This window comes from Scyliorhinus canicula, chromosome 11, assembly GCF_902713615.1.
Source record: "Scyliorhinus canicula chromosome 11, sScyCan1.1, whole genome shotgun sequence".
NCBI classification, from domain to species: domain Eukaryota; kingdom Metazoa; phylum Chordata; class Chondrichthyes; order Carcharhiniformes; family Scyliorhinidae; genus Scyliorhinus; species Scyliorhinus canicula.
This window is the reverse complement of record NC_052156.1, coordinates 76,482,140-76,770,497: the sequence shown is the minus strand read 5'-3', so window position 1 is coordinate 76,770,497 and position 288,358 is coordinate 76,482,140.

The following is a 288,358-nucleotide window of genomic DNA, read 5'->3' as shown; positions in this document are numbered from 1 at the left end:
GGAACAGACAGGCACGACACGATGACACAGGACACCAGCACACAGGGGACAGACAGGCACGACACGATGACACAGGACACCAGCACACAGGGGACAGACAGGCACGACACGATGACACAGGACACCAGCACACAGGGGACAGACAGGCACGACACGATGACACAGGACACTAGCACACAGGGCACAGACAAACATGAAATAACACAACACGACACCACCACGGAGGGGACGGACATACAGGACATGGCACGCCAGGGGACCCCCGCAGGTCCGATGAAGACACTGAGGTGGCGTCACAGCTGTCCCCTGCACCCTCCGCCACCACAGATAGTTTCACCTCAGTTGGCCATTTTAATTGTGAGGCTTCTGGGACACTAACTGGTGCGCACCACACAGCCACTCCGGTACAGCAGGTGGATGTAGGAGCCGCCGAGGGACCGGACGGTCGGAGGGCAGCCCAGCCCTGGAAAACACCTGCCGCCTGTGGTGATATGCATCACTGTAAACACACAAGAGGTTAATGTAAATACATGTTAACTAGAGCCAGACAGGGATGGCCAATTCCCTGAGCTCCATGGCTGCGAAAGTCCAGACCATGGTCAATACCAGCGCGGACCTCCAGGACTGGCTGCGCCAGGTGATGGTGATGCCCTGGGTGCTGGATCCGCTCGTACCCCCATTCCATGGAGGGCCCCGGGGGCCACCGGGCACCCCGAGGGAGCAGGAGGTGCAGTGGCCCATTCCGGCTCCCCCTGCACAGGGCATGCCGGAACCCCGCGCCACCTCAGACTCCTCCCCCCCACCCCCTACTGTCCCTGGTGCACCTGGTGGGCAGCAGGCACAACAGGGTGGCACCACATCAACTCAATTGCCTGAGGTGCAGCCTAGCCCAGGAAACAGCCGCCAAAGGAGACCCGAGTCAGAGGGCAGGAATCACAGAAGTCCACCTCCAGTTCAGCTGTGCATTCTGGGGCATCACCGAGACCTAGTCATAGCACCTGTAAGGCCAGAAAGGTAAGCACTGATGAGTAAGCTGGCACGGGTGCAGGGCACAGAATAGTTAAATGGGCTAGGGCACATGTACAGGACGTCTGTTACTAAACACATTCCACACCTATGTGAGCTGCCTCTGTACTCTGTCCGGTGCATGCGGGGTGGGGCCGGGACTGTGTGCCAGTGTTTGTGAGGGGTGCTGCGATAGAAGTTCAGCTCCGGTGCATGTGACTTGCCCCCTCCCCCCCCCACGGTTCTCCCACGCCAACTCGCCCCCGGCCATACGACAGGGCCATGGGATGCAGTGTCTGGGCTGCTCGCAGGGTCCACCCAGGTGTAGCTGTGAGTCAGACATTGTCAAACGATGTATGGCTCTGAGCCCATCGCAGGGCGAGCTGTCATCATCCTCCATGCTTGTACCAGACCCGTTTACACCATCAAATGTTTGCCCCCATCCCATTGTGCCGCAGGCGAATGTGCCATGGAAGGGTGGTATGCATGCAGATTATGTGGTGGTGGGGGAGGTGAGGGTGGTTGGTGGTGGGGGAGGTGCCTAACTCTGCTGTCTGTGCCCATGCCTATCACTACTGACCCCACCGTGGTCGCTGAAACATGCATCTACCAGCGACACCCATGCCTGCTGGTCCAACCGGAGGTGCTGGGCAGCCTCCTGTTGCCGTCCATACCCCATGTCCCGTGCATCGGCCCCCCCCTCGTCATCCCACTGATCTGGAGAAGAGTTCCCCTCATCCTGACCATCCTCCTCCTCCAGCACATCGCCCCTCTGCTGGGCTGTGTTGTGCAGGACGCAGCAGACCATAACAATGCGGTCGACCCTCTCCGACAGGTACTACTCCCAGAGCAGTCCAGGTACCTGAAGCGCATCTTGAGCAGCCCAAAGCACTCTCGACCACACCCCTGGTCGCTGGATGTGCATCATTGTAGCAGCGCTCCGTGTCGGTCTGTGGCCTCCGTATAGGCGTCATCAGCCACAACCGCAATGGATAACCCCTGTTGCCCAGCAACCAGCCCCACAGGCGGGGGGCAGGTCCCTCGAACATGGCGTGTATGAATAATTGGGATAGTATAAAGGAGTCATGCACACTGGCCGGGTACCTGGCGCAGACGTGCATTATCCTCATCCTGTGGTCACAGACCACCTGCATGTTCATTGAATATGTACCCTTCCTTTTCAGGCACATGGCCCTTTCCTCCGAGGTAGGCCGCATGGCGATGTGCATTCCATCGATCGCCCCCTACACCATGGGTATCTGGGCAACAGCGGCGAAACCTGCTGCGCGGGCATCCTAGTGGGCGCGGTCCACAGGAAACTGTATGTACCGGTCCGCTATGTCGGACAGGGCATCGGTGACAGCCCGGATGCACCTGTGCACCGATGGCTGGGAGATGCCGGACAGCTCCCCACTCGGTGACTGGAACGGCCCCATTGCGAAGAAGTTGAGGGCGACCGTCACCTTGACGGCCACCGGGAGGGCATGTCCACCCGTGTTCCCACGTGGTGCCAGGTGTGCCATCAGGTGGCAGATGTGGGCGACGGTCTCCTGGCTTATCCGGAGTCTCCTCCTGCACGCCCTGTCCGGGAGGTCCTCGAAGGACATGTGGGGCCAGTACACACGTTGTACCAGTGCGGGCCTCCAGGACTGGCAGCGCCAGGTGATGGTGATGCCCTGGTTGCTGGATCCGCTCGTACCCCCATTCCATGGAGGGCCCCGGACGTCTCCGAGGCTGTGGCACACCCTCCACTTTCTCCTCCTCATTATCCTCGTGCTTTGGCTCCCGCATGGCGTGGTACTCCTCCTGCACCTCTCGGGTGTATGGCCCTGTGGCCCGGGCAGCTTGCACGTGCCCCACTGCGGCCTGCTGCTCTGCAACAGGCTCCGCCACCTCCCTGTCACACCCATGCCCCAGCTCCCACTGGGCCTCATGCAGGGCAGCAGCCCTCACCACGGCGGCCGACATCGCTGGGAGATCTGTAGGGGGTGGGAGTGGACAGAGTTTCAGCATTGGTATACCCACCTCCACAACCAGGTGCCATGGGCTACATGGCTGGCTCGGTTGCCAGCACGTGCCCCATCCTTGCCCCCTCGGTGCCCTGAGACTTGTCGGCCGTCCCCCCTGCCAGTGCCACTGTCTGGTGGCACTGCCCTCACCGGGGGGCTGCTGTTTGTATCGCCCTGGACCTACCCGCTGGTGGGTGCCGCCAGTTTGGTGGGGGGGGGATCCGGTGGGTCTGGCACACGTCAGGATGTCCTGGCCGCCCGCAGCCTTTGTTGCCCCCCCTCCTCCTCACCCCCCCACACCACACCACCCCTGGCAGCCTCCCCCACACCACCCACAGACACAGCCGTGCCACTCCCCCTCCCGGGCTCCCCGCCCCCAATGCCGTCAACCACCCCCCTCCCCCGGGAGCTGCTCCACGCCGTCAGCCACATCCTCCCACAGCGTCAGCCAGCACGAATGGTTGACCCTGTTTTGTAGCATGTTAGAATGGTGCCGGTGTGACATCCGGTCACGTCGGCGGGACTTCGGCCCATCCGGCCCGGAGAATCCCTGCTCCATCAGAGAATAGCCGCTACGGCCATTTTCGGCGATTCTCCATGCGGCCGGACACCATGCACGGGCGTCCGTTTTGTCACACATCGGAGAATGGCGTCCCGGCATCGGAGCGGCACCGCGTGATTCAGCAGGAGATCGGAGAATCCCGCCCATAGGGCGCAATTCTCCGCACTTACGACGGTGCGGATAACAGCGGGGGTCGTAAATTTTTACGGCCACGCTAGTCTGACGCCCTCCCGCTATTCTCCGCCCCCCCCCCCCCCCACGCCCGACTCCCGACACGAATCTCAGCTGGCCGATGGGCCGAAGTCCAAGCCCTTTACGGCCGTTTTTATGAACGGCAAACACACCTGGTCTGACCGTTCATAAAAACGGCCGTAAAGTCCCGATCTTGGCAACCATGGCACCAATTGGCACGGCAGTACCACGGCCGTGCCAAGGGTGCCATGGGCCCGCGATCGGTGGGCACCGATCGCGGGCAGCGGGTCCGATTCCCACGCACTCTTTGTCCTTCCGCCCGCCCCGCTGTATCACTTCGCGGGGCGGCTGAGGGGCATCCCGGCCCGCGCATGCAAATGCGCGATGACGTCATCCGCGCATGCGCGGGTTGGAGTCTTCCAATCCGCGCATGCGCGGCTGACGTCATGCGACGCGTCAGCCGTCGCAAACTCTGGCAAGCGGGCTTAACGAAATTCGTTAAGCCCGCAATGCCGGAGTTCACGGCCGCTAGAGAGAAAGGATAACTAGAGAAAGGCTCGGGTCCATTGAGAACCATAGTGATAATTTGTGTGTGGAGCCAGAGGATGTCGGTAGAGTTCTCAATGAATGCTTTGTGTTGGTGTTCACTCGTGAAAGGGCCGATGTGGGTACAGAAATCAGGGAGAAGGACTGTGATAAAATTACAAAAATCAACATCGACAAAGAGGAGGTTCTGAGTGGTCTGTCATGCCAGATGAAATGTACCTCAGGCTATTGAGTGAGGCAAGGGAGGAAATAGCCACAGGTGAGGTGCCGAAGGACTGGAGGATAGCCAGTGTGCTACTATTAAACCAGGAAACTGCACGCCAATCGCTCTTACCTCAGTGGTGGGAAAACTATTGAAAGCAATTCTGAGAGACAGAATTAATCTGCATTTCTGCATTTGGAGAGGCAGGGATTAATCAAGAACAGCCAGCATGGTTTTGTTAAGGGGCGGCCATGTCTGACCAACTTGATAAAATACTAATAATCTTTATTGTCACAAGTAGGCTTACATTGCGATGAAGTTACTGTGAAAAGCCCCTAGTCACCACATTCTGGTGAAAAGCCCCTTGTCGCCACATTCTGAATCCTGATGGGGTAGACAGAGGGAGAATTCAAGATGTCCAAATTACCTTAACAGCTTGTCTTTTCGGGACTTGTGGGAGGAAACCGGAGCACCCAGAGGAAACATACGCAGACACAGGAGAACATGCAGACTCCGCACAAACAGGGAATATATGATAAATGGAAGGACCTGGGATGCACCCAGGATCAGAGGGACCTTGGTGTGCATGTACACCGGTCCCTTAAGGTGGCAGAATAGGTGGATATATTGGTTAAGAAGGCGCATGGTAGACTTACATTTATTAGCAGAGGCATAGAGTTGTATAAAATGTTGGTTAGGTCACAGTTAGTGTATTGTGGGCAGTTCTGGAATCCACATTATAGGAGGATGTGATAACACTGTTAAGGGTGCAGAGGAGATTTACCAGGATGTTGCCTGGGCTGGAGAGTTTTAGTTATGAAGAGAGATTGGGTAGACTGGGATTGTTTTCCTTGGAGCAGAGGAGGGACATGATTGAGATATATCACATTATGAGAGCACAGCTGGAGTAGACATGAAGAAGTGATCAATGACCAGTCAGCATAGATTTAACGGAAGGCGCAGAGAGTTTAGAGGGGATATGAGTAAAACATTTACACCCAGAGGGCGGTGGGAGTCTGGAACTCACTGCCTGAAAGGGTGATGGAGGTACCGTCCTCCTTAAGAAGTATTTTGATGTGCACTTGCAATGCCAAGGTATAAAAGGGGCCAAGTGACAGAAAATAGGATTATAATAGTGAGGTGGTTGATTTAAACGGGCGCAGACGCGATGGGACAACTGGCCTTTTCTGTGCTGTAGACCTCTATGACTCTAAAATCGTTCTCCTCGCCTTGCCCCACCATTTCGCAGATCCTGGGCTGGATTCTGTCGCCTGACGCTGAAATTATGTTTGGCGTTGGCCGCAGAATGGATTTTCGTGGTGAAATCTGGGCCGGCGCATTCACACTCAGCCGGGATCTGCCCCCCTGGCCGGGGAGGCTTCTGCAAGGGCTGGGGGGACTGGTCGGGGTTGCCAGGGGGTGGGCTGTGGGGTCCCGGTTAGCGGGTTGGTGTCACGCACGGCCGGCGCCATGTTTTACGGTGTTACCGGTGCAGGTTGTCAGCCATGCACATGCGCTGCCCTGACCCAGCCATTCTCCGGCCATTTTCGGCACTGGCGGCCGGGATTTCAGTCGGCGCTGGTGCTAGACCCTCATCGGAATCAGTGAGAGTTTCACGCCGATTTTTTTTAAATAAAAGACCACACATGCTCCACTGGCGTCAGCACTTATTCTCCCAAACGGAGAATCCAGCCCCCTAGTTTTTTTTATCCCATATCTGTGTTTTCTTGTCACCAATTGATAATATTTTGCTGTTCACTGAAAAGCCGGAATTCTCCTGTCCTCGGATTCACTTTTCTCGCTGGCAGCGCAACCCCACCAGCATGTTATACGGCGGCATGGAGTGGGTTGAATGGGAAATCACATTGACGAACGGTGGGAAGAAAGAGTCATGCTGGCAGCCAATGGCACGCCACCAAGAAACACATGGCTGGGGTACTGGAGAATCTTGGTAAAAGTATTTCAAAATGTTCGTCCCCATATTAAACTCCCATACCTCATCCCTTCATACATTTCACGAAAATGGGGCTATTGGAGGCTAAAACATTTGCGGTGTGCTCCCTTCCTTGTTGGCCTTGTTCCACATTTTGGCTGGGATCCTCCTTTCCGGAATTTAATGCTCCCGCCAGCGGAGATTTGGGACTGGTCCCCTCTGATGCTTGAAGAGGGACCCAGGTGCGAGTCTCACTCTTTAACCATGCAAATCTATGCATGGCGGGGAACTCGCCAGATTCCAGTCTGATCCCGCTATCGGGCGGCCCACTCAAAATGGCCGATGGCAGGCCCACCTCACCCCCACAATGAAAATACAACGTCCCTCCGCCCCCACTGACAAGGCGGGGAATCCTCTGCCCGCTGTAGGAATAAAGACATAAGGGTGACCTGACCTCCCCCACCCGATCTCCCCAGCCTGCACTAGTCGCCTCATCAGTCACTCCCACAAACCCCCTCTTCAGACATCCCCTTCAGTCTCCGCTAATGGCATTGCAATGGTTCACTGCCCCAGGCACCATGGCACCAACACCCTGACAGTGAAACACACAGATGTGCAGTGGAACCCAAGTTGCATCAAGGGGATCAGGTCGTAGGTGATGTGCCCCTCTGCCACTGCCAAACTGCAGGGTGAGAGTCCCCCAAGCGTCCTGGGGAGTTGGGTGGGTGAGGGCTGTGGGTGAGGGCTTGCCCCCGGACCCCTCTCTCTCCTCCGGCAGTGGCAGAGAGGCACATTGTGTGTGCCCTGACCCCCTTGGTCCCTCCTCATGTTCAATCATGGCAGGACTGTGCTTGATCAACCTCACACAAAACCCGCCCGGCGGATGTCCCACTTTGGGGGTTGGAGAAACATTTGGGGTGTGGGGGGTGAGGGGGTGGGCAGAATCAGTCTTCCAGCTTTGTCAATTGTATTTTCCACCGGTGCGGGGCGGATAGTACGCTAGGGCTGATGACAGGGGAGCGGAGAATGGCAGCGGGTCTGGTATCTGATGCTGATCCCCTTTTTCTGCCGCTGCTCCATTCTCAACCCGATCGAGATTCCCAATCGTAGCAGCGGTGAATGGAGAATCCCGGCCATCCTTTTAACTCACCTACTCTGGCTAGTCAATGAGACCCTCACATCAGGCTCGAGAAGGCCTCATTTAAATTTAAAAAGGTAGGGTCCAATTACATCAGTCAGACACCACACAGGTCGCCATACGTGATGCCAAGTATTGGAGTAACCAGGGGTCATTAGCAGCGACCAGAGTTAACCATCTACTAACCTTCAACATTAACCTGACTGCCTGGGACCATATCCGATAACTCCCTGGCTCTAGCCTCCTCTCCAACTTACCTCATTCCCATCCGGTCGCGTAATGTAATTGATGCCATGTTTACCAGGCCAAACCTATCTAAATGTGGCCTGAAAATTAACATGACTCAGGCCTTATATGAGCAAGCCAGATTGAGGTTAATAGCCCCGCATTCCTATCAGTGTTTTCTGGGCGCGATCCAGATCAGCATAGTTAAATGACCCATTAGACGCATTAACATATGTCTGCGTTGGACTCTTCCGGTGATCAGAGCCTAACGGCCTCCCCAGCGACCGGGCGCCATTTAGTACTGGTCCACAAAAATGTGGAAGGCATAACAGCACATGGGGGTCTCCCAGGTCATTGGAGATCCTGGGTGTTGGGGGACAGGGTAGGGTGGCTCCTTGGCTCACCCTCTGGCCCGTGGGCGTCTTGACACTGCCAAGCTGACACCTTGGCACTGCCACCCTGGCACTGTCAAGGTGGCACTGTCAAAATGGCAGAGGCATTGACAGGTTGATTGAGTGGCAGTGCCAGGCTGCCTGGGCACCATGGTGGCATTGCCAAGGTTTGGGGAATAAGGGGGGTCGGAGAGTACGCATATATGTTTTTTTTTCAGATTAGCTAAATTTACCAAGTGGTGTGCCGCAGGGATCAGCATTGGGACCTCAACTGATGGCAATTTACATAAATGACTTGCATGAAGGAATTGAAGGGATGATTGCCACATTTGCTGATGGCATAAAGATAGGTAGGAAAGTAAGTTGTGAAGCAGAGATAGAGAAGCGACAAAAATATAACTGAGTGGGCAAAGATCTGGCAAATGGAGTAGCATGAGTGAAAATGTGAAATTATCCATTTTGGCAGGAAGAATAAAAGAGAAGCTTATATATAAATGGTGAGAGATTGCAGAGTTCTGAGGTGCAGAGGGATCTAGATGAGCATCCAAATGTATGAATCATTAAAGTTTCATGTATAGGAACAGAAAATAATTGGGAAAGCAAATAGAATGTTATTATTTATTGTGAGGGGAATTGAATAGAAAGGTACTTAGATTATGCTTCAGTTCTACAGGGCACAACCATGGGCGGGATTCTTCATTGGTTGGTGCTGAAATTGGGAAACGTGATTGGACGGAGAATCGGTTGCGACGCTGAAATCGTGGCGGGCGTCGATTAAACACCAAATCACAACTCTCTATCACCTCGACAGAGGCACGGTGTGGTCCGGAACGCACGTGCAGTAAACACTATTTGCATATCATTAGTGGGCCTGACCCGGTATTCTCCAGTCCACAATTCTCCACCTCAGATGGGCCGACTTCCCAAAATTGCAGTTCACTTGTGCTTTTAAAAATCATGAAACTGGCATCATGGCTGATGAGGGTGAGATAGGAGGTAGGACACAGTGAGGCAAAACCGTGTGGGGAGTGGTGGGTGACCAGGGAACAGACCGTGTGGCCAGGGTGACCCCCAAGGTAATGAAATGAAAAATGAGAAGAAAATGAGAAGAAAATCGCTTATTGTCACAAGTTGGCTTCAATGAAGTTACTGTGAAAAGCCCCTTGTCGCCACATTCTGGCGCCTGTACAGGGAGGCTGGTACGGGAATTGAACCGTGCTGCTGGCCTGACTTGGTCTGCTTTAAAAGCCGGCTATTTAGCCCTGAGCAGTGTCAGTCACAATTGACACTTCAAGGCAGCCACCTTGCTGCATGCATCATTGAGCACCCTTCATAGCCCCTGGTTCTGCAAAGTGACTCCAGCTGTATGGGTGCCTCCACGCCCTTATCCTGCCCTCCGCCACCCACCAGTGGGGCATCACGTGGCCCACTCAAGGGCAATATCCTCTACAGCCCTTGGGGGGGGGGGGGGCGCCAGGCAGGGGCCGTGGAGTGTACCGTGGCAACCCCTTAACCAACTTGCACATCTTTGAACTGTTATTATGTTATAAAAAAAACCTTACTCGGAAAATAAACATGGTTTATTTACATTTTCTTAATTTGACTTGCTATCATACAAGCAAATAGTTTTGAGGTGTAGCTGGACAATCATTTGAGGGGAAGGGAACCATAGATACCCTACAGTGTAGAAGGAGGCCATTTGGCCCATCGGGTCTGCACCAACCCTTTGAAAGATCCCCCGAACCCAGGCCCAATCCCCCACCCTATCCTTGAAAACTCATCTAGGGACAATTTAGCATATCTAATCCACCTAACCAGCACATCTTTGGACTGGGAGGAAACCAGAACACTTGGAGGAAACCCACGCAAACATGGGAAGAATGTGCAAATTTCACACAGACGGTTGCCCGAGGTCGGAATCGAACCTGGGTCCCTGATGCTGTGAGGTAGCAGTGGTAACCACTGAAATAGATGGTTACTACGGTTAATTTGGATGAGTAAAGATGGGGGGGGACGCTTGGGTAGAACATAAACATCTTCTCCTCCTCGGCCTGATTCAAAATGATGCATAAGTTACCTTTCTGAGACCTGGACCCCAACATCAGTGAAACTGATCAGACACTTCATGGTGCATGGTTCTCAATGCATATGGCACAAGGAACACTGGGAGTGGCGGGGTGGGGGGACACTGGGGGTGGTGAGGGGGCTGTCTGATATCCATTGCATGTTGCATGGTGCATGCCACATGGTGCACAGTTCATGACATATGGAATAGGTGCATTGCGATTGAAGCAGGGTTCACACTGCAGGGGTACTTGGTGCACGGTATGTATTATGAGCATTTCTCTCCTGAAATCACCATCAGAATCCTATATCCACCAAGTGGATCTAAAGCTTGTTTGAAAGTTGGGCCAGAAACATTGCTTTGGTTTTTAGTGGGGAAAGAAATTGTAAACAGTGTCACGTGAGAGTATTTTTAAGAAATGGGTGCTTATAATTGGGTGTGTATATAAGTATCTGTAGTGAGAGTACCTTTAAGAAATGGGCGTTTATAGATGGATGTGTATATAAGTATCTGCAGTGAGAGTACCTTTAAGAAATGGGTGTTTATTACTGCAGTGATGTCGGAGAGTGGGTGGAGCTCGGCTGTCTGTCAGCTTTTTACTTTTGTTTTAGGCTGTTTGCTGCAGGGTGTGTTTTAGTTTAGTTTTCAGAGCTGGATAACTGCAGTCACAGCCAGAAGGTCTATTAGAGTATCTCACTGTAATCTGAAGACTGTAAATCGATCCTGGTGATTTAAAACTAACAACAGTAGTGACTTTAACCTGACGTGCTTCTGGTAAAAGGTGTTTTAAGTCTTATGGATATTAAAAGGAAAGCTTAAAGGATTACTTAGTGTTGTATTCTTTGGGGGTTGTATTTGAATTAATGGTTGCTAAGATGTTCTCTGTTTGTTTTAAAAATATTAATTTGAGTTCATAGAATAAACACTGTTTTGCTTTAAAAATTATTTTTCCATTTCTGCTCTACCACATCTGTAGAGTGGGCCGTGTGCTTCCCAAACCACAATCTATTAAAAGTTGTAGGTCAGGTGAACTCCATGATATACTTTGGGGTTCTCTAATCCCTGGCCCATAACAACAGACTCTTTATAAACAGATGACTATGTAGCACAGTGAATGAATTTTGTTGAATACGGTGCACCCCAATCAAGTGCCTGTATTTATAAAGGTTAGTAGGCAGGATTTTCTGGCCTCCCAGCCCCGTGTTTCTTGGCGGGGCACCATTCGCTGGCGGTGAGATTCTCTGTTCCCGCCGCTGTCAGTGGGAATTTCCAGTGAAATCAGGAAACTCCATGGGCTGGGGTGCACTGCTGGAGGGCCAGGGAATCCCATTGCCAGCGAACGGATGGAGAATTCCAGCTAGTAATTTGTGAGAGCGCGCATTTGTTTATTCTACCTGGGTAACTATCCCTCTTGCAGAATAATTTATGAACAAGGTACCTAAAGATTAATATCTGATTGATTGGCCTCCACTAATTAAAAAAAAAATGATTTTGTGCGCGAAACAAATAACTGCTATTCTAGGGGTCAGTAATCTCAAGAATAATATGGTTTATACATAAACAGGAAATTGTGATTTAGGATCAATACTATGCAATGAAAATTGAAGAGGCTACATTACTTAGTTATTTTCATTAGTACAAGATGTTAATAATCAGAATTCTCCTCATATTATTTATTTTCAGAAGTATTCCTGTAATCAACTGTTGATCAATTGCAAGTCGCTCGACTGGCTCTGACATACTTTACCTCACCTCCTGCCTAAAACCTCACCTATACCTTTTGTTAACTCCAAAATTGACCACTGCAATGCACTGCTGGCCACCCACCTTCAACCCTCCATTCATGGACATTGCCAAATACTCTGCGACCTGTATCCTAACTCACATCAACTCGTGTTCACACACTACACTTGCAGTCGCTGACGTACATATGGCTCCAGGTTGAGCAATTCCGCAAGCTGAAAACTGTTGTCCATTTTCTTTTCAAAGCCCTCATGGCCTCACACCTCCCTATGGCTCTACATTATCAAGTCTCGAAATCCTAAGACACGTCTGCTCTTCTCCAATTTTGGTCTCTCGTTCGGTCTGGATTTTAATCCATCCACCATTCCTTCAACAGGGCCCGATGCTCTGCAACTCCCTTCCGCAATCTCTCTGCCTCTCTTTCCTGGTTTAAAATGCTCCTTGAAGCAAACCTTTTGACCAAGCATTGGCCATCCACCCAAATATCGCTCAATGTGATACAATATCAAGTTTGATTTAAAAAGGCTCCTCTGAATGATTTTGGGACTTTTGACTATAGAAAGGGCACAAGTTGCTGATGTACTTTTAGGTTCTGAAGTGAACCACCTGGACTATGGGATAAATCTGTGTTCAACGTTTCAAGCCTCGTAAAAATGAACAAACTTCTGAGCATCACATCTCATTTCTTGGATTCACATCTCACTTGAAAATTGGTGTCTCCAACAGTGCAGTGCTCCCTCAGCATTGTACTAGAGCATCAACCGAGATTATTAAAAAAATTTTTTTTTACAGGATCTGGACATTGTTGACCAGGCCAGCATTACTCGCTCATTCCCAATTGCTCTTGAGAAGGTGATGGTAAGTTATCTTAACCTCTGCAGTCCTTGAGATATAGGTGCACCCACAGTGCTGTTAAGGAGAGAAATACAGGATTTTGAATGAGAGACAGTGAAGAAGCAGCGTTATATTTCCAAGTCAGGATGGTGAGTGTCTTGAAGAGTGATCTACAGGTTCTGGTGTTCCCAGTTACTGATGCTCCAGTCCTTCTACACAGTAACAGTCGTGGGTTTGGAAGGTGCTGCCGAAGGAAACTTATAGAGGTGCTGCAATGAATCTTGTAGATGCTATACTTTGCTGCCACTGTTCGCTGGTAGTGGAAAGAATGAATCTTTGTGGAATGGGTACCAATCAAGCAGGCTGCTTGAATGGTGTTGAGCTTCTTGAGTGTTGTTGGAGCTGGCATCATCCAGGAAAGTGGAGAATATTCCATAACACTCTTGTGCCTTGGAGATGGCGGACAGGCTCTGGGGAGTTGAGTTAAATTACTCTTTGTTTTTCGAGCCACAGTATTTTCACGTCTAGTCCAGTTCAGTTTCTGGTCATTGATAATCCTCAGGATGTCGATATTAGGGGATTCAGCGATGGTAATGCCATTGAATCACAGGGGACTGATGGTTTTATTCTCTTTTGTTGGAAATTAATATTGCCTGACACTTGTGCAGCATGAATGTTACTTGCCACTTGCCAGCCTTAGCCTGGATATTGTTCAGATCTTGCTACAATAGGACATGGAATGCTTCAGTCTCATGGACTCCCAGCCATTGACTCCATCGACACCTCCCGCTGCCTGGGGAAAGCGGGCAGCATAATTAAAGACTCCTCCCACCAGGCTTACTCAATCTTCCAACTTCTTCCATCGGGCAGGAGATACAAAAGTCAGAGAACACGCACAGACTCAAAAATAGTTGCTTCCCCACTGTTACCAGACTCCTAGACGACCCTCTTATGCACTGACCTGATTAACACCACATCCCTGTATGCTTCACCCGAAGCCGGTGTTACGTAGTTACATTGTGCACCTTGTGTTGCCCTGTTATGTATTTTCTTTTATTTTATTTTCTTTTCATGTACTTAATGATCTGTTGAGATACTTGCAGAAAAATGCTTTTCATTGTACCTCGATACACGTGACAATAAACAAAATTCCAATCCAAATCCAATCAGTATGTGTCGAGTCACAAATGGTACGGTCATCAGTGAATATCCCCACTCCTGACCTTACTATGGGAGGAAGGCCATTGATGAGCCAGCTGAAGATGTTAGGGCCAGGAACACCAACCTAGCTATCTACTCAAATTACCTCATTTAATTTGTGCCAGTCTCTGCCTTCATAACTTGGTGGAACGAATGAACAAGCTGTTTCAATAATACCTTTGTAGTTGCTGACAAATTTCTTAAGCTCAAATAGTCTCCAATTTTAGTTCCTGCTGCAGTGAAATGCACAATTTCCCCTGGCAATGAAGGATGACAGGCAGCAGTGGCTGGTTAGGGGCTGGTTTAGCTCACTGGGCTAAATCGCTGGCTTTTAAAGCAGATTAAGCAGGCCAGCAGCACGGTTCGATTCCCGTACCAGCCTCCCCGTACAGGCGCCAGAATATGGCGACTCGGGGCTTTTCACAGTAACTTCATTGAAGCCTACTCGTGACAATAAGTGATTTTCATTTTCAGTGAGAGGTAAAGCTGATTGGCAGCACTGTCGCTTTCATGGAAGATGTAATGGAGCAAAATAAGAATTCCCTTTGCTCCATGATGTACACTAGTCCGGTCTTCATATCTGTTTTCCTTGCATCATGAACTAGTATTTGATTTTAAAAGAGGAATTGCGGACGATAGATCCCCAATCCACATGTGAGACCTCGGAGCTAGGTGAATTTCAAAGAGAGCACAGGATAAGGCACAGAGCACCAATGAGGAATGGAGACAGAACAAGGGCCTGGCATCATAGCCCAAGTTCTTTCATGGCCACAACCTGTAACACCCATGGATTCAAACCACAAACGATTAATTATAAAAGTGCTGTTGATTCTGCAGCGCTAGAGTAGCGATATCGGCTTGACTCCACATGTGACATACCGGAATGTTATCTGGGTGTCTATCTCACTACTGCTGTGAGCAGCCTTACACAGTATGCCACCATATATCTGTTTGGTTGTTGCCAGTTTTATAACGGAGCTAGAAAATGAGCAGTTTAAAAGTACAGGAGGTGCTTCTGCTGCTGTGGAAACACTGTCAATGCCAATGCCTGATGTGATAATTACTGCCTTTGATTCACTCACAGCCAGGTTGTCGCCAGCTGTTAAGGAGGGAGGTAAAGTCTCTTGGTACTCATCACTGTGGGGACTCATAGCATAATTTCAGTAACATGGCAGCATGGACTGTGAAGCCCAGCAAAATCGTTTAGCTTCCTCAAGATAGTGTAGAATAATGACGCAGTTGCTGAACCCTCAAAGTCCTTTTTGTTTCTCAAGGAGCTGCACAGAAAATGTGAGTTTTTTCTCCCCCATTCAGTCCCATGATAATTTAATTTGTATCATTTCCAATAAAGTTGATTTACGTTTAAGGGCACAATTTTGCAATCCATTAACTCAATGCATATTTAATAACATTTGTCCTTACCTTTGTAAACAGTAATTGCTGAAGCTATTGATTTAAGTGGTCCTATTAATCACTGAGGATTGGAGACTTGCCAGTACAAATATCATTTCAACTGCAGCCCACTCTGTCCTGGAAATTGTGTTCGACTCTGAGTGATACAAAATTCAACATTGTGGTGCTCACTTTACTGGTGTCAAATGTTTAAATAAATGTGAGAAAGGATTTTTCCCAACATATACCAATCTCCTCAGATAAACAGAAGAAATTGACAAGGTCCTTAAAGCCATTATCAAAAGTATGCCATTGGTTGTAGGTTCTTTATTGTGCTGTGTTCATTCCAAAGAAAGTATATCCTTCCTTAAATATGAAGACCAAACCGGCAGACATTATTCTTGATGTGGTCTCGCCAAAGCTTTATACAATTGGAATAAAACTTCTTTATTCCTGTACTCCAATCCCTTGGAATAAAGGCCAAAAGTCCATTTGTCTTCCTAATTGCTTGATGTGCCTCCACGCTAACTTGATTTGTTCCTTGTACAAGCACAAGCAAGTCTCTTTCAATATCAGCACTTTCACGTCATTTAAAAATGAATCTGATTTTCTAAGTAAACAACCTCGCACTTCCCCACACTCTACTCCATCTGCTATGTTGTTGCCTACTTATTTAACTATCCCTATCCCTTTGCAGCCTTTGTATGTTCTCATGGGTTACATTTCCTCCTGTTGCATTATCAACAAATTTGAATGTATTTTTCTCTGTTTCTTCATCTAAGTCATTAATATAGGTAATAAATAGCTGAGGCCCAGGCTCTGATTCTTACCGCTCTCCACTATTCTGCCATCCTACTCTTTGCTCCCCAATTGGTTAACCAATCATATATCCAGAATAATCCATTACCTCCAACTGCATTGCCTATTAATCCCTTGCGTGGCATTGCATGAACATCTTTTCAAAATCTCGGTACACTACAGCTACTCGTTCCCTTTATCTACCCTTCTAGTTATATCCTCAGAAAGTTCTAATATATTTTCAAACACAAATTTCCTTTTTCAAACCCATTTTGGGTTTGTTTAATCATATTATTATTTTCCAAGTGTATTGCTGAGATTTCCTCAACAATAGATTCCAGCATTTTCCCGATGACTGATGCTCGGCTAACTGGCCTGTGGTTCCTGTCTCTCTCCATCCTCTCTGAAAGAGCATTTGCCAACTTCCAATCTTCTGGAAATGTTCCAGAATCTACGGAATGTTGTCAAAACCATAACCAGTGTCTCCACTAGCTCTGCAGTTGTCTCTTTTCAACCCTAGGATGCAGGCCATCAGCTCCTGGAGATCTGTCAGATTTTAGACACTTAGTTTTCTTTTGCGTTTTTCCCTGCTGATATTAGTCACCTTAATTTCTTCATCTGTCAACATCTAGGTTACTACTTATTTCTTATATTAAACCCATGGCTGGAGTGGTCTGGCCATTCATACTAGTGGGTTTCCCTGTGACATGGGGTACGTTTAACGGGAAACACCATTGACAATGGTTGGACCACAGGATTCTGCCGATGGCTAATGGCGGTCTGCCTCTGCCTTCATGAATCACGCAGCGAGTGCGCAGAAAATCCCGCCCATGTCTTCTACTGAGTAGGCAAACACAAAATATTGCTCAATGTCTCTACCATTTCCTCATTTCTCATGACAATTTCTGCTGTCTCTGCTTCTCACAGACCAATTTTAGCTAATCTGTCCTTTTATATATACTTAAAAGCTCTTACAATCTATTTTTAATTCCCGGTTATAGTTTATTCTCGGATAGAATCATAGAATCCCTACAGTGCAGAAGGAGGCCATTCAGCCCATCGAGCCTGTCCTGACCGTCTGAAAGAGTACTCCACCCAAGACCACTTCCCCGCCCTACTCCTATCCCCATGCCAGCTTGGGTTTCTTCCGGGTGCTCTGGTTTCCTCCCAAAGTCCATGGATGTACAGATTAGGTGGATGAGCCATACTAAATTTGGGGATGGGGCAGTGGAGTGGGGCGTAGTTTGCTGGTACTACAAGTAAAATACTAATTTCCAAGTTGTGATCAACTTGGATAGAAAGTGTTTCTGTTGCCATGGGCACAAGGATAGAGGAAGCCATTTCTAGATGAGGGGCGAGATTCTCCGCAAATGCGGAGAATCGTAAAGGCTGCCGTGGGACAGGCCGTGACCCACTGCAGCCTTCACGCCCACTTCCGGGGCCGATTTTCCCCCCCGGGCGGGGCTAGGAGCGCGGCCCCGTGCGTCATGGCGGCACGTTAAGCATCACGCCGGCTGACGCGGCCGATCACGTCAGCCGCGCATGCGCAGGTTGGACAACGGCAACCCGCGCATGCGCAGTTGCCGTCTTTTCCCTCAGCTGCACCGCAAGACGTGGCGGCTTGATCTTGCGAGGCGGCGGAGGAAAAAGAGTACTTCCATTACGGACGCACGGCCCGGTGGACACCGATCGCGGGCCTAAGTACTGCCGTGCCAATCGGGCCCCCAGATGCCCCAAATGGGCATCTGGCACCCGTTTCACGATGGAAGCGAGCAGGTGTGTTTGCTGCCGTGTTGAAACGGGCATGAAGGCCCGGCCGCTCGGCCCATCAGCCTCGGAGAATCGCCGCTCGCTGTAAAAAACGGCAAGCGGCGATTCGTGGTGTGCGTCGGGCATGGGGGGGAGAATAGCGGGAGGGCGTGAAAAATGTCGGGAGGCCCTCCTGCTATTCTCCCATCCGACGTGGGGGGGCGGAGAATCTCGCTCGAGGTTACAAGCTTCATACAAACCCAGAAATAGTTCAGATAGAAGGATGTTTTAGTGGTGGCCTGTGTAAGCCTGCAGGCAACTGAGAAGTAAAGAGCATGGAAAAGACACAATTATCTGGAACTGCACCTTAAGCAAAGAAAATGCTAACTCACCATTTAAAACATGAGTGGGAGCTTATGCTCAGTGCAAAGACTGAGTTTGTGAGGAGCCATAAAAGGCTGGAAGATTTTCCTAGCTAGGAGCTAGATGAAGAAATCTACAGTTTAATCCTCATAGTGAGAGACAGTTCTGGGATTACAAGTTACAAAGCTGGGAAAGTAGAAAGAAAGCACCCACTGAAAGCTGGAAACAACTGCGAACTGTTTGCTTTGAGACTTGTAGGGCGCGATTCACTGCTCCCCAGGCCGTGTGGAAGAATCACGTGAGGGCCGCTCTGGCACTCTTCATGATTCTCCCACCCCCCCAAAATGGCGTGTCACGTTTTGCGACACGGCGCTCGGAGAATCGCCGGTCGTCGTGAAAAACGGCGACCGGCGATTCTCCGGCCTGGATGGGCCGAGCGGCCTGACGATCCCGACCTGTTCACGCCGGCGGCAACCACACCTGGTCACTGCCGGCGTGAACAGTGTGCGACAGGTAAGTGTGGGGCCTGTGGGGGGGGCGGAGAGAAGAACGAGCACCACGGGCGTGCTCGGGAGGGGACTAGCCAGCAATCGGTGCCCATCGATTGCTGGGCCGGCGTCTCTAAGAGACGCACTCTTTCCCCTCCGCCGCCCCACAAGATCAAGCTGCCACATCTTGCGGGGCAGCTGAGGGGAAGGCGGCACCCGCACATGCGTGGCTGACGTCATTTAGACGCCGCCGGCCGGGTCATTCTCGGTGCGCCGCCTTGACGCAAGCATCAAATCCTGGCAGCCAAGTTTCTCCCAACGCCGCTCCTAGCCCCCCGGGGGGGAGAATAGGGGGCGAGGAGCGGCCTCCGTCGTCGGCATGAAACACTCCGGGTTTCACGCCGGCGTCGGCCGTTACGGAGAATTTTGTCCGTAATTCTGGGGAGAGTGATAAGTAACAAGAAATTGTTTATTTCTCTAGTTTGAAATATAAGCCTCTCCAAGAAAATGGGGCACGATTCTCCGCAAATGCGGAGAGTCGTAAAGGCTGCCGTGAAACTGGCCGTGTTTCACGACAGTCTCCGCGCCCCCTCCCGGGACCCGATTCTTCACCCCCCCCGGTCGGGGCTAGTAGCGCGGCCCCGTGAAGCACGGCATCGCGGGCTTAGTGACAGTCGCTAAGCCCGTGCGCCAAGTGTCACGGCGGCTGACGCGCACGATGACATCAGCCGCACATGCGCGGGTTGGAGCCGTCCAACCCGCGCATGCGCGGATGACGTCATCGTGCATATGCGTCAAACCCGCACATGCGCAGGCCGTCATGCCCCCCAGCCGCCCCGCGGACTGATCCTGCAGGGTGGCGGAGGAACAAAGAGTGCGCGGGTATCAGACCCGCTGCCCGCAATCGGTGCCCACCGATCACGGGCCCATGCCACCCTTGGCACGGCCGTGGTGCGTCCCTGCCAATCGGTGCCATGGTTGTCCGGGACGGCACTTTGTCGCCATTTTCACGAACGGTGAGAGCAGGTGTGTTTGCGTTCGTGAAAACGGCCGTAAAGGCCTGGAAACTCGGCCCATCGGCCTGGGGAGAATCGCTGTTCGCCGTAAAAAACGGCGAGCAGCGATTCGTGTCGTGGGGCGGCCGTGGAGGGGGGAAAATAGCGGGAGGTCGGGAAAAATGTCGGGAAGGCCCTCCCGCTATTCTCCGACCCGTCGTGGGCAGCGGAGAATCGCGCCCATGGTGTTTAGTTGATAGTTTTTGTAAAAATTTGGTACAGTAAGAGATTTATAAATTAAAGTATAAAATCTTGACATGTCGCTGTTTAAGTTAATAACTGGAAGTTCAAATTTCTCTTTAAAAGTTTTCGGCCTCCACAGAGGTCATAACTAAAACTGGGCATTATAATATTTTCTAGATTTCAAAAGTGCTTTGTCGCTGCAGCTCTTTGGTTGATCCTGCAGTGATATATGTTGCAAACCTTTCTTCCTTTATCCTTCCCTTTAATGGTATCTAAGCAATATAATGCATAGTGGGCTTTAGGCACTTCACTCCAGGTTTAAAAGGTATAAAAAAAACCCAAGCTGTAACCCATAAAATTAATGAAGTTTTTGATCATCTGTGTAACATTTGAATATCGTCCATGACAATCTTTCATCAGTGTTGATAAAACAATGAATAAAGGTTTGCAGTCTGACTCCGTTTAATTTTTTAAAAAAGGTTTAAAAATAACCCACTAATTTCTTCATCTTGTTATATTGGTGGCAGGCTATTTTAATGTTCCTTTCAATGACCATCCCCATTTAATGACATTTCTTTAATGTGTATTTTGATGGTGGAGCACCGCAGCTTTGTATCCCCCAGTTCCTCAGCACCATTCTCTAATGAATTCTACTTTTCTGGTGCAAAATTGCCCCAATCAAATTGTAAATATCTCATTCAGAATCTGGTTTAACACAGGGCTAAAGAGCCGGCTTTTGAAGCAGACTAAGACAGGCCAGCAGCACGGTTCAAAACCCGTACCAACCTCCCCGAACAGGCAGCGGAATGTGGCGACTAGGGGCTTTTCACAGTAACTTCATTTGAAGCCTACATGTGACAATAAGCGATTTTCATTTCATTTCAGTTTTCAGAATCTTAGATCTGCGTGCGTGCTGGTCAAATTACTCCCCCGGCCTCCTTCGTTTGATTCATTTCCCAAATGCAACATGATAGGAGATTAACTCATATTAAACTATGCAGAATTCAGAAAGAAAAATATTACTCCATCTTTTTGTGCTTTCGCCCTCAGCTCATTTCCTTTTATGGATTCCAATACAGAAAAAGGAACTGGACTGAGCTGCTATAGAAAATTACTGTAGCCACCTCAATGATCACTCTTCGACAGGAAATATAAACAGTAATAATCTCTCAGTGATGAAAATCTTCATTATGTGGTGCAATTTAAAAATTGCTGTCCAAGTTTCTGCACTTAAGGTAATAGATAGCATTACTTTAAATTGTACTGAATTCCAAGTGTGTTTTTTTTCCCCGAATAAAATCGACAAAAGTTCAGAAATCCAATATGTATTTTCTGGGCTTAAATAGATGTCGGACTCGTAGAATCAGATGTGATGGGAAATTACATAAAAGAAGGAAGGTTTGTCATCTTGAAAGGAGGCAATGAGGAGAGGATTTTAAAGCAGTGTGGTAGATCTGATAGGTGTAGAGTTAATCCAAAATGCACTTCAGATAGGCCAGAACACCAGGACACTAAGACTGGTTAAAGGTCAATTTATGATGACAGTAGGGATGGAATTCTTCATAGAAAGATCAATCAAGATTTGGAATTTTTACACAAATATTGGGCACGATTCTCCGATGCCGCGCCGCATCGGGAATGCCGTCGTGAACTCGGCCCCAATCGCGATCGATTCTGGCCCCGGGAATGGGCTAGCATCGGGGCTGCGCAAAACACCGGGGGGGGGGGGGGGGGGGGGGGGGTTGACGTCGGAAGTGTGGGACGCCCGAATGACGTCGTAAAAGGGCGCGATCCACACACAAAAAGGAGGGGGTAGAAAATGTCGGATCCACGGAGGGCCGCCCCGAGGTTCCATGATACAGATCTAGAGACCCTCCTCGATTAGGTGGAGCAGCGCAGGGGCATCCTCTGCCCAAGACGAGGGCATCGACACCCTTCCAGCATTGTGCGACGGGCCTGGCGTGAGGTGAGCACGGCTGTCAGTGCTGTGGGGCAGACCCCTCGGTCTAGGGAGCAGTGCCGTAAGAAGCTCCACGACCTCACCAGGGCACCAGGGTAAGTGCCACGAGGGTGCCCCCGGGTCACAACAAACCCCCCCCCCATGTCCCTCATCACCCACCTCCCTCCCGGGCAGGAGGGGAAGGGGGAGGGGGTGGGCGAGAGTGAGTGGAGGGTGGTTAACAAAGTTGTCAGAGACCCACATGAGCGCTGCGACCCCCTGGAGAGATGCCATGGTTTAGCTGCAACTTTCCCCCAACCTGTGCCAATATCTGAACGCCCTGATGATACCTGCCGAATTGTGATGATCTATCTATGCCCCCCCCAACAGGACAAGACTGCTCACAACAGCCGGGAGTGCAACAGAACCAGAGGGGGTTCACCCATCATGCACCCCCTGTCAGTGTTCGAGCAGAGGGCACTGGACCTTGCTGGGGGATCTGCCACTCGGGAGGTCGCGCAATACAACGTTGGAGGTGCAGAACCAAGTGAGACAACCCTGCATGACAACCACCACCCCCCCCCCCCCCCCCCCCCCAGCCCATCCTCTGTCCCCTCACACTCTACCCACTGGACCCCCCCTATCCTCTGTCCCCTCACACTCTACCCATTGGACCCCCCATCCTCTGTCCCCTCACACTCTACCCACTGGACCCCCCCCCCCATCCTCTGTCCCCTCACACTCTACCCACTGGACCCCTCCATCCTCTGTCCCGTCACACACTACCCGCTGGACCCCCCCATCCTCTGTCCCCTCACACTCTACCCACTGGACCCCCCATCCTCTGTCCCCTCACACTCTACCCACTGGACCCCCCCCCATCCTCTGTCCCCTCACACTCTACCCACTGGACCCCCCCCATCCTCTGTCTCCTCACACTCTACCCACTAGATCTCCCATCCTCTGTCCCCTCACACTCTACCCACTGGACCCCCCATCCTCTGTCCCCTCACACTCTACCCACTGGACCATCCTACACCCGGCCGTACGTGTCTAACTATTATTCTGTTCCTTAGGGTCAGCTGACGAACGTCCAGGGCCGTCTGCTGCATCACACAGGTGACCATCCACGACGACCACCGCACCCAGGGCCGCACACCAGAGGGTGGCAGGAGGTCGGCCAGGAGTGCCATCTTCCAAATCCGGGACTCTCGAGCAGGACGTACAGAGGACGGACAGTGACAACTTTCATGGCTGTGTGTTGCCCGAAGGTCGGGCCGTGAGACAGGACAGGACGGGGTCAGTGGACCCAGACGCACAGAGGACGGCGAAGCAGTCAATGGACTCACCCGACGCTGAACCACACTTGGGCCGCATGCGCCCTGCGCTGGGACATGACTGGGACCAGGACACTCCTGAATTTCTGACGGACGAGGACCTATAGCTTGCGGCACTGCTGTCTCCCACTCCATCCACCATCCCAGAGACACTCACCTCGGTTCGGCAATTAAGTGATGAGGCTCCTGGGTCACGGTCCGGTGTGCACCACACAGCTGAGCCGGTACAGCAGGTGGAGGTCGGAGCAGCCGAGGGGCTGGATGGTCGGAGGTCAGACAGGCCCAGCATTCAGCTGCCGCCCAGACCTTTCCTGGGTTCCTGGATTTACTTGACCCACCTGGACAGCCGATGCATTTTGAAACCCAGGGACACAATGACAGGATGAGGGCCATCTTCCAGCAGCTGCAGACACAGTTAGAGGAGTCAAACCGCGTCCAGGAGCAGGGAGTGGTGCCGCTCATGGCAGCCACCCAGGCCGACACCGCACGGGTGGCATCCGCGGTCGAGGCAATGGGTGAAACAGTTTCGGACATGGGTCAGGTTCTGCAAGGTGTTGGGCTTCATGTGCACGTGCCATCCATGGCCCTGGAGAGGGCTGCCCTCTCACAGGGAGCAATGCGCAAGAGCCAACATGACATTGCCGGCACGCTACGGGCCCTGACCGAGTCGCACCAGGCCATGGCACAGTCCCAGCAGTCAGTCGCGGAGAGCATTGACCGCCTGATGCACGTGCTGGATGGCGTCGCGCACTCACAGGTTGAGGTCGCATAATCCCTGGCGGGAATGTCTCACTCCCTGGACTCCGTCTCTGCGAACGTTCAGACCCTGGTCGATATCGTTGCAGGCCTCCAGGACTGGCAGCGCCAGGTGTTGGAGCGGTGACGGGGCACCTCCCCTCTCGCACCTCCGTCCCACAGTGAGGTCTGGGGCCACCGGGCTCCCCGAGGGAGGAGGAGGTTCTGGGGCCCGTCCCATTAACTCCATCACGGAATGTTCCTGAACGCTCGGCCTCCCCCCGTCCCATCCCTGGTGCATTGGGTGGGCAGCGGGCAGAGCAGGGTGGCACCACGTCACCCAAAATGCCCACGGAGCAGCCCGGCCCATCAAGGCCAGGTCGCCCCAGGAAACGAGTGCCGATGGGGAGACATGTCGCGGGGCGTGATTCTCAGCAGTCCGCCCCCACTCCTGCTGTACCATCTGGGGATTCACTTAGACGTAGTGGTAGGGCCCGTAAGGCAATGACAAGGGACACATAGTAAGTTGGCACGGGTGAAGGGCACAGTTTAGTTGTAGGGGCTAGTGACCGAGTGTCGCTGGGGTTAACAAGCAGTGAAACTTCGGTGCCGGGTGTGCAGTCCTTTCCTTCCCCAGCCTCCCAAAGTCGGACACCGTAGTCCTCGGCACTCCGACGCCAGCTACCCCACGCGGGAACGTAATGGAGTGTCCCTGACGAACTCAGTGACCACCGAGATGGATGGTTCAGCTATTGCCATGAGTCAGACTTTGTCTAACGATTCTGAGCTCAGAGCTCATTGCAGAGCGGGCTGTCATTCAACATGGCACTGATCACACCCGCTGACTCAGCCATCAATGTCGTGCCATACCGTTGTGCCGCAGTGGTCTCAAGAGTGATCTCAAAGTGGAGCAGTGTACACGGAGCAGGATGCGCGGGGGGGGGGGGGGGGGGGGGGGGGGAGTTGTGTGCTGACCGTCTGCACGACTGGCGATGCAGGTGGTAGTGGTAGTGTTCAGTGATGCCGTTGCACGCGATGCGTGAATCGTGCAGCCACCAACGTGTCGCATGCCCGCTGTCCTCGCCGGTGCCGTCGTGCAGCCTCCTGGACATTACCAGCACCCGGGTTGTGTCTGCGTGCTGCGCCCGACGCATCACCAACCTCCTCCACCTCCTCCTCCTCCTCCGTGTTGGCACCACTGCCAGTGGCACCTCCCTCCGCCACCTCCACCAGGGCATCTCCCCTCTGCATTGCGATGTTGTGCAGCGCACAGCAGACCACAACAATGCGAACGACCCTCTCAGGCTGGTACTGCAGAGCCCCTCCGGAGCGGTCCAGGCACCTGAATCTCATTTTCAGAAGACCAAAACAGCGCTCCACCACACCCCTGGTTGCTGCATGGGCCTCATTGTAAAGGGTCTCCACGTTGGTCTGAAGCCTCCGTATGGGCGTCATCAGCCAAGACCTCAGTGGATAATCCCTGTCGCCCAGCAACCAGCCCCTCGGCCGGGGGGGGGGGAGGGGCAGTCCCTCAAACATAGCAGGGATGAATGACTGCGCAAGAATGTACGCATCATGCACACTCCCAGGGAACATTGCGCACACGTGCATGATCTTCATGTGAGGGTCGGATAACACCTGGATGTTCATGGAGTATGTCCCCTTCCCGTTAGTGAACACTTCCCTGTTGCCTGCAGGTGGGCGCATGGGGACGTGAACACAATCAATCACTCCCTGGACCATCGGTATCCCGGCCACGTTGGCAAATCCACGGGCTCGTGCTTCTTGATTTGCTCGGTCCTCGGGAAAGGTGATGTGGCGGTCGGCGATGGCAAACAGGGCGTTGGTCACATCTCGGATGCACCTGTGGACCGATGCCTGCGATATCCCGGATAGGTCCCCACTAGGAGACTGGAAGGAGCAGGTAGCATAAAAGTTAAATGCCACCATTACCTTGACGGCAACCGGTATCGTGTATCCTCCTCCCGTTCCACGTGGGGCGAGGTGCGCCACGAGGTGGCAGATATGTGCGGCCATCTCTCTGCTGAACCAGAGTCTCCTCCTGCAGGTGATGTCCGGCAGTGTCTCGAAAGAGATCCGGGCACGGTACACCCTAGGCCTCGATCGTCACCTCTGGCGCCCTGGCTCCACCTCAATGTCTCCTCCTCCTCCTCCTCCTCCCCCCCCCCCTTGCTGCTCGACATCAGTGCCCGCATCCTGTGCCGTCCTCAGCGTTTGGGGGTCAATGTTCCCCTCGGAATCCCCTGGACATGCCGGCCATGAGCGCCTGCGGCCTGTACGGTGATGATGGGCCACTCCGCGGCCATTCCCTCTGCTGCTGCAGCTGCCCCTGCATCCACTGTGGGATGTCGCTGTGGACGCTGCTGGATGTCCAACTGCAGTGCAGCGGCCCCAACTACTGCGCTGAACATAGCCGTTCTGTTCAAATACATTATGGTCACCTACAGAAGGGTGGTGGGGGGCAGAGAAACGACATGTTAGACGGAGGTTAGTCAACACCTCGGCAGCCGCCTGCGAAGGGATACCTGTGTGTCCCGGTGGCCTAGCCGCGCTGCTGACACGCGGCCAGCCTAACCCCTGGTCACTTCCTGCGTCCAACGGGCAGTTAACAACACGTCCTCCTCACCAGTGCATCAGTGGCCTGTGCCCATCAGCCACAGGGCAACCAGCAGCCGTATCCTCATCATGACAGGGCGGCTGAGATGTTGCATCTGGGGGTGGATGACCCACTCCACTCACTCCCTCTCCCGCCCCCCCCACTACTCCCTCTCCCTCCTCTCCCACTACTCCCTCTCTCCACCTCCTCCCACTACTCCCTCCCCCCCCACTACCCCACTACTCGCTCTCTCCACCCCCCCCCCCCCATCCCACTGGCCGCTGCATTCTCGGGGATGCCTTCCCCAGTTTTCGAAGACTCCGGGACGGTCCGCTCACCTCCTCACTGCTCGTCAGCCAGCAAGACTCGCTGACGACTTTAAAAAGCAGGTTTGGACGGCGATGGCGTGACCTGGGGTCACGACGTCGGGACTTCAGCCCATCCGGGCCGGAGAATAACGGGGGTTCCGGAGAATCGCCATTTTGGGTGCATCGGGCGATTCTCTGGGTTTTTGAGCGCGGAACACGACGGAACAGATGTGGCCATTTGGGAGAATAGCGGGAGCGCGTCGGACCGGCGTCGTGTGAAAAACTGGCGCGGCCCACTATTCTCCCAACCGGCGTGACATTGGAGAATCGCGCCCATTAGATCCGTTCTAAATCCAATTCAATTGTGGGCTGAGGGGACATTGTTTATTTGTCTGGATCACAGGAGCAAGATGGACATAGTGATTTCCCCCTTTGATATTTCTCTTATTTTTAAATTAGTTATTAGGAAGTAGGTCCACTGACAATGTTAGCATCTCTTACCTTGTACGAATTCCTCTGAAAAAGGCATGCTGGGCTTTCTTCTTGAACCACTGGTCATGGTTTGGTGCGACTGAGTAGTTTGCTATGCCACTTCAAAGGGCACATGTTAGAACCAGACTAAGTAAAGGTGGCAAGGTTTACTGTTTAATAAGGCATTCGTGAATGATTTGGAATTTTACACCAACTTGAGAGGCAAAACAAAATATCTTCCTAGGGTTCAAAAAAGGCTCCAATGTAGCCAGGCTTCCTGTTCCTGTGAAAATTAGAGATAGAAACGGCAAGATTAGGGAACCATGGATGATGGCTGGAATTGTGAGACTAGCTGAGATGAAAAAGGAAACATATGTAAGATCGAGGCGACTCAAAACTGATGACGCTTTGGAGGAATATCAGGGAAGTAGGACAAATCTTATACGCGCAATAAAGAGGGCTAAAAGGGGACATGAAATATCTTTGGCTAACAGGGTTAAGGAAAATCCCAAAGCCTTTTATTTGTATATAAGGAGCAAGAGGGTAACTAGAGAAAGGATTGGCCCACTCAAAGACATAAGAGGGAATTCATGCGTGGAGTCAGAGGAAATTAGTGAGTTTCTTAATGAGTACTTTGCATCGGTCTTCACCAGGGAGAGGGACATAATGGATGTTGAGGCTAGGGATGGATGTTTAAATATCCTAGGTCATGTCGGCATAAGGAAGGGGGAGGTTTTGGGTATTCTAAAAGGCATTAAGGTGGACAAGTCCCCAGGACCGGATGGGATCTATCCCAGGTTACTGAGGGAAGTGAGGGACAAAATAGCTGGGGCCTTAACAGATATCTTTGCAGCATCCTTGAGCACGGGTGAGGTCTTGGAGGACTGGATAATTGGTAATGTTGTCCCTTTGTTTAAGAAGGGTAGCAGGGATAATCCAGTGATTTATAGACCTGTGAGCTTGACATCAGTGGTAGACAAACTTTTGGAGAAGATACTGAGGGATAGGATCTATTCACATTTGGAAAAAAATAGACTTATTAGTGATTGGCAGCATGGTTTTGTGCAGGGAAGGCCATGTCTTACAAACCTAATAGAATTCTTTGAGGAAGTGACAAAGTTAATTGAAGAGGGAAGGGCTGTAGATGTCATATACATGGACTTCAGTAAAGCATTTGATAAAGTTTCCCATGGCAGGTTGATGGAAAAAGTGAAGTCGTATGGGGTTCAGGGTGTACTAGCTAGATGGATAAAGAACTGGCTGGGCAACAGGAGACAGAGAGTAGTGGTGGAAGGGAGTGTCTCGAAATGGAGAAAGGTGACTAGTGGTGTTCCGTGCTCGAACCACTGTTGTTTGTGATATACATAAATGATCTGGACGAAGGTATAAGTGGTCTGATGAGCAAGTTTGCAGATGATACTAAGATTTGTGGAGTTGCAGATAGTGAGGCGGACTGTCAGAGAATACAGCAAAATATAGATAGATTGGAGAGTTGGGCAGAGAAATGACAGATGGAGTTCAATCCAGGCAAATGTGAGGTGATGCATTTTGGAAGATCTAACACAAGAGCAGACTATATGGTCAATGGAAGAGTCCTGGGGAAAATTGATGTCCAGAGAGATCTGGGAGCTCAGGTCCATTGTATTCTGAAGATGGCAACGCAGGTTGATAAGAGTGGTCAAGAAGGCATACAGCATGCTTGCCTTCATCGGGCGGGGTATTGAGTACAAGAGTCGGCAGGTCATGTTACAGTTGTATCGGACTTTGGTTAGGCCACATTTGGAATACTGCGTGCAGTTCTGGTCGCCACATTACCAGAAGGATGTGGATGCTTTAGAGAGGGTGCAGAGGGGGTTCACCAGGATGTTGCCTGGTATGGAGGGTGCTAGCTATGAAGAAAGGTTGAGTAGATTAGGATTGTTTTCGTTGGAAAGACGGAGGTTGAGGGGAGACCTGATTGAGGTCTACAAAATTATGAGAGGTATGGACAGGGTGGATAGCAACAAGCTTTTTCCAAGAGTGGGGGTGTCAGTTACAAGGGGTCACGATTTCAAGGTGAGAGGTGAAAAGTTTAAGGGAGATGTGCATGGAAATTTTTTTACGCAGAGGGTGGTGGGTGCCTGGAATGCTTTGCCAGCGGAGGTGGTAGAGGCGGGTACGATAGCATCATTTAAGATGCATCTGGACAGATATATGAACGGGTGGGGAACAGAGAGAAGTAGACCTTGGTAAATAGGCAACAGGTTTAGATAAAAGATCTGGATCGGTGCAGGCTGGGAGGGCCGAAGGGCCTGTTCCTGTGCTGTAATTTTTTTTGTTCTTTGTTCTTTGTTCAAATAAACTCTCAGACATTGGCAACAATGGTTGCAACATTCCTGGTTGCAGCTGTGTCACTTTTACACATCAATTAGGAATAGGAATATAGCTCAGAGACTTATTCCTAAACTTATTGGATGCCAGTTATGAGCCCACTTGTCCCAATTGTAAGGATTTTGAACTTGACTCCAATTTCTTGGTTAGAAAGAATCTCAATCAAGTTTGGCCAAGTCTTGATGTACTCAGCAACTTAATGTCATCCAGGCTCTGAAGCATTCTTAGAATGAGCAACTTTGGCCATATTACTGTTTCATAGAATTCATAGAATCCATACAATGCAGTAGGAGGCCATTTGGCCCATCGTGTCTGTACCAGCCCTTTGAAAGAGCACCCTACTTAAGCCCATGCCCCCACCCTAACCCGGAACCGAGTAACGCCACATAACCTTTTGGATACTAAGGGGCAATTTAGCATGGCCAATCCACCTAACCTGCATATCCTTGGGCTGTGGGAGGAAACCGGAGCACCCAGAGGAAACCCACACAGAAACCCAAAACCTAATCCCAAATACATATATTGTTGTATCTTTGTATTGCAAGATAAAAGAAAGAAATGGGGAAACATTCATTGGGTTGAATGTAATAATCAACAGAGGTTTTTTAGATGGCGGTTTACTGTACAAAGGCTTGCTCTAGACAATGGGCAAAAGCCTGCGAAGAAACCAATGACATCATGGACCACCACGTGACTCTGCTCTTAAAGAGGCCATGCACAACATAACAACAACCCATATATACACTTATAATAATAAGATATCTTACACAATGTGGGGGACAGGATATTTGGTAAATTAGATTCTTCGTAAATGTTAGCATGGTCACTTTGTAAAGATAGTGATTCTTTGGTGTTGGCTCAATAAATAAAGCCCAGCTATAAAAGCTGCTGAATAAACATTTTAGTTCCAACAGCACAGTCCGGCAGTCAGAGAGAGAGAGAGAGAGAATGCACAGGAATGCACCCATTGTTCAGTAACCCAGGAAAGAGAAATAATGTGACTCTGTGCACAGCACCTCCATCAGACCAAGAAGACACCCTTTGAGTTCATCTCAGAACTGTATAAAAGGACATAAGTTGTGCTATTCTGAGGAGAAGCAATTGTCAGAAAGGGGAGGTGGTGAAGAAGAGGCAGATGATGAGAATGAGGAAGAATCCCATTGGTAGACTATCGAGGGAGCCCTCTTCCATAATAATGTGGTTTGGCAGCCCAAGTGATCTGAAGTATATTTAATTTGTGAGCGCTGTCTGTATCTGTTGCTCATTGTCATTTGACAATCAAACAAAATACTTAGTGCACATGGAACCAGTTGCTGCTGTTTTTTTATCCACCTTCTTGTAATATCTAAAAATGATCCATCCAGGAATTGGAGTATATCCAGTATCACCATCAATAGTACAGAAGGGGCCGGAATTGTGTGATGGTGTTCCTCTATGATCAACACCATTAATTTGGTACAGGAATTCCAGGAAATTATGACAGGAATGACTTGTGCCTAATCTCTCCAAGCCACAATTTGCTGGGTTTGTATGCTGTTGTGGTTGGGACTCTTGCTGGAATGTTTGAATAGCTAATTGTCATAGCTCTGACAACAATATAGCACCTTTAATGTTGTAAATTGTCCCAAGGTTCTTCACAGGATTGTTAGCCAACAAAGGCTTGGATAAAGAGAGAGGACTTCAGGAGTGGCTTAAGGAGGAAGAGGGGGTTAAGAGTCAGAGCTATTTAGAGAGGGAATTTCAGATCCTAGGGCCTTGGCAACGAAGGCACTGCCTCCAATGGTGGAGCGTTAACATTGTGGAACCTCATGAGGTCAGAATTCGAGGACCATAGATATCTCGAAGGTTGTGGGACTGGAGGAGATTACAGAGATAAAGAAGGGAAGGCCTTGGTGGGATTTTTAAAAAAGGACCAAAATTTTAGCATAGGAATGTTGCTTAAACAGGAGCCAATGTGGGCCAGTGAGCATGGGAGCTGATGGGCAAACTAAACTTGACATGAGTTAAGACATTTGTGCCAATATTTTGGATGCCCTTAAGATTTTGAAGAAGATTGGAGGATGGTCAGGAGTGCATTGGAACAGTAAAGATAGAATAGTAAAGGAACAATAAAGATAGGGTAAGAAGTCTTACAACACCAGGTTAAAGTCCAACAGGTTTGTTTCAAATCACTAGCTTTCGGAGCGCAGCTCCTTCCTCAGGTGAAGGTGACATTCTCCTGAGCAACCAATCCTGGATAAGCAGTCTGAGATTTTAAACATAGTTGGGGGGGGGGGGGGGGGGGTGGAGTTGGGGGAGTGGATATAGGGGGGCGGCACAGTTGGTGGTGAGTTAGAACTGGGCATCGGCAGCGTACTTGTTAAGACAAATGGGTCCTCTTTGTTGGTGACAATTCATACCTCCTCTGAACACAGCTTTTACTTATATATACTTTCACCACCCACTCTTGCCTTGCAAGATCATCACTTCTGTCATTAAATTACTCCTGCCCTCTATCCTTTCACAAAAGTTCTGTGAGTTCTTCCCCCACTCTGTTTCTTGGTTCTGCGTTTGCTTAAAAGCTGCTCGTCTCGAACATCTTCCCATTCTGGTTAAAGTACTCCAACTAGCTTTCATCTCCATAGACCCACTGAGTGCTTCCCAGCACTTTGCGTTTATATTTATATTCTTCCCCACTGTTACCAGACTCCTAAATGACCCTCTTATTGACTGACCTCGTTAACACTACACCCTGTATGTTTCAACCGATGCCAATGCTTATGTAGTTACATTGTATATCTTGTGTTGCCCTATTATGTATTCTCATGTATTTTCTTGAATTTTGTTTAATTCCCTTTTCTTCCATGTACTGAGTGATCTGTTGAGCTGCTTGCAGAAAAATACTTTTCACTGTACCTCGGTACACGTGACAATAAACAAATCCAATCCAATCCAATTTGTGCAAGTGGCTATGTGTAAGTCCAACCTTCAACCATTTGCTGAAGCTGAATACGGCGCAATGGGTTTTTATTCTGTCTTTGGCTATTCTGCTCTTGTCCCTCTGCCTGCTGCAGCATGTTCTAATTATTCTTCCAAAATATTGTGGTGTAAATTTTGCCTCTGGAGGATGGTGAGCACAATAGCACCATTGCAGTGATTTCAATGCTGATATAATTTGAACCGTTACACTTCACAGATACCGATCTCAGATGCTTGTAGTATAATTGCATCTTTAGTTGTAATTCTGAATCTACCACCATAGGCTTATGTTTGAATACTTCAGCTGTAACATGATCATTCTTTGTAGAGCACATCATTAAATGTGAAAGCTGCTTTTCCTGTCACATGACACTTTAATTGTTAATGTTTCTAAAGTATTTTTTAAAATAAATTATATACTGTCTGCAGAATGTAAACAGCCTACTTTTTCCCATTAATTTATATCCTCCATTGGAAACCAACTTTAATTCTGATTACTTTTTAACTTCAATAAATGTGATTTAACAAACAGACCTTTTTTTATTGCAGAGTTTGAAGTAAGCAATTTCAAAGCCAGAAAATAACTCCCTATTATAGTTATTAATGCATTCCAACATGATGGCAGGCATGAGATTAATTAAAGAGGAAATCTGGGCTGTGAGAACTTAAAATTCAACACAGTGAACTTTAAAATCGGCAAAGTAAATAATAACTCAAACAATTCTAGTTGGCAATGTTTAATTTACTTTACTTTAGCTATAATTTCAGGGGGACATTATTTAATTGCAGTGTTTAAATTAGATGTACTGGTCGTACTGCAATGTTTGGTTGAGAGAACAATTTTGCTTCCAATGTCTAATGAGAGTAGTTGGAGGTTTTTCAAATACTGCACTGAGATAGAATTCAACTCTATCAAACAAGTTAAGTAATTAATGGAAACCTTGTCATTTGACAGTAAGGAATAAGTTAATGTGCTGAAGAATGCTGGTTAATGGATACAAAAGAGCCTATTGTTGGTGTTATTAATTTGTGCTTGTTAACAGTGTTTGTTCACTGGCAGGTTTATGACAGGTGCCATGAGCCAAGTTTGAAGTTGATATCCCTTGTTGCCGAGCAATCAATCCTTAAGTGGGCTTGCAGGTCAAAAGATATCTAAGGGTTCGGATGAAAGTATCCTGGCCAATTCCTTGGAACCTCATGCACACCTTCATGAACGCCTTTATGAGGTTGCATACCAGCTGCACATTAATAATAATAATAATAATAATAATCTTTATTAGTGTCTCAAGTAGGCTTACATTAACACTGTAGTTAAGGTACTGCGAAAGGCCCCTAGTTGCCACACTCCGGCGCTTGTTTGGGTACACTGAGGGAGAATTTAGAATGTCCAATTCACCTAACAAGCACGTCTTTCAGGACTTAATGGTGGAAACCGGAGGACCCGGAGGAAACCCACGGAGACACGGGAGGATATGCAGACTCCGCAAACAGTGATTCAAGCCGGTAATCGACCCTGGGTCCCTGGCACTGAGAAGCAACAGTGCTAATCACTATGCTACCATGCCGCCCTGATGGAGTGGATATCCTTGCAGTATGCTGAACACTCCTGGTTGCGCGGTCGATGACTATGGCATGTAATGTTGCCTTTTCACACAGCAAATCTCTCATCACCTGGAAGAAGACAAATAGATAACATTTATCATCCTGTTAACATTGTTAATGGCACATTTGTAACTAGTATGGACCCACCAGTAATTTTGAACAGAACCAATGGAACAGTAGATAATGCCTTTCAAGTTGATGAAGTTGCTTCTCAAGCACTTCACATAGCAATTAACAACACAGCAATAGGCTATTTGGCTCAATGGTTTATGCCGATGTATCGGGCCTGCACGATCCTCCTCTCACCTTACTTCATCTCTTTTTATCACCATATCCTCCTATTATTTTTTTCCTTCTATTTAGCTCATTTTCCCTACAATGTAACTATGCTATTCGCCATTCAATGTGGCAGCAAAATCCATTTTAGCACATCACGAGGATGTGAAAGGCACCATACAAATTAAAGTTGGTTTCCTCTGTGGCCTCAGTCGTAAAGACAACTCCATAAAATACAAATGGTGCACAACCCAGACACAAAAATTGTGTAATAAAATCAGAAAGCACTGGAAAGTGGACGTCAGGCCACAGCCAGATCAGCCATGACCTTATTGAATGGCGGAGCAAGGTCAAGGGGCTGAATGGCTGACTTCTATTCTCAAATCCTATGTTCCCATAAATACTTAGTAGGTTTGGCAGTATCATGTCGAGAGCGAAACAGAGTTGATGTTTCAAGTCAAAGACGATTCTTCTTCAGAAGCAATTTCAAGTTTGCAACATCCGCAGTATTTTGCTTTCATGAAAAACTTAATACACAGTTTGAGAAATTTGCTCTGTACTTTTACTGTATGCTGACGTCATCCAGCTCAGTCTCTCTCCACCCCATTACTGTCTCTGAATTGTCACACTGCTCGTCCGGCATCTGGTACTAGATGTCCACATAACTCGGCTCCTTGCTACTGGTTATCCCATAAAACCAGAAGATGTAACAGCAGAAGCAGGCTATTTGGCACATCGAGACTGCCCCGCCATTCAATAATACCATTACTGATCTGATAAGATAATCCTCAACTCCACACTTCTGCCTTATCCCCAATGCGTGATTACCTTGCTGATTAAAAATCTGTCCATTTCAATCTTCTACATACTTAACAACCCAGCCTCTACAGTCCTGTGGCCCCCTTCCCTGGTTATGAGTTGAGATTAAACCAGACCAATCACAACTTTGGTATCATGAACCAGCAGAGGGCAGCAGAGCAGAGCTACTGATCAGCTGTTCTGGGGAAATTTGCATACGTGCAGTGCGGTCAGCCTAAGTTGAAGGTGAACCTGCGAAGAAGACCCAAGGAGTTTGAATAAAGGCAAGCAACCAGCAGAGGGCAGCAGAGCAGAGCTACTGATCAGCTGTTCTGGGGAAATTTGCATACGTGCAGTGCGGTCAGCCTAAGTTGAAGGTGAACCTGCGAAGAAGACCCAAGGAGTTTGAATAAAGGCAAGCAACCAGCAGAGGGCAGCAGAGCAGAGCTACTGATCAGCTGTTCTGGGGAAATTTGCATACGTGCAGTGCGGTCAGCCTAAGTTGAAGGTGAACCTGCGAAGAAGACCCAAGGAGTTTGAATAAAGGCAAGCAACCAGCAGAGGGCAGCAGAGCAGAGCTACTGATCAGCTGTTCTGGGGAAATTTGCATACGTGCAGTGCGGTCAGCCTAAGTTGAAGGTGGTTTGTGGAGGGGCTGTTGGCAAGTGACAGTTAAACCCGAAACACTTTGTCAGTGTTTCCCACCCTACCTCCTCCTCTAACCAACCCCCCCACCGCACGGTGGTTGGGAAGCGGGAGCAGGGGCCTGTCGTGAAGGTGAGTGAGTGCCTTTAAATTTGCTTACCTTTCAGCGGGATCAGGGTTTGAGGTAATATCAGGTAAGCTCTTCCGTTCTTTTTCTTTTTCTTCTTTTTTTTTAATCTAGAGGGGATGTCAGGGAAGGCAGTACAATGCTCCTCCTGCAGAATGTTTGAGGTGAGGGACGCCGTCAGTGTCCCTGCTGATTTCATCTGTGGGAAGTGCACCCAACTCCAGCTCCTCAAAAACCGTGTTAGGGACCTGGAGCTTGAGCTGGATGAACTTCGGATCATTCGGGAGGCAGAGGGGGTCATAGATAGGAGCTTCAGGGAAGTAGTTACACCAAAGACTGGAGATAGATGGGTAACTGTAAGAGGGATTGGGAAGAAGCAGTCAGTGCAGGGACCCCCTGCGGTCGTTCCCCTGAGTAACAAGTATACCGTTTTGGATACTTGTGGGGGGGACGACTTACCAGGGGTAAGCCATGGGGTACGGGCCTCTGGCACGGAGTCTGTCCCTGTTGCTCAGAAGGGAAGGGGGGAAAGGAGTAGAACATTAGTAATTGGGGACTCAATAGTCAGGGGCACAGATAGGAGATTTTGTGGGAGCGAGAGAGACTCACGTTTGGTATGTTGCCTCCCAGGTGCAAGGGTACGTGATGTCTCGGATCGTGTTTTCCGGGTCCTTAAGGGGGAGGGGGAGCAGCCCCAAGTCGTAGTCCACATTGGCACTAACGACATAGGTAGGAAAGGGGACAAGGATGTCAGGCAGGCCTTTAGGGAGCTAGGATGGAAGCTCAGAGCGAGAACAAACAGAGTTGTTATCTCTGGGTTGTTGCCCGTGCCACGTGATAGTGAGATGAGGAATAGGGAGAGAGAGCAATTAAACACGTGGCTACAGGGATGGTGCAGGCGGGAGGGATTCAGATTTCTGGATAACTGGGGCTCTTTCTGGGGAAGGTGGGACCTCTATAGACAGGATGGTCTACATCTGAACCTGAGGGGCACCAATATCCTGGGGGGGAGATTTGTTAGTACTCTTTGGGGGGGTTTAAACTAATTCAGCAGGGGCATGGGAACCTGGATTGTAGTTTTGGGGTGCGAGAGATTGAGAGTAGAGAGGTCAGGAGCACAGTTTTGACTTCGCAGGAGGGCGGCAGTGTTCAGGTCTGTGGGTTGAAGTGTGTCTATTTCAATGCCAGGAGTATACGAAATAAGGTAGGGGAACTGGCAGCATGGGTTGGTACCTGGGACTTCGATGTTGTGGCCATTTCAGAGACATGGATAGAGCAGGGACAGGAATGGTTGTTGCAGGTTCCGGGGTTTAGGTGCTTTAGTAAGGTCAGAGAAGGGGGCAAAAGAGGGGGAGGTGTGGCGCTGCTAGTCAAGGACAGTATTACAGTGGTAGAAAGGATGCAAGATGGGGACTCTTCTTCCGAGGTAGTATGGGCTGAGGTTAGAAACAGGAAAGGAGAGGTCACCCTGTTGGGAGTTTTCTATAGGCCACCTAATAGTTCTAGAGATGTAGAGGAAAGGATGGCGAAGATGATTCTGGAAAAGAGCGAAAGTAACAGGGTAGTTGTTATGGGAGACTTTAACTTTCCTAATATTGACTGGAAAAGATATAGTTCGAGTACATTGGATGGGTCGTTCTTTGTACAATGTGTGCAGGAGGGTTTTCTGACACAATATGTTGACAGGCCAACAAGAGGTGAGGCCACTTTGGATTTGGTTTTGGGTAATGAACCAGGCCAGGTGTTAGATCTGGAGGTAGGTGAACACTTTGGAGACAGTGACCACAATTCGGTGACCTTTACGTTAGTGATGGAAAGGGATAAGTATACCCCGCAGGGCAAGAGTTATAGCTGGGGGAAGGGCAATTATGATGCCATTAGACATGACTTAGGATGTGTTGGTTGGAGAAGTAGGCTGCAAGGGTTGGGCACACTGGATATGTGGAGCTTGTTCAAGGAACAGCTATTGCATGTTCTTGATAAGTACGTACCAGTCAGGCAGGGAGGAAGGGGTCGAGCGAGGGAACCGTGGTTTACCAAAGAAGTGGAATCTCTTGTTAAGAGGAAGAAGGAGGCCTATGTGAAGATGAGGCGTGAAGTTTCAGTTGGGGCGCTTGATAGTTACAAGGAAGCGAGGAAGGATCTAAAGAGAGAGCTGAGACGAGCAAGGAGGGGACATGAGAAGTCTTTGGCAGGTAGGATCAAGGAAAACCCAAAAGCTTTCTATAGGTATGTCAGGAATAAAAGAATGACTAAGGTAAGAGTAGGGCCAGTCAAGGACAGTGGTGGGAAGTTGTGTGTGGAGGCTGAGGAGATAAGCGAGATACTAAATGAATACTTTTCGTCAGTATTCACTCAAGAAAAAGATAATATTGTGGAGGAGAATGCTGAGACCCAGGCTATTAGAATAGATGGCATTGAGGTGCGTAGGGAAGAAGTGTTGGCAATTCTGGACAAGGTGAAAATAGATAAGTCCCCGGGGCCGGATGGGATTTATCCTAGGATTCTCTGGGAAGCCAGGGAAGAGATTGCTGAGCCTTTGGCTTTGATTTTTAGGTCATCATTGGCTACAGGAATAGTGCCAGAGGACTGGAGGATAGCAAATGTGGTCCCTTTGTTCAAGAAGGGGAGTAGAGATAACCCCGGTAACTATAGGCCGGTGAGCCTAACGTCTGTGGTGGGTAAAGTCTTGGAGAGGATTATAAAAGATACGATTTATAATCATCTAGATAGGAATAATATGATTAGGGATAGTCAGCATGGTTTTGTGAAGGGTAGGTCATGCCTCACAAACCTTATCGAGTTCTTTGAGAAGGTGACTGAACAGGTAGACGAGGGTAGAGCAGTTGATGTGGTGTATATGGACTTCAGTAAAGCGTTTGATAAGGTTCCCCACGGTCGGCTATTGCAGAAAATACGGAGGCTGGGGATTGAGGGTGATTTAGAGATGTGGATCAGAAATTGGCTAGTTGAAAGAAGACAGAGAGTGGTAGTTGATGGGAAATGTTCAGAATGGAGTTCAGTTACGAGTGGCGTACCACAAGGATCTGTTCTGGGGCCGTTGCTGTTTGTCATTTTTATAAATGACCTAGAGGAGGGCGCAGAAGGATGGGTGAGTAAATTTGCAGATGACACTAAAGTCGGTGGAGTTGTAGACAGTGCGGAAGGATGTTGCAGGTTACAGAGGGACATAGATAAGCTGCAGAGCTGGGCTGAGAGGTGGCAAATGGAGTTTAATGTGGAGAAGTGTGAGGTGATTCACTTTGGAAAGAATAACAGGAATGCGGAATATTTGGCTAATGGTAAAATTCTTGGTAGTGTGGATGAGCAGAGGGATCTCGGTGTCCATGTACATAGATCCCTGAAAGTTGCCACCCAGGTTGATAGGGTTGTGAAGAAGGCCTATGGTGTGTTGGCCTTTATTGGTAGAGGGATTGAGTTCCGGAGCCATGAGGTCATGATGCAGCTGTACCAAACTCTGGTACGGCCGCATTTGGAGTATTGCGTACAGTTCTGGTCGCCTCATTATAGGAAGGACGTGGAAGCTTTGGAACGGGTGCAGAGGAGATTTACCAGGATGTTGCCTGGTAAGGAGGGAAAATCTTATGAGGAAAGGCTGATGGACTTGAGGTTGTTTTCGTTAGAGAGAAGAAGGTTAAGAGGTGACTTAATAGAGGCATACAAAATGATCAGAGGGTTAGATAGGGTGGACAGCGAGAGCCTTCTCCCGCGGATGGAGGTGGCTAGCACGAGGGGACATAGCCTTAAATTGAGGGGTAATAGATATAGGACAGAGGTCAGAGGTGGGTTTTTTACGCAAAGAGTGGTGAGGCCGTGGAATGCCCTACCTGCAACAGTAGTGAACTCGCCAACATTGAGGGCATTTAAAAATTTATTGGATAAGCATATGGATGATAAGGGCATAGTGTAGGTTAGATGGCCTTTAGTTTTTTTTTTCCATGTCGGTGCAACATCGAGGGCCGAAGGGCCTGTACTGCACTGTATCGTTCTATGTTCTATGTTCTATGTTCTATATTTAACTCCATAAAGAACATCCAACGACGTCCATCACCAAACGCACTTATTTCCAATTCATTAACATTGCACTGCCTCAGATATTTGCAACTGAAACCCACATCCATCCTTTCGTAACTTAGACTTGACTATGTCGTGGTGATTTTCTTTCCCAAAAAACTATCAGAGGAGTCTCAGGCACAGAACGATTGTATATTGACCAACACATTGGAGAGTACAACTTCAGAGAAACATCTCTGGAGCTGACTCTACCAAAGTTACTAATAAGGTAACATTGATACAGAGTGTGGTTAAGTGGGCAAGAATATTGTTTACATTAGATCATGTCTGTTTTAAATTTTACATACGTGCACCCCAAAAGAGTGAGTGTTATCTACCCTTGTCTACCTTTCATCTTTCTATGGATCCCTCCCTAACCTCCCTACTTGTTAGTCCCGATGTGTCTAGTCCTTAGGTCGAGTAAGTAAAATATGTTTGTTAACCTGAATGCTGACTGCTGATGATTGTGGGTGGGATTCCCCAAAATCAGAGAATCCAGCCCTGCATCTTTAGAACAAGCTGTTGTGGTCACTGAAATCTGATTTAACTGGAACATGTTGCTTGACCCTTATGCTGACTACTGCAGATGGCAAATTGTCCTTTAGTGCTTTAGTATACTGTACTACAATATGTAGATTCAAAATCCCTAAAAATAAGCGTTCAGTGCCCAAATAGATTGTTTGAAATGAAATGAAAATCACTTATTGTCACGAGTAGGCTTCAACGAAGTTACTGTGAAAAGCCCCTAGTCGCCACATTCCGGCGCCTGTCCGGGGAGGCTGGTACGGGAATCAAACCGTGCTGCTGGCCTGCTTGGTCTGCTTTATAAACCAGCGATTTAGCCTTGTGAGCTAAACCAGCCCCTTTGTTTGTTAATGAATCCTAATCATTTGTGTTCCCAAACAACTACTTTAATGTTCACCTGGTGAGCTTGCCATTTTCCACCCTCCAGAAACATGTGGGCAAAATTCTCCGACCCCCCGCAGGGTCAGAGATTCACCCGGGACCGGCGCAAATCCCGCCCCTGCCGTGGCCGGAATTCTCCGCCACTCGGGAATTGGTGGGGCGGGAATCGCGCCGCGCCTATCGGCGTGCCCTCCGCGCCAATCGGCGAGCCCCCTGCGGCGATTGTCCGGCCCGCGATGGGCCGAAGTACCGCCGCTGAGAGGCCTCTCCCGCCATTGTGGTTTCAACCACCTCTGGTGGCGGCAGGATTGGTGGCGCGGGCGGGCCCCCGGGGTCCTGGGGGGCGGGCGCGGGGGATTGGACCCCGGGGTCTGTCCCCACAGTGGCCAGGCCCACGATCGGGGCCCACCGACCGGCGGGCGGGCCAGTGCCGTGGGGGCACTCTTTTTCTTCCGCCACCGCCATGGTCTCCACCATGGCGGAGGCAGAAGAGAACCCCCTCTCGTGCATGCGCCGGTGGTGACGTCAGCGGCAGCTGACGCACCGGCGCATGCGCGAACCATCAAAGGCCTTTCGGCCAGCCCCGACGCCGGCCGGCGGGCATCAAAGGCCGTTGGCACGGTTTTGGCGCCAGTCGGCGTGGCGTCAACCACTCCGCCACGTGCCTAGCCCCCAAAGGTGCGGTGAATTCCACACCTTTGGGGAGGCCCGACGCCGGAGTGGTTGGCGTCACTCCGCTACGCCGGGACCCCCCGCCCCGCCGGGTGGGGGAGAATCCCAGCCACCAAGTCTCAGTCATCCCTGATACTTGTGCTTGTTGAACAACTATAGCTCCTGGTCTGGTAATATTAAAAATGTTATTGTTTCTTTCCAATCATTTCATGATCTCACCCCTCCCTATCTCTGTAACCCCCTCCAGATTTATAACCCTTCAAGATATCTGTGTCTCTTCAATTCTGGCCCAACACTGGCGCACTTGCCTTCAGCTGCCTGGCTACGGAATTACCTCCCAAAATCTCTTGCCTCTCCACTGATGTCTTCTCTTTTAATCTGCTCCTTAAAAGGAGAAAACTCTTGTCCTCATACCTCCATAAATATTTGATTGATGAGACTCCTTGAGACATTTTACTACACTAAAGGTGTGATATAAATCCGACTTGTTTTTGTGAAGTAATCCAATTTCACATGTCTGAGAAAGGTCATGAGGAATTAAAAACTACCTTCTGAAGACAAAGACTCTCTGACATATTCTGCTAATGAGCATTTATGCACCAGCCAAGACCCTCATTTGAAAGATACTTTGAGGTGTTTGAGCAATGGTCCAGATGGATGGGATGAGGGGACCATATTCCACACTGACAAGAGTGAAATTTTTGAAAGAGTGCTCCATGTTCCATAATATCATTGTGAAGAAAGATCTGATAATGGTAACCGAGTGACGGCAGGTAGATTTGATGGAGCAGAAGGAATTATGTGCCGAGCAGCCAGTGTCACCAAGACCAGGAACTCCAGGCAGGATGCAATTGACTAATTGTTTTAGAGCCGTCTGCTTATAGCCACGAGCCCTGACAGATCGACAACTGCGGCATTTTTCAAGCAACAGTTGGATTGTTGATATGCTGTCTAGAGTGAAAATATTGATTTTACTGCAAACCTAGATAAATATGATTCCATTTTGTGCTCAATAAAATGACAGAAGCAACACAGGGTGAAAATAATGTCTGTTTATTAACAGCTTCTGCGGATGTTGTATCTAAGGGCATCTGGTCTCAACGTGTAAATGCTGTAGCTGTACATTGTGACGATGCTTATCAAGTGAGATTTGTAAAAAGGATATTGAGGCTCTGGAGAAGGTGCAAAAAAGATTTACAAGGATGATATGAGAACTGAGAGGTTCTGCCTATTAAACATGTTTGTGGCACTTTTCTCCGGCATAGACTGCAAGATAACCTGACAGGAATCTTTCACACTTGAAATGGGTTTCAAAGAGTGTATATTGGAAAAGATGTTTCCACTCATTTGGACAGACTAAAGCTAGAGGTCATAAATATACTATACCTGTTAATAAATCCAATGGTTAAGGAGAAACATCTTTAACCAAGGTGGTGAGAATATGGAACTCAATTCCACAAGGAGTAGCTAATACAAGATGCGTTTAAGGGAAAGCTAGGTCAGCATACAAGAAAGAAAGGAATAAAAGGCTGTCTTGTCGCATCTGCCTGGAGTGGGGTTTCAGGTTGCGAGCGGGGTGGGGTGGGTTGGGGAGGGGGTGGGATAGGGAAACGATGGGAGAATGACTATGTGTGGAATTTGCCTGAGACAGAAGAAACAACAGGAGACAAATGTGTATGGGTTGGAGTAGCATAAGAGAGTCGCAAGATGGTTCATTCTAAGTACAGTTATTTCTGCTCCATCGTCTCTATGGGGTGTTTGACTGTGAATTGACTTTTAAGGGAAAAAGCTAACAGAAGGTATATTTGCGACCAATTACAGACAAAACACAGAATGTCGAATAAACTAAGTGATGTACAAAGAAAAATAAAAAGGGGGTGATTTCGTAGCAGTTTCATATCACAAAGACTTTTTAAGAAGACGAAAATATAAGCACCAACATTTGACACATTGGGCCAAATGGAACGTTTGCACGTGTGCAAATTCAAACAATAATTTATCTTTAATCTACATATTGACACCCTCTCCAGCTGAGACAAGAAGTGGTGAACTTGTGCTACCCTCATATGCCCATGATACCAACCTGGAGCATCTCCACAAGGGCCTCACTGCTCTTGGACATACCATTGGAAACTGCCAAGAGAAGGCCGTGTGCCGGTACACTGTCAGCACCCCTGTGGCCTGGCTACTGGAATGAGGTGGGCCACTCAGTACTTTATCCTGAATGCTCCAGCTTTCAAATGCTTGGAAGGCCTGTAGGTCCAAGGTAGCTTCTATGCGGGCAGGAAGAGGTGATGGGTGCAATGAAATATTCTCTATCTCACCTGATCTGAATGCAGGATCTTTGCATGAGTCAAAAAAAGCCACTTACAGGAAGCAAACATATATGTAGTAAGCAGCTAAAGGGAATCCGCAGACTGCAAATAATCCGGTCAAACAACTCATTTATCACAGTCAGCTGACATGACACATTTTACAAAGGCACTGATTCATATGAGATTTTGCACTTAAACATGAAATAAATGTTATCAGTTTATGTCAGACTGTACAGTAGCTCTCTAGAGCCGCACACAACTGGCCATTTATTTACATTTATAACTGGACAGGGAATGTTGGATGATTGTCTGAAAAGAGAGCCATACGCTAAAGGCTCCCTTTTTGCTCCCGAGTCAGATACGCAGAATCCAGAATTTTCCCCAGTCTGTAATCCCGACTTGGGAGAGTGTACCTGACGGGCTGGATTTCCATTCTGGGGAGGTGCGTTCTGACTACGGTTGGGCCCATCACCCCCAGAAACAGTGCGGAGGCAGCCACAGGGCTGCTGGGTGCCAAGGCAGGCAGGTTATAAGACACACCTCTGTGATCTGGGACATCATCCCGGATGTAATGGCCATGATCCAGTGACCCCGTTAGCCGCAGGAGCAAATCCTGTAATGGCTGCTACATCTTACAAGCTGTTGAAACGGGATGCGCGGCAATGAGATCTCAGTTTGAGATCTTTCTGTACCCCTGCCGGTGAGGTAATTAGTTTCACCCCCAGAAATGGTGTGGACCTGATTTTAATACATGACCATATTTTAGCATATTATTAAAAAGCTTGAAGTCATAGCGGCCAACTATGGTAATCTTCCCTATCGACCCCGGCGGCGTGACATCATGCCGGTCTGTATCACTAATGGTAAGCGAAAACGAGTCATAATGAACACGCCAAGGACACAGAGGTGCTTGTAGGCCCTGGGTGTTGAAGAACAAGGCTGGGCAGTGCCCCCGGCACCCTAGTATTTCTCCTGACAGTGCCATTGGGAAAGTGCCAAGGGTATAGTACCAAGGAGCAACTTGCATCGGGCAGTGCCACGGGGCACATGCAAAGGGCACCTGCAAGCGGCAATGCCAGGGGGCCCTGGCAGTGAAGGATACCATCCTCATTAGGGGCGATTCCCCTTCTGCACAAGAGTGTTGGGGGCTGTCTCCTCTGACCACCGGGGGTTCCAATGTCCGCATTTGGGGGTTCTGATTTCCATGGGCGGGGGTTCCAATCTCCGTGGGGGTGGTTCTGATCTACGTGTGGGAAGGGAATGTCTGTCGGGTGGGCTGGTCCTGATGTCCGTGGGGGTATGGTCCCGATGTCCGTAGGGGAGATGTTCATGGGTGGGTCCTGATGTATATTGCGGGAGGATCTTAAATTTAACTTAAATTAAACTCACGCCTCCTGCTGGTTTCTTGCAAGCACTTCGAAATTGCTGTTAACGGAAGCACGGTGGCACAGTGGGTTAACCCTGTTGCCTCATGGTGCCGAGGTCCCAGGTTCAATCCCAGCTCTGGGTCACTGTCCATGTGGAGTTTGCACATTCTCCCTGTGTTTGCGTGGGTTTCACCCCCACAACCCAAAGATGTGCAGATTAGGTGGATTGGCCACGCTAAATTGTCCCTTCATTGGAAAAAATGAATTGGGTACTCTAAATTTATACTAAAAAAAGAAATTGCTGTTAACTCAGGCATCTGTAAAACTGGTGAGTTTCACACAGCTCTTCTCGCCTGATCCTACACTGCAATTTCAAGGACGTTTCACCCAATAAAGACGAACAAAACAAAAAGCTCTCGAGCCCTCACCCCTCATATCCCTTCACTCCAACAAATTCTCCATGCCCTGTTCAGGCCAAAGCATGCACCTCATGCCCTCCACCTTCCCCCCATGATGCTTCATACCCTCCATGCCATTGTATGACCTTCTACTTGTCCTCCATGATACTTTCTATCCTCAATGCCAATGTAATGGCTATGCATGACCCTCACCAATCTCCAAAGCCCTTTATAGCCCTGGTGCCAATTTATTGCCAACTCTTGCATCCAACAATATAAAATTCTAAGTATCTATTACAGACTTCACTCTATTAAAAAAAACACTCATTGATAAAAGCCAATTCAGTACCTTTAAATTCCATCAGCACTGAATCCTTTATAAAAACAAACATTTCCTTCATGAACTTCATCCATTATAAAACAAACATTTGTATTCCTGGGCCCAACTCAAAGTCGGCTGATCTCTTTATGACCAGCTGGAGCTGTCAAACAAACTGTGAATTTACAGGCACCCACTGTGACAATCATATAAGCAGTCAAGCAGCACTCATTCCACAATGAGAGGCCTCAGGCTTATGTCAACAAAAATCTATTGAAATTTGCAGGTACCTTGGGCGGGATTCTCCGTTCCCACCTCCCGCCAATAGGATTTCCCATTGTGGCCACCCCATGCTGCTGGGAAACCCATGGGCGTGGGTGCACTGCCGGCACAACGGAGAACCCAGCCGGTGGAGAATCCAGCCCTTTTTCTTTCAAACGAGAATTACATCATGCTGTTTCTTTCTCAAAATTTATCTGTGAAATGTGGATGTGTGAAATACCTCCCACTCTAATTCGACCCCTGGTGAAAATAGAGTGGGGGGGGGGGGGGGGGGGGGAGGCTGTGTTTGGGGATGGAATCAAAACACTGGCGTCATTCTGGCTCAAGCTCAGCGCCCTTAAGTTTTGGCAAAAATCCACGCCTAAGGTGTCTTTATCTGGCTCTCATACATAAACATTTTCAGCAGGAACAGGCTAGATAGTGATCAGAAATGGCAAAATCTGCTGATTGTAAAGCTTTGCAGCACAAAATTACTGAAGCCAATTGTAGCACTCAACTGTCGCTTCACCTAGAATCAGCGAACAAAGCACAGATTGAACCTCACGCCTCGGGTCTTTTGTTCTCTTCAGCATGGTTGTAGGGTGAGCATCGTTCTATTCCTACTTTGGGTTCAGAGCTCTTCCCTTTCTTTCATGAAGGAGGTTTAAGTGCCAGTTGGTGTAAATTGAGCTCCGTCTCAGACTTGCTGCACAACCAGACCTCACAATTTGTGTACGTTTGCAGAAGAATAGGGAGCAGTGTTAAAGATGAAAGGCCCTTATTTCTGCAATTTGATGCTGAATACGAGAAAATTACCATGCAGCATTTCAAGAATTGAGGAGTATGAAAAGATACACTTTCAGGTTGACCTACAAATGTAGACCGAAGACAATCTGTACATTGAAATGTTACAGCCTGGTGTATGCAAGAGGATAAAGACTGATGCTTGGTGCCACAAAAAAACAACTTGCAAAATATCACAAGGTTATTTTTTGACAGCTTAACAAATGAAATGTCCCCCCACCAATGCACTGCAAATCATTCTTTTTTATATACTTCAGGGATAGTGGAGGAATCGCTGCACAATAGAGAACAAAGCGAATACCATCGATGCAAGTTAGTTTGCATTTTATTGCATAAGTCAATTTTTATGTGGATTGTGGTTAATGTGGTCTTAAATTGCAACTTTTCTCGGATTAATGTAATTGAATTAATGGCAGGGTTTCTTTAGCTTTCAAGCAAATTTACTGTTCAGATTTTAAAAAGACATTTGACACTATCCCATATATTCCACATTGTTCAACTCCATGGGATTGTTGTAAGTTCCCTTGTCAACCCCAGATAGTCTTAATAGCTGCACAACCTCGAGGGAAGTGATTTTGTTTAAGACCTGATATCCAGAGGATATCTGCAAGAGCTTCCCATCCAATGATTTACTTCTTGGAGTAAAACTGCTGCTGTAACATAAGCAAACACATGCATAAAGCAAGGTCCCACAAACAGCAATGCAATGAATAACCGGCTAAACCTGACTTTATTTTGATGGCAGTGGAGAGAGAAAATTCGTCTAGACACAGGGCAAACTCTATGGGTGCGATCTACTGGCCACATTGCGCTCTTGCTCGAGTGCAGTGATGCACAATCAATGGACATGAAACGTAGATGAAGTCCAAATGATAGGCTTTAATGCACAAGAAGTGTGCCTGGCAGCAGACGTACAGAAGAAAGGCCGACTGCCGGGAAGCACGGATTCTTATATCTCACCTCGTAGGCGGAGCTACCTACCTCTCAGCCAATTGGCTGAGAGGCACATGACTTACCTGGGCCAATGAGTCCTCCGCACCAATAGCGGCTCACTTCCAGGTACCGTAATACCCCTAGTCATGCTACCAGATGAAATGAAATGAAATGAAAATGAAATGAAATTAAAATCGCTTATTGTCACGAGTAGGCTTCAAATGAAGTTACTGTGAAAAGCCCCTAGTCGCCACATTCCGGCGCCTGTTCGGGGAGGCTGTTACGGGAATCGAACTGTGCTGCTGGCCTGCTTGGTCTGCTTTCAAAGCCAGCAATTTAGCCCTGTGCTAAACAGCCCCACCCCTTGTTGAAAAAGAACCGGGGGCGGGGGGATGGTACGGGAAACGCGGACATGAGGGGAGGGGGGAGCGTGTCCCGTGAGTACGTGAGAGACTGGTAGTATGACTAGAGATGTTTAGGTCGTACCATTGCATTGAATGGCTGCCCACTGACCCGCAATTATGTGCAAACTACAACAACTATGTACAGTGTATAAAATTGGGGGGAGCAAACAAAATGGAGAACAGACAAGGAAAACAAGAGTCCATCCGCAGGCAAGAGCCCATCAGCAGGTCACATCGATTCAATCAGTCGATCGGGCGCCTTTGATGTCCTGCTTGACCTGTGTAGCTGTGCCGGCGATGTTGGAGCGGTGGTCGTCCGTGACTCCGGGAGCGATGATCCTGTTCCTGTGGCCGTACCCCTGGTTGGAGCTAGCGGGGGCCAGGCCGGGGGAGGGGCGTCCTGTCCACTGGGCCGTGGGGGTGTCGGTGGGGCCGAAGGGGGAGGGGGGGGTTGCTGGGGGCAGTTGGGGTTGCGGGGGGTGCTGGTGCTGGGGGGTGTGGCCGAGATCCGGCGGCTGCTAGTGCTAGGTCCCGAAGGGAGACCGTGTCCTGTCGGCCGTCGGGATACTCCACATATGCGTATTGCGGATTCGCGTGGAGTAGCTGGACTCTTTCGACCAACGGGTCCGACTTGTGCACCCGCACGTGCTTCCGGAGCAGGATGGGCCCGGGGTAGCCAGCCAGGTCAGGAGTGGGGTCCCGGAGGAAGACTTCCTGGGAAAAACAAGAAGGCGTTCGTGAGGTGTTTAGTTAGTGGCGGTACCGAGAAGTGACCGGATTAAGTGGAGGGCGTCTGGGAGGACCTCTTGCCAGTGGGAAACTGAGAGATTCCTGGACTGTAGGGCCAGTTGGACGGTCTTCCAGACCGTACCGTTCTCCCTCTCGACCTGTCCGTTACCCCGGGGGTTGTAACTGGTCGTCCTGCTGGAGGCGATGCCCCTGCTGAGCAGGAATTGACGCAGTTCGTCACTCAGAAAGGAGGAACCCCGATCGCTATGGATGTAAGCGGAGTAACCGAACAGGGAGAAGATGGTGTGCAGGGCTTTGATAATGGTGGTTGTGGCCATGTCGGGGCAGGGGATGGCGAAAGGGAAACGGGAGTACTCGTCAATCACGTTGAGGAAGTATGTGTTGCGGTTGTTGGAGGGGAGGGGACCTTTGAAGTACATGCTGAGACGTTCAAAGGGATGGGAAGCCTTTATCAGATGTGCTTGTTCGGGGCAGTAGAAGTGCGGTTTGCGCTCCCGTGCGGATGTGGCATTCCCTGGTCACTGTTCTGACCTCCTCGATGGAGTTGGGCAGGTTGCGAGTCTTTATGAAGTGGAAAAAGCCGGTGACCCCCGGATGGCAGAGGTCCACGTGGAGGGTGCGTTGGCACAGGTGCCGCGGGACAGGGCATCGGGAGGCTCGTTTAGCTTCCCAGGACGATACAAGATGTCGTAGTTGTAGGGAGACAACTCGATCCTCCACCGCAGGATCTTATCATTCTTTATCTTGCGCCTCTGTGCATTATCAAACATGAAAGCTACTGACCGTTGGTCTGTGAGGAGGGTAAACCTCCTGCCGGCCAGATAGTGCCTCCAATGTCGCACAGCTTCGACTATGGCCTGTGCTTTCTTCTTGACCGAGGAATGGCGGATTTCAGAAGCGTGGAGGGTACGGGAGAAGAAGGCCACGGGTCTGCCCGCTTGATTGAGGGTGGCCGCCAGAGCTGCATCGGACGCATCGCTCTCGACTTAGAAGGGGAGGGACTCATCGATAGCACGCATCGTGGCCTTTGCAATGTCTGCTTTGATGCGGCTAAAGGCCTGGCGGACCTCCAACGACAGGGGAAAAGTGGTTGACTGGCTGAGTGGGCGGGCTTTGTCGGTGTAAGACCATAAGACTATAAGACATAGGAGTGGAAGTAAGGCCATTCGGCCCATCGAGTCCACTCCGCCATTCAATCATGGCTGATGGGCATTTCAACTCCACCTACCAGCATCCAGCATTCTCCCCGTAGCCCTTAATTCCTCGCGACATCAAGAATTTATCTATCTCTGCCTTGAAGCCATTTAGCGTTCCGGCCTCCACTGCACTCCGCGGCAATGAATTCCACAGGCCCACCACCCTCTGGCTGAAGAAATGTCTCCGCATTTCTGTTCTGAATTTACCCCCTCTAATTCTAAGGCTGTGCCCACGGGTCGTCGTCTCCTCGCCTAACGGAAACAGTTTCTTTGCGTCCACCCTTTCTAAGCCATGTATTATCTTGTAAGTTTCTATTAGATCTCCCCTTAACCTTCTAAACTCCAATGAATACAATCCCAGGATCCTCAGTCTTTCCTCATATGTTAGACCCGCCATTCCAGGGACCATCCGTGTGAATCTCCGCTGGACACGCTCCAGTGCCAGTATGTCCTTCCTGAGATGTGGGGCCCAAAACTGGACACAGTACTCCAAATGGGGCCTAACCAGAGCCTTATAAAGGCTCAGTAGCACATCACTGCTTTTATATTCCAACCCTCTTGAGATAAATGACAACATTGCATTCGCTTTCTTAATCACGGATTCAACCTGCATGTTTACCTTTAGGGAATCCTCGACTAGCATTCCCAGATCCCTTTGTACTTTGGCATTATGAATTTTCTCACCGTTTAGAAAGTAGTCTATGCTTGGATTCTTTTTTCCAAAGTGCAAGACCTCACATTTTCTCATGTTGAATTGCATCAGCCATTTCCTGCACCACTCTCCCAAACTGTCTAGATCCTTCTGCAGCCTCCCCACTTCCTCAGCACTACCTGCCTGACCACCTAACTTCGTATCATCGGCAAACTTCGCTAGAATGCCCCCAGTCCCTTCATCCAGATCATTAATATATATGGTGAACAGCTGCGGCCCCAACACTGAACCCTGTGGGACACCGCTGGTCACCGGCTGCCATTCCGAAAAAGAACCTTTTATCCCAACTCTCTGCCTTCTGTCAGACAGCCAATCCTCAACCCATGCCAGTAGCTCACCTCGAACACCATGGGCCCTCACCTTACTCAGCAGCCTCCTGTGTGGCACCTTATCAAAGGCCTTTTGGAAATCCAGATAGACCACATCCACTGGGTTTCCCTGGTCTAACCTACTTGTCACCACCTCAAAGAATTCTAACAGGTTCGTCAGGCACGACCTCCCCTTACTAAATCCATGTTGACTTGTTCTAATCCGACCCTGCTCTTCCAAGAATTTAGAAATCTCATCCTTAACGATCGATTCTAGAATTTTACCAACAACCGAGGTTAGGCTAATTGGCCTATAGTTTTCCATCTTTTGTCTTTGTAATTGGGGACCCACTGGACGTAATATGAAAAGAAGTCCAAACAGCGCTTGAGGGCTTTGAGGGAGTGGGACGGGGGAAGCTCCATCAGGGGGCGCGTGCGTTCGGGCTCAGGGCCTATCACTCCGTTTCGCACTACGTAGCCGAGGATGGCTAGACAGTCGGTGCTAAACACGCATTTATCCTTGTTATAGGTCAGGTTCAGGAGTTTTGCGGTATGGAGGAATATTTGGAGGTTGGTCTCATGGTCCTGCTGATCGTGGCCGCAGATGGTGACATTATCGAGATACGGGAAGGTTGCCCGTAAACCGTATTGGTCGACCATTCGGTCCATCTCCCTTTGGAAGACCGAGACCCCGTTTGTGACACCGAAAGGAACCCTTAAAAAGTGGTAGAGTCGCCCATCCGCTTCGAACGCAGTGTACTTTCGGTCACTCGCGTGGATGGAGAGCTGATGGTAGGCGGACTTGAGGTCCACCGTGGAAAATACCTTGTACTGCACGATCCTGTTGACCAGGTTGGAGATACGTGGGAGAGGATACATGTCCAGCTGCGTAAACCTATTGATGGTCTGACTGTAGTCTGTGACCATCCTATTTTTCTCCCCGGTCTTGACCACCAGCACTTGTGCTCGCCAGGGGCTGTTGCTAGCCTCGATAACCCCTTCCTTCAGAAGCCTTTGGACTTCGGACCTGATAAAGGTCCGTGTTATGCTTCTTGAAAGAATGCTCGAAGTCGTCTTTAGGTTAAGGATGATTTATTGTGTCCCACAATAAATTACAGATTACACTTGAGAAAAGGCTGCTCTTCAATGTTCTGCAACTAGGTCCCAAACAGACTAGCCCCCTTCAGTTTCTTGCACCACTTGCCACTCCAACCCCTCCGGTTTCAAGTGGCGGAGGCGGGCCTTCGGCGTTCCTTTTATGGGTGTCCCCGCGCTGCCCCCTGGTGACTCAGGCGAGGATCACCACATCCCCCTTCTTCACTTTTTTTTTTTTTTTTCGTAGTTGCAGAGCTGTAGTAAAACACAAAGGTAAAGAGTTAGGTTTATATATATATATACACAGAACAGGGCAGGGCGATGCATTTGTCAGTCCATGTTCACAGGTTCAGACGGTCAGGTGCACGTCTGATCCGTGTAGACCTCCTGAGTGGGCTTGGAGATCCAGGGTCGTTTGTGTCCGTGCGGACATCTGCTGCTGGGGTGTCAGGAAGATGTATGACCGTGTCCTGTGGATCCAGTGTGTCCTGCAGATCGAGTGTCGGAAGGACCCGTGGACGAGGTGTGACCTTCAGAAGGTCTTGCCGATTTCGTCGAACCATTGTTCCATCATCCGACTGCACGACGTAGGACCGTGGCGATGTTAGGCGGAGGACCACCGCCATTTTGGACCAACCCCCAGCTGGGTTTTGCAGCCTCACTGTGTCGCCGATGGCCAACGGTGGCAGTACCTTGGCCTGCTTGTCATAGTGCTGCTTTTGCGCTTGGCGCTGTTGACGCATTTGATCCAGGACAGGCGAGTGATCAGGATTGGTGAAGTGTAGCGCTGGTAAAGTTGTCCGCACATCCCTGTTGAAAAGCATCTGAGCTGGTGATAGTCCCGAGCTCAAAGGTGACGAACGGTACGATAGGAGGGCCAAGTGTACGTCAGATTTTGAGTCCGCAGCCTTGCTGATGAGTTGCTTGACTATGTGGACACCTTTCTCCACCCTGCCATTCGATTGCGGAAAGTGGGGACTCGACGTTATGTGCTGGAAATTGTAAATCTTGGCGAAGTCCGTCCACTCCCAGCTGGCAAAACAAGGACCATTGTCGGACATGACCGTCCGTGGGATGCCATGCCTGGAGAAAGTTTCTTTGCAGGCCTTGATGACGGCTGCTGCTGTGAGATCCGGGAGTTGCAGGACTTCCGGGAAGTTGGAGAAGTAGTCAATGATCAGGACATAGTTGCGGCCCATGGAGTGGAACAAATCAATGCCCACTTTGTCCCATGGTGACGTGGCCATCTCATGCTGCTGCAGTGGCTCCTTGCATTGTGCCGGTCGATGTCTTTGGCACGTGTCACAGGAGAGCACCATGTTGGTGATGTCCTCGTTAATCCCTGGCCAGTAAACAGATTGGCGCGCTCTCCTTTTGCATTTTTCGGCACCAAGGTGCCCTTCGTGAATCCTGTGGAGGATGTCCGCCCGGAGAGCCATTGGAATGACGATCCTGTCGTTCCGCAGTATAATGCCATCGACCACGGATAGTTCAGTCTTGACATTCTGGAACTGTGGGCACCGCCCCTTTGGCCAGCCATGCTGCAGGTTGTGTAGGACTTGAAGGAGGGTGGCGTCCTCCTGTGTCGCCTGACGAATTTGCTGCAGCTTCTCGTCCGTTGCCGGGAGCGTCTCCTTGCACCACTGTGCATGAGCTTCCACATCATTGATGGACGCCAGTGGCGGGTTGTCAGCGTCCATGGCTCGTGATAACGTGTCAGCTATCACAAGGTCCTTGCCAGGGGTGTAGACCAGCGTGAAGTCGTACCTGCGCAACTTCATCATCATGCGCTGTAGGCGCGGCGTCATATCATTGAGGTCCTTGTCAATGATATTGACCAGCGGCCTATGATCCGTTTCCACGATGAAAGTGGGGAGACCGTACACATAGTGGTGGAATTTGGTCACTCCTGTTATTAGCCCTAGGCACTCCTTTTCTATCTGTGCATACCTGCACTCTGTGGCGGTCATCGCCCGTGAAGCGTAAGCCACTGGAACCCAGTCCAACTGGTCATCCTGTTGCAGTAGCACAGCACCAATCCCATGTTGACTGGCGTCAGTGGAGATCTTGGTAGGTTTCACCGGGTCAAAAAATGCAAGCGTTGGAGCTGCCATCAGCTGGTATCTTAGATCATCCCATTCAGCCTGGTGAGCCTGGGTCCAGGCAAACTCCGTGTCCTTCCTTGTCACGTTCCTCAACGCCTTTGTCCGTGCTGCCAGGTTGGATATGAATTTACCAAGGAAGTTGACGAATCCCAGGAACCTTAGAACCGCTTTCTTGTCCTGTGGTCGCTGCATGCTCTGAATTGCAGCGATCTTCTCAGCGTCCGGCTTCACCCCGTGCTCTGAGATTGTGTCGCCCAGGAATGTCAGAGAGGACTGTGCGAAAGTGCACTTGGCCCGGTTGAGCTTGAGTCCAAAGTGGTGTATCCTCTGGAAGACTTGCTTCACCCTCGCAATATGGTCTTTCTCCGTCGCCGACCATATGATGATGTCATCCACATAGACACGTACGCCTTCGATGCCTTCTACCATCTGCTCCATGATTCTGTGGAATATTTCGGATGCAGATATAATGCCGAAGGGCATCCGATTATAGCAGTACCTTCCAAACGGCGTGTTGAAGGTGCATAGCAGGCGGCTGGACTCATCGAGCTGCATTTGCCAGAAACCCTGTGAGGCATCAAGCTTGGTGAAGATGCGAGCTTTTGCCATTTCGCTCGTGATTTCCTCGCGCTTGGGGATCGGGTAGTGTTCCCTGCGAATGTTCTTATTCAGGTCTTTGGGATCTAGACAGATCCGAAGTTCACCAGACGGCTTCTTGACGCACACCAGCGAGCTGACCCAGTCAGTCGGCTGTGTGACTCTTTAGATGACGCCTTGAGTCTGGAGACGCTGAAGTTCGGCTTTTAGCTTGTCCCGCAATGGAGCCGGGACCCTCCGTGGGGCATGAACAACCGGTATGGCTGTCTCTTTGAGCAAGATTCTGTACGTGTAGGGCAGTGTACCCATGCCCGAGAAAACGTCGGGGTAGTCGGTGAGTAGCAGCTGTATGTCCTCGTAAATGCGTGATGATGCAGCCGTGTGCATGAAAATCCGCTGAATGAGCTGCAAATCCTTGCAGGCTTGAGCGCCGAGCAGCGAGGACCTGTTGTCTTCCACAATCTCAAAGCGTAGGCCTGTTACGACAGTTTTGTTGGCAACTTGTAGGTGGCAGGATCCCTTGGAGATGATCGGGTTGCCGTTGTAGTCAGTGAGCTTGCATGCTGCAGGTAACACCTCGTGCGTCCCTGGGACCGATGCGAGATCTTTGCTCGTTAGCAAGTTTGCTGAGGCTCCCGTGTCCAGTTTGAACGTGATGGGGAAGTCCTGTACGTGCACCGTGGCAGTCCATTCACTTGCAGAGTTGATGGCATGCACGTGTCGAGGTTGTGTCGTCAGCTCCTGTGGTCCCGCTGTGGCATTAATAATGCCAATGCTGTACGTGTGCTCCCAGGAGTTGAATTCTTCATGGTCGGAAAAATTGTCGTCGGGAGCCTGAGTGTTCGTGACATCAACTGTGCGGACTTTCAGGTTGCCATGCCGTTGAGTGGACGAGTGAAATTTAGCTGTGGATTGACATTGGGAGGCGAAGTGATTCATTTTTGAACACTTTCTGCACCTTTTTCCTTGGGCAGGACATTGCCCTTTTAAGTGGGAGGAGCCGCAGTAATGACACGTCATGACGTCATGCGTATGCTGCGTTCGCGCATGCGCATTGCGGTTTTCAGACCAGGGCCGGTATTGTGCATAGTGCGCATGCGCGGACCGATCACTTCCGGGTTCGCGTCTTTCAAGATGCTGCGCATGCGCAGACGGGCCAGAGAACGGAAGAGACGGCCTGGAAAACGGAAGAGACGACCTGTGAGGGGAATTCACCATCTTTATATCGTCCTCGTGGTGGGTGTTTTGTAAGGAATGTTTTTCAAATAGCTCCAGTACCTGCTGCATTTTCTGCTCCTGTAACAAGCATTTTTCTATGGTAGTTTTTAGAGTTAAATCGTTTTGCAGTAATAGTGAGTCTCTTAGTTTTTTGTCAGCAAGACCATAGATTAGCTGATCTCTGATGAGTGAGTTTGTTAAATCACCAAAGTTGCAGCCTTGTGCCAGCAAGCGTAAATCTGTGACCAAGTGGGTGATAGTCTCCCCTTGTTTTTGGAGTCTGTGACGGAGGGTGAATCTTTCAATGATTTCATTGGATTGAGACTTATAGTGTTCATCCAATTTTGCCATTATCACTTGAAACTTAGTTTTGTCTTCAGTATCCGCATATGTGAAAGAGTTATATGTGTCTACCAGTTGCTGGCCACACGATGTGATTAAAAGTGCAATTTTCTTTCCATCGGTGGCTGTATGTAAGTCCTGAGCTAACAAGTACATTTCAAATTGTTGTTTGAACATTTTCCAATTATAATTTAAATTACCTGTAGCTCTCATTGGCGCTGGAAGTACCGTGTGTTCCATTGTTGCAGAAAGTCGTCTGAAGTTGAGAGGCTGCAAAGTCTGGTGGCCTGCCTGTTGCTGGTGCTTCTTCTTTGTCTGCTGTCTTTTTCTTTCTTTGTCTTGCTGGTAGCGCTGGTTCCCTCTGTTCAGAGAATCCACTCCTGTACCATGTTATGCTTCTTGAAAGAATGCTCGAAGTCGTCTTTAGGTTAAGGATGATTTATTGTGTCCCACAATAAATTACAGATTACACTTGAGAAAAGGCTGCTCTTCAATGTTCTGCAACTAGGCCCCAAACAGACTAGCCCCCTTCAGTTTCTTGCACCTCTTGCCACTCCAACCCCTCCGGTTTCAAGTGGCGGAGGCGGGCCTTCGGCGTTCCTTTTATGGGTGTCCCCGCGCTGCCCCCTGGTGACTCAGGCGAGGATCACCACAGTCCGATCCTGGGCACTGTACCGTCTGCTCCTGGTGGCGACGGGTTTGCAATCTAGGGTGAGGCTTTCAAACAAGGATGGGGGAATCGACCTTGAGGGACGTGAGGCTGCAGACAGTAAGTGGGGGGGATAGGGCCGCCGAATTTGAACGTTAAGCTCTGGAGGTTGCACTGGAAATCTAACCCCAGATGTGCTGCCGCGCAGAGGTGGGGAAGGACAAAGAGCTTGTAGTTTTTAAACTCCCTCCCAGGACCGTGAGGTCCGCTATGCAGCACCCTGTGATCTGGACCGAGTGCAAACCGGAGGTCAGAGCGATTTTTTGTTTTACCGGGTAAACGGGAAGTGCGCAGTGTCTTACCATGGCGGGGTGGACAAAACTTTCTGTGCTCCCGGAGTCCAGCAGGCAGCTCGTCTCATGGCCGATGAGGAGGATCTTCGTGGTTGCCGTGGACAGCGTGCGGGGCTGCGACTGGTCCAATGTTACTGAGGCGAGTCGTGGCAGAAACTCTGGGTCGTCATCTGGCAGAGAGCAGTTGCTGGTGGGGACCTCGGTGCCGATCCAAGATGGCGGTGCCCGTCGGCCGCACGTGGTGGGGGGTGAACAAAATGGCGGTGCCCGGGGATCACACGTGGAGTCGGGGGCCTAGAATGGTGGCGCCCAGGGGTCGCACGTGGTGTTGGGGGCCCAAAATGGCGGCTCCCGGGGATTACTCATGGCGATGGGAGGTGGGGGATGAGAGGTCCGAGGGCCACACGGGGCCCCTGAGAAGAGCGGGGGGGGGGGACCCGCGGTCGCTGCTCGGGACCGCAGTGACCGCTTTGGACTGACAGACGGCTGCAAAGTGGCCCTTCTTGCCGCTGCCTTTACAGGTTGCGATGCGGGCCGGGCAGTGCTGGCGGTGGTGCTTGCCTGGCCGCAAAAGTAACAGCGTGGCCCCGTGGGTTTATCAGGGCACCCTGCGGCACAGACCTGGAGGAGGTCCGAGTCTGCGGAGGTGAAGGGGTACGTGTTCCATGCTGCCCAGGGGGCCGCCGCGCGGTCTGAAGCATACGCGCGGGCGACATTGAGGGAGGAGACAAGGGCCCGTGCCTCGGTGAGGCTTAATGTTTCTTTCTCTAAAAGTCTCTGGCGGATCTGCGAAGATTGCATACGCGCAACGAAAGTGTCTCTGATTAAACACTCGGTGTGCTCGGCAGCAGAAACTTGTGGGCAGCCGCAGTTCTTCCCCAGGACAAGGAGGGCCCGGTAAAATCCGTCTAAAGACTCACCAGGGAATTGCTGCCTCGTGGCCAGTAAGTGCCGAGCGTAGACATGGTTCACCGGCCAGATTAAATGTCCTTTAAGCAAGTCCATGGCCGCGTCGTAGTCTGTCGTGTCCTCTATGAGCGTGTACACGGTGGTGCCGACGCACGAGTGGAGGATGTGCAATTTCTGTTCCCTCATCGGGACGTTTCGGCTGTGCTCAAGTAGCTATTGAAGCAAGCCAGCCAGTGTTTAAATGCTGCTGTTGCATTTGCTGTGTGCGGGCTGAGTCGAAGGCACTCCGGCTTGATACGAAGCTCCATCCTTTAAAATCTTGTGCATTAAATTGATGCACAATCAATGGACACGAAACGTAGATGAAGTCCGAACGATAGGCTTTAATACACAAGATCTGTGCCCGGCAGCAGACGTACAGAAGAAAGGCCGACTGCCGGGAAGCACGGATTCTTATATCCCGCCTCGTAGGCGGAGCTACCTACTTCTCAGCCAATCGGCTGAGAGGCACATGACCTACCCGGCCAATGGGCAGCGAGTCCTCCGCACCAATAGCAGCTCACTTCCAGGTACCGTAATACCCCTAGTCATACTACCACATGCAGCGCGACTGGTAAATGTCAGGAGAGGCTCTTCGCAAGCTTTCCGGCAGCCTTCAGGCTTCGCGGGATATACCCAAGTCCTGTGAGGCGTAGGAATCAGAATGATACCTAAAAGGGGCGTGACCAAATGGAGCTTGCCTAAATAGAGTTTAAACCTACTTAGGCGTGCTTACCTGGGATCTACCAGCCTCCCCAGCAATGGTGCAGCCGAGCGCCGTTTTTTACCAGTCCACACAAATGGGCCATTGGAGACCCCTGGGTAGTCAGGGATAGTGAAGGATGGCCCCCGGCCCTCCCCCTGGAACATGGACATTTTGGCATTGCTCAGCTGACACCTTGGCACTGCCACCTTGACACTAGCAAGATGCCCAGATGGCACTGCCGAACTGGCAGGAGCACTGCCCTGGTGCCAGGGTGGCAGTGCCAAGTATCAGGGTCTGAGGGGGCCATGCCCATGCAAGGAGGTTGGAGGGGGTTAGAAGGGTAGGGGGTGCATGGCAGGAAAGTAGTGCTCTCTGGAAGTTTGGGGAGGGATGATCGGCTGTCCTGTATAGCGGGAGCCAGTAAGGGGGTGTGGGGGGGTAGGGCCTGAAGAGGGGGACCACAGGGACCCCATAATGGGGTGTCCTCACTTGGGGGGTATGTGGGGTAGTGCCTATGTGTGTGGGGGGTAACATTGCCCAAGGGTGTGGGGGACCCACAAGCTCACTTAAAGATTGGGGTACCCTTTCAAAAGGGCAATCCGCTCTTGGAGTTCAGCTACCCAGTGCTGAAAAAATTTCTAAGGCAGCGATTGTCTGGCCTCGTTTCGCTCGAGTGAGAATGCCTATGAGTCTGGTGAATAGTGGGAGAGGCTGAAAATGAGAACCGCGCCAGGCGGCAAATAGTTTGCAATGTAACTGGCCTGTTCCCCTAGGTGAAATCAGGATCCTGCCATGGCATAGTGAGAAGCCAGTTATCACCACATAAGCCCTATTTCCATTCAATTAATGGCAACCACCCCTTTTCCAACCATCTCTTGTGATTTAGCGGCTTCCCCAGGAAGTGGTCACGATGGCACCGATTATTACCCCTTTTGAAATACGTGAACATGGCGGAAGGGCTGCTGTGCGGAGCCGAGGAGGTGAGTAGCCATCCTTGCTCAGCAACAAAGAGCCCATGGGTGCTGGGTTTGCTCCCCCAGTGTTTGGTGAGGGGTGGTTGCTGGGGGTGGGGGTTGGGGGACACCCTTGGGTGGAATTGGACCCTTGGCTCGGGTGGGCCACCATGGGAAGGGAGCCACATGGTGGACAACTAAGCCTGCAGTTCCACCATGCCAACCCCTTGATTATGTTTCCGGGGGCAACCCATGTCCCTGCCTATCTGCTCCACCGACCACCGTAACCCTGCTGAGGCCTCTGGCCATGCGGCTGAAGGCTATTGCTGAATTGGCAATCGTGGTTAAGTGAGCACTTCACACATCCCAAGTGCATTCCCATGGGCAGACGGGCCATGTACCATTTGGGAGTCATTGCCTAGTATCCCAATCAGACTTTGACTGTACACTGCTAGAGGCAACACCACACACACCGCAGCCAACATACGAACACTCAGGGGATGGGACAGACATGGAGACCGAAGCGGAGGCCCAGTACAACGGGGCCCAAGTGGTTAGTCGGGCTGTATTAAGGGGTGCAGCAGACACCTCAAATTGTGGTTCTGATACCTTGACCGCTCCGGTGGTGCCCTCCAGTACATGCCCGGAGGGTCACCCACTTTGTGGTGGTCTGCTGTGTCCTCCACAACTTGGCACAGCAGCGGGGCGACATGCTTGATGTGGGGGATGAGGAACATGTGGCCACCTCCGAGGAGGAGGAAAACGCCGGATCAACGGGACTGGAGGACGATCCCAGGGTTGAACTTGAGGTCAAGACAGAGGCTGCAGGACAGGCAGCAGCGCCGAAGGTACGGTAAGCCCGGAGTGCCAGGGTGGCCCTCATACTCACCCACTTCACTTAAGAAGTGACCTGGTCCGTCATTGCTACCTTATCAACCCCCTTCCTCCCACCCCTGTGTTCGGCGGGGGGGCGGATGGAGAACCTTCCGCAGGGGTGGGCTGGCATGGGAGGGCGGGGGGGGGGGGGGGGGGGGGGGGGGGGGGGTGGAGGCGCTATGGGGCCAATCAGGAGGCAACTGCTCACGGCATCACCATGCCAACCCCTGGATCGTGTGTACCTGTTCCTGCGGAAGCCTTGCCCTTGCCTCTTTGTCCAACTGACCACCCATAAACCCCACCGACTGCCAAGGCATCTGGCTGTGGGGCTGAAGGCTACCGCTAATAGAGAATTGGAAATCATGATAAAGTTAGTAATTCACATATCCCAAGTGGATTCCCGTGGATAGGCGGACCATGTACCATGTGGGAGTTATTGCCTAGCATCCCAATCACACCTTGATATCTGGACACTGTGCTTGAATACAGTGAAAGACAGCACCACACAGACAGAAGCCAACATCCGAACACCCATGAGATGGAACACTGCTACTGTGTCATGTCCACAGTCAGAGGGTGGATGGATGCCACGGTGAGGGAGAGATGCCTGGAGAGATGGGCCACGGGTTCGGAGGTTGGCCCGCATTGCGGAAGAAAGTGACAGAGGCATCATAATGGTTGTGCTCAAAGGTGTTTAATGTATAATTCAAGTCCCCACTCTCCCAATGATGCCACCCTCCACCCCCCCAATCCTCACCCTCCCTCACCATCCTCTACCTAACCCCCCTCCCACGGTGCTGTCAGTGGTCCTCATGTGCTTGGCCCTCCTAGCTCTACAACTATGTCTAAGTGTCTCTCCTGGATGCACATCTGAGGTGGAGGCAGACAGCTGCTTACCTCTTCCTGTGGCCTTTGATGCCCATGGCAGGTATCCATGGAGGGCTGTGGGGCCAGAAGGCCCCAGCTCACTTGTCGGTGGCACATGCGCCGTGGAGCTGTCCTGTCCCATGTACTGCCTGCGAGACGCGGCCTCATCAGAAGGGTGGAACTCGGGGGAGCTGCTGGCCACCGTCGCCACTCCAAGGGACGGTTCCGGGTTGGCACTCAGCGCTCTCTGCTTCTGCTCGATGCCCAGAGGGCCCTGGGTTCACCTTGGGTTGGAGGGGTAGCTGGTTCGAGCCCCGGCTGTCCCTCCATCGTCTGGATCTCCCAGCCCTGGTGATTCCCCGATATCTGCACCATTGCGTCAAGGCCCTTAGCGATACCCCTCAGTGAGTGAGATATGCTCTGCCGTGCCTCGGCAATGCCCCCCGTGATTGGGACAAACTCCGTCATTCCCATCTGAGCGCAAGACATGTCACGCAAAACCTCATCAAGGTCAGCCTGGTACTGGGTCACATCCCCCAGTGAGTTGGATATTCTGCCAAGACCGTCAGCCATGGGCTTGACTGCCTTGGACGCCTTTACTCATGTTGCCGACATCATGCACCCGGCTCTCCACTGCAAAATATCAGGTGCATATAAAGGTGATGAGTGCTTCTGCCTCCATCACTCTATCAGACGACGGATTCCTGACCCCGCCATCTTTCGGGTTAAAACAAAGTCCCTTCAATTCCCCTCTGATCCTCTACCATTTTATTTAAAACTGTGCAGCCCGGTTATTGACCTTCCTGCTAAATGAAATAGATTATCGCTAATCGCTTTATCTGGGCCCTTCATAATTTTATGCATCTCAATTAAATCTCCCCTCTGCGAACTGTGGTGCAAAGAAAACAACCACACCCTTCAACTCTAAGGGGGCCTCACGGTAGCATGGTGGTTAGCATCAATGCTCCACAGCTCCAGGGTCCCAGGTTCGATTCCCGGCTGGGTCACTGTCTGTGTGGAGTCTGCACGTCCTCCCCGTGTGTGCGTGGGTTTCCTCCGGGTGCTCCGGTTTCCTCCCACAGTCCAAAGATGTGCGGGTTAGGTGGATTGGCCATGCTAAATTGCCCGTAGTGTAAGGTTAATGGGGGGATTACGGGTATACGGGTTATACGGGTTACGGGTATATGGGTTACGGGTATACGGGTTACGTGGGTTTAAGTAGGGTGATCATTGCTCGGCACAACATCAAGGGCCGAAGGGCCTGTTCTGTGCTGTACTGTTCTATGTTCTATGTTCTTTCCTCTCTGCAAAAACTCTTCAGTCTTGGCAACATCCTCATAAATCTCCACTGTACTCTCTGTTGTGAGAACATTCTTGTCTTGCAATGACCAGAACTGCATGCAGTACTCTCGCTGTGGCTTAATCAGTATATCAAGCATATCAATGGGAAGAGGATAACCGGGGAAAGAATAGGACCCATTAGAGATCAAGGGGGCAACCTGTGGGTGGAGCCAGAGAACATTGGAATGCTGTTGAATGAATATATCATATTTGTCTTCACCCAAGAGAATGAGGTTGTCAGTATGGAACTCCGGGAGAGAGACTGTGAGGTTCTTGAGAAAATTGACATAGGGAGGGACAAGGTATTGGAGGTGTTGGTAGGCTTATAAGTGGACAAATCTCCAGTTCTGGATGCATTGTGTCCCAGGCTGCTCTGGGAGGAGATTGCAGGGGCTCTGACCCAAATTTTTAATTCCTCCCTGGCCACGTTGAGGTGCGAGAGGACAGGAGAACAGCTAATGTGGTTTCACTATTTTAGAAGGGTTGTAGAGATAAGCCAGGGAACGACCGGCCAGTTATTTCATGTCAGTGGTAGTGAAAGTATTGGAGAAAATTTTGAAGGAGAGAATCTATCTCCACTTGGAGAGTCACGTTTTGATCAGGGATAGTCAGCACGGCTTTGTCAGCAGGAGGTCATGTCTAACAAATTTGAATACATTTTTTGGAGGAGATGACCAGGTAGATGAGGGTAGTGCAGTTGATGTATTCAGCAAAGCCTTTGACAAGATCCCACATGGGAGACTTAAAAAGAAGGCAAATGCACATTGCATGCAGGGTAATTTCATAAGGTGGACAACGGGGCATTGGGATATGGAGAGGTTGTGAGGTGGCATGGGGGCATAGGTGGAGTGGGATGAGATTCCCCGTCTGTTTAGCGGGATTTCCGCTGGAGTGAATTAGTTATTTGGTTGAGCGGAAAATTCTCCGTCCTCACTAGCAGCGGTAACAGGTCGGACTCGCAACGGAGAATCCCGAGTGTTGAATTAATTGATCGACTCCAGCCCTAACAATGCCTATAAGGTTTTGCATGTACTGCAATCCACCCTGGGGAACGTGCCTCGAAGGGTGGGGGCGGGTATCACCATCCAATGGGAAGGACAGAAACATTTTGGCCAGTCTCAATAGGACTTTTCCTATATTCCTACAGGTTTTCTTTATTAAATATGCAACATATTTCCTCGAGGTGTTTTCCATTGGATCTGGTTTTCCTGTGCACCCCTGATCACAATTTGCTATTGCTAAAAATAAATTCTCTTCACCTCCTGTCCAGTTCTAAAGTCAATTGTCTTGAATGTGAATTATAGGAAGATGAAGGAGCAAGAGGCAATCTTCAAATGTGTGAAGGGTAGAGAACGACATAGGTATTTTCCCATAAGGTACCAATGTGAACAAGAAGATACATAGTTTAATTAAAGCCAAATCAAAATTTAAAACGGAAGACGTATGATAAAACTGGGGATAAAATACCAAATAAATGAAAAATGTAGAAAGGAAGAAGAAAGGTCAATGAAAAGGAAGATTAAAAGGGATTAAAATGAAAATATGATAGGACGGTAAATGGTAGAGTGGAGGTACAGAGAAGGTAGGAATGAAGGTGAAAGTCTTTGGCCGGGATTCTCTGCTATCTGGCGGAGCGGGCCGTACCGGCGCCGAGGAGTGGCGTGAACCACTCCAGCGTCGGGCTGCCCGGAAGGTGCGGAATCCTCTGTACCTTCAGGGGCTAGGCCGGTGCCGGCGGGGTTGGCGCCGTGCCAACCGGTGCTGCAGGGCCTCCGCCAGCGTGTTCTAGTGTGATCCCAGCGCATGAGCAGGGGGGTTCTCTGCACCGACTATGGCGGCCCGTTACAGCGGCCGGCACGGAGGGAAAGAGCGCCCCCACGGCACAGGCACGCCCGCAGATCAGTGGGCCCTGATTGCTGGCCAGGGTACCGTGGGGGCCCGCCCCGAGGCCAGATCCCCTGTGCCCCCCCCCCCCAGGACTCCGCAGGCCATCCACAGAGCCAGGTCTTGCCGGGAAGGACCTTGTTTGATGTACACCGGCAGGACTGGCCGAAAGCTGGCGGCCACTCAGCCCATCGAGGAGCGGAGAATCGCCGGGGAGGGCCACTGTCGACGGCCCCCGACCGCGCAACGTGATTCCCGCCCCTGCCGAGAAACCAGCGCCGGAGAATCCGGCAGACGACGTCGGTGCGGCAAGATGGGAGTCATGCCGCCCACCCCCCGCCGATTCTCCGGCCGGGGGGGGGGGGGGGACCTGTCCGAGAATCCCACCCTTTATTCTGGAATGTTCAGGTCAGGCTGAAATGTTAAATCATTTGCATTTAATAATAATGGCTTATTGTCACAAGCAGGGTTCAATGAAGTTACTCTGAAAAGTCCCTAGTCACCACATTCCGGCACCTGTTTACGGAGGCTAGCGCAGGGATTTAACCTGTGTTGTTGGTCTTGTTCTGCATTACAAGCTAGCTGTCTTAGCCCACTGTGCTAAACCTGCCCCTTTTCTTTTACTATTGCATGTGTGAATACCATGCACAAGAAAAAGAGGTGGGACAATTACTGGGGATCAAGGCAGAAACCCAATTCTTTCTGAAAAAATCAGAGCAGAATTTAAAGTAGTCAAGATGGATTGTCAAGAGGTACTGATTCGCAGAAGGCAAATTTAGTGTCCATTACGAGATTTGCATCGGCATCTAGTGTGATCACAAAATTGCGGCCAATTTCATGCTGTGAGTTTCTGTAATTTCATTCTGGTGCGTTCAAACACAAGACAATGTTTTCAGTGTTGAGTTTTTTGAGGATTGTAACTACTCGCCCTGGAAGTTTACTTCTTATATTGGTCACTGTGTAACAAATCAGCCCTTAACGTAACTTTTGCTAACTTGGACCTTCAGTCGAGTAAAAATAACATACTGGTTTGTTCACAACAGAAACATCTGAACACAACCAGGACCTGGTTAGGCTTCATGGTTCTTTCTCTCTGGATGACATATATAGTCAGGCTGACCTTAAACGTATACAGCAGACCCAGCCCTGTAGTTAATGGGGAGTGCATACACTCCTTGGGCCATACGGGGACCGTCATGAAACCTGTCCTGTGTGCCTCCTGCGGGATATGACAGCATCTATTAAACAACATTAGGCCGCTTTTATTGCTCCTGTAGCTAAATCTAGGGGCTGGTTCAGCACACTGGGCTAAATAGCTGGCTTTTAAAGCAGACCAAGGCAGGCCAGCAGCACTGTTCAATTCCCGTACCAACCTCCCCAAACAGGTGCCGGAATGTGGCGACTGGGGGCTTTTCACAGCAACTTCGTTTGAAGCCTACTTGTGACAATAAGCAATTTTCATTTCATTTTTTGTCATTTCATCTGTTGACCAGTGGGAGGATCGAACAACAGCAAAGGGGTGATGCTGTTTTTTGGCTGTCGAGTTTTTTTTTCGTTGTTTCTGAAAGAACATTACAAACATTTCAAAGTGGCCATCACACAAGGTGCAACAATATTCAGTTTTCTGCATGTTGCACTCTGAGGCTTCAATACAATCAAAGAAACATTAAAGACATTTCAAAATGGTAATTACAAAAGGTACAAAGGTGTTTAAGTTGTCAACATAGAGCAAGTTGTACTTTGAGGTGCTTCCAAACAATTGTGACATGTGTAATATTCACTGACTGCATTCAATGTCAGTCATAAGGGCCAACGAGGTTCTACACAGTTCCACAGTCCTCAGTTCACTGAAAGGTCTTCGACGGCAACCTTCCCCCATTGTGCCTCTGTGGCAGCTGCCCCGAGCCTTAAGGCATCCTTCTTCACATAGTTCGACGTTTTGTAATGTGCCAGTCTGCAACAAGCAGCTGGGGACAATTCTTTGCACTGGAAGACCAACACGTTTCAGGCAGGTCGAAGAGCACCTTTCACCAAGTTCTTCAGCAGCAGCTAATGTTTGCCTTAGTGTGCGTTCTTGGGAAGAACCCGTAGAGCACAGAGTCCTGTTCCACGGAACTGCTCAGAATGAACCTCAACAAAACCCACATCTCTCTCTCCAGACCTTCTTTGCAAAGGCACATTCCACAAAGAGGCGGATGTGGTAGTATGACTAGAGGTACTACGGTACCTGGGAATGTGAGCGACCATTGGTGAAGAAGGCTCACTACTCATTGGCCCAAGTGTTTGCCTTTTCATTGGTCAAGACGTAAGGTAGCTCCGCCCAATGAGGCTGGGTATAAGAACCCGTGTTTCCCAGCGGCCATCCTTCTTTCTGTACTCGAGCTGCTGGGGAAACATCTTATAGATTAAAGACTTCAATTTGGACTACACCTTCGTTTCAGTAGTTATTGATCACGCATCAGCGGACAATGGACTCTTCTCCGCCGCAGCCACCTCGATGGCAATGTGCAGATGGGGTGAGACTCTGGGCATGTGGGAAGGATCTAACAGGAAGGTATCGAATTTGTGCAGTGCAAGGCCAGTGGTGCACAACAATATGTCAGGTGCAGGGAAAAGTCCCTCTACATTATTTCAATGACATGCCTTAACCTCAGACTTAGCAGCACAGTACCCAGCATAACAAGGTGACATGACCTATTGCAATACCAGCCATCCTCATTGTCATTCAGTGTCCAATTTAGTTCCAATTGAGTGTCAAATTATGAGCAATTTAGTGTCACTGACTCATCGTTTCAAAATGCTACTTTGAGATATCCAAACGCTCGTAATTTGGAATCAGTACAGTCACAAAAATAAAAGACTTTCATCTCATCAACGTGGGCTGATTTGCATCCCAGTCAGTGAGCGAAACGGATAATATTATAATGAGGACTTGGGCCTCGTTAATTGCAGTCACATTAACATGTCCCTTTAGTGAAACAATAATGTAATTTTAAAGACAATTCCTGAGGTGTTTCATGAATCAGACAACTAAGTAATTATTTGTTCATGCTTGCCTAATTTTACTTAAAGATACAATGTAGTGTCATGAAATTTGCACACGCTTTTAAAGCTATTGGATCATCAAATAAAGATGATTCTTCCTTTGAATGCGGAATACTGTGCAATTGTGTAGCATTTTGCTAGTTGACGCAAAGAAACTGTTTCCGTTAGGCGAGGAGACGAGGACCCGTGGGCACAGCCTTAGAATTAGAGGGGGTAAATTCAGAACAGAAATGCGGAGACATTTCTTCAGCCAGAGAGTGGTGGGCCTGTGGAATTCATTGCCGCGGAGTGCAGTGGAGGCCGGGACGCTAAATGGCTTCAAGGCAGAGATAGATAAATTCTTGATGTCGCGAGGAATTAAGGGCTACGGGGAGAATGCTGGTAGGTGGAGTTGAAATGCCCATCAGCCATGATTGAATGGCGGAGTGGACTCGATGGGCCGAGTGGCCTTACTTCCACTCCTATGTCTTATGGTCTTATTTTCGGGATGTTCGGCAGAACTAATCTTGGTGCTGAAACCCAACATGGGACTCCGCCCATTCGTCCATTCCATCTCAGGCCGCGATCATTGTTTGCTTGCAGTGCTTATTAGCCTCACAACCCCTTTGGCAGCACCTTCCAAACCCACCACCTGTACTACTAGAAAGGCAAGAACAGCAGGCACACAGGAACGTCACCATCTGCAAGTTCTCCTCCAAGTGACACGCTATCCTGAATTGGAAAAGATCACCGTTCCTTCATCATCTATCGATCAAAATGCTGGAACTTCATACCTAATAGCGCATGGACTGCAGCGGCTCAAAAAGGTGGCTCAAGGGCAATTCAAGATGAGCAGCAAGTATTGGCCTTTAATGCCACTCACATGCCATTAAAAAGTACTCAATGTTCCTTTGCATTGGAATAATATGAAAGACCAAAAAACACAAAATCTTCCTTATTTTCCTTTCACTATAGTTATTTTGCAAATATATTTATTGGCATTTATTTCATTTTAGCCTGTGTTAATTCTCTCAATGTTTTGAGAAATTTATTTTAATCATGTTTTGTGATTGTCAAAGGGAGATATATTTTTGCTGAGAAAGGAATCTGTAAATTTCCCAACTAAAATCTCTTATGCCATCAAAAGGATGTTGCCATGGAGTAGGCAGAGGAGGAAGTCATTACCTGCTGCCATGAACAAAGCAGGAGGAAGAAAAGGAGGTAGCAGGTACTCCTTATTGAGGCAGCCACAGCTATGCAGCGCACTTTCATAGATGAAAGCCTCACCGAATTACATTATCCACCCAATGATTCAGCAATACTTTTCTGATCTATATTCCTAGGCCACTGGTTGGCCACACCCACTGATTTAGCTACCATGGATATTGTTCCTTTTATTAGTGCCCCAAATGGTTTGCTGCAAAGTATGTGGGAGTGAGTGAGGATAACAGAATCCTTACTGTGCAGAAGAAGGCTATTCGGCCCATTGAGTCTGCACAGACTCTCTGTGTTGCACCGGGTCCCACTGCCCTGCTTTGTCCCTGTACCTGGCACATTCTTTTCAGATAGCAACCCAATTCCATTTTGAATACCATAATTGAACCTGCCTCTACCGTCCGCTCAGGAAGTTTGTTCCAGACTCCAACAACCACCTGGGTGAAAATATTTTTTCCTCGCATAATTTCTGCTCCATTTGCCCATTATTTGCATTGTGCATGTGCATTGCAATGTGCATTGCCCATTTGCACATTACTGGGGCTGGTTTAGCACAGTGGGCTAAACAGTTGGCTTGTAATGCAGAATTAGGCTAGCAGTGCAGGTTCAATTCCTGTACCGGCGTCCGCGAACAGGTGCCGGAATGTGGCGACTAGGAGCTTTTCACAGTAACTTCATTGAAGCTTACTTGTGACAAGAAGCAATGATTATTATTATTTGGAATCTGTGTCCTCTAGATCTTGATGTACTCTTGAGAGAGAGCAGTTTCTCATTATTTACCCTGTCCATACCCCTCAGTATCTGGAATACCGCCATCAAGTCTCCACTCAGCCTTTTTGCTCCAAGGAAAACAGACCCAACCTCTTCAATATATCCTCATAGCTGCCGTTGTTTTTCCCTGCAATGTCTTCACATCCTTCCACAAGTAGGGCTCCCAGAACTGGATGTAGTACTCCAGATGAGGCCTAACTAGTGTCTTGTACAGGCGAGGAAGAATAAAAAGTGTGGGCTGGGTGTCAGGAAAGAGTTAATGTTCCCCAGTGATTAAGTTGGAATTTTGAGTTTTAATTGTTTAATAGACTGCACTTACTGTTCAATACACTGCAGTTATTGTTCAATAGACTGCATTGATATATAAGGGGGATACAGGTGGCACTGTGACTTTGTTGGAGAAGTGATTACTGAACACAATAAACTTGCAGTCAAAGAAGTCAAGACTTGCTTCCTAGTACTTATTATAGAGTCACCATTGGGGATTAACATTATGTGTGGTGCTTACACTGATCTTTACAGAGGCCTGAAGCTTCAGTATCACGTACTCCCTCTATTTTCTCTTATAAGACCATGCCAAGAATGGCCTGTTCATGTAGAATGAGGAGCCGGAAACTAGAGATTCTCCCCCCGTCGCCGGGTCGGAGAATCGCCTGAGGCCGGCGTCAATCCCGCCCCTGCCGTGTCCCAAATTCTCTGCCACCCGAGATTCGGCAGGGGCGGGAATCGCGCCGGGCCAGTTGGCGAGCCCCCCCGCGGCGATTCTCCAGCCGCGATGGGCCGAAGTCCCACCGCTGACAAGCCTCTCCCGCCGGCGTGGATGAAACCACCTCGGCGCGGGCAGGCGCCGGGGTCCTGGGGGGAGGGGGGGGGGGGGGAGGGTGCGGAGTGATCTGACCCCGGGGGGAGCCCCCAAGGTGGCCTGGCCCGCGATCGGGGCCCACCGATCGGCGGGCAGGCCTGTGCCATGGGGGCACTCTTTTTCTTCCGCCTTCGTCATGGTCTTCACCATGGCGGGTCGGAAGTGACCCCCTCTCCTGCACATGTGCCGGTATGACATCAACAGCTGCTGATGCTCCGGCGCATGAGCGGATTTCCGCCAGTCGGCACAGTAGACTCGGCCCCGGCTGGCGTGGCGCCAAAGGCCGTTCACACCAGCCGGCGGAGCGGGAACCACTCCGGCGTGGGCCTAGCCCCTCAATTCTCCCTACCCGGGGCGGGGGGTCCCGGCGTGTTGGAGTGGCGGGAACTACTCCAGCGTCTGGCCATCCCAAAGGTGCAGAAGCCTCCGCACTTTTAGAGGCCAAGCCCTCACATTGAGGGCTGAGCCTGCCACCTTATCTGTCAGGATATAGCTGGGTTATTAAATTCTTCAGTACATCTTAGTGTGTGTGTTATACATCTGCCTGGTCTCACCTTGGAAGACAGCCTGGAAAAATGAATTAGTTTTCTTTCTGTCCCAGGTTCTTCGCATGTTGAACTTCCCTTCAAGGGACAGGGGCATCACTCCATCGGGGTGGGGGGGGCACAAGGGAGGAATGAGGGTAAACATTGTTTGCTGTACTTTACAATTCTATCATAAAATGGAATCAACCCATTCATTGCTGCTGCTCTACCCTTTTCCCAGCCATCCACCAATGCTGCCATGTCCCAAGCATAGGGGGCTGGATTCCCCACTTGAGAGACTAAGTCCTGACACCAGGACTGAATTGTGGGACGTCTACAATGACGGTAGGGGTAAGACTGCCGGAGCAATCCAAGGCTTGCTAATGAACAGGACCGTGCATCATGTGGATCTACTGCAAGTCCAACAGGTGCTGCCGTTGAATTTGAACGGTCGGGATAGGCACGGGAAAGTCTGATAAGCGATAGCTGCATATAAGCACCCCACTCCCCACATACTCTCATTCCAGCCAAGAAAATGTCACCCCGGAGAGCGGCCATGTGGTTTGCAGATGCACGGCTGAAGAGATTGCTGGAAGCCGTGGAGGAGAGGCGGAACACGCTGTTCCTCAGGGTGGGACGGAGGCTGCAACCCGCTGACATTAACCAGGCCTGGGCATGGGTGGCTGAGGCCGTGAACATGTGGGCCCCACTACATGACTAGGCAGCAGTGCCAGAAGAAGTCGCACGGCCTTCTCAGGGGGTTAAGGGTGAGTCACCACCACTACTGTGCCCCTGGTACTACACACACCCCCTACCACCCTGCACACACAGGCCACCAATCGCGGACCCCCATGCGATGACAACATCCCATTCCCTCAGATGTTGTATTATCTGTCCCCTCAAGAGAAGGCAGCCCACAACTGCAGGATGTGGGAAAAGACCGGAGGGATCCATGCACCTGTGGCCCCTTCGCGTCCTTGGACCTATTTGGTGGAGGGGGAGAGCGGGTCATCATAGGGGCGGAGGTCAGCATGGCACAACCAACTGAACCCCCAATGCATTCCGACATCCCTATGGCAGGTGGGTCACCCCTCCCCCGTATGTTATGCCCCCACGGTCTAACCCAAAGATGTGCAGGGTAAATGGATTGGCCATGCTAAATTTCCCCTTAATTGGAAAAAATGATTTGGATACTTGAAATTTAAATTTTAAAAATGGAAAAAAAGGACTGGCTAGTGTCCCCCACCCCCAGCCGCCACCCTGTGACCCACTGGGCAACGGACGGGATAGACCGTCCGGGGTCCCATGCCTCCCCCCCCACCCCACCCCCACCCCACCGCGCAACAATACAACCCCCCACAGCACATGTTCGGGGCCAACAAAGGCTTCTCATCACAATTGTCACCGTCACTCTCCACCATCCCAGAGACACTCACCTCTGTTGCGCACTTAAGTGAAGAGGCTCCTGGGCACTATCTGGTGCTCACACCACAGATGCAGTGGTGCATCAGTTGGAGGTCGGAACCCCCGAGGGGGAGGACAGTCGGAGTGTGGTCCGACACCAGGGACCATATGCCATCCACACGGGTATTCTGAAAACTGCAATCCCATCAATGCTGGAGATGCAGGAGCAGAGCCAGTGACTACACGAGGGGGTGTCCAGAACCCTCCAGCACATTCAGGTGCAGTTGGGGGAATCCAATTGCCTGCGGGAGCAGGAGGTGGTTCCGACAATGTGTGCCACCCAGGCCCACACTGCACAGGGGTAATCCGTGGAGGAGGCTTGGTTGCAATGGTATTGGCCATAGGTCAGGATGCCCAAAGCCTGGATGCACTCTGTGTGGGCGGTGACCGAGCCACAGGACAGGGCGGCTATGAAGTAGGGCAATATGAACATTGCAGCGGCGCTCTAGAGCATGGCCCAGTCACAACGGGCCATGGCTAGGGGCATTGAAGGCATAGGACTGGTGCTGGCTGACCTGAACCAGACACAGAGGGACCTGGTATGATCCTTGAGGGACATGACACAGTCCCAGAAGGACTTGGCACAGTTCCAGAGGGACAAGGCTGAATGGGGTTTTAGGCACCAATTGGGAATATAGCAGCAGTGTGTCATGGGTCCTCTGTGGAATGCAAGGGTTGTGCCCACCTGTCCAGTGGGCGGGCGGGGCCTGGCATCGGCCGGTGATCCTGCGGAATAGGCTGGCTGGTTGTGCCACTAGTGGGGCATCCGCCCTGCATGCAATTGCTGTTTGGGTTGCGCTTCCCACCCCCCACCGTGCCCTCCATGCATCCCCTGCAGTGGGGCAGCGCCATGGTTGGGTACACTGATTGGTGCCAACCATTGGTGGCCACTGACTGCGCTGGGTCGCGCACGTCTCGTTGATGGGTCAGCTGGTGTCTGGGTGTTCTTGGCGGATGGCCTGAGGTTTGGCAGAGGGGGGACACCCATATGGCCGGTGGCAGTCTGCACATTCACGGACACAGTGAACAGTCAGTTGAGTGTGAAGCCAGATGCCTGCCTTGCATGCCGCGGCAATGGCGGTCCGTGCCCAGCTACCCTGGTCCTGGGGGACACCCTGACCACATGGCTCTTCTCCCAGTAGTCCCCTGCTACTCCTCCAAACACCCCCCCTCCCCTGGCCTTTGCGGACATCCCCCCAGCCAGAGGCACAACTGACAGCCCACTGTTGAGCCTTTGTAAACTTTATTTACCTCCTCTCACTTCCTCGGCAGCCACGGCGCCCAGTCCCCATTTAAATACCACAAGTGAACCTCGCCATCATCAATGCCGCCTAGCGGAGGCGGAGCATCACGGGAGGCCAGACACTACTGAGTCTCGCCAATTAATGAGATGCGAATGGCCATTACTGTACAGGTTGCATGCCCACACCGGTTGCCCACATTGGTTCGAGGTGTGGAATGCATTCACGCCGCTATTGAGGCACCGGAGCATCGCATTCTGCTGGCCACCTGGCACCGACCTCGATTCAAGGCTAACAATATATCCTCCGCCCGAATGCAGTTCGCGTTTCTGGCATCAGCTGACAGAGAATCCAGCCTTGGATCTCTAATACTGACCTTCAGTGTGTCAGTGGAACGTAATCAGGAATTACACAAAATTAGGGCAGTGAGAAAAATGATGAAAATGTTTTCAAACCTTGTTTGAATTATACTTCGCACTCATTTCATTGAGTTCTACTTTCCCAGCTTTCTTCGCAATAACTTTCCGAATTTACTGAGCTTCTATTTTTGGTTATGTAAAATTTAACATTTTGTCAGATGCCTCCCTTTTTTCAAAAGTCTTATATTTAAATGTCCATGTTGCATCTCAGAAATGCCACAAAGTGCTTCACATTTAACGAATGACTTTGAAATATAGTTATCGTTATTTTGGAGACAATCATGAAATATAAATGGCCGTACAGCAAAATTCAACAGGATTAGTTGATCTTTTAACAGTGATGTTTATTATAGAACATAGACAGTACAGCACAGAACAGGCCCTTCGGCCCTCAATGTTGTGCCGAGCCATGATCACCCTACTCAAACCCACGTATCCACCCTATACCTGTAACCCAACAACCCCCCCCTTAACCTTACTTTTAGGACACTATGGGCAATTTAGCATGGCCAATCCACCTAACCCGCACATCTTTGGACTGTGGGAGGAAACCGGAGCACCCGGAGGAAACCCACGCACACAGGGGGAGGACGTGCAGACTCCACACAGACAGTGACCCAGCCGGGAATCGAACCTGGGACCCTGGAGCTGTGAAGCATTTATGCTAACCACCATGCTACCCTGCTGCCCCTTTGTTGAAGAAATCTTAGCCAGGGCATTTTTGTGTAATTCATTCATTCCAGGGTTGTGAACGACAATGACACAGTCAGCATTAATTACCTATCCCAATTTGCCTTAATAGCAGCTTGATAAGATGAATTGGTTTACTAGGCCAGCAGTAAAATTGACTGGATTGGTGTAGGATTGAGAGACACCTATAAATCAGACTCCTCCCTTTAAACGGCTACTCTCTTGATTGGAGAGTATCTAACAATGGAGACCTGGGATGGAGGGTATTGCATTCAATAGTCCCGCACAATCGTAGAATGTCATTTAACAGACTCTTACAATGCCTGCATTTTCTGCAGCCGAATGGAGTCTGTGCAATGTGGATATGTACGTTGTATTAGACTGCACCCCCTTTTTCAGTTACTTGGAAAAACCTTCTTTACAGTTTTCTTCGCACTTCAGCCCCATGCTCCTGGTCTGTGGCCATTTGGTGCAGGAGGTGGGGAGGCGGCAGGGATAGGAATGGAGGAGAACCTCCTTGTGAACCTACTCCTGACCCTGACCAAACTCACCAGAAACAGGTGATTCAGGTGATTGTCCAGCCCAATTACCTATCCCTCTGCCACAGCAATATTCACAGCCAGGTGCTCTTAGAGAGGGAGCATGCAGTGTCTGCCGGCACCTTTGAGACCTTCCATACCCGATGGGTACCTCAGAGACTGGCATGTTCCATGGACCCATTTAACCACATTTTTGTTTGATATTTTAAATCTTCAATCCATTTGTTTTTTTTTCAATGCAATAGCCCTCAAAGGGGCTGCTATTTTGTTTTGTCCCTCAGTTTAATTAAATTCAATTGGTCATATGCATAATGTATGCACCAAACTCGACAAGGATGTTAGGATTCTTTCCCTAAATGAACTCCAGCAGCTTTAAGATTACTTAAACACCTTGCAGGAGGTTGGATTTTATTTGTCCCTGCCGGGCATCTTTTTGGTGTGGGGGGCACTTAAACATAGGATCTGTGTTAACTTCACCACCCCACCGCCCACCTCTTGAGCTCACCCCCATGATACATGGGCTGGGCAGGTAACGAAATTGGCAGACTGCCTGCTATATTTAAATAAACAATCAAGGGTTAATTGAGCTTGTTAAGAAGCCAATTGATCTCAATAATATGCTTCCAATGTCATGATACAGTTGGCATGGGCAGTTGGGATGGGGCGAGGGAATGGATGGAGTTGGCATGCCATTTCTTTAAAAAGCTTTTTAAAAGAGTGGGGAGGAAGGGAATGTATTCCGTTTGGGAGACTGTGGGCGCGATTCTCCGGAAAGATATCGAAGTGTAATATAATAATCGCTTTTTGTCACAAGTAGACTTCAATGAAGTTACTGTGAAAAGCCCCTAGCCACCACATTCCAGCGCCTGTTCGTGGAGGCCGGTACGGTAACTGAACCCACGCTTATGCCATCGTTCTGCATTGCAAGCCAGCTATTTAGCCCACCGTGCTAAACCAGCCCCTGTGGTAGTGAGTGGGAACTACTGCAAGCTTTCCGGCACTCGGCCCAGCGAGGGCCGCTATGCTATTCAACGTTAATTGGTCCATGTACCACTGTAAACCACACAAGTGACCTTTATTTAAATAAATTTAGCGCACCCAATTTATTTTTTCCAATTAAGGGGCAATTTAGCGTGTTCAGTCCACCTACCTTGCACATCTTTGGGTTGTGGGGGCGAAACCCAAGCAAACACGGGGAGAATGTGTAAACTCCACACAGACAGTGCCCAGAGCTGGGATCAAACCTGGGACCTCGGCGCCATGAGACTGCAGTGCTACCACCGCGCCACCGTGCTGCCCACACAAGTGACTTTTGATGCCCTCTCTGTGTTTCCACAGGGGAAGCTCTCCCACAATTGCCGGGGAGGGCCCAGACTGGTGGAGGATTGCCGGACATGTAAATCCTCACTAGGCAGCACGGGTGAGTTGATACCAATGACCCCGTCCCCCCACAACCCAGACCTTTCCGCCGTTTGAGGAATGGGCCCTGGAGGTGATGGGGTGGCCGAAGACAGAGAGGTCACCAGTGTGGAGGTTGGCAGAAGCAACAGAGGTGAGGATCCAACGGCCCCACCAGGAGGACCTGTCAAACATGAATTGTTAATGGCATACAGACTGACCCATCCCTCCTACTGGCCACATATCCATTCTCCCGCAGGTCCTCCAGCCGATGGCGCCAGCCCATCCCGGGCTGCACCCTCTCCAGCCTCCCGAGAGAACACTTCAGAGGAGAGCTCTGAGGAAGACACGATCAATGCATCACAGCTGTCATCCCAACCCGCCACCAGCGCAGATACACACACCTCGGTGAAAAACGTTAGTGGTCAGGGTTCTGGGGCACAATCTGGTGAGCATCACACAGCTGCTCATCAGGTGGAGGCAGGAACTCCCAGGTGAGACACTGGCAACCGCAGTGGAGAGTCTGATGCACAACGTCGGCACCATGAGTGAAGGGGTCCAAGGTGACGGCAATGGCTGAGGGTCTCAGCAGAATGCCTGACTTGTTGGGGGATGTCATCGATGTTGGCCTCGGTGCCACACATTACCGGCGAATCTCCTGCGCCCAAAGCCTCAGGGACACCTCCAAGCGTCATGGAGCTGTTGGAGTGTCACTGACATCCAGTACCAGGCCGACCTTGATGAGCTTGCGAGAGACAAGTCCTGCTCTCAGATAGGCATGGCCATGGTGCTGCAAAGCTTGTCCCAGTCATAGTTGGGCATTACTGAGGCACCGCAGAGCATGTCCAATCACTAAGAAGCATCGCTGAAGTGTAGACACCATGGTGTAGGCCATGGGGAACGACCAGATAATGCAGGGGCAGTCAGTACTTGGACCAGCTGCCCCTCTATCCCGAGGTGAACCCCGGGGCCCTATGGGCAACAAGTGGGAGGATGGGGTGCTAACTGGGTGCCAACCCGGACCCGTCCCATGAAGTGAGGATGATGGCCAGCAGCTCCCCCGAGTTCCACCCCTCTGATGAGGCTGTGCAATCAGCACACAGGACAAGGCTGTTGACGAGAGCACCGGGGCCCTCCAGCCCCAGAGCCCCCAGAGGACGCCCACTAAGGGCATCGAAGGCCATAGGCAACTGGCTGCCTCCACCTCAGATGGGCATCCTGGGGAGACAGCTAGATGGAGCGGTAGAGTAAGGAAGGACAAGTGCGTCGAGGATCACTGAGAGCATCAGGGGAGTGGGGAGAGGGAAAGGGGGGATGAAGAGGGGGGAAGGCGGGGGTTCATGCTCAAAACCCTTGAGCACAACCGGTATGATGCCTCTGCCACTTTCTTCCACAATGTGGACCGAACTTCGAACCCTTGGCGCAACTCTCCAGGCATCCGCCCAGACACACCGCATGCAGGTGATGAGTGTGAGCGAACATTCAGCAGATAGGCAGCTGTCAGATTATGGCATAGATTGAGGAGCACCGGCGCTTAGCTGTCTGCAGGTTATCATCACCCCCTGCCCTCGACAGTGACCTGCGCGCAGTGCCGACACAGTCCCGGCACCCTGGAGTGATGTGACACAGACCCTGTTGGAGATGGCGGTGGGGGATGGGTAAGGTATTGATGATGGACCAGGTCATGCCCTAAGTGAAGCGGGTGAGAACGAGGGCATCCCTTGCCCTTCGGCTTGATGAACCTTCGCTGCTCCCACCTGTCCTTTGGTTCCTCCCTGCGATCGTCCTCCAGCCCCTGGTGGTCTGGCACCGCCTCATTATCCTTGTCCTCCTCCTCCTCCTTGGTAGCCACATGTTCCTCATCCCCAAACTCCAGCACATCTCTCGCTGCTGTGCCAGGTTGTGGAGGACACAGCAGACCACCACGAAGCGGCCGACCCTCTGGGAGATATACTACAGGACACCACCGGAGCGGTCGAGACATCCAAACTGCATTTTAAGCAGTCCAATGCACCACTCAATGACAGCCTGGGAAGCCACATGGGCTCCATTGTAACCGGTCTCCGCACGATCTCCGGCCTCCGCACTGGCGCCATTAGTCAGGTCCTTAGCGGGTTACTCTTGTCGCCCCGAAGAAGCAGCCTCCCATCCTGGGGTGGTCGTAGAAGAGGCCGGGGATGACCGACTGCCAAAGGATGTATCTGTTGTGGTTACCTCCTGGGAGGCTTGCACAGTGCATGATCTTCACGGGTGGTCACACACGAGCTGTATGTTCAGAGAGTGGAACCACTTCCTAAGGCACTCCCAGATGGCCCGGCAGTCGCAAGGCAACATGCATACCGTCTATCAGCCCCTGGACTAGGGCATCCCAACGACAGTGGAGAATCCTGCTGCCTGGACATCTTGTTGGGCTTGGTCCATGTCAAAGTTCATATAGTTTTCCGCCTAGGCAAACAGGGCATCTTGTTGGATGCATCTGTAGGGTGTGGCCTGTGAGATGCAATACTGATCCCCGCTTGTGCCCTGGAAGCATCCTAGGGTGCAAAAAGTCAGGCCTCCAGTGATCTTGACAGCCAGCGGGAATGGGTGTCCCCCTCCTCCACATGGTGCCAAGTCCGCGAGGACATGGCACAGGTACTGCACTGTTTCCTTGTTGAGGCTGAGCCTCCTACAACACGAGCTGTCCGTCATCTGTTCAAAGGACCAACTACGCCTGAACACCCTGTGTCATCGCAGGTCCCCCCCTCTCTGGATCCCTCCCTGGCCTGATGGGCAGCCGGGTCCTTAGAGTATGGGTTGGGGTCGACACATGGGCAGCCGCCTCAAGCATCTGCAGACGCTGCTGCTGTTGCCTTCTCCGGCCTCTCGTTGCCTGGACTACCAGCAGCACCACCAGTTCTGTGTCCAATATCCCTGCCATACTGTTCCATATCTGTAAGGAATTGGGAGAGGTTGTTAGACTGAAAAATAGAGGTGGCTCCCACACCGTGACCCTCCATTCCCCCATTGATCCCCCCATCCCATCTGGAACGTCGTGCCCACACTGCACTGATGGCCGCAATGGCACTCCCTTAGCGGACCACAGACCCTATACCCAGAATACATGCTCATAACATCACCTGGACCGGCTGCTGTTCCCCTCCCCGTTGCACTCACCCACCTTCGGGCTGTGGACATGTCACTAGAGATGTGACCCATCCCCTGGGTGTTCGGATGTTGTCTGCTGTGTGTATGGTGTTGCCTCCAGCAGTGTCTAGGCATCACGGTCTGATTGGGATGCTAGGTAATGACTCTCACATGCTACATGGCCCGCCCATTCACCGAATTCCACTTGGGTTGTGTGATTTGCTGACTTAACCACGATTGCCAATTCCCCTTTAGCAATAGCTTTCAGCCGCATGGCGAACGGTCTCGGCAATCAGTGGGGGTTATGGGGGTCGGTGGGGCAGACGGACAGGGACAAGGGTTGCCCACGGAACGGGTGCACACGATCCAGAGGTTGGCATGGTGATGCCATGTACGATTGCCCCCCCAGTAGACCCCGCCACCCTCCCATTGTGGCCCACCCCTGTGGGGGGGGGGGGGGGGAGAGGGAGGGTTCCTCCCCCCCCCCCCGCCCCCAGACGAGTGTCCCCCACCCCTGTTGAGCACTGGGGCAGCAACCTCAGTGCCTCTGGGTTATTTGCTTGTGAGCAAAAATGGCTACTCACCTACTCCGCTCCCGGCAGAAACCCTTCCACCAGGTTCACATTTTTAAAAAGGAGTACTAATCAGTGCCAGCGTGACCACTTGCTGGGGAGGCCATGAATGATGGGAGGCCGTTGAATTTGGGGTCGCTCATGTTAATTGTATAGAAATAGGGCTTCAGTGATGATAAGTGGTTTCTCGCCACACTACGGCGAGATTCCAATTTCGCCAATGTGAGCGGGCCGATTGCATTGCAAACTGTTTGGCGTCTGGCACGATTCTCGTTTTTGGCCTCTTCAGCTATTCTCCAGCCTTGCATCGCTCAAGCAAGAGTGCAACAAGGCCGGAGAATTGTACCCTATGGTCTCCCACTGGCGCTGAATTGCAACCAGATAACGATCCCCCTGGGAACGCAATCTGGTAGCCTTTCATTGTTCCAAGCTATGTAAATTTAAGCAAGGTGTGGAATAAGAGCGATTCCCTGGGAATCCTGCTAACGGGCTGCTAGCAAGATCACGTGGCTAGCCACCTCCCCCCCCCCGCCCCCATGCACTACTCCCCCTCCTCCCCGCTACGGTAAATCGGGTCCAAATCCTCCGCACCGCACTATAGCCATGCATCTCCAGATTGTGCACCCCCCAACCCCCATGTATGTGGGTGACCCATCACCCCCTCCCCCGGGGACCCCTGTAATCGGAGGACCCCTCCCTCAGGATCTCCTGTAATCGGGAGGCACCCCCCACGGAATCGCTCGCAGAATTCCTGAGAGAGCTTAAAACTTTATATAGTGACTGTAATTACCAAGCAGTTACCGCGGCAAAACATAGAGAACTTGCTGTACGCGATGCCTTTGTTGCGGGCCTTAGGTCAAATTACGTGCACCAGCGACTGCTGGAAAAGGGGGCCCTAAATCTTGAAGTGACTGTTGAACTTGCTACCACTATGGAGGTCTCCTTCCGCAGCCTCACCTCATTCCCCGCGGACCCCGCGACCCCGTCATGGGCCCCCGATCAGCGACTCCCCCAGGCCTGCGCCGCGCGGCCGCCCAGCCACAATGCTGCCCCAGCCTGCCACATTTGCAGCCAGAATCAGCACTCGTGGCAGCACTACCCAGCCCGCAACACGACCTGCAGCAGCTGCGGGTGAAAAGGACATTATGCCAGAGTGTGTCTGGCGAAGAAAGCCCCAGCCTCTAAACCTCCCATGGCTCAAAGCACTCGTTCCGCCCCAGCCTCTAACCCTCCCACAGCTCAAAGCACTCGTTCCCTGAATTCACAGGCCCGCAGGCCCCAAAATGCTGCAGCCTGTATGCTGACTCTGCCCCCACCCGACATGTGCGACTCATGGGGGCGGCCATCTTGGCAATCCTCCTCCATGCGACCGGCCATGTGCGACTCATGGGGGCAGCCATCTTGGCAATCCTCCATGCGGCCGGCCATGTGCGACTCATGGGGACGGCCATCTTGGGATCCATCCCCTTCAAACTCTGAAACTCACCTCAACGACTACGAACTCAGAGGGCAGTCATCACGGGGCCACTCCAGCACAGCTGATCAAGCCGCCGACTACCCGCAACTCAGTGCAGTCACTCTGGACCAATCGCGCCCGAAGCATCTGCGAAACTCGATGGCGACGGTCCAAATTAACGGGTACAGCACGCCATGCCTTTTCGACTCCGGGAGCACTGAGAGCTTCGTACACCCAGATCTGGTAAGACGCTGTTCGCTCCCTGTTTTCCCTGCACGGCAAACTATCTCCCTCGCTTCGGGCTCCCACTCTGTCCAGATCCAAGGGCGCACCGCTGCGAAGCTGACAATCCAAGGCGTTAGCTATGCCAAATTCCAGCTCTACGTCCTGCCCGAACTCTGCGCCCTACTCTTATTCGGCCTAGATTTTCAGTGTAACCTCAAGAGTCTCACCCTCAGTTTGGGCGGGCCTCTACCCCCCACTCACTATCTGCAGCTCGGACGGCTCAGAAACTAAACCTCACCTATAACAAGGAGAAATGCGTTTTCCGCACGACCAGACTAGCCATCCTCGGCTATGTCGTGGAAAACGGAGTCCTGGGTCCCGACCCGGACCCTATGCGCCCCCACTTGGAACTCCCTCTCCCTCATTGTCCTAAGGCCCTCAAACGGTGCTTGGGCTTCTTTTCGTATTACGCCCAGTGGGTCCCTCAATATGCGGACAAAGCCCGCCCACTCTTTAAGGCCACACTATTTCCCCTGTCAGCTGAGGCGCGCCAGGCCTTCAACTGCATCAAGGAGGATATCGCCAAAGCGGCCATGCGGGCGGTGGATGAATCCACCACCTTTCAGGTTGAGAGCGACGCCTCAGAGGTAGCTCTTGCAGCCACTTTAAATCAGGCAGGGAGACCAGTCGCATTCTTCTCCCGTACCCTCTCCGCTTCAGAACTCCGACACTCGGCAGTCGAAAAAGAAGCACAAGCCATTGTGGAGGCTATTCGTCACTGGAGGCACTGCCTCACAGGTAGGAGGTTCACCCTCATCACTGACCAAAGATCGGTTGCCTTCATGTTTGACAACTCGCAAAGGGGCAAAATTAAAAACGATAAAATTCTGCGGTGGAGGATCGAACTCTCCACCTAGAGCTACGATATTAAGTATCGACCGGGGAAGCTTAACGAGCCCCCAGATGCCCTATCCCACAGGACATGCGCCAGCGCGCAGAACAACCGCCTGAAAGTCATTCACAACGACCTCTGTCACCCGGGGGTCACCCGGCTCGCCCACTACATCAAAGCCCAAAATATGACTTTCTCCACTGAGGAGGTAAAAGCTGTCACCAGAGACTGCCCGATCTGTGCGGAGTGCAAACCGCACTTCTACAGACCAGACAGGGCCCACCTGGTCAATGCTTCTTTGAACACCTCGCGATCAATTTCAAAGGGCAGCTCCCCTCAACTAACAGGAATGTTTACTTCCTAAACGTCACAGATGAGTTCTCCCGCTTCCCCTTTGCTATCCCGTGCCCCGAAATGACCTCCCACACAGTCATTAGGGCCCTGCTTAGTATCTTCACCTTGTTTGGTTTCCACAGCTACGTACACAGCGACCGGGGTTCGTCCTTCATGAGCGACGAGCTGCGTCAGTACCTGCTCGACAAGGGCATCGCCTCGAGCAGGACTACCAGCTACAACCCCAGGGGGAACGGGCAGGTGGAGAGGGAGAATGCAATGGTTTGGAAGACCGTCCTACTGACCCTCCGGTCCAGGAATCTCCCAGTCTCCCATTGGTAGGATATCCTCCCAGACGTGCTCCACGCTATTAGGACCCTCTTATGCACCGCAACCAACCAGACCCCTCACGAGAGGCTCTTTATCTTTTCTAGGGGCACTACCACGGGGGTCTCACTCCCGGCATGGCTGAAGACACCGGGCCCTGTACTCCTGAGGAAGCACGTCAGGGCGCACAAAACCGACCCCCTTGTAGAGAAGGTGTGCCTGCTTCACTCAAACCACCTGTCCGCCTTCGTAGAGTTCCCTGACGGCCGTCAAGACACCGTATCCCTCCAGGACCTATAACCCACTGGATCCAGCATCCCCACTATCACTGCAGAGGTACCCCTCACTCTACACCCCATCCAGCCGCCCCCTCGCGCTCCTGAGCCCACTAGCTCGCTACATTTGTTTCGTGCACCCGCACCGGCTAACCCCCAGCGCCCCCAGTCCCCAGTCAAACCAGACGGGTATGGAGTTCGGACGGAATCACCCCCGGAGTCCGCCATCGTACCCCAACCCACAACACCCATCCAGCCACCACAAGAGGCTGCAACCCTGGAGCTCCGCAGATCGCAGCAGACGACTCGACCACCAGACAGACTCAATTTATGAACCACCACCCCTTCCAGACTTGATTTTTTTGTAGGGGGTAAATGAGGTGAATGTAATTCACACTGTGATATATATATGAGACCGTACGATTGTAAGCGCAGTTGCGTTGCCCGACCACTAGGGGGAGTAGCTCTGGGAATGCTCAGGAGTTTGTACAGGGCTCCACCCTTTGCTCCTCCCATGGCTCCTCCCCCTGGAATGCTGTATAAATATCGATGCCCAGAGCCAGCCGACCAGTTCATTGAGAGTTCAACGTTTAACAGGCTGGCTCTGTAGTAAGTAGATTAAAACCACTGTTCATATCTCAAAGCACGTGTCTAGTGAATTGATGGTCTCATCAGTCTCCATGAAAGGGACCCCTTTCAGGAAGCTACCCATCTGTAGCTTTGATTCATTCATCCCCCTTCACAGTAAGAGAGGTAAGTGCTTTCCAAGCATGAAATGAATTCCAATAACTTCATTGTGTGATTTTTCTGTACTTACCTCTCTTTGATGTGATCAATGTTTACAAACATTGGGTTTCGCCACTTAGGCAACTGAACCGTGAAAGGAGATGAATGAATCAAAGCTGTAGATAATTTGTAGAAGCTGTCAATCACAGACCACGACTGGAAAGCTATGAAATCTTGCTGCTCTCCTTCACGGAATGGACATGCAGAGCTTCAAGGTAAGTGTTCCAGCTATAATTCTTCCTACTGCCCCTGTCTGGACTGCTCTCTAGCTTCCAGTTAGGGGTCTCTTTTCTGTGGGTGGGGAGGGTCAGTATTGGGGGGGGGGGGAATGGATTCTATGGGGTCCCTTTAGGTGGGGAGTCCCCCTGTTACTGGGGTCCCTGGGGGTTCCCTTATTACTGGAGTCTCCGGGGGTCCCCCATTACTGGGGTCCCTGGGAGTGTCTTCTTATTACACGGCTCCCTGTGGGGGAGATCTCTCTATTACAGGGTCCCTGTGGGGGGTCCCCATTTTACTGGGTGATTCCTCTATTACAGTGGTCCCTAGGGGGTATCCCTATTACAGGGTTTCCTGGGAGGCCATCCTATTACAGGGCTCCTGGAATTTCCCCCTATTACATAGATATATAGATACATAGAAGATAGGAGCAGGAGGAGGCCTTTTGGTCCTTCGAGCCTGCTCCACCATTCATCACGATCGTGCCTGATCATCCAACTCAATAGCCTAATCCTGCTTTCTCCCATAGCCTTTGATCCCATTCTCCCCAAGTACTATATCCAGCCGCCTCTTGAATATATTCAAAGTTTTAGCCTCAACTACTTCCTGTGGTATTGAATTCCACAGCCTCACCACTCCTTGTGTGAAGAAATGTCTCCTTATCTCTGTCTGAAATGGTTTACCCTGAATCCTCAGACTATGACCCCTGGTTCTGGACACACCCATTGGTAACATCTTCCCTGCATCTGCCCTGTCTAGTCCTGTTAGGATTTTATAAGTCTCTTTGGGATCCCCCCTCATTCTTCTGAACGCCAACTAGAACAATCCTAAACTAGTCAATCTCTCCTCATATCACAGTCCCACCATCCCTGGAATCAGTCTGGTAAACCTTCGCTGCACTCCCTCGAGAGCAAGAACATCCTTCCTCAGAGAAGGAGACCAAAACTGCACACAATACTCCAAGTGTGGCCTCACCAAGGCCCTGTGTAATTGCAGCAACACATCCAAGCTTCTATACTTGAAACCTCTTGCAATGAAGGCCAACATAGCATTGGGCTTCTTTACCGCCTGCTGCACCTGCATGCTTACCTTCAGCGAATGGTGCACAAGGACACCCAGGTCCCGCTGCACATTCCCCTCTCCCAATTTACAACTATTCGGGTAGTAATCTGCCTTCCTGCTTTTGCTTCCAAAATTAATAACCTCACTTATCCAAATTACACTGCATCTGCCATTGGTTTGCCCACTCGCCCAACCTGTCCAGATCTTGCTGTAGGATCCCTGCATCCTTGTCACATTTCACCCTCCCACCTAATTTGGTATCATCTGCAAACTTTGTGATGTTACATTTTGTTCCCTCATCCAAATCATTAATATATATTGTGAATAGCTGGGGTCCCAGCACCGATCCCTGTGTTACCCCACTAGTTACTGCCTGCCAATTTGAAAAAGACCCATTAATCCATACTCTTTGTTTCCTCTCTGCCAACCAGTTTTCTATCCATCTCAATACATTTCCCCCAATTCCATGCACTTTAATTTTGGACGATAATCTCTTATGCGGGACTTTGTCAAACGCCTTCTGAAAGTCCAAATATAGCACATCGACAGGCTCCCGCTTGTCGACTGTACTGGTTACCTCTTCAAATAATTCCAACAGATTTGTCAAGCATGATTTTCCCTTCATAAATCCATGCTGACTCTAACTGATCCTGCCACTGCTTTCTAAATGTTCCGCTATAAAGCCCTTGATAATGGATTCAAGAAATTTCCCCACTACCAATGTTAGGCTTACTGGTCTGTAATTCCTTGCCTTCTCTCTACCTCCCTTTTTGGATATCGGAGTGAGCTATCCTCCAATCTGCAGGGACAGTTCCGGAGTCTATAGAATCTTGGAAGATGACCACCACTGCATCCACTATTTCCAGAGCCACCTCCTTAAGCACTCTGGGATGCAGATTCTCAGGCCCTGGGGATTTATCCGCCTTCAATCCCATCAGTTTTCCCAGCACCATTTCTCTACTGATGTTGATCCCCTCAGTTCTTCCCTCTCACGAAACTTTTGATTCTTCAACATTTCTGGTATCTGCTTTGTGTCCTCTTTTGTGAAGACAGAACCAAAGTATGTATTCAATTCCTCAGTCATTTCTTTGTTCCTTATTATGCATTCCCCTGTTTCTGTCTGTAGGGGGCCTACATTTCTCTTTAGCAATCTCTTTCTCTTCACATATCTGTAGAAACTCTTAGTATCAGTCTTTATATTCCCTGCAAGTTTCCTTTCGTACTGTATTATCCCCTTCTTGATCAATCCCTTCATCCGTCTTTGCTGAATTCTAAACTGCTTCCAATCCTCAGATCTATTATTTTTCTTGGCCAATCTGTATGCTTCTTCCTTGTTTTGGATACTATTTCTAATTTCCTTTGTCAGCCATGGATTGGTCCTTTTCCCCTCTTTGCTTTTCTGCCAGACAGGAATGAACAGTTGCTGTAGTTCCCCCATGCTTTCCTTGAGTGTTTGCCATTGTCTATCCACTGTCATCCCTTTAAGTAACTCTCCCCAATCTATCAAAGCCAACTCACGCCTCATAACCTCATAGTTCCCATTTTTAAAATTCAACACCTCGGAATCAACTACTTCACTCTCCACCTTGATAACAAATTCCACCATGTTATGGTCGCTCATCCCCAAGGGGTCTCGTACAGCCAGATTGGCAATGATTCCCTTCTCATTACATAGTACCCAGTCTAAGATGGCCTGCTCTCTAGTTGGTTCCTCCAAATATTGGTCAAAAAAACCATTGCGTATACACTCCAGGAATTCCTCCTCTACAGCATTGTGGCTAATGTGATTTGTCCAATCTATGTGAAGATTAAAATCACCCATGATCATTGATATTCCCTTGTTACATGCATCTCTAATTTCTTGTTTAATGCCATTCCCAACCTCACCACTGCAGTTTGGGGGTCTAAAAATGACATCCACAAATGTTTTTTGTCCCTTTGGAGTTGGGCAGTCCCCCTGTGGTGGTTTCCTCTATTGCAGGGGTTCCTGTGAGGATGGAACCCTATTGCAAGGGTTCTTGTGGAGGGGGTCTCCACCTATTACTGAGGTCCGTGGCAGAGGTCCCCCTGTTACTGGGGTCTCTAGGGACTGTCCCCCTAATACAGGGGTCCGAGGGGCAGTCCCCCTATTATGGGGCCCATGGGGGTGGTTCCCCTAATATTGAAATCCTGGGGGCGGTCCCCCTATTATTGTGGTCCCTGAGGGCAGTCCTCCTAATAAAGGGTCCCGGGGTCGATCCCCTATTATATGGGTCCTTGTGGGGGTGTGGAGGGTGTGGAGAAGGGGGTTTGATAAAAGAGGCTTGGACAGGCAGTGAGTGCATTGTTGGGGGGAGGGGATAGTTGGTCCTCGAATGGGTTCTGATGGTCACTACCCGCGCTGCTGGCATTGTTCTGCATTGCAAGCCAGCTATTTGGCACACTGTACTAAACCAGCCCCAGCTCCTCCGAGAGAATAATTTGGGAAAATAGAGTTAGGCGCAGCAGTGAGCAATCAATTAATAAGATAATGGAGCATTTTTGTTCACAAATACTGAGCATACTGATAGAATGTAGAACATACAGTGCAGAAGGAAGCCATTCGGCCCACTTAAGCTCTCACTTCCACCCTTTCACACTAAGTGCAATTTAGCATGGCCAATCCACCTAACCTGCACATCTTTGGACTGTGGGAGCAAGCTGGAGCACCTGGAGGAAACCCACGCAGACACGGGGAGAACATGCACATTCCACACAAACAGTGACCCAGCCGGGAATCAAACCTGGGACGCTGGCACTGTGAAGCCACAGTGTTAGTCACTTATGTTACCGTGCTGTGCACTCATACTGGTGAGTGTTCCAGTTGCACCAGCAACTTCCAGCACATTGCCTACTCTTTGATCAAGCTAAATGCAGGGTACAGTGCCCATCGTAACAGTAGTTTAGAATTACGGACAAGATAAATTGAGGTTGTGATGAAATACCCAGTTGTCATTGCTCTGGCATCTCAGTTGAATAAAGCATATGCTGCTACTTATGGTCCAGTGTGCTGTATATTATTTGACACTAAAGAGGCATCCCCTGCTCCGAGTTGCCCTGTTGCCAATTAACACTTACACAAGATGACACAAATCCAAATTATTCCCACTTAAAATCAGCATCCTGTTCATCAATGTAATTAGATTAAGTACCCATCCAATTATTCAAGTTCTATGTTCTTGCCACAGTTTAACTAATTTACTTGCAGTAACATTGGTCTGCCGAGGGCCACTTTTGTACTTGTTGACCACTTTAGCTGTCAAAATGGATTAATTCTTATTGCTGTGATAGTATTTTTGTGTCTGATTATATTTCCAATTGGAAGGATTTTATTGGTCATTTGCAGGACTGGAAAATAATTACATCTTATCTGGTTGTCACCGTTTTACTGCACTGAAATCAAATGAAACTGAATTAATTTATTGCAATGGCAGCAGGGGTCAAAAGATGTAGCATTTTTATTTACCAGCAGGAAGCACCCCAAAGTCCCTGGGGTGCGATTTAATGAGAAAAAAATGTTTTAGCTGCATTTAGTGAGGCGTTTCACGGCACCGAGAACCACTCCAAACAGGGGTTTTCGGCCTCTATGAGGAGTGCCACACCGTACTTACCTTGCTTCCGGCACTGACAAGCTCAGCAAAGTATCAGGGTACCATTTTTCAATGCCACCCCGATCGTTTGACCCCCCCCCCCCACCCCCCCCCCCCGAGTCTTCCCATTGTGGGCTCCGGACTCCACCAATACCCATTTTACCTGTTTGGAAGTTCTTGAGCACCCCCTCCCCCCCTCGCTCCACACCGTAAGGGCAGGGCACCCCTTAGGTCCGACCCCTGGCATTGGCACCCTGGCACCTGGGCACCTTGACACTTCTGACCTTGGCAGTGCCCCTGCCAGTCTGGCAGGGCCACCAGGGCACTGTCTGACAGTGCCAAGATGCCCACCTGGCAGTGCCAGCTGGTATTGCCAAGGGGGCCGGCTGGCAGTGGACATGCCAGGGTACCATCCTGCCCAGAGCCCGACCACCTGGGTCCTCCAATGGCCTGGGGAGACCCCAGCAGGTGCCGTTACATCTGGTCCACATTTGTGTACACCAGTGCTAAACAGTGCCATAGCCAGGTCTCCCAGGCACAGCCGTTCGTTCCCTGGCCTCGGGAACATCGCGTTAGATCTCACGAGGTGTTCTGAATGTCACAACTCTCGTTAGATTTAGCAGCCACGTCGCGTCTTTGAGTCGGGAAAGATGAGGCCAATCAATCTCGTCCCTGGTAATTTAGATAGGGATGGCTTCTCCTCTAATATAAATACCACAACACATCCTAGGGAGAACATGACAACCTCTAACCATACAAGAATTTCAAATACAAGATCCACCTCCACTAAATAACAGAACGTAGCCCCTACAAAATGGGGGAGGCAGTGATGCGGTGGATGCATCACTGGACTAGCAATCCAGAGACCCAGGTAATGCTCTGGGACCCAGGTAGACGCGGTAGATGGTGAAATTTGAATTCCACAAAAATCTGGAATTAAAAGTCTAATGATGGCCATGAATCCATTATCATAAAAACCCATCCGTTCATTTCTGCCGTCCTTACCTGGTCTGGCCTACATGTGACTCCAGGCCCACAGCAATATGGTTGACTCTTAAAAGCCTTCTAAAATGGCAAGCCACTCAGTTCAAGGCCAATTAGGGCTAGGCAATTGATGACTTGCCAGCGATGCCCCCATCTCATGAATACATTTTAAAAACACTCCCTCGGACCATAACCAATTTAAAATTCCAATGATGAGATCTATGCAAACAGGTTTGTGGAGGTAGGTTTTCTCCCCCTTCGGCACAAAACTGGTGTGAATCAGCTGAGCATTGTGGAAAATGTCCAATTTTCATTACCATTGATTAGTGCCCTCTAGATTTTCCTTTTCCACTCTGAAAAGAAAGAATGAATTTATGTTCAATAACACCCTTCACAACTTCATGATGTCCCTGAATTGGGAGTGATGGTAAAACTGTGCCTCTGGATATCAGATGGCACCCATTGAGTCATTGATTATTCAGTCATTCGCTCTCTCTCCTTCTCAGCCTCTCCCCTTATTTGGACCCAAAAGTGGGCTGCTCAATACCCTCCAATGGTTTTAAATGGAAGCTCTTGAATGTTGTTGGGTGTGCCTGGGACTTCAGAGATGGTCCCAACAAACCTCATTGTACATTCTCTAGATGATTCAAAGAATGCCATGGGTGGTTTATTCCTGAAAGTAAATGTTACCATTGCACCATAAATGAGTAATATTTTCAGAGAAACTCTCCAATGCCCCCCCAAAAATGACGAAGTGTTGTTATGCCCCCTGGGCAAGTGCGCGGTCAGTTCCAGCCTCATATGCCCCAGAGTCACAACACAATTGAATTAACCAATAAGTCTTCTGGAAATTTCTGAAGTCTTTGACCCTTGCATACACAATAATTACAGTCACCAGGTGTGTAAGTTGAAACACAATTACTATTCATTTATACCAAGAATAATGATGAAATATGTGGTAAATACAACCCTGTACCACACACACAAAACAGTCAAGCAGAGAGGGATGGGGGAAAATAATGAGGATGAAGGTGAAAAGAGTCTTTGCTTCCAATGGTGGTTCTTTAGCACGCTTTCCTCACAACACGTTCACTGATTAACCTATCTGGTTTACAGCTGGTAAATGTCTTCTTTGCAGAGTTATTCTGTCGGTGTCCCTACAGCTTTGAAAATTTAGTACTCACTGCCAGCAGGCATTCTGGAGGGCCACTTTATTTCTTATCAGACTGGGCCTTCAGCTCATGTTTCATATTCAGGCATATGTATTTCTGTAGATACACTTTACTTTGCATCAAATCATGGTTTTAGTTCCCGATTTGACTTCAAGCCTCTGTAGTCCCAAGAGAATGACATTCAGACTTTCTGAAGAGAGAGTCAACCCTCAGAGTGGCCTTCTTTATTCGTGGGATGTGGGCGTCCCTGGCAGGGCCAGCATTTACTGCCCTTCCCTGAGGGTATTTAAGATTCAATCACATTCCTGTGGGTCTGGAGTCACATGTATGCCAGACCAGGTAAGAAATACAGATTTCCTTCCCTAAAGGACATTAGTGAGCCAGATGGGTTTTTATGACAATTGGCAATGGTTTCATGGCCACTGTTAGACTTTAAATTCCAGATTTTTATTGAATTCAAATTCCACCAATTGCCCTGGGTTGCCTGAGCATTACCTTGTGTCTCTGGATCACTAGCCCAGTGATAATACCACAATGTCACTGCCTCTCCATAGACATTTCTGAAGAGATTTAATTAGCTTCCTCCATCTGCAGAATCAAGAGTGAAACCAAATGAGAACTCTGAAAACATTCCAGTGGGATCAGATCCAATCATCACCTTTTGGGACAATTCACAGGCCACCAGCCAAATCAATCAAACCACGTCATCACTGATGTTGGCTCGTCTACAATCACCAGCCTAAAACATCACACCCTTCTGGATCTTTATGTTTGAATTAAAGGCACAGGCTGTAACTTCCTTCTGCTTGAATAAATGATACAGACTGCCTTAAAGACACATGTCCCTAAATCATCCATGGATCAAAAATTTAATGGCAAAAATAAAAGAAAGGGGAAATAAGAGTATAAACAGGAAGGAAACTTGCAATGTGGGTGAATACCGGTGCGGATCTCACCAGAAAAGCCGATGGGAAACATCCACCAAAATGACGCTTGGAAATCTTTTGTTTGAATTCCGCCCATTGTGTACATTTATGTCTACAATCCAAACAGTAAGCACATGGTGTCAAATAATTTGAAGAGTACCTCAAATGCATAATATAAACTGGAATAAGGAAGCTGATTAAGTTTCAGCATTGCAAATATGTTAATTTTTTGATTTATGAACTTCTGTTTGAACAGGTATTTCAGGAGGATAGAGGGAACAACATTTCATTCTCCCTTTTGTCCCCATCAATGTTCTACAGTAGTACCAAACCAATAAATCATTGATGAGATTGTGTATCTTGGTAACAGTCTTAGGTTATGGGAACAATTTGATTTTACGGGCAGTTTCAATAATTGGTTCCTGCTCTTTTCTACCAGAATGCTGACGAGCAACAAATGGTTATTAGTTTGTTTAAAGTAGCTATTTGCCAAGTTTCATTCCTCCATTATTGGAAACTTGATGAAATTCAGGCCCAAACTTTATTAAGCTGTACTAAGACGTAGTTGTTGCAGAAAGGTGATGCAAATTTTCGATCATACCTTTTTACAAATTTGTCAAAGTACTAATGTTTGGAACTATGCATCCTCTGCGATTGGACATTGGTGATGCTTTTGAGTCCAGAGTGTAAGGAAGTCAAATTGGATTTAATAATGAAAAGCATTGCAATGCCTCATAAAGATTTGCAGCAATCAGGGGCTTGCATAATAAAGAAACAAATCACAATATATACAGTAAGAGGGGATAAAAAGACATCATTACTAAGAAAATAAATCAAGATGTGACTGTGCCAATGAATGGTCTGCCAAAGTCCCAGATCAGGAGACGTTGAGCAGGTTTGGTGAGCAGTTGGTCAACATTGTTCAGGGGTCAGTCCTCAACTTCTGAGTCAAGGGACTCTGGATGTCCAAGAATCTGAAAATATTATAGCGGGAAGCCAGTGTGACTGAAAGAGAACCAAAATACCGCGGTTGCTGGAAATTGAAGAAACGTAAACAGAAAATGCTGAAACAACTCAGCAGGTCTGGCAGCATCTGTGGATAGGTACACAGAGTAATCACTTCAAGTCTGTATGAGTCTTCAGAGCTCTGAAACGGACTTGAAATATTAACTCCGGGCGGGATTTTCTGCCCATCCCAATGGTATGTTTCGAGGAGCTGGCCCGCCATTGGCCGGCGGTGGGATCTTTTGGTCCCACTGTTGTCAGTGGGGCTTCCTGCTGCGCACACCCCGCTGCTGGGAAACACGCGGCGAAGGGTTTTTGTCGGCGGGATTGGGAGAGCCCTTTGGCGGGAAGATTCCGGCCTCTGTTTCTGTCTCCACACATGGTGCCAGACATTCAGTGAGCTCGGCGCGCCTGACTTGATGTCGGATGAAGCTGTTGAATCTTGCTCGATTTTCAACGCTCGGAATGCCTGCTGTGATTTGACAAAATCTCACAAGACGCCGCGGCCTGGATCTCACCCTTACTGACTCGAGTGCAGCCTCAGCAGAGAGAAACTGCCCGAGGCCAAATTAAACGGCAAAGTGCCGTTTAAAAGCGGCGTGCGTCTTTGTGCTGCAGTCACCGAGAAACGCCCCGCTAATCCAAAGCTGGACATAGATTTTTGTTTCCCGGTTGAATCGCGCCCACTGAGGTTTTCCATTATTTTCTGTTTTTAACCAGTGTGATGGTACTGACTCTATGTCAGAGCTGTCAAACTAATCCCATTCCCCAGCTATTTCCCTGCAGTTTTCTCCATTTCAAGGTTATCTTCAATTCCATTTTGTAACATGGTGACCTGTCCTTTTCTGCAGGGAGCTGGCACTAACTAAAGCACCCTCCCAGGTGGGGAGGGTGGTCACCTTGCAGGAAGAACGCCTTTTGAAATTAAGGTAGAGGAGGTGCCACCTGTGCTGCATTCCATCCAGGCTTCCTGCTGCCATCCCCTCAGTTGGATCTGGAACGAGTGCTGGGGAGGTGTTTTAATGGAGCTCCAGCGATCACGGTGATTAACTTTCCTTGGGATGAGCAAATCAATGGGAATCTGACAAGAGCTTAACATGATTAATGTGAGGAAAACAACCTTTTTAAGAGGTTCAATATTCCTTGAATTTGGGATTCGTACCATTTTTCTCACCGGAACTGACACTTCGCCATTTTTTGGTAAGATTCCATCCATTATTTCTGATGTGTTAGGCAGGTTGGTTCGACGTGGACTGCACTTGATGCAGTGTGGCGAGAGACAGACCTCTAACACTGGAGAAAATCCAACACGATTTTATTCAACAACATAACTAATATACATGCTCAGCTATGGGTCGATACTATACTGAACTGACTGGAGACCTGGTACTAGCCTGACCAGACTTACTATGGTGTTTGCACTGGCTAGCTCATGGACTCTGACTGTCTCAGTGGCTGGGTCCAGAGAGAGCGGGAAAGCTAGTGCCCTCTGGCTTCATAGTGGTAGTGTCCTGTCTGGTGATTGGCTGCACTGTGCTGTGTGCTTACTGGTCATCCTGTGTGTCAATCACTGCCTGTCTGCACTTCATTATATACAGGAGTGGATAATGTGACAATTTCTACACAGAATTTACTAGAATATACGGGCCAAATCTCTTGCAGGATTTACCTGGCTCACTACGCCTCACGAGATCTAACCAAGGCCAAAGTAAAACGGCAATGTGCCATTAGATAGCGGGATGTTTCTTGGCACTGGAAGTACCGAGAAACACCGCGCCTAACGCGCTATTCAGAGGACTTTAACTCAAGTCTGCTGAATCGCGCCCAATGTGTTTTATTGTTATTGTTAAGCATTGTGAACTATTTCTTGTATGATGAAGTTAGCTTAATCCTGTGTTAATACAAAGTTTGTTTTAATATACCATATCCCTATTTATGTGTGGAGTCACTTGTGCGAATTGAGCAGTTTAGCCTTTCCTCACAGTGTTACAAATTAAATAAAATATTGGGGTGTCTGCCAGTATCCCAGCTGTTGGGGTCTGGTCTGGGATCTTAAAAAACTCTTATCCTAAAACTATGACCTCTCGTTCTAGACTGCCCCACAAGAGGAAACATCCGCTTGACGTTGATTTTGACAATATCTTTGATCATCATATATACCTCAATTAAACCTCCTAACATTCTTCTAAACTTGAGAGTAAAGGCTAAACTGCTCAATCTCGCCTCATAAGATGGATCCTCATTTCTGGAATCACCCAGTGAACCTCCTCTGAACTGCTTCTAACGCAACTACATCCCTCCTCAAATAAGGGAAATAAAACTGCACACAATACTCCAGGTGAGGTCTCACCAATATCTTATACAGTTGCAGCAACACATCTCTCCTTTTGTACTCTATTACTTTTGCTACAAATGCCACAATTTCATTTGCCTTCTTAACTGCTGCACTTGCATACTAGTTTCTATGGTTCATGATCTTCACTGCGGCAACTACAAGAGAAATGTTTGGAACAGCGGAAACCCTTGTATATGGCCTTCTTTGATTTCACAATGACCTTTGACATTGTCAACTGTCAGGGATTATGGAGTATCGTCCTCTGTTTCGGCTGCTCTCCCAAAATTGTCACCTTGCTCCACCTGCTCCAAGCTGACATACAAACCATGATCCTGATCAATGGATCCACCACAGACATAATTCACATTCGGATTCGGGTCAAAAAAGGCAGTATCATTGCAAAATGCTCTTCTTAACCTCCTTGCTCCAGTGTTCCATCTCACCCTCAGCAAGCTCCCTCTGGGATGGAGCTAAAACACAGAACAAATGAGAATCTGTTCAATCTCCGCCGACTGCAGGCCAGATTCAAGCTTCTCCCATCTTCTGCCATTGAACTACAGTACATAGATGATGCTTGCATCTGCGCACACCGAAAGGCCAAAATCCAAACCATCTTCAACAGCTTCACTGAGGTGTATGAGAGCATGGGCATTAAGGTAAACATCTGTAAGGCGGAGGTCCTCTATCAAAATCCATGATGAGGCCTTGGACAATGTGAAACACTTTCTTTACCTGTGGAGCAGACTTCGAGATTCAAATCTGCCTTCAGTGAGTCATCATAGCCTTCAATCAACTGAGGAAGAGATTGTTTTGAAGACCAGAACCTCAGACTTGGCACCAAGCTCATGATCTACACAGTAATAGTGATACTCGGCCTCCTATACATCTCAGAGACATGAACTATGTACAGCAGGCATTTCCAGAACACTGGAGAAGTACCAGTAGTGCTGCTTTCAGAGGATTTTGCAAATACATTGGCAGGATAGACACATCAACATCAGTGTTCCCGCTGAGGCCTACATCCCCAGCATCGTAGCATTGACCATGCTCAATCAGCACCATTGGGTGAGCCATATTGTCTGGAAACACCGCAAGGACACCCTCAAAGCCTCCTTGCAAAAGTGCAACGTCCCCACTAACAGCTGGGAATTCCTGGCCCGAGATCACCCTAAGTGGAGAAAACTCATTTGAGAAGGAGCTGAATACCTTGAGTATCATTGCTGTGAACAATCTGGAGTCAAGTGTCAACAGCAAGAAATGCAGGATAACCTGACAAGACCTCCGATCAGACCGACATCCCCAGCATCTTCCAACCACTATCTTGCCCCACCTGTGACTGAGGCTGCAGGTGGCACATTGGACTCCTCATCACCTGCGAGCAAGTCACCCTCGACGCCGAGGGCCTGACTAACAAGAACACAACCAAGACTCCTCCCAGTCCAAACTGCCTCCTCCTACTTAACATCCTCCTCAACATTGGCCAATTGAATCTGTTTGCAGTTACCTCATCAGTCATGCCCAAGGTGATGTCAGCCATCACTCGCCAGCACTGTCACCCTTGAGTTTCCGTCCATCTCCCTTGACTTTCCCAACATCACCCTGCAGCAAGCCTCTCACCATCACTCATGGCCCAGTGACCGTGACCCTCAACCTGTCATCCCTCACCCACGAGGCCCCCCTCATCCCCTTTCTCATTTGCTGCCACCAACCTTCCAAGTCAGTGAGCGTTCTCTTACTCCCCTTCTCTTTGCTGCAGAGTTCAACAAAGACAGCCGCTCACCTCAGATCCAAATGGACAATCTTGCATTTCCCCTTTTCTTGAAGGAAGGGGTTAATTTGGAAAAGTGAATACTCACGGGATGCAAATGTACGGAGAAGAGGTAGCTGCCACCGTGCGGTGTGAGACGTGACCCGTCGCTGAAGTGCTGCTCAACACAGGAATCTTGACAGGCTCGTTACCTGCCCCAGAAGGTTCCCCCCTTCTCTTTACTGGAAAAAAGAGTCCTAGCCATTGATATTTTCACATTATTCATTGACTTTCTCTGATTTCAGCTTGCAGGATACAGGAACAAATGTATCTATTGTTGCCTAGTGCAATGAAAATGAAGCGTTTGTTGTTCAAGATTCAGCCAGGGCAGCAGGGAGGCGCAGTGATTAGCACGGCTTCCTCACGGCGCTTAAGTCCAGGTTCGATCCCAGCTCTGGGTCACTGCCTGTGTGGGGTTTGCACATTCTCCCTGTGTTTGCGTGAGTTTCGCTCCCACAGCCCAAAGATGTGCAGGGTAAATGGATTGGCCACACCAAATTGCCCCTTAATTGGAAAAAATGAATTGGATACTCTAAATTTATTTTAAAAATGATTCAGCCTTACTTTTCTGTTTATTATTAGACTCACGGAGATGTGATATTTTGAGTTTCCTCTACAGCATCACTCGAATGATGTGGCTTCATTGTTGATTGGAAACTCTTTTCCCAATCAGCCTGGGGACTGTTCCAGAACATTTTTTTTTTTATAAATTTAGATTACCCAATTAATTTTTCCAATTAAGGGGCAATTTAGTGTGGCCAATCCACCTACTCTGCACATTTTTGGGTTGTGGGGGCGAAACCCATGCAGACACGGGGAGAATGTGCAAACTCCACAGGGACGGTGACCCAGAGCCGGGATCGAACCTGGGACCTCAGCGCCGTGAGGCGGTTGTGCTAACCACTAGGCCACCGTGCTGCCCTAGGACTGTTCCAGAACTGACTGGTCATGGTGGGGAGTGCTCGTTGCTGCTTCACACACAGCTAGCAGGGGACTTGCAGTCCTTCGACACTGTTTTGAATTCCACAGCGGAACTGTCAAATCTGTGAGATACCAGAACATTCGGTGCCCTCTGTGCTTTTCTGGTGTCAAAACAGGTTTATGTTCACCTAGCCTTTGCATTGTGCTGCCTTCTTTCAATTTTCCCATGGTACACAAGGGATTAAAAGCCATCTTCATTCCCAGAACTCATCTCAGATGAACCTGACACAAACATTCACAACAATAAGATTCACATTGTGCCTTTAACATAGTAACATTTCCCCAGTGCTTCAAAAGAGAACGATTAGACATAAAATCAACACCAAGCCAAGGCAGGAGATGTTAGCATCCTAAAAGTTGGGTGAGTAGGTGGGAGCTGCCTGTCAATGGAAGGCGCTTCTGCAGGAGCCAGCCACATCCGACTTCATAGCTGGATGGACAATTATACCTGGCCCTTGATACTGACCCAGATCTCACCGATGACCCTCGGTAGCTGCTGCTGGATGGCCAAAAGCCACACCCCGATAACTGCCGCGGTTCGTAGGCCAAGCCAGATTTGGGTTGCTTGCGGGCTGGTATCCACATATGAGAGAGAATGCCTGTCTTTAACCATTCTTTTCAGAACGCCGTCTCGAAGGTAAGTAAAGCTGCCTCAACCAGATGTAACAGAGAAATTGATATTCTCTTACTGATACTGAAAGCATCACAGCACAGCTGCTTGGCAGCTGGAAAGGTTATTGGCACAGCTGCAGAAGGTGCTGAAGATCATCCACTGCAGTTGAAAATGAAATGAAATGAAAATCGCTTATTGTCACGAGTAGGCTTCAATGAAGTTACTGTGAAAAGCCCCTAGTCGCCACATTCCGGTGCCTGCCCGGGGAGGCTGATACGGGAATCGAACCGTGCTGCTGGCCTGCTTGGTCTGTTTTAAAAGCCAGCGATTTAGCCCAGTGAGCTAAATCAGTTGACCATGTCTCCAGGCACCTGGCTTTGTCAAACCACTGGGAAAAGATGTGCAGGATATCGAGAGTAGGGCTGGCCAAGTACAATCCATCTCCAATGTAATCAACTCACACCTTACCAACTCCTTGGCACCCACCCCATAGTATCCTGAAATACGTTCCTTTTGTGTTCATAGAAGTGCTAGGTTCCCACAGAGTGGCGACCAATAACTTGTAGCAAACAATTCTTCATTAATAAGCTGGGCAGATTAATGCCTGATCTCTGCCCGCGCTCTGAGGAAAACTCCCTCACGTCCATCGTGTGACCTCTAAACTACGTCATCACATGACCACTTGGTCTACATCCTCCCCGTTTAAGTTGGGGAAATAGTAGCACTGAGATGTAACAATGTGTGTGAAGAGTAACTCTACACAAACCATTTATAACAAACAGATTTAACAGGCTAACAATACATAACTAATCACATAGTTTGAGACATGGATTGAGCTGTTACAGTTGGTGCATAGCCAATCGTGTCTCCTTCCCCATTCACCCGTCTGTTTTATTATATAAAGAAGAAAGACGAAGGTCCGTTGTGGACTAGTCATTACGTCATCCTAGAACCTTGGGTTGGATTCTCCAATTTGCAGACTATGTCCCCATTCCTGCGTGGGAACAGGCCAGGAAAACTGGCGCAAAATAGCCACTGATTCCCCGTTTTGCTGGGGGCTAGCAGGAAGGCAGCGTAGAGCACCCAGCTCTAGCTGCCAATACGTCCTGGGGAATTGCAGCCGCCGTGCCGTGCTTCATGGCAGATGCCGCTCGCAGACCCAGCTCGCAAAATAATCCCCCCCTTCAACCCGCTTGCACGTTCTGGACCGCCCCACCACAGTGCCCCCAGCCCCGAATAATGTCCCCCCTACCCGTGGATTAGCCCTCCCCAGACTGGCGGCGCTCAACTGAGTCTGCAGCCGCCACATTGAGTTCTCGACGGGTGAGACCACACGTGTCCTACGCCGTTGGGAACTCGGCCGTTCGGGGGCGGAGCATTGGGGGCGGGCCTCAGGAAATGGCCTGAGGCCATGGATATGTGGTGCAGTGTACTTGCTTTGGAGGGGACGGAGCATCGCGGAAGCGGCGCTGACCCCAATTATCTCAGTTGGCTGTACTCTAGATGAGGCTGGTAACCTCATTGTGGAAAACCTGAAGTGCCTATTGGTGTGCCAGTGTGCACAGCGCTTGTTGCATAGCCTCTGCAGAGCCTCCATTTCCACTGAAGTAGGGGGCCTGTGTTGTAGGCTGAATGGCTGGAATATTGTGGCGTCTGCTTGTGCTGATTCCAATTCTTGTAGTAGGTGACATTGGTTTTGTACATAGTGGATGGTTTTGTACATAGTGGATACCGTCCAAGGCTATCACGTAACTGTTCAGCTGTGAGGCATAGCAGTGTACCACGGCCAGCTTGTCATGGTCATGTGTGGCCTAGATTCTGACATTTAATCAGGTGTTAGCACGGGCAGCACGGTAGCATTGTGGATAGCACAATCGCTTCACAGCTCCAGGGTCCCAGGTTCGATTCCCGGCTTGGGTCACTGTCTGTGCGGAGTCGGCACATCCTCCCCGTGTGTGCGTGGGTTTCCTCCGGGTGCTCCGGTTTCCTCCCACAGTCCAAAGATGTGCAGGTTAGGTGGATTGGCCATGATAAATTGCCCTTAGTGTCCAAAATTGCCCTTAGTGTTGGGTGGGGTTACTGAGTTATGCGGATAGGGTGGAGGTGTTGACCTTGGATAGCGTGCTCATTCTAAGAGCCGGTGCAGGCTCGATGGGCTGAATGGCCTCCTTCTGCACTGTAAATTGTATAAATTCTATGTTAGAGGGCCGAGTCTGTGAACTTAACGAGCACAGTGCATTTGACCTCTTAATCTGCATTCCATGAGGATACCGTTACCTTGGCTTTGGGTTTGGGCTGCAAAAGAGCCTTGACAGTAAGAATTGTATGCCTGGTATGCCTGGTAATACATTAACACTGCAAGGGAGAGGGAGAATTCAGAATGTCCAAATGATCTAACAGCATGTCTTTCTGGACTTGTGGGAGGAAACCAGAGTACCCGGAGGAAACCCACGCAGATACAGGGAGAACATGCAGACTCCACACAGACAGTGACCAAAGCCAGGAATCGAACCTGGGATCCTGGAGCTGCGAAACAACAGTGCTGATCACTGCGCTACTGTGTCACCCACAGCTGTTATGCTTACGGGGGTAAAACTTGTCATAGCATGTTTCACAGGCTGAGGAGTGAAGCAATATAATCTGAGACCATGGGCATATTTCTTCAGAAGATGCTTGGCTGAGCATACCACCCGTCCCGCCAAACCTTTGGTCTGTGGGTAAAAATGGCTGCACCTGATATGCTGAAAGTCCCATGGGTGTGGAAAATGTCTAAATTCAGGAGAGAAGAATTGGCGAGCGTTGTCTGTCATGAGTCTGAGGGGTGCCATCTGTGACAAAATGCCTCTTTTGCTTGAGGCTAACTGTGTGACTCTTGGAAGGTAGTCAAGTCATACCACCTGGAATACAAGTTGACTAACGCTACATGTTGTTTATCATTCCTTTCGAGGGTGTCAGCTGCTGTGAGTGACCATGGGAGGTCCGGGACCTCAAGTAAGTACAATGGTTCTTTTGCTTGATGTGGCTTGAGTGCATTATATGGTGCACATCTGGAGACCTCCCTCTCCATGTGGAGGGCCAGTATAGTGATTCTTTAGCCCCGTAATTAGCTGCTTCCAACCCAGGGTGCCTCTGTTGAAGGTGCTGGGTGTACTACCGATGAAGAGAAGTAGGAATGACAAATTGCTGACCACACTATCAGCCCACCCTGTATGGTTAGTTCATCTCTGGTGAAAAATGTGCGGACCTTGTGGGGAATCTGCCTTGAGCACTCAGCCCAGCCTCTCATGACCATGTCATGCAGTTGCCTGTGAGGTCCGGCTTTCAGGCATGAGTTCCTGGATCCTACAAGAGGTCAGAACCTCAATGACATGTTGTGTACATCTTCCTCACAATCTTCCTCATCTGTAGTGGGTAAGAAGGCTATGGAAAGGGCATCTACCAAATAGAATTCTTTGCCACGTTTTCAGACAATGCTGAGATTGTAGCTTTACTGTAGTGCACTGCAGTTGTGCAGACGCTGTGTGAAGACACTTTTTAAGGACAGTTGTGTTGCTGATGATCACTTACAGGATAACATAGAACATAGAACAGTACAGCACAGAACAGGCCCTTCGGCCCTCGATGTTGTGCCGAGCAATGATCACCCTACTCAAACCCACGTATCCACCTTATACCCGTAACCCAACAACTCCCCCCTTAACCTTACTATTAGGACACTACGGGCAATTTAGCCTGGCCAATCCACCTAACCCGCACATCTTTGGACTGTGGGAGGAAACCGGAGCACCCGGAGGAAACCCACGCACACACGGGGAGGACGTGCAGACTCCGCACAGACAGTGACCCAGCCGGGAATCGAACCTGGGACCCTGGAGCTGTGAAGCATTTATGCTAACCACCATGCTACCGTGCTGCCCTAAGGAAGGTGCGTCCATAACCCGGACAAACAGATTGAGTGACAGCCTGCAAATCCTTCCAGACGTGCCAATTTCTAGGGATAAGAGCGGGAGAGACTCCTGGTCAGCTACACTTTATTTTTCTTTTCTTTTTTTAAATTTAGAGTACCCAATTATTTTATCCAATTAAGGGGCAATTTAGCATGGCCAATCCACCTATCTGCACATCTTTTGGGTTGTGGGGGTGAAACCCACGCAGACACGGGGAGAATGTGCAAACTCCTCACGGGCAGTGACCCAGGGCCGGGATTCGAACCCGGGTCCTCAGCGCCATAGGCAGCAATGCTAACCATTGTGCCACCGTGCTGCACCATATGTGAAGTCATGACACTTCTGACAGGTGAAGACTAGAGCAAGGAGATCTTTTTCAATCTGAGCATAACAAATTTCAATGTCAGCGAGGGCCCTTGATGTAAAGGCTATTGGTCTGCCATTCTGGATGCAGATTGTACCAAGTCCGTGCTGGGAGGCATCTGCTGATATGGGTACGCGTGCTCGAAAGTCAAGGTATTGTAGCACTGGTAGGACTGAGAGTGCCTGTTCGAGTCTGTTGAAGACAGCTCCTGCCAACACCATTCGATGTCTTGGTGAAGAATTTGACAAAGAGGTGCAGTGACCTCACTGTGACAAAGAATAAAGTTAGACAGATAATGTTTCAGACCAAGGAAGTGCTGTAAAGCATGCCTGTCCATGGGGATGGCCATCTGTTGTATTACCATTTTTTTTGTTTGGTTCTGCCTTCACGTCATCGGCTCTGAGTGAGGAAGCTGGTTGACCCTGAATTTACATTAGCAGGATTAAGCTTGACTGTATAGTCCTGATTTTGTCGAGGATGAGACAAAGACCTGCATCATGTTCTTCCAAAACTGGCCAGCAGCACGGGTTCAATTCCCGCTCCGACCTCCCCGAACAGGCGCCGGGATGTGGCGACTAGGGGTTTTCAATGTAACTTCATTGAAGCCTACTTGTGACAATAAGCGATCATTCTTATCATTACCCCAGACCAGGGTGTCATTGACAATGATTCTACAGGGTTGGTCTGAAAAGGTTTTTTTCCATGCACTGTTGGAAGACCTCGCTGATGGTGGAGATCCCACAGGACATGCAGAGAAAACAATACCTGCCTACTGGAGTCACAAATGTTGTAAGTTTCAAAGTTCTTCATCTAGCAGGGTCTGCCAGAATGCATATTTCACATCCAGGATGCTGAAAACCTTGGCATTGGGCATGTCTTCTACTACCTGTTCCACTGTATTCATCGGAACATGAGATCTGAGCCACACCTTATTTAAGTGAACTGGATCATGCAAATCCTGATCGTGCGGTCTTTACTGCAGTCACCTGCAGTGATCTCTGTATGTGCATATACATGAAGGGTTAATGTGTAATCAGATCACTAGAGGGCAGCACTCACGGGTATAAAAGCCGAACTCAGGCTGTTCTTCTCTCTTTTTGGGTGTACTGTAACGAGAGCAGGAGCATAGATTTTTCTCAGAGTGATTAGTGTAGTCAAACATAGCTACTGTATTTAGATCTTGTAACCTTGCTACTAGTATTAATCTTAAAGTAAAGAACTCACAAAATTGTTGATTTAGTTACTCAATAAACCATTCATTACTTCTGGACGGCTTTGAGTCTTTTTCATCAAGATACAGAAAACCTCATCAGCAACTGGATTGAGTCGCCTATGTTACGTTCAGTAGTGTAACCTGTTTGGGTACACTGAGGACGAATTCAGAATGTCCAATCCACATAACAGCACGTCTTTAGGGAATTGTGTGAGGAAACCGGAGCACCCGGGGGAAATCCACACAGACACGGAGAGAACGTGCAGACTCCGCACAGACAGTGACCCAACCCAGGAATCGAACCTGGGACCCAGGAGCTGTGAAGCAACAGTGCTACCCACTGTGCTAGCATGCCGCCCTCATGTGGTATATTATTGGTAGCTTACCGATGACTTTGCAATTGAAAACGTCTTTGTATTCTTTTATTTCTGGGGCTTGGTGTTGCAGGGAGCGTACCTCTGGACCATACAGGATGAGCCCCTGTGTGATACTGTCCCGAAGAGGGATTTAAGAGGGAATTGTTACTTTGTCTGTGACTTAATGTCTGAAGGGGTGAGTCCAAATACAGTCCAGCTACAAAAACATCTTGCGGTATTTGTTTCGCTCTGGCGTCAACGGGCCTCTCGAGCATACGATTCTGCAACGCACAGGGGCCAGAATGGCGCCGGAGTGCTTCACGCAGCTCCGGCTTCCGATACGGGCCCCAGCACTTCCAGCTGCGGGTATGCGCCTGCACACGGCGGCCATTTTCATGGCGGCCCCGCGCAACATGGTGGCGCCCTACAACAGCCTGGAAGAAGATAGGCCCCCCCTCTCCGGAATGCCGATCGGAAGCCTCCGATCGCGGGCCTGGCCATTGTGGAGGCCCCCCCAGAGTCTGATTCCACCGCCCCCCCTGCCAGACAGCCCCCGCAGCTGCGACACCGAGTTCCCGCCGGGTGAGACCATACGGGAACCAAACCGGCGGGACTCGGTGGAACTCGGCCGGTTGACCATGGAGAATCGCGGCGGGGGCCTCTTTCAACGGCCCCTGACCGGCGCCGCGTCGACTGCACGCATGCAACTGCTACAGATTCTCCAGTCGCTGGAGAATCGCGTCTCGGCGTCAGACCCGATCGCGGGCATTCTCCGCCCCCGCGCCGATCGCGATTTTGTCGCGGAGGCTCGGAGAATCCAGCCCATGTTTTTTTCATGGCAGTTAAATTACAGACAATTATTTAAAAGGAAAATACCACGGATTTTGGAAACCTGAAAGTACAAACTGAAAATGCTGGGCAAACACAATCAGTGGGATTCTCCCTTCCAGGGATGAAGTCCCCACGCCGGCGGGAAAACCGGCGCCAATGACTCCCGCATCAACGGGCCCCCCAAGGTGAGGAATTCTCACCTGTCTCGGGGGCTAGGTGGACGGCGGAAGGGTTGGCATGCCGGCACCAAAGGCTGCTGCCAACAGCCCCCGACCGGCATGGCGTTAATCACACCCCTCCCCGAAAAACGGCGCTGGAGAATACGGCAGCCGGCGTCGGAGTGGCGGGGCGGGATTAATGCCGCCCCCCGGGATTCTCCGACCCGCCATGGTTCGGAGAATTCCGCCCAATAGGTCTGGCAGCATCTGCGTCGAGAGAAACAGACGTCATTCAAGAACTGTGTGAACTCTTCCTCAAAGCCTCTGTTTTCGTTAGGCAGCTATTTAACTTTGCTTAACCTCGTCACATTTTCTTTTGATGTCAGCTATTATCCTGATTTCTTTAAATCCGTAAGCTGCTCGTTGTATCTACTTTGGCCGTTCGTTAAATTTGTCTGACAGTTAAACAAAATTTTTAGTCTGGTGTTAATTCTGAGATCAGAAGATGAGAAGAATCGTGAGAAATGGGGGGACAAAAGTTCACAGCTGAAATAAGGAGCTGTAGCTTCTCAGCTCATTCCTTCAGCATGCTGCAAGTGTATCTCTTGTAAGGAGCAAGGGCTCGCTACTAGTATAAACACTACTTGGGAGTGGTTGGAATGATTAGTACGGCTGTCTTAATGGAGAAACTAGATCAGTACTCGAGGGAGAGAGGAAGAGATGGTCATACTGGATGAATAAGCTTTGCTAATATCGGCTTGCAGGACATTCCTGAACACCAAAACAGACCAGTTGGGCTACATTGCCTGTTTGATGCTGCAAACCTTATGCTATCCTGTGCAAAATCTGAGCAATTAAAACAAAATTCAAGGGAAAGAAACCCGGAATCCACAGCGAATTCACAAGAAGGCTCGTATCTTTTCTGGTTGAAATTTTGCCTCTGAAACTTTGCAATACGTGATCCCAATCACAATGCACGCTGTGCGTTTGGTGCCAAGAATAGATCAAAGTGAGCATTCTGCAAAATGGAGAGGACAAAAGAGATAAAGATTATCAAAGACTGTCTTCCAAGGTAAGAAATTGAAACTTTCAGCTTTTAAGGAATCACAATGTTGCAGGAGTACCTCAAAGATGTGTTGTGAAATCCCCCTCCCTGCCGGACCACTCCCCCAACTCCCTATCCTCCCTACTTGTTCCCAAGTAAGGATTACACAGCAATTGCCCAGGTAATTCGAATTTCCAATGGACAATTGCCCTGCACTGGGAAACAACCAGAAATGTGACTTAAATTGTAAACTTCACATTCATGTCACATCGTAATAGTTACCCAGAAAAAGATAGAATTAAAACTGTTGTGTTACATAATTTGGAATAACACAAGCTGCCACTTGATGCAGTTTTGAGTAAAAGATGCTCCAGACTTTGAAGTGAGTTCAATGTGTTTTATTGAACTATTAGCACAGTTCTCAATGAGTTCGACTCTCTGCTAATCTAAATGTAGTAACTCAGTCTAACTGAACCAGCCTTGCTGTAAGCCACGTGCTGGGGTGTGATGCTGAGGATATACCCTGTCTCACTCTTTAGATGTTGGTCTGTGGAAAGAGGCGGCGTGTGAGTGCTTCATCCCTTTTATAGTGAGATACCATCCCTGAGTGTCCTGACTGCTCATTGGTTATAGAATAGAACAGTACAGCACAGAACAGGCCCTTCGGCCCTCGATGTTTTGCCGAGCAATGATCACCCTACTCAAACCCACGTATCCACCCTATACCCGTAACCCAACAACCCCCCCCTTAACCTTACTTTTTAGGACACTACGGGCAATTTAGCATGGCCAATCCACCTAACCCTCACATCTTTGGACTGTGGGAGGAAACCGGAGCACCCGGAGGAAACCCACGCACACACGGGGAGGACGTGCAGACTCCACACAGACAGTGACCCAGCCGGGAATTGAACCTGGGACCCTGGAGCTGTGAAGCATTTATGCTAACCACCATGCTACCGTGCTGCCTTATGTCCTATCCTATGTGTTCATTCGCTGCATGTTTGCATATCATGACAAAAACTATTGTGTAACTACTGTACTGAACTCCATTACCCCCCCCCCCCCCTCACCCCCTCTCACCCCACCCTCCTGATCTCCCACAAGAATCTGACCACATGCCTCTGCACCCCACAGGACCCCCCCCCCCCCCCACCCCCCCAGTTACCCCTTCCCCCACAAATGACCCAAAACTAAGTATGAGTGGTGAGGAGGAAGTAAAGAAGATTCGAGGCAATTTAGGCAAGTTGAATGGGTGGGCAAACACACTGCAGATGCTGTATAACGTGGAAAGTGTGAATTTATCCACCTTGGTAGGAAAAACAGAATGGCAGAATATTATTTAAATGGTAATACATTGGGAAATGTTGTTGTAGAAAAGAATCTGGGTGCCTTTGTACACCAGTCACTGAAAGCAAGCATGCAGGTGCAGCAAGCAGTGGGGAATGCAAATGATGTGTTCGTCTTCATTGCAAGAGCACTTGAATGCAGGAACCCTAAGGATGTCCTACTGCAGCTGTAAATGGCCTTGGTGAGACTGCAGCTGGACTATTATGTGCAGTTGTGGTCTCCTTCTCTAAGAAAATATATACTTTCCGCAGAGGGAGTGCAGTAAATGTTCACCAGATGGATTCTTGGAGCAGCAGTATTGTCGTATGAGGAGAGAGTGGGATGACTAGGCCTGTATTCAATGGAATTTAGAAGAATGAGAGTGAATCTCATTGAAATATATAGGATCTGAGAGAGTTGGATAGATTGGATGCATGGGTGATGTTTCCCCAGACTGGGGGTAAAGAACAATGGGTCGTGGCACCAGGACATAGGGTAGACCATTTAGGACTGAGATGAGGAGAATTTCTTTACTCAGAGCATGTTGAACCTGTGGAATTCTCTGCCACAGAAGGCTGTGGAGGTCAAGTTGTAGAATCCATAATAAGCTGTTTCTTAGTAAATGACATGGGTCTGCAGAGCCAGAATGATGGAGGTCATGTGAGAGTACCTTTAAGAAATGGGTGTTTATCACTGATGTCAGAGTGTTGGTGCAGCTGGGCTGTCTGTCAGCTTTTTACTTTCGTTTTAGGCTGTTTGCTGCAGGGTGTGTTTTTGGTTTTGTTTTCAGGTATTGGAGCTGAAGCCTGACTAAGTAGGCGTACTGCTGTTCTCTCTGCCATCAAAAGACTATTTCTTGATCATTTGGTGAATTCAGAATTATAAATGTTCTCAGTAGTGAATGTAAACCTAATGTACTTCTGTTAAAAGATATTTCTTCTGTCTCCTGGATGTTGTTTGGGAAGTTATAAAGGATTACTTAGTGTTGTATTCTTTGGGTATTTGAAATGATGGTTGCTAAGATGTTCACTGTAAGTTTCAAAAAGGTTAACTTGAGTTCATAGAATAAACATTGTTTTGCTTTAAAACTTACTTTTTCATTTCTTCTGTACCACACCTGTCGAGTGGGCCGTGTGGTCCCCATACCACAATCTAGTAAACGTTGTGGGTCAGGTGAACTCCATGATACACTTTTGGGTTCTTGAAACCCTGGCCCACATCATGGAGGTTTCATAGAACATAGAACATAGAACATACAGTGCAGAAGGAGGCTGTAGTGATCTCTGTGGGTGCATGCACACAAGGGGTTAATGGGTAAATAGCAGCACCACATGATCACTAGAGGGCTGGTCCAACAGGGGCATAAAAAAGTAGCCACACAGGGTCTCTCTCTCTCTCTCGTGGGTGCACTGTGAACAGGGTAACATCAGAATCACATAGATAGTTAGTGGAGTTACGTTTAGTTATTATTGTTAAATCTTGTTAACCAATTCCTGGTTTTCATGTTAAGGTAAAGAACTCATGCATTAATAGTTATAGTTACTCAATAAATCTTTGTTGTTACTGGACGAGTTTGAGTCTTCTTCAACAAGATTCAGAGGACCTCACCATCGACCAAGGATTGAGTAACACGTGTTATCGACCACGCAGGTAACACAACATGGTAGCAAGGAGTTTTGGCTTCAACAACAAAAACAGAAACTAGCTAGATTAGGTTCGACAGACAGGCTTAGGGGCTGGTTTAGCACAGGCCTAAATCGCTGGCTTTTAAAGCAGACCAAGGCAGGCCAGCAGCACGGTTAAATTCCCGTACCAGCCTCCCTGAACAGGCGCCGGAATGTGGCGACTAGGGGCTTTTCACAGTAACTTCATTTGAAGCCTACTTGTGACAATAAGCGATTTTCATTTCAAAAGAAAAAATTTGGATAGATATTCGACAACGGAAGGCATCGCAGCAGTCGGACCTCTCGGGCAAGAAAGAAACGGTAAGATGGACTCACTTCCAGCTCCAGAGCCCCTCAGAACCTCGGGTAATCTCCAGTATAATTGGAAAATTTTCCTTCAACGCTTTAATCTATTTCTGAAAATTAAGGACATAACTGCTGCGCCAGATTCTAAAAAAAACCTAGCTCTTATCTGCGGCGGGGAAACAGGCCATGGAGATATATAATACATTCAATTTCTTGGAAGGTGAAGACAAAACTAAATTGAAAGTAATGATCGCAAAATTTGAGCAATACTGTAAAAATCAGTCCGGTGAGACGCTGGAAAGACTTAAAATTCGTAATAGGTGCCAGAGATTCGGAGAGTCAATCACTGATTTTATTGCAGACCTCCAGATACCAGCACAAGGCTGTAATTATGCAGATTGCAGAGATGCTATGATAATCGATCAATTAATTTATGGAGTATCTGATAAAAATGTAACAAAAAACTTTCACAACAACAGTATCTAACTCTAGAAACCGCGATTAAACAATGCATAGTGCATGAACAGAAAAAAAAATCAGTACCTTCAATTTATCCAAAGAAAAACGGTGCCAAAACTTACCACGAGGCAGAGGCAGGATCTCCCTCGATGCAGCAGCACTTTTACTTGGCAGCCATCTTGAGTGAGAGCGTTCCAGCCAGTACGCACATGTGCACCTCTCTAACAGAGAAAGAAAACGGCGAAATACACTTATGCGCATGCGCGAGAAGCAGCGCATGTGCAGTTGCGAAAAGAGTGCACAGTACAGGAAACTCAGACTGCACATGCGTAGTCGATTCCTACGTGTTACGTCACGAGCGTCATGACATCAGAGGACCCGGGCCACACCCACTTAAAAGGAAAATGCCCGAAAATTGCAAATAAGAAATTTAAAGCTAACAATCACAGATTTCTTTCCTCGAACGACATAATGAAGCCTGAGCCTCCACCCACAGTTAAAGATTGCCTCTGCAGAACCCTGAAACATACAGTTTGCAACACCCAAAGAGAAGAGCACAATGACAAATCCATAGCAAAAGATTTGTTCATTGACGATGATTACTCAGGAGATGAGTTCCTCATTGGACAAATAGAGCACCATGACACATCCTTGACAAGAAGTGATGACTTGCTCGCTAACGAATGCCAGTCAGCCATGGATCAGTTCTCCGGATCTGATGGTCATTGCAGCAGCAACATAGATGCCAAGTTCCATACCTGTCTTATGGTGGGAGGATCCAGTACCATGACCACATGGCAGCTCGTCGACAAAATGGATGACAACCTCATGTCACATATCTGAGCAGAAAGCGACGCCACGCAGAGAGCACAGATTTTTCTATGGATGAAAATGGAATAGTGTAGGTCAGATAGGCTTCAGATGGTTTCACAGGTTGGCGCAACATCGAGGGCCGAAGGGCCCGTACTATGTTCTATTGACTCCACTGAGGGAGTGATACCAGCCTCCATAGCGAGCTCGTTGACAGGCTCCAGAATGGCTGCAAACAACGACTTCAGAGCGACAGCCGTGAACGAGGAAGACTATGAAGGTCTATCCACCTTATTTGAGCCACCAGAAGAAGACTATGAAAGCCTACCCAGCTCATTTGATCGGCAAGAAGACACTGAATGTCTACCCACTGTATGTGAAAACAGTGATAAAATGATCACACTCGACATACAGAGTGAGCAGGATCACAGTGAGACTTACAGATGTCAGCTTGTCTGTACAGAAACACAGAGGAGGACTACTCTTCAATTGAAATCTTGAAGATTTCAGCTCCTGAAGAGGCGCATAAAGAGATCACAGATGATTCAAATGTACCTGAAATGCCTCCATCAGAGGAGTACCAATGCAGCAAAGAAGAACAATCAAATCCACCACAAATGACTAATGTCACCAACATCAATACGACATCAGATCATTCTCACAGTTCTCAAAAAGAAATGCTCAATGTAACTGACACCAATAACTGTGACAATTACTCAAATTATCCACACGAAACACACATTGAGTGCAACAAGAGTACAAACATGCCTTGGCATGGCAACAAATCTCACACATTTGCAAATGCTCTACAACAAACAAGCAAACCAGCTTTCAAGAAAAATGCAACACAGAATCGCTACCACAAGCATAAAAAAATAGTATAAATCAGACAACAAAGTTATTTGACTATTCTGATGTCTCGTGATGTCCTCACGTACACACATAAACACTGATGGTGGTCATGACGACATGACAACATCAACTTCCACCTCAATGACAAGTGACGAGATCAACCCACCTGATGAAACTCATACAGTCTGGACTCACAAAGTTTTTCGTTAGTATTGGACTTTTTAAGCATTGATTGACTTTGTATAGTCATTATTACCATCACATTCTGTACACAGTGTTACCTGTTTTATCTGTTCCCAGTTGACTTAATTCATTATGCTTGTTCAATTTTCTTTACACCATACAGAAAATCTGTAACGCATTAAAAAGGGGGGATGTAGTGATCTCTGTAGGTGCATGCACATAAGGGGTTAATGGGTAAATAGCAGCACCACATGATCAATGGAGGACTGGACCAACAGGCGATATAAAAAAGCAGCCACACGGGGTCTCTCTTTCTCTCTCTCTCTCTCTCTCTCTCGTGGGTGCACTGTGAGCAGGGCAACATCAGAATTACATAGATAGTTAGTGGAGTTACGTTTAGTTATTATTGTTAAATCTTGTTAACCAATTTCTGGTTTCCATGTTAAGGTAAAGAACTCATGCATTAATAGTTATAGTTACTCAATGAATCTTTGTTGTTATTGGATGAGTTTGAATCTTCTTCAAGAAGATTCGGAGGACCTCACCATCAACCAAGGATTGTGTTGTCAACCACGCAGGTAACACAACAGAGGTCATTTGGCCCATCGAGTCTGCGCCGACCCACTTAAGCCCTCACTATAGGTAGCCAAAACAAGAATGTGCTTTCTGTGAACTATAGTAACATCCAAGGGCAGGTGGGAGATAAATATGCAAATGAGGGATTGAAAATGCTCATTTTTCTATTGGTCCATTTGCCCTGTTTTCTATTGGTGAGAATTACTGTCCTTTCATTGGTTTAAAATGTAAGTTTAACTGTGATATTATTGGTGTGTTGACATATAAATGAAGGATTAGACTGCAATAAAGAGAAAATGCTGGAAAATCTCAGCAGGTCTGGCAGCATCTGTCGGGAGAAAAAAGAACTACGTTTCGAGTCCGATGACTCTTTGTCAAAGCTAACAGACAGAGAAAGACGGAATATTTATACTGTGGAGTGAGAATGAAAGATGAGTCATAGCCACAGAAACCCAGGGAAACCGGGTGCTAATGTCCACAGAAACCAAGGGGAAAGAGTGCTAATGGCAGTCCCCAGAGAGAACAAAAGAAGTGAAAGACCAAACAGCAGAGAAACTAAGTGACTGGGTATTTCTGCTTTGCTGGACTCAGACAGAACAATGCAGTGAGTTCCACTGAGTTGTTGTCCTTGTGCAGAAGTCAATAAAGATTGATCAAGTGGCAGCACGGTAGCATGGTGGTTAGTGTCAATGCTTCACAGCTCCAGGGTCCCAGGTTCAGTTCCCGGCTGGGTCACTGTCTGTGCGGAGTCTGCACGTCCTCCCCGTGTGTGCGTGGGTTTCCTCCGGGTGCTCCGGTTTCCTCCCACAGTCCAAAGATGTGCAGGTTAGGTGGATTGGCCATGCTAAATTGCCCGTAGTGTCCTAAAAAGTAAGGTTAAGGGGGGGGGGGTTATTGGGTTACGGGTATAGGGTGGATACGTGGCTTTGAGTAGGGTGATCATTACTCGGCATAACATCGAGGGCCGAAGGGCCTGTTCTGTGCCGTACTGTTCTATGTTCTAAATCTTTCACCCATGTATACCTTGCAGTAATTCCGACAAAGTCATTAAATATATTTAAGAAATAAATAGATTTCTAGACACGAATGGGATCAAGGGCTATGGCGAGAGAACGGGGATTTGGAATTGAAGTAGAGGATCTGATGTGATCATTGATGTGACTGTCAGAGCAGGCGCGATGAGCCAAATGGTCTACTCCTGATCCAATTTTCTATGTTTCTATGTAACCCTCAAATGCATACCCTCACAGGCGCCCAAACCCTCCCTATCCCAGGCCGTCCAATGACAAACCCCCCCCCCCCGCCCCCCGCCACACCCCCGCGACACCCCTACTCCCCGCACCAATTCTTTCCCCCTTTGAAAACCAACTTTTCCTGGCTTGACAGTGGTTGTACCTTTAATCGTGCCTGCTTTACGGGCAACTAGTAAAAAGGGGACGTGACCTCTTGCATCTGACACAGCAGCTCTCGACTGAAGGTCTCACCGCACTGCCCTGCACAGTTCTCACCTGGCCTAAGTGGAAATGCTGGGCGAGAAAATAATCAAAGGGATTCTGAGGTAAGCACCTAGAAGCAGAGTTGCAATCTAACTTTGATTCCCTCTTCGCGGAATTTCAGGCCCAACCTTTATTCACAGGGAGGGAAATAAAGCAAGCAAAAGGGCTTGGCTAAGTGGGTAACTCGCTCTTCTGAATCAGAATGCTGTGAGGTTCAAGGGTTATTGAAGTATTTGGCACGATCTGAGCCAATATTCCCATTGCACTAGTGAAGGAACTAGTGAAGGAGATAAAGCCCTCAGAATCAGGTGGATATTAAAGATCACATTACACTTCTGCTCACACCAAAACGAAAAGATAAGCGAGTTATTTTTTGGTATTTAAAACTGTACCTGACAAGAGCAATAATCGAAGATTTACAATTATTGTACTAAGGAGAACTGATATGTAGTGTAAATAAATGATGATCATGTAAGTGGCCAAAGTTCTCAGGACTGATTCACAGCAGACCTTAAAATGTTGCAGAACATCACGGGCCACAGGTGATGACATGGAAAACACAATTCACCATGGAAGAAAACATTTTTAATAATCCTGCTAGCATTCATTGATGTATTTAAGTGGAGGGGAGATGGACTCTAGCTGCGGGACACGCAACCTGCTTCAGGTTTTAGCGCCAATATTCTCAATCTGCATCAGCATGTACTCTAACATGACAATGTTTTTTTTCCATATTTAAAGAGTGGGTTCAATTAGGTCTAATTAATATCTACAATTTAACCTTGAAATCAGAATGGGAATACATCAGGTGGGAAAAGGCACGTGTGAATCCCCAAATTCAGCCATTTATAAGATAACAAGAGATATGCCTGTTTGATAGCTTTGCCCATGGAGAAAATTGCAATGCAAATATGTGCACAAACTACATTAATGCTCGCTTGGCTGGAAAGGTTATTTTGAGATTACACAAAAAGCAATTGGTCTCTGCTCACCAGAGGCAAATAGAGACTTTACATTTAAGTATTTGTAAAGTCATTCCACATGGAAGAGTTTGCAATCAAACTCTTGTTTGTTTGAATCTATTCAGATTTATTAGATTAGTGTACTGCCCATTAACAAACGAGAAACAGAATTTGTCTGTTACCCAGGCATGTTCAAAAGATATTGACATTTTGCCCCGGTATAGAATCATAGAATTCTTACAGTACAGAAAGAGGCCATTCGACACATCAAGTCTGCACCGACATTTCGAAAGAGCATTCGACCCATTTCCACTCGCCGTCCACCTTGCCCTATCCCAAGAACTTAACCTGCACACAAGGAGCAGATTAGCATGGCCAATCCTCCGAACCCGCACATCTTTGAATAATTCTAAGTGTAAGTATAACAAATTGCAAAAATATTAACTTACGGGCGAGGTAATGAGGGAAAACTGGTGTAGCCACAAGCACACAGTTATGCTGTTGCTCTTACATGCTGTGCTCTTACAGAGTGTAATAGTTCAATCTGTTTCATATTATTTGAACTTAAAAAATGTTCAGCTCGACCCTTGAATCTGCTTGAGCTTGGAAACTTCAGCTACATGTGAAAGATATCGAGGCCCAGAGTTTTCACTCGATTGAATTTTCTTGGCTTAGTGATGGAACCATCAATTCACGAGACACGTGTTTTAAGATATGAACAGTGGTTTTAATCTACTTACTACAGAGCCAGCCTGTTACCCATTGAACTCTCGATGAACTGCAGGCTGGCCCTGGACACGGTTATTTATACAGCAGTCAAGGGGGAGGAGTCATGGGCGGAGTCAAGGGTGGAGCCCTGTACAAACTCCTGAGCATTCCCAGAGCTATTCTCCCTAGTGGTCGGATAATGCTACTGCGCTTACAATAGTATTGGTAAATACTGTGTGAATTACTACGTTACATTCACCACACTTAGTTCCTCCAATTTTGATGTAACCAGTGCAAAAGATTACAAATTTTACATGCACATTGTGCAAGTCTGGTTTCCATGACGTTTTGCACTAATTAAAAAAAAATGCAAAATAGGAGCAGGAGGAGGCCATTCGGCCCTTCGAGTCTGCTCTGTCATTCATTCTGATCATGGCTAATCATCCAACTCAGTAACTTGTTCCCTGCCTCCATCCCCACCATATCCTTTGTTCCCTTTCGCCCCAAGAGCCATATCTACCTCCTTCTTGGGCGGGATTCTCCATCCCGCCAGGCCTGTTTTCCAGCACGGGGCACTCCCGCCGGCATTGGGATTCTCCGTTTGCACAGCCAGCCAAAGGAGTTTCCCATTGTAACATAGACATAACATAGAATATACAGTGCCGAAGGAGGCCATTTGCCGCATCGAGTCTGCACCGACCCACTTAAGCCCTCACTTCCACCCTATCCCGTTAACCCAATAACCCCTCTTAACCTTTTTGGACACTAAGGGCAATTTATCATGGCCAATCCACCTAACCTGCACGTCTTTGGACTGTGGGAGGAAACCGGAGCACCCGGAGGAAACCCACGCAGACACGGGGAGAACATGCAGACTCCGCACCAGACAGTGACCCAGCAGGGAATCAAAACTGGGACCCTGGCGCTGTGAAGCCACAGTGCTATCTACGTGTCCTACCGTGCTGCCCATTGTGGTCACCCCCACACCATCGGAAACCGACGTGCATGGGTGCGCTGCCCGCAAAGCGGATGATCCCTCCAACAGCGAATTCCGCACACCATGTTTTGATGTGAACTGCGTCCTGTGGTAGAGAATTCCTCAGGCTTACCACTCTCTGGGTGAAGAACTCTTTCCTCATCTCAGTCCTAAATGGCCTTCTCCCTATCCTCAGACTGTGACCCCTGGTTCTGGACTCCCCCGCAATCTGGAACACCCTTCCTGTATCTACCTTGTCTGGTCCTGTTAGAATTGTATAGCTTTCTATGAGATCCTCCTCATTCTTCTAAACTCAAGCAAATATAATCCCTTCTGACTCAATCTCGCCTCATACGTCAGTCCTGCCACCCCAGGAATGAGTCTGATAAACCTTTGTTTCACTCCCTCTCTAGCAAGAAAATCTTCCTCAGATAAGGAGACCAAAATTGCACACAATATTCCTGGTGTAGCCTCACCAAGGGCCTGTACAGCTGCAGCAATACATCCCTGCTCCTGTACTCAAATCCTCTTGCTATAAAGGCCAATAAACCATTTAGATTTAGATTTATTGTCACATATACCAGAGTACAGTGAAAAGTATTGTTCTGCCTGGAGACCAGGCAGATCGTTCCATACATGAAAACATAGAACATCCTAGAAATACATAACGATGCATAATGAAAATAAATAAACACAGACAGCGGTTGGCGCATACGGTATATAGTGCTACTACTTAGGAAAAGATGCGTAGAAAGATCAGTTCAGTCCGTAAGGGCAGCACGGTGGCCTAGTGGTTAGCACAACCGCCTCACGGCGCTGAGGTCCCAGGTTCGATCCCAGCTCTGGGTCACTGTCCGTGTGGAGTTTGCACATTCTCCCCGTGTCTGTGTGGGTTTCGCCCCCACAACCCAAAAATGTGCAGAGTAGGTGGATTGGCCACACTAAATTGCCCCTTAATTGGAAAAAATAATTGGGTAATCTAAATTTTAAAAAAAAAGTTCAGTCCGTAAGATCAGTTCAGACTCTAAAAGTGTCATTCAGGAGGCTGGTAACAGTGGAGAAGAAGCTGTTTGTGGATCTATTGGTGTGTGTTCTCAAACTTTTGTATCTTCTGCCAATGGAAGAGGTTGGAAGAGAGAATAACGCAGGTGGGAGTGGTCTTTGATTATACTGCCGGCTTTCCCAAGGCAGCAGAAGATGTAGACAGAGTCAGTGGGAGGGAGGCAGGCTCACGTGATGGACTGGCTGTGTTCACAACTTTCTGTAGTTTCTTATAGTCTTGGACTGAGCAGTTGCCATATCGACCTGTGTTGGCCAGATTGGATGCTTTCTATGGTACAGCTATAGAAATTAGTAATCATCGTGTGGACGTGTCAAATTTCAATAATTTCCTGATGAAGTATAGGCATTTTTGTGCTTTCTTGATAGTAGCATAGACGTGAGTGGACCAGGACAGATTGTTGGTGATCTTTCCACCTAGGAATTTGAAACTGTCAATCATCTCCACCTCATTACCATTGACAGGAGTTTGGACGACACTTTGCTTCCTTAAGTTGATGACCAGCTCCTTTGTTTTGTTGACATTGCAGGAGAGATTGTTGTCATTGTACCATGCTACTAAGTTCTCTATCTCCCATCTGTACTCTGACTCATCGTTGTTTGAGATCCAACCCATTGTGTAATCAGCAAACTTGCAGATGGAGTTGGACCCAAACTTTTCAACACAGTCATGTGTGCACAGGAAGCACAGTAGGGGACTAAGCATGCAGCCTTGTGGGCCCCAGTATTGAGGGCTATCGTGGAGGAGGTGTCATTGTTTATCCTTACTGAGTCAGGAAGTCGAGGATCCAGTTGCAGAGGGAGAAGCCAAGTTCTAGGTTTTGGAGTTTGGATATGAGCTTGGCTGGAATTATGGTGTTGAACTTTCACTGCTTCCTGGACCTGCATTCTTACTGTCCGAGACTGGTGTACAAAGACATCCAGGTCCAAGCACAATCCCTGCGGTATCCCACTGGTGACTGCCTGCTATTGATAAAAAAGATTTGTTAATTCCTCCTTTTTATCTCCTGTCTGCCAACCAGTTTTCTCTCCATCTGAATACACTGCCCCTAATCCCATGCGCTTTAATTTTACACACTAATCTCTTATGTGGGACCTTGTTGAACAACATCTGAAAGTCCAAATTAACCATATCCACTGGTTCCCCCTCATGAACTCTACCAGTTACATCCTTGAAGAATTCCAGTAGATTTTTCAAGCATGATTTCCCTTTCACAAACCCAGGCTGACTCTATCCAATTCTGTCACTATTTTCCAAGTGCTCAGCTATTAAATCTTTCATAGTGGACTTGAGCATTTTACCCACGATCGACATCAGACTGAGTGGCTTATAATTCCCTGTTTTCTATCAATCTCCCTTTTTAAATAGTGGGATTACATGAGCTACCGTCCACTCTGTGGGAACTGTTCATGCTAGAAGTCGGCCCTCCTCAAACAACTGACCGTAGCCCCAGGATGAATTAATCAGCATTGCGCGCTCCACAGCAGGCCTTTGAAGAGGTCTCCAAAATTTAAAAGAGTATTTATGGATGCACAGACACGGATCGAGATATATTGAAAACTTCTAACCAAATTTCAAAGTTAGAACATAGAACACTACAGCGCAGTACGGGCCCTTCGGCCCTCGATGTTGCGCCGACCTGTGAAACCATCTGAAGCCTATCTGACCTACACTATTCCATTTTCATCCATATGTCTATCCAGTGACCGCTTAAATGCCCTTAAAGTTGGCGAGTCTACTGCTGGTGCAGGCAGGGCGTTCCACACCCCTACTACTCTCTGAGTAAAGAAACTGCCTCTGACATCTGTCCTATATCTACCACCCCTCAATTTAAAGCTATGTCCCCTCGTGTTGGTCATCACCATCCGAGGAAAAAGACTCTCACTGTCCACCCTATCTAACCCTCTGACTATCTTATATGTCTCCATTAAGTCACCTCTCAGCCTTCTCCTCTCTAACGAAAACAACCTCAATTCCCTGAGCCTTTCCTCGTAAGACCTTCCCTCCATACCAGGCAACATCCTAGTAAATCTCCTCTGAACCCTTTCCAAAGCTTCCTGATTAAGGAAATGACGACTGTATCCCAATCTGATCAGGAAATGTTTCAGCATGATATTTTTTCAAGCTATTCCCATTTATTTGAAATCAGGTTACTCACATTTGGTGTGTTGATTTATGATACTTATTTTGGGGTGAAAAGAAAACAGTTTTAGCCAGATAAATCAAACGTTACCATGTCTCAAACATTCAATATATCAAGGGATATTCTATAAAGCAGAATTTTAAAGAAAAACATGTTTTAAAATGCTGCCAGATTGCTAATGAGTTTGAGCAGAAATGTTTGGAGGAATAAAAAAATCGCTTTTCAATACAGGTGCAGTTTTGAATGCTTGCAAGTTGCAACACGGTCGGCGATGGCGCCCAAAGCAGAAATGGTCTGCCTATTATATCTTGGAATCTTTCCTTCCATTGCATTGTATGTACGGTTAAAATAGGTGAATTGCTGCAAGTTTTATTTTATACAATAATCCAAGCCGATAGACATTTACTGTCGGAGGAAGGAACCAAGGAATTCAATTCAAATGCAAGCATTTTCTGTATCTGTGTGACTGACAGCTCTTTCAGGTTTACATTTCTCGGCCTGGTTGTTATTATGAAGATATTTTTGGATAACCTTGCTAAATTGAACATAAAGCCGTCAGAGATCAAGTTTGCACTTGGATCTTGAACCATTCCCAATATTCAAGGAATATGGGTGTAATTTGAACCTAACTCACTGAACAGGGATTGAGTGGAATGTTGGCACTAAAACTAGTATTCTTGATTGTGTTGAATGAAGAGTAAATTTTGGCAGGATGTGTAAAACCAGAGATATGTTAAAAAAGTTAATTGACCCAGTAGACTGGTTTAGGTTAAAGTCGCTCCCTTACGTGCCTGATTTAGTTTACATTGAAGTTTAGTGCAGCTGATGTGACTGTTTTAGTGCCTGAAGAAGTGGGGTAGTTAGGTTGTAACTACCTTAATTCTACAGTGTGCCAATACCATAGTTGACCAGAACCTGAACCATAGTACAGGGGAATGTTTTTTCCTCTGCTTCCTGAAGTCCAAGAAGATCACAGAACAGAACCAGCAGCCAAATTTATGGCCGATCAGCCCTACCTGAAAACTCTGTCAGAATGCAGCATGCGACAGTGGTAACGTGTGCTCTGGTATGGCGTTCCAAATCAATACTTCAGTCATCATTAGACATCTGAAAGTGATCAAGCGAAGTAACTGACCTGAAACAAATTCACACAGCATTCAATCCACAGCCATTGCGAACATCTATTTGCATGCAAGCATTCAACTGACACCATTGGTATTCAACTGACATGGAAGATGCTGAATCATCTCTTGGCTAACTTCAACTGTTCTCACAGCAAGTACCTTCGGGTTGTTTGATGACTCGCAGGCAGATATACAACTATGTCCCTTCAGTTGGAAATGTAACTAAATCCCTGCAGGGTGGTTTAATTACAGGCCCTAGCAATTATTATGGGCTGGTCGCTAGTGAACATTCCTGCCTCTTAATCTTTGTTGTACCAGGGTACATTTCCCACCAGCTCCTGGATCTCGGCAAACACAAACTCAAGAACAGCAACAAAGTAGATAGGGGTTCTTTGGAAGGGAGTTCTTGGATCTTCAACAAGTAACAGTTAAAGAACAGAGTCAGGGTGGAGAGCAACTTGCAAATGGCAATAAAGGTTTGGAAGATACTGTCAAGACATTTTGGTGAGTTACAAGATTTCTCATTTCATTACCTCCTTTTAAATTTAATTTCACTGCACTTTTACTTCTCAATGATGGCACATTCACTTTGTTACTTAGATTATTGACTATGTCTTCACCCCAACTCGACCACCCCCCCCTCCCCCCCCTCCTCCCCCTCCCCCCCTCCACCCTCCCTCCCACACCTCTCCTACTGGAGCAATCCTTGTTTGGCCCCAGAGCTGGTGATCCTGGTGTAGAGGCACTAGAGTGTTCAGAAGGGTACATAAGAACATAAGAACCAGGTACAGGAGTAGGCCATCTGGCCTCTTGAGCCTGCTACACCATTCAATAAGATCACGGCTGATCTTTTTGTGGACTCAGCTTCATTTACCCACTCATCATATCCTTTTATTCCTTTACTGGTCAAAAATCTATCGACCTCTGCCTTAAAAATATTTAACCAGGTAGCCTCAACTGCTTCACTGGGCAGGGAATTCCATAGATTTACGACCTTTTGGATGAAGACGTTCCTTCTCAACTCAGTCCTAAATTTACTCACCCTTATTTTGAGACTATGCCCCCCAGTTCTTGTTTCACCCGCCAGTGGTCCCAGTCTACTTCATCTCTCCTCATGAGCTAATCTTCTCAACTCAAATCAACTGAGTGAATCTCCTCTGCACACCCTTCCAGTGCCAATACATCCTTTCTCAAGTAAGGAGGCCAAAACTGTTCACAGTATTCCAGGTGTGGCCTCACCAGCACCCTATACAGCTGCAACATAACCTCCTATGCTTTTAAACTCCATCCCTCTCGCAATGAAGGACAAAATTCCATTTGCCTTCTTAATTGTTTGCTGCACCTGCAAACCAACATTTTGTGATTCATGCGCAAGGACACCCAGGTCCCTCTGCACAGCAGCATGCTGCAATTTTTTACCATTTAAATAATAGTCTATTTTACTGTTATTCCGACCAAAACGGATGATCTCACATTGACCAATATTATAGTCCCTCTACCAGACTCTTGCCCACTCACTTAAACCATCTCCATCCATCTGCAGACTTTCAGTGTCCTCTGCACACCTGGCTCTACCACTCATCTTAGTGTCATCTGCGAACTTTGACACATTACACTTAGTCCCCAACTCCAGATCATCTATGTAAATTTCAAACAATTGTAAATTGTAAACAACACTTACAATTGAGGCACACAACTAGCCACTGATCGCCAACCAGAAAAACACCGATTTTTCCCTACACTTTGCTTTCTGTTAGTGAACCAATCCTCTATCCATGCTAATAAATTACCCGTAACACCATTCAGCTTTGTCTTATGCAGCAGCCTTTTGTGCGGCACCTTGCTGAATGCCTTCTAGAAATCCAGATACACCACATCCACCGGTTCACCGTTGTCCACTATGCTCGCAATGTCCTCAAAGATTTCCACTAAATTAGTGAAACATGACTTGCCTTTCATGAACCCATGCTGCATTTGCCCAATGGGGCAATTTCTATCCAGATATCTCGCAATTTCTTCCTCAATGATAGATTCAAGCATTTTCCCTAACCAGCCTATAGTTACCCACCGTTTGTCTATCTCCTTTTTTAAACAGTGGCGTCACATTTGTTGTTTCCAATCTGCTGGAACTGCCCCAGAGTCCAGCGAATTTTGGTAAATTACCACAAGCGCATTTGCTATTTCCCCGCCATCTCTTTTAGCACCCTGTAATACACTCCACCAGGGCCAGGAGACTTGTCTACCTTTAGCCCCATTAGCTTGCCCAACACAACCTCCTGAGTGAGAATGATCGTTTCCAGGTCCTCACCTGCCATAGCCTCCTTGCCATCATTTATTGGCATGTTATTTGTGTCTTCAACTGTGAACACCAACACAAATGCCTGTTCAATGGCTCGGCTATTTCCTCATTTCCCATTATTAAATTCCCTTCTCATCTTCGAAAGGACCAATTACATTAGCTACACTATTTTGTTTTATATATTTGTAGAACATTTTGCTATTTTTTTATGTATTCTGAGCTAGTTTACTCTCATAATCTATCTTACTTTTTTTTATAGCCTTTTCCGTGGCTTTCTGTTGACCTTTAAATATTTCACAATCCTCTAGTTCCCACTAATCTTTACCACTTTGTATGCATTTTCTTTCAATTTATTACTCCTTTATTTTCTTCAATATCCGTGGCTAATTATCCCTTTTCCTACAGTCCTTCCTTTTCACTGGGATATATTTTTTCTGAGCACTGTGAAAAATTGCTTTGAAAGTCCTGCACTGTTCCTCAATTGTCCCACCACAAAGTCTTTGCTCCCAACCTCCTTTGCGAACTCCTCCCTCATCCCATTGAAGTCTCCTTTATTTAAGGACAAGATACTGGTATTGGATTTTACCTTCTCATGCTCCATCAGAATTTTAATTCAACCATACTATGATTGCTCTTTCCGAGAGCATTCCTAACTATAAGATCATTAATTATTCCTGCCTCATTACACAGGACCAGATCTAGGATAGCTTGCTCCTTCATAGGTTCCATTACACGCTGTTCGAGGAAACTATCATGGATACATTCTATGAACTCCTCCTCAAGCCTGTCCTGACTGACCTGGTTTGACCAATCGACATGCAGATTAAAATCCCCCATGTCAATTGGCGTACCATTTTTTTATGCATCAGTTATTTCTTTGTTTCTTGCCCTCCCCACCGCGATGTTATTATTTGGTGGCCTTAGACTATTCCTATCAGTGACCTTTTCTCCTTACTATTTCCAAGTTCCACCCAAATGGAATCAACCTTTTTCTCCATGGAACCTATATCATCTCTCACTACCGCCCTGATGCCATCTTTAAATATTAGAGCTACACCATCACCCTTACCTTCCTGTCTGTTCTTCCAAATAATCTGATATCCCTGGATATTTAATTCCCAGTCATGACCATCCTGCAACCATGGGCGGAATTCTCCGACCCCCCGCAGGGTGGGGGAATCGCCCGGGGCCGGCGTGAATCCCGCCCCCGCCGTGGCCGGAATTCTCCGCCACCCGGGAATCTGCGGGAGCGGGAATCACGCCGCGCCGATTGGCATGCCCCCCGCTGCGATTCTCCGGCCCGCGATGGGCCGAAAGTCCTGCCGCTGACAGGCTACTCCCGCCGGCAGGAATTGGAGCACCTCTGGTACCGGCGGAATTGGCAGCGCGAGTGGGCCCCGGGGTCCTGGGGGGAGCGCGGGGCAATCGGACCCCGGGGGGTGCCCCCACGGTGGCCTGGCCCGCGATCGGGGCCCATCGATTGGCTGGCAGGCCAGTGCCGTGGGGGCACTCTTTTTCATCCACCGCCGTCGCGGCCTCCACCATGGCGGAGGCAGAAGAGACCCCACCTACCGCGCAAGCGCCGGTGGTGATGTCAGCGGCCGCTGACGCACCGGCGCATGCACGAACCGGCGAAGGCATTTCGGCGTTGGCGCCGGTTTTGGCGCCAGTCGGCGTGGCGCCAACCACTCCGGCGCGGGCCTAGCCCCTAAAGGTGCAGAGAATTCCGCACCTTTGAGGAGGCCCGACGCCGGAGTGGTCGGCGCCACTCCGCTACGCCGGGATCCCCCGCCTCGCCGGGTAGGGGAGAATCCCGGCCCATGTCTCTGCAATGGCCACTAAATCATACTCATTTGCGATGATTTGTGCCATGAGCTCATTTAGCTTGTTTCGAATGCTATGAGCATTCAGGTAAATGCCTTTATGCTAGTTTTCATGCCTTCTTTTTGAATCCTAACATCTCCATGAATAACATTTCCTGAGTTCTTTGTCCTTTTATCTTTTTTCATAACATTCTATGTAGTTGAACCCACCTCCCACGTGCTAACCTGCTGCTTTGCTTCTCATTAACTATTTTACTTCCCGTAGTGTTACCCTTCCTTTCCCCCTGTGCAGCACCTCGATCCAGAGTCCTCACCCTATCTCCACTATTGTGCCCAGAAATGTGTGTCCGGGTTTCTGGAGAGCATTTTTGTCTCCTTACGGAGAAAGTCATGGAGCTGCAGGTGCCTGAGTTTGTTCCCTTTTCGGGAGTTGGAGCCTCTGAGAGTTCCCCCAGTGTCGCTAGTTCATCATCCATGTACATGTCCTTCAGTCTCAGTGTCCCGCTGTCCACCCTCCATGCCCTATATGTGGCATCTATTCTTATTGGTGTGAAACTCTGTTGTTATAACTGGGGACTTCTATGCGCCACGTTTGAAGTGGCGCCTGAACTGGTTTCCAGTCCTCAGGGTGGCGACTATCATTGGGCTCCTGGAGTGTGTGTTTGGGAGAGTGGCAGGGAGTGGTGCAGTGGTCAGCTCTCGGAGAGACGTCCGCATACAGAGCCCTCCTCCATTCAGACCTATTGTGCCTCCGGTTCCTTAGCTACCCCCTCACCCTCTCTGCGTTTGCCGCCCAGTGGTAGAAAAGGAGGTTCGGTAGGGCCACATGTCGCCCTCGCTGCAAGGTGGTCGAACATATCCTCGGGACTCTTTCCTCCCAGCGAAGGCTATGATTAACTTGTTCAACCTGATGAAGAAGGATTTGAGGATGAAGATTGGGAGTGATCTAAATACAAAGAAGAACCTAGGCAGCACGTTTATTTTGACCGTCTGTACCCTTCCCGCTAGTGAAAGGGGGAGCGAGTCCTACCTTTGCAGGTCTCTCTTCATCTCCTCCACCACGCTGGATAGGTCCCATTTTTGGAGCCTCTTACAGTTGTGGGCCACCTGGATCCGCAGATACCTGAACTTGGTTTGAGTTACTTTAAACGGTAATTCCTCCAACAGGGCTGCTACCTCTCGGGGGTTCACTGAGAAGATTTTGATCTTCCCCAGTTTGTGTTTGAAGCTGAGAAGGCAACAAACTCCTGAAAGGGTCCTGTTATCTTTCCCATACTGACCAGGAGTTTGTTCTTCCTCCCTGTGTCTGCGTGGGTATCCTCTGGGTTCTCCGGGGCTGGATTCTCCGACCCACCGCCGGGTCGGAGAATCGCCGGGGTGCGGCGTGAATCCCGTCCCCGCCGTCTCCCGAAGTCTCTGGCAACAGAGATTCGGCGGGGGCGGGAATCGCGCCGCGCCTGTCGGTGGGCACCCCCCCGCCGATTCTCCGGCCCGCAATGGGCCAAAGTCCCACTGCTGTCATGCCGGTCCCGCCGGCGGGAATCAAAGCACCTGCCTTACCAGCAGGGCTGGAGGCACAGGCGGGCTCTGGGGTCCGGGGGGGGGGGGGGGGGGGTGCGGGGCGGTCTGGCCCCGGGGGGTGCCCCCACGGTGGTCTGGCCCGCGATCAGGGCTCACACTCTCATCGTGAATGCTATGGCCAACGCGGAAGTGACCCCCTCTCCTGCACATGCCCGGGGATGACGTCAGCAGCCGTTGACGCTCCGGCGCATGCGCGGACTTCAGCCTGCCAGCAAAATCCCTTCGTCCCCAGCTGGCATGGAGCCAAAGGCCTTTGCCGCCAGCCAGCGGGGCGCCAACCACTCCGGCGCGGACCTAGCCCCTCAAGGTTAGGGCTTGGCCCTTAAAGGTGCGGAGAAATCTGCACCTTTGGGGCGGCCCGACGTCGGAGTGGTTCACGCCACTCCATCCCGCCGGGACCCCCCACCCCGCTGGATAGGGGAGAATCCCGGCCCCAGTTTCCTCTCAGTCCAAAGATGTGCAGGTTAGGTGGATTGTTCATGCTAAATTGCACCTTCGTGTCTAAAAGGTTAGGTGGGGTTACTGGGTTATGGGGAGAGGGTGGAGGCATGGGGTTAAGTTGGTTGTTCTTTCCAAGGGCTGGTGCAGACTCAGTGGGCTGAATGGCCTCCTTCTGCACTATACATTCTATGATTCTATGTTTCTATGATTTTATGACCAGGGGTTCGACATGTGGAGAAACAGATCATTCGCATAGAGTGAGGCTCTAAGCTCTCTGCCCCCTCTCCGAATGCCCGTCCATCCTTCTGCCTATTTGAGGGCGATAGCCAGCAGTTCGATTGCCAGTGCAAACAGGAATGGGGATATTGGGCACCCCTGCCTCAGCTTTGACAAAGGGTTATCTGGACTCGAAATATTAGCTCTTTTCTCTTCCTACAGATGCTGCCAGACCTGCTGAGATTTTCCAGTATTTTCTTTTTGGTTTCAAACTCCTGCCTCACTCCCCTTTACAGCCGAAAGTATTTGAAGCTGGCGGTATTTGTCCACACGGTCTCTGTAGGAACGCTGCACAGGAGCTTCACCCACGCGGTGAACCCTTCCCGGAACACAAACCATTCAAGTACCTCCATTCTACTCGATCGAAGGCTTTCACCTCTGGTATCTTCTCCCCGGATGGGGTCATTATTACATTCAACAGGTGTCTGATGTTCACTGTTAGTTGGCTGCCCTTAACAAACATGGTCTGATCTTCCGTGCTCACTTCTGACAGGTAGCTCTCCAGGCGCCTCGTCAGAGCTATCGCTTAAACTTTTGCATCAGTGTTTAGGAGGCATATGAGTCTGTATACCCCATACTCTGTCGGGTCTTTGTCCTTTTGGGGATCAATGAGATCATGGCCTGGGCCAGCGTGGGCAGCAGGGCCCTCTTTGATGGTGAGTTGTTGAACATCTCCTGCAGGTGCAGGGTCAGCGCTCCTGAGAGTTTTTGTAGAGGTCGACCGGGAACCCATCCAGCCCAAGTGCTTTCCCTGACTGCATGGAATTAGTGCATTCCATGATTTTGACAAGCCCAACAGTACTTCCAGCCCTTGTTTCCTGTCCTACCCTACCACTGGTACAGTGGGGGGGGGGGGGGGGGTCATGGACAGGGTTGGGCCCAACCCTTCTCCAACCCCACATCCACGTAGCGCATGGTCGGTGATTACAATTGCAGACTATTCCTCCTTTGTTACCCCTGGACATCATAGGGCAACACAAAATATACAATGTAACTACATAAGCATTGGCATTGGATGAAGCATATAGGGTGTAGTGTTAATGAGGTCAGTCAATAAGAGGGTCATTTAGGAGTCTGGTGACAATGGGGAAGAAGCTGTTCTTGAGTCTGTTCGTGCGTGTTTTCAGACTTCTGTATCTCCTGCCCGATGGAAGAAGTTGGAAAAGTGAGTAAGCCGGGTGGGAGGGATCCTTGATTATGCTGCCCGCTGTCCCCCGGCAGCGGGAGGTGTAGATGGAGTCCATGGATGGGAGGCAGGTTTGTGTGATGGACTGGGCGGTATTCACGACTCTCTGAAGTTCCTTGCGGTCCTGGGCCGAGCAGTTGCCATACCAGGCTGTGATACAGCCCGATAGGATGCTTTCTATAGTGCATCTGTAAAAGTTGGTAAGGGTTAATGTAGACATGCCGAATTTCCTTAGTTTCCTGAGGAAGTATAGGCGCTGTTGTGCTTTCTTGGTGACAGCATCGACATGAGTGGACCAGGACAGATTTTTGGTGATGTGCACCCCTTGGAATTTGAAACTGCTCACCATCTCCACCTCGGCCCCGTTGACGCTGACAGGGGTGTGTACAGTACTTTGCTTCCTGAAGTCGATGACCAGCTCTTTAGTTTTGCTGGCATTGAGGGAGAGATTGTTATCGTTACACCACTCCACTAGGTTCTCTATCTCCCTCCTGTATTTTGACTTGTCGTTATTCGAGATCCGGCCCACTATGGTCGTATCGTCAGCAAACTTGTAGATGGAGTTGGAACCAAGTTTTGCCACGCAGTCGTGTGTGTACAGGGAGTAGAGTAGGGGGCTAAGTACGCAGCCTTGCGGGGAACCGGTATTGAGGACTATTGTGGAGGAGGTGTTGGTGTTCATTCTTACTGATTGTGGTCTGTTGGTCAGAAAATCAAGGATCCAGTTGCAGAGTGGAGAGCCAAGTCCTAGGTTTTGGAGCTTTGATATGAGCTTGGCTGGGATTATGGTGTTGAAGGCGGAGCTGTAGTCAATAAATAGGAGTCTGATATAGGAGTCCTTGTTTTCGAGATGCTCTAGGGATGAGTGTAGGGCCAGGGAAATGGCATCTGATGTTGACCAGTTGCGACGGTATGCAAATTGAAGTTATTACAATTAAATAAGGGTAACTACAAAGACATGAGGGAGGACCTGGCCAGAGTTTATTGGAAAAGGAGCCTGGCAGGGAAGACAGTGGAACAGCAATGGCAGAAGCTTTTAATTGGAAGCTTTTAAAAACGAGCAGAGGACAACTAAAAAAGCAATAAGGTGGGAGAAGATGAAGTATGAGTGCAAGCGAGGAAGATAGGAAGTGGTTTTTTTCAATATTTAAAAGATAAAAGAGAGGCAAAAATAGACATTGGACCACTGGAAAATGTGGGCTGGAGAAGTAATAATAGGAAACAAAGAAATGGCAGAAGAACTGAATAGATACTTTGCATTAGTCTTCCCAGTGGAAAACACCAGTAGGATGTCAGAGCTACAGGAGAACCAGGGGGCAGAGGTGAGTGTAGTGACCATTACTAAGGAGGAGGTTCTGGGGAAACTGAAAGGTCTAAAGGTGGATAAGTCACCTGCAACGGATGGACTACACCCCAAGGTCCTAAAAGAGATAGCTGAGGAACGTGTGGAGGCATTGGTGGTGATCTTTCAGGAATCACTGGAGGCAGGAAGGGTCCCAGAGGACTGGAAAGTGGCTAATGTAACACCACTGTTTAAGAAGGGAGGGTGGCAGAAGACGGGAAATTATAGGCCGGTTAGCCTAACTTCTGTCATTGATAAGATTTTAGAGTCTGTTATTAAAGCCGAGATCGTGAAGTACTTGGAACTGCATGGTAAAATAGGACTGAGTCAGCATGGCTTCGTCAAAGGGAGGTCGTGTCTGACAAATCTGTTAGAGTTCTTTGAGGAGGTAACAAGCAAGTTAGACAAAGGAGAACCAGTGGCTTTGATTTATTCAGATTTCCAGAAGGCCTTTGACAAGGTGTCGCATAGGAGACTGTTAAATAAGTTAAAACCCCATGGTGTTAAGGGTAAGATCCTGGCATGGATAGAGGATTTGGCTGACTGGCAGAAGGCAGATAGTGGGAATAAAGGCGTCTTTTTCAGGATGGCAGCCGATGACTAGTGGTGTGCCTCAGGGGTCTGTGCTGGGCCCACAACTTTTCACAATATACATTAATGATCTGGAAGAGGAACTGAAGGCACTGTTGCTGAGTTTGCAGATGATACAAAGATCTGTAGAGGGACAGGTAATATTAAGGAAGCAAGGGAGCTGCAGAAGGATTTGGGCAAGCTAAGAGAGTGGGCAATGAAGTGTCAAATAAAATACAATGTGGAAAAGTGTGAGGTTTGCACTTTGGAAGGAGGAATTTAGGCACAGACTATTTTCTAAATGGGGAAATGCCTTCAGAAGCACAAAGGGAATCCTTGTTCATGATTCTCTGAAGGTTAATGTGCAGGTTCAGTCGGCAGTTAAGAAGGCAAATGCAATGTTAGCTTCATGTCAAGAGGGCAAGAATACAAGACCAGGGAGGTACTTCTGAGGCTGTATAAGACTCTGGTCAGGCCCCATTTGGAGCATTGTGAGCAGTTTTGGCCCCCATATCTAAGGAAGGATGGGCTGGCCTTGGAAAGGGTCCAGAGAAGGTTTACAAGAATGATCCCTTGAATGAAGAACTTATAGTATGAGGAATGGTTGTGGACTCTAGGTCAGTACTCATTGGAGTTTAAAAGGATGAGGGGGATCTTATTCAAACTTACAGGATACTGCGAGGCCTTGATAGAGTGGAAGTGGAGAGGATGTTTCCATTCGTAGGAGAAACTAGAACCAGAGGACACCATCTCAGACTAAAGGGGCAATCCTTTAAAACAGATGAGGAGGAATTTCTTCAGCCAGAGGGTGGTGAATCTGTGGAACTCTTTTCCACTGAAGGCTGTGGAGGCCAAGCCACTGAGTGTCTTTAAAACAGAGATAGATAGGTTCTGGATTAATAAGTGGATCAGGGTTATGGGGAGAAGGCAGGAGCATGGGGATGAGAAAATATCAGCCATGATTGAACTTGATTGATCGAGTGACCTAACTCTGCTCCGATGTCTTATGATCTTATAGGAGCAGAACTAATACACTTTTGCTCAACCTAGCAGCATTTGACAGAACTGCTGTTCAACTTCAAATCCTTCGGTCTTGTCAGACTCAAATCCTGTGGCAAAAGCTCAAAACTACAGACAAACCTGGCTCCGCCCATAAATTACATCATCAATATCCCACTAAGATGTCATGTGACCTGCATTTCTATATACAGCCCCTCATAAATTAACTATTTTCCAGGGAATCTCCAGCAATCATAACAACATCCCATTGGCCCATTTATTTGTAACCAAGAGAATGGTTGGAATCAATCATGACATCACCTTGTACAACTCCTTAATTACACCTTTATTACACACATTGCCTGTATGTATTTTAAACCAGGGTTCTTAATCACATTACTGCCGCAATTATGAAACATGATGGGTGGAATTCTCTGTTCCCCCAGCTGCATGATCTCAGCAGTGCGCTGCTCACTAGCAGTGGGATTCCCCATTCCCGTCTCTTGTCAGTGGGATTTTGCATTAAAGGCACCCCACACCACTGGAAACAGGGATGCATTACTGACAGAAAAATAGAACCCTAATAGCTGGAGAATTCTGGCCAATTTATAACAATCTCTAACATTCATTTGGGCAGCATGGTAGCACAAGTGGATAGCACTGTGGCTTCACAGCGCCAGGGTCCCAGGTTCGATTCCCCGCTGGGTTACTGTCTCTGCGGAGTCTGCACGTTCTCCCCGTGTCTGCGTGGGATTCCTCCGGGTGCTCCGGTTTCCTCCCACAGTCCAAAGATGTGCAGGTTAGGTGGATCGGCCATGATAAATTGCCCTTAGTGACCAAAAAGTTTAGGAGGTGTTATTGGGTTGCAGGGATAGGGTGGAAGTGAGGGCTTAAGTGGGTCGGTGCAGACTCAATGGGCCAAATGGCCTCCTTCTGCACTGTATGTTCTACTACAACGCACTCAGATGTAGGTGAACTCCGTACCCTAACAATCACGTTTACTGGGTGTGAATGTCACATCCTCAGACAGTGTCTCCATAGGTTTGCCTCTCACAAGAGAAACTATCACCTCCTCTATGTGACTTTCTAGCATCTAAGATCGCCTCCAGTTGTGATGGTGGCCACATAATGCCTGTGACATTAAAAGTCACTGTTGCATTGAAATCCATTGCTTCCGGGCAGATCTGAGTTGGATCACCCAACCTGCACCAACCGAACATTACATAAAGGCATTTGCGGAAACCATATTTGGGCCTGCTCATCAATGTATCTTCTTAACTGCAGATAAAAGCAGCAGTCAACTGGAAAAAGCCAGAGCCTTTGCAGCCAGGGCTGGTTTCTCATGGGTCCAAGGGGTTATTGATTGAACAACCATGTGCTGAGACACACTTCCTCATTGCTAACACTGGAGCTATTGGGAGATGTGACTCAATATTTGAACCTTACACCATTCAACATCGATTCACACCTTTCTGCCCAATGCAGGAAAACCTTCAACATCACAAACCATCAATGTTTCAGTCAAATGCCAACTGCTACCAACCGTACATCAACATCACACACTGTTCAATGGACCATACCCTTGATGCGACCATCAATTCACACAAAACAAGGAGTAGAAGTAAATCGGAGCTTTAATCAACTAGAACAGTGCCTGCCTGCGACTGCTCTGCTACTGAGAGCCGCCTACAGGGCTACTGTTCTTTATACCTCACCTCAATGGGAGGAGCCAGGGGCAGAGCCCACAAAGGCACCAACATGATACATTACAGGTAATAACTTACAATGGTCCATAGGTGGAGCCCTCATGGGCAACAGCATGGTACAGTTACATACATAGTGAATGGTTAATGCAATACATTCACCACATTCTCACCCTGTTAAAAAAGGAAATCCCTTGGGGGTTAAGGGTTCACAAGTTCAGCCTGTCCGGTCCCCGGATCGTGCCCGGGTAGTGGCGAGGGCGACCTCTGACATGTCGCTCTCCACCTGGAAGTGGACGGACTCGTCCACTGTGCGCATTGTGGCTTTGGTGATGTCCGCCTTGATGCAGCTGAAGTACCTGGCAGGCCTCGACCGCCAGTGGGAAGATGGTGGCCTTGATCAGTGGGCGGGCTTTGTCTGCATAGTTGGGTACCCACTGGGCGTAATAGGAAAAGAACCTGAAGCACTTTTTCGGAGCCTTGGGGCAGTGAGGAAGAGGGAGTTGCAGGAGGGGGGGCATACGGTCAGAATTGGGTCCTAGAACCCCGTTTTCCACGACGTAGCCGAGGATGGCTAGCCTGGTTGTGCGGAAAATGCATTTCTCCTTGTTGTCATTGAGGTTAAGGATTTGGGCGGTCTGGAGAAATTTCTGGTGGTTGGCATCGTGGTCCTGCTGATCATGGCTGCAGATGGTGACGTTGTCCAAGTACGGAAATGTGGCCCGCAGCCCGTACTGGTCCACCATTCGGTCCATGGTTCTTTGAAAAACCGAGACCCCGTTTGTGACGCCGAAGGGGACCTGGAGGAAGTGGAAGAGGCGGCCGTCTGCCTCGAAGGCCGTGTAGTGGTGGTCCCCCGGGCAGATTGGGAGCTGGTGGTATGCAGACTTCAGATCCACCGTGGAGAATACCCGGGAGTGCGCGATCTGGTTAACCATGTCTGCAATCCGGGGAAGGGGGTACGCATCAAGGTGCGTGTACCGGTTTATGGTTTGGCTGTAATCTACAACCATCCGGTTCTTTTCCCCGGTCCTGAAGACCACCACCTGGGCTCTCCAGGGGCTATTACTGGCCTCGATGATCCCCTCCCGCAAGAGTAGTTGGATCTCGGACCTGATAAAAGTCCTGTCCTGATGCTATACCGCCTGTTTCTGGTGGCGACTGGCTTACAGTCGGCGGTGAGATTTGCGAAGAGCGGGAGAGGGTCGACTTACGGTGAGTGGGGTAGGGGCCCGCCGAATTTCAGAGTTAGGCTCTTGAGGTTACACTGGAAATCCAGTCCCAACAGGAGAGGAGCACAGAGGTCAGGGAGCACATATAGCTTAGAATCGGCGTACTCAGGCACCCTGTATTGCTAGGGTTGCGGTAGTGCACCCCAGGATCTGCACCGAGTGCGACCCAGAAGAGAGGGAGCTGGTTTGGTGTGCCGGGAAGATGGGGAGCGAGTAGCGTCTTACCATGTCTGGGTGAATAAAGCTCTCCATGCTCCCAGAGTCGAACAGGCATGGTGTTTCGTGTCCATTTACATGGACGATCATCATGGAGCTCCGGACGTGTTTGGGTCATGATTGGTCCAGGGTGACCGCACTGAGTTGCGGGTGGCCGGCGTGGTCGGAGGTGCTGGGGTGGTCCCAAGTTGGCTGCCCCCGTCGGTCGCACGTGTCGGGCGGCATTGCAGATGGCGGCCAAGATGGCGGCCTCCGTCGGTCGCACGTGTCAGGCAGCGAGGAAGATGGCGTTCAAGATGATGGCCCCCATGAGTCGCCCGTGGCAGGCCAAGATGGCGGCTCCCATGAGACGCACACGTTGTGAGGGCTTGAAGATGGCTGACCCCACGGACAGCACGAGGCCGATGACGCGTCCGGGAGCGGAGCAAGCAGGCAGGCTGCTACACTGCGGGATCTGCGGGTCTGTGAGTCTGAGGGTCGGGCCTGTGATTTTGAGGGTTTGGACCTGGCCAGGCAAACCTTAGCAAAATGTCCTTTTTTTCCCGCGGTTGCTGCAGTTCGTGTTCTGGGCCGGGCAGCGCTGCCTAGGGTGCTGATGCTGGCTGCAGAAATAGCAGGGTAGCCCCCCCGTGTGTTGGGCGGGCAGCCGCGCGGCACAGGCCTGGGGTACTCTTTGGTCGGGGGTCCACGAGGGGGTCGCGTGATCCGAAGGGAACGCGTTGAGGCTTTGGAACGCCACTTCTAGGGAGGAGGCTAGCTTTACCGCCTCTTCCAGGTCTCGGGCACCCTTCTCGAATAGGCGCTGTCGGGCGTAGTTGGACCTGACTCCAGCCACGTGGGTGTCCCGGACTGCGTGGTCCATATGTTGAGTGGCTGTAACGGCCTGGTAGTTGCAACTTGGCGCAAGGATTTTGAGGTCGCGTAGGTACTCCTCCAGCGATTCCTCGGGGCATTGGTGGTGCGTAATGAGGAGATGCCGCGCGTACACCTCGTTCACTGGCCTGACATATAGGCGCTTCAACATCGCGAGCGCGTCTGCGTAGGTGGAAGCTTCCTCGAGTTGTACAGAGATTTGATGGTTCACCCGGGCGTGCAGGAGGCTCAGGCTTCTGATCGTCAGAGACGGAAGGCGAGGAGGAGGCTCCGAGGTAGGCCTTGAAACAGCGGAGCCAGCGCGAAAAAATGGCTTTTGCCTCCGCGGCTTGCGAGGTCCAGTCGGTCAGGTTTGTGGGCCGATTCCATTGTGGTGTTGTAGTCGATTAAATTGATGTGACCATCAATTCACACGAAACAAGGAGCAGAAGTAAATCGGAGCTTTAATCAACTAGAACAGTGCCTGCCTGCGACTGCTCTGCTACTGAGAGCCGCCTACAGGGCTACTGTTCTTCCTACCTCACCTCAAGGGGAGGAGCCAGGGGCGGAGCCCACAAAGGCACCAACATGATACCTCACAGGTAATACCTTACAATGTTCCATAGGTGGAGCCCTCATGGGCAACAGCGTGATACAGTTACATACCTGGTGAATGGTTAATGCAATACATTCACCACAACCCTCATCACTCATCCTTCAACAATGTCTAAAAATTGGGACTGCGTCTAAAATTCACATTTTCCACATTATCCACACCTTGCAGTGTCCACACACTGCCAGTTGGAGCAGCACATGACCCAAAGACATTGCGACACACTCACTGACACATTTCCCTCTCTTTTGCAGGACGATAGGAGGGAGCAGTGGAAAAGCATTGTGGGTCAGGCATAACTGCATCACCTGAATGCCCTGGAGAGAAGGCCCTGCAGTAAATAATTGCCATGGCAAAATCATAGAATCATAGAATACTTGTGGCACAGTAGGAGGGCATTCAGCCCATCCTGCCTGCACCAGCTGTTAGCGAGTCTCACTCCCCCATCCTTCCCCGTAGCTCAGCAATTTTCTTTTTCTCTTTCGGTGCTTACAGTTGCCATGGGAACACTGCTACCCTTGTGAGGGAGACAGCAGGTAATGTGCTGATATTTTAGCAAGCATCGCTTGCCTGGACATCAGTACTCAAAACTGACAGAGGATTCAAGGGAAACCTTTCCTCATCTTGTCTTATCTCTGATTGGAACAAAGTCAAACACAGATCTGCCTCTCAATTTCAACTTCGACAATGACGCTAATCCCACCCTCCCCTCATTATTTTTGATGAGCTACTCAGTTACTCAGGTCCGAACCTCTTACATGCACGAGTGCCTTCCCTCTGCTTGTGACATTCGGTGTCATAAACTGCCAAATACACGCTAAAGTCATCGTGCAATTTAAAAATATTATTCATCATTATTTATGGGCACCGCTGGCAAGGCCAGATGCCCAAGAGCCGAGTGGCTTGCTGGGCCACTTCAGAGCCTGTTGCAACGCGCAGTGTCAAACCATTGAGGTCGATGATGTGGTTCTGCCTTATACCCCCATCTCAAATCCCACTCTTATTCCATATGAAGTGCAAGTTTCAACTGGTGTGATCCATCGGCTTCTGTTCCACCCACCTCCTCGCTCACCCACCCCACCTCCTGCCAGCCGATTGGCCACTTCCCTCACTCCGACTCTCTCATTCCACATTCAGGCTTTCAGATAGCCAAGACCTGACACCCGGGATCTAAAAAGTAAAAAGCATGACCAAAAGCAGGCGTCGGATGAAGGAGCATCGTTTCTTGACCTGACAATTGCAGCCATCAGCTCAGATATTGTCACCACACCAGTACTTTAGAGAGTAATCTCAAAGCTGGATCAGCACGCAGCGAGTCACCAGCCACAAGTAGGCTGCAGTCAAGCCAGGGATAAAGGACAGCATGTGTGGCAGCTTCACAGAAGAAAAAGTGTCTTTTGAATTCTGCTGCAGAGTACTCGGGTGAGAACTCTGGTGGGAGCGGTGGATCGGAATGGTGATGGGCTCTTCCACTGAGGTGCCCTTGGCAGGCCTGTCACAGAACCTGTTGTCACAGCCAGGAACCTCGCAAGAGTTTGACTCCAATACAGCACAAAGCTTTGTGCAGAGCTCAGAGCCCACACTTACCAGCATGCAAGCTGTGGCCAGTTTCAATACAGCAATAAGATTACCAACCCTCCAGAATTGGCCTGGAGGCTCCAGGATTTGAAGATCAAGCTCCAGGACACTGTCGAGTGTAACCCTGGAGAAATCTTATTGGGTTATTAAAAAATATTTATTTTTCTGACATTAAGTTTGAACTTTTCTCTTTACCAAATGTAAAAATATTGAAAATGGGGGAAAAAAAGGCTGTTTGGCTGACAATCAAGAACCATGTCATTGGATGATGAATCTTGTTGCTTTCCAATTGGCCTAGGAAGGCCATACCTCACTGTGGTGAATGTGATTCACACCGGATTATAATCTGTATATACATGTGTCTGTATTGTAAGTGCAGTTGCACTACCTGTCCTCCAGGGGGAGTAGCTCTGGGAATGCTCGAGTTGTATGGGGCGTCTCCCTTGGCTCTGCCCAGGACTCCTCCCCCGGAAGCTCCTGTATAAAAGATCAGTGCCACATGGTCAGCCGGCCAGTTCACTGAAAGTTCAATGGCTAACCGGCTGGCTCTGTTGTGAGTATATTAAAACCGCTATTCTAATCCTACAAGCACGTGTCCGTAGAATTGTTGGTTCCAACACTCACAAAGATGAATGAGTTGGCCGATGAATTGCTGGAACATGGGGCAAGCCATATGATGAAACCTCCAGGAATATATTTAACCGCAGTTGGCAACCCAAACAACGATTGCTGGTCCAGCCATGATGCAGTTTCTGGTCCAACGTCCATTGCAACATAAAGTGGAAGCTCAAGCTGGTTTCAAGAGATTGATGCTTGTTGCCACACAGGCCCAGAACCTTGGTGGATCTAAAGACTGCTTCCATAATGACTGCCGATTTCAGTCACAGGCTGTTCCCTGCCCTTCAGGGAAGGAAATCTGCCATCCTTACCTGGTCTGGCCTGCATGTGACTCCAGACCCACAACAAAGTGGTTGATTCCTAACTGTTTTCTGCAATGTCCACGCAAGCCACACAGTTTAAGGTCAGTAACTGCTGGCTTCGCCGCACCCCATATCCTGTGAAAGCTGCATACAAGTCATGGTTAACAATATTGGAAGTAGCGTGGAACACATATTTAAATTAATTTATTGCCCATCTATAATTGCCCTTGAGGAGGTGCTGGTGAGTTGCCTTCTTGAACCGCTGCAGTCCCATGTGGCGTAGGTAAACCCACTGTGCTGTGAGGGAGGGAATTTCCTCTGTAGGATAAAGTAAATTAACGCGGGTAAGAAAAATGTGATAAATACATACAGTTCTTTATAAATATGTGAAATGCCAATTAAACGATTTTAAAAAACAAAGGGAGGTAATTCCATGATTTTGACCCAGCGACAGTGAAGGAACGGCGATATATTTCCAAGTCAGGATGGTGTGTGGCAGCGTGATGGGAAACTATCAGCAGGTGGGGATCCCATGTGTCTGCTTCTCTTGTCCTTCCCGGTGGTAGTGGCCGTCGATTTGGAAGGTGCTATCTAAGGAGCCTTGGTGAGTTCCTACAGTGATTCGCTATCAATTTTAGCATTAGGTAGCACCAAAAGCAGCGGTACTGTGGAACCTAATTTTGCAGTCAAAATATTCTTCAGTATTTTCTGTCCCATAGCACTGCTTATTTCTTGGTTCTCTTTCTACCTCCAGACGGAAATTCATATATTTAGCTATCGGTAGATCCGACGAACAGCGCATCGAAGTTCAAACCGACTCTTGAATGTTCTCATATCTAATAACCTGGGAGAAGGTCTCAGCTGCCCACAAGCATAAATTGAAGTGAAAACAAATCACTCTTTTGGGGGTGGTAAAAGGTTTTCTCTGAAACTAACAACTGGCGTGCTGAAAATGGGGCCTCTGGAGATTTTAAAAAGAGCACAATTCCTCAGTGAAAAGAATGTTTTTCAGTTGCAAAGGTTAAATTGTTTGCTGGCTGTGCCTGTGATGAATCATGTGATCTCCTGGAGACTGCTTGATTGTCAAGGGAGACAGAGAGGAGTTATTCTTTTCACTTTTTCCTGAATTGGTTGTTTTTTTCCTCTGTCTGATTTTTGCCGATCCCTGGCCACTTTGTTTAAGAGCCACATGAGGGATGTGTAAGTTTGTACCACTGAGTGAATGTAAGGTTGTCAACTCTGGGTGAATGTATTTCTGGAAGTTCCATCATAGGAACTCCCACCTCCGACTGACCTGCACGATTATCCCCATTTCCAGTTTCTTTGTAACTAATAACCTAAACATTCAAATAAAATTCAAGTGAGATGGCACAGTGACACAGTGGTTAGCACTGTTGCCTCACAGCATCATGGACCTGGGTTTGATTCCAGCCTTGGGTGACTGTCTGCGTGGAGTTTGCATGTTTTCCCCGTGTCTGTTTGGATTTCCTCCGAATGCTGTAGTTTCCTCCCACAGTCCAATGTGCCGGTATCATCAATGTGCAGGGTAACAGGGATAGGGTAGGGAGTGGGCCAAGGTAGAGTTCTCTTTTGGAGGATCAGCACAGATTTGATGGGATGAATGCCCGCCTTCTGCATGTAGGGATTCTATTGATTCTAAGTGTTAGCGAACCTGGGTGAATGGGATCAATCCACAGGGCCTCATGGTTCAATCTTGCGTGACCATCATATTGTTTTGCAAGATGGGCGGCATGTGGCGCAGTGGATAGCACTGGGATTGCGGCGCTGAGGACCCTGGTTCGAATCCCGACCCTGGGTCACTGTCCATGTGGAGTTTGCACATTCTCCCCATGTCTGCGTGGGTTTCACCCCCGCAACCCAAAGATGTGCAGGTTAAGTGGATTGGCCACACTAGCAGCAGGGTAGCATGGTGGTTAGCATAAATGCTTCACAGCTCCAGGGTCCCAGGTTCGATTCCCGGCTGGGTCACTGTCTGTGTGGAGTCTGCACATCCTCCCCCTGTGTGCGTGGGTTTCCTCCGGGTGCTCCGGTTTCCTCCCACAGTCCAAAGATGTGCGGGTTAGGTGGATTGGCCATGCTAAATTGCCTGTAGTGTCCTAAAAAAAAAGTAAGGTTAAGGGAAGGTTGTTGGGTTACGGGTATAGGGTGGATACGTGGGTTGAGTAGGGTGATCATGGCTCGGCACAACATTGAGGGCCGAAGGGCCTGTTCTGTGCTGTACTGTTCTATTCTATAAAAAAAATTGTCCCTTAATTGGAAAAAAAACATAATTTGGTCCTCTTAATTTTGAAAAAGTATATATTGTTTTGCAGGTAAGCATATTCCGATTGGCATTGGCACATATAAAATGCCTGTACTTCCATTATGGAGATCTGTGTGCTCGGATATCCAGACCCTATAGCCAGAATTCAGGTATGGAATGTGGGTCCTGCTGTATTTTTCATGAATGCCCCAGGTACCTCGACTGGAACTAGTTATTGGGAAGTGGAGAGAGACAGAAAAAGCATGGGTTGGAATTATGGTCGAGAAATTGCTTTGAGCTGACCTCGCTGTGACTGATCTTTGCACTGGGAAAGGTAGGTGGTCCTGAGCCCATTAGGCCTCAGGTCTCAACCCCAGGCAGGTCACTGGCGAGACCATTTCATTTCAGGCCACTGTGTTGTCAGCCATGACCCTCAGGTATTGCTCTCACGTAAGTGGGTGATTCGATTGGAGGGGTGGATTTTGTGCCTGGGAGATGGATGAGGGGGCATTTGGGAGACAGAGGGGTACGACTGAGAGAGGGGTGAAGCCAGTCGCTGGGGGTGGCGTGGGCAGGGGTTGGGATGGGTGAAGAGGATGCAAATGGAAGGCGATATCATGACATGGTTTAAGTTTAATTCCAGATGGACACCTAAAACAAATGTTAGGCCCCACAAATACTTTAATAAGAGGCCTCATATATGTTGAAGGGCCCCTTACATAAGAAGAACAAAACCTATTTATTATTCTGTGTGCAAGATATAGTTAGAAGTTTCATGGATTGAACTGATTTATAATATCTAGGGGACAAAAAGCCACTTTGCATTTTTCCACCAGTTGCCTATTAGGAAGCAATGAAGTAAAAGTTTCAGTTCCTGGTGTGAGAAATGTTTGAACCTCGGTCATTTTCTTTTTCTGCTTAAAAGATGCATATTTGTCAGCAGCGATGAAAGGTCAGTGAATTTTATTTTCATTAAATATGAGGGGAGGATTTGAAGCATTTGAGGAATTGCAATCTGTGTCATGTATATTTTATTCACCACACGCTGCTCAGATATGACAGTGGCTTGAGCCTAAAATAGATCAATACTGTGCTGAATGCAGTTTCTTCAAACTTATTGCGCTGGTTAGATACTTATAGTGGTTGAAAAATCCAAGGCTGCCAAAACAGACCATGGTGTTCGACTTAATAGAGCCACATTTAACTTTTGACAGTCGGCAAAAATGGAAAATAGTGAATCAGCCAATGCTGCCCGATGAAAATTAGTTGGGATTTGTGATGGATGGCTGATCCCCTTTGATCTGATTTTCACCACTGAAAGTTGAAATTGACTCTGATGCATTCATCTGAAATTCCTTTGCTATTTTAATGGAGACGTTAATACATTCTTTTTAAATAGGCTCATAATAAGTGAGCCTGATTCTTAATATTTAAAGACACTGTAAGAGTCCTTCCTGTTTATTCCCTTTGTTCTCATTTCTTTTATTTTGTTTGATGGTTTTGGTCCGGGAACTCATAATCGGAGATGTGCCTTTAAGCAGAAGATTCAAAGTTGAAGCAGCCTTCTTGCCAGGATACTGTGTTCTCAGGTGTTGTATTTTGGAAGGGAGAAGCCGGACTCTTTGGGACCAAGTGGGCCTTAAGAACCAGCTTTGGAGGGATTCGGTTCAGTTGGTTAACTGCATCTGGTGGGTTGGCCAGGGACAGAGTTCTGCTGGACTATGGTCACTGATTGATTCCTGCGCGATGCTTTCTGAGAGAACCTAGCAGAAGTGTTTAGACCTTGGAAATGAAAGGAATACTCTCTCTCGTTCCCTCTCTCTCTTTCTCTCTCTCTTTCTGTCTGTCTCTTTCTCCTGCTTGTTGAAGTCTCTGTTGGTCTGAAAGCAGTGAGTGCCTGGCATATCCTTTGCTGTGAAGCTGAAATAGTGCTGAGACTGAGACAAGGTAGATAACCTTGTCAGAGAAAACCATTTCAAGCTGAGAAGGAAGAGGTACCAAAGCCTGAACTTCAGAAAGACATTGACTGGAAGTCATTCCAGTGCATCAAGGATCCTTATCCTTTTATTTTTATTAATATTTAATTTCCCTTTCCAACACCCTTTCACCTCTGTGTTGTTCGTCTATGTGTGTGTGTAGAGAGTGGAAGGGGAGGTTTGGAAAGGGGTAGTAGTTAGTCAGTTACCTATAATACTGTACAGTATAAAAGTTTACTTATGTTTTAAAGTTACAAACCTGGTGACTAGTTTATTGGGGTCAACCAAGGACTTTGGGTATTTTAAATAAAACCTAATTTCGGCTGTTGCAGCCCTGGGTCAAGTGGGGTTGGAATTGATCGTGCACTAGCCCAGGGCATTGGAGCATAGTTTGGGTGCTCGACTGGGATCTTTGGAATGGTGGACAGTGATGATGCACCATACAGGATATAAATATTTTTTAGAAATGATTTTTATTAAATTTTAACATTTCATACAAAAGAATATAAAAGATGTGAACCATAACAAACATCCTTCAACGGAATTCTATTAACAAACACTTTTTACAAAGACTCTCACCTCCACTCACACCCCCCACCCGGGCTAGCCCCACTGTAAGCAAGTAAACCCCCCCTCCCCACCCACCCTTAAACCGAGCAGTGACAAATTCTTTGAAATACACTATGTACTGTCGTCACCTTCAATACAACCCCTCAATTGAGCCTCTCAAGGTGTACTTAACCTTCTCAAGTTCCAAATAACTGCTTTAATTGCTATAATCTCTCCCCTGATCTCCACTTTCAATGCCTCCCATAAAATTGAGGGTGAGACCTTAGCAATTAAGGCGGCAGGTGGTGGACAGAGAGATCGTTCAGGTTGAGGACCGAAAGGGTAGGTTGGCCTCCAATCCGGAAGAGGTGAATCCGGAGCCTGACCTGGTCTTGTTCATGCATGTGCGTCTTTTGTAAAAAAACACCATGTTGGCTCCCAGACTCTTCAGCTGGGCAAAGACCCTCACCCTTTTATCAACACCCCCAGGCCCCTCATGTTCCAGGTGACCAGTCATGTCAGGTGTTTTGCACTCTCCACCCTAACCTCGAGTCAGCCATTATTCATTATGTATTTCCATACGGCCCTCAAAATCCTCCCACAGACCCCCAAATCCAACAGCAACCCAACATCTAACCGCCAACCCCACCCAGCGCCAGGTCCACCCAATGTCAGGCGGTATCCGAAATCACTACAGCTGAATATTCAGCCGCCCTAACTCCAGTCAGTAGAGTTCTACTTATAATGAAGTAGTCAATGCGTGAATACACTTTGTGCACCGCAGAGGAAAACGAGAACTCCCTCTCCGCTGGGTGCATGAACATTCACGGGTCCATCTCTCCCACCTCTTCCATGAATGCGGACAATACTCTCGCCATCCCAACCGGGGCCAGAGATCGACCTGCCTTTGGGTCCGGCACAAAATTCATATCAACTCCCATAATTAGCTGATGGTCCAGGTCCGGCACTACTGCTACAAACCTTTTCATGAACGACACATCATCCCAATTTGGGGCATATACGTTCACCAGTATCACTGGTTTCCCCTCCAACACTCCTACCACTATCATGTATCGCCCTATCAGTTCTGTTGTCATCTTTTCCATGGAAATTAACTTGCTTTTTGACAAGGTTTGCCACCCTCTAGGGCATGCTGTCAAATCCCAAGTGGAACATCTGACTCACCCAGGTCTTCCGGAGCCTACTAGCCTTTTCTTGCGTCTCTTGTAAAAACACAACGTCGGCTCCCAGACTCTTTAGGTGGGCAAAAACCCTCACCTTTTCAATCAACACCCCAGGCGCCACATGTTCCTTATGACCAGCCATGTCAGGGGCTTTGCGCAATCCCCCCCACAACCTCGAGTCAGCCATTGGCACCTTGGTGAGTCAAACACTCCTCAACAATATCCAGGCCCTTGGCCCACCGAAGATGGTGACCTGCCCCGCCCAGAAGATGAGATGAAAAGCAGTTTCTGATACTGCTAGCCCTGACTCTTCCTTCTCCAACCCCCTCTTCCCCCCCCCCCCAAGGTAGGCAAAGAAATTAGAACAAGAAGAAAGAAAATTACAGCACAGAAACAGGCCCTTCGGCCCTCCCAGTCTTTGCCGATCCAGATCCTTTATCTAAACCTGTCGCCTATTTTCCAAGGATCTACTTCCCTCTGTTCCCCGCCCATTCATATATCGGTCTAGATGCATCTTAAATGATGCTATCGTGCCCGCTTCTAAAACCTCCGCTGGCAAAGCATTCCAGGCACCCACCACCCTCTGCGTAAAAATCTTTCCACGCACATCTCCCTTAAACTTTCCGCCTAAAATCACCGAGCTACGTTAAAGCCTCTGGATGTGCCACCAATGAAGCAAAAGCCAGGACCTGCTCACATCTGCAGTTTTGGCACATTAGAGACCCCCAAAGTACCCACCATAGAATCAGAATCCCTACAGTGCAGAAGGAGGATATTTGGACCATCGAGTCTGCACCGATCCTCTGAAAGAGCACCTACCTACGCCCACCCTGATTCCATCACCGTAACCCCATCCAACCCACATATCCTTTGGACACTAAGAGGACACTAGACTGGCCAATCCACCTAACCTGAAAATCTTTCGGCTGTGAGAGGAAACAGTAGCATCCAGAGGAAACCCAAGCAAACACGGGGAGAATGTGCAAATTCCACACAGACAATCAGCCAAGGCCAGAACTGAACCCAGGTCCCTGGCGCTGTGAGGCAGCAGTACTAGCCATTGTGCCACTGTGCCACCCAGTGGCATTCAGGATCGCCTATATGGAAGGACCCCCAAAACTCCACCAGCTTGGGGCACGACTAGAATATGTGCGTCTGATGTGCAGGCCTCCTGAACAATGTTCGTACCTGTCTCAGTCCCTTCAAAAAAGAAGCTCATCCTCACTTTAGTGAGGTGAATACGAAAAATGACCTTTAAGTAAATGAGACTCAGCCTCGCGCAAGATAATGTCGTATTCACCCTCCTCAATGCCTCACACTACACCCCTTCCTCTATTATCAGCCTCAACTCCTCCATCCATTTCGCCTCCATCTCCTGTACCGAACCCAACACCTCCACTGCTATACTTTGGTACATACTGGATGTACTACCCTCCACCGATCCTGCGCAGGATAAAATCCACTCCAACAAGCTGGGTGGCTGACCCACCAGAAAGGCCAGAACAAAACTGCTGAACCCAGCTCCGCCCCTCAAGGTACCTAAATCTGTCCGCGACCGTAATATGTGTTACTCAAACCTTGGTTATTGATGAGGTTTTCTGAATCTCGATGAAGAAGACTATAACTCATCCAGTGGTAACAAAAGGTTTATTGAATAACTATAATAAAAATTGGGTGAGTTCTTTACTTTAACATTGATACCAGTGATAAGGTTAACTGGATTGATTAACAGTAACTCCACTAACCATCTGAGCTAATATTATATTGCTGCCCCGGTTACAGTACACCCGAAAGAGAGAGAGAGAGAGGCACAATGCGGTTGCTTTGATACCCCTGTTGGTCCGGCCCTCTAGTGATCGTGTGGTTCTACTGATTACAGATTAACCCCTTATGTGCATGCACATAGAAACGACTACATCCCCCTTTTTTCTTGTGTTACATATTTTCTGTATGTTATAAAGAAAATTGAACAAACGTAATGGATGCAATTTGTAAATGCATTTCATAAAATCAATGAGTTAATCAGTCAAATGTTAATACATTTAGTCTCTTAGGTTTTTTTTCCCATTTGCTTGTGGTTCAGTCCCAAAAAGCCATCATGAGGTGTTCAAATGGTTGAATCACTTTGTTGTCTGATTTTGACTTTTTTTCTGCTTGTGGTAGCGATTCTGTGTTACATTTGCCTTCACAACTGTTTTGCTTCTTTGTCTTGGAACAAATGTGAATTTGTGAAATTTGTTGTCATGCCATGGTATGTTTCTACTCTTGCCATTGTTTTGGACTGTGCTGTTACATTATTCTTCATGTGCAGCGAGGTACCATGTCGTACAAGTTGTTGATTCATTGTTGTTTTTGTTGCTTCCGTTGTAGTTGTTATTGTTTTTGTTGTGCTTGTTGTTTCTGTTTTTGTTGTTGTTCTTGTCGTTTTGTTGTTTCTGTTGTTGTCTTTGTTATGCTACTTGTTGTTTTTGTTGTTCTTCTTGTTGTTATCTTTGTTGTGCTTCTTGTTGTTTTTGTTGTGCTTCTTGTTTTTGTTGTTGCTGTTGTTCTTGTTTCTGTTTTGCTTCTTGTGGTTTTTGTTGTTGCACTCAATGACTGTTTCAAGTGGATGATTTGAATGATTCTCAAAGTTATTGGTGTCAGAGTCCTTTGTGGTATCTGATGTTTCATTGAGTGTTTCTTCTTGAGAATTGTGAGAATGATCTGATGTTGCATTGATCTTGGTGACATCAGTCATTTGTGGTTGATGTGATTCCTCTTTGATTCCTTGGTGCTCCTCTTCTGGAGTCATTTCTGGTTCACTTGAATCAGCATTGATTTCTTGGTGTTCCTTTTCTGGAGTCATTTCTAGTTCATTTGTATCATCTTTGATTTCTTCGAGCTCCTCTTCTGGAGTCAAAATCTTCACGATTTCATTTTCTTGTGGGTGGTTTAGAGTAAATGAGGTTTTAATTGACGTGGCCTCACTGGACTCATGTTTAGTTTGACTTTGATTGTTGAGTGCTTCTGTACAGATGAGCTGAGATCAGTCAGTCTCGCTGTGATCTTGCACATGGTGTATGCTGATTGTGATCACTGTGTCACTATTCGTACATACAGTGGTTGGACATGCATCATCTTTTTGTTGTTCATGTGAGCTTGGTAGACTTTCATAGTCTGCTTCTGGTGGCTTAGAAAAGGAGGATAGACCTTCATAGTCTTCTTTGTGCACAGTTAGCTCTCTGGAGTCTGTCAACGAGCTCTTTGTGGAGGTTTGTGTTGCTCTCTCCGTGGAGCCTTTCATCGCTCTCTCTGTGGAGTCATGCAGTGTTCTCTCTGTGGAGTCGATATGTGCTCTCTCAACGGAGTCAGTCAGTACTCTATGTGGCGTCATTTTCAACGATCTGCCATTGCATCATGGTATTGGATTCATCTACCATGAGTAGAGTCATGTTGAGCTTTTCAACCATGTTGCTGATGCTATGATTATCATATCCAAATAACTCAGCCATGCCTGAGTAGTATTCTTCAATATACAAATCATCTTTTTTTATTTCGGGTTTGTTATTGTGCTCTTCCCTTTGGGTGGTGCAAACTGCTTGTTCCAGGGTGCTGCGGAAATTATTTTCAACTGCTGGTTGAAGTTCAGGCATTGTTTTGTCTTTCGAGGTAAAAAATCTGGGTTTGTAGCTTTAAAATTATTATTTTAAATTTTTGGGCAGTGTTGCTTTAATTGAGCGTGGTCAGAGTCTTCTGACATCATGACACTCGTGACATAAAGCGTAGAAATCGATTACGTATGCGCAATTCCATTTTCCTTTACTGTGCGCTCTTTTCGCAAGTGCGCATGCGCGAAAGTGTATTTTGACGTTTTTCTTCTTTCAGGGAAGTGCGCATGTCGGGACTGGTCAGACTGCACATGCGCAAGATGGCTGCCGCTCAAAATTTCCGTCTTCTCCACTTGGAACACTGCTTCTGCCTCGTGGTGAGTATTCACGCCATTTTTACGGGATTTTGTTTTCTGGATAATGATTTGATGTTTGTAAAGTCTCAAAGTATTGATTTTCTCTCTGATCATGCACTATGCACTGTTTAATCATGATTTCTAGCGGTAGATACTTTTTTTGTGAAAGTTCTTCACTCAAATTGTTATCAGATAGTCCAGAAATTAATTGATCCATTATCACTGGGTCTCTGAAATCAGCAAAATTACAGCCTTGTGCTATTAACTTGAGATCTGTAATAAAATTAGTGATGGGCTCTCCATTTCTTTGGCACCTACGACGAAAGTTAAATCTTTCCAGCATCTCACCAGACTGACTTTTATAGTGTTCTTCAAATTTTGCGATAATCACGTTAAATTTTGTTTTGTCCTCATCTTCCAAGAAATTAAAGGAGTTAAAGATCTCTATAGCTTCATGGCCTTCTATTGCGGGGTAGTAGTGTTATTTTCCTTTTTTCGGAGGCTCTGTTTAAATCATTAGTTGTCATATATACTTGGAACTGTTGTATGAACATTTTCCAGTTATTACTTAAGTTACCATTAGTTTTCAGCTGCCACGAACCTTGAACATGGTCCATCAAATCGTTCAGCCGTCAAGGATCCATCTGTTGTGAAATTCTCCACAGGCGAGCAGTCGGTACTTTGTTTTCTTTCTTTTTGTCTAACCTAATCTAACTAGTTCCTTTAAAGCCAACAGACCTGGTACCATCTTTTATTCCACTCCAGTATCATCTTTTATTACACTTCTTTGTATGTTTTGATATACTACAGGGAACATTGTAGCTCTAGGTAGAATTACGGGACTTGATGTAAACATTGCTGTGGGCACAGTTATGGTGATTGAGGTAGATGAGACATGTGCAGGGTTTTTGTATCGGGAAGATTCACCTTTTTTTCCGCGAATGATGTAGCCAAACCCGTAATTATTTTAAGGGACGCAGGTGTTACGCAAAGTCTCTTACTGCAGAGAGATTTGCTTTTCCCTCTGGAGAGTTCATTGAAAGCTAAGGTGTTAGTGAATGGGATAAGTGGAGATTACATTCCAGTACCCTTGTGTAAGATACCTACACATGAGATACCAATGACAAGACATGTGGGAATTCAGAAAACTCATACAACAATTAGCAGGCATTTTCCCTGTACTGCATAAGAATGTAATGCAATACTGAAGACCCTGTCATACTTTTTAGGTAATAGGTAAACTTCAAGATGCGATTAAACCAAAACCTTTGATACCCACACCACTATTTGAAGAACCATTTAGTTGGGCACTGGTAGATTGCATACGACCATTACCTGAAAGGAAAAGCAAAGCAGGGAATTAGTACATACTTGCAGCCATGGATATGACCAGCTAATTTCTGGAAGTTATACGTTTAAGAAGAATTACAGCTAAGAGTCATGGAAAAGCTGCCACAGTTCTTCACACGCTATCATCTACCCTTAGAAGTACAATCTGACCAGGGTTCTAACTTTATGCCTAAAATTTTCCAGAGCATAATTTGCCATGATTAAGGCAAAATTCAGTGACCCTTATAAGGTAGTTAGGTGGCTGAATAAGGTAATTTACCTAATAGATACTTCAGACCATGGGAAGAACCGTTACATAAATATGTAGAAAAAAGATCATCCTAGTGAAGAAGACATGAAGAAACAGTGTGCCAGGCGGTAAGAGTAATGGAAGAGGACAGAGTGGATAAGAATGAGGTCCGGGAAAAGGTCGACAGCTCACAGAGCCACCCTCCTGTGCTACAACTAGCAAATACGGTAATACTAGAACAGTTAGAATTTGAGATTGCATACTTAGAAAGAGCAACAAAGAGATGTAATAAGGCTATTACGAAAGCATCAGAAGATTTGGGCCACCAGGGGGCACTACATTAACAGAACATAGAACATAGAATACTACAGCGCGGTACGGGCCCTTCGGCCCTCGATGTTGCGCCGACTTGTGAAACCATCTGAAGCCTATCTGACCTACACTATTCCATTTTCATCCATATGTCTATCCAGTGACCACTTAAATGCCCTTAAAGTTGGCGAGTCTACTACTGTTGCAGGCAGGGCGTTCCACACCCCTACTACTCTCTGAGTAAAGAAACTGCCTCTGACATCTGCCCGATATCTATCACCCCTCAATTTAAAGCTATGTCCCCTCGTGTTGGTCATCCCCATCCGAGGAAAAAGACTTTCACTGTCCACCCTATCTAACCTTCTGGCTATCTTATATGTCTCTATTAAGTCACCTCTCAGCCTTCTCCTCTCTAACGAAAACAACCTCAATTCCCTGAGCCTTTCCTTGTAATACCTTCCCTCCATACCAGGCAACATCCTAGTAAATCTCCTCTGAACCCTTTCCAAAGCTTCCACATCCTTCCTATAATGTGGTGACCAGAACTGCACGCAGTACTCCAGGTGTGGCCGCACCAGAGTTATGTACAGCTGCAGCATGACCTTGTGGTTCCGAAACTCAATCCCCCTGCTTATAAAGGCTAGCACACCATATGCCTTCTTAACAGCCCTATTAACCTGGGTGGCAACTTTCAGGGATTTATGTACCTGGATGCCGAGATCTCTCTGTTCATCTACACTACCAAGAATCTTGCCATTAGCCCAGTACTCTGCATTCCTGTTACTCCTTCCAAAGTGAACCACCTCACACTTTTCCGCATTAAACTCCATCTGCCACCTCTCAGCCCAGCTCTGCAGCTTATCTATGTCCCTCTGTATCCTATAACATCCTTCAGCACTATCCACAACTCCACCGACCTTCGTGTCATCTGCAAATTTACTAACCCATCCTTCTACACCCTCTTCCAGGTCATTTATAAAAATGACAAACAGCAGTGGCCCCAAAACAGATCCTTGCGGTACACCACTAGTAACTGAACTCCAGGATGAACATTTGCCATCAACCACCACCCTCTGTCTTCTTTCAGCTAGCCAATTACTGATCCAAACCGCTAAATCACCTTCAATTCCATACTTCCTTATTTTCTGTAATAGCCTACCGTGGGGAACCTTATCAAACGCCTTACTGAAATCCATATGCACCACATCAACAGCTTTACTCTGATCCACCTGTTTGGTCACCTTCTCAAAAAACTCAATAAGGTTTGTGAGACATGACCTACCCTTCACAAAACCGTGTTGAGTATCGCTAATCAACTTGTTCTTTTCAAGATGATTATAAACCCTATCTCTTATAACCTTTTCCAACATTTTACCCACAACCGAAGTAAGGTTCACAAGTCTATAATTACCAGGGTTGTCTCTACTCCCCTTCTTGAACAAGGGGACAACATTTGCTATCCTCCAGTCTTCCGGCACTATTCCTGTCGACAAAGACGACATAAAGATCAAGGACAAAGGCTCTGCAATCTCCTCCCTGGCTTCCCAGAGAATCCTAGGATAAATCCCATCTGGCCCAGGGGACTTATCTATTTTGACATTTTCTAAAATTGCTAACACCTCCTCCTTTTGAACCTCAATTCCATCTAGCCTGGTCGACTGAACCTGAGTGTTCTCCTCGACAACATTGTCTTTCTCCAGTGTAAACATTGACGAAAAATATCCATTCAACGCTTCCCCTATCTCCTCTGATTCCACACACAACTTTCCACTACTATCCTTGATTGGCCCTAATCTTACTCTAGTCATTCTTTTGTTCCTGATATACCTATAGAAAGCCTTAGGGTTTTCCTTGATCCTATCCGCCAACGACTTTTCGTGTCCTCTCCTCGCTCTTCTTAACTCTCCCTTTAGGTCCTTCCTGGCTAACTTGTAACTCTCAAGTGCCCTAACTGAGCCTTCATGTCTCATCCTAACATAAGCCTTCTTCTTCCTCTTGACAAGTGCTTCAACTTCCTTAGTAAATCACGGTTCCCTTGCTCAACAACTTCCTCCCTGCCTGACAGGTACATACTTATCAAGGACACGCAGTAGCTGTTCCTTGAAAAAGCTCCACATTTCGATTGTACCCATCCCCTGCAGTTTCCTTCCCCATCCTATACATCCTAAATCTTGCCGAATAGCATCATAATTGCCTTTCCCCCAGCTACAATTCTTGCCTTGCGGTACATACCTATCCCTGCCCATTGCTAAAGTAAACATAACCGAGTTGTGATCACTATCACCAAAGTGCTCACCTACATCTAAATCTAACACCTGGCCGGGTTCATTACCCAGTACCAAATCCAATGTGGCCTCGCCCCTTGTTGGCCTGTCTACATACTGTGTCAGAAAACCCTCCTGCACACACTGCACAAAAACTGACCCATCTATAGTACTCGAACTATAGTATTTCCAGTCAATATTTGGAAAGTTAAAGTCCCCCATAACAACTACCCTGTTACTCTCGCTCCTGTCGAGAATCATCTTTGCAATCCTTTCCTCTACATCTCTGGAACTATTCGGAGGTCTATAGACAACTCCCAACAGGGTTACCTCTCCTCTCCTGTTCCTAACCTCGGCCCATACTACCTCAGTAGACGAGTCCTCAAGCGTCCTTTCTACCGCCGTAATACTTTCCTTGATTAACAATGCCACAGCCCCCCCTCTTTTACCATCTTCTCTGTTCTTACAGAAACATCTAAACCCTGGAACCTGCAACAACCATTCCTGTCCCTGCTCTACCCATGTCTCCGAAATCGCCACAACATCGAGATCCCAGGTACCAACCCATGCTGCAAGCTCACCCACCTTATTCCGGATGCTCCTGGCGTTGAAGTAGACACACTTCAAACCAGCGTCCTGCTTGCCGGTGCCCTCTTTCGAACTTTTAACCCTTTCCCTGACCTCACTACTCTCAACATCCTGTACACTGGGACTACAATTTAGGTTCCCATCCCCCTGCTGAATTAGTTTAAACCCCTCCGAAGAGCACTAGCAAATCTCCCCCCCAGGATATTGGTACCCCTCTGGTTCAGGTGAAGACCATCCTGTTTGTAGAGGTCCCACCTACCCCAGAATGAGCCCCAATTATCCAGGAAATCAAAACCCTCCCCCCTGCACCATCCCTGTAGCCACGTGTTCAACTCCTCTCTCTCCTTATTTCTCACTTCGCTAGCACGTGGCACGGGTAACAACCCAGAGATAACAACTCTGTTTGTTCTAGCTCTCAGCTTCCACCCTAGCTCCCTGAATTTCTGTCTCAAATCCCCATCTCTCTTCCTACCTATGTCATTGGTACCTATGTGGACCACGACTTGGGGCTGCTCCCCCTCCCCCTTAAGGATCCCAAAAACACGATCAGAGACATCACGAACCCTGGCACCTGGGAGGCAACACACCAACCATGAGTCTCTTTCGTTCCCACAGAACCTCCTGTCTGTTCCTCTAACTATGGAGTCCCCAATGACAAGTGCTCTGTTCCTCTTCTCCCTTCCCTTCTGAGCAACAGGGACAGACTCTGTGCCAGAGACCTGTGCCCTATTGCTTACCCCTGGTAAGTCGTCCCCCGCAACAGTATCCAAAACTGTATACTTGTTATAGAGGGGAATGACCACAGGGGATCCCTGCACTGCCTGCCGGTTCCCTCTCCCTCCCCTGACGGTAACCCATCTACCTTCTTCTTTTACCCGAGGTGTGACTACCTCCCTATAACTCCTCTCAATAACCTCCTCCACCTCCCGAATGATCCGAAGTTCATCCAGCTCCAGCTCCAGGTCCCTAACGCGGCTCTCGTGGAGCTGGAGTTGGGTGCACTTCCCGCAGATGTAGTCAGAAGGGACACTAGAGGTGACCCTTTCCTCCCACATTCTGCAGGAGGAACATTCAACTGCCCTAGCCTCCATTCCCACTGAACTAACTTCCCAACTATTGAAAAATAAAAATAAAAAACTTGTTAGTTTAGCAATCCAACGGACAGAACTTTTTTTTTGGTTAGAGGAGGAGGATGGGTGGGAGACACTACGTAAGTAGTGTCTCGGGTAAAGCTGTCACTCGAGAACAGCCCCTTCACAAACCACCTTCAACTTACGCTGACCGCACTGCACGTATGCAAATCTCCCCGGAACAGTCAATCAGAAGCTCTGCTTCACATGATGTGAACATAGGTGACTCCAACCCAATAAAACAGCCTCCATATCAACTGAACCCCCTGAAAATAGCTCAGATAGAAGCGGAAATCAAATACATGTTGAAGAATCATTTAATTGAGCCGAGCTAGAGTAGCTGCAGTTCGCCAGTTATGTTAGTACGAAGCCGGATGGGACAACCCGGTTCTGTATAGACGACAGGAAGGTCAAGCTAATTTCACCTGTGTTGCAACTCTGGTTCAAGTGGGGTTGGAATTGACCGCGCACTAGACCAAAGTGTTATAACAACTCTAATTTTAAGGATTTTTTTTCTGTTAAATACTGACTATCGAATGATTGAGTGTTGTTTCAGCAGAAAGCATGCTTTTTGCTTGGGAACATTGCTGGGTCCACTCATATGATGCGCTTAGTTATTTAGCTTACTTTCGCTCCTCATAATTTCATTGATTTGATTTATTGTCACATGTACCGAAGTACAGTGAAAATTACTTTTCTGCGACCGAGGGAACATACACAGTGCGTACATAGTAGTTAAAAAGAATAATCAACAGAGAAGATTGACACATGGTACATCGACAATTAGTGATTGGTTACAGTGCAGAACAAGATGCCAAACAAAGCAAATACATGAGCAAGAGCAGCTTAGGGTGTCATGAATAGTGTTCTTAAAGGGAACAGATCAGTCCGAGGGGGAATCATTGAGGAGTCTTGTAGCTGTGGGGAAGAAGCTGTTCCTATGCCTGGATGTGCGGGTCTTCAGACTTCTGTATCTTCTGCCTGATGGAAGGGTTTGGAAGAAGGCAAACCCTGGGTGGCAGGGTCTCTGATAATGCTGTCTGCATTCCTGAGGCAGCAGGAGATGTTACAGAATTAATGTGAGAGTGGCAAGCTTGTGTGATGCTTGCCACCCCCACATGATGTGATGCGTTGGGCTGAGTTCACCACACTCTGCGGTTTCTTGCGATCTTCGGCCGAGCAGTTGCCGTAACAGGCTGTGATGCAGCCGGATAGATGCTCTCTATCGCACTTCTTTGTTTCAAAATTTGCATTTATTGTATTCAAATCCCGTATGCAAGCTGTAATTCCACATGGGGAGTGAGATTTTTCTCATGCAATACATTGCAGCCAATACTTTTGCCCTTTCCTACACAGGTAGACTTTGAAGAAGTGTTCCACTGTTTGTCCATTTATAACATCTTTACTAAGTATGAACCTTTTTGAAGGTTTAGAATGAAGCATCAAACTGGCAGCTTTCATTCCCTGTGCATTAACCTAATCTAGGATGAGCATTTCCCCCTCATTGTTTCTGCTGAGATCATCAGTCTATATGACTTTACAATCGTACTTCATTGGCTGTAAAGTGCTTTGAAGCGTCCTTATGTTGTGAAAAATGCAATATAGATACAATTTTTTCTTTCTTATGCTAATTAGAATCATAGAATCATAAATGTTTAAAGCAAAGGAGGAGGTCATTCGACCATCATGTTTGTACCAAATCACTAGTTTTAGTGTGACTATCATCTTGTATGTTTGAACTGATAAGTGCTTCAGCATTTTCTGCCAAAATTGATGGAAGCCATTTTAATAAAACTAAACTCGTCGTATTGGAAACCAGTCAGATTAGCCAAATAGGCAGCCTTAATTATGAGTCAATTGAAGAATAAGTCACTCATTCGTAGATATGTTAGAAAGGCAGGAAATGTAATTACGCAGAAAAACGTTTATAACTTTCGTAATAATGAAATGAAAATGAAAATCGTTTATTGCACAAGTAGGCTTCAAATGAAGTTACTGTGAAAAGCCCCTAGTCGCCACATTCCGGCGCCTGTTTGGGGAGGCTGGTACGGGAATTGAACCATGCTGCTGGCCTGCCTTGGTCTGCTTTAAAAGGCAGCTATTTAGCCCTGTGCTAAACCAGCCCCTTAATAATGAACATATTATTAACCTTTGATTATCAATACTGACTCTTAAAGTGCTGTGGGATTAAGAATTTTGTGTACTTCTCTTGTCACAGAATAAAGAGGTAACATGACTTGTTGACCTTGATGAAGAGATATGAATAGACCATTACTTAAGGGGCCTCAACTTTAAATGACAGACAGCTATGTTAACCAATTATTGGTTGAGACTCAACCTACCTCAAGATTAGAGATATACTTTGAGAAGAAGCAATGTTTAAAAGCTGAAACAATGTGTGGAATTAGCTAAAAACCAATGGGTTACATTTATTTCATTATTGACAAGTTATAGACCAATTAGCTGCTTTTCCATTAATTCATCAAGGTGGGCTTTCAATTCGTAAGATATAAAATAGGGACGTCAAGTTCACTTGAGTTTTATCACTTTGTTGACAGGTTTTTTTAATGTGGTACTTTACCAAAATCTTTTTGAAAGTTCATAAACACCAAGAACCCCACTAACCCTATGTGGCGTCTTCAAAAAGCTTATTCAAGTTGGCAAAACACGTTTTACGTTCAACAAGTCCATGCTGGCTTTCCTTGTAATGTGTTCACCATTATCCAAGTGACTTTTATTTCCATACAATCATGGCATCCCTAAAGTGCAGAAGGATATCATTCGGCCCTACAATGCAGAAGGAGACCATCAAATCTGCACTGACTCTCCAAAAGAGCACCCTACCTAGGCTCACACCCCCGCCCTATCCCCGTAACAGTGTAACCTAATCTCCACATCGCTATACACGAAGGGGCAATTTACCCTGCCCAATCCATCTAACCTCCACATCTTTGGACTTTTGTCCAATTTTATCCAGAACATGGGCAGGATTCTTCGCCCCGCCAGACATGTTTTCTGGTTGGGCACATCCCCACTGGCAGTGGGATTCTCCATCCCAGTAGCTGGCCAATAGGGTTTCCCATTGTGGCCACCCCTTTGCCATCAGGAAATCCACAGGGATGAGTGCGCTGACAGCGAAGCGCAGGATCCCGCTGATGGAGAAACCCGCTGATTGTTTCTGACAGCTTTCTCACCACTGACTGGTCTCTAACTACTGATGTTATAATCACACCCTTTTTTGATCAAGGTTGTAATATTTAGTAGCTTCATAATTCGCTCCAAATTATGAGTTGCATTGTGTGCTATGTATAGACACCCAAAAACAATTGTGTTAAGAATGGCCACCGGCTGGCATTTTGTGTTGCATCAACATGGACAGAGGGAAAGAAATCATACTTATATATTGCGCTTTTCATGTCGTCAAAATGTTCCAAAGTGCTTGTTAGTTAATTATGTGCTTTGAAATGTAGTAACATCGCGAAACATAGCCAATTTATGTGTAAGCGCCAATGAAAGATATTGGCTATGAGATCTGTTACAATGCTATTAACCAGGTGACCAAATGAATTCCCTCGCTCTTCATAACTATGTTATCTTTAACATCCACCTGGAAGGATAAGCAGGGCCTCACTTAAGCACTGCGTCTGAAGGCTGACACTTCATACAGTGCAAAGCAGATCCCAGGTTGAAACTGCTTCTAACACCATGCTAGCTAACCTGTGAAGATGTCACTTATCAAGCCTACCTTTAATCTTGTCGACTATTTAAATTGTTTTCCTCTGCCTTCAAAATGATGCACTGATCACATTCATCTCTTCCAAGTTGGCCACATGAGGTATAAATGCATTCCAGTAATATTTCCAACGCTGCCGGATTTAAAATTTGTGCAGCTGATCAGTCACCTCTTTAGAAATTGCCAAATTTGCATTTCCATTGATTTAAGTCAGAATAAAAATCAAGCTGTTTCAATAACACCTCAGGTGGTAAGGTGAGAAACTAAATCTGTTTCTTTCAACTTTTTAACAGATATGAAAGATAGTTGCTGAGAAAACGGAAAAACAGACAAATGTCTTTTTGCAGCAAGTCTCAGAGCGCGATCTAATTGAAATGTTTCTCAGCGTGGCAGTGAGTGGGAATGCCAGGTGTTTCCTGCTGTCTGACCCAGCGAGGCCCTCAATGGCATCTATTGTTAAGTAGGGCAACTGATGATGCCCGATGGGCTTTACGCCACAAATGCCTGTCCCGTCGGCTGATTCGTCGAGACCGCACCCGGAAGCTGCCCGGTAACAAGGGGAAGAAACACCTGAACACATCCCACAGAGCAAACCCCAGACGGCTCGCAGCCATGCCGCTGCGCAGACCAGCTCCATGATTCGGAGATGATGACCTGGCCAGAATGATGGGCACGGCCGAGTCCAGTTGTGATACCTGTTCCTCGAGGGAGTCAGAGAGTCAGCTACAGAGCAGCCAATGCCGCCTGGGAGGCAGAGGCAGCAGCCGTCAGCTCAGAGAGTGTCAGCAGGAGGAGCACCAGCAGTGCCGCAAGAAGCTCAGTGACTTCTACGAGGCCACACGGGTGAGTTGGCATTGGCTGCCTTAAGATCCTATGCCTGTCATCTTCCCCATCCCCAATACAATAATGCACCTGTGCCCAGGCACACCCAGGCATCCACAAGCACTTCCCACCCTGTCCAGCAGTATTGCGCCTGCCTTGCAACCCCCCTCCCCCCATCCGCGATGCATGAAGTGTGAGGCTCACGAAGCATCCGCAGGAGAAGTTAGCCCACAACAGGCGGTAATGGGCCCAGATGGGTGGCAGGGTGCCGGGCCTCAGGGTCCTAATCCCCTGTGAGGAATGGGCCCTGGAGGTCATGGGGGTGGGTGGCCAGGGACATATCAGTCACTGACATTGAGATTGGTTTGTAATACAGAGGTAAGTATCCACTGTCCTCCACCCAGATAGCCTGTCACACGTGCATTGTTTGTGCCAGGATGAGGCCCTTCCCTCCGACTGACCACATGTCCGGTGATACCGACCCATTCAACATGCTCGCCCCTTCCCCACTACCCAGGAGAAAACCTCGGTCGAGAACTCCGGGGATGCCACCATCAATGTGTAATGGCTGTCATCCCCACTCTCCACATCTTGCTGGGCGAAAGTAATGCACAGGCTTCTGCGGCACAATCTGGTCAGCACCTCACAGTTGCAGATGCACATTAGATGGAGGCAGGAACACCCAGGGATGATAGCAGTCTGGGGTCAGCTGGATCCCAGGGCCCAGCTGGGTCCCAGTCAGATGCTGAACCTCTGGACCAGACTATCCCAGAGCTGATACAGTTGATAGAGTGCAGAGAGATTGAGAGGGGGATGTCAGCGATACTCCAGCAGGTCCATAGCTGACTGGAGGAGTCCCAAAGACTATGGGTGCAGGAAATTGTGCTGGCAATTCATTGCATCGAGACCAACCCTGCCAGGGTGGTGACCGCAGTGGAGAGCCTGGAGCACAATGTCAGCAGCACGAGTGGTGGTGTCCAATGCATTGCTCAGTCAGTGACGGCCATGGCTGAATGACTCAACAGCATGTCCGAGTTGCTGGGAATGTGTCGCTGATGCTAGTGGGTCATTCCAAGGAGCTGTAGAGCATGTCCCAGTCTCTGGTGTGCATTGCCAAGGTACTGTGGTTCATCTCCCAGTCTAAGGTGGGAATCCCTGAGGTGATCCAGAGCATATCCTGGTCACTAAGGACCGTGTCCCAGTTGCAGGTGGACATTTGCAAGCTACTGCAGAGCATGTCCTGGTTGCGAAGGACCTATTCCAGATGCAGGTGGACATTTGCGAGGGGTTGCAGAGCATGTCCTGGTTGCTAAGGACCGTGTTCCAGACTCAAGTGGACATTTGCGGGGTACATGCAAGGCAGCACGGTAGCACAGTGGTTAGCACAGATACTTCACAGCTTGAGGGTCCCAGTTTCGATTCCTGGCTTGGGTCATTGTCTATGCAGAGTCTGTACATTCTCCCCGTGTTTGCGTGGCTTTCCTCTGGGTGCTCCAATTTCCTCCCACATGTGCAGGTGAGCTGGATTGGCCACGCTAAATTGCCCCTTAGTGTCCAAAAAGGTTAGATGGTGTTACTGGGTTACAGGGAAGGAGTGGAGGTGCGGGCTTAAGTAGGGTGCTTCTTCCAAGGGCCGGTGCCGATTCGATGGGCCGAATAGCCTCCTTCTGCATGGTATATTCTGGAATGTCCTGGTCGCTGAGGATCGTGTCCCAGATGCTAGTGGACATTGGCAAAGCACTGCTGAGAGCAGCCTGGTCGCTGAGGACCATGTGTCCGATGCAGTGGATATTGCGAAGGCGCTGCGGAGCATGGGCTGTGATGTACCATCAATAACGACAGAAGATGAGTTGAGAGTGAAACTATGCCTTTATAACTGAGCCTGAGGGGAGGAGCCACAGGCGGAGCCAGCAGGGGCAATCCCAGGCATGTTATATACAGCAGGTATAATACAATATAGTGGTTTACCACATTCACCCCCTGTTAAAAAGGAGTCCGGCGGGGGTGAAGTGGATGGTTGAATTATGTATCGAGTCTGTCGGGGGCTTTAACTTTCTTCTGTGACCGCCACAGTGCCGACTGTGGTGTGGATACTGGTGTCAGATGAAGTGTTGAGGCCTGCGTGTCATCTTCTGCGTCACCATGTAGATGAATACCTGGCGACAGACTCTGAGGCTCTGGCGTGCCATGCACTGGGACTAGCGAAGTATGCTGTGACACTGGTGCACCATGGCTAGCAATGGAGGGAGAAGGTGTTGGGTCGGGGGCAGTGGTGATGGTCGCTCGGGAACCTGCGGGTGCCAAATCCCGAAGGGAGACTCTGTCCGCCCGCCCGTCATGGTGTGCCACGTAGGCATATTGGGGGTTAGCATGGGCGAGACGGACCCTTTCAACCAGGGGATCCGGCTTATGACACCTTGCATGCTTCCGGAGGAGGATGGGCCCCCGGACCGTCAGCCAGGACGGGAGTGAGACCCCTGAGGTGGACTTCCTGGGGAAGACAAACATTTTCTCATGAGGGATCACATTGGTGGCGGTACACAGGAGTGACCAGATAGAGTGGAGCCTATCAGGAAGGACCTCCTGCCAGCGGGAGACGGGGAGACGTCTAGACCGTAGGGCAAGAAGGACGGCCTTCTAGACCGTTGCGTTCTCCCTCTCCACCTGTCCGTTCGCCCGGGGTTTGTAGCTGGTTGTCCTGCTTGAGGCGATGCCCTTGGTAAGCAGGTCCTGACACAGCTCATCACTCTTGAAGGAGGAACCCCGATCACTATGGATGGAGTTAGGGAAACTGAACAAGGTGAAGAGGCCGTGCAGGGCCTTGATGACTGTGGCAGAGGTCATGTTAGGGCATGGGATGGCGAAACGGAAACGTGAGTACTCATCAATGATGTTGAGGAAGTACACGTTATGGTCAGTGGAGGGGAGGGGCCCTTTGAAACCGACGCTGAGGCGCTCAAAGGGGCAGGAGGCCTTTATCTGGTGTGCTCTGTCTGGCCGATAGAAGTGTGGTTTGCACTCTGCGCAGACCTGGCAGTTCCTGGTCATGGTCCTGAGCTCCTCGATGGAGTAAGGCAGGTTGCTAAAGTGGATATAGTGGAAAAACCGGGTGACCCCCAGGTGACAAATGTCATTGTGGAGGGCCCGAAGTCCGTCTACTTGTGCGCTGGCACATGTACCGCGGAATAGGGCATCTGGCAGCACATTGAGCTTCCCTTATAGGTGGAGAGTTCGATCCTCCACCTTAGGATCTTGTCGTTCTTGATCTTACCCCGCTGTGTGTTATTGAACATGAAGGCCACCGACCGTTGGTCGGTGAAGAGAGTGAATTGCCTGCCGGCCAGGTAATGCCTCCAATGTTGCACAGCTTCCACAATGGCTTGAGCTTCCTTTTCGACGGAGGAATGTTGAATTTCGGAGCTCTGGAGGGTACGGGAGAAGAAAGCCACGGACCTGCCGCCTGGTTGAGGGTAGCGGCCAGGGCAAAGTCGGACGCATCGCTCTCCATCTGGAACGGGATGGACTCATCTACTGCATGCATTGCGGCCTTGGCAATATCTGCTTTGATGCAGTTGAAGGCCAGGCGGGCCTCAGTCGTCAGTGGAAAAAGGGTGGATTTAATGAGTGGGCGGGCCTTGTCCGCATAATTGGGGCCCCATTGGGCATAGTAGGAAAAATAACCCAGGCATCTTTTCAGGGCCTTGAGGTAGTGGGGGAGGGGAAGTTCCAGAAAGGGCCACATGCGGTCGGGGTCGGGCCCTAGGATTCCGTTTTCCACAACGGAGCCAAGGATGGCCACACGGGATGTGCGGAAAACGCATTTCTCCTTATTGTACGTGAGGTTAAGGAGCTTGGCGGTGTGGAGGAATTTTTGGAGGTTGGCATCATGGTCCTGCTGGTCATGGCTGCAGATCATTATCCAGATACGGGACCGTGGCTCACAGCTCGTACTGGTCAACCATTCGGTCCATCTTCCGTTGGAAGACCGAGACCCCATTGGTGATGCCGAAGGGGACCCTGAGGAAGTGATAGAGGCGGCCATCTGCCTCGAAGGCAGTGTATTGGCGGTTCTCCGGGCAGATAGGAAACAGGTGGTACGCGGACTTCAGATCAATGGTGGAGAAGACTCGGTACTGCGCCATCTGATTAACCATGTCAGATATGCAGGGGAGGGGGTACGCATCGAGCTGCATGTACCGGTTGATAGTCTGACTGTAGTCAATGACCAACCGGTGCTTCTCCCCAGTCTTGACGACCACCACTTGGGCTATCCAGGGGCTAGTACTGGCCTCTATGATCCCTTCCCGCAGGAGTTGCTCGACCTCCGACCTGATAAAGGCCTTGTCCCGAGCACTGTATCGTCTGCTCCTAGTGGCGACGGACTTGCAGTCCGGGGTAAGGTTAGCGAAGAGCGGGTGTGGGGCGATGTTAAGGGTCGAGAGGCCACAGACGGTGAGGGAGGGGCAGGGGTCCATTGAACTCCAAGGTAACACTTTTGAGATGGCACTGGAGATCGAGACCCAGTAGCACGGCAGTGCAGAGTTGTGGGAGGACATGGAGTTTGAACGTAGAGTACTCAACACCCCATACTGTAAGCGTTGCAACACAGTACCCATGGACTTCCACGGTGTGCGATTCGGAAGCCAAGGAAATTTTCAGGGTCGCGGGTAAGATTGGGAGGGAGCAGCGCCGTACCGTATCTGGATGAACGAAACTCTCTGTGCTCCCGGAGTGGAAAAGGCAAATCGTCTCGTGGCCGTTGATCCGGCCGGCCATCATGAAGTTGGCGAAGTAATGTGGTCGAGGCTGGTCGAGGGTGATGGAGGTGAGCTACGGAAGGTGGGCGGGCTGATCGAGGGTAGCGGAGGCCAGCTAACGATCGGGTGAGCAGGGGTTCTGGCAGGCGGCGGGGTGATTCAAAGATGGCAGCCCCCAGGGGTCACACGTAGCGAGTGGCGGTGAAGATGGCGACCTCCACGGGCTACACGCAGCGCTGCTGGGTTTAAGAACAGGTCGGGCGTGGCAGACTTTAGCAAAATGGCCCTTCTTTCCGCACCCATTGCAGGTTGCGCTCCTCGCTGGGCAGCGTTGTCGGAGGTGCTTACCCTGGCCACAGAAGTAGCACTTTGGGGCTCCAGAATTTGCGGGTTGCTGCCCGGCACAGGCCTGCGGTGCCCCCGGGTCGGGTGATGGCTGCGCCCACGACGTCCACGAGGGTGCCGCGTGGTCGGAAGTGTAGGCATCCATATTGTGGAGGGCCAGTTCTAATGAGTCCGAAAGCTGTACTGTCTCTTGGAGGTCGAGTGTACCCCTTCCTAGTAGGCGCTGGCGGGTGTAATTAGACTTTATGCCAGTGACATAGACGTCCCGGATCAACAACTCTGTGTGCTCGACAACCGATACCGCTTTACAATTGCAGTTCCGGCCGAGTACCCGCAATGCGCCCAGAAATTCGGCTTGCGATTCTCCGGGGTGCTGTTGCCTTGTGGCAAGGAAATGCCTAGTGTACACTTCATTGACTTTCCTGACATACTGTCCTTTCAACAATGTTGAAACATGGTAGTGGCGTCAGCTGCTTAGGGGTCCAGCTCCAGGCGATCAGGTTTGAATGACTGGTCCATCTTAAAACTTTAAGCTAATTAAATTGATGTACCGTCAATAATGACAGAAGACGAGTTGAGAGTGAAACTTTAATTAGCTTAAAGATACCTGCTGGCAGCCGGCGCCAGACTGAAGGCAGGGCCGGAGGTTGGCCACCTTTATACTTCAGCCCGAGGGGAGGAGCCACAGGCGGAGCCAGCAGGGGCAAGCCCGGGCATGTTATATACAGCAGGTATAATACAACACAGTGGTTTACCACAGGCTGGACAGAGAGGAGCATCGCTGAGGGCATCAACACCATGGTGCAGACACTGGGGAGTCAGCGGAGCTGGCAATCTGAAGCTCAAGTCTGCTGCCCCTCCGTCCCAAGGTGACCCCCAGGGCCCTACAGGCACTGATCAGGAGGATGGAACGTGGAGGCCTATTGGGTGATGGCGGTGGTCATCAGCTCTCCACTTCCCGACAATGCCGCATCTCAGTCTCAGCATACGGAACAGGGTGGCATGGCAAGGCATGTTCCATCGACAAGTCAGAAGGGGTCTCTCCAGTCCCAGGCCCTCCAGATGATGCCCATCAGGGGCATGAAAGACGACTGGACACAGTAAGCAGCAGGCTACCCCCACCTCCGATGTGCATCATGGGCAAACACCGAGACATAGCAGTAGAGCACGGACGGCTAAGCATATAGAGGATCGCTGAGAGGGTACTGGGAGTGCGGCACCATTGGGAGCTAGGGACAGTTGGGGTCACAATTGTACAACATTAAAACTCGTTACACCTGATACACCTGTAGCCTCCGTCATGTTATTGTACACTGCGGGCCGGCCTTCACCCCCGGCCCCTGCTTCGTGAGCTCCCTTCTATTAGACCCTCCCCCCAACCCCAACCAAGGCATAAAACGTGCATGTGATAAGTATGAACGCGCAGTCAGCAGACAGACAGAGTCAGTCTATGGCATAGATTGAAAAACACCAGAGCTCAGCCCACAGCATGCTATCATCATCTTCCTGCCTTGTAAATTGACCTGCTGACATTGCCGGCACCCTGGGGAGATGTAACACAGATCTTGGGAGAGTGCAACAGAGCGATTGGGGGCGGAGGGGGGTGGAAAGGATGGATGGGTGGGTAGAGAATTGGTTGGAGGAGGGGGGAGGGAGAGACAGACTAGGTGGGAGAGCACGGGTGTGGGTTGATGGTGGGTGGGAAGGGGAGAGGGGGAGAATTGAAGGACGAAGCCACGTCCTATGAGAAGTGGGCGAAAATGAGGTCCTCCCTGGTCCTCCAGGCATGCCGGACACTCGCCTGCAGACAATCCTCCAGCTGCTCCCGCAGGGGTCCTCCCTGTGCTCGTCCTTAAGCCCTTCCTTGTCCAGCGCCTCCTCATCCTCTTCCTCTGACAAGGACGCATGTTCCTCCTCCTCAACCTCCAGTACGTGGCCCCGTCGCTGTGTCAGGTTATGGAGGGCACAACAGACCCCACAAAGCAGGTGACCCTCCGGAGCATTACTACGGTGCACCACCAGGGTTGACGAGGCATTGGAACCGCATTTTAAGCAGTCCGATGCACCGCTCAATGACAGTGGATGAGGCCTCAGGGGTTTCATTGCATCAGCTCTCCGCATCGGTCTCTGGCCTTCGTACTGACGTCATTAGCCAGGTCCTAAGTGGGTTATCCCCCATGAACCAACTGCCTCCCTGGGTGTCCTTCAAAGATACCAGGGATCTCTGACTGCCCCAGGATTTAACTATCGTGTACACTCTCGGGGAAACGTGTACAAAAGGGCATGATCTTGAGGCGGTGGTTGCACATAAGTTGGACATTTAAGGAGTGGAACCCCTTCCTGATGATGAAGGGCACCGGGCTGCCCGGTGTGCTCAAGGTGACATGTGTGCCATCTATTACCCCCTGGACCTGGGACATCCTGGTGATAGCAGAGAATCCTGCTGCCTGGGTATCTTGATGGGCTTGGTCCAGATCAAGGTTTATGTAGGCAGCTGCCTGGGCAAACAGGGCATCCATGACTTCACAGTTGCCCTTGTGGGCTATAGGTTGGGAGATGTCACACAAGTCCCCACTTGAACCATGGAATGATCCTGAGGTGTATAGGTTTAGGGCTGCGGTGACATTGACGGCCATGGGAGTGGGTATCCTCCTCCTCCAAAGGGGTTCCAAATCTGCAAGGACGCCTGTACACTTTGGAGCATTGCCGGTCTCTGCCTTTGGGTCCCTCCTCGCTCTGATTTAACTGGGCCCTCAGGGTATGGGCAGTTCCCCCCACCTCGTGCCTCTGCTGACGCTGCTGCTGCCACGTTCTCCGGGGCCTAGCCTGCCAATGACACCTCGAGAGGGCAGCTCCATGGGGGTCCAGGATATCATCCATAATGTAATATCTGTAAGGAATTGGGGAGGGTGTGAGACTGACCATCAGTTATGGCTGCCAACCCGGTACCCTCGGATCCCCCAAGCATCTCCCACTCTCACATCCCCTGCCATCTCTCAGGGTGCCATCCTATATGTCCTGCACAGGCACCCCCGGCCGCAGTAGTGGTCCCTGGGCACCAGACTCCAGACTCTGGACCCTGGTTGGACACCCACTGGAAATGTGTCCTGGACCGAGTGCTGGTTCTCTCCCCAGTCCACACATCCACCCTCTGATCAGGGCGATGACACCTGTGCTGAGGCCCAGCTCTAATGTTGGCTGCTGTCTGTGTGTCGTTGATGCCTTCAGAGTTCAGGACAAATGTCCAGGCCGCACAACCTGATTGAGATGCTAAACAATAACAACCGCCTGCTACATGTCACGTGCACCCACAGGAATCAAATTGGGAGCTGTGAAGTGCTCACATTACTAGAATTGACAATAGCCTTCAGTTGTGCGGCCAGAGGCCGCCACGGTCAACAGAGTTAAAGTGATGTTTACCATATTACCAAGGATGGGGCTGTATCATGGGGGTGTTTGGTCGGGTGGACAGACAGCATCTGGAGCTATCCCATTATGGGTATACACAATCTGGGATGGAATAACTGACCCGTGAGCGCTGAGCCCCCTCACCCCCCCCCCCCCCCAGCCTAGGGGCGACCCCCTCCCAACAATGACAGCCCACTTATGGGGCTCCCCCACCCTCTCCCAAGCACAGGAGCAGCAGCACCTGTGCCCCACCGGGCTGATTTCCCAATTTCGAAGATGGTTACTGACCTCCTCGGATCCCCACAGCAGCCCTTATGCTGGCATCACATTTTTAAATAGGTTTACTAAATGGCACCAGCATGACCGTTAGGGCAGCACGGTAGCACAAGCGGCTAGCACTGTGGCTTCAAGCGCCAGGGTCCCAGGTTCAATTCTCCACTGGGTCACTGACTGTGCGGAGTCTGCACGTACTCCCTGTGTCTGCATGGGTTTCCTCCGGGTGCTCCGGTTTCCTCCCACAGTCCAAAGATGTGCAGGTTAGGTGGATTGGCCTTGCTAAATTGTCCTTAGTGTCCAAAAAGGTTAGGAGGGGTTACTGGGTTATGGAGATAGGGTGGAAGTGAGGGCATAAGCGGGTCGGTGCAGACTCGATGGGCCAAACGGCCTCCTTCTGCACTGTATGTTCTATGTTTATGACCGCTTGCTGGGGAGGTGGTTATTTCACGGAAGGCCGTTCAATAAGGGGCCCTCTCTGTTCATGGGATGGAGGTTTGTCTTAATTGGTGATTATTGGTTTGTCGCCGTGCTGAGGCGTGATCCGGATCTTGTTCATGGGAGTGGGACAGTTAGGTGTGAAGCCGATCGGCGCCCAGTGTGGTTTCTGATTTCAGCCTCTCCTGCTATCTAACACGGTCACCGTGTGGGGTGACCGGTAGATCATGCCCTTAGATTCTGTACTACTGAACGACCAGATGCAAAACAATCAATACTTTCTTCATGTTCTCTGAGTATGGTAGACTCCTATAGCCCAGATGAATGTTGTTTGATCCATCATGCATCGGCTAAATCTTTGATAGAGCTATCCAACTATTTCCACTCCATAACAACTCACTGTGAACGATTTCTCCTTTGGTTCCTTTACCTTGAAAAGCTCTTATTGTAGAAGCTTGTGGGTTCCCTACATCATCGACAACGGAGGTAATATATTCCTTTTCAAAAAATAATTTTTATTCAGATTTTCAGAAAATATCAATAACAGAAAAAATTAACATAAAAATATTAACAACTAAGAAAAACAAGAAAAAGCGACCCCCCCCCCCTCCCGGTAAATACAAAAAAGAAGAAATAGATTAACACCCGTCATAAACAAGAAACACATGTGCACATCCCTTCAAACCAACCCACCGAAACGACCCCCCGCTCCCCCTCCCCCCCGGGCTGCTGCTGCCGGCCTTTTTCCCTACCGTTCTGCCAGGAAGTCCAGGAAAGGCTGCCACCGCCTGAAAAACCCCTGGACTGATCCTCTCAGGGCAAATTTCACCCTCTCCAATTTGATGAACCCCGCCATATCATTGATCCAGGCCTCCACGCTTGAGGGCCTCGCATCCTTCCACTGAAGAAGAATCCTCTGCCGGGCTACTAGGGACGCAAAGACCAGAACACCAGCCTCTTTCGCCTCCTGGACTCCCGGCTCCACCGCAACCCCAAAAATTGCGAGTCTCCAGCCTGGCTTGACCCTGGATCCCACCATCCCTCGACACCGTGCTTGCTACCCCCTTCCAAAATTCCCCCAGCGCTGGGCATGCCCAGAACATATGGGCATGGTTCGCTGGGCTCCCCGAGCACCTGACACACCTGTCTTCGTCCCCAAAGAACCTACTCATCCTAGTCCCGGTCATATGAGCCCTATGTAGCATCTTGAACTGTATAAGGCTAAGCCTCGCACAAGAAGAGGAGGAGTTCACTCTTTCCAGAGCATCCGCCCACGTCCCCTCCTCAATCTCCTCACCCAGCTCCTCTTCCCATTTACCCTTCAGCTCCTCCACAGAGGCCTCGTCTACCTCCTGCATCACTTGGTACATGTCCAAAATCCTCCCCCCTCCAACCCACACCCCCGAGAGCACCCTGTCCTGGACCCCACGTAGGGGCAACAGAGCCACCTGCCGCCTGGCAAACGCCCTTACCTGCATATACCTAAAAATGTTCCCCGGGGGGAGCCTGAATTTCCCCTCTAACTCATCCAGGCTTGCAAACTTCCCATCTACAAACAGGTCCCTCAACCTCCTAACACCTACCCTGTGCCAACTCAGGAACCCGCCATCGATTCTCCCTTGAACAAACCGGTGGTTCCCCCGTATCGAGGACCCCATCAAGACCCCCACCTCCCCGCTGTGCCGTCTCCATTGCCCCCAAATTTTGAGGGTAGCCACCACCACTGGGAGGTAATATATTCCTGAGATGCATACAACACTTGTGCTCTGTCCACACTCCCAGAGATAACTCACACATTTTAATGTTTAATAGGTTGTAAGCCTGTACGTTTTTCGGCTTGTCAGAGGGTGCAGCACTGCAGTAAATACGCTGCTCCTTCTGCAACTTTTCCCAACTCGCTGCAATATGTTCATCAAAGGCGAGTGGGTCAATACAGCAAAGTCTTTGTGCCACACTGCCAACTCCGGACACCATGTGGAAGATTGCGAGTGTCACCAACGACAAGGACTTCCAACAAAGGTCGTTTATTCCTGAGCTACCCAGATACATACAACACTTGTGTTCTGCCCGAGTTCCCAGGCATGACTCCCGCACTCCCACTATGTGATCTCTTTTGTAGCCATGTCATCAGGTTCCCACGTGACCACTTATCAATCTTGCAGAACGGCAATCAGTTAGCACCCTGGGTGTTTGGCAGATGCTCAGCTAATTTTCCTGAACTGGATTCTGGTTTCTCCCACTGAAGTTTTGTACGATATAATAAGAACCCACGAGTCAAGGTTGTAGCAGCAATGCTTTGCCGGAATCGAGTGCAATTTTAATAAGTATGTTCCAGTCATCAAACAAAAGGCCAAAATAATTACTGGTCTAATGTAACTTAAACAGTCCATCAATAAGAACTGAGATGGAAGAAATTGAATTTATCTGCTGGATTTGCAGCCTAATTACTGCCTGACCTATTCGAATGAACAACTAGTACCTATTGAAAATTACAATAATTGCTTGCCCTTGCAGATGTTCTGGCCTGATATTTGTGGATCCTGTAAAACTATTGATTTATTTAAAATGGGTGAGAAGATAATAGTACAAAGCCATATATTTAAATTAAAGTATATCTTTACTTGCTTCTTTCTAAAACATTACAGCACCTCAAAGAATTCCATTCAGCAGTTCAGCAGAAATCTGGGAATCATTGGATTCATTTTGCTATTGATTTTTCAATGTTTACTTTTGAACAATTCTTTTTGACTGTTTAATGGTGGGCACTGTCTTGTGCTCTCTTAACTTTACTTCTTGTTGCTCCCACTCTTACTGCCTTCTCCACTTAATGTCACCTTTCATAGAATTATTAAATATTCTGGTTCAACGGTAGTGTTCTAACCTCGAATTCAGAAAGATATGTTTCAAGCCCCATTGTAGGATTTGAGCGCATAACCTCAACTGACATTTCAGTGCAGTGCTGAGGAAGGGTTGCATTTTCTGAGGCTATGCATTTCACAAAGCCTTTGTCAAGGTACCACACAACAGACAATTGGAGGAGATTAAGTGTTAGATGTTATGGGCAGGTTGCCAGAATAGTGGAAATGATCGTGGAGTCCACAAACGTGAGCTCTGCGCCAATCTTTGATCACTGCCTCTGACAGTGATTTGGATATAGAGCTGGAGGGAGTGCTGTCCAATTTTGCAGAAAATACTAACACAGAAGGTGTGAGAAACAATGCAGAGAACAGAGGAAGTTGGAAAGGGATAATGGTAAACTGGTGGCATCAACAGAGATGTGGCAGGTGGGATTTTATCAGTCAGTGTGTGCTTTGGTTATAAAATTTGATAACTCTGAATTGGCTGATGTGATAGAACAGAGTGATTTAAAGGTTCCTGTTCAGGGTTACAAATCTTAAAGTGACATGAGTAGATAATCTGTTATTGTGGTTTATCTCGGGATGTGTTAACTTTTTATTCTTGAGATTTTTCTGGAGGCAATGGTCTTTTGTTGAAAACACATTTATCTACATACCAACTATTTACACAGGTTAGTTAAGACCACAATATAGCTGGAGCTACTCCCTAAGATGCTTCTGAGTCCTCTTCCTTTAGTAGGTGACATTACTCCAACATAGCACCTTGTACGCATCTCAGCAGCTATCATTAGAGTTAATCTTTTACTCTACATCTCCCACCCTCGAGTCTTCATCCCCATACCATTATGGACGCATTACACCACATCTCCCTCCAGAGATACTTCACTCACAGGGAAGGTCTCTTTGATCTCAGCACCAGTCTTCCTTAATGGGTGTGTGGAACCAGTCCTGAAGAATGAGGTAGATGGTATTCCTGTTACTCTGAGATCAGTTCCTGGGGATTGTCACTCCTGGTTTCCCTCATTTGTGATTCAGTACGTGTGACGCTCTATTAAGGTTCAGGGTACTGCTCATGCTGTTAATAGTAGTCTAACCTTTGAGATTAGGGAAGATCTGTTCCTTCCAACGGTACCTGACGTGGCTCTGTAGCTTCTCAATTACCATTCTTGTATGGTTTTGGCCTCTGATCCATACCGTCCCTCCACTTCCAATAATTGGAAGGTCTCGAGCCCTGTGCCTCTTAAAATTTCTGCACTGCAGTAAGAGCACCCTACATAGGCCCACTTCCCCGGGCAGCACGGCAGCATGGTGGTTAGCATAAATGCTTCACAGCTCCAGGGTCCCAGGTTCGGTTCCCGGCTGGGTCACTGTCTGTGCAGAGTCTGCGTGTGTGCGTGGGTTTCCTCCGGGTGCTCCGGTTTCCTCCCACAGTCCAAAGATGTACGGGTTAGGTGGATTGGCCATGCTAAATTGCCCGTAGTGTCCTAAAAAGTAAGGTTAAGGAAGGGGGGGGGGGGTGTTGGGTTACGGGTATAGGGCGGATATGTGGGTTTGAGTAAGGTGATCATTGTTCGGCACAACATCGAGGGCCGAAGGGCCTGTTCTGTGCTGTACTGTTCTATGTTCTATGTTCTATTCCCGTAACCTCACCTAACCTGCGCATCTTTGGACACTAAGGGTCAATTTTGCGTGGCCAATTCACCTAACCTACAAATCTTTGAACTGTGGGAGGAAGCCGGAGCACCCGGAGGAAACCCACTCAGGCACTGGGAAAACATACATACTTCACACAGTCATCCAAGGCCGGAATTGAACTCGGGTCCCTGACGCTGTGAGGCAGCAGTGTGAAGTACTCTGCCACTGTGCCATCCTTGTTAACCTAACTTGTTAACATTCTGAGCTTGATTTGCAAAGTAAGCTTCTTCCTAGCTTAAAGATGGCCTTCCACTGTGATATCTGGTAGTAATGTGTTGGGTAGGAAAGAACGTTGGGTTACAGCCAGCAGAAACTCACATGGGGCTAACCTATAATGTCATTGTGTCAAATGATAACGAACAAAACAAACTCAAAAGTCATCAATCTACTTCATCAAGTATTTATCAGTACATACTCCTTGCTCAGTTTCTCTATTAGGCCATGAGAATTTAGGTGAAAATGTGGAATTTTCAAATCCACACGGCTTTGCTACGGATTGAAAGCACAGATTGGAGACAACAATGTTTTTTTTTAAAATTCAAGTGCCCAATTCTTTTTTATCCAATTAAGGAGCAATTCAGCATGGTCAATTCAGCTATCCTGCACATCTTTGTGTTGTGGAGGTGAAACCCTCGCAGACACGGGGAAATTAGGCAAACTCCACATGGACTGTGACCCGGGGCCAAGATCGAACCTGGGTCCCTGGTGCCATGAGGCAACAGTGCTAACCATTGTGCTACCATGCCACCCCAAGAGATGACAAAGTTAGTGTAGAGAATGTTGCCTTCAAGGAAATAAAAATGACTGCCGAGGTGAGAGCATGTAACTTTTTCACCTCTATCCAGTGGATACAGGAAATATTTTCTTTTTGTTCTCAATTAATTCCATGCCAAGGCATCTTGAGGCCTTGATGGGAAGGAAGAGGGCAGAAGTGGCTCCTTCTGCTGCTGCCTATGAATGGCACAGGTGATAGAGCTGGCGGTCATCTGTTCAATAGAGTGTGAAATCCCTGATCACTTTACTGACTGCTGTCCGCTAGCTCGACACTTGGTCATGTCATGATGCCCTTGGAGAATTTTCAGGTGGAGAGCTTGTGGTACTACCACACTTACATTGCATACCAGGTGGTCATCTATGAGGGTGAAGTAGTGCCTCTCATCAAAATATTGCCTCAAGACATGGTTCCATGGTAAGTACTCTGGCCATCTGTCAGATAGTATATGCAAATCTGGATTGAATCTTCATCTTGACCTTGGGCTACACAAAATTCATGCAACTTCTGGTCTGTTGCCAGCAAGTATTTGATGATCAAGGCTGTAAAGGCGTCAACTTCTGCTCTGAAGGTTTTGCATTCCTGTACTGGATAAATGATAAATATCCTGTACAGCGCAAAAGTCGTAGTCGGATATTTACTCTGTACATACTCCATAGTATCGTGGTATTGCATGTGTCAAATTTGGAATCACTGAATCATGGGTGGCATATTTGCAATTTCCTTTGTATTCAATAACATTACTAATGGCTTGTTATCAGTCGCAATCTTAAAGTCTGGGCCCAGTACTTGGGTGTAATAAACAGGCCTTCAGTTGCCATCACTTTGGACCTGGAATAGCAATTCTCCCAGACCTGGACAAATCCAGGCTTGGGCTGACAAGTGGCAAGTAACATTTGTGTAACACAAGTGCCAGGCAATTATCATCTCCAAAAATAGATCATCTAACCATCACCCCTTGACATTCAATGGCATTGCCATTATTGAATCCACCACTATCAACATCCTGGGCGGTATTCTCCACTACCTGGCGGGGTCCCGGTGTAGCGGAGTGGCGCCAACCACTCCGGCGTCGGGCCTCCCCAAGGGTGCAGAATTCTCCGCACCTTTAGGGTCTAGGCCCGCGTCGGAGGGCTCCCTCTCCGTCGACTGGTGCCAACAGCCCTTGGTGCTATGCCGACTGGCATCGGGCTGGCCGAAAGGCCTTCGCCGGTCGGCGTGAGTCCGCGCATGCGCCGGAGCATCAGTGGCCGCTGACATCACCACCGGCGCATGCACAGTGGAGGGTCTCTTCCGCCTCCGCCATGGTGGAGGCCGTGGCAGTAGCGGAAGAAAAAGAGTGCCCCCACGGCACAGGCCCGCCCGCCGATCGGTGGGCCCCGATCGCGGGCCAGGCCACCGTGGGGGCACCCCCCGGGGTCTGATCGCCCCGCGCCCCCCCCCAGGACCCCGGGGCCCACTCGTGCCACCTGCTCCCGCCGGCACAGAGGTGGTTTAAACCACGTCGGCGGGAGAGGCCTGACAGCGGCGGGACTTCGGCCCATTGCGGGCTGTAGAATCGCCGCGGGGGGCCCGCCGACTCCCAGGTTGCGGGGGCAGGATTTACGAAGGAGAATTCCGCCCCCTGGCAGTTACCATTGACCAGAAACTGAACTGAACTAGCCATATAAATGTTGTGGCTACAGAGCAGGTCAGATGCTAGGAATACTGTGGTGAGTAACTCACCTCATGACTCCTCCCAAAAGCCTTTCCATCATCTACACAAGTCAGGACTGTGATTGAATACTCTCCATTTGGCGTGGATGAGTGAAGCTTCAACAACACTCAAGAAGCTCAACACCTTTCAGGACAAAACAATGCTTTTGATTGCCCTCCCCCCCCCCCCCCCCCCTCCACAAACATTCACTCCCTCCACCACCATTGTACATTAGTAGCAACATGTGCCATCTACAAGGTGCACTGCAGGAACTCACCAAAGATCCTTAGACAGCGCCTTCCAAACCAACAATTGCTACCATTTAGGACGAAGGCAAGCAGAAAACTGGGAACTCGACCACCTGGAGGGTCCCCTCCAATTCACTCACCATTCTGACTTTGAAATATTTCACCATTGCTTCACTGACACTGCGTCAAGACCCTGGAACTGCCTCCTTAAATAGAATTGTGGGTGTATCTAAACCTCAGAGACTGCAGCGCCTCAAGAAGTCAGCTCACCACAAGCTTCTCAAGGACAACTAGCTATGCTAGCCTAGCCAGCGACACCCACATCCTCACAATAAATTTTAAAGAAGACCCATTGCAGATGCATAAACTGTCACGACCGTCGGGAGTTCTGGATTGTGGTAGGCTCGGACACCCGAGGAAATTGGCATCATTTTGATTTTTGTTGAATGACTTTTACTAATGCTCAGTCCAGCACCATGCCTGGTTGGTTTAATGGTTGCCAAGATAATCCTTGTTGCCGTATCACCTCAATCTAACTGCTGACTCTTTTCAAAAGTGGGTATGGGATTGCCCTTGGTGCAAATAGACAAAAGTGGCTTAGTGTCTTGGGTGTGATATGATAGATGGTTTTCAGATTACCAAGGTCTGCCTAAAGTGTGCATTTTATATCCTGCTTGTTAAAGTCTTGAGTTACTTGAAAGGAGGTTCCTTCAAGGAAGGCGGTGGCGGAGTAGTATTGTCACTGGACTAGTAAACCAGAGACCCAGAGTAATGCAGTTTCTGAAATTTGAATTCAATAAAAACCTGGAATTAAAAATGTACAATCATGACCATGAAGCCATTGTCGATTGTTGTAAAAGACCATTTTGTTCACTAATGTCCTTTAGGGAAGGAAACCTGCCTTGGTTTGGCCTACATGTGACTCCAGACCCTCAGCAATGCGGCTGACTCTTAATTAGGGATGGGCAATAAATGCTGGCACAGCCTGCGATGGCCACATCCCATGAGCAAATTAAAATTTCTCCTTCTGTCTTTTAAACATAAATATCCCGGGACAGCAGACCACTTGCCCATATCCACTTGGGTGAGGTATTATTCCCACCTGTGAGCCTCTTTTCCAGCAGGAACATTGGAAAATAGTGGTTGGCATCTTTTCAGGATGTTTCCCTGGTTGCTGCCTTGCTGTACTTCCGTTTTACAACCCACCAATTGAATGACTTAATTGGGCTGTTCTTGGGAAATTTCCCTCACACCTCTGACAAAGCTTTATCCTGCCTTTGCCCATTGGCCTGTCTGGTCAGTTGCCAGATTTGCTTAAACTTTTTTTAAAGTATTTTTATTCAACAAATTTTCAATATTTTCACAATACTAAAGCAACCCCAAACAACCCTCAACAAACAAAAACAAAACCAATCCCCCGCCCCCCTCCCTTAGCAGTCAACGGTAACCAACTCCCAAAAGTGCATGATGAACAAACCCCAACAATCGTAGAACCCCTCCTTTAACCCCCTCAGTTCAAGCTTCACCTTTTCCAGGGTCAAAAACTCCAGCAGGTCCCCCCTCCACGCCAAGGCACAGAGTGGAGAAGCTAACCTCCCCTCCAACAGGATCCGCCTACAAGTGATCAGTAAGACAAAGGCTAAGACATCCGCTCCCGCCTGCACCTCACATCACAGCCCCTCTTCCAGCACCACCCCATCTCTTCCTCCCACTTTGTCTTAATCCTCTCCATGGAGATTTGCTTAAACTTAAGTCACCCCGAGATCGTAAGAAGACGGAGAGATTCTTGTGTAAAACATCAATGACTATTGTATCTTGACAGGTCATCTTTTAGTATTCCATATTCACAATTTTCAGCTTAGTGTACAATCAATTGATGAATGAGTCAATCCCTTCATCCTGTTTTTGAATACGCCAATTATGTTTTCCAGCCTTAATGGCAATATTTTCCCAAAGAATATGAGTCAAAGGCTCTGTTAATATCCTGGTAGGAGGTTGTCCTTTTGTCCACCCCCTGTCTGCTATGCTCCTGATAGCTTATAGCAAAGTGTTAAATTGAGCTTTGTTCTCTTTACTTGCTGGACCTGAGGCGTTGTGGTACTGGGTAAAACGTCTTCACCATTTTGCCATTGCACAGCCTGCCTGGGACTCTATATTTTGAAAGAATTCTGGGAACAGAAAATTTCACATCCCAATTTCAGGGTATTTTTCACATGCTGCTTATTTGCCAGTTGTTGGGCTGCTGGAGTTATTTGGTTGTCTTTGGTGTGGTTGCTGAGTTGGTCACAAAGTCCTTCTGCCGCTGAACTGCACAGTTGCTGGCTTTCACTTGAGGCTTTACCTGACATTTTCACCTGTTTTATTGTGCTGTCACTGTCTGTTACTGTGGTTTAACCTCCGGGTTCATTAGCTTCTTACCCTGGAAGAGAACTCTGTTGGAGACAATGGCCGAAAGTTTCCACTTCTTTTCAAAGCTCTGGACCAGGTGAGAAACTCTGCTGTGCAGGTTACTTTTCACTCCACATTTTACAGTATTTAGTCAAAAGAAATTCAAGAGCCATCATGTTCATGGGCTGGGCCTGATAAAGCCGGCAACATTGGCTCTCCAGAAATCAGGCCCCCCTTTTGAACGGGCGTCCCTATGTCAAAAAAATGAAAATAAGATTTGGCCCATGGAGACAAGACCCCCCCGACACACATGCCCGACACCCCCATCCCCGATGCACACGTCCCCACCTGCCCCCCCCCCCCCCCCCCAACAGGGTCTAACTGGGATATGGGACACTCTCCACCTCTGCATGATCCTCTCCAACTGAAGTCCCCCTTCCCAGCAGCGCCCTTTGGCACCCTGGCACTACTGGAGTCAGTGCCAAGGGTCACTGCCATGGAGTACTGCCTGGGCAAGTCCCTATTGCCCTGGACTATACCTACCTGTGCACCTCCAGCAGGTTCCCTGTATCTTGTTCTCATTTTTAGAAACCAGTTGTAAATCTTGCCGACCCGAGGAACAAATTCCTAATGTGGTGGGGTGATACAGTGGGAAAGTGCGCTAATTATATTGAAATGTATTTAAATGAGGTTCCAGACCTTCTTGGGTGGGAACCTCGAGACTTCACTGGCAGGGGGCAGTGAAATTCTGAAAATGAGATCTCACCAGCAAGCCTCTCATTTTCCAGCTCATGTCGGATTTTGGGACTAAGTGGCCATTTGCAGTCGCAGCGAAGGCACGCACAAAGTGAAAACACATGTATTTACATAATAACTATTTCCATAGATTAAATAAGACCAAGACATAGTTGGAGCTACTCTTCAAGATTCTTCAGAGCCCATTTCCTTCAAGAAGTGACAGCACTGTCACACAGCACATTCCACACATGCTCAGTCGTTACCATTAAAGTTAACAAAAGAGTTAATCATATCACTAGCTTGACTTAGAAATATATCGCCATTCCTTCACTGTTGCTGGGGCAACATCCTGGGACTCCCTCCCTAACAGCACAGTGGGTGTACCTACACCTCAAGGACTGCAGCGGTTCAAGAAGGCAACTGACCATCATCTTCCAGGCAACTAGGGATGGGAAATAAATGCTGGCCTAACCAGCGATGCCCACATCCCATAAATGAATTTCAAAAAAACCTCCAGTTACTTCCTGTTAACCCATTATTCTACAGATAAGGACATCAGAAATGGATATATGGCAAGAGAAATGTAACATGGATATTGAGATGTAATGGTGAACCTAAATTAAATTGAAGACTACAGATGGAGAACTGTGGCAGTTTTAGACCCCATATTCGTGGGAAAAAGTGGAGACAACAGCCAGGATATTAGCTGAAATGGGGAAATGTGCATACAAAGAAATATTGAAGTATTGGGCTAGAATATTCAGTATATTCATTCTCGAATACTTCTCAGAATAATGAGGATGCAGCAGTTTAAATTTATAAAGGAATACAAGAGAAAAATGACACGGTCGTGATTTTGCACCTGCACTCAAAGCACTTTATAAAGGATGCCCGATCTAAAAAAAATGAAAATTAACAAAGAAACACCACTCCACAGACTCAAAACATCACCCTCCCCGAAACCTATCACCCCACCTCCCACAGATACGAAACCCCCTCCCACTCCAAACCTCCACATCAGAAGTTTCCCTGGCAGTGCCCTCTGGCCCCCTGCCAGCGTAAAAGCCGTTTTGGGACTCCCACTCGATTCTCCAACCCCTCCAGCCTTCCCGCCTGCTGAAAACAGGGCAGAAAATCCCCCTCCCCATGCAAGTGTCAGCTCTAACTTTCTGTGACAATTTTAATTTGTTTTCACTGCACAGATGCAGCAACTTGTTGACACTTAACGGGAAATGAATGGAGAGGTCCCGATTCTGCGAGACAAACGGGGGAACCATGCAAATTGTGCGGCAATTTATGTCCCTTCACACTCACAGCGCATCTCTTCCTCTCCTCAAATCTCGGAGTTATTTACATGCTGAGGACACTGAGTGCATTACACTTGCCAGAAAACCTTGGCCCATTATAACATCTGACAACATGTTGGCTGTCACGGGGCTGTCTGGTTGTTCATACGAAAAATAACTCATTCAGGTGTATGTCAATAATGAACAAGATTAAAGAACATGTTGTACTGAATCCTTTAAACCTTTAAACCAAGTCGATGTCTCCGCATCACTCATAGCATTTTGCAGAGTTCAATTTTGAAGTGTTCTGAAATAAGTCCCAGTACTGTTGTCTAGCTTTCTGGATCAAAAATATCATTCGAGTCTAATACACAATTATCTTGTGTAATTGAGAGGAGGACAGATGCATGAATTTTCCCACTCATTAAGATCAGTGCTATTATGCTCGGCTAATGAAATGTAATGGGCTGGATTCTCTGATTTTCAGACTAAATGCTGATGCCTGTGTGGGAACCGTGATGTTTTACGACAGCAAAATGGCACAACAGGTGCACCGATTCAGCAACTCAAAATGGGCTGGCACCATTGCCACGTGGGACACAACCGGTTTCAAACGAACCGGCGCTGGATTCGTCGGGTCCGTCATTGGCGCACATGAGGCTCAGATGCCTCAGTTGCACTTAAACGTTCCTTCCCCCCCACACACACCGTCCCAGTCAACAAGATGGCTACAAGGAGAGAAGCGCCACTGTTCAGGGACGCTGACCTGCAGACCCTCCTGGACGCCATGGAGGAAAGGCGGATGACTCTTTACTCCAGCCCGAGAGGAAGGCCACCAGGCGCCGCCTTCACTGTGCCTGGGCGCAGGTGGCAGACGCGATCAGTGCCGTTGGCTACATCGTCGGACTGGCATCCAGTGCAGGAAGAAACTGCGCAAACTCCTCAGGGCGGTCAGGGTGAGTAGGCAGTGCTGTGCCCCTGGCATTTACCCCGTCCCCCCCACACACCCGCAACCCGGCACCTCCCCCTTAGGGGACAGCCGACCCCTCACTCTGCTCCGCATGCCAGAATCCATGCTAGCCGCAATGGCCAAGTGCCTACCATCCGTCAGCCCCCACCCTTCACCCCTTCCCCCCCACCTTCAATCCCTTCACCCCCTTCCCTCCTCACCCCCGCAACGTTCCACCACCCCTCTCTCCTCCTCACCCTCACCCCCCTCCCCAGCCTGCTGTCTAACCATACATGTCGTCTTGTGCCTTACAGGACCTGCCGGAGTGGGGCTGGTGCATCCGGAGCACCCTGCCCCCAGCTAGTGCCAGAGCCAGTGCCCCCCTGGCAGCCGGGCACAGACGGGGAGAGCAGCCCGAACACCAGCCCTCTGCCCCAGACTCAGGAGACCGCAGAGTTCAGATCGAGGATGAAACAGACTTTCTGCCACAGCTGTTTCCAACACCCTTCACCATCTCAGAGACTATCACCTCGGTTGGGCACATTAGTGAGGAGGCTCATGGGACACTATCTGGTGCGCACCACACATCACACCCGGTGCAGCAGATGGAGGTAGGAGCAGGCGAGGGGACGGACGGTCGGAGGGCAGGACAGCCCCAGGAACCAGCTGCCATCCAGACAGGTCCCAGGCTCCTGGAACATCCAGTCCCAGCCACAGTGCAGGTGCAGTCAGAGACCCAGGGACTACAGGAGGAGATGATGGCCGGCTTCCAGCATCTGCAAGCGCAGGTGGAGGAGTCCAACGGCGTGCAGGAGCAGGGGGTATTGCCGGACAGGCGTGCCACCCAGGCCGACACAGCACGGGTGGCATCTGCAATGGAGGTAATGGGGGCGATGGTGTCGGATATGGGTCAGCGTGTGCAAGGCCTGGGGCATTCTGTGCAGGCCGAGACCGAGGCCCAGGACAGGGCTGCTCTCTCAAAGGCAGCCATGTGCCAGAGCCACCTGGACATCGCAGCAGCACACTTCAACGTGGCCCAGTCACAGCAGGCCATGGCTGAGAACGTCGGCGGCATTGCCCACGTGCTGGCCAGAGTGGGGCAGTCACTGGGTGGGGTGGCCCAGTCCCAGAGGGAGGTATCCCAGGCACAGACCCTCAAGGTGGTGGCACAGTCCAGCAGAGATGGTCCACTCCCTGTGCTCCATGGCTGTGAACATGAAGACCCTGGATGACACCAGAGAGGTCCTCCAGGACTGACAGCGCCAGGTGGCGGGCGTGTTGCTCATTCTGGTGAGTGTGTTTAACACTCAATTAGCTCTGTATTATTCCTTAGCTCTAGGGTCACCAGGTATCCTTATGATACCGCCACGAGGTTGAAGTTCAAGTTCAGATCAATGACTCAATACACCAGTTAGTAAGGCTCAATCAAACACATTTATTATTACACAGTAAATCGATACTCATGCAACTAATACTAACGGACTAAACTATTCCTACCACTATAAGCCAATACTTATCTTCGATAAGGGAACCCACTGTATCAGGGAACAATGGCCTCTTGTTCTGCCCTGAGACTGCAGGCTTCCCAGTTGGTACGGGCTAAGGGGTCAGGAGTGTCTACTCTCGTAGCGAGCATTTGTTGGACACTTACTTGTCGGTGTAGCTGTTGGCCAGGCCTCTCCTTCTCACGGTCAAGTTCTTAGAGAGCTGCTGCAAAGGTGGGAGGGCCGGCTAAGAGAGCGAGCTAAACATGGGATCTGTCCTTTATAGGTCACAGGGGCTTCGCGCCCATCTGGGCGGACCCTATACCTGCTTGCAATCGATTGGACCTCATACCAATCGATTGGTTTGAATTCCCCAATACTGGGGCTGTTTCCCGATCGCTGGGCGGTTCTTGGGGCTGTTTGTAACTTATTGTCCGGGACTCCTGCTGGCACCGAAGAGTCTGGCTTGACCTTTGTTATTCTCAATTTTGTCCATTGTGCCCGGGAATCACCGGGAATCGCTCAATTAATATGCGCAACTGTTAGTTTCAGTGCTGTCTGGTTTCTTTGCAGACAGAATACACAGGGAGATTCTGCAGCCTGCCTGTTTTCCTTACATTGTCCTGTTTTCCCTGCATGCATTTCAATTCTCCATTTTGTGTCGGGCAGTGGCCAACTTCGGTGGTTACACGGGAGCCTCAGGGGATGGCTGCCCTGCACAATGGACTGGCCCGGGGGTCATCAGGCACCCCGAGGGAGTAGGAGGTGTTGGTTGGGTGGGGTGTTTGGAGTCGGGGAGGGCGCACCCTGTCATGCAGGATGGGTTGCAGGAGTGGGAGTATCCATACGGCCGGTGTCACTGTGGAGAACCAGGGGCCGGGGTGGGTGGTCAGCAAGATGGCCGCCGTATTGGTGCGCGGTGCATGGGCACCACCCCAGTTCTGTAGGCGGGCACCCTGACTGCTCGGCCTGTCCCCCCCCCTCCCCATCCCTCCCTCTCCTTCTCCCGTCCCTTGTCCCTGGCAGTGCTCCCTCCACCGCGGCCAGCACGGCCGGTGTCCAGGCCAGCAGCCCGCAATCACTCCACGCCATCTCCTACCTCCTCTCTCTTGCTCAGCAGCCAGGGCGCAGGTCCACAATTTTTATAACCAGAAGTGAATGATGCCATTGTAAACTTGGCCCATCGGAGGCGCTGAATCGTGGAGGCCCTGGACAATAGGATGTCAGGCCCGTTAATGATGTGCCTTCTGTAATTTATCCCGCGCGGTGAGTGCCACATTTAGGCCATTTCCGGGGTGCCGGAGCATCCTGCTTTGGCGGCAAACTGCCATCCACCGCGATTTTGGTGTTGGAAGCTATTCTCCGCCCAATCGCGTTTCATGATTTTGGCATTGGCTAACGGAGAATCCAGCTCATTGTTCTGGGGCATGAAAAGGAAGAATACTACTGTTCTCATGTCAAAGCATTTAAACACGAATTATGACCTGGAGTTTCCTCCATTTCCTCTTGCGGCCATTCTAATGATGTCAGGTTATGTTGCAATTTCCTGTCACTCTTATTAGCATCAGCAAACATTGAACAGGGGCCAATCAACCCAAACCATCATGGCCAATGGCAAACACTGAACTCCTATCAAATATTCTGATAGAAGGAAGGAATTTAAAGTTGTAGCTAATTTTGCCATCAATACAAATAATTGTTTTCAAAGCATTTCAAAAGAAAATTCAGTTAAAACACCAAAAATGGCTTAATTTCCTGCTGTACATGAAAATCTGCGCGCAATTTTAAGAGGACCTCTGAGCAAGCCGAGTTGCAAGAAACTCACAGGTAAAGCTCAGTAACCTGCGACGGGGTCAGTATTATACATAGCAGTGTATTCAGGTGGAGGGATCAATAGGTAATGATAAAAAGATTGAGGGTGTGTCATACTTATGTACACAACACACACACAGAACTGTGATACTGACCAGCGGCCCACAGACGCCACAGAATCCCGACAGAACAGAAGGAGGCCATTCAGTCCATCGAGTCTGCACCAAACTTCCGAAAGAGCACTCTACCTCAGTCCACTTCCTTGTCTCATCCCCATAACCCCATGCATTGATCAAGGCCAATCCACATAACCTGAACATCTTTGGAGACAAAACAATTTGGCATGGTCAGTAACGTAACTTGCACATCTTTGGATGTGGGAGGAAACCAGAGCGTCTGGAGGAAACACAAAGACAAGAGGAGAAAGTGCAAAGTCCACACAGTCACTCAAGGTCGGAATTGAACCCGTGTCCCCGGGGCTGTGAGGCAGCAGTGCTAACCACTGTGCCGCCTCTGCAAATCATTACACTGTTTTACATTACAGTCAGTAAGGAGATGCACAAAGTAGTAGTTACTGAGCTTTACCTGTGAGTTTCTTGCAACTTGGCTTGCTCAGAGGTCCTCTTCAAATTGCGCGCAGATTTTCATGTACAGCAGGAAATTAAGCCATTTTTGGTGTTTTAACTGAATTGAACTCAGTAACAGTTTGCGTCATTCTGGCACCAGTAGCAGTAAATTTCATTTTAATGCAACTTAACTTCAATTCTTTCTTGTAAGAACAATATGCCAAACCGTTCTTATTATTCAATTGAGACATATTTTATTTTCATGAGCATCCTTTTTCTTCTAAATTCTGACCAGGTATCTTACAATGTGATTTCCTTGACTGAGTTTAATAATCTGAAGTGATTGGAGCGGAATTTTCCAGGGCATTTTTTTCTTTGCCTTTCCAGGAGATTCCATACTGCACAGTTGGAGCATGTTGAAGATAGGAATTGTCTAGACGTGATACTTCAACCATCGTGAGTGTTGGGCAGCCTTGATGGGTCTGCTGGATTATTCCTGCCTATTACTTCTATACATTAGGAACATAAGAACGAAGACATTTCACGCTGCATTACCCTCTTTTACTTAGCAAATGTTTTAAATTCGTAGGAAATGAAAAATAGAAATCTGATTTATTCATGTATATGATTAACAAAACCTATGAACTCAAAACATCTGTTAATTAGAATCCATTTACGTAAACTGCTATTTTAATTAATAGTTGACATTTGCAAGCAAATTATGAAGAGATGCATCATGTTAAAATTTAGGGAATCAATTGGGGAACAAAAAATGCCTCTGGTTCAATGCTGTGTCTGGAGTTTCCACCTTGTTTCATTTAAAATCAAAGTAAATAGAGTTGTTTAATATAGTTGGATGAAAGGATAGGCATCATATGATTGATGGAATGGGGTATCTCACAAAATGCCCCATTAGTTAGGCTTGTTCTTGTTTCTTTAGCTCAAAATGGTTTCCCATAAAGTTGTTGGAAATGTGAGCTGATAACAAGAGGACCAAGCTTTCGCAAGCCTTAGTCAAACAATGGTAGTCCATAACCGATGTGATTAAAGTGCTCAGAAATAAAGGGAGGAGGAACTGAGAAGGTGAGTAAGTTAGAATGGGTGAATCCAATCTCAAGTGAGGTGTAAAAAGAGGAAAACATTAGATTTTGAGAAGATAAACAAGAATCGGAAAGGAAAAGTGAAAAAAAGGTTTAATTTCAAAAGTTGACATTTTAAAAATCTCCATCCAAAATTAAAATCCTGAAGAAGTGAGCCATTTCTCTATTAATTGTTCAGTTTCTGAAGAGGTTAATCAGTTTTCATTAGCAATTGTCACGTCATTAAAAGATGGTTTACACTTTTAGTTATTAAAATTAACTTTCTGTGCTCTGATTAATATATAATTAATGTGAAATGAGGCAGCTTTATTAAACTGACAATGAAGTAAAGGGCAATATGCCACTTTTAAAATTCAAAGGCAGAGTAGCACAAATCAACCAAAACCTTGTGATGATTTACAAATCACAGGTTATCTCTTCCACTTCACACCTTGTTGGCCGAAATTTGCTCTTAGTAACAGTTTGCGTCATTCTGGCACCATTATTTTTTCATCAAATTCTGCACCAATATTTTGCCATCTTGCATTGAAGCCTCCCATTGTTGCAGTTTAATGTGAGCCTGAACTTTGAACTGTGCACCAGAAATTTGAATGAACGTCTTTGGAGTCTGGGTGTCATGCTTTAACATTCTTTATTAAATGTGACTCGATGAATGTGGCAATCATTTGTGTACATATTGTGCTTCTTTTAAAAGTGATTAGATTATAAAGCAACATGTAAATAAAGGAAAAGGAAAACAAATCACACTTATAGCTGCATGTCAGGGTATAGGGGTTTATTTCTTTGGAAGCTAAATTGTCTCTTTTTTCATTTAAAATGGTCACCCGTGGTTAAAGTATTCACATCATGGAAGTGATATTTGTGTAAGGTCTTTCCGAATATGATAAGGAGAAATATTGAATTGGAAAAGTGCATTTCAAAGGTCACTCTCACCCATGTGTAATTGTGGATAAGCTGAAAGGTCATTTATCCATTATATGATGTTTATAGTTGAGTAAATCTGCTGGTGTCTAAAACTGAATTCTATGGAGCTAGAAACACACTGATAGGCTGCAAATTCTTCGACTTGATTTCCCTTGATTTTTGTTCTTTCATTGGTGCGCCGGACAAAATTGAGAAACAAATTAGAGAATGGGTAATTTTAGATCTAGTGTGGTGCAATGAGAAAGGGCTAATTAATAATCTTGCTGTAAATTAACTTTAGGAAAGAGTGACCATAATATGCGAGAATATTATATTATGTTTGAAAGTGATGTAGTTCACTCTGAGACGAGAGTCTTAAATCTAAGCAAAGGAAACTACAAAGGTCGAGGGTTAAGCTGGCTTGGATAGATTGGGAAACTGCATTTAAAAGCATGACAGTGTGCAGGCAATGCCTGATATTTAAGGCCTGATGTGAAGATGCTGACGTTGGACTGGGGTGAGCACAGTACGAAGTCTTACAACACCAGGTTAAAGTCCCACAGGTTTGTTTCACCTGAGGAAGAAGCTGCACTCCAAAAGCTAGTGATTCAAAACAAACCTGTTGGACTTTAACCTTGTGTTGTAAGACTAGTATTTAAGGAATTAATTGTTTTCAACAAATTTACAAGCCTTTAAACATACAAAACCCATCAGGAAAAATGATCCAATCATGGCTAATCAAAGAAGTTAAAGGTTATATTAGATCAAAGGAAGAGGCTCATAAAGTTGTAGAGAAAAATAGTAAACCCGAGGGTTGGGAGTATTTCAAAATTCAGCAAAAGAGTATTGTTGAGGCACAACAGGAGAAAGAGGGAAGACGATAATAACCTCGCTGATTTTGATGAGCAGACAGTCTCGTTGGCTGGGGCATAACCAGATTGAGCCTGCTGAAATTGAGAAATCGGCAGGGGGCCTCCATCCAGTAAGGATCAATGAATGTCACATAGAAACCTAAGGGTGATGTGTCATTCCATGTTGGAGGCAGCTCATGCAATCACTCATTCTATCCTCTTTCACTTACCATGGAGAACCTGGCCTGGCAGAACACCTCATTTCTGGCAGAGATGCATACAGACCTGCACGCCATCTCTGCAGCAATGAGTAAACTTTTGCAATGGCTATGCGAGAGGGGTATGGGGAACTTAAATTCCCTCCAGCGGCCCCTTCCATTCAAGTCAGGTAGAGACTTTTAGGCAGCCACAGGAAGGAGGAACGGTTGTTGGATAACCCCCGGGATGACCACTCAGGAATCTCTATGGGAACTCAGCCCTTCAGAATCTCTCATGCCTGTGACCCCGTCAACTTTGTCCTCTGAAATGAAATGAAAATGAAAATCGCTTATTGTCATGAGTAGGCTTCAATGAAGTTACTGTGAAAAGCCCCTAGTCGCCACATTCCAGCGCCTGTTCGGGGAGGCTGTTACGGGTACTGCCTGTTACGGTTACCGTGACCATGGAGGAAGCAGCTGGCCCACTACAGGAGATCCAAAGTAAGCCAGGGTCATCCTGGTCTCAGGCTCCAGAAGGCAGTGGCCAGGTTCATTCAAGACAACAGGATACACTGGTCAGCAGGCTGCCCACACCCTTGCTGAAGATTTGGGGCAGTACTTAGAAGAAATGGTAGGGAACGCAAAATTAAGAAATTTTGATTAGTGCCAGAATAGGTGTTGATTACTGCAGCAGGAAGCTAAGCTCACAAGCTAAATTAGAGAATGACCCACAGGTCTATATAAGACAGGGATTTTTAAAAGCACATGGTCAGTAAGAGATGCACATGCATTCAGGAGAGACTTCAGCCTGAGCGAGATGCAGACTGAGTGGGAATATTTGGGAATTTGGTTCAAATTGGAAATTGGGAAAAAGAGTTGCTTTAGGTGAAGTTTACTGCATGAAGTGCAACTCAGAATAGAGTGTTGGGAGTTGGGTAATTAAGGGAATTAGGGAAAGAGGTGCTCTTTTGTTTTTTGCTTTCTAACTTTCCCAGCCTTCAGGAAGTGGCCTTCTTCTGCTTCAGGAGAAGAAGCTAATTACTTGGTAAGTGTGTGGTAAGTGACGAAGGTTCATTCTACACTTAAGGTTCAAAGTTTGATTGATTCGATTTGATTTATTGTCACATGTAACAAAGTACAGTGAAAACTATGTTTGTGCGGCCAAGGAAACGTACACAGTACGTACATAGTAGGTAAAAAAGAAAAATCAGCAGAGTACATCGACAAATGGTACATCGACAAACAATGATTGGTACAGTGCAGAACAAGGAGCCAAACAAGGCAAATACAGGAGCAAGAGCAGCTTAGGACATTGTGAACAGTGTTCTTCCAGGGAACAGATCAGTGCAAGAGAGAGTTGTTGAGGAGTCTAGTAGCTGTGGGGAAGAAGCTGTTCCTATGTCTGAATGTGCGGGTCTTCAGACTTCTGTACCTTCTGCCTGATGGAAGAGTCTGGAAGAAGGCAAAGCCTGGGTGGGAGGAGTCTCTGATGATGCTGTCTGCCTTCCTGAGGCAGCAGGAGATGTAGACAGAATCAATGTGAGGTTGGCAAGCTTGTGTGATGCGTTGGGCTGAGTTCACCACACTCTGCAGTTTCTTGCGATCTTAGGCAGAGCAGTTGCGATATCAGGCTGTGATGCAGTCGGATAGGATGCTCTCTATGGCGCATCTATAGACGTTTGTGGGAGTCGATGCAGATATGCTGAATTTCTTTAGCTTCCATATGAAGTAGCGATGTTGTTGGGCATTCCTGACTGTTGCATCAACATGAGTGGATCAGGACAGACTGTTGGTGATGGTGACCCCCAGGAACTTAAAGCTACCGGCATCTCCACTTCAGAGCCATTGGTGCAGACAAGTGGTGTGTTGTGCTATGCTTCCTGAAGTTGATGATCAATTCCTTTGTCTTTCTGACATTTAGAGTGAGGTTGTTTTCGGGACACCTGTAACCAAGTGATCAACCTCCGTTCTGTAGTCTGATTCTGCATTACTTGAGATACGACCCACCACAGTAAACTTGTAGATTGAGTCGGAATTAAATCTTGTCACACAGTCATGTGTGTATAGGGAGTACAGTAGAGGACTGAGCACACATCCTTGTGGGGCCCCAGTGTTGAGGACTATTGAAGAGGAGGTGCTGTTATCTCGCTTAACAGATTGAGGTCTGTTGGTGAGGAAGTCAACGATCCAGCTGCACAGGGGGGGTCAAGTCCAAGATTGCAGAGTCTGGTTCTTAGTCTCGTTGCAATAATGGTGTTGAAGGTGGAGCTGTAGTCTGTGAACAGCAGTCTCATGTAGGTGCCCTCGTTGTCGTGGTGTTCAAGTGTTGATTGTAGAGCTAGGGTAATAGCATCTGCTGTGGACTGGTTGCGGTGATCGGTGAACTGCAGTGGATAAAGACCGTCTGGGAGGCTGGCGTTGATCCGTCTTATGACTAGCCGCTCAGCATTTCATGATGCCAGACATCAGGGTCACCAGTCGGTAGTTTTTGAGGCAGGCAACCTTGTTCTTCTTTGGTCTAGAATAGTCTAGAAATGGGTGGTATGGTTAATAAAATATATAAAAGCAAAAGTAAAATATATAATTGAATAAAGTAATTAAATAGTGAATTTAATCACTTGAGCAATGGCAGGACAGATGATGCCAGTTTGATCCAGGGCAAACACGTCTTCAGTAATTGTTTGAATTCAAGCAGTTTTGGCTCAGAGTTTCGGATCTAGAGGCTGAACCACAGGTACTGCAACAAATCAGGGTGGGTGGAAGTTACCTGGATGCTTTGCATCAGGAGGCAGTCACACCTCTGAACAAAGAAAAGTACAGCACAGGAACAGACCTTTTGGCCCTCCAAGCCCGTGCCGACAATGCTACCCGTCTAAACTAAAATCTTCTACACTTCCGGGGTCCATATCCCTCTATTCCCATCCTATTCATGTATTTGTCAAGATGCCCCTTAAACGTCACTATCGTCCCTGCTTCCACCACCTCCTCCGGCGGCGAGTTCCAGGCACCCACTGCCCTCTGTGTAAAAAACTTGCCTCGTACATCTCCTCTAAACCTTGCCCCTCGCACCTTAACTCTATGCCCCCTAGTAATTGACCCCTCTACCCTGGGGAAAAGCCTCTGACTATCCATTCTGTCTATGCCCCCTCATAATTTTGTAGACCTCTATCAGGTCGCCCCTTATCCCTGAGGATAAGGTATTCCGATTTTGTCAGTAATCAGGGCCAGAAGAGTGTGACTGCGAGTGAGGCAGCTAAGGGGACTCAGAGGGCTGAAGCACACAACCCTCAGCCTTTACAATTGCCCAACAGGTTTAAGGTTCTCTCAGCTTGTTTAGATGAGAATGCTGGCTACAGGGTAGATGAGCGAACTGACCATGGCACCCTGGGACAGGAAGCCATTAATTGGGGGATTGGGGGATTGGGGGGCGGGGGGGGGGGGGGGGGGGGGGGGGAATCCAAAGGAATGCAGGGAATAGAATAGAATTCCTACAGTGCAGAAGGAGGTAATTTGGCCTAACGAGTCTGCACCGACCCTCTGAAAGAGCATCCGACCTAGGCCCACTCCTCTACCCTATCCCTGTAATCTCATAACCCCATCTAACCTCCACATCTTTGGACACTAAAGGGCAATTTAATTTGGCCAATCCACCTAACCTGCACTTCTTTGTACTGTGGGAGGAAACTGGAGCACCCGGAGGAAACCCACGCAGACACGGAGAGACACTGCAAACTCCACACAGACACTCACCCAAGGCCAGAATTGAACCCAGGTCCCTGGCTCACCACTTGCCACCATGCCTCCCTGACTAGTGGTAGTAGGGGCAGCATAGTCAGGGGTATTTGCCCTGTTGTTCACTGTAGCCAGGAGCATGAGTCCAATACCAAACTTTGGGATATCTGCTTGTAGCTGGAGAGGAACATTCCCAGTGGGAAGGGGATAACTCAGTTGTTATGGTCCATGTAGGCACCAGTGACATAGGCAGGACACAGGAGGAGGTTCTATATAGTCAGTATGAGGAGGTAGGCACCAAAGAGGCAAATGTCATAATTTCTGAGTTATTTCCTGAGCCACATGCAAATTGGCATACGACAAATAGGATTAGGGAGTTAAATGCATGTCTCAAAGACTAGAGTGGGAGACCTGGGTACTGGCTCATGGGGCATTGCGCTAGTACCGGGGAAAGTGGGAATTGCACCATTCAGATGGTCTACCTTAGAACCATCCTGAGACAAATGTTTGAGTGAACCACATAACTAGGGAAATAGAGGAGGTTTGAATCTAAATAGTGGGGCGAGGTTTCAAATTGGAACAGATGTGGAAAGCCGAAGGTCAGAAACAAGGGAACAGAGAAAGATATTGGGCAGGATTCTTTGTTTCTGAGACTAAGAGTTGATGCTGACGTAGAATTTGTGGATTTTCATGACAGCAAAACTGGCGCCGAACCTGGATCAATTCAGCAACTGTGGAGGACTGAGTCCGCAGCCACCACATGAGTATCCCAACCAGCTGGGCCAGGTTAGGTCCACACCGTCCGGACATTGGCCGGTCGGGGTGGAGGATGTCGAAGCGGGCCTCTGGCAATGCCCCAGGTGGCGTGGCGCACTCGCCGATACGCTGCTTTTCAGGGCCCGCAGAGTCGGTGACCCGCCGCCTGTCCCGATTTCTTGCGGGAACATTGATTCTTCCCCCCCATGCCAGCTGCAATTTCGGTACGAGGGGCGGAGAATCCAGCCCAGGATGTTTAGGAAGGGTGGGAAATGAGGAAAAGATGCAGGGGTGGCTGTATGAATTAATGATGGTATTGACACAAGGCAGAAGGAGGACGTAGGTTTGGGAAACCAGGATATGGAAGTGGTTTGGGTGGAGGTGAGAAATGGTAAAGGCAAGAAGCCATTTGTGGGAGTCGTGTTTTCGGCCCCATACAGTGGCTCCCGGCAGGGTGGGGCAGAAAGGAAGAACTAATTATAGCTTGCCAGAAAGGCACGGTGCTAATCATGGGAAATTTTAAATTACAGATTCATGAAAAGTCAGATGGGTAAAGATAGCGTGGATGAGAAGTTCAATTAATGTTTTCAGGATAGATTCTGAAAACACCATTTGGCGGGATTCTCTGTTCCTGAGGCTAGTATTGACACCGGCACAGGATTTGTGGAGTTCCACAGCAGTAAAACTGGCACCGCACCTGGATTGATTCAGCGACTGTTGAGGGGCTGGTACCTGTGCCACCTGGATCACAATCAATTCCAATGAGAAACGGTGTTGGTTTCGCGATTGACACTCAGGAGGCTGACAAGCTGCAGCTGCATGGATACACTTCACTCCCCACTCACACCATCCCAGCCAACAAGATGGTAGTGAGGAGAGTGGCCTGAGAGTCACAGAAGCCGAGCTGGAGATTCTCCTGGATGCGGTGAAGGAGAAGCGGTTGACCCTGTACCCCGGCCCGGGAAGGAGGCTACCAGCCACCACCATCCACTATGTCTTGGGGCAGATGGCAGAGATGGTCAGTGCCATCAGCAAACCTGTATGGACCAACCAGCAGTGCCGGAAGAAACTGCACAAACTCCTCAGGGGGACGGGGTGAGTAAGCAGCACTGTGCCCCTGGCACCAACCCTATCCTACATACCCATAACCCAAGCCCCCCTGCCCTCCCCCCCCACCCAACCCAGAGGGCGGCCGAACCACCACACTGCACATCATGCCAGCACCCATACCGGCCACCATGGGCGGGTGCCCAGGCCACTGAAGCCACCAGCTAGGTCTGCCGGGGGCGAGGAAGTGAGACCCTGCTGAATTGCGGTTCCCGGTGACACCCCCTCCAACACCAGCCCGACACCACCCACAACCTCACTCCCACACCACCCTCACCCTCAGCATGCCCTCACCCCCACACCACTCTCACTTCCACACCACCCTCAGTGCCACACCACCCTCACCTGCAGACCCCTTCACCCTCACCCCCACCCTCACCCCCACGCCACCCTCACCCCCACCGTCCCACCGCCCATGGTCTAATCATGCATCTTGTTCTGTGTCTTGCAGGACCTGCTGGTGATGGGGCGGGTCCATCTGGTGTCCCCACTCCCAGCCAGTGCCACAGCCGGAGCTCCCCTGTGAGCTGAGCACTGACGTTGTGAGCAGCTCGGACGGCAATCCTTGACATGAGTCACAGGACATCCTGGAGCTCGGACCGGTGGATGACACAGATTTCCCATCACAGCTGTCTCCAACACCCTCAGCCATCCCAGAGACACTCAGCTCAGTTGGGCACTTTGGTGAAGAGGCTCCTGGCACACTGCCTGGTGCACACCACACAAATGCTCCAGTACAGCAGGTGGAGGTAGGGGGCGGATGGTCGGATAGCGGGACGACCCCAGGGATTAGCTGCCATCCAGATTGGTTTTGGGCTTCTGGAACGGATAGTTCCATTGGTTGTGGAAATGCAATCGCAGAGCAAGGGACTACATGAGGGGTTGTCGGCGAGCATCCAGCACCTGCAGGTGCAGTTGGAGGAGTCCAACCGTGTGGAGCAGGAGGTCAGAATATTGGACAGATTACAAGGAACAACAAAAGATGACCAAAAATTGATAGGAAAGGAAAAATTAGAATATGAGGGAAATCTAGCCAGAAATATAAAAACAGTAAGAATTTTTATAAATATTTAAAAAGAAAAGAGTTAACCAAGTGCGCATTGGTCCTATAGAAAGTTAGTCTGGAGAATTGATAATAAAAAAGAAGATGGCAGATTAATTGAACAGGTATTTTGCATCGGTCTTCACTAAAGTGGATATAAGTAACATTCCAGAAGCAGCTATAAATCGGTAAAGGGAGAGTGGAACTCAGGAAAATTGCAGTCGCCAGAGAAGTGGTACTAAATAAATTGTTAGAACTGTGGGCTGATAAGAGCCTGTGTCCTGATGGTCTTCATCCTAAGATCTTAAAAGATGTATCTGGTGAGCTTTTTGATGCTTTGGTTTTAACTTCCTAGATTCGGGGAAGGTTCCATTTTATTGGAAGTTAGAAAATATTATTCAAAAAGGGAGGGAGACAAAAAATGGGAAACTGCAGGCTAGCCGGACATCTGTTGCAGGGAAAAGATTAGAAGCTATCATTAAAGATGTGGGCAGCATGGTAGCACAGTGATTAGCACAGTTGCTTCACAGCTCCAGGGTCCCAGGTTCGATTCCCGGCTTGGGTCACTGTCTGTGCAGAGTCTACACATTCCCCCTGTGTTTGCATGGGTTTCCTCCGGGTGCTCCGGTTTCCTCCCACAGTCCAAAGATGTGCAGGTTAGGTGGATTGGCCATGCTAAATTGCCCTTCATGTCCAAAAAGTTTGGTTGGGGTTACGGGGATAGGTTGGAAGTGTGGGCTTAAGTGGGGTGCTCTTTCCAAGGGCTGGTGCAGACTTGATGGGCTGAATGGTCTCCTTCTGCACTGTACATTCTATGATTCTATATTATCGCAAGGCACTTCGATAAGCTCAAGGTAATCAGGCAGAATCAACATGGTTTTGTGAAAGGGAAATCATGTTTAATCAACTTAGAATCATATTGATTCATACAGTGCAGAAGGAGGCCATTTGGTCCATCGAGTCTGCACCGACCCTCTGAAAGAGCACAATACATATCCCGTAAATCAGTAATCCCCACCTAACCTTTTGGACACTAAGGGGCAATATTGTATGGCCAATCTATTTAACCTGCACATCTTTGAACTGTGGGAGGAAACTTTGGACCACGAGGCTCTGCATAGTTACCAGCAGTAATGGTCGTTATTATCTTTGAAGTGCAGTTAAACACCTTTATCCCTCCCCTCATGACCCACACCCATCTCCACTATTCCCATTGCCCCCCATAGATGTAACATTTAACCTTTCCAAGGTTTTCCTTCATAACCACACCCCTTCCTCCATCACCCTCCATCCTGTGCAGATGAATATCCATGTCTCCTACCTTCCTGGGAACCCACTCCCATGACAGTAGACCTGTTCTCCCTCACTATGCCAATCACCAGAATCCAGTTCTCCTTCCATATCTCCTCTAAATCCCTCAGCCCCTCTACAGCTATCATTGCCGAACATTCTTTCTCCCACCCTTCTGGCTTCCACTGTCCCCTGAAACTCTCACCCTCCCTTCCTATCACCAATTCCCTCAATATGCCCCCAGGACTCAGCGTTGACACCACTGAACCCTCACTCTGACCCATTTCCGCGCTTCCCCCCATGCCCATGCATAATTCCCATGGGCGTATGTGCGAGGCCCTGGAAGCAGAAATCTGGGCAGTGTGGACCAGGAAGCTGAAGAATAAAGACCTGTTGTACAGTGTTCAGTGCCTGTTATCAATCTGCCTTTCATCAATAAACCCCTTTTGTTCACTACTAGGAGCCCCCAGTGCATGTCTCGAGCCACCGCAGTCCCCTCTCCCCAAGCCTTACCCCTCTCACCAATAAACATTCCAAGGGAGCGACTGGAAAATTCCTCCCTTTGTGTCTGTGTTCACAGAGGACAATGCAAAAGAAAACCCAGAAATACTTGAGAGCTAAGGGACTAGAAAGAATGAGGAGCTGAACAAAATTTATATTATGATAAAGCAAAAACTAATTGGACTGAAAGTGGGTAAATGCCCTGGACCTGATGATCTACCAGTAGCTGTTGGGATAATGGATGCGTTGGTGGTCATCTTCCAAAATTCTATAGATTCTGGAATGGTTCCTGCAGATTGGAAGGTAGAAAATGCAACTCTATATTTTAAGAAGAAGCAAGAGAGAATACAAGGAACTACAGACCTGGTAACTTGACATCAGTAATAAGGAACATGCTAGAATTTATTGCACAGGATGTGACAACTTGACGCTTTGAAAATAATGGTAGGATTGGGCAGAATCAACATGGATTTATGAAACGGAAATCATGTTTGACAAACCTATTACGAGTTTTTTGCAGATGTAACTAGCAGACGAGATGGCAGGTTGAGTACAATATAGGGAAGTGTGAAGTTATTAACTCTGTAATGCAACAGAAAAGCAGAGTACATTTTGACTGGTGTGAAATTTGTAAGTGTTGATGTTCTATGAGCCTTGGGAGACCAAAGAACACATAAAGTTAGCATGCAGATGTAGTAAGCAATTAGGAATACAAATGATATGTTGGTTTTTATTGCAAAAGGATTAGAGTATAGGTGTAAAGATGTTGTATTGAGGATTGTTGAGACTGCACCTGAAATACTGTATACAGTTTTGGTCCACTAACCATAAAGGGATGTCTCACCAGACTGATTCTTAGGATGGTGGAGGAGTTAACGGGAAGACTGGACCGAGTGTTTGGAAGAATGAGAGGTGAACTCAATGAAGTGTACATATTTCTTACAGGGCTCAAGAGAATAGCTGCAGGAAGCATTTCCCCTGGCTGGCTGTTCTGGAACCAGTGGACACAGTCTCAGGTTAAAAGGTAGGCCATATAGGATTGAAATGAGGGGATATTTCTTCACTCAGAGGGTGGTGAATCTTTGGAATTCCCTACCACAAATCTGGTGATTTGTGGTGATTGTCCCTTTGAGGGCAACACGGCAGAGTAAGGCTCACCTGGCTATGGAAACCAATTGGGATGCACAGTGAGTAATCACTCAAGTGGATGGATTCCTCTCTTAGGCAGGAGACATATAGGGGACTACGTGCATCCGTGTGGCTGCGGTACTGCTGTACAATACCTTTTGTGTTGATAATGAAGTCTTTGAAAGTGCATCATTACACCAGAGCAGTGTGGAAGCTCAATCATTGAGCAAATGGAACAAAAGAACAAAGAATGTTACAGCACAGGAACAGGCCCTTAGACATACCAAGCCTGTGCCGATCCAGATTCCTTATTTTGACCTACTACTTATTTCCCAAACGATCTGTATCACTCCATTCTCCGCCCATTGGTGTGTCTATCAAGATACATCTTAAATGTTGCTAGCGTGCCTGTCTCCACCACTGCCACTGGAAAAGTTTTAAAGGCACCCACCACCCTCTGCATCAAAAACGTTCCACGCACATCTCCCCTAAACTTTCCCCCTCTTACCTGAAGCCCCCTTGCAATTGAGCCTTCCACCGTGGGAAAAAACTTCTGACTATTCACCCTGTCTACACCTCTCGTAATTTTGTAGGCCTCAATCAGGTCCCCCCTCAGCCTCCATTCCAACAAAAACAATCTGAGTTTATTCAACCTCTCCTCATCTCTAACACCCTCCAGACCAGGTAACATCCTGGTAAATATTTTTTTGCACTCTTTCCAAAGCATCCACGTCTTTCTGGTAGTGCGGTGACCAGAACTGCAAGCAATATTCCAAATGTGGCCTAACTAAAGTTTTATACAACTGTAACATGACCTGCCAACTCTTGTCCTTAATGCCCCGCTGTTGGAGGCAAGTGTGCTATATGTCTTCTTGACCACCTTATCCACCTGAATTGGCACGTTCATGAAATTATGGACCTGAACACCCAGACTCATCTGTATGTCAATATCTAAGACACAGATCGATAGATTACTGGATATTGAAGGTATCAAGGGATATGGGGATCGTGCGGGGAAATGGGGTAGATGTTGAAGATCAGCCATGATCTAATTGAATGGCAGAGCAAGATTGAGGGGCCAAATGGCCAACTCTTATTTCCTACATTCCTAAAGTGATATCATTTACCAGCAGAGGGAGTTACATTCAAAAAAATTTGAACATGCCTGATGCAATTCTGGTGTAAGATGTGTACTGAAACAGCATCAGCTGATATGGCAACCATCCCCCCCCACTTCAATCCCAGCCCCAGGAAACATTTGTGTAATTATGACCAAATCTTTTAACGCATTCTACAGGCACCCAGTAATGCCTAAACACTGTCTGCCAGCAAGATAGGCAGAAAGGGTCAGGAATCCAAACATTTGTTTACCCTGGGAAGAGAGCAAAGTGCTATATAGTTGAAAACATTAAAGAAAGGGATTAGAAATGTTCCTTTGAAGTGTGTAATTAGTAAGTGGGTTTGGTACCCTGTCTGCATACCAACGCATTGCCTACACTTCTCTGATGTGCTGGGGTAGCCTCGCGTGCAAAATTGTGCTGATGCAGGAGCAGACACAGGGAAGCCTTGAGACATATTGACAGGATATCTCTGCAAATGAGCCCTTTGATGGATGGAAGACTATTAAAAGGATTGAGGAAATTTGCATTGCACAATGATAAAAGCATAAGAGACATAGTGCTCACAATCTCCTCAAACATTTTAGTGCAACAGCAGCGCAGCAACAGCTTAAGTGCTGAGCACAGTGACAAAATTCAGGGCCAATCTTGTGTTTGCAACAATGAATGTCAGGCAAAATTGATCAAGCGTGAGTTTAATTGGTGAGAGGAGGCATTTGTACCAAGTGTTGAATTTATCTATGCGGCGTTTGCGACATGGCAGGAAAGCAGGATGTGAAGCCCTGGTGAGCTGCTCCCATTACAGGCAGTGCTTACTCAGTAAAATCTCATCGCTTCCTTTTCTTAAGTTGGACAAAGCAAGTGATCCATCCTCAGTCTGATTAGTCAAGGTGAATTCCTATCATCAGCAGGCATCAAAAAGAACTCGTTTGAGAATGAGAAGCCTTGCACCTTAGAACTGTGCAGCAATTTTAATCAGAAGAGTTCTCTATCAACCAGCTCCATGATTGTACCTGATAATAACTGTTATTCTGCAAGATACCTTGTGCAAGCTTCCATTCGGTAAGCAAATACGAACTGATGGAGGCAAAAAGCTGCTCCACAAATACCACACCAAATAGCACCCTTTTTTAAACGGTGATTCTGCACTGAGAAGTGAAGCACTGCATTCACACAACTCTGCTCACTACTTCCTCGCTACTGAAGACATATTGAAGAATAGGGTGGAGCTGGTGGCTGGTGGTTTATTATCAGTCATTGGAAACTGGTGATTCAGAGGGTACACCAATGCCGACCTCATCTCCCTCTTCTTCATATTTTGAAACCCGGATACTGAATAGCAACAGACCTTTCAATGATGGTAGGCTGAGAGTTTGACCCCCGTGCCTGCCTGCTTCTCCCCACTTTCATTTCGAGATTCTGACACTCCTGCTTAGGTTGCTAGCTAAACGTGAAGGCAAAATACAGAAGTAGGAGGTGAGCACACACTGTCACCAAGTCAAGACTCGCCATCTGACCCCCGATTATTTACTGATATTATATGTAAAAGAATAACTTGCATGTATACAGCTTCTTTAAGACCTCAAGACATTTTAAAGCACTCTGCAGCCAATGAAGTGCTCTTTTCGAAGGTTGGGGCGCGATCTAATGGCCTCGCCGAGCCCAAGGCAGGACTCTCTTTCATTCCTATTGACGTTGGGGCCAGGGTTACCGTTGTTTAGTAAGAAACTAAGCAGCCAATTCACTCACAGCAAGCTTCCACAAGCACGGACATGGCAATGACCAGTTGGTGCCATGGGATCATTTCCCTCCCGTTACAATCTCATATCCAGAAGGCAGCACCTCAACCAAGAACGATTGCAATTTTATGAACAATTAATTTGTTAAGTAAAACAGCAACGACAAAAGAGTGGAATGTACTAACTACTGGTTTGTTCTGCTCAAGATGAAATTAATTGAAGACATTTAATATCGTACATTTGAATTCCAACCTCAGAACAAGGTTAAAAAAAAATCATTTTATTTAGAATATCTATTAACTTGTGTCGAGCTGCAACTTTTTTGATCAAATAGATTCAAGCTCAGGTTATTAGCTGAAAAGCATTGATGTAAGAAATTAGCTCATAATAAACTGGTATATTTTTATGAGATTAGCTAATACAGCATGGATATTTCTCTCTCTGGAAAGGCAATTTCTCAACAGTCCCTGGGAAAGTCAGGGCCACTTCTTTCAGGCTGGCATGTTGACATTCTGAAGCTGGTAAGATGGCGTCTTGTATACCCCCTTATCTAGACAAGTGTTCAGAAAGGGCTAGGAAATGACCCTCAGAATGATTCTTACATAATCCTCAGCACCTTGATGGATGTTCTTGGTTTGATGATCTTCATTGATGTGTTAAGCACTCAACTGACCAAAAAAGTAACTGTATTTTTAGAAAATAAAGATTATTATTTCTGAAAGAAAAAGCTGACCTTGAGCATGGAGATGGACAAGGGAGTGAGGTGAAAATCCTGGCATCCTGGGTACCTGTCCCATATTCATTGGATACAAGGATTCGATCAGATGATTGACACAAGCTATGAGGCCACGCATGTGTAAGGTGGTGGCCATCAGCGGCCGCGCCGTGCTCCATGGTGGGCTCAGACCATGGAACAGGATCTCCTAAATAGTCCACCCCCGATCGGCCGTGCGTCCAAACTGGACTCCTGCTCGAAAATATCCCGGTCTCGTGTGAAGCTTCTCCTGCCCTCCGACCACCCGAGTATCCTGAATGGCAGGACTATTAGAAGTACGCCATCCGGACTTCAGCCGGTCGGGGGCGGAGAATAGCGGGGCGGGCCTCTGGCAATGGCCGCAGGTGGGTGATACGCGGCACGGCATACTTTCCGGGTACACCGCTTTTCGGGGGACAGAGAATCGAGGAATCGGCACCTGTCCCGATTCTATGCACGAACTGGATTCTCCGCCCTGGCGCCGGACGCGATTTTGGCATCGGAGTGCGGAGAATCCAGCACAGGGGTATATCAATGGGTGCATACAAAGACTTGGGTGGGTGGAGGGGTTGCAGGAGAAGGCCAATAGCTTTATGATACCTCAACAGACCCAAGAAAGAAAATAATAAAGAAAGGAAAGAAGACTACTGTCAGCAAACAGCAAAAGACTCTCCCCCCTAACAGTTCAAATTGCAGAAATCAAGTGTGTCTGTTTGCTCATTCCCCAGGATTAATAAACCGCTTGGAACTGTCATGGGTCAGATACTTTTTCTGTCTAATTAATCAATGCATCATATCAAAACTATTACTTCTTAATAAACTCAATAGGCCATCTTAAATTTACCAATGAATAGTCGACTGCCTATCTGATATTTATGGCCCCCGATTCAAACATTTTTCATTGATTAAAGCCAGAACATTAAAAATACATTTTAAATGGTTTGTGCTCACATGGGAAACACAGGGTCATGCAATTGTGACAGGTTTATATGGTAATTACAGGTGAGGAAGGCCATTCAGACCACCTTTCTTCAACAATTTTAAAGTTAACCATGCTGTTAATCCTTTGAATGCCACGGTCTCTTCGGTACAGGTTCTACTGGGGCTTTCCGTGCGGAAAAAAGGGTAAAATTTAATTTATCGGCTTCGTGCATTGGAAATATACATAGTCACAGCGTGGGAAAGCTAGATAAGTACACAAGAGAGATGAATTTGGAAAAATATGTTGAAAAGACTGCCATTTGACCTAACAAGTATAAATATCAAAAGCAATTTCCTGCAACCTTCATACAAAATGGCTCTGCAGCAAGTTTAAAGACATGCATGGTGAAATGCCTGATACTTCCAGATGTGCTTACTTCTGTAAGCGGGCAGCATAATCAAGGATCCCTCCCACCCGGCTTACTCACTTTTCCAACTTCTTCCATCGGGCAGGAGATACAGAAGTCTGAGAACACGCACGAACAGACTCAAAAACAGCTTCTTCCCCACTGTCACCAGACTCCTAAATGACCCTCTTATTGACTGACCTCATTAACACTACACCCTGTATGCTTCATCCAATGCCAATGCTTATTTAGTTACATTGTATATCTTGTGTTGCCCTATTATGTATTCTCATGTATTTTCTTGAATTTTGTTTAATTCCCTTTTCTTCCATGTACTGAATGATCTGTTGAGCTGCTTGCAGAAAAATACTTTTCACTGTACCTCGGTACACGTGACAATAAACAAATCCAATCCAATCCTCGTGAACAAAATGCAAGCGTGTATTTACTGTGCCTGTTAGTGAGACAAGGAGACTGAGTTAGAGAATGAAGTGTTGAGTTTTATTATATTGGCTGAAATTAGGACAGTCTGCAGGGTGTGGCCTGGCTGGTTCTGAAGTACTTTTTGATCATTGAAAAATTGTATGGATACAGTTTGCTTGCTGACATGGGCGTCTTGGGAGGGCTTCCTCTGGGAATTGAACGTGTTGAGGAAAAGAAAGAGCAGTCACACAGAGCAGAACATGATGCTGGAAGAGGGAGGAGGAGGAGGCCTGCATTACTCAGCTGAGCAGGCGTTAAGATTTGCAGTGGTATATTGCATGCTGCATAGCCTTGCCATTATAAGAGAATACCCCTTGTCACTACCTTTGGGCAATAAACTGAGCAGCAGCATCACAAGGAAGCTGAGGAGAAGTTGGAGGTAGAAGCACAACGAAAACTGGAGGTAGAGGAAGATGAAAGGAGCCCACAATGTTGCCAATACTCCAATAACTTTCATCAAGTCATTGAGTCATAGAGGTCTACAGCACAGAAAAGGCTCTTCAGCCCATCGAGTCTACGCCTGTCAAAAACAACCACCTAACTATTCTAATCCCATTTCCCAATACTTGGCCCATAGCCTTGTATGTCTTGGGATCTCAAATGCACATCTAAATACTTGGTAAATGATATGAGGGTCTCTGCCTCCACCATCCTCTCAAGCAGCATGTTCCACACTCCCACCACTCTCTGGGTAAAAAGGTTTCCCTTCACATCCCCTCTAAACCTCCAAAGTTTTATACAGTTCTGTCATAACCTCCCTGTTCTTGAACCCTATGCCTCAGCTAATAAAGGCAAGGACACCACATGCCTTCTTAACCTCTGTATCCATCTGGTCTGCTATCTTAAGGGATGGGACACTAAGGTCCGTCTGATCCTCGGTCCTGCCATTTATCATGAATTCCCTTGCTTTGTCTGTCCTGCCCAAGTGCATCACCTCACAGTTATCCGGATTGAATTCTATTTGCCACTGATCAGCCCATCTGACCAGCCCGTCTATATCATCCTTAGTTCGAAGGCTATCCTCCTCACTATTTACCACCGCACCAATTTTTGTATCATCCGCAAACTTACTGCTCAATCACCTACATTCATATCTGAATCATTTATATAAACCACAAACAGCAAGGGCCCAACACTGATCCCTGCGGGACCCCATCGGACACAGGCTTCCAGTCAGAAAAACACCCCTCGACCATCACACCCTGCTTCCTGCCACTCAGCCAATACAGGATTCAATTTGTCAAATTTCCTTGGATTCCATTGGCTCTTACCTTCACTAGCAGTCTCCCATGTGGAACCTCATCAAAATCCTTGCTGAAGTCCAAGCAGACCACATCATACCTTCACACCTGATCAGCTCTTCGGAAAATTCTATCAAGTTGGTCAGACATGACTTCCCCTCAGCAAAATCGTGCTGACTATTCTTGCTTAATTCCTGCCTCTCCAAATGCAGATTAATTCTGTCTTTCAGAATTGCTTTCAGTAGTTGGTCCATCATCGAGCTTAGACTGACTGGTCTGTAGTTTCCTGGTTTATCCTTTCCTCCCTTCTTGAATAATGGTGCTACATTGGCTCTCCTCCAGTCCTCCGGCACCTCTCCTGTGGCCAGAGTGTAATTAAAAATTATCGCCTGCTCCCCTGCTATTTCCTCTAGTTAGTATCCTCCAGTCACCTCTGAATATGGGGCCCCACCATTGGCTGGGGCCTCACGCTGCAGCGCTTTGTGTCTATTGCAAGTCTGCCACCGACTGCATGAGCCACAGCGTGATTCCTCAATAATCCTAGTGTTGGGTTGTAGATCAGATTAATTGACTGCCCTGACACCCTGAAAGCCCCTATGAACAGTGATATTCACTGTCCCTACGACTGCACTCTGAGCTTGCAAGTCTAAAGCCTGAGATTCCACTGCAGCTCCGAGATCTTTGATAGAAAGTGTTCATGTTGCAATGGAAACTGTGGCATCAAGGGTTGGTTTAGCTCAGTGGGCTAAACATCTGGTTTGTGATGCAGAACAAGGCCAGAACGCGGGTTCAATTCCCGTACCAGCTTACCCAAAGAGGCGCTGGAATGTGGCGACTAGGGGCTTTTCACAGTAACTTCATACTTATAACAATAAAAGGTTATTATTATTATTATCAACTATCAAGGGGGAGGGGATTTGCACAGGTGTGTGATGAAGGTAGCCACCGTTCTATGTTCGATTTTGCAAAGGGTTGGCCCCAAGCTCTGCGCATAGCGCTGTGCGAGGTGAGTCTGTACCCCTTTGACATTAAGAATGTGTGTGCTGTAGACTTTACAGTTGTTACGGGCCAGGGTTTCGAAAACCCCAAAGTGTATCATGGAGTTCACCTGATCCACAACTTTGAATAGATTGTGGTTATGGAGAAACACACGGCCCTACTCTGCAGGTGTGATGCAGCAGAAATCTACAGTACTTTTAAATTAAAACAATGTTTATTTATGAAACCAGTTAACACTTTATAAATCCACAGTAAACATCTTAAGAACTATCAACACCAATCCTCCCCACAGATACAATAGTCTATAAGTAAACCTTAATCTTTCCTTATTAACATCCATAAGACAAAAGAGAACCCTCTTTACAGAAAGACATCAGGTTTTACTTCTTTACTGAGAACAGTTACCACTTTGAAATCACCAAATGAACATTCTTTAGTTGGCAGAGATTCCTGCACATCTTGCTGTGACTGCAGTGTCTCCAAAACTAAAACGAAACTAAACACACCCTGTAGCAGACAGCCTAAAGCAAAAGTAAAAGCAGACAGGCAGCCCAGTTCCACCCACACTCTGACATCACTGATAAACACCCATTTCTTAAAGGTACTCTCACATGACACAGTGCATTGAGCGTTTGATTGTGTACACCCATCGGCCTCCTTCTGCAGCATGGCCCATCGATATCCTCATCAGATACCTCTGTGTCCAAATTAGTCCATGACTTTGTGACCCGCTGAGCTGGCACTTGCGCTATTCTCCCCCCCCCCCCACCTGCCTCCCTACCTCTCCGCCTGCCCGTAAATGACTCCTGCAAATTTGTTCTCCATGGCCATCACATGTATATCCTTCCTCTATCCAACCCTCCAAATTACACATAGATCCACTCTCTTGAACTGACTTCGCGGGTTGGCGTTTCGCAATCCTGACTGTTTCCTTCATCTGACTGGAAAGGTTCCAGTTGTTGAATGCCTGAAATGAAAAAGGGGCAAAGGTTGGGTTGTGATGAGGGGAGAGGAGAAAGTGAAATGAAAGGTGCCAAAGTCTCAGAGGGCCAGAGGCTGCTCTCTCCCTTTTCAGTGAGGGAGCTGACTGGTGGCAATTTCACCTGAGAGTCACCATACGCTCAGTCGAGGGGCAATGTTGAGAAGCCGAGGGCTTCATGAATAGCCTCAGCCAGCACAGGAATTGAACCCGTGCCATTGACATCACGCCGCATCATGAACCAGCCATCCAGGTAACTGAGCTCACCGACCCCCAGAGGAGAAAGCTTACACAACAACAATTCTGACCTGAATTCACCGCTTTTGCGGTTAATCTTCTTGAAGCAGAGAAAAATCTCAGGTCTGCCTTAAATATAAATGTTTGGCCTCTTGTTACAATTACTCCATAAATATGTCAATTTACAGGGAATAAAAAATCAAACAGAAGAAAACCATAGCCCCAAACAAAGAAATAATAGGGAGACAGTGGCGTAACGATAATGTCACTGAACTAGTGATCCAACGGACGAGGTTAATGCTCAGAGGATCTGGGTAAAAATCCCAGAACAGCAGCTGGTGGAATTTATATTCAATTCATTATTAAATGCATGGAATGAAATGGTAACTTCAGTCATGATGACCATAAAATCCATGTAATTCACTAATGTCCATTCGGGAAGGAAATCTGCAGTCCTTACCTGGTCTGGCCTACACGTGACTCCACTGTGCAATGTGATTCGCTCTGGACCGCCCTCAGACATGGCCCAGCAAGTCACACAGTTGTATCAAATTACTCTACAGTTAAAAGAGAATGAAACCAGGCAGACAACCCAGCGTGGACAGGATACCGGTAACAGCAAAAGCACATCCAGCCCTTTCAACCCTACATAACCATCTTTACTTACATCTGGGGGCTTGTGCCAAGATTGCAAGAGCTGTCCTACAGACTAGTGAACCAACAACCTCGCATAATCATACTCATAGCTTCCAAAGGCAGACATCACCACCCTGCGTATGCCCTCTCTCACTATCAGGACAGAGGCACCGGATGTGGTAGCATAGTTGAACACAGGCAGAGAGAGTTCCGCTGGAAGTCCTCAACATCGGCGCTGGACCCTATGAAGCCCCATATGGCATCAGGTCAAACCCAGAAAAGGAAGCACCGTGGAAATGACCAATTGCTACGCCCACCAACATTCCTGAAATCCCAGTTCCCCTTCTGCCCCCTCCTTCCCCCCCCCCCCCCCCCCCCCCCACCTTATATATAACAATTCCATACTCTCCAAGTTGAACACTACTGGAGGATACACTGAGGGCATTGACACAGAATGTACTCTTGGTGAGGGACTTCAATGTCCATTACCAAAGACAGGATCATCCCGCCGCATCAAAGGCCACCACCGTGGTGGATTCCTGGGTGATGGGGTGGACAAACCATGCACAATGCCGTTGACTTTTATTCTGGGCCAAGGTTAGAGAACCCCAAAGTATATCATGGAGTTCACCTGACCCACCACCTTAAATAGCTTTTGGTTATGGGGAGCACAAGGGCCCACTTTACAGGTGTGATGCAACAGAGAACTAAAACTATGTTTATTCTATGAATCCAGTTAACATTTTATAAACATACAGTAAACAGTTCATCTTATAACCCCCCAAAAAGGTATAGTACTCTATAGGTAACCCTTAGTAACTTCCCCAACAGCATCCATAAGTTAAACTCTTTTTAAGTAAAGAAAGCAGTTTAAAATTCTCTTCAGAAACAGGGGGTCCGATTCTCCTAATAGGCGGCTACGTGCCGATGCCGGGGCAAAAACGGGAGTGTTTTACTCTGGCATCGGTGCCCATTCCGGGACCCAATTCTGTGGCCCACAGGGGGCTTGGACGGCGCTGGAGAGGCCTCCGCCGCCCCTTCTGCCGATCTTGGCCTGAACCTGGTGCCGTGGGGTCTGCGCATGCACAGTTGAGCTGGCGCCAACTAGCGCAGGCGCAGTGGCCTTCTTCCCCGCGGCAGCCCGAACGGCAAATGGCGCAGAGCTACAGGAGCCGGCGCGGAGGAAAGGAGGCCGTGGGGCAGAGAGGCTGGCCCGCCGATTGGTGGGCCCCAAACGCGGGCCAGGCCACTACGGAGGCACCCCCCCGGGGTCGGATACGCCCTCCCCCCCCCCCCCCCACTTCCCCGGACCCTTCAACGTTGAGGTGCCGCCGGCCCAGAGCAGGTTAGAACGCCGCCGGTGGGACTCGGCTTTTTGTTGACGGCCGCTCGGCCCATCTGGCCCAGGGAATCAGCGTGCTGGCCCGTGCCGGCCCGGGCCGGAGAGTCAATACATACCCCGCCCGCCTCCGCATTGCGGAGAATTGCGTCCTGGCATCAAGGCGGTGTGGCGCGATTCGCGTGTCGCCGCGCCTATTCTCCGACCCGGCGAGGGGGGATCAGAGAATTCCGCACATGTATTACTTTGAAATCATCAAGTGATCTTTAGATCACTACACATTTGCTTGGTTTGAACGCAGCTCTCCAACTGAAAGCAAAACTAAACAGAGTCAAAACCAGCTTACAGCACAAAACGAAAGTAAACAGCAGAGCAGAGCCCAGCTCCACCCACACAGTGACATCACTGCAGCCATTTGATAAAGCACCTATTTCTAAAAGGTACATTCACCTGACACTTTGAAAGAGCAGGAAGATCCCGCTGACAACTGTGGGCAAACATGGGAAGGGGCGAGGAAAATCCCAGGCCAAGAGTGGCCCTGTGGTACCACAAATGACTCAGCTGGCCGGGTCCTGAAGGACATTGATGCAAGACTGGACCTGCGGGAGGTAATGAGGGAACTAACAAGGGGGAAAAATCAACTTGGCCCTCCTGTTCATGACAGCATTGGCAACATTGACCATCACAAAGTTCTTGTAGAGGCAATATCCTCTCTTCACATTCATAGAATCATAGAATCCCTGAGTGCAGAAGGAGGCCATTCAGGCCATCGAGTCTGCAACGATCCCCAGAAAGAGCACCCTACCTCTGCCTACTCTTCCATCCTATCCGCCTATTATAACCTGTCAGAATCCTATTGACTGGGGACAATTGGATTATCCCATGCCTCTTGGGGAATATGAGCCCCCGCAATGAGGTGAATGGGGAAAACACTAGTAGTTGCAGCTGTATAAATAGAGCTGGCCAGTGTGGTACTGGCTAGAGAAGGAAGCAATGGTGAACTACTGCTGCTGTGTGCATATTGTTGTAAATAAAGTTACTTTCTGTTTGACTCGACAAACACATGCTGGATTCCTCGTGGCCCTCTCAAAATCTCCTCACCCCAGAACCTCACCTAACTTGACCACCTTTGGACACTAAGGGGCAATTTTATCATGGCCACTCCACCTAACCTGCCATCTTTGGACTGTGGGAGGAAACCGCAGCACCCGGGGAAACACACGCAGACACGGGGAGAACGTTTAAACTCCACACAGACAGTAACCCAAGGCCAGAATTCAACCCATGTCCCTGGCACTGTGAGGCAGCAGTGCTAACCACTGTGCCATCAAGCCACCCTCCATCATGTTGTCTGGCGCCCAGCGCCGGCCCTAGGGTTGCTGGCGCCCCGGGCAAGCTGAACTTTGGCGCCCTTGGGGGGGGGGGGGGGGCGGGGGCGGGGCCGAGGGGGGCGGGGGCGGGGGCGGGGGGGGGCCGAGGCGGGCGGGGGGGCGGGGCCGAGGCGGGCGGGGGGGGGCGGGGCCGAGGCAGGCGGGGGGGGCGGGGCCGAGGCGGCGAGGGGGGGGGGGCGGGCCCGAGGGCGGACGGAAGGGGGGCGGGCGGACGGAAGGGGCGGGCGGGCGGGCGGGCGGGGGTCGCCCTGGGGGAGGGCGGCCACAGCGCATGCGCTGGTTGGCACCGGCCCAACTGCGCATGCGCGGGACCCGAGTCTCTGGCGCCCCCTAACACATGGCGCCCCGGGCGACTGCCCGAGTTGCCGGTGCCTTGGGCCGGCCCTGCTGGCGCCCATCATTCTAAATGGGATAGATTTTGAATTCATCTAACAGCTCAAAACTATGCATCCATGAAGCGCTGTGGGCTATCATCAGCAGCAAAATGATATTCAACCGTGATCTTGTAATCTTCAGGCCCGGCATATTCTCTACTCTACCATTGCCATCAAATCAGGGGATCAACCCTGCTTCAATGAAGAGTGCAGGAGAGAAAGCATGCCAGGAGAATGGGCTTATGTATCAGAGAATACTTCACTGCTGGTGAAGGCAGCAGAGAGTGTTTGCGTGGGTTTGAGATCTCCATCTTAGATTGTACAAGCAGCATCTCCCAATAAAACCTCTCATCGTGTTTGTAAGAATCCAAGTGTGTGGCATCATCCATTCCTTTTCCCTTTGCAGCAAACTCAGGGATATAACGTACACCTCAAAATAAGGTGTCAACCTTGAGGGGTTACAACACAGGACTACCAAACAGCAGAGGGCAACATGTGGCAGACAAAGATAAGCAACCTCACAACCAACAGACCAGATCAAACATTTGCCTATTATTTTGAATTTATATTCCAATTCAATAGCTTCTTGCTCCAGAAGAGATGTTGCTGGAGGCAATGGTCTTTTGTTCAAAAACATTTATTTGCATGTTAACTATGTACAAAAGGTTAAATAAAGCTGAGACATAGCTGGAATCACTGTCTGATGTGCTTCCAATGCATCTCCTCTCAGGGAGTGACTTCACCATGACATAGCTCCTCACGTTCATGCTCAGTAGCTGTCATGCATTAATCCTTTTCTCGACATCTTCCCCAAGTCTTTATCCCCGTACTGCTTTTCACACATTCTCTGCAAGGGAGGTCCCGGAACACTGCAGCAACTCGGACTCCGCCTCCCGCCCCCCCCCCCCCCCCCCTGTCACTGGTGCATCTGGTGGGCAGCGGGCAGAACAGGGTGGCACCACGCCAGCCGTGATGTCCGAGGACCAGCCGGGCCCATCCAGGCCTGTCAGTCCTTGGAGACGTGCACCAACGGGGACCCTTGTCGCAGGGCAGGAGTCACAGCAGTTCGTCTCCATTCCAGCTGTACCATCTGGGGAACCACCTAGGCATAGTGTTAGGGCCCATAGGGCCAGCAATGTGGACACCAGTTAAGTTGGCACAGGTGCCAACTTAGATATAGGGGCTAGGGCACGGACTGTATAATTATTGTTCAGAATAAACACATGTTCATACCGTTGATACCTGTCTCTGTGCTCTTTCTGATGGGTGTGGGATGGGGCAGTCAGTGATGGCCACGAGGAGTGAGGGGTGGTGGACGAGTGAGGCCCAGTGTGTGGACCGTGCAGCACAACCCTCCTCCGACCATCCCCACCACTCCGTCCCTAGTGAATCGACAGGGCCACGTGATGGACGGGCCAGCACGCATGCAGGGCCCACCCATGAACTGTGGACATGAGTCAGACATGACTATGTGAGCATTGAGCTTATCGCAGAGTGGGCTGTCAGCATCCTACATCCCATGGACTAGACCCGCTGTCACATGTTTCATAAAAGGTACACTTGAATTTACATTTGGTTTCAACTGGAATTGTGAATTGTAGCCAAAACTTTAGCAGAAGCCAACCCAGGGTCTCCTGCTCATAGTGCCATAGTATATATAATGGAGGGGGGTTTGCATGCGGGTGGTTTGGTGGTGTGGGGGTGTGGGTGATGGGAGGTGAGGGTGGTGAGGGGGTGTGGTATTGTGGTGCCTGTGCAGCTCCTCAGCAACTACCCTCCCCCCTAGTTGGTGAAACATGTGTCAATTAATGTGTCCCGTGCTCGCTGGCCCTGGCGGTACCATTGTGCAGCCTCCCGTGCCTGGCCAGCCCCCCTGTGGTGCTCATTGTCCCCCTATCCCTCATGCTCCTCATCTGGAGATGCCTGCCCTTGCTCATCATCCTTCTCCACTACATCACCCTTCTGCTGGGCTATATTATGGAGGATGCAGCAGACCACCACGATGTGGCCGACCCTCCTTGACTCGTACTGGAGGGCCCCTCCAGACCGGTCCAGTCACCTGAAGCACATCTTCAGGACCCTAAAGCACATCTCCAGCACACCCCTGATCGGACAATGGGGATCATTATATCGGGTCTCCGCGTCGGTCTGTGGCCTCCGTATAGGCTTCATCAACCAGGTCCGCAACGGGCAAACCCTGCCGCCCAGCAACAAGCCATACAGCCATGGGAGGGTGTCCCTCGAACATGTCGGGGATCACAGATTGTGCCAAAATGAATGAGTCATGCATACTACCCGGGTAGTGCAGACGTGCAGGATCCTCATCTGGTGGTCACAGACCACCTGAATGTTTATGGAGTGGTACCCCTTACAATTTGTGAACAGCAGCCTGTTATTCGCCGGCGACCTCGGGGTTACATGCACCCCATCGATTACCCCCTGGACCTGGGGCATCCCGGCGATGGCGGCGAAACCCGCTGCTTGGCCATCTTGGTGGGTGCGGTCCACAGGGTACTGGATGTACCGGTCCGACAGGGTATACAGGACGTCCATAATGGCGTGGATGCACCTGTGCACCGATGTCTGTGAAATCCTGGACAGGTCCCCATTCGGCGATTGGAAAGACCCCGTCCCGTAGACGTTGATGGACACAGTCACCTTGACGGCCACCAGGATCGGGTATAGTCTCTCATTCCCATGCGGTGTCAGGCATGCCATCATGTGGCAGATGTGTCGCACTGTCTCCCGGCTCATCCGTCAGTCGTCTCCTGCATGCCCGGTCCGGGTGTTCCTCAAAGGACATGCGGTCGCGGTAGATGCATAGCCTCATCCGGAGCCTCCTTGGCATTACCTCCTCCTCCTCATCCTGCTGGATGGCCGTCCCTCCAGTCTGAGCGGCTGGCACCTGTCCCTCTGCAGCCAGCTCCACTGCTGCACCCTCTGCCCCCGCTATGAAGCCCCTGCGCACTCTGCCACAGGGCTGCATGCAAGGCAGCAGCCGTCGCCATGGCGTCCAACATTGCCGGTTGATGACCAAACATGATTATCTGCAGGGGGTGAGGGGAAAACATGTCACCATGGCACATACACCCGTGCACAACCAGGTACCATGGGCTACATGGTGGCCCCGGTTGTCACCGTGCGCCCCAACCATGCATGTCCTCCTCACCCACACCCCAGCCCCGTCGGTGCCCCTGGTCCTGGCGCCCATCCCTGCTGCCAGGGACACCGTCTTATGACACTGCCCTTACTGGCGGTTGCCATCAGTGTGGCCCTGGGTGGTCCCCAGTTTGTTTCGTCGGTTGAGTGGGGTGGCGGAGAGTGTGGGGGGTGGTGCACAGATGCATACGGCCGTTTTCCTGGCGTCCACCCAGGGGCCGGGGTGGGTGGCCAACAAGAAGGCTGCCATAATGGGGCTCGGTGCGTGGACACCGCCCCTGTCAGGCCCGGAGCTTCCCGGCTGCTCAGCCGGCCCCCCCTTTCCCCTCCCCTCCCCCGGCCCTGGCAGAGCATCCACCCCCACCCCCCCGCCCCCCCCGCCCCCCCCCACAGAAAGCACGGCCGGTGTTCGATATGAGAGCCTGCAGTCTCCCCAAGCCACGTCCTACCTCCTCTCACAGCTGCCTCAGCCAGCATGCAGGATTCACAATTTTAAAAAGGTGGTTCGAAACACGCCATTGGAAAATCGGCACCTTCAAGGCGCAGAATCGATGAGGCCCAAGAGAATCAGTCATCGGGACTGATAATGAAATGCATACTGTACGTTCGGGCTGCGCGGTGGGCGCCGCAATTTTGTCGAGTTGGGGACTCCGGAGAAGTACAAATCAGCACGAAACCGGCATCAAGCCCGATTTCAGCGCGGAGCCGATTCTCCGGCTGATTGCGTTTCGCGATTTCGGTGTGATGTCACGGAGAATCCAGCACAATTTGTAGTGGGTTTTTCAGGGAGTTCCCCACCGCTATTCAATCTCACTTAGTCACTTTTTAGGGAGTTTAGGCCACACTTCAAATTTTTTTTAGCACTGGGAGCTGAATTCAGAAATCGGTCCGCCATTTTGAAAGTGTGTCCTGATCTCTCAGTGAGCTTGTAGGTCCCCCACAACCCCCACTCGGGGGCAATGTCACCCCCCGCAAACATGCACATTTTCCCACAACCCCCAATTGAGGGCACACCACTATGAGGTCCCTGGTGACTCCCCTCTTCAGGCCCCGCATTCCCCTTACAGCACTCCTTCCTTCTAAGGCCCCCACCCATCACCCACCCAACCTCCTTGTGGTAGTCACCGTTGTTGTATATATCACATACGAGATATAACACGGTAAGGCTCCTGTACTACAGGTACGGGGGTAGATCCCTGCCTGCTGCTCCGCCCATTAGGCGGAGTATAAATGTGTGGGCTCACTGAGCTGCAGCCATTTCGGCAGCAGCTGCAGGAGGTACACATCTCTGCGGCATAAAGTCTCGATTACTCTCTACTCTCGTCTCGTCGGATTTAATAGTGCATCAATTTATTAAGCAGAGATTTTTACAACGATGGACCTCTGCATCAAGCCAGATCGCCTGCAGCTGCACCCTCAAGCAGACAATGCCAAGTCGGCCTTCGCACATTGGCTAGCTTGCTTTGAAGCCTCCATCGGATCTGCGACAGAACCACCCTTGGAGGCACAGAAGGTCCAGATCCTTTATTCGCGGCTGAGCTTCGATATCTTTCCCCTCAACCAGGAGTCGCCGACCTATGCTGAGGCCATGGCGCTACTGAAGGAGAACTACACCCAGCAGACCAACAAACCAACAAATGCCAGTCACCTCCTGTCCACGCGGCATCAACTCTCCAGTGAGTCTGTGGAAGGTCCCTTGCACGCCCTGGTGAGGGACTGCGATTGCCAGGCCGTTTCGGCCGTTGAACATTCCGAACTCCTAATTAGGGACGCATTCGTTTCAGGCATAGGGTCGGGGTACATCTGCCAGCGCCTCATAGAAGGGGCTACCCTCAACCTCACGGCGACCAAGAAACTCGCGATCTCACTAACGGTCGCCTCCCGTAACGTACAAGCACATGCCTCGACCGCACTACACCCCCCTCCTGGACATTGTGGACCCCACCAGCAAACACCCCATCGTGGACCCCACCAGCGACCGCCCCCAGCCAACCCCAAGCCTGCACCACGCAGCAGCCAGCCAACCCTGGCGGACCCAACTGCTATTTCTGCGGACAGACAAACCACCCCCCTCAGTCCTGCCCAGCACGGAGCGCACTCTGCAAAGCCTGCGGGAAGAAATTACATTTTGCTGCTGTGTGCCAGTCCGATCGCCGCTGTAATCAGGCCCATTGTTCTTGCATCCACCACGTGCGATCTGTGGGCGCCGCCATCTTCCCCACCTCAGGACCCCTGCTAGTCGGGCACCTCATCGGGCCGCTCATCGCCTGCAACCACCGCCGACCAGCCAGGGGCCTTTCAACACCAGCTACAGCTCGCCTCCATCACGATCGACCAGTCCCGGCCGCACAACCTCACAACCGCGTTGATGACGGTAAAGGTCAATGGGCACAAGACATCATGCCTTCTTGACTCCGGGAGCACAGAGAGCTTCATCCTGATATGGTAAGGCACTGCTCCCTCACGGTACACCCCATTAACCAGTGAATCACCCTGGCCTCCGGATCCCACTCCATGGCGATCCGGTGGTACTGCACTGGCACCCTCACCATCCGGGGCGTAGGGTTCAGTGACTTCCGGCTCTCCGTCCTCCCCAACCTCTGTGCTGCCTTGCTATTCGGCCTGGACTTCCAGTGCAACCTCCAGAGTCTAACCCTGAAATTCAATGGGGTCCTACCATCCCTTACTGTATGCGGTCTCACGACCCTTAAGGTCGACCCACCGTCTCTGTTTCAAACCTCAGCCCGGATTGCAAATCCGTCGCCATCAGGAGCTGACTGTACAATGCCCAGGACAGGACCTTCATCAGGTCTGAGGTCCAGCGTCTGCTGCGGGAAGGCATCATGGAGGCCAGCAACAGCCCCTGGAGAGCCCAAGTGGTAGTTGTGAAAACTGGGGAGAAACACAGGATGGTTGTTGACTACAGCCAGACCATCAATCGGTACACGCAGCTCGGCACGTACCCCCTCCCACGCACATCTGATATGGTCAATCAGATTGCACACTAACGGGTCTTCTCGACAGTGGACCTGAAATCTGCCGACCACCAGCTCCCTATTCGCAAGGGAAACCGCCCGTACACCACGTTTGAAGCAGATGGCCGCCTTTACCACTTCCTTAGGGTTCCCTTCAGCGTCACTAATGGGGTCTCGGTCTTCCAACGGGAGATGGACCGAATGGTTGGCCGTTACGGACGGCGGGCCACCTTCCAGTCCCTGGATAACGTCACCATCTGCGGCCACGACCAGCAGGACCACGATGCTAACCTTTCCAAATTCCTCCATACCGCCAAACACCTAACATACAACAATGAGAAGTGCATGTTCAGCACCAACCGCTTAGCCATCCTCGGCTCTATGGTGCAAAATGGAGTTCGATCGCATGCGCCCCCTCATGGAACTCCCCCTCCCCCACTGCCCCAAGGCCCTGAAACGATGCCTGGGGTTCTTCTCATACTACACCCAGTGGGTCCTAACTATGCGGACAATGCCCGCCCACTCATTCGCTCCACCGTATTCCCCCCGTATGAAGGCCGGCATCGCCAAGACCGCGATGCACGCGGTCAATGAGATGCTCCCCTTCCAAGTCGAGAGCGATGCATCAGACGTCGCTCTGGCTGCCACCCTCAACCAGGCAGGCAGGCCTGTGGCATTCTTTGCATGCACCCTCCATGCCTCCAAAATTCGGCACTCCTCCCTCGAGAAGGAGGCCCAAGCCATCGTAGAAGCTGTGCAGCATTGGAGGCATTACCTGGCCGGCAGGAGATTCACTCTCCTCACTGACCAACGGTCGGTTGCCTTCATGTTCAATAACACACAGCGGAGCAAGATCAAAAATGATAAAATCTTGAGGTGGAGGATCGAGCTCTCTACCTACAATTATGAGATTTTGTATCGCCCCGGTAAACTCAACAAGCCCCTCCCGATGCCCTATCCTGAGGTACATGTGCCAGCGCACAAGTGGACCGACTCCGGACCCTGCACGACACTCTCTGTCACCCAGGGATCACCCAGTTCTTTCACTTCATAAAGGCCCGCAACCTGCCCTCCTCCATTGCGGAGGTCAGGGCTGTCACCAGAGACTGCCAGGTCTGCGTGGAGTGCAAACCGCACTTCTACCGGCCAGACCGTGCGTATCTAGTGAAGGCCTCCTGCCCCTTTGAATGCCTCAGCGTGGATTTCAAAGGGCCCCTCCCCTCCACTGACCAAAACACGTACTTCCTTAACATGGTGTACAAATAGTCCAGTTTCCCCTTCGCCATCCCATACCTCGAGATAACGTCCGCCACCGTCATCAAAGCACTCAACACCATCTTCGCCCTGTTCGGTTTCCCCGCCAACATCCACAGTGACCGGAGATCCTCATTTATGAGCGATGAGCTGAGTCAGTACCTGCTCAGCAAGGGTTTCGCCTCAAGCAGGACGACCAGCTACAACCCCCGGGGAAATGGGCAGGTGGAGTGGGAGAATGGGACAGTCTGGAAGGCCGTCCAGCTGGCCCTACGGTCCAGTCCCTAACTCCGCTGGACTCTTTTTTTTTTTAACAGTGGGTGAATGTGGTAAGCCACTGTGGTATATATGTGTATTGTGGGAAACGGCTACAGTATTTCATGTAATGTGGTAAACCACAGCCCAATGGTTCCGCCTCCCCTCGGACCCAGTATAAAGGTGGCTGGTCTCCGCCTCTGACCCAGTTCAGTATCAGAGGCCAGGAGGCTTTCTGTTTAGTTTAGCAAAGCCTCAGTTACGTTCACTACTCATTTTGTGTTCATTGATGGCACATCACCCGGTCTCCCCCTGGCAGGAGGTCCTCCCGACGCCCTTCACTCCATCCGATCGCTACTTTGCACTGCTACTAATGCAACCCCCATGAACGTCTGCTTGCCTTCCCCAAGAAGTCCACCTCTGGGGCTTCGCTCCTCACGTGGCTGGCAGCTCCAGGACCCATTCTCCTCTGCAAGCACGTGCTGCTCCACAAGGCGGGCCCATTGGTCGAGAGGGTAAAGCTACTCCATGTAAACCCGCAGTACGCCTACGTAGCATACCCCGACGGCCGGCAAGTAACAGTCTCCCTCAGGGACATGGCACCAACTGAGTCCCCACCCCCCCCCCCCCCGCCCCGGCGCCACCCTTCCTCCCCCCAGCGCCCCTCACCACAGCCCCCGCTCCAGGACCATCCGTCCTCCCCATCCACCCGGGGATGAAGATGAGGTCAACACGCTCCCGGAGTCACCGGCGACCATGTCGGCGCCTGCATCGCCACCGGGACTGCGGCGCTCACAACGGAGGATCAAGGCACCCGATCGGCTGAATTTGTGAACTTTACCCAAAATGTTTATCTTAAAATGCAAATAGTTTTCCACCACCCCCGCTGAACTCTTTTTTAACAGGGGGTGAATGTGCTAGTCACCTCTGTTGTATATATCACATACGAGTTGTAATACGGTAAGGCTCCTGTCCAACAGGTACGGGGTTAGATCCCTGCCTGCTGGCTCCGCACAGTAGGTGGAGTATAAATGTGTGTTGTCATGTGAGAGTACCTTTAAGAAATGAATGTTTAAGCAATGTACCTTTAAGAAATGGAGTAGCTCATATTACTGAAGTGATGTCAGAGTGTGGGTGGAGCTGGGTTTTTAGCTCAGCTATTTTGCTGTGTTTTGGTTTCAGTTTTGAGGAAAAGAGCTTGGGTGTGTCTGTGTTTGCAGTGAGCTGGATCTGCGGTGATCTCTGTCATGAAAGACTATCTCTGAATCATTTGGGTGATTTACCCTCATAATAGTAATGTCTTTAACCTGATGTATTTCTTTTTAAAGATGTTAAGTCTTTTGGAGGTTTGAAGGAACATTTTGAGGGATTATTTAGTGTTGTATTATTTTCGGGGTTATCTTTGGAGTAAGGAGTGGTAAATGATCCAATGTTTATTTTAAAAAGGTTAAGTTGAATTCATGGAATAAACATTGTTTTGTGTTTAAAAACCCACGTGTCCATAATTGTAATACCACACCTGGAGACGAAGCCGTGTGCTTCAAAAGCAACAATACATTAAAAGGAGAGGTTGGTTGAACACCATGATACATTTTGGGGTTCTGAAAACGCCGCTCCCATAACGGTGTACTCACAGTAAGAAGTCTTACAACACCAGGTTAAATCCAACAGGTTTGTTTCAAACTCGAGGTTTCGGAGCGCAGCTCCTTCCTCAGGTGAATCATTCACCTGAGGAAGGAGCTGCGCTCGAAGGCTCGTGTTTGAAACAAACCTGTCGGACTTTAACCTGGTGTTGTAAGACATCTTACTGTTCTCACCCCAGTCCAACGCCGGCATCTCCACATCATGTATACTCACTGAGCTGCAGCCATTTTGGCAGCAGCTGCAGGAGGCTACACATCTCTGCATAATAAAGCCACGATTACTCTCTACTCTCGTCTTGTCGTTATTGATAGTGCATCACTCCTGCTGGACCCTACTTAAATGCCCTGCACTCCCCCATTCTTATCACCCCTCTCCACCCTCATTTCATGGGCACAACCTCCCCCTGGCCCTGTGCCCCTTGGCAGGGTGATGTGACATTCATGGGGCACGGGGCATTAGTCGCAGTGCAAAGTAGCGATCGGATGGAGTGAAGGGCGTCGGGAGGACCTCCTGCCAGGGGGAGACCGGGTGATGTGCCATCAATGAGCACAAAACGAGTAGTGAACGTAACTGAGGCTTTAATAAACTAAACAGAAAGCCTCCTGGCCTCCGATCCTGAACTGGGTCAGAGGCGGAGACCAGCCACCTTTATACCGGGCCCGAGGGGAGGCGGAACCATTGGGCTGTGGTTTACCACATTAGATGTAATACTGTAGCTGTTTCCCACAATACACATATATACCACAGTGGCTTACCACATTCACCCACTGTTAAAAAAAGAGTCCAGCGGAGGTGAAGTGAACTTAAAGATCAAGTCTGTCGGGAGCTTTGACCTTCTGCCATGATCGCCTCAGTCCTGATTGTGGTGTGGGCACTGGTGTTGAGACTGCATGTCCGGGACACCCAGTAGTTGAGTCGGTGGAGGGGGGGGTGGTGATGTTCGCCGGTGGGCCTGCGGGTGCCAAATCTTGAAGTAGCCGGGTAGTGATGGAGGGAGACGGTGTAGGGTCGGGGGTGGTGGTGATGGTCGCTGGGGAACCTGCAGGTGCCAAATCCCAAAGGGGGACGGTGTCCTGTCGCCCGTTATGATGTGCCATGTAGGCATATTGTGGATTGGCATAGAGGAGCAGGACCTTATCGACGAGGGATCTGATTTATGACTCCTCGTATGCTTCCGGAGGAGGATGGGCCCTGGGACTGTCAGCCAGGATGGGAGCGAGACCCCAGAGGTGGATTCCTGGGGAAGGCAATATACGTTTGTGAGGGGTCTCATTGGTGACAGTGCACAGGAGCGACTGGATGGAATGGAGCGCATCGGGGAGGACAACCTGCCAGCGGGAGACTGGGAGACCTCTAGACCATAGGGCTAGGAGGACGGCCTTACAGGCCGTCGCGTTCTCCCTCTCCACCTGTCCGTTGCCCTGGGGGTTGTAACTGGTCGTCCTGCTGGAGGCGATGCCCTTGCTAAACAGGAACTGACACAACTCATCGCTCATGAAGGAGGAACCCCGATCGCTGTGGATGTAGGTGGGGAACCCGAACAAGGTGAAGAGACTGTGCAGGGCCTTGATGACGGTGGCAGAGGTCACGTTAGGGCATGGGATCGCAAAGGAGAATCTTGAGTACCCGTCAACAATGTTGAGGAAGTACACGTTACGGTCAATGGAGGGAAGGGGCCCTTTGAAGTCGAAGCTGAGGCGCTCAAAGCGGCGAGAGGCCTTTACCAGGTGCGCCCTGTCTGGCCAATAGAAGTGCGGTTTGCACTCCGCGCAGACCTGGCAGTCCCTGATCACGGTCCTGACCTCCTCGATTGAGTAGGGCAGGTTGCGAGCCTTGATAAAGTGAAAAAAACGGGTGACCCCGGGTGACAGAGGTCATTGTGGAGGGCCCGAAGTCGGTCTACTTGTGCGCTGGCACATGTACCGCGGGATAGGGCATCAGGGACTCATTGAGCTTCCCAGGTCGATACAGGATATCGTAGTTGTAGGTGGAGAGCTTGATCCTCGACCTCAGAATCTTGTTGTTCTTGATTTTTCCCCACTGTGTATTAAACGTGAAGGCAACCGACCGTTGGTCAGTGAGGAGAGTGAATCGTCTGCTGGCCAGGTAATGCCTCCAATGTTGCACAGCTTCTACAATGGCTTGGGCTTCCTTTTCGATGGAGGAGTGTCGGATTTTGGAGGCATGGAGGGTACGGGAGAAGAAAGCCATGGGCCTGCCCGCCTGGATGAGTGTAGCGGCCAGAGCAGAGTCCGATGCATTGCTCTCCACCTGGAATGGAATGGACTCATCCGCAGTGTGCATCGAGGCTTTGGCAATATCTGCCTTGATGCGGTTGAAGGCCAGGCGGGCGTCAGCCCTCAGAGGAACAATGGTGGATTTAATAAGTGAACGGGCCTTGTCCGCATAATTGGGGACCCAGTGGGCATAGTCAGAGAAGAACCCCAGGCAACCTTTTGGTGCCTTGGGGCAGTGGGGGAGGTGGATTTCCAGGAGGGGGCGCATACGGTCGGGGTCAGGACCTCGGACTCTGTTTTCCACAACGTAGCCAAGGATGGCGAGGCAGGTTGTGCGGAAAACGCATTTTTCTTTAAAACGGTGTGGAGGAAGTGCTGAAGGTTTTTGTCATGGTCCTGCTGGTCATGGCCACAGATGGTGACATTATCTAAGTACGGGAACGTGGCCCACAGCCCGTCCTGGTCAACCATTCGGTCCATTTCTCGTTGGAAGACTGAGACCCCATTGGTGACGCCGAAGGCAACCCTGGGGAAGTGGTAGAGGCAGCCATCTGCCTCGAAGGCAGTGTATTGGCAGTCCTCCGGGCGGATATGGAGCTGTTGGTACGCGGATTCACCTAGTGCATGTATGATACTGTAACCTATGACCTATGACCTGGAAGTGGTGATACGAGCTGCTTCCAGGTACTGTACTGTAACCCCAGTGGTCTCCGCCTCTGACTCAGCCCTCACCGGGGCCATATATAGACCAGCTGCCTGTGGCCGGCATTCATAGTCCTGGAAGGACTGTACAACCGACTCTGGCTGGGCAAGTTCATGATTAATAAAGCCTAATGTTCACTTGCTCTCTCTGCCTCTCGGTGAGTTTAAGGAATATCAGCAGACTTCAAGTCAACTGTGGAGAAGACTCAATACTGCGCAATCTGGTTGACCATGTCAGATATGCGGGGGAGAGGGTACGCATCGAGCTGCGTGTACCGGTTGATGGTCTGACTGTAGTCGATGACCATCCGGTGCTTCTCCCCAGTCTTGACGACCATCACTTGGGCTCTCCAGGGGCTGGTACTAGCCTCAATGATCTCCTCTCATAGGAGTTGCTGGACCTCTGACCTAATAAAGGCCCTGTCCCAGCACTGTATCATCTGCTCCTAGTAGAGACGGGCTTACAGTCTGGGATGAGGTTAGCGAAGAGCGAAGGGTGGGGCGGCCTTAAGGGTCGCGAGGCTACAGATGGTGAGGTGGGGCAGTGGTCCACCGAACTTTCAAGTAAGGCTTTGGAGGTGGCACTGGAAATCGAGCCCCAGTAATAGGGCAGCGCAGAGATGGGGAAGGACATAGAGTTTAAAGTTAGTGTACTATATGCCTTGTACGGTAAGAGTCGCGACACAGTACCCCCGGATTTTTACTGAATGTGATCCGGAAGCCTGGGAGATTTTCTGGGTCGCGGGTAAAATTGGGAGGGAGCAGCGCCTTACCGTATCTGGGTGGATAAAACATGTCTTGGTGCTCCCGTAGTCGAAAAGGCAGGCCGTCTCGTGCCCGTTGATCCGGACGGTCATCGTAGATTTTGTGAGGTGATAAGGTTGAGCGTGATGGAGGCAAGATTCGGAAGGTGATGGGTAGGCCGGTCGGAGGTGGCGGCGGCTAGCGTACGACTGGGTGAACAGGTCTCTCGGGAGGCTACGGATTGGTCCCAAGGTGGCGGCCTCCATGGGTCATGCGTGGCGGGTGGCATCGGAGATAGCGTCAAAGATGGCGGCCCCCATGGGTCGCGTGTAGCGGGTGGCATCAGAGATAACGTCAAAGATGGCAGCCCCCGTGGGTCGCACGTGGCAGGTGGAGTACAAGATGGCGTCAAAGATAGCGGCACCCATGGGTCGCGCGTGGCGGGCAAAATCGAGGATGTCGGCGAAGATGGCGGCGCCCACCGTCGCACATGGCGGGTGTCACGGCAGCTGGGGGTGGCCCTGATAGGCAGCAGGCAGCGCTGCTAGCCTTAGGAGTTTCAGGGAGAGATGGCAAGTGTTCGCAAAGTGGCCCTTCCTCCCACACCCGTTGCAAGTCGCGTTCCGTGCAGGGCAGCGTTGTCTGGGATGATTACCCAGGCCGCAAAAGTAGCACTTTGGGCTTCTGGTGTGGTGGGCTGCTGCGCGGTATAGGCTTGCCCTGCACTCGAGTCGGATGATGATGGCGCTCACGAGGTTAACGAGTGTGCCGCGTGGTCGGAGGTGTAGGCCTCCATGTTCTGGAAGGCCACCTCCAGCAAGTTTGAGAGCTGCACTGTCTCTGGGAGGCCGAGTGTACCCACTTCTAGCAATCGCTGGCGGATGTAGTTCGATTTCATGCCTGCGACATAAGCATCCCTGATCAACACCTCCGCATGTTGTGTAGCCGATACCACCTGGCAATCACAGTACCGGCCGAGTACCCGCAAGGCACGCAGGAATTCTGCTCGTAATTCCCCAGGGCGTTGTCACCTCGTGGCAAGAAGGTGCCTAGCATACACCTCGTTTACAGACTTTACATATTGTCCCTTCAGCAGCATTATCGCCTCCGTATACGAGGGGGCGTCCCTGATGAGAAGGAAAACTTGAGGGCTCACCCGTGCGTTGAGGATCTGCTGCTTTTGGAGGTCGGTGAAGTTTTCGGTGGAGGATCCGAGGATGGAGGATTCGCGGCTTCGAAGCAGCTTAGCCAGTGCTCGAATGTTGCAGTGGCGTCGGCTGCCTCTGGGTCCAGATCCAGGCGATCAGGCTTGAGCGATGAATTCATCTTAGAAGTTTCGTTTATTAAATTAATGTGCCATCAATGAACACAAAACGAGTAGTGAACATAACTGAGGCTTTAATAAACTGAACAGAAAGCCTCCTGGCCTCTGATCCCGAACTATGTCAGAGGCGGAGACCAGTCACCTTTACACCGGGCCCGAGGGGAGGCGGAGTATCCTGGTTGGCGCGGAGCCTGTTGGGAGGCTCACTGTAGGCCTCCACCGGCATTCTCCCGCTGCATTGCGCTCAAGGGAGAGCCCAACACCGCCAGAGACTCGCAACGTATGCCTTTGGTTGTATTTGAGGTTATACCTGATGTATAGTCTCCAGGATCCTCCCCTTTGAACGCAGAAACCCCCTCAGACAAAGGTTTCTGCTTCTGCTCAACAGTATAAGAGCAGTGTTCACTCCAGCAGCCCCTCCATCCCATGGAGTAACCCCAGGGCCCACGAGCAACCTGAGGGAGGAGGAAATGCTGGAGAACATTCTGGGAACTTTCACCCAGGAAACGCTGGGAGTGACAAGGCCTTCTTAATCCCCCCTTCCTGACACCGGCGCTTCTCAGGGGCAATGGACCGAGGAGGGTGATGCGATGACAACTAAAGATAGTGGCCGGAGTTGTAGGGGCACCTAGTGGGCACGAGTGAAATTACACACTGGTAAATGTGGATTAAAATCATTTGTCACAATTGCAACTGCTATTTTATGAAAGCCTCTTGTTGTTCACAATCTTAAGGCATCACTGTCTTTGACCCTCCTCCCATGGGATAGGTCCTCATGCCTTCTGGACACACCTTTTCCCTCAGTCCCTTCATGCAAGGGAAATGGTTAGACCCACTCAAACAGAGAGTAACATACATCCTGGAAGGACTGCTCAATTATTCAGTGAACCCTAAACCCCCTAAAGAGAAATGGGATAAAGGGAAGTGGCCCTGACATTCACCAGCACGTGACCCAGGGATTCAGTATGCCGGCAGGAGACAGACAATAATCAGACATAAACAAAAGCTAAGGAGCATCAGAGCTTTCCTCACTTTGAGTCATCATACCCTCCTTAGGTGGATTGGCCATGATAAATTGCCCTTAGTGTCCAAAATTACCCTTAGTGTTGGGTGGGGTTACTGGGTTATGGGGATAGGGTGGAGGTGTTGACCTTGGGTAGGGTGCTCTTTCCAAGAGCCGGTGCAGACTCGATAAGCCGAATGGCCTCCTTCTGCACTGTAAATTCTATGATATCTACTGAATTGCATTACTCAGCATGCACAGGGATTCCCCTGGTCCAGACCCCTGTCAAAAGTCTTGTGGCGAGTTGGGAGGGGGTTCTCAAACTGTCGGACAACATGATGACCCTAGTGTACGAACCAGGGAACGATGAAGGCATCCCTGGTCCTCTTGCCCATGCAAACCCTCGCAACCACCTGGACCCCTTCCTCCAGCTTTTCTTCAGTTTCTCCTTCCACTTCTTCCTGGATAGACACCTCATCAGCAGAAACATTACATTCCTCCTGATCTTCTTCATCGTGACATTGCCTCACTACTGCACTAGGTTATGGAGGGCACAGCAGATCACAACGATGCGGGAGACCCTCTGGAGACTATACTGCAGGGCTCCACCAGACCTGTGAACGCAGTGGGAGTGTTAGCAGCCCAATGCACCGCTCTATCACAGACCAAATATCACTTTAGCCTTGTTATAACAGGACTCTGTCTCGGTGTCAGGCCTTTGCACACACATCATCAGCGAAGGCCTCAGCACGTATAACTTATGCCCAACGAGCCATCACTGCAGCCTGGACCCTCGAATATCCCTGGGATTTTGGACTGCCCAAGGATGAAACTACATACATGATTTTCATCTGGTGGTTGCACGCAGACTGCACATTAAGGGAGTGGAACTCCTCTCTGTTAATATTAGGAACTCCGTGATGCCACATGAGATGGCCCTCCTGCACCTGTAGCAGACCAGCGATGGAAACAAATCCTGTAGCTCTCTTGTCCTGATGGGCCTGGTCCAGGTCGATATTGATGCAGCCAGAAGCCCTGGCATAAAGTGCATCAGTTCGGTCACAAATGCATGCGTGGGCTAAGGCCTGTCAGATGCCACAAATGTCACTTGTTGAACCCTGGAATGATCCAGTGTCTGAAATGTTTTTTTTTAATAAATTTAGATTACCCAATTATTTTTTCCAATTAAGGGGCAATCTAGCGTGGCCAATCCACCTACTCTGCACATTTTTGGGTTGTGGGGGCGAAACCCACGCAGACACGGGGAGAATGTGCAAACTCCACATGGACAGTGACCCAGAGCCGGGATCGAACCTGGGACCTCAGCGCCGTGAGGCAGTTGTGCTAACCACTAGGCCACCGTGCTGCCCTGTGTCTGAAATGTTGAGGGCTGCTGGGACCTTCACGGTCACAGGGTGCAGGTGCCCTCCTCCTCCACATGTCGCCAGGTTTGAAAGGATGTCTCACAGGTGCACACTGTCTCCCTTGTGAGTGGGAGTGTCAGCAGGCATACATTGCCTTACAGCTCTCTGAAGGATACCCACATCCTGTAAATCCTTTATCTTCACCTTTGAGCCCACTTTTCAGCCTGCACTGCGGCTGGCCCTTGAGTCTTCCCTCTGTCCCTTGGCCTCCTGCCACTCGGTTCTCTCTGGGCACGGCCTCTCGTAGCTGCTGCCGTCTGTGTTCTTCCAATGCTGTTATTAGCAAAACCGCCAGCTCCACTGGTTCCATCCTGAGATCTCTCGGAACTCTTTGAGGGATTAAAACAAGAGAGTACGAGAGAGAGAGAGAGAGAGGGAGACAGTTAGATTTATGTTCCAGCTGCTTGCCTTCCGTTCTCCCCAACATCCACTCCTGATCCTGGAAGCTGTCATTCCTTTATCTTCCTGGTGGCCACGGTTTACTCTCTCTTTTGTTGCCCTTCCAATTTCATCACTTGAATGGCCCCAGTCAATGCCCTCAACCCTTCAGAGTTACCTGTGGTCTCCCGTCTGGTTGCTCCCTCCCTTAATATCTACATTACAGGGAGTTCAGAGAGGCTATCGCAGTGGTCGCCCATCCCTTATGGGCAGGGTCAACTGAACACTTATGTATACATTGAGGGCTATTGCTTCCTCTGTGACATGCACTGGATTCCGGCTATTAATCACACATTCCCTCTCGATCTCCTGCTTCCATCCTTTCATCCTTGATACATGGGTTTTCACCCCTCTCCCTGTCTTTGACACTGTGGGAAGCTGACATTGTGAAGGTTCAATTCATGATGGTCACTTCATTTGATGAGCATGACTCTCAGGAATGTATGAGGGCACAATTACTCTCTGTAGCTGAGTTAGGCGGCACTAATAGGCACCATTCATAATCAGGACTATGTCACCCCAAGATCTCTTTTCTGTCATTCCTTTACTTTACTACATTATCTCTATAACTGCTTGTCCACCACCCACCAACCCCCCTCCACTACCTCCCCCACCTTCCCCCCCTGAGGTTGGTTACCGTCTTGCCTTCTGTTTTGATGCTCTCCAACCAGCCCTTTAGGCTGCCCTCATTCAGTCCCATCACACCCTTCCACCCACCTCATGAGCCCCGCACCCACAGATGCCCCAAACCACTAATAGCTGGAAACTAAGCATTAATTTTCACTTCTTGAACCACACAGGCAGGAGTTTTCTTCAGGGCTATGCACAGTTGGTAAAGCAGAAAGGCTTCAGAATCACTCAGGGCTGTGAACACTTTCTAAAACAGACAGACTAAAGGCTTCAAGAAAGCACACACCAGCCTCGACCCTAATCCCGGAGAAGAACCCCCAACACTCTATCCCCTCACCCCCAAAACCGCCTCCCCCAAATACCTTTGAACCAGCCCCCGCTACAGAAACGGAGTAGGTTCTGTCCCCTTGTACACCCTTTAACAAGGTGGAGAAGTGTTGTCACCTCCTGCCTTCCTCTCGGAGTTCCTGGTGCCTTGTTCCTGTTTTGAGGAAGCAATAGTGAATCATGCGCATGTGACATCACGCTGATGGGCGGGAAGATTCAACGAGGTCTGAAGATTCAACTATAAGCTCGCTAATGATATTGAAATGGATTCAAATCAGATTCTTGCCCTTCCTACGCTTGAACCTTATCATGTCATTGGAGATGGCCCGGGAACATTGCGCTCTAAGATCTCGCCGCCCCAAACCCTGATGTTGACCTCTCATGGGATTTTGCGACCATTACAGGATTTGTATCCATGGCTAACGTACCTGCAGGAGTGGGTGCATAGTCTGTATACTGCACAGGTCCCTGAGAAAGGTGCGTAAAGATAGACTCAGAACAAAACTAAGTCTGGGGTTTCGCCGGGGCCAGGCTTTCATGCCCGATTGAGGCATTTGGGGGCCAGGGTGTGCAAGGTAATGAGCAGGAGAAAGGTGGTGGGATGGCAATAACCTGCAGAGGACATCTCTGACTGTCATGGGGACCGGAAACATAGAAACATAGAAAGTAGAAGCCGGGGCAGGCCATTCAGCCCTTCCAGCCTGCGCCAACATTCATTATGATCAAGGCTGATCATCAAGTTCAATATCGTGATCCTGCCTTCCCCCAAATTCCTTGATCCCTTTAGCCCCAAGAGCTAGATATAATTCCTCCATGAAATTACACAAAAGTAGACACCTCCTTGCCTGGCTGCCAATTTGTCAGGTTTCACCTGGCAGGCTGGACCCATAATTAGAACATAGAACATAGAGAAATACAGCACAGAACAGGCTCTTCGGCCCACGATGTTGTACCAAACTTTTGTCCTCGGTTAATCATAGACCATAGAATTTTGGACACAAAGGGCAATTTATCATGGCCAATCCACCCAATCTGCACATCTTTGGACTGTGGGAGGAAACCGGAGCACCCGGAGGAAACCCACGCACACACGGGGAGGTCGTGCAGACTCCGCACAGACAGTGACCCAAGCCGGAATCGAACCTGGGACCCTGGAGCTGCGAAGCAATTGTGCTATCCACAATGCTACCGTGCTTCACTTAAGAACAAATTAATCTAAACTCCATTATTCTACCATAATCCATGTACCTATCCAATAGCCGCTTGAAGGTCCCTAACGTTTCCGACTACTTCCACAGGCAGTGCATTCCATGCCCCAACTACTCTCTGGGTAAAGAACGTACCTCTGACATCCCCCCTATATCTTCCACCATTTACCTTAAATTTATGTCCCTTGCAATAGTTTGTTCCACCCGGGGAAAAAGTCTCTGACTGTCTACTCTATCTATTCCCCTGATCATCTTATAAACCTCTATCAAGTCACCCCTCATCCTTCTCCGTTCTAATGAGAAAAGGCCTAGCACCCTCAACCTTTCCTCGTAAGACCTACTCTCCATTCCAGGCAACATCCTGGTAAATCTCCTTTGCATCTTTTCCAAAGCTTCCACATCCTTCCTAAAATGAGGTCACCAGAACTGCACACAGTACTCCAAATGTGGCCTGACCAAGGTTTTGTACAGCTGAATCATCACCTCACGGCTCTTAAATTCAATCCCTCTGCTAATAAACGCTAGCACACCATAGGCCTTCTTCACAGCTCTATCCACTTGAGTGACAAGTTTCAAAAACCTATGAACATAGACCCCACGAACTCTCTGCTCCTCTACATTGCCAAGAACCCTACCATTAACCCTGTATTCCGCATTCATATTTGTCCTTCCAAAATGGACAACCTCACACTTGTCAGGGTTAAACTCCATCTGCCACTTTTCAGCCCAGCTCTGCATCCTATCTATGTCTCTTTGCAGCCGACAACAGCCCTCCTCACTATCCACAACTCCACCAATCTTCGTATCATCTGCAAATTTACTGACCCAACCTTCAACTCCCTCATCCAAGTTATTAACGAAAATCACAAACAGCAGAGGACCCAGAACTGATCCCTGCGGTACGCCACTGGTAACTGGGCTCCAGGCTGAATATTGGCCATCCACCACCACTCTCTGACTTCTATTGGTTAGCCAGTTCGTTATCCAACTGGCCAAATATCCCACTATCCCATGCCTCCTTACTTTCTGCATAAACCTACCATGGGGAACCTTATCAAATGCCTTACTAAAATCCATGTACACTACATCCACTGCTTTACCTTCAACCACATGCTTGGCCACCTCCTCAAAGAAGTCAATAAGACTTGTAAGGCAAGACCTACCCCTCACAAATCCGTGCTGACTATCCCTAATCAAGCAGTGTCTTTTCAGATGCTCAGAAATCAGTACCTTTTCCATTACTTTGCCTACCACCGAAGTAAGACTAACTGGCCTGTAATTCCCAGGGTTATCCCTATTCCCTTTTTTGAACAGGGGCACGACATTCACCACTCTCCAATCCCCTGGTACCACCCCTGTTGACAGTGAAGACGAAAAGATCATTGCCAACGGCTCTGCAATTCCATTTCTTGCTTCCCATAGCTTCCTTGGATATATCCCGTCAGGCCCGGGGGACTTGTCTATCCTCAAGTTTTTCAAAGCGCCCAACACATCTTCCTTCCTAACAAGTATTTCCTCGAGCTTACCAATCTGTTTCACACTGTCCTCTCCAACAATATGGCCCCTCTCGTTTGTAAATACTGAAGAAAAGTACTCGTTCAAGACCTCTCCTATCTCTTCAGACTCAATACACAATCTCCCGCTACTGTCCTTGATCGGACCTACCCTCGCTCTAGTCATTCTCATATTTCTCACATATGTGTAAAAGGCCTTGGGGTTTTCCTTGATCCTATCCGCCAAAGATTTTTCATGCCCTCTCTTAGCTCTCCTAATCCCTTTCTTCAGTTCCCTCCTGGCTATCTTGTATCCCTCCAGCGCCCTGTCTGAACCTTGTTTCCTCAGCCTTACATAAGTCTCCTTCTTCCTCTTAACAAGACATTCAACCTCTCTTATCAACCATGGTTCCCTCACTCGACCATCTCTTCCCTGCCTGACAGGGACATACATGTCAAAGACACGCAGTACCTTTTCCTTGAACAAGTTCCACATTTCACTTGTGTCCTTCCCTGACAGCCTATGTTCCCAACTTATGCACTTCAATTCCTGTCTGACAGCATTGTATTTACCCTTCCCCCAATTGTAATCCTTGCCCTGTTGCACGCACCTATCCCTCTCCATTACTAAAGTGAAAGTCACAGAATTGTGGTCACTACCTCCAAAATGCTCCCCCACTAACAAATTTATCACCTGCCCTGGTTCATTAGCAAGTACAAAATCCAATATGGCCTCCCCTCTGGTCGGACAATCTACATACTGTGTTAGAAAAGCTTCCTGGACACACTGCACAAACACCACCCCATCCAAACTATTTGATCTAAAGAGCTTCCACTCAATGTTTGGGAAGTTGAAGTCGCCCATGACTACTACCCTGTGACTTCTGCACCTTTCCAAAATCTGTTTCCCAATCTGTTCCTCCACATCTCTGCTGCTATTGGGGGGCCTATTGAAAACTCCCAACAAGTTGACTGCTCCTTTCCTATTTCTGACTTCAATCCATACTACCTCAGTAGGCAGATCCTCTTCAAACTGCCTTTCGGCAGCTGTTATACTATCTCTAATTAACAATGCCACCTCCACCTCTTTTACCATCCTCCCTAATCTTGTTGAAACATCTATAACCAGGGACCTCCAACAACCATTTCTGCCCCTCTTCTATCCAAGTTTCCGTGATGGCCACCACATCGTAGTCCCAAGTACCGATTCATGCCTTAAGTTCACCCACCTTATTCCTGATGCTTCTTGCGTTGAAGTATACACACTTCAAACCATCTCCTTGCCTGCAAGTACTCTCCTTTGTCAGTGTTACCTTCCCCACTGCGTCACTACACGCTTTGGGGTCCTGAATATCAGCTTCCTTAGTTGCTGGACTACAAATCCGGTTCCCATTCCCCAGCCAAATTAGTTTAAACCCTCCCGAAGACTACTGGAAAACCTCCCTCCCAGGATATTTGTGCCCCTCTAGTTCAGATGCAACCTGTCCTGCTTGTACAGGTCCCACCTTCCCCAGAATGCGCTCCAATTATCCAAATACTTGAAGCCCACCCTCTTACACCATTCCTGCAGCCACGTGTTCAACTGCACTCTCTCCCTATTCCTAGCCTCGCTATCACGTGGCACCGGCAACAAACCAGAGATGACAACCCTGTCTGTCCTGGCCTTTAACTTCCAGCCTAACTCCCTAAACTTGTTTATTACCTCCACACCCCTTTTCCTACCTATGTCGTTGGTACCAATGTGTACCACGACTTCTGGCTGCTCACCCTCCCCCTTCAGGATCCTGAAGACACAATCCGAGACATCCCTGGCCCTGGCACCCGGGAGGCAACATACCTTCTGGGAGTCTCACTTGCGACCACAGAATCTCCTATCTATTCCCCTAACCATTGAATCTCCTATTACTATTGCTTTTCTATTCTTTCCCCTTCCCTTCTGAGCCCCAGAGCCAGACTCAGTGCCAGAGACCTGGCCGCTACGGCCTTCCCCGGGTAGGTCATCCCCCCCAACAGCATCCAAAAAGGTATACTTGTTTTGAAGGGGAACGGCCATGAGGGATTCCTGCACTGTCTGCCTGTTAGTTTTCTTTCCCCTGACTGTAACCCAGCTACTCTTGTCCAGTACCTTGGGTGTGGTTACCTCCCTGTAACTCTTCTCGATAACCCCCTCTGCCTCCCGGATGATCCGAAGTTCATACAGCTCCAGCTCCAGTTCCCTAACACGGTCTCTGAGGAGCTGGAATTGGGTGCACCTCCTGCAGGTATAGTCAGCGGGGACACCGGTGGTATCCCTCACCACCCACATCCTACAGGAGGAGCATGCAACTGCCCTAACCTCCATCCCCTCTTACTTTACAGAATATAGCTGTCTTGTCGACCAACTGGACCTCCGCCCTCCGACTCTGCTTCCAGTCAGCTGCACTCTGTAAACTCCTGGCTCCCTTTTCACTCTTTGCGGAAATGAAATGAAAGGAGCACCTTGTTCCCTCCTCACCTATCTCCCTCAGTCACCAAACTCTCACTCTCACTCAAATGCATCAAGTTCAGCACTCCCTCAGTCACCAAACTCTCACTATAGCACTCAAATGCACCAAGTTCAGCACTCCCTCAGTCACCAAACTCTCACTCTAGCACTCAAATGCACCAAGTTCAGCACTCCAGTGCAAACTAATTGGCTGCTAAGGGCCAGAATAATCCGAAAGGTCAGCACCAGCCTCACCCACAGCAACGGGGGTGAGTGGGATAAATTAGCAGTCGGCACATTTCCTCTACCATGGTGTCCAATTTTACTGCCCACCATACCACACTATACTACACCAGACCACCCCAACCCTCCAACAATCATTCTCTCCCCTGGGGTGGGCGTGGGGAGGAGGGGGTTAAAATTCCAACCTAAATTTTCAAAATCTTAGAAAGCCATCTCAAAAAATTAAACTTGGTGTTTTTGGCATTCCATTTGATGATTTTTAGATAAATGTGAGTGAAAGTAATCTTAACATTACTTTCAGCACTGTTGTGCATGACAGGAAACAACTTGGGAGATTGTAATTACCCTGGACCTACCAATGGGCCGTGGGTATGACTACCAAACATTTAGCATCTCACACATTATCATACTGACAGCAGCGTAATGGCCTAGCTTGACAGGCTGTGTGCTATTTGTCTCTCTGATTCTCCATGTGGGAGTTAAATTTTATTTCTGTATTACAGCCAATGCATGCATGATTTGCATGTTAAGGACATACGACACAACAGGTGTCTACTTTGGTCTATTCTAAAATTGCCCCAAGGCAAACTATTGGTAAAACTTGTTAGCACACAGATCTCATGTTAATGCTTTTTTTTTCTTTTGCTTACTGTTAAGATATGGACCAGACCTCAACTTTTGTTTGAATTCCGGACGAAAACCACAAACAATTTTTCAATTTGTAAAACTGTGAGGGAAGGATACTTCCCCCCAGGAGTGATGACCCCGACCAATAGGTATCTTATGTTAAAACAAACTTTACTTTAAACACAGAATTAACTACATTAACATCAAAGGAATAGCTTTACAATGATTAGCTAAACAGTTCTCAAATAAAGGGTAAAACTGTAACTTTCTACCTGCACCTGCCACTAATTCCAATTAAGCAACCTGATAGAGTTCAAATGCCACAAGGTAACGAAGCAGGTTACTTCCTTATCTGTGCGGACCTTTGGAGAGGGAGACCCTTTTCAGGAACAACCTGAAAATCCTTCTGTCTTGTCAGATTCTTCTGCTCAGCCAAACAGATTTTGGCAAAATGTAAACTACAGACATACTTTGCTCCCATTAAGATATCCCATGACCCCCTTAGCTTAACTAAATGCAAGCCATCATAAATGATTTACTCTCCAGGGAATCTCCAGTAATCAAAACAATATCCCTTTAGCCATCTTTCTGTTAACAAGTAAATGGTTAAATTCAATCATTACCTCACTTTTTATGACTCCTTAATTACTCTTTTGTAGACACATTGCCCGTATGTATTTCAAACCATGGTTTTAAATAGCATTACTGCCACTAATATAAAATGTAGTATATATCATTTTCTGCATTCATCACATTAAATGTTTATTGGACAGCAATTAATATTGATATGTGTATTTTCTCTGATTTACTTTACTCCCACATTGTATTGACTCCCCTTTTTTAAAGATGGCACTTAAGAATTAGTTGGCTACAATACAGTTGAAGCCATGAGTACTGTAGCAGGACACAGTGCCCAGATTCAGTGACGTCTGTGAAAGGGATAAAGCATCAATGCTACTTTTACAGAAGAGGACCAGAAAATGAATTAAAGTATTGTCTGCAAGGCTCAAGGCCACAGAAAGGTGGACTTTGAGGGCTCAGTAACACATATAGGATATTGCTTCTGCAGTTCGCTGCCCAAAGGCAGATCTTTGGTGATTATTTGCTAAAAGATGGCAAAGTACCGTGAATTTTTTTGGCGGAACCAAAAGTCTACCGCAGCTGGGACTGGGATCAAAGCCTGTGCTGTTGGCATCAATCAGGCAGATCCTGCATGGCATTGCCCATCTGGACACCTGAATCAGTGAATCTGGTCAGACCAGCTAGTGTTGCCTCGTGCTCTAAGGCAAGTGACTTGTGCACCTTCTTGAAGCATCTTCTATCTGAAAGGTAGCCCCATGAACTAGGAATAGTGAAGCAATTAAAACAAATAATTATTAGTTCATGGTTTATGGGCATCGCTGGCTTGGCCAGCATTTATTGCCCATCACTAATTGCTCCTGAGCATGTGGTGGTGAGCTGCCTTCTTGAACCATTGCAGTCCATGCAGTATGGGTACATTCACGGTGCTGTCAGGGAGGGAGTTATAGGATTTAGACCCAGTGACAGTGATGGAACAGGAATAAAGTTCCAAGTCAGGATGATGATTGGCTTGGAGGGGGCCTTTCAGATAGTGATGTATCCAAGCATCTCCTACCCTTGCCCTTCTTGGTGGTCGTGACCATGGGTTTGGACGGTGCTGCCTATGGAGCCTTGGTGAGCTACTGCAGTGCATGTTGTAAGATGATACACACGGCTGTCAACTGTGTGTCAGTGATGGAGGGAATTAATGTTTAATGTGGTGGATACCGTTCCAACCAAGCAGGCTGCTTTGTCCGCGATGGTGACAATCTTCTGATATATTATTGGAGCTGCGCTTATCAAGGCAAGTGTGGAGTACTCCATCACACGCCTGACTTGTGCCTTGTAGATTATAGACAATCTTTGCGAGTCAGGGGATGAGCTGCAGTATTCCCAGCCTCTGACCTTATCTTCTATTTATATGGCTGTTCAAGTTTCAATTTGTGGTTAATCATAACTGCCATGATGTTGATGATCATCTCCAACAAAGGGAACTTAAAATTCTCCCCTTGACATGCAATAGTATTTTTTCTGGTATATTGTAAATAATCTTTTTTTCTCGACTGGCATTTGGAGTTTAAATAAACACCTTTGCATGAAGGTGTCAATGTGTGTTTTGCCATCGTCAATATATATATTGCTTACAAATATATTAAGTATACTTATTTTCAGTCCATCTTCGGGCCTACCTTATCCTCACCCACGCCAAGGGGTTGTGACAATCCATTTCCTGTGCCTTGGGTGGCTGTGTACCAGCGGCTCTGGCAGATGGGACTTTCACCGCATTCCTCACCGCCCCCCCATCATTCCCACCCCCCCCCCCCCCCCCCCCCCCCCCCACCCCCACACACCTCAAGTTACAGTTCACCCGACGGGCTCTCCCAAGAAAGGAGATGCGGGGATCTTATTTCTGGCTGGTAGACAAGACCCCCCATCGCCTCTATTAAACATCACCCAAGGTGTGAGGAATGAGTAGTGCTCCCTCCCTCTCATTGTGAAACAATTACATGGCAAAGGAAGACTGAAAGGTAGGGCTGAGTATTTTTATAACAGGAAATATCACACTCAAGAGGCTGTTCCGCATGATCACAAGTAGAGAAGTACACAAGTTTGCAATTTACCAATGGCATTAAAAAAAAGACAATTTAATAAGGAAACCTCTACTTGTTTTCGTGTGAATGTGGGTGCAGATAACAATTACAACAGACATATATCCTATTGAGAGTGTGGTGTCTGGAGACAGAGGTAATAAATAGTTTTGCATGTACAATCTCAGTAGTCGTAACTGTACCGCAGACCACGCAAACCTGCAGATTAAATTGGAAACAGCAGAGTCCTTTCAAAGCAAAGAAAGCAATCAGATGTTATCAAGCTCAGATAGCTCACTGCTTGCCTGACTGCTGGAGGGTGTCCTCTCTTTAAAGGATTGCAATTCACAGGCTAGGCTAGCAACAGTTGATTACGCTGCTGGTTTTTCCAACCTTGTAGATATATATCTTACAAAATCTCCATTGACTTATCTCTGTAATAACCCTTCTTGATTAAATTTCAGTTTGAATAGCCACAAGGAGAAGCATTATTCTTCATGTAGCTGTGCAGTTGCTAATGTAATGATGTTAGGCTCAGCACAGTATTTGGTGTTGATCAGGAGCACCTTTGGCCTTAAAGGAACATGTTTTGGTTATCACTAAGTGAGCCATTGCCCCTTCCTTTCGGGCAATGTTCCTTCCTATAGGGCAATGCCCCATCTCATTGGGCCAGGGGTTCAGAACCAGTGTCCTGCAACACACTGGTGTGCCATGAAGACCCCCCTCCCCCCACCCAAGTGTACCGTGAGAAAAGATTCAAAATGATTCAAAATTGATGTTATTGAACTAAAACTAACCTTCGTCTTCAGCCCCACGGTTGGCATCTCCAGGACACGACCAATTTTGTGCTTCTTGCACATGCACCGCCTGGGAAAGATGCATGGTTTAGATTTTTTATGTTGGTCAGGCCCACGTGCATGCAGAAAATGTGAAAACTCAAAAGGGGTGTAAAAACTATGGGGGAGGCGAGAGAGACAGAGAGAGGTTAAATCAAAAACAGAAGAGAGGACAAGGAGTAGATAAAAATGAAGCTCCCAGTAAAGGGAAGAAGACAGAGAAAATAGAAGGTGTGCCTCAATTTTTTCTTATAGTATAGATGTGTGCCATGACATAGACAAGTTTGGGAACTATCGCATTAGGTTATACTATTTTCCATTGTGCAATACTTGATCTTAACCACCCCCACAACCCATACACCGAGCATGGAAAAACCAGTAACTCTTCGAAATGAACGATAACAGTAATGCTTATCCAACCTTATCTTGCATACCTTAAAATGGAACTCCAATGTTTTTAGACCGATTTATACTGGGATTTGAAAAATTTTAACTGGATTTTGTCTGCTGCCGATATTGGGTTTATTGATTTTGACCACCACATGACATCAAACCAATGGAACATAGTTTTAGGTCACCATTTTACATCATTGCAGTGAGAATGATACCCAATAGAGCTGAAACTAATTTAAAAGAGAATTTGTCATATGCTTTGCCAGATCAAAACACAAGAAAGAGTTTGAGAAAAGGTATTGCATTCATAGAAAATGTAATTATATAATCATCTTTATTACCGTCACAGGTAGGCTTACATTAACACTGCAATGAAGTTACTGTGAAAATCCCCTAGTCCCCATACTCCGGCACCTGTTCAGATTCACTGAGGGAGAATTCAGAATGTCCAGTTCACCGAACAAGCATGTCTTTTGGGACTTGTGGGAGGAAACCGGAACACCCGGAAGAAACCCATGCAGACAGGAGGAGGACGTGCAGACTCCGCACAGACAGTGACCCAAGCAGGGAATTGAACCCGGGGCCCTGAAGCTGTGAAGCAACAGTGCTAACCACTGTGCTACTGTGTAGTGACAGGCACTACAAAATTGCCAGATTGTCACTGCTACTGTTGTCTTCAGACAACCTGCCATGATCCCAGCCTCTGCTAATACTAGAAAAGTTGGATACCAAAGTGAAACCTAGATTGATAAATCCTAACATTTTGTTTTAGAAACCATGGAAGAAAGTTATTGAACAAATTAACAGGAGTCAGCTCATTAACTTTTGATACAAAGAATAAGATATTTATTAAAACAAGAAAATGAGTTATATTACAAGCAGACAAGAAGGTTGGAAATATCTCAAAACAAACACAAGAGAGAATGGGGATGAGAAAAATATCAGCCATGATTGAATGGCAGAGCAGACTCGCTGGGCCGAGTGGCCTAATTCTGCTCCTATATCATATGGTCTTATGATTCAAATTTCCACCATTCCTTTCCCCCAATAATATACTTGCAACCATATAAACCAATAAAGAGTTACCACTAGCTTTACACAAAGGCTTCTTGCTGGGGACTGGCACAGTTGTAAATGGTAAATTCCTGACCATTCACTTGCTGCTTCCCACCCAACTCATATCTATCCCCAAGACACTGAAAATCATGGCCATTTTGTTCAACTGCAGAGGAAACAAATGAGTTCCCTAAACTCAGTCTTCCAGTAGCACCTCCACCAAACTGAGCATTTTACTCACATAACTGGTTATTCAGTTAACTCCTCTTCCACCAGCCTTGCTAGGCACATAAACACTCCCACTCTCACTCCTGTATTTTCTGTGTCTGTCTCTCATTCACTGTTACTGGGCAATAGCAAAACTTTTCTACATTGTCTTTTGTATCCCTAGAGTCAATGAACTTTCAACCCCTTTGAGGCACTCTCAATTACGACACGAAAGTTAGGTCAGTAATCAAAGGCTTTAATAAGCAGTGAACAATGGCAGCCTCCATGAGAAGTGTGCTCGCAAAATGGAGTCTCATTTTAAGTACTGTTTCCCAGGGGGCGTAGCCAGAGGCGGAGTCCCCCAGGGTTCCAAGCCTCTTAAAGGGGCAATGTATTCCGATCATCACAAGCCTCTTAAAGGGGCAAGGTATTCCGATCATCACACCCTTTTAACCCATCACATTAAATTCAGGGGTTGTAAGACCTCAGTAAAAGTAAATGGAAACAAACCCCAAATACCTGAAAACCTTTAGTCACAAGTCTATCCAGACTCTCAGACACCAAGGTTCATGAACAAAACTAAATGAAACTGAAACCATTTTAACCTTTCTTAACACACACGCATACACATATATATAAAAATATAAATTCAACTTAAATTTATACATTATTCATAACAAAGCAAATATTGAAAAATAAGGGGCAATTGTGAACCATGAGCGTAAATAGTGACATGGGTCCAAAATCTCTCGAGAGTCGTAAGCCGTGATTCTTGCCAGCGAGATCTCGTTTTCTGTTTTTCTCTGCCCTACGCCAGTGACGTGATGGAGTTCCTGCCCAGGAATTCTAATGATGACCATGAAACCTTTGCAGATCATTGTGAAAAACCAGCTAGTTCACAAATGTCCTTCAAGCAAGGAAATCTGCAGACCTCACCTGGTCTGGCCTACATGTAACATCAGATCCATGGCAATGTGGTTGACTGTTAAATGCCTTCTGTAATGGCCTAGCAAGCCAATCTGGTATATCAAACCACTATGAAGTCAATAAAAAGGAAAGAAACCAGGCAGACCACCTGATATCGACTGAAGAACTGGAAACAACAAACCTAGCCCTGTCGACCGTGCAAAGTTCTCCATGCTAACATTGGGGACTTTTGCGAAAATTGGGAGAGCTGTCTCACAGACTAGTCAAGCAATAGCCTGACATAGTCATACTCACGGAATCATACCTTACTGATAATGTCCCAGACACCACTATCATCATTCCTGGGTATGCCATGCCCCACCAGCAGGACAGACCCAGCAGAGGTGGCAGCACCGTGGTGTACAGTCGGGAGGGATTTGCCCTGCGAGTCCTCAACATCAACTCTGGACCAGATGAAGCCTGTTGTCTTCAGGTCAAATATGGGCAACAAGGGCGGCGCGGTGGCACAGTGGTTAGCACTGCTGCCTCACGGCGCTGATGACCCAGGTTCGAATCCCGGCCCTGGGTCACTGTCTGTGTGGAGTTTGCACATTCTCCCCGTGTCTTGATGGGTTTCACTCCCACAACTCAAAGGTGTGCAGGGTAGGTGGATTGGCCACGCTAAATTGCCCCTCAATTGGAAAAAAATAATTGGGTACTCTAAATTTATTTTTTTTAAATATGGACAAAAAACCTCCTGCTGATTACAGTCCACACACAACTGATGAATCAGTACTCCTACATGTTGAACACCACTTGGAGGAAGCACTGAGGGTGGCAAGGGCACAGAATGTATTCTGGGTTGGGGACTTCAATGTCTTCCACCAAGAGTGGCTTGGTAGCACGACTACTGACCAAGTCATAAAGGCTCAAATGGGTCTGCAACAGGTGGTGAGGGAACCAACAAGAGGTAAAAACATACTAGAACTCACCCTCACCAACCTGCGTTCTGCAGATGCATCTGTCCATGACAGGAGCAGTAGAAGTGACCACCCACACACTCCTTGTGGAGACGAAGTCCCATCTTTACATTGAGGACACCGTCCATCATGTTGTGTGGCACTATCATCGTGCTAAATGGGATAGATTCAGAACAGATCTATCAACTCAAGTCTGGGCATCCATGAGTTGCTGTGAGTTATCAGTAGCAGCAAAATTGCATTCAACTAGAATATATAACCGCATGGCCCAGCATATCCCCCACTCTACCATTCTCATCAAGCCAGGGGATTAACCCTAGTTCAATGAAGAGTTTAGGAGAGCATGCCAGGAGCAATATCAGGCACACTTAAAAATTAGGTATCAACCTGGTGAAGCTACATCACAGGACAACTTGCATGCCAAGTGACATAAGCAGCAAGTAATAGACAGTGATCCCAGAACCAACAAATCAGATCTAAACTCAGATGTCCTGCCATATCCAGTCGTGAATGGTGGTGGGCAATTGAAAAACTGACTGGAGCAGAAGGCTCCATTTATATCCCTATCCCCACTGAGGGAGGGACCCAGCATAACAGTGCAAAAGACAAGGCTGAAGCATTTGCAATAATCTTCAACCAGAAGTGGATGATCCATTGCAGTCTCCTCCAGAGGTCCCAGTGTCACAGACGCCAGTCTTCAACCAATCTGATTCACCCACGTGATATCAAGAAACAACTGAAGGCACTGGATAATGCAAAGGATGTGGGCACTGACAATATTCCAGCAATAGTACTGACGACCTGTGCTCCAGAACTTGCCACACACCTAGCCAAGCTGTTCCAGTACAGCTACAACCCTGGCATCTACCCGGCAATGTGGAAAATTGTCATGTACAGGAAAACAGGACAAATCCAACCCAGCCTATCAGTCTACTCTCGATCATTAATGAAGTGATGGGAGGTTATAATTTGTTCCATGAGGGTAGAAGGACCCTGAGACTGAGCGGACAATAAAAGCACTAACATCTCTCCCATACCCACAGGCTGCAATCCACAGTAAAGGGCCTCAACCATGTTGAGGGACCCTGGCGCTTGTCCAGGAAGCCTGGCCAACAAGGATAGGTAGCATGCGTGGCTTGCCGTACAAAATGGAAGGCTCGCATAAGCCACTACTCATGAGAGCTGGGATATGCAAATAAAATTTAATGATCAAGTTGAGTTTAACCTGGAGGCTCGAAAGTAATCAGCTCACCCAAGCCTACCACAGAAGGTCTATTTTGTGGAAAATCAAATAACCAATTAAACTTAATGGGACTCACTTGCCTATTAACATTCCTGGATAAATCAATTATGCCCATTAAGTCAGTAGTGTGATGGATGAATTCTGCCACTGATTCACACTCACAAGTTAACACTTTGGGAGATGTGCCTCCAAAAGCATTGAACTCCATGGCTTGCACCCAGCTTTTGCTGAGAGAGGTGTCACAGGTTCGGCACCCAATACAAGGAGAAAGAGCTCAGCAGACAGCCCTAAGCAGACAAATGTTGTTGTAGCGGTGTCCCTGTTGCCGTCTCAAGCCCCCCCCTCCAACCCGCCCCACACTCCCACCCTCCCCCACCTAGGATGTCTGCACACAAAGCCAGTCAGTTGATGCATGTGTCCCCAATCCTCACCCGTTGGGGATTCTACGGGCCACTACAGATCTTGGAGGGAGACGCCAATCCAAATGCAGAGTTGGGAGAGGCTCATGTGGGTCATGGCCATTGTGTGTGAGAGTAAGGGAGTGGAGCTCAGGAGGAATGCACACTTCGAAGGGAATGGCCACCGATGGTATCTCCCATGTCTTGTTTGGGCAGTGGGTCAGGGCTTTGACAGGTCTTCAAATAGCTCACATTCTGTTTCCTCCTTTTTATTTTTGGATTGATACTAGCGTGGAGCCAGTTGATTTTGCCATGTAACATAGCCTTAGGCCAGGAGAGATGATTCCAGCTTCAACATGCGGCTGCTTGGAGACAGGAACAGTGCCCTGAAGGTGAAGGGGTGGCAGGGCCTATTTAGCTGCCAGAGGCTGCATCACATAGGGAGGTTGCTTGGAGGCGAATGTACCGGGCACGGATTTACCAGAGGAGAGTGAGCGACCTCCAGATGGCAGAGAACCAATACAAGCAGAAACGAAGATGCCCCGATGGATGGTGGCCCACCTTTCACAGGTAATGCTGGAGTTTACATCATGTGGGCTGCGAGGTCACCCATTACCTGTGGCCCTGAAGGTTACAGCAGCACTGAACATTTGCGTTAATGGTTCCTTTTAGGGCTGCTATGGTGACCCCTGTGGAATTTCTCAGTTCGCCGCATCAGGGAGGTGACCGATGTATTCTTCATGAGGGAACATAACTACAGAAACTTTGACCTGGGCCAGACTAATCAAGGTGCCAGAGCCATGGGGTTTGCACACTTTGTTCGATTTCCCCAAGAGCGGGAAGTCATAGATTACACCAGGGGTGGGCAAACTACGGCCCGCGGGCCGCAAAGGTCTTTATGCGGCCCACCAAGATCAAGTCATAAAAATTTTTTTTATTTTAAGGTTAATGGGGGGGGCTATTGGGTTACTGCTATAGGGTGGATACATTGACTTGAGTAGGGTGATCATTGCTCGGCACAACATGTGTTTCATGTGAAGTTTCTACTTTAAAATATTAATTAATAAAAATTAATTGCTTTTTCTTCTTGAAAAACCTTTTATTTTGGCTATTTTAAATATTAATTATTTTACTTAATATACTATGCGGCCCTTTAAAATTGTGATTTTCTGAATGTGGCCCTTGCACGGAAAAGTATGCCCACCCCTGGATTACACACATATGGGTCTGTGCTCCCCATGGTTCATGGTGTCCATTTCATGAACAGCAAGGGATTCCACTCCCTGAATGTGCAGCTTGTCTGCAACAATGCCAACCGCATCTTGCAGGTGTATGCCCGGTTCCTGGGGAGTATCCATGACAGCTACATCCTTGGCTGCTCTCAGATCCCGGTAGTCTTTGAGGGAAAGCAGCAGCTAGAGGGATGGTCAATTGGGTCAAAGGGTACCCCCTCATGAGGTGGCTGATGGTCAGCCTCCTGAAGATGTGATTTTGGTGCCTGGATTGGTCGGGGAGCCCTCCAGTACAGCCCCCAGAGGTTACCATGCTGCGTTGCAAGAAGGTGAGGAGCTGGAAGAGGAGGAAACAGATGACCCCCGCATTGCCTCAGATTAGATAGACATCGAGGAGGGCGCTGAGGTGGAACATGCAGAGGAGGGGAAGGTGAGGACGAAGGGTCCAAATGGGGCTCGGCGCACTGGACTCGGGATTATTGAAAGCCTCTCGCTTTGGGGATGACCAGGAATAGGGTGGGCAGTGATGTCCTCCCAATGGTGGGGGGCATTTGTAACATGTGAGGTGTCAGCCAGGCGTTATCTGTGAGATTGCTCCTTTCAGGGCAGGGCATGGAAGTCCAACAACCAAACATTACAGGAGAATGATGGTAACTTGCAGCAAGGACAGAGAAATCTCCTCACATCTGCTGTGAATGTCTGACTCCTGCCTGACAGAAACCTGAGTGCGACTTGCTACTGAACAGGGTGATGTGTGCTCGATGAAACGCTGAATGACCCAGTTCTGCTGATACTGCTTCCTCCGAGGTTAGGGCTGCCGGTGTGGGTCTGCCCCACTGGTGAAAGTGGACAGACCCTCACATGGCTTCAGCCAATGCTTTTCTCGCGTTGAAATAATGCCCCTATAGATGATTGGCTTCCGTGTTAGCCTGGGTTTCTGGTGGGGGAGGGGGGAAAATGAACTCCTCGTGACCACGATTACATCAGCATGACTGCGTTGTTACAGTGTGAGGGAAGGACTACCATTGAGCTGACAAACTCAATGAGAGGAGGTGGTCGACGTGCCATTGTTGGGCGTTTAGCCTAGGCTTGGAGGACAGCAGTGTCCACAGCAATGATTTGGAGGCATTTGGAGGGTATATAACGTGACTTTTAAATTAAATTGTGCTAACATCTGTGCTTGTTGCCTTATTGTGCCTCACCTCACTCATGTCCTCGCTGTGAATATCATTTATTTGCCTTTCTAACCAGACCACTACATCTAGGTGTTTCCCCAGGATCCACAGCTGAGTCGGAGGAGTCTGCTACCTGCCACTCCCTGTTGCCTGAGATGGCCTTGGTGGACGTACCCTGGAGGCATGAACTTTTTGGGCAGCACAGGTGTTGGAGTGCCACCTTCCTCGATGCATCAGTCACAGGAAGTGGATGGGCTAGACACTCCAGGGTCTCCTGGGTGGAAGGCCCCGAGCTGTGCACCACACTATTCTCTTCCCTTCGGGTGCCAGGGGGTTGCTGAGCTCATCCATATGATAGAGAGGCAGCTGGAATGAGGTCCAGAGGCCCTGCCATCCTCTGGCACTAACACTCGTGGATTCCCAACAGTGCCTGCACCATGTAGTTGAGACATAGCACCATGGGGCTCATGCCCTGAGCCTTAGAGGTCATGAACTGAACCACAGAGTGTACGTCCCTTGCCATGGAGTTCACGTCCTACATCAAGGTCTCCACTGCGGCTGCCACCCTCACAGCCTCAAAGTGCCGGCACCATCTCCTCGGACAGCAGGTGATGGGACTCCAGTCAACCTTGAGGTCCGAGGAGGAATGCTGTCATCCATTCCTGATCATAGAATCACTACACTGCAGAAAGAGGCCATTTAGCCCATTGAGTCTGCACTGACCCTCTGAAAGAGCACCCTGCCAAGGTCCACAACCCCACCCGATCCCCATAACCCAGTAAACCCACGTGACACTGAGGGGCAATTTAGCATGGCCAATCCACCTAACTTGCACATCTTTGGACTGTGGGAGGAAACTGGAGCACCCGGAGGAAACCCACGCAGATATACAGGAAGAACATGTAAACTCCACATAGACAGTCACCCGAGGATGGAATCGAACCCGGATCCCTGGCACTGTGAGGCAGCAGTGCTAATCACTGTGCCACCGTGCTGCCCATTCTTCACAGCTCCAATAGCTGTAGGATGACTAAACTCAGGGACACCGTCTAACCAGGGTTCAGCAGAGTCCTGGGCTCCGGCAGCCCTCTGACTGCCGAATCCATGGGACATCCCTGCCTCCGCCTGCAGTGGATCATCAGCTGTGAGGTGCTCAGTAGTGAGTGACCCAGAAGCCTGTCTACTTTTTAATCCTACCGTGGTGCAAGTATTTGCACTGGTGGAAGGTGTCGGTCACAGCTTGATACCTCTTCAATATTAATCTCTGATATATTTTCCGAGGAGCTGCTCAGGGCTGTTGTCTCCGAAGGCCAAGAGGATGGGTTGGGCTCTTGGACTGATTGGCGCACAAGGGAAGCAGGATGGCATTAAGATAGCAGAAACATAACTCACGTGAGGCTGGTGAAATGACTGGATGTGTTGAGGTTTCTTTTGTCTCTCGGTCCCAGCTTGCCCTCATAATAGGTGCAGTCATGCTCATCTCTGGCCTGTTGAAGGCTCTCACCTCGAACAGAACTTGGCATGAGTTCAGCTAGCTGTGCCCACTCTCATTGACTGTGCTCGAGCTGTATCTGTAATGGGACAAATGGGGAAAGTGGAGGCAGGGTGCCTGCCAGCTCAGGTGGTAATGATTCCTGAAATGTGTGGTTGGTGAGTGGGAGCTGAGATGTGACGAGGAGAGAGGCTGCTGGGAGATAAGGAGGAGTGTAGGAGAGTGAGTGCTGGGACCCCATGAGGTGGTAGTGAGTGAGCTCCCAGTGGATGTGTGATGAGTGTCTGAGTGAGTGCGAGATGCCAAATGAGACAGGTGACTTACCCTGGCTGCACAAATGAGGTCAATCCTCTTCTCCTGCACTGGATTCCTATCCTTTTATGCAGTGAGCTGCCGTTTACTTTTGCTGCCACTGGGTCCCATGTGGGGTTTTTGACCTTCATGATGAGCAGCCAGCCTATCTGAGAATAGAGGGTGTTGTGCATCTTCTACACCCCGTCCAACACCTTCGCAAGGGTTCCCCCCCCCCCCCCCCCCCCCCCCCCCCCCAACCCAGGCCGGAAAAACCTCGGGGCAGTTTTCCTGGCTGACATTCGCCCCGATTGGACTTGGAGCAGGTACTGAGCAATGTTGGGGAGGCACTTAAACGGTGTGTGTCCCTGATCACTAACCTCAAGTGACACCGGGCGAACAAGTCAGAAGCAGGCTGCCACAAGCGTGGCATGAAACCTGTCCCAGGACATTAAGGGACAATTTAGCATGGTCACTCCATCTAACCTGCATATCTTTGGGCTGTGGGAGGAAACTGGAGCACTCGGAGGAAACCCACACAGACATGGGGATAAGGTGCAAACTCTACACAGTCAGTGACACAAGGCCAAAATTGAACCCAGGACCCTGGAGCTGTGAGGCAGCCATGGTAACCACCCTGCTCCTAAGGGAAGGTGGATGCATGGCAGTGCAGGCAGACTATCAGGTGGTTCCTAACTAGTTAGGGCATGACCAGGACCTTGTTCCCCCTCAGGTGGCTCCTACCTAGTTAGGGCATGACCAGGACCTTGTCCCCCCTCAGGTGGTTCCTAACTAGTTAGGGCATGACCAGGACCTTGTTCCCCCTCAGGTGGCTCCTAACTAGTTAGGGCATGACCAGGACCTTGTTCCCCCTCAGGTGGCTCCTAACTAGTTAAGGCATGACCAGGACCTTGTTCCCCCTCAGGTGGCTCCTGACTAGTTAGGGCATGACCAGGACCTTGTTCCCCCTCAGGTGGCTCCTAACTAGTTAGGACATGACCAGGACCTTGTTCCCCCTCAGGTGGCTCCTAACTAGTTAGGGCTTGACCAGGACCTTGTCCCCCCTCAGGTGGTTCCTAACTAGTTAGGGCTTGACCAGGACAATGTGCCCCAGAGTTGGCTGAAGGACACTGCAGTATCGTCATAAAATTCATGCTGACACTGAAGGATCTTACAGGACCCATGATTGAATAGCGTGCCGGGAGATGTTAGTGGGGGGTATGTGGAAAGAGGGGTGGTGGGGGTAGGTGACACACGTGCCATGGGGAACCGCAACTGAGCAAGGTCTCACCTCCTCGCCCCATGCCGACGTTCTCCTCAGCAACATCCCCCTCTCCAGGTCGACTGACCATGTCCAGTGCCCTCTGTTCCAGCGCAAGTGAGGAGCCGCAGGTCCAGTGATCCCTCTTCATTCTTCTCCCTCTCACACCGATTATAAGCGGCCTTCTCCTGGGGGGTTGGGAGAGAAACTGAAAGGGCACAGTGTTAGACCGTCCAACGCATGCAACCCATGGGTGCGTAGCTGGCAGTTTCAGTGGCCAGGGTACCCGGCCATGGTGTCCGGTATGGGTGCCGGCATATAGTGCAGGTTGGGATTCAGACCCACTTCAGATTGGGATTGGGGGGGAGGGCAGGTTACAGATGTGCGGGATGGGAGTTGATGTTAGAAGCACAATGCTGCCTACTCACCCTGGCCGTCCTAAAGAGGTTGTTAAGTTTTCACAGGACTGCCGGTCGATCATAATGGTATTGCCCACGGAGCTCACGGCCTGTGCCACCTGCTTCCAGGCACAGCAAACGGCGGTGGCTGACAGTCTCTTTCCCAACCCGGGTACAGGGCCCCGCCTCTCCTCCATGGCGTACAGCAGGGTCAGCGTCGGTGAAACGGGGAACACTCTCGCTGTTGCCTGGGATGAGTGTGCGTGGGGTGTGCACTGTGTATATGCGGCTGCAGCTTGTCAGCCTCCCGAGTGTCAATCCTGAACCCGGTAAATCTGGCACCGTTTCTCATTTTAATTGATCATATTCCACGTGGCACTGGTGCTGGCCCCTTAACAGTCTGTGAATTGGTCAGGTGCGATGCCAATTTAGCTTCGTAGAACTCCATGAATCCTGCCCCGGCGTCAACCCTTAGTCTCAGGAATGGGAGAATCTAGCCCTTGATATTTCCTATGGTTTGATGGTCACCAACATTCACTTTGAGGGAGGGGGGTGGCAGTAACCATTAAACAATCGGGTAAATTTGTACTCTTAGGGCAAGCAGAGTTGGTGGTAGGCTGCCCATTGCAACAGTAAAGTGTCCCCACGATCATGAAGCTGTGGCTTCAGCTACATTCTCCAGGTAAACTGAAAGATGCCAAACCAATGCCGACACAGGTTAGCACATCCAGCATCTTAGGAAAGAGTTAATGTTCCCCCAGTGCTTAAAATAGAATTGAATCTTTAATTGTTTAATACACTATACTTGTTCTTTGATAGACAGCACATATATAAGACCATTATAAAAAAGAACAGAATTAGGCTACTCGGCCCATCGAGTCTGATCCACCATTCGATCATGGCTGTTATACTTCCCATTTTCCTGCCTTCTCCCATAACCCCTGATCCCCGTATTGATCAGGGGGATGCAGGTGGCATTGTGGAGTTGGAGGAGAAGTGAATGTAGAACACAATAAAAATGGGGTCAAAGAAGACTTGCTTTCCAGTTCATTTTACAGAGATACCATTGGAGTTTGTACAGCTCAGGCTGTAAATTGGGCCAGAGCTGTTGCACGCAAGGTAATATTCATGAAGGGTTGGGGTGCAGTGGGCAGTGTTGGTCCAAAATGAGACCTGATAACTCTTTTTGCTCGGGACCTCATTGCCGTCCTGATTTTTCTACATTAAATGAAAGCTGTTGCTAATGACTGGGTTGTGGGGAAGGGGGTGTGGGGTGGACGTTGTTGGTAATTTCCCGTAGGTCTCTGGCTGTACCACCGTGAAGCAAGTAACTGGCAAGGCACTGTCAATTAAGTATTGCCTCTCCCTTCCAGTAAGAAGTAGACATTTTTTTGATGCTACATATCCAACAGCAGTGCACCCAGAAAATTCATGCTGCCACTGCGGGATCTTAGAGTGACATTTCAACCCCCTTGGTCACTCCCAATGCCCTTAATAAAAATGACAAAAGTGTGAGGTATTACACTTTGGAAAAAGCAATTTGATAAGGAAATATTCAATGAATGGTACCACACTGGGAAGTCCTGAGGATTGTTGGCATGTTTGCAAATAGATCTCTGAAGGCAGAACGTCAGGTTAATAGGGTGGTGAAAAAGGCATATGGTACACTTACCTTTATCAATCGTGGCACAGATTACAAAAGCAAGGAAGCCATGTTGGAGTTATACAGAACATTGGTGAGGCCACAACTGGAGTAGTGTGTGAAGTTCTGATCGCCACATTATCGGACGGACGTGATTGCACTGGAGCGGATGCAGAGGCGTTTCACCAGGGTGTTGCTTGGGATGGAGCATTTAAATTATGGAGAGCGGTTGTACAGGCTTGGATTGTTTTCGCTGGAGCAGAGAAGACTGAGGGGCGACCTGATCAAGGTGTACAAGGTTATGAGGGGCATGGACAGGGTGGATAGGGAACAGCTGTTCCCCTTAGTTGAACGTTTGGTTACGAGGGGACACAAGTTCAAGGTGAGGGGCGGGAGGTTCAGGGGGGATTTGAGGAAAACCTTTTTTTACCCAGAGGGTGGTGACAGTCTGGAACACATTACACGGGAGGGTGGTATAGGCAGGTTACCTCATATCCTTTAAAAAGTACCCGGTTGAGCGTTAGGCACGTGTTAACATTCGGGGCTATGGGCCAAATGGGTTGGCAGATCAGGGGCCTTTCATAAAGTGGTGTGGTGCAGACTCAATGGGCCAAAGGGCATTTTCTGCACTCTATTTTTCTGTAATGTGAAGGGAGTCCAATAAAATAAAAAAAGAATGCTGTTCCTCACAAAAGAACTTAATTCAGTGTTGAAGAAAAGACAGAAAATGCTGCACATTAAGTTCTCCTGTTGCTCAACATGCAGGAGAGAATGGGATTAAAAACCTCTTTAAATATAACAATAACACCACTGCTCTGCACATTAATTTAAAATGTCAGCAGAGCCTTGCTTGTTGCCGTGAGAGTTTGTGTCGCTAATTCCTGTTAGTGCAATCGCTCGTCAAGTAATATAATTTAGAAACCCTATCGACTATGGTAAAGTGTGCTACTATAGGTTGGATGTGCAGATGGCATAACATTGCTCTGCCTTTTTATCCATTATTTACATATCATTGTTTGTAATATCTTCATTGCCCAGGAAACATGGAGCTAAATAACTCAAGGGAAAATGAGAAAATAATCATCATCAGTTTAATGACCTAGACTGAAAATAATGTGTGGTTAAAGAGACCACTGCCTCAACAGCAGTTCTTCTCAGAACATCCTTTTATATCCATAAGAATAATCACCATCAGACATCTGTCTATTCTTTTTTAAATGATCATTTAGGGCTGATTTCAGCAGACCCATTCTTGCAGGTGGAGACGTGTTATGTTTGTCGTGCGGAGTCTCTGACATACTGCAGCAGATTTTGACTTTGAGGGGGTCCAAGACTAGTTGAAGCCAATCAGCAGCCATTTTAAAGATTTCCCAATTTTTTAAATCCTTTGAAAATAACATTTGGGATGAACCGGGCTGCTGAGCAGGGACTTAAATTTCTTATCAATGCGGTCACATCATAAACCTCTCAGAAGCATGAGAGCGAGCTTCGTTACTGTAATAAGTTCACAGAGGCTGAAGTCCCTTCACCAGAATTCCTTTTATTTACAGCCGATCAACCAGGTGCTTTCAGCCTGCTGTCTACACCGGGAGTGCAGAGGATCTGACACTCCCTGTTATATACAGGGAAAGGGGTTTCCTGATTGGGCCACTAATCAGGGAACTTATATTCTAATTGGCCAATCTCAAAGGCCTGGCCAGAGCCATTACACCCCTCCCCCCTCAAAAGTCCGAGGAGCCCCCGTCTCGTCGTGACTCATGGGTCTCCTGCTTTGTTTCTGCGCCGGGTCTGGCTCCTCCACTTCGGCCTCCGACGTGGGGGGTGGGGGGGTATAACGGATAGGCGGCTGTCTTATTTTATGAGAGCACCTGAGGGGCGTTTCCCCCCTTCCTCCGTTGGCAGGGGTACAGATGATGGGGTACACCATCATCCATGGTGTCCATATCTGAGTCTGATGTCCTCACCAGTGGTGTCGGAGGGGCGTGAATAGTTGTCGGGATTCACTTTCCACAGTCCTCAATATGCTGGTCTGAATCAGCTCTGGGGGAGGAAACGAATCTGAGGCCCGCACCTGGTCCAGGTGTTTCTTTATTACATGTTTTCCCACACGTATCTCACACGACACAGGTTCTGTCATGGCCTTACCCATTCCTGCTACCCATGTGGAGCCATTCGGATAATTTCTAACCCATACCTTTTCACCCGCGTTGAACTGCCTTTCTCGGCGAGTGTTGTCGTGGCCCCTGCATTAGGCCTCTTGGTATCGCAGTACTTTTCCACATAAATGTGGGAATAACAGGCTCAGTCTGGTTCGGAGTCGTCTGCCCATGAGTAGCTCCGCCGGTGCTATTCCCGCTGTGACGTGTGGGGTTGTCCTGTAGTCAAATAGCCAGTGCGACAGTTTGGTGTCCAATGATGCTGCTGACTGTTTTTTCAACCCGACATTTAGGCTCTGAACGGTTCTCTCCACCAACCCATTTGATGCCGGGTGGTATGGTGCCGTCCTTATGTGCCGAATGCCATTTGACTTAATGAAATTTGTGAACTCCTGGCTGGTGAAAACCGATCCATTATCTGAAACCAACACCTCTGGGATACCATGTGTTGCAAATGAGGTGCAACGTTTTTTGATGGTTGCGGTTGTGTTTGCCGAGTTCATTTTGTAGACATCCAGCCATTTGGAATGGGCGTCTACTATTACAAAAATCATTGAATCCATAAACGGGTTTGCAAAATCGATATGAATTTGCGACCGTGGGCTACCCAGCCATTCCCATGGGTGCAGAGGGGTTGCTGGTGACACCTTCTGCCCTTGTTGGCATTCTTGGCACCAACCTAATAATGTCACTATGACTGTGTCCAGGCCCTGCTACCAAACAAACCTCCGGGCCAGCATCTTCATTTTTGAGACTCCAGGGTGCCCATGTTGTAGTTCAGCCAGTATGGCTCGATGGCCTTGACTTGGAACTATTATTCGAGCTCCCTATAACAGTATCCTGTCTTCCTCAGTGATCTGCTCGCTTCTGCTCCAGGAGGGATGGAATTCCGTCTGGACCGGTCTTTCCATCTCCCGCATTAGCACTAAGTGTTTTATTTTTGCTAAAACCGGGTCCCTTTGTGTCCACAAACAAATGTTTTGTGCGACCACTGAAAGGGTGTCCAGGAAATGTAGTGTCACCACCGTTCCTTCTATTCTGGGTACCAATGGCAGGGTGTCCGGTAATGGCAGCCTGCTTCGTGCATCGGTGTTTGCCACCGGGGTTCCCGGCCAATGCTCCCGTTGATACTGGTACGCCACCAGTAGTAGGGCCCAGCATTGGATAAAGACCAAAGCTACTGGTGACACCGCTTTGTCTTCTTTCAGCAAATCCAGCAATGGCTGTGATTATAGTGAATTTACGCCCGTATAAGTACTGGTGAAATTTCTTCACCCCGAAGAATACAGCCAATCCTTATTTTTCAATTTGGGAGTACTTTCGCCCTGCTGCTGCTAACGTCCTGGAAGCAAACGCTACAGGCCGTTCCTGTCTGTTTTGCCCTCTGTGTGCCAGAACTGCACCAACGTCATATAGAGACGCGTCACAAGTGAGCACCAACTTTTTCCTGGGTCGTAGTGTGCCAAGCCGTTTTCCGAGGAGAACTGTTGTTTGATCTTCTTGAAAGCCCTGTCTTGGCACTCCCAGGTAGTCCTTTTTTAGTAATTGGTGTAGGTGGTCCAGGGTGGAAGCCCTGTTCTGTAAGAACTTTCCATAGTATGTAATAAAGAAACACCTGCCATAAAAAATATCTTAACTCCTGGATTGTAGTGGGGGCCGGGGTATCGTTAATCGCTCTCACCCGATCCTCCAAAGGGTGTAACCCTGTCTTGTCAACCTTGTACCCCAGATACGTTACTTGAGGTGCTAGAAAAACATATTTCTCCCTCTTTCGGTGCATGGCTGCCGCTGAAAACCTCCTAAAGACTTCTTCCAGATTTTGCAGGTGTTTTGCCCTTGTTTTTCCTGTAATGAGGACGTCGTCCAGGTAAATGGCGACCTGTAGTAACCCTTGTAATATTTTCTCCATTGTCCTCTGGAACATCGCACAGACTGAAGATACCCGGAAGCGTAATCTTGTGTACTGAAAAAAGGCCTTCAGGGTGTTTATCGTTGAGAATTTTTGGGACTCTTCATCCAGCTTCAGCTGTAGATATGCGTGGCTCATATCCAGCTTTGAGAATAAGAATTATCCAGCCAGCTTTGCATATAAATCCTCAATCCGGGGAATTGGGTAATTGTCCAGATGTGAGTAGCAATTAATTGTTTGTTTGAAATTTCCACAAAGGCGAACCGAGCCGTCCAGCTTAAGGATAGGCACCACAGGTGCCGGCCATTAAGCAAACTGGAGGGGTTTTATTACTCCCTCATGCTCCAATCCTTTGATTTCCTTATCCACTTTCTGCCTTAACGCGATCGGGCCTTGTAGAATTTTGAGACTGCCTCTGGATCTACATGTAATGTCGCCTTTACTCCCTTTATTGTTCCGAGCCCTTCTCGGAAAACCTCTGGGTGTCTGCACAGGAGTTCGCTCAGGCGACCATTTTCCAGCTGGAAAATATTTATCCAATCCAGCTGGATCTTTTCTAGCCAGTTTCGTCCCAATAAGTTTGGTCCCGCACCTTTCTCTACCATTAAAGGCAGCCTAACCAGTTGCCCTCCATAAGCCACAGGTACATGTGTTGTGCTGAACACTCTCAGTGGTTTCCCCTGTGTATGTCCTCAGTTTTCCCGAGGTTCTGGTTGGGAATAAGGTTTGAAGTCCAGCGCAAATGTTATTAAATACTGTTTCCCCTATCACTGATACGGCTGCTCCCGTGTCAACTTCCATTAATGTTAGCCGTCCATTCAATCTTATGGTTAATTTAATGGGTTTTGATTTAACCATCATTACAAAATTTAGTCGTTCCTCGTTGGACACAGGTGGAGCTTCTAGGTTGTGCATTCTCCTGTACCCCAACCTGCATGTCCTTCTCCAAGATGTTGGTTTTGGGCTTCTATTTCTCCTCTCTGGCTCCGGTCTCTGGCAACCACTACAGTATCTTGCCGGGCGAAAGGCTGCAAGGGCTGCGACTGTCTGGTCCTAATTTTCCATTGGTTGGGAGCGGTTCTGTGAGTGGGCCTGGGTTCCTTAGTATCCGAGTCATTCCTGAGGGTGGCTCTGCAGTTGCATATCCCCCAGCGGTAGTCCCTTAACTCAATTTCACTGATGTGGGCGTCTACCTCCATGGCAGTACCCTGTAACTCATGTGCTCCGCTTCCAGTTTTTCTCAGGGTAAAGCCAGCTGCAATGCTTGTTTGCAATACAGCTCGGCCTCTGCTAGCAGACGTTTTTGTATTGCTAAATTATTTATTCCACATACCATCCGGTTTCGGAGCATCTCATTTAGCGTCAGGCGGAATTCGCAAGCCTCTGCTAATCAGCTCAATTCATTCCCAGTGTCTCAGAATGATGAGCAAAACTGGTACCTTCACAGGATCAGAGATTACTCAGGGTCATAGTACTCTTTTACGAAGTCCGTCAATTCCTGGAAAGTTTTCGTGTCCGGTGCCTCTGGAAAAGTGAGCGGGCCCACACGCGGTTTGCTCCAAAGAAGTACTTCATCCGCTCTACCTGTTGGGCCCAGTCTTCCACTGCTGGGTCAAAAGAATCCAACTTCCCAGATAAAAGCATTTTGCCTGTCCGTGACTTACCCTCAATATGAGGCGGCTTCTAATGAGCAGGTTCCTTCGGGTCATTCCGTTTTCCTCGTCGCCACTGTAATAAGTAAACAGAGGCAGAAATCCCTTCACCAGAATTCCTTTTATTTAGAAACCCAACAGCTGAACAATCAGTTGCATTCAGCTTGTTGTCTGCACTGGGAGTGCAGAGGATCTGACACTCTCTGTTATATACAGAGAAAGGGGTTCCCTGATTGGGCCACTAATCAGGGAACTCACATTCCAATTTGGCCAATCTCAAAGGCCTGGCCTAAGTCATTACAGTTCTTAACATGGAATCAGTGACAATTTTCCCAAATTACTGTCTGTAAAACGTTTCTGGCCATCCTTGTATCCAGGAAGATGACAGAGAAATACAAAATGTATTGTCCTCCCATATCGCCCTGTTACTGATAGAAAGTGATGCATTTTTAACAAACATAGGAAGATTGAGGCAAAGATTGTGACTTTCTATTCAAAGGAAAGAAAGGAAGAGCATGATCTACTGACTGCGTTATGCCCGAACGGCAGCGTGGTGGGATTTACCCAGTTCACCATGCCTTGTGAGATCTAACGCAGTCTCGCAAGGTGTCACAATCTGGAACCTGCCCACTGTGGGATTACTATCTGGCAGTTCTGCATGTTAGAGTGAGACAGCTAGTCCCCACAATCGGGGACAAGACAGAATGATACTTCGGGGGGACTTCCAGGGAATCAGAAGCCCCCAGATGGTTGCCCTCTGAGCAGGGGGCAATGCCAGGCTTGCAGTGCCAAGGTGCCAGACTGGCATTTTGCCCGTGGTGATGATTGAACCCGGGGGGTGCTCTACTCTGGTGAGCTGGGGTGCAGGAGCGGGGGAGGGGGGGGAGGGGGCTGCTGAGGACCTCTTTGGGGGATTTGGGGTTGAATTGGGGGGGTGGGCGAGAGATTGGGTCACCATTTAAGCTCATAAGTGCAGGAATTATGTCTAAGTGCAGCCTCAACGGTGTGTTCGCCACTGAGGCCCCTCGGGCTTCAGAGTCTGGACAGATAGCATGGCGTTTCTCGGTGCTGTGAGAGCTGAGAAACACCGGGCTAAATCTGCTCCTCCAGGGACTTTGTTGCAATTTGGTTCAATCGCGTGCAAAATGTTTTATTTCCCATAATGAGGAACGCAGGGCATGTAAATAATCTTTAAAATATATATCCACAGGCAGTTTATATCCGCTCAAAACTCAAAAGACATCTATTCACTAAAGAAATAAAGATTGAAACCACGTTTCAGACTTTGTATGCAACAAAGAAAAGATGTCATTAAGATTTGCTGTTGCTCCTCCGTCAGCAGGTATATAGTCGACTGCCGTGTATATGTTTGTCATTCAGTTCTGTGGAGTGGATTTCTCTGTACTCTCGCTTGGTCATGGTTTGTGGCTTATCCCAAAGAAGACAAGATATTGCAACTCTGAATGCACTGTAGTGCATGACAAGTCTCCCATCCTGCAAAGCAAACATCATGCGCTGGATTCTCTGTCTTTGGGACAAAATCCCCACGCCATTGTGAGAACTGTGGTCTTTTACGCCAGGAAAACTGGCATCAAAAGGCCACAGATTCACCTGCTTGTACGGGCTAGCAGGCAGCTGTCGTAGAGCTCACAGCTCCAGCTGCCAATATCCCGCATGGGATTGGAGGAACTAAGCACATCATTGCGGCTTTTCATTTGGAGAATGGAATGAATGGATTTATTGTGATTTTTAGTGAAGTACTGTTATAAAGACCTATAAAGTAAACAAATCCTGAGAGATGAGGAGTAGATCTTTCTCATTCATGTTCCCAGCATGTAAATTTACCAGATGGGCGTTTATACTGAAAACGAAGGATTGAATTTTACCAAGTGCTTCGGGAGCCTGATGTTTCGCCAAAAAGTGGGTTCTGAGCCCATGCTTGCCAGCAGCGAGTCCAGTTCTGCAATTTTACTGAAGGCCGCCTCCTAATTGTCCCCTGCAGGCTTGCTGTCTAATTAAGGGGAGTGGGTGGGCTGGCAGCTGGCAACCATATCAGGAGAGGCAGGCAGGAGATTGAAAAGGTGCCTCAAAATGGAGTGGAAGTCCATCCAAGTGCTTCACAGGGGCCTTAGGTACTGTCTTTCATGCCCGCAGCACTGTCTTTGGGAAATAAGGCTTTGGCTCATGGCTATGCTCACACCACCTGTTGCAGTCACCTTTGTGAAGCCGGTGGCCTCCCCCTGTGTCAAGGGTCTGCCAAAACCTGGCGGCACTGCATCTCTGTCATTTCTTTTTTTTTGGTGGGGGGGGGGGGGGGAGAGGGGGGGGAGGTTTCCAGTACTGATTCTCTACTCTAGGAATTCTCATTTCAACTCCTCAGTCTGGATCTGGATCCTCCCTTGAAAATGATTTACAGGGAGAGATGTTCTGGTCTTGAAAGGCTGAACATGGACTCCCATCAGGGAGGAAGAATCCAGATCAGGAAGGTGGGCTGGACCACTCTGAAGAGATGGACCAGACATGGATTTGGACAACTTCCATTCCCACCTCCCCAGTGACAGATGAAGCTTTCAGCTTGAGCACACAGGTAATGGTGGAAGCTGTGCCCAAAGCCAATTCAGTGTCCTCCAATCTAATCCCCAAAATTTAAACAGGTTGTGTTTTGGAGGACACAGGCATGCATCACTGCACAGGTTAGGCTCAAAGAATTTTTGGACCAACATCTTTATAAGAAAAGTATGCAGAAACTGCAAGTCAAAAATCACAAGCATGCGCCAAGTCTTTCTGGGGCCTGTGATGATATGCAGACATGCACATAATGAGATACAGATAGGCAGCTTATGAACACAGAGAACAGGACATAACTAATCAGCAGGCACTTGGAATGGTTTCCCACTATAAAAGGCACGAGGCACTCACACTCCGCCTCTTTCCACTGGGGACATCTACAGAGTGAGGCAGGGTGTATATATCACATAACACCTCCAGCACGTGGCTCAGAATAGGGAGCCACAGAGTGGCTTCAGTCAGACAGAGTAATCACACTTAGGTTAGCGAGAGTCGAACTCACAGAGGACTGTGCTAACTGTGTGACAGGTTCAATAAATCAGATTGCACTAACTTCAAGGTCTGGAGTATCTTTCAGTTAAAGCTGCATCCAGTTGCAGCCTGTGTTATCTCAGTGTGTTTAACACGACAGGGTCGTGTCCATGAATGTGATTAGTAAGGATTTTCTTTAGGTCATAGCTAAGAGAAGAAATGTCTGTGGTTGATGGCAGGTTGGTGCACAGTAACACAATAAGATTGCAGACTTAAGTGATCAGCAAAGTTTAGGGTAACAATTTTCTGCTGTCGTTTCTTTTCAATCCCAGAGAAAAATTGCTGGGAATCAAAAAACAGTTTTTTTACACACGTTTGGCAACCATATCTCATTGATTCTCGAACATCAAATGCATGATACTGTTAAAGATATAAAGTTAAAGATATAAGTCGCCCAACTGAGAAAGATTTCGATTCCATTCCAACTTAAGTGTGAAGTTTGCCCATTGTTGATAAATAGTAAAATATCCATTCAATGAAATTTTGAGGGAAATCCTTTTATCCTAAGATCAAGATAATCTGAGTGCTTCTTCCTCGATGCTTCGGAGGCCGTTGTTCTGTGCTGCTGTCAGTGACCCTCGGGAGTCTGTCTTTTAGTGCTTGCTGCAACCTCTGATGGTTGCAACCTTTTGGCTTGGTTTGGACTTCATTCGTGGTTGTCTTAGGCGTAGTCACCATTATGTTCTGAGGTTGACTCGATGTTTGGTTCTCAACTGAGACACTACTTTCCCCAATTGGTTCAATCAGCGTCAGGTTCTCAGATAGTGGGCAATATTCTCCAACCCCACGCACGGTCGGAGAATCGCCCGGGGGCGCCGATATTCCCGCTCCCGCCATGTTCAAAATTCTCCCACCCGCCATAAAACGGCGTTCTTCAAATCCCACCACCCGCCTCGGAGAACGGCTGGCGCCGGCGGGATGCCATTGTTTTTTTAGGCTTAATTATTCTCCGGCCCGGATGGGCCGAAGTCCCGCCGACGTGGTCATGGGTCACGTCGGCGAAAATCAAAGTTGGTTTATAACGGCGTCAACCATTGATGATGGTTGACGCCGTTCAGTTACCTACATCGAGTGCCGGGGGAGGGGTTGTGAAGAGAGAGTGAAATCACTTACATCGCGTGCCGGGGGTAGGGGGGGTAGGGGGGGTAGGGGTGTATGGGGGGTGGGGGGGGTAGGTGGGTAGGGGGGTAGGGGTAGGGGGGTGGGGGGTGGGGGTAGGGAGGTAGGGTAGGGGGGTGGGGGGGGTAGGGGTAGGGGGGTAGGGGTGGGGGGGGTAGGGGTAGGGGGGTAGGGGGGTGGTAGGGGTAGGGGCTGGTAGGGGTAGGGGGGGTGGGGGGGTAGGGGTGGTAGGGGTAGGGGGTAGGGGGTAGAGGTAGGGGGCTAGGGGTAGGGGTAGGGGGGGTTGTTGGGGGTGGGGGGGTGTTGGGAAGAGAGAGAGATAAATCACTTACCTCGAGTGCCGGTGGGTTGGGGGGGGGGTTTGTGAAGAGAGAGAGTGAAATCACTTACATCGTGTGCCGGGGGGTCGGGTAGGGGTGGGTGGTCGGGGGTAGGGGTTAGGGGTGGGGGTGTCGGGGGTAGGGGTGGGGGGTAGGGGTGGGGGGTAGGGGTGAGGGGTAGGGGTGGGGGGTAGGGTAGGGGTGGAGGTAGGGGTAGGGGTGGGTGGTCGGGGGTGGGGGGTAGGGGTGGGGGGGGTAGGGGGGTAGGGGGGGGGGGTGGGGGGGTGGGGAACTCAAGGTTCTGCAAGGTGGCATAATTAAGTTCAAACATTTGGAGTAATAAATAATGAGGATCACCAAGAGTGCAGCAAATTTTTTTCTCTCTCTCTCTCAGATAGGCACGCAGCACAATATACTCGCCATTTTAAAAAAAACAAGGCATTCACATCTATTCCAGCCGTGTTGGTTGCGGACTCTGCCACCCCTACCCCCTACCCCCCACACCCCCCCCCACCCCCCCACACCCCCCAACCCCTACCCCACCCCCCCCCACCACCCCTACCCCCTCCCACCACCCCTACCACCCCTACCCCCCACCACCCCTACCCCTCCCCCTCCCACCACCCCACCTACCACCCCTACCCCCCACCACCCCTACCCCTCCCACCACCCCTACCCCCCCACCACCCCTACCCCCCTACCACCCCTACCCCCCACCACCCCTACCCCCACCACCCCTACCCCCCTACCACCCCTACCCCCCCAACCACCCCTACTCCCCTCGCCACCCCTACCCCCCCACCACCTCTACCCCCTCCCACCATTCCTACCCCCCTCCCCCCCCCCCCCCCCAACGCCGGGCGGCGTTGATGATGTTGCCCGACGTCAACCGACGCGCCACTTCCGCAGCGGGTGAAACTGACGCGTACAGCGTCACTGCTGCTGGCCCTTTCGGGACGGGAGATTTCGGGCTGATAAACGGGCCCCGACGCCTGAGTCACCAGCGCCGTTTTTGCCTGCCGATCAAGGGCGTCACGATGGACTTCGGTGAATTTTGCCCAGTATTTCTGTAGGTGGTTCAAGCATTCAGACAATGAACCTTATTCTCGAGTTACCTTCAACAAATGTTTTGTCGTCTGCACAAAACATTCTGCCAGCCCATTTCTGGCGGGATGATAAGGAGCAGTTCCGATGTGTTGAATTCCGTTCTCCTACCTGTAGTGTTCAATATTTTGCAAAATGAATGGTGGCCCATTATCGCTAATGAGTGGTTCAGGGCAGCCAAACCTACTGAAGATTTCATCAAAATCTCTCAATTGTTTTCTCCGCTGACATTGTCATCATGATGACAACTTCAGGCCATTTTAAGTGAGCATCAACTGGAATAAGAAACATACGCCCTTCAAACGGTCCAGCATAATCAACATGTACCCATTGCCAGGCCTCTTCTGACCATTCCTATAGGTCGAATGGGACTAATGGTGGCAGGCTCCACACTTGTGCGCAAGAAGAACACATTCCCACCTTGTCCTCGATTTTGGCATCTAGCTCCCTCCACCAAAATCGGCTTCCAGCTCTCTCCTTTATCCTTCCAGTGGCCTTAATGTAATTGATTTAATACACCTTTTCTTATGTGGCATAAGGTCCAAGAATTGTTGTTAGTGGATGATGGCACATCAATAAAATGAATTTCCTCCCACACAGGAATTGGTAGAACAGTTTGATTTCAAAGATAATTCCCCAGTTTCTTTCTCTCTCTGCGTGTAATTGCTTTTGGCCTTATTCAAGGTCCTGGACACTGATTAACTTCTCTTCACCTGTGGGCATTATGTGGGAAATGATGGCCCCAACCTCATTGGCTGATGTGTCACATGCCAGTTGTCGGGGTAAATTTGGATCAAACTATGTCAGGACTTTTGACTTAAGTAGCGCCTCTTTGGCTTGCATGAATGTTCTTTCACGTTGATCAACCCACTTTTTATTTTGACACAGTAAATCGTGTAAGGGTTTTGAAGAGCAGCCAGTTTATTTTATTTTATAATTTTTAAATTTTTTATAAATTTAGAGTACCCAATTATTTTTTTCCAATTAAGGGGAAATTTAGTGTGGCCAATCGACCTACCCTGCACATCTCTGGGTTTGTGGGGGTGAGACCCACGCAGACACTGGGAAAATGTGCAAAGTCCACACGGACAGTGACCCAGGGTTGGGATTGAACCTGGGTCCTCACTGCCGTGAGGCAACAGTGCTAACCACTGCGCCAGAATAGTTGCCAGTTTAGGGATAAACCTTCCATAATAATGAAATAAGCCAAAGAAAGATTGAAGTTGGGTTCACATTCTAAGGTGTGGATGCCTCAGTAATGGCTTTGGCTTTTGAAGGCAATTTATGGAATCCCTTGGCATCAATGACATGTCCCAGATACTTGATTGAACATTGGAAAAATTCACATTTGTCTTTTCATAGTCCATAATCTTCTAATCTCTGGAGTGTGGCATCTAGATTTGAACCTTAGAATAGAACCATACTGGTGCAGTGGTAGCACTGCAGTCTCACGGCGCCGAGGTCCCAGGTTCGAACCCGGCTCTGGGTCACTGTCCGTGTGGAGTTTGCACATTCTCCCCATGTTTGCGTAGGTTTCGCCCCCACAACCCAAAGATGTGCAGAGTAGGTGGATTGGCCACGCTAAAATTGCCCCTTAATTGGAAAAAATGAATTGGGTACTCTAAATTTGTAAAGAAAAGAAAAAAAAAGAAAGAGGACTATGAAGATAGATTATTGTGCAACAAGGAAAAGATGGCCAGAGACACAAATAGGCTGTGCATCTACTGGCCAGGATCTCACACCTGAATCTGCTAGAGAGAACTGCTCAGGAGAATTCATGGGAGGACAGAGTAATGCTTATTTTAGCTCTGTTTAGAGCACCAGGGCCTCTGATGAGCAGCTTACAAAGAAAAAACTTAAAACTGGAACAAAGCACTGTAAAGATGGTTTCTTGAGGTATGGTTTTGTCCATTGTGCCAATCCAAATCAGGATGCAAGGCTCATGTGTGTTATATGCAGGGAAGTACTGGTAAATGAGAAAGATTTAGATTTTGGAAGTGGTGGATGCAAATGTCCTTTTGAAGTTGAGACCCCAGAGAAAGTTGTTAACTTACAGCTGACTCCAAATGAAAACACTATGCTGTACCTGGCCTGTGATAGTACATGCAAAACATGTCAAAAGTCCATTAAGCTGACAGAATTCTTGAGTAGCAATGAGTATCTAGTGCTGAGTAAAACACCTGTTTTGTTGCTATTGCCCTTCACGATGACAACTTTATGCGAGGTTAGATTTTCGTTCTCACAAAATTGAAGATGGCACAAAAGAAACTGACTGAACTCTGCACCTGATGTGTGCATTGCCCTCTCGCCTTGTGAACCTGATTGGAGTGAGATCATGAGGGCCAAGCAGGCTTCCTCTTGCATTAAAGGTAGGTGAACGTGGCATGTGACACGAAGGTCGGCCGGTGTGGGTCGCGAAGTTTGACAAAAGTGGGTCCAGGGGGAAAAAGTGTGAAAAACGCTGACATGGAATCGGCTTAAAATTTGAGTTTCTTCCGGGTGCCCCGGTTTCCTCCCATAGTCTAAAGATGAGCATGTTAGGTGGACTGGTCATGTTAAATTGCCGTTAGCACCAAGGGATGTGCAGGCCAGGTTATGGCGTTACAAGGATATGGGAGAGGGGTTACAGGGATAGGGCAAGATGGACGGGAGAGTGGGCATGGGAAGAGTGCTCATTTGAAGGGTCTGTGCAGACATGGTTCGAGAGTGAGGGGGGGTCCAGAAAGCTGGGGGTGGGGGCCTCAAAAGGGAGAGGGAAAGATCGGGCTGCCGATCAAAATAGGACTGTTTCTGCAAACTGACGTTCCTGCTAAGTGTGCCCTTGGAGGGGAGAAACGTCCTTAGGCCAAAAAATATGGCAAAGTACCTTCAATACCGGGATGATTCTCGCTGCTGCTGCTGCAGTCGCCGAGAATCACCCCAACGAATGTGCCCGAAAGTGAACTTAGTTTTAAGTCCATTGAATCGCGCCCTCTATCTCACTCTCAGCTGAACACTGAGATGTTGATGTAGTGTGCCCTTTACCCTGTATTCTGTCTCTCCAAAAAAACAAATAAATCTGCAAACAAATTCATCCTCTCTGTTATTTTTTTCTCATGACTTTTGTTTCCCTTCAAAAGGCTTAAAAATGTTTTCAATCCATTTACTGTGAACAGGTAATTTGAATACTGTTGCCTTTGCACCTATCAGGGGCCTGGAGAAATGAAAATAAGCGGAGAAAGTTAAGTATGCACAGTTACTTGAGAATATATTTAATTCAGTATAGTGCAAGCTGTTATCATGGTCAATGCCTCATACTAAAGCAGTTGACTATCTGACAATGGGGTGCCCTGGATTATCAGTCAGAACTGGCCTGATCTTGCTCACATCATGTAGGTAGAAATAAGAGCAAAATACTGCAGGTGCTGTGTAATGTATTTGCATGAATTCTTATTAGCTCGAGTGAAGCTCTGTTGTATTAATGTATTCACCTGAAGCTATATCACAAGTCCCAGTGCAGGAAACAGAGACGAACAGCTATGCAAGACAGTCATTTCCAAGACTGGATTGCGGGTACCGATCGGTCGCGGCATTCCCGATTGGGGGCAGAAGTGCCCAACAGCCTCAATCGGCTTATAAAAATGCTGTCGTGACCGGCTTTCAAGAATGCTGGCTGTTCAACGCATGCGTGCCTCCATGACTCAATCTAGCAGTGCGCAGGCCCGGAGACCAGTGGGGTGGACTGCCTCTTCCCAGCATCAACATCCCAGGACCAGATTTTTTTTTAAATCAGTGGGGTCTTACCGGCAGAAGAAGTGGCAGAGAACAAGCCACATGCCCCATACACTAACATCATGAGCTCTGGGAGCAAAATCACAGAGGTTCCTCCATTTTGAAGCTTCCAACAAGTAACAGGACTGTATGACGAACTGAAGGTGGATCATTATTTGTGATAACAAATAAAGAGGGCCAGAGGCAGAACAGGCCCGATCTCACAATTGAATCTGCTGGAGATAGCTTCACAGGAGAGTCCACGGCTGGACAAAGCCGTGCTGGTGTGAGCTGTATACAGAGCTCCAGGGCTTCTGGTGAACAAACAATTGAAAATCAGTAGTTTTGCCAATTCAAATTAGGATGCAGGTCCACATAGGGCAGCACGGTGGCACAGTGTTTAGCATTGCTGCCTATGGCGCTGAGGACCCGGGTTCGAATCCCGGCCCTGGGTCACTGTCTGTGTGGAGTTTGCAAGTTCTCCCCGTGTCTGCGTGGGATTCACCCCCACAACCCAAAGATGTGCAGGATAGGTGGATTGGTCATGCTAAATTGCCCATTAGTTGGAAAAATAATTGGGAACTCTAAATTTATTTTTTTAAAAGGATGTAAGTCCACATGCATTTTATGTCCTGGCAAATGCAAAGTTTAAAACCCAAGAAACTTCAAAGGCATTTGAAGACTTAAGCATGGCAAGTTCGAGAATAAACTTCTTGACATTTTCAAAGAATGCAGCAAGAGTAGGGCAGCACGGTGGCGCAGTGGATAGCACTGCTACCTCACGGCACCGAGGTACCAGGTTCGATCCTGGCTCTGGGTCACTGTCCGTGTGGAGCTTGCACATTCTCCGCGTGTTTGCGTGGGTTTCGCCCCCACGACCTAAAGATGTGCAGGTTAGGTAGTTTGGCTATGCTAAATTGCCCCTTAATTGGAAAAAGATTGCAGTAAGAACTTAAATCGTTAGCTGAAGTCCTTTGTGGAAACGTAATATTGAAGGACTAGGCACGATCATCGATCGCATTAAAGTTAAGCAATATTGATGTGTCAAGAAGGTCGGCCGGCGTGGGTCACGAAAGTCGGCATGGGTGCTGAAGGACAGCCAGTTGGTAAAAGTGGGTCTCGAGAAGAAAAGTTTGAAAAACACTGATGTAAGAGATAACACACTGTAAATAAAGCTCTGTTATTTTAAACCTCCATAGTACCACATCACCAAAACACAACATGAAAACTGGCAATGAGGACTACGAACGCACACTGGCGAGCCAAGACTTGGCTTGTCACTCTGCAACGGGATCCTTGACTTTCTAACCCACAGCCCACAAACAGTGAGAATACACAACAACACCTCCTCCACAATAGTCCTCAATACCCGGGTCCCACAAGGCTGCGTACTTAGCCGCCTACTATACTCCCTGTTCACACATGACTGCATGGCAAAATTTGGTTCCAATTCCATCTACAAGTTTGCGTGGTGGGCCGGATCTCTAATAATGACGAGTCAGAATACAGGAGGGAGATAGAGAACCGAGTGGAGTGGGGCAGCAACAACAATCTATCCCTCAATGCCAGCAAAACTAAAGAGCTGGTCATTGACTTCAGAAAGCAAAGTACTGTACACACCCCTGTCAGCATGAACGGGGCCAAGATAGAGGTGGTTAGCAGTTTCAAATTCCAAGGGTACACATATCCAAAAATCTGTCCTGGTCCACCCACGTCAATGCTACCACCAAGAAAGCACAGCAACGCCAATACTGCCTCAAGAAACTAAGGAAATTTGGCATGTCCACATTAGGCCTTACCAACATTTACAGATGCACCATAGAAAGCATGCTATCTTACTGCATCACAGCCTGGTATGGCGACTGCTCGCTCGACCCAAGAACGGAAGAAACTTTAGAGAGTTGTGAACACAGCCCAGTCCATCACACAAACCTGCCTCCCATCCATTGACTCCATCTAAACCTCCCGCTGCCTGGGGAAAGTGGGCAGCATAATCAAAGACCCCTCCCACCCAGCATACTCACTCTTCCAACTTCTTCCATCGGGCAGGAGATACAAATTCTGAGAACACACACGAACAGACTCAAAAACAGCTTGTTCCCCGCTGTTACCAGACTCCTAAATGACCCTCTTATGGACTGACCTCATTAACACTACCCCACTGTATGCTTCACCCGATGCCGGTGTTATGTCATTACATTGTATACCTTGTGTTGCCCTGTTATGTATTTTCTTTTATTTCCTTTTCTTCCCATGTACTTAATGACCTGTTGAGCTGCTCACAGAAAAATGCTTTTCACTGTACCTCAGTACACGTGACAATAAACAAAATCCAGCCGGCGTGATCTTGCACATGCGCGGAACTGCCGGTATGGTTCCACTCATGCGCAGACCGGCTGGCGTATTCTGGCACATGCGCAGGGGGTTATCTTCTCCGCGCCGGCCGTGGCGAAGCCCTACAGGGGCTGGCGCGGAAGGAAGGAGTGCCCCCACGGTCCTCAGATCGGTGGGCCCAGATCATGAGCCAGGCCACCATGGTCGGATCTCCCCTCCCCCAAGGACCGCCCCAGCCGACTTATCTGCCAGGTCCCACCATGTGGGACCATATCTCATACATGCTGGCAGGACTGGCCAGAAATAGACAGCAGCTCGGCCCATTAGGGTCCGGAGAATTGCCGGAGTGGCCGCTGACAACGGCCCCCGACCGGTGTGGCGTGAACCCCGCCCCCGCCCGAAAACCGGCACTGGAGAATACGGCAGCTGGCGTCGGGGCGGTGGGGTGGGATTCGCACCACCCCCAGGGGATTCTCCGACCAAGCGGGGGGTCGGAGAAGCCCACTGAAAATCTCCTCCATAGAATAATCCAACCTGAGAAGCCAGACGTTAAGACATACAAGCAGATTGTAGATTGGTTGTAAGCACATATTTTGCTGAAATCCTTGGTTATTGGAAATAAGAAACATTAGAAATGAAATCTTTTCACGTGTGTGGCATGTGCAATGGAGATCGGATGGGCTAGGTGGCGTAAGTAACCATAATCTTCCTGCAGAATCGATTATATAGCTGTCTGTGCTAAATAAGAGGCTGATAAGAGGGGCTGGTTTAGCACACTGGGCTAAATCACTGGCTTTTAAAGCAGACCAAGGCAGGCCAGCAGCACGGTTCAATTCCCATACCAGCCTCCCCAAACAGGTGCTGGAATGTGGTGACTAGGGGCTTTTCACAGTAACTTCATCAAAGCCTACTTGTGACAATAAGTGTTTTCCTATTTCTGATGTTCGGGTTGTTGCCTTGTGTGTGAGGGAATCAAGGTAGCTTCTGAAAACATGGTTGTGAAGTTTGTATGTGGGAAACCTGCATTTATAGAAAGCTAGTGGAGCTTTTGGCATCGTGGGACCTTTTTGATGAAAATGTGAAGTGATTGAGCACCTATGCAGGGCACTTTGACTATTAACAAAATAGCTGAAGATATTATGGTCCCCCTTTCCTGAGCATAATTGGGGGTGGGGGGAGAGTGGAAAGACGTTTAATCTCCTCCATAGAATAATCCAACCTGAGAAGCCAGACATTAAGACATACAAGCAGATTGTAGATTGGTTGCAAGCACATATTTTGCTGAATCCCTTGGTGATTGTAGAGTGCTTTCGATTGCATTAAAAAAAACAATAAGAGGGGGAGTCAATCGCGCAATTTGTGGCTGTGCTCAAAAGACTTGCAGAATACTGTGAGTTTGGAGATGTACTGAATGACACTATTTGGGACAGATTGGTTTGTGGTCCACGTGGCAAAGCAATACAGAAACGTTTGCGAATTGAGAGTAATTTTACTCTGCAGAAGACTATGGAAATCTCTGCTTCTATGGCTGCAGAGGAAGCTCAGCAAATGAGTTTTTATACTTGAATACACAAAATGGTTGTTGAATCGACACCCGAGAACCTTGAGATGTTACCGATGTGCAAAGCCAATGCATTCTGCTGCTGAATGTTGTGTAAAGACATGGTGGTATGTCGAAGTTATGGAAAGAAAGGACACATAGAACATTCCATTCTCTAAGTAAAAATAAAAAGTGAGACAAGCCAAGGCAGCATTTAAACAAAATAAAAGGAGGAATGCCCATGCTGTACAAAATGGTTGAGGAAAATGAAGCAACTCAGTCGAAGGAGAAATTATCACTATCATTGCTGCTACTACACACTGATATTGGGTTACTCCATTGCTAGATGGGCAGCCAGTGAAGATGGAAGGCAGTCAAGGATAGTGCCGAAGACATCCGCAGGAGAAATGGTGCCACTGAAGGGTCACATTGAAATAACGGTGCAACTTAAATGTGCAAACATCTGATTTGTCTCGGAAAACTAATGGGTCGCTAATAGCTGGAGAAGATTTGACTAAACTGGGCCAAAGTCAACATGGTGACCAATGGACAATCTGGCATTGGGTAAATTTATATAAGTATGCTGTTGTGTTTAATGGGAAATTAGGGAACATGAAAGATATTATAGTTAAACTGAAAATAAAAGAAGGAAGCCAAGCAAAATGCTTGAAGGCAAGGTCTGCACCATATGCTATTGGGCCAAAGGTGGAGGCTGACTTTGAGCGACTTGTGGAGTCTTGCAATTTGTCAGCATCAGCCACAACAATAATTCCAGTCATCAACAGAGATGGATCCAGAAGGATTTGTGGGGATTTCCAAGGTCACTAGTAACCCTGTGTTATGTGCTGAACAGTACCCATTACCTCACATTGATGATTTGTTTGCGGTATTGACAGGAGGCTAACATTTCAGCAAAATTAATCTGAGCCAAGATTACTTGAAGATTGCCATTTGGTATCAAATCCTGCATTGTTTGAAAGAGTAATGGATCAGTTCCTGAATGGACAGAGCGGAGTCCAGTGATATCTGGGTGACATCTTCGTTATGATAATGAGAGAGGAAGAGGAACACCTTCAAAATCTGGATACCACTCTCCAATCAGGACAAGTGTGTGTTCTTCCAATCCTTGAGCAATTGGAACATGTGATTGATGCCACTGGCCTTTATAAATCTCCTCCTTCAAATGTAAAGACCATGACGAGAGGTGCCTGCACCTCAGAATATTAACCATTGCATTTCTTCCTGGGATTGTTGAACTACTATGGATGATTTGTACCAAACTTGGCAATAATCCTCAGAAGAAGAAATGGAAGTTGTTGAATTAATGCAATAACACTTTTGTGCAAGCCAAAGAAGCGTTACTTAAATCTGAACTTCTCACGCACTTTGATCCTACCCTTACGGTACCTTGCGATGTATCTTCTTATGATGCAGGAGTGGTGGTGTCTCATATCATGCCATCGGGTGAAGAAGAACACATTATTTTTGCTTCAAGAACCTTGAACAAAGCTGAAAATAACAGGCCCAGATTGAAAGGGAAACATTAAGCAGTTTTTTGGAGTAAAGAAATTCTATCAATTCCTGCACAGGAGAATGGTCTGTCAATGAGGCCTTTGTCCATTAACTACCAATTCTGGACCATACATGGGAATGTAATGATGGGCATTACTTGCTTGTCTGCACGTACTTATACCATGAAGTACCGAAAGCCAAGTCAATATTATAATGTGGATGGACTTTCAAGATTAGACTGCCAGGTAGTTCGCCAGACTGCTCAAAAGGGAATATCTTCTACTTTGAACAAGTAGAAAACACACCAAGAAAATACACTCAGCCCGATACTATCAGAATTGATGGATATCGTGTTATGAGGGAAGACTTTAGAACTGGCACCCAACCTGAAATCTCCCACACTAGGAGATTGAAGCTTCCAGTACAGGCATCAGTACAGTCAAAATATCCTCTATGTGGGGGGGGGGGGGTTGGTGAGAGCAATTATTCCACCACCATTGAGGAAACGTGTGTTAGAGATGCTACATGAGGGCCATTATGGAATCGTCGCACAAAGGAAATAATTATGTTTTTTCTGGTGGCCTGGACTGGATGTGATAATCCACCTCCATTGGAGAAGACTATTGAGAAGCTAGGAGAAGTCATTTGTCATGTTTGATTTCCTGAACTGGTTAGTGGCAGCAGTCCTCAATTTGTCTCACCAATTGAAGAATTTCTTACAAGGGAATGGTATTCAACGTTTTATTGCACTGTACTTCTCTGCTAATGGACTGGAAGAACGTTGCATCCAAACTGTGAAACATACCTTGAGAGAAACCAGGGAAAGATATTTGCTGATCAAAATTCTTAAGAATTATCGGAATACTGCAAATATTTTTAGTTTTGAAATGTGCTGAATGACACTGTTGGGGACAGATTGGACCTCTCCTGCATTACTAATGAAGAAAGGAAAACTGCGTTCAATCTGCTAAAACCTCCAAAGACTACTTGCAGTTGCTAGAATACAAATGGAAAGCAAGGCAAAGCATTGGGTTTTCCACCAAGGACAAGGAGTTTTGCCTTGGAATTACTCCACAGGAGAGGAATCAGTTCCTGCCACAATCCTTCTACAGATTGGACCTCTCCTCTTATACAGTCCAGTCCAGAGATGACATAGATATGCAGACACGTTTCTGGCTGGAAGAATGGAATTGGGGCCTGTGGAAAATCCAGGTTCTATCCTACAAAGTCATGACTTGACTTTTCTTACAATCTTGATGCTAACAGACACTGTTGAGGAAAGTAGGAGCTCACCTTCTGATCAGGCACAGGGCCAACCTCTAGTTCCTATGTCAACGCGATTAAACAAAACACCAATGACATTAGTGCAAAGATGGGAACACCAGAGGACACCAAAGCTTGCCATCAATCATTCCGAGAGCAGCGACCTCCAGACTGTCTGACTTACTGAAGGAAAAGAGATTTTCTGGGTGAACCGGAGGGAAATAAGATGCCCAGTTTCTTTGCAACTTTCTCCCAGCATGCAATATGAAGCCAGATTGCACTGATACCCCAGGCGCTGATGGAGGTGAGAAAAGAACATTTGGTCAATACATCATCATTAAAGGAAACCTCTCTTAATCCAACCTGATACATCAGAGACTTGTGCATCCTCACAAGCAGATTGGAGAAAAATTGACACAACAGAACAGTAAGTGAGTCTGTTCTCTGAAGACCTGAAACTTCCCCTTCGGAGATAAACTCTAGAAGCACCAAGAGGCTTTTGACAGCTGACCTCAGTTTCCAGAATACAGGTACCTTCCCCATTGAACATTACAATATCAAAATCAACATGCTGTTGGAAAAAGCTCACTTTGAACTGCTTTTCTATTGGTGTATCTTTTTGTGATCCTACTTTCACAACTTCAGGATGCCCTAAGGTATTTCAGACCCAATGACAGTATTTTTAAAGTGTAGCCTGTTGTACTATAACCAGAGATCTACTGACACAGATCAAGTTATATATGTAACTAATGAAGAAATTGTTGTTGATTGACTTCGGTTTCATCTTATGTCTTAAATTTGTTACAATCTAAGCACATATTCTCTTATCTGGAGCATCACAAGGCAGGAATAATAACCATTGTTGCTGAGGTAATGAAAGGAATGAAGTTAAACATGGATTTAAAAAAATTACTTGCTGCCTCTCCATGCCATGTCAGCCCTACCACATTTCCATCTCTCTGACATATTGCTTTGCTGAGAGATGAGCTGAATATGAGGGGAAGCAGATATAAAATAGATACCATTGCAGATTCAAATGTTGATCTTTATTCAGGGAACAAGATCTGTGTAGTGATGTGTGGTGATTGTCCCGTTTAAGGGCAGCACAGCAGAGTAAGGGTCACCTGGCTTGGGAGACCACCTGGGGCAGAGAATGGGTCATCACCCCAAGGGGTGGAGACCGCTCTTAGGCAGGGGACTTGTCGGAAGCTAGGTGCAGCCATGAGGTTGCTGTTTTCTGATTAAGAAATCCTTTTTGTGTTCTGAAATGAAGTCTGTGAAAGGCAGGTACTTTGTAAAGTATAGTGTCATGGGAATGTCACTTTAAGAGATGTTTGTGTTCTCAAGTGGCTCCAGTGATGTCATTGTATGGGTGGAGCTGGGTGCTGCTCTGCTTTTTACTTTTGCTTTGAGCTGGAAGCTGTTTTTGTCTCAGTTTAAGTTTCGTTTTCAGTTGGGGAGCTGCATTAAAACCAAAGAAGTGTTTACGTCTCTCTCTCTCTCTGCCTACAAAAAAATGTCTCCAGATCACTTGATGATTTCAAAGTAATACCTGTTTATGCAAGGAATGTAAACATACTGTCTTTGTTAAAAAGTGTTTTTGACTTATGGATGTCGTTACGAACGTTATTAAGGGTTACCTATAGAGTATTGTATCTGTGGGATTATCAGTGTTGGTAGTTGATATCTGGATTCATAGAATAAACATTGTTTTTGTTTCAACATACTGTAGATCTCTGTTGCATCACACTTGTAAAGTGGGCCCTTGTTCTCCCCATGACCAAAATCTATTAAAAGGTGAACTCCCTGATATACTTTGGTCTTCACTAAAACCTGGCCCATAATAATAGAATTGTTGTAAGGTAAGAAAGGCAATATTGACAATCAAAGATTTGTGCAAACTGTTGTCAATATTTTCCTCCTCCGTGTTAGATTTCACATTTTCTTTAGGCCTGAGATGCTCTGAGGCTCTGGATCGTGTTTTTTTCTGCATTTCATCAAGGAGGATTTAAAGGTGGTTTATGCAAACAAGACTTTGATTTCCAACAACAATGCCATTGCCACACTTCACCCTGCTCTCCTCAGTGATGGATATTTCAAACATAAAATGGTATCGCCTACACCTCAGCAAGCAGTGTTCTGGAAAACTAGAGGGTAAATTCTCTGCAGTCTCTGGAATTTTTGCCTGGCTGAAGTGTGGGCTGGTGCACCGATGCTATCATTTTGTAAATTTATGCATGACCCATGTTCCCATCGGATTAAACTTACCAATAGAAATATGGGAGCACTTACCCTTTTGTAGTGTGTTGTTTACAGTTAGGTAAGCCCGAAGAAGCCTTTGTAGTCATACCTAATTTAACTATGTCTTTGTTGGCTCTTAGGTCTATTAATTTAATTTAATTTCTAATTTTAATTTATTTGTTCCTGGGATGAGGGCATTGAAGGCTGTGCCAGCATTTATTGCCCATCCCTATTTGTCCTTGAGGGGGCAGTTAAGAGTCAACCACATTACCGTGGACCTGAAGTCACATGTAGACTGGGTAAGGACTGCAGATTTCCTTCTCTAAAGGCCATTAGTGAACCAGATGGGTTTTTATGACAATCGAGAATGATTTGATGGTCATCATTAGACTTTTAATTCCAGATTGTTATTGAATTCAAATTTCACCATCTGCAGTGGAGGGATTTGAACCTGGGTCCCCAGAGCATTACTCTTGGTCTCCGGTTTACTCATCCAATAACAATACCACCACATCATCATCTCCCCATTTGCAAATGTATAGTAAAGGGGACAAGCTCGGAACTGTTTCCATGCTTCCTAGTGCACACGTCTCTGTCCAACAATAGACTGACCCCTGTAGCCATCCCCCTTTCTAACAGATATACTGGGCGCAATTCAATGGGAAAAACAGAGTCCTGTTTCGGGTATGTTTAGCGGGGTATTTTTCGGTGCTATAGCACCAATAAAGACCAGCTATTTAACGGCACTTTGTCAGTTTTTTTGGCCTCAACGGAACCATTCTCTCCACTGACGAGCTCAGCTCACTCATGTCGGAACGCCCATGTGGGAGGGGCTTGTGTCCCCTCCTGCCAGTGACCCTCATCCCGTTCTTTCTCTGCTGTTTGCGGTCTCCCTTTCATCCAAGCGGTGTTTCCCCCTCCCAGTTAGATGCTGGTTACAAACAGGTTGTGAAGTCTCTCCTCAGACCCCGATATCGCAAATTTTATTTTCTCCGGTCTCAGGAACTCGGCCACATTAGAGAGCCATTCCGAGGCCCTGCGTGGTGCTGCCGACGTCCAAAGTCTCTACCTGGCAATCAGTGAGGTGAAAGCCAGGGCATCCGCCCCCTTCTCTATCCAGAGCTCTAGGTGCTCTGACACCCCAAGGACCATCACAGATGGACACGGCTCCATCTCGATAAAAGCCGTCCAGAACTCTGAGACTGGGACAGGACCAGAACATGTGGGTGTGGTTGGCTGGGTCCCCCTGACACCGCTCACACTTATCCTCTACCTCTGGGAAGAATCCGCTCATGCATGTCCTGGTAAGATGCGCTCTGTACACCACCTTAAGTTGCATCAGGCTTAGCCCAGCGCAGCAGGAGGTGGAGTTGATGCTGTGGGGCGCCTCAATCCAGTGTCCTCCCCCTATCCCCATATTCATCCCCTCCCCCCCATTTCCATCTGGTCTCGTCCAGTGGAGTCCTGTCCTTTTCTAGGAATCGTCTGTAGGTGTCACCACACTTGTTGTCCCCATACCAATCCAGCCCTACCATTGTGTACAGAAGTGTATGTCCGGGTCTCAAGGGGAACATTTCTGTCTCCTTTCGCAGAAAGTCACGCAGCTGCAGGTCCATAAGCTCATTCCCTTTTCGGCAGTTGGAGCCTCTGAGTTCCAGTGTCGCCAGTCTATCATCCACTCACATATCCCCTACTCTCAGTGTCCCCCTGTCCACCCGCCACATCCCAAATGTGGCATTCAGCCTTGTCAGTATGAACATGTGGCTGTTGCAGATGGAGGCTTCTATGGGCATTTTACCAAGTTTGAAACGGCACCTGAACTGATTCCATGTCCTTCGAGTGGCCCCTACCACTGGGCTCCTGGAGTCTATGTCTGTGTGTGAAACACAATTTCAGGAGGGAATTATTGAAGTTGAATGATAACCATATTCAGAGTTTCACAACTGTTGAGTTCAATTAATCAAATTGTTTTTTAATTAATCGACTTGTGTGTGTGCACGTGCATGTGTGCCAGGAGTGGTGAGGGGGGCAGTGCTCGGTGAGATGTTCCGTGCAGGACCCCCCCCTCCATTCAGACCCAGTCTGTCTCCGGTACCCCTAGCCACCCCCTCACCCTCTCCGCATTTGCTGCCCAGTTGTAGAATAACAGTAAAAAGTCTTATAACACCAGGTTAAAGTCCAACAGGTTTGTTTGGAATCACTAGTTTTCGGAGCACTGCTCCTTCATCAGGTGAGTGAAGAAGTGGGTTCTTCACATATATATATATATATACAAAAATCAATGATGCAAGATGATACTTTGAATGCGAGTCTTTGCAGGTAATTCAGTCTTTACAGGTCCAGACAGTGCGACTGGAGAGAGGGATAATCACAGGTTAAAGAGGTGTGAATTGTCTCAAGCCAGGACAGTTGATAGGATTTCGCAAGTCCAGACCAGATGGTGGAAGGTGAATGTAATGCGACATGAATCCAGCGTCCCGGTTAAGGTCATACTCATGGATGTGGAACTTGGCTATCAGTTTCTGCTCGGTGATTCTGCGTTGTCGCGCGTCCTGGAGGCCGCTTTGGAGTACTCTTACCCAAAGATCAGAGGCTGAATGCCTTGACTACTGAAGTGTTCCCTGACTGGAAGGAAACATTCCTGCCTGGTAATTGTCGCGTGATGTCCATTCATCCGTTGTTGCGGCATCAGCATGGTCTCGCCAATGTACCATGCTTCGGGACATCCTTTCCTGCAGCGTATGAGGCAGACAACGTTGGCCGAGTCGCATGCGTACCTAGTGGCTGTGTTCTCATCTGTAATGGTGGTGTCCATGTCGATGATCTGGCACGTCTTGCAGGGGTTGCCATGGCAGGGAGTGTGGTGTCATCATTGCTGTTCTCCTGAAGGCTGGGTAGTTTGCTGCAAACAATGGTATGTTTGATGTTTGCGCGTTTGTTTGAAGTTGTAGAATAGGAGATTTGGTAGGGCCAGGCCTCCCATGTGTTGTCCCTGCTGTAAGAGGGTCTTCCGTATCCCAGGGATTCTTTTTCACCTCCCCTCTCATTATTACATTCAGCATGTGTCTGTGTTTCTTGTTAGTTTTCTGCCCTTGACAAACTGGATCTGATATTCTGCAGTCACTTCTGGCAGGCAGCTCTCCAGGCGTCTCGCCAGATCCTTCGCAAGGACTTTTGAATCAGTATTTGGGAGAAAGATGGGTCTGTATCCTCCACACTCGTCGGGTCTTTGTCTTTTTTGGGGACAATGAGATCGAGGAGTAGGAGGCAGTGCCTCCTTAGACAGAGAGTTGTTGAACATCTCCCACAGTTCCGAGACCAGTGTTGCTGAAGAGTTCTTTGTACAAGTGGAACTCATCTGGTCCAGGCGCTTTCCCTGACTGCATGGAATTAATGCATTCCATGATTTCGCCCAGCCCTAGCGGTGCTTCTAGCCGTTGTTTCCTGTCCTTCCCCCATCACTGGTATATCCAGTCTGTCGACGAACTGTTCCATCCCAGAGTCCCCCTCCGGGAGTTCGGAGATGCCTAGCTCTCGGTAAAAGTTTGCAAACGTCTTGTTTGGGTGCGCTACCGTCCTACCATTTCTGTCAATAACTTGTGCTATCTCTTTCATGGCTGCCTGTTTTCTAACTGGTGTGCCTGCATGCTGCTGGCCTTGTCTTCATGTTCAGGCCTGATGGAGCTGGTGGACTGCCTTCTGTGTGGAGAGCAGGTCAAATTCCATATGCAGCTTTTTCCATTCCGCCAGCAACTCCACAGTTAGGGCTGTGGAGTATTGCAGATCCACTTCCAGTATGGAATTGATCAGACAATGCTTGGCTACCCTCTCTTTCCTGTCCCTGAGGGCCCTTTAAGCTCTGATTTCACTTCTGATGACCACCTTCATTGCCTCCCAGAACGTGCAGGGTGAAATTTCCCCATTCTGGTTGCAGGATACATAACTGTCGGTGGATTTGGATATTTTTGCACAGAATTCCTTAACGGCGAGGAGAGCTGCATCCCGTTTCCATGGGGGGCATTTTGCCTGTCCCTTCTCCAACCTCATGTCTACGTAATGTGGTCCATGGTTGTGAACCGTGGAAGCACCATTTTCCCAACGACAACAAAGTCGATCAGCGATTAGGCCTTGTGCACGCACCCCAACTGCTCCATGAAGGCATTCAATTCTCGTGCCATGCCTAACAATTACCCATCCTGGGGTTGGGTCTGTCGAATGTGGACCACAGATTGAAGGTGAGGGGCAAGAGATTTAATGGGGATGTGAGGAAAAACACCCTGGGGTGGGAGGGGGGAGGGTTAGAGGGTTAGAGGGGGGAGGGAACACATTATCTGAAATGGTGGTAGAGGCAGAGACCCTCATAACATTTAAGAAGTATTTATATGTGCACTTTTGATGCCAAGGCACACAAGGCCAAGTGCTGGAAAAAGGGATTAGAATATTTCAGAGTTATTTTTTGACTGGCGCAAACACGATGGACTGAAGGGTATTTTCTGTGCTGTAGACCTCTATGACTCTATGACCTTGGATGCAGGTTGCAGGTTATGTGCCTCTTTCATCACTGTATGGGCAGTACAATACTCAATCCCACATTAAGCCCATAGGTGCCAGACCCTTACACCACGTACGCTACATCTGCATAATCTGGTGGCTTCTTCTGTTTGACAATTAAATCAGTTTTCTGTGACCATTGCAAGAAAAAGAAACACTTGCACAGTATGTTTCAAAGCCTCAAAACATCCCAACCTACTTTTCGGAGGTATTTTATGAAGTATCAGACCTGTTGTAAGGTAAGAAAGGCAACATTGGTTTGCAAAAGATCACAGCTAGTAAACGAGGTCTCCAATAAGTACAACTGTCGTATGCAATATTTAATTCACAGGCATATCCCCCAACATAAGCACATTAGCACAGGAACTCAGTATCAGGAAACCCATTCAAATCAGTTGTCTCACTTACAGCACGGGCTTTTAAAACTCCCCAACATCTTGTTGGTTTATTATTTGTCACAAAATGATAATGAAATTCATTCTGGAATTCCCAATAGGAAAGATGAGCTCAAAGGAAGTGTGGATTAGTTAACCGGCACCATTCCAGTTGGGAAGTGTTGAATTAGGCCGAACTTGAAATGAATGGATCAGCTGTGACTCAGTACCACTCTTGGCCGCGGAGGTATAAGGTTGTTGGTTCAAATCACGATCCAGACCTCAGGACAGAATCTGGTCTGCACAGTCAGGTTGGATGCTTTTTTTCTGATGAACCATTAAACTGAGGTCCCAACTACTTTCTCTTGACATAACCAATTTTTCCTACTCAACCATCAAAACCGATAGTCATTATTTGTGGAAGCTTGCTGTGGCAAACTGGCTGCAATATTTCCAAGACTGTAAAAGATTGCACTTCAAAAGGAGCTGTATGGGGTGGTGGCATGTGGCACAGTGGTTAGCACTGGGACTGCGGCACTGAGGACCCGGTTCGAATTCCGGCTCTGGATCACTATCTGTGTGGAGTTTGCACATTCCCCCATGTTTGTGTGGGTTTCACTCCCACGCTCCCTTCATATTGAACCTCCAAGACCTGCCACTAACTTTAAATTTGCACTTAAAAGAAAGCCCTTGAGTTCTTTAAGGGCCATTGGAAGGAATACAGCACCATAATAAACAATCAGTGTTAGATAACAATAACGTGAGGGAAAATATTTCCGAGAATGTTCATATCTTTTTTTTGGCTCTGTGTTACATCCAAAAATCAATTGTGTGACAAAATTAAGATTGAGATTTTAGCCCCATGGTACTAGATCTTCATTGTGCAGATGCACAATTAAAGTAGATGTGGGATCAATCATGTCGATGATGTCTTTGTTGAATTGGACAACATTTCAAAGCATAAAATGAAGCTGCACATCTTCAGCAGTAGTTTATCTTCCAGAAGGTTTTCCTCCTCCAAATCAGGAGCTTGGGCCTTCTGCAATTGTTCCCTCAAATATTTTTTTTAAAATCCTTTCAATGTTCTGTATCTCTGACCCTGATGATTCGTGCCGGAGTATAATTCTGTAGGCGCTTGCGGCTCTGTTACCTCTGCCAAGTGGTTATTTTTGTGTGTCCCTCAGCAGTAAGTGTTGACAGCTTATGCATCCCTGGTTGGCCTGATTCTATTCACATCCAATACCACCCACATTTACTCCCACAAGGGTCACCAATAGCAGCTAGGAAAAAGGAACCCAGATATTGTTGCTCACCTACTTAGTTGAGGGTATTGATCCCCAGCTAAATCCTCCGCATCTAATGACTGGTGTGTTTGTGCGAATACATTTTTTCCCCTTTGCATGTAGGTTGAAAATGAACAACAACTTATATTCATACAGCACCTTTTAAAGCAACAAAGCACCCCAGGGTGCTTCACAGGGGCATTGAAAAATAAAATAAGCCACACAAGGAGATATGATGGGGGGGGGGGGGGGGGGTGGATTCTCCAACCTCTCAGCCCCATGTTTCCTGGCAGCACGCCGTTTGGAGCCGTTGGGATTCTTTGCTCCCGCCACTGTCAAAACACCCAACCTAACTACCTAACTCCATTTTCCATTTGCCAGCACTTTGAATATTATGACTGCCAAGTGCTCATCCAGGTACTTTTTAAATGATGTGAGGCAACCAGCCACTACCACCCTTCCCATTGAAGCCACCTCATGTAGTCAGGAAACCCACGGGCAGGAAACCCAAGGACAAGGCCAAGGAGGGATTTGAAAACAAGGGATTTGAGTCGAGAGAGACATGTTCATACTGTGGCAGGGCGGAAACCTGATTTGAGAAATTTAAACATGGGAGTTTGGGAAAGATGGGTACAGGTTGGGAGGTGTGATATATTATTCTGTGACTCTGATTCTGTGATTCTGAGATGGTAGGGTAGTTTGCAAGGATGGAAGAATCACTTTTTTGAGAAGATGGGTAATGCCAATGGATTTAAAAGAGAGAGGGGCAACACCTAAGGAGAGTGAACCTTTTACATTGTTAGCTACTATGAGGCTGGGGTGGTGATGAAGGTTTAGTGGGGATATGATCGAGAGGACAGAAGGTAATAAGAATGTCCCTTCTGATCTGTTGTCCATTGTTTCTGGCTCCACACCGACCTGCAACTTTATTGAATCCCCAGGCCAGAGGGGATCATAATTTGTAGTTAAAAATTAACCCGCGTGTTAATTACTTATTTATGTTTCTTCTTATATTTGGTGCCCTTTATATTTGGTGCACCTTAATGACGAGTGAATGCTTAAATTAAGCTTCTCAAAATAATGTAGCAACTCTAAGATGCTATGACACACAACTTTGAAACTGATGTTAATGGAGATGATTGAAATTTATCACCATCAATATAAGCACCGATCATTTGTATGTTTTAAGAAAGTGATTAGTCTGTATTGGGCACCCACTAACCTGGGGTGTTCACTTTAATACTACAGCAGGTGATCTCTACTCACCAATCCATCAGGAAAGTTTGGGTACTTTATTTTAGAAAAAAATAAACATTTGAAGCAGTGAAGATAAGCAGAGGTTGGTGACGCTCTGGAATGCACTACCTGCACTTGGCACATCATAACATTCAAAGCTATGTGCCAAGTGCTGGCAAATGGGATTAGGTAGTTAGGTTGGGTGTTTTCCACGTGTCGGTGCAGACTCGATGGGTTGAAGGGACTCATCTGCACTGTGCAATTCTGTGATAAAGTTAAGAAACAAAGGGCGAAATTCTCCCAAAACGGGAGAAATCGTCAAACTGCCGTAAAACCCGGGCGGGTTTTACGGCATCGCGCCCCTTCCCGACGGGGGACCGATTCTGGGGCGAAATTCTCCCAAAACGGGAGAAATCGTCAAACTGCCGTAAAACCAGGGCGGGTTTTACGGCATCGCGCCCCTTCCCGACGGGGGACCGATTCTGGTCCCCCGTCGGGGCTAGCAGCCCGACGTCGGAGGCCCCGACAAGTCGGGCTTAACGAAAATCGTTAAGCCCGCTTGTCGGACTTAGCGCCGGCTGACGCGTCATATGACGTCAGCCGCGCATGCGCAGGTGGGAAGACTCCACCCGCGCATGCGCGGGTGACGTCATCGCGGTTTTGCGCGAAACCCGCGCATGCGCGGTCCGGGTTGCCCCTCAGCCGCCCCGCGTATTGATACTGCGGGGCGGCGGAAGGACAAATAGTGCGCGGGCATCGGGCCCGCTGCCCGCGATCGGTGGGCACCGATCGCGGGCCCATGGCACCCTTGGCACGGCCGTGGTACTGCCGTGCCAATCGGTGCCATGGTTATTTTTTTCCAGGTGGTCACGACGTTTTTACGAATGGCAGGACCAGGTGTGTTTGCCATTCGTAAAAAGGTCGTAAAGGGCTGGGACTTCGGCCCTTCTAACAGCTGTGAATCGCTGCCGGCCGTAAAAAAACGGCGGCAGCGATTCGTGTCGGGATTTCGGCGGGGGGGGGGGGAGAATAGCGGGAGGGCGTCAAAAAAGTCGGGAAGGCCCTCCCGCTATTCTCCCACCCGTCGTGGGGGGGGGAGAATTTCGCCCCATATGTCTGATTAAAAAGGAGAAAATAAAACAAAATGGCATTCATGATGGGACCAGGAAAATCAAAACATTTTCTCATTCTTTGCCATTTAAGGTTCTATTTGTGGAGATCTGGTAAAAGGAAATGAAGGCTTATCTCAAAGCAGAGTCCAATAGAATCAATAGCTTATTGAGTCAGATGAAAGCGGCAACAGTACTGAAGAGCTGGCTAAACTTTGGGAAGAATAAAACGGCATTTCAGAAGTAAAATTAAATTGCAATTTGGTTCAATAATTATTATTATTATTATTACAATATAATTATTATAATAATTATTATAATAATGAGTGCAATAAGAATTTGTGCCCATTCAGCACAGCTTGGGTTTTAACCTCTTCTGAAGTCATCCTCGCCTGATAGACAACCAAAACTGTCAATCAGGCTTCCTTCTGGGTGGATAATCTGCTGAAACAAACAACACAGTTTAAACATCTGGGTTTTCTGACTATAATTCTGGCCCTCCCCAGCCCAGTAAACCATCTTCCTCAAAGTACCAGGTCCGAAGAATGTGTGGTGACCATAGGCTTCCATTGGATTGGGCCATGGTTATGCTTGGCAATGTGCTGCAGTGGTTTGCCATTGCCTTCTGCAATATGGCTGACCAGGAAACTCGCATGGTCTTTACTGCCTACCATCAGGTGTTACGGAAGCATTTTCAGGTTGATGATCAACCTGTTTGGTCACCTTCTGAATACATCTTCTGTGGCCATCAAGTCCTGAAGTGGGGCTTGAGCACATAGTTTCTGGCTCAAAAGTAGTAATGCTGCCCACTGCACCACAAGGCCTCCCATGTACCTCAGGAAATGTCAAGGCCAAATAATCTGTTGTTTTTCCAATTGGTATGGAATGGCAGCATGTCCGTAGTGTGGATCAGAGGCAGGAATGTGGAGGTCGAGTGATTTGAGGCAGGATATGATGACACCTTCAGTATTCACTCAACCAGAGTCGGCATCCTAGTATTGAAGGCAACTGTCGCATGTGAAGTGGCAGAAAGGCAAGCTTGGAGAATGAGGCTGCAGTGATGTAGCCTGATTCTGACTCGTGCTTTTTCTGAGTATCATTTGTGCACAGGGAATGCATGCAATTTACCTTGTCAACCTATTTCAAAGTGAGTATTTAAGATCCCTGTGACTGACTGAATGTGAGCTCGGTCAACCTGGTTTGAGAGAGAACATTAGCTTGAGCTCCTGATCAAAACTTTTTGATTTGATTTGATTTATTGTCACATGTACCGAAGTACAGTGGAAAATATTTTGGATACAATGGCGAGAGTAAACAAGAATGTGCGTTTATACTTCACCTCTGAGTAATCTTAGGATATCCCAGAGGCGTTCAGATATTGAGGGACTTTTGAAGTCTAACCACTGTGATAATGCCAGCAAATGTTTCATCCAGCCTCTCTCTCCCATCAGGGCATAGAGGGCAAGATTTTCCGGCCCTTTACACTGGTGGGATTTTTAAGACCCGCTGAAGGCGACCCCTTGCGGTGATTTCTCCGGCAGTGAAACGGGTAACCCGTACAAAATGGCACAGACTTTGGGGTGAACCGGCAGATCTGTCAGCGGTCAATGGCAAGCTGACTCCTCCACCAGCAGAAGACATGACACGAGAGGGGCTGGAAAATCCTGGCCAGAATCTTTAAGTTAATGGACAAATCATAGATTCTGACACACCCAACTTAAATTAGAAAACGTTCGGAAGTAATTTATTGTTGTTTGCTAGCAACCCTGCTCTACCGCTTGCACTCCCCTGGATCAAACACATTGAGATGTGATTAACTTTAGAACACAAAGAAAATTCTAACATGCTTGCACCCAATGCAACACAAGCAGTGCTCCAACTCAACTCTCTTCCAGATTAACCAGGAAATTGAGCTGACTGGAATGTATTTTACTCGCTGCTCCCCAGAACAGCACTTGCTCAGGAAAGTTAGCTCCATATTCCCATTTGCTATATATATATAATCAGACTGCTTGTCTAACATCCAATAGTGGATGAGCAGAAATTTCCTTCAACCAACAATGGGAGGTTATCGCCTTTGGCTCCAGCATCAAACTTTAGTCCCTCGAACAACATCTCCAACCCTTACCCTGACAGCTTTCAGACGATGAAGCAGACTGTTCTCAACCTTGGCATCATACTTAGCCCAGATGGTTAGCTTCCAACCACATATCTGCATCAGTACTGCTTAATCTCACCTTTGCAACATCACCAACTTCACCTCTGTCTTGGCCCAGCTGTTGAAACACTCAGTCTCACACAGCACAGAAGAGACCCTTCAGCCCATCGAGTCTGCACTGACAAAACTACACTAAATACTAATCCCACTTTCCAGAACTTGGCCCATAGCCTTGAATGTTATGTTATTTTAAATGTTCATCCGCATAATTTTTCGATGGTTGTGAGGTTTCCCGCCTCTACTACCCTCCCAGGCAGTGCATTCCAGACTCCCACCACTGTGTGAAAAAGCTTTTACTCAAATCACTTCTGAGCCTCCCGTCCCTCACCTTAAAGTTATGCATCCTTGTTATTGACCCTTCAAACCTGTCCATACCCGGCGACGAATACTATTGGCGTGGAGGGACTCAAAGCCCCCGAAGACTGAGTTGTGGCTTGCGGACATGTCGAGTTTCCTGGGTATGGAAAAAATTAAGTTCGCCTTGAGGGGATTTGTACAGGGGTTCGCCCGGATGTGGCAACCATTTATTGACTTCTTTGCGGGAGAGTGAGTGTCAGCAGGGGGGGGTTAGAGTAGAGTAGGAGGGATAAAATGGTGGGTAGTACCGGTGGGAGAGGAGCGGGCTTGTGAGTATGTTACGATTGAAGTATTGAATGTACATGGATGTTTGCACATTTTTGCCTTTTTTGCTTTCTTTCTGTTGATGTCTGTAACTGTTTACAAAGCCATAAACTACCTCAATAAAATTGTTTATTAAAAAAAAACCCTGTCCATACCCCTCATGATCTTATACATCTCAATCAGGTGCCGCCTCAGTCTTCTCTGGTCGAAAGAAAACAACCCGCACTATCCATCCTCTCCTCATAGATCAGATGTCCCAACCCAGGCTTCATCCTGGTGAATCTCCTCTGCACCCTCTCCAGTGCAATCACATCCTTCCTACAAAGGCAGCACTGCACACAGTACTCCAGCTGTGGCCTAACAAAATTTTGTACAGCTCCAGCATAACCTCCCTGCTCTTATCTATGGCATTGCCATGACTGAAAAAGATGAGTGTTCCATATGTCTCCACAGCCACCCTATTAACCTGCCCTGTTGCATTCAGGGATCTGTGGACAAACACTACAAGATTCTCGGTTTCTCTGAGCTTCCTAGTGTCCTGCCATTCATTGAGTATTCCCTTGTTGTGTTACTCCTTCCAAAATACAGACCTCACATTTCAGGGTTAGAGTCCATCTGCCACTGATCTGCCATCTGACGAACGTATATATATCTTCATGCAATCTAAGACCTTCTTCCTCACTATTAACCATCCGACCAATCTTTGTGTCATTCACAAACTTACAT